Consider the following 223,113-nt stretch of genomic DNA (forward strand, 5'->3'; position numbering starts at 1 on the left):
TATTCTTCACTGTTTTTCTTTTTGTCTTTTTTGTCTTTTTATTACAGATTTAAATGAAACTGGACTGATATCCAGTTTCCAACTGTGGAGGACTATTTACTAATGGATGAAGTATTTAGAAAACATTTTATATTTAAAGCTTTTATGATTAGATGATGACTTTTTAAAAAATATTACCTCATTTAAAAAATAAGGTTGTTTTTATTCTGTATTTTTCACTGTTTTTCTTTTTGTCTTTTTTTTCTTTTTATTACAGATTTAAATGAAACTGGACTGATTTCCAGTTTCCAACTGTGAGAAGACTATTTACTAATGGTTGAAGTATTTATAAAACATTTTATATTTAAAGCTTTTATGATTAGATGATGACTTTTTTCAAAATAGTACCTCATTTAAAAAATAAGGTTGTTTTTATTCTCTATTTTTCACTGTTTTTCTTCTTCTTTTTTTTTTATTACAGATTTAAATGAAACTGGACTGATATCCAGTTTCCAACTGTGGAGGAGTATTTACTAATGGATGAAGTATTTAGAAAACATTTTATATTTAAAGCTTGTATGATTAGATGATGATGACATTTTTCAAAATAGTACCTCATTTAAAAAATAAGGTTGTTTTTATTCTCTATCTTTTACTGTTTTTCTTCTTTTTATTACAGATTTAAATGAAACTGGACTGATTTCCAGTTTCCAACTGTGAGAAGACTATTTACTAATGGATTTGATTCGAAAATAAGGTTGTTTTTATTCTGTATTTTTCACTGTTTTTCTTCTTCTTTTTATTACAGATTTAAATGAAACTGGACTGATATCCAGTTTCCAACTGTGAGAAGACTATTTACTAATGGTTGAAGTATTTATAAAATATTTTATATTTAAAGCTTGTATGATTAGATGATGATGACTTTTTTCAAAATAGTACTTTGATTCGAAAATAAGGTTGTTTTTATTCTGTATTTTTCACTGTTTTTCTTCTTCTTTTTATTACAGATTTAAATGAAACTGGACTGATATCCAGTTTCCAACTGTGGAGGACTATTTACTAATGGATGAAGTATTTAGAAAACATTTTATATTTAAAGCTTTTATGATTAGATGATGACTTTTTTCAAAATAGTAACTCATTTAAAAAATAAGGTTGTTTTTAATCTGTATTTTTCACTGTTTTTCTTTTTGTCTTTTTTGTCTTTTTATTACAGATTTAAATGAAACTGGACTGAGATCCAGTTTCCAACTGTGAGAAGAATATTTACTAATGGTTGAAGTATTTAGAAAACATTTTATATTTAAAGCTTTTATGATTAGATGATGAATTTTTTCAAAATAGTACCTCATTTAAAAAATAAGGTTGTTTTTATTCTGTATTTTTCACTGTTTTTCTTATTCTTTTTTTTTTATTACAGATTTAAATGAAACTGGACTGATATCCAGTTTCCAACTGTGGAGGAGTATTTACTAATGGATGAAGTATTTAGAAAATATTTTATATTTAAAGCTTGTATGATTAGATGATGATGACATTTTTCAAAATAGTACCTCATTTAAAAAATAAGGTTGTTTTTATTCTCTATCTTTTACTGTTTTTCTTCTTTTTATTACAGATTTAAATGAAACTGGACTGATTTCCAGTTTCCAACTGTGAGAAGACTATTTACTAATGGTTGAAGTATTTATAAAATATTTTATATTTAAAGCTTGTATGATTAGATGATGATGACTTTTTTCAAAATAGTACTTTGATTCGAAAATAAGGTTGTTTTTATTCTTCTTTTTATTACAGATTTAAATGAAACTGGACTGATATCCAGTTTCCAACTGTGGAGGACTATTTACTAATGGATGAAGTATTTAGAAAACATTTTATATTTAAAGCTTGTATGATTAGATGATGATGACTTTTTTCAAAATAGTACCTCATTTAAAAAATAAGATTGTTTTTCTTCTTTATTTTTCACTTTTTGTCTATTTTTTTCTTTTTATTAAAGATTTAAATGAAACTGGACTGATATCCAGTTTCCAACTGTGGAGGACTATTTACTAATGGATGAAGTATTTAGAAAACATTTTATATTTAAAGCTTGTATGATTAGATGATGATTTTTTTCAAAATAGTACCTCATTTAAAAAATAAGGTTGTTTTTATTCTGTATTTTTCACTGTTTTTCTTTTTGTCTTTTTTGTCTTTTTATTACAGATTTAATTGAAACTGGACTGATTTCCAGTTTCCAACTGTGAGAAGAATATTTACTAATGGTTGAAGTATTTAGAAAACATTTTATAGTTAAAGTTTGTATGATTAGATGATGATGACTTTTTTCAAAATAGTACTTTGATTCGAAAATAAGGTTGTTTTTATTCTGTATTTTTCACTGTTTTTCTTCTTCTTTTTATTACAGATTTAAATGAAACTGGACTGATATCCAGTTTCCAACTGTGAGAAGAATATTTACTAATGGTTGAAGTATTTAGAAAACATGTTATATTTAAAGCTTTTATGATTAGATGATGACTTTTTTCAAAATAGTACCTCATTTAAAAAATAAGGTTGTTTTTATTCTGTATTTTTCACTGTTTTTCTTTTTGTCTTTTTTGTCTTTTTATTACAGATTTAATTGAAACTGGACTGATTTCCAGTTTCCAACTGTGAGAAGAATATTTACTAATGGTTGAAGTATTTAGAAAACATGTTATATTTAAAGCTTGTATGATTAGATGATGATGACTTTTTTCAAAATAGTACTTTGATTCGAAAATAAGGTTGTTTTTATTCTGTATTTTTCACTGTTTTTCTTCTTCTTTTTTTTTATTACAGATTTAAATGAAACTGGACTGATATCCAGTTTCCAACTGTGAGAAGACTATTTACTAATGGATGAAGTATTTAGAAAACATTTTATATTTAAAGCTTGTATGATTAGATGATGATGACTTTTTTCAAAATAGTACTTTGATTCGTAAATAAGGTTGTTTTTATTCTGTATTTTTCACTGTTTTTCTTCTTCTTTTTTTTAATTACAGATTTAAATGAAACTGGACTGATATCCAGTTTCCAACTGTGAGAAGACTATTTACTAATGGTTGAAGTATTTATAAAATATTTTATATTTAAAGCTTGTATGATTAGATGATGATGACTTTTTTCAAAATAGTACTTTGATTCGAAAATAAGGTTGTTTTTATTCTGTATTTTTCACTGTTTTTCTTCTTCTTTTTATTACAGATTTAAATGAAACTGGACTGATATCCAGTTTCCAACTGTGAGAAGAATATTTACTAATGGTTGAAGTATTTAGAAAACATGTTATATTTAAAGCTTTTATGATTAGATGATGACTTTTTTCAAAATAGTAACTCATTTAAAAAATAAGGTTGTTTTTAATCTGTATTTTTCACTGTTTTTCTTTTTGTCTTTTTTGTCTTTTTATTACAGATTTAATTGAAACTGGACTGATTTCCAGTTTCCAACTGTGAGAAGAATATTTACTAATGGTTGAAGTATTTAGAAAACATTTTATAGTTAAAGTTTGTATGATTAGATGATGATGACTTTTTTCAAAATAGTACTTTGATTCGAAAATAAGGTTGTTTTTATTCTGTATTTTTCACTGTTTTTCTTCTTCTTTTTATTACAGATTTAAATGAAACTGGACTGATATCCAGTTTCCAACTGTGAGAAGAATATTTACTAATGGTTGAAGTATTTAGAAAACATTTTATATTTAAAGCTTTTATGATTAGATGATGACTTTTTTCAAAATAGTAACTCATTTAAAAAATAAGGTTGTTTTTATTCTGTATTTGTCACTGTTTTTCTTTTTGTCTTTTTTTTCTTTTTATTACAGATTTAATTGAAACTGGAAACTCCAGTAAGTGGTTGCTCCGCGCTCATTGTAGCCAAAAAAAGTCCTGGTGACGAGGATGGCTTGGCTGTACGCCCCTCCTCACAGCACAGTGCGCGGTTACCAAATTCAGAGATGCTGAAAGAGTTACCGCATCTGCTTAATCATCTGAACGCAGAACAGCAGCAGGACATTGTTAACTTAGTAGCTGAGTATCCGTGTCTTTTTGGTGATGTTCCCACTCGTACGACGGTACTAGAACATGACATAGATGTAAAAGATGCCCGATCAATTAAGCAGCACTCTTATCGTGTTAACCAGATTAAAAGAGAGCTGATGAAAAAAGAGGTAAGATATCTGTTGGAAAATGGCCTGGCCAAGCCCAGCACTAGTTCGTGGAGCTCCCCCTGTTTGCTGGAGGCTAAATCAGATGGTTCACCCAGGTTCATTACTGATTTTCGTAAAGTAAACGCCGTCACCGTACCCGACTCATATCCGTTGCCGCGGATGGAGGATTGCGTGGATAATTTAGGCACTGCTAAATTTGTCACAAAATTGGATTTACTTAAAGGTTACTGGCAGGTGCCGCTGACTAAGCGCGCGTCAGAAATCTCCGCCTTTGTAACACCAGACCACTTTCTTCAGTACACTGTCATGGCGTTTGGTATGTGCAACGCTCCTGCCACTTTCCAGCGGTTAGTAAACACTGTTCTGGCTGGTGTGGCCAACTGCAACGCATATCTCGATGACCTGATAGTTTACTCTTCTTCCTGGTCTGAACACTTGCTCAGCTTAACTGAAGTGCTCAGTCGTCTTGCGCGGGCCTCTCTCACGCTGAACTTAGCCAAATGTGAGTTCGGGAAAGGCACCGTCACGTATTTGGGTCGTCAAGTGGGTCAGGATGAGGTCCGGCCCATCGAGGCTAAAGTTAGTGCGATAGCCGAGTTCCCCGTTCTAAGCACCCGACGTGCATTGCGGCGTTTCCTCGGCATGGCAGGGTACTACAGAAGCTTCTGTAGGAACTTTTCTGCCGTGGTCCACCCACTGACTAGTCTCACGAGTCCCAAGGTAGAGTTTAAATGGACTCCGGAGTGCCAGCGTGCATTTGAAAGTGTAAAATCCCTTTTGTGTCACGCGCCGGTCCTCGCTGCCCCCGATTTTGCCCGACCTTTTAAGTTGGAGGTAGACGCAAGCGCCGTGGGCGCAGGGGCTGTGTTAATGCAGGAGGATGCAGATGGGATAGAGCACCCTGTCAGTTATTTTTCGAGAAAATTTAACCAGCATCAGTTCAACTATTCCACGATTGAGAAAGAGACGTTAGCGTTGTTGTGGTCGTTGCAACACTTTGATGTATACCTCGGTTCCTGTACTCTGCCCCTGGTGATTTACACAGATCACAATCCGCTCGTGTTCTTGTCGCGGATGTATAACCACAACCAGCGGCTCATGCGCTGGGCCCTGCTGGTACAGGAACGCAACCTTGTGATTAAACATAAAAAGGGTTCAGAAAATATTGTGGCCGACGCCTTGTCCAGAGGGTAAGGAGTATTGGTTGGATGTGAGGTTGTGACAACTCCGGTGGGTTTGTATTTATGTGGGGGGGTGTTACGGTCGCCGAGGTGACCGTTCGGTATTGTTAGTATTGTATTGTGGTATGTTGCTGTGCGGCGCTGTTCCCTGTGTTCTTTTTCTCTTGGTGCGTCCAGCTGTCCCGTCGCTCCAAGACGACGTCACGTCTTGGAGATTCCCTTCGGGGCCACGCCTCCGGAACGCTCTCAGGGGGATGCCCTTTGTTTCCCGCCGTTTGTGGTCCTGCCTCTGCCACGACACAAGTGATTAGCCAATCACCAGCCGGCTGGGCCGAGGGGGAAATAATTAAAGGCCAGCTGTGACCAGACCAAGGCGGGCAGTGATTTCATTTGATCTGTTCCCCGTGCCTCTCGACTGTGTGTGTGTAAACTGTTAACTAGAACCTGTGTATATAAGTCCCACTGGAGTCAGTGGACTTTAGATTGTAATATTAGCTGTTAACTAGTTTGAGGTACTCGTGTTTAGTATATTTTGCTGTGAGTAGAACAGTTGTTTGAGTTGTCTGCTGGTTAGGCTCGTTCAGGGCTAGGGTGTGTGCCTTTTTGTTTCCTCCGTTTCGGCCACCCCTAAACCCTCGTTTTCAGTTGTACTAATTCCATCCATTGTATGTGTTCTATTGCTTTAATTTCAATCACTAATTAATAAACAAGTGATTGCCTGATAACATCGGCTCAAATGTTACTTCCTTTACCCCTACCCCACTCCGGGTTGTAACACAACTGTGAGAAGAATATTTACTAATGGTTGAAGTATTTAGAAAACATTTTATATTTAAAGCTTTTATGATTAGATGATGATGACTTTTTTAAAAATATTACCTCATTTAAAAAATAAGGTTGTTTTTATTCCTTATTTTTCACTGTTTTTCTTCTTCTTTTTTTTTATTACAGATTTAAATGAAACTGGACTGATATCCAGTTTCCAACTGTGAGAAGACTATTTACTAATGGATGAAGTATTTATAAAACATTTTATATTTAAAGCTTGTATGATTAGATGATGATGACTTTTTTCAAAATAGTACCTCATTTAAAAAATAAGATTGTTTTTCTTCTTTATTTTTCACTTTTTGTCTATTTTTTTCTTTTTATTACAGATTTAAATGAAACTGGACTGATATCCAGTTTCCAACTGTGGAGGACTATTTACTAATGGATGAAGTATTTAGAAAACATTTTATATTTAAAGCTTTTATGATTAGATGATGATTTTTTTCAAAATAGTACCTCATTTAAAAAATAAGGTTGTTTTTATTCTGTATTTTTCACTGTTTTTCTTTTTGTCTTTTTTGTCTTTTTATTACAGATTTAATTGAAACTGGACTGATATCCAGTTTCCAACTGTGAGAAGAATATTTACTAATGGTTGAAGTATTTAGAAAACATTTTATATTTAAAGCTTTTATGATTAGATGATGACTTTTTTAAAAATAGTACCTCATTTAAAAAATAAGTTTGTTTTTATTCCTTATTTTTCACTGTTTTTCTTCTTCTTTTTTTTTATTACAGATTTAAATGAAACTGGACTGATATCCAGTTTCCAACTGTGAGAAGACTTTTTACTAATGGACAAAGTATTTATAAAACATTTTATATTTAAAGCTTTTATGATTAGATGATGATGACTTTTTTCAAAATAGTACTTTGATTCGAAAATAAGGTTGTTTTTATTCTGTATTTTTCACTGTTTTTCTTCTTCTTTTTTTTTATTACAGATTTAAATGAAACTGGACTGATATCCAGTTTCCAACTGTGAGAAGAATATTTACTAATGGTTGAAGTATATAGAAAACATGTTATATTTAAAGCTTTTATGATTAGATGATGACTTTTTTCAAAATAGTACCTCATTTAAAAAATAAGATTGTTTTTCTTCTTTATTTTTCACTTTTTGTCTATTTTTTTCTTTTTATTACAGATTTAAATGAAACTGGACTGATATCCAGTTTCCAACTGTGAGAAGAATATTTACTAATGGTTGAAGTATTTAGAAAACATGTTATATTTAAAGCTTTTATGATTAGATGATGATTTTTTTCAAAATAGTACCTCATTTAAAAAATAAGGTTGTTTTTATTCTGTATTTTTCACTGTTTTTCTTTTTGTCTTTTTTGTCTTTTTATTACAGATTTAATTGAAACTGGACTGATTTCCAGTTTCCAACTGTGAGAAGAATATTTACTAATGGTTGAAGTATTTAGAAAACATTTTATAGTTAAAGTTTGTATGATTAGATGATGATGACTTTTTTCAAAATAGTACTTTGATTCGAAAATAAGGTTGTTTTTATTCTGTATTTTTCACTGTTTTTCTTCTTCTTTTTATTACAGATTTAAATGAAACTGGACTGATATCCAGTTTCCAACTGTGAGAAGAATATTTACTAATGGTTGAAGTATTTAGAAAACATTTTATATTTAAAGCTTTTATGATTAGATGATGACTTTTTTAAAAATAGTACCTCATTTAAAAAATAAGTTTGTTTTTATTCCTTATTTTTCACTGTTTTTCTTCTTCTTTTTTTTTATTACAGATTTAAATGAAACTGGACTGATATCCAGTTTCCAACTGTGGAGGACTATTTACTAATGGATGAAGTATTTAGAAAACATTTTATATTTAAAGCTTTTATGATTAGATGATGATTTTTTTCAAAATAGTACCTCATTTAAAAAATAAGGTTGTTTTTAATCTGTATTTTTCACTGTTTTTCTTCTTGTCTTTTTTTTCATTTTATTACAGATTTAATTGAAACTGGACTGATTTCCAGTTTCCAACTGTGAGAAGACTTTTTACTAATGGACAAAGTATTTAGAAAACATTTTATATTTAAAGCTTTTATGATTAGATGATGATGACTTTTTTCAAAAAAGTACTTTGATTCGAAAATAAGGTTGTTTTTATTCTGTATTTTTCACTGTTTTTCTTCTTCTTTTTTTTTATTACAGATTTAAATGAAACTGGACTGATATCCAGTTTCCAACTGTGAGAAGAATATTTACTAATGGTTGAAGTATTTAGAAAACATGTTATATTTAAAGCTTTTATGATTAGATGATGACTTTTTTCAAAATAGTACCTCATTTAAAAAATAAGATTGTTTTTCTTCTTTATTTTTCACTTTTTGTCTATTTTTTTCTTTTTATTACAGATTTAAATGAAACTGGACTGATATCCAGTTTCCAACTGTGGAGGACTATTTACTAATGGATGAAGTATTTAGAAAACATTTTATATTTAAAGCTTTTATGATTAGATGATGATTTTTTTCAAAATAGTACCTCATTTAAAAAATAAGGTTGTTTTTCTTCTGTATTTTTCACTGTTTTTCTTCTTCTTTTTATTACAGATTTAATTGAAACTGGACTGATATCCAGTTTCCAACTGTGAGAAGAATATTTACTAATGGTTGAAGTATTTAGAAAACATTTTATATTTAAAGCTTTTATGATTAGATGATGACTTTTTTCAAAATAGTACTTTGATTCAAAAATAAGGTTGTTTTTATTCTGTATTTTTCACTGTTTTTCTTCTTCTTTTTTTTTATTACAGATTTAAATGAAACTGGACTGATTTCCAGTTTCCAACTGTGAGAAGACTATTTACTAATGGATGAAGTATTTAGAAAACATTTTATATTTAAAGCTTTTATGATTAGATGATGATTTTTTTCAAAATAGTACCTCATTTAAAAAATAAGGTTGTTTTTATTCTGTATTTTTCACTGTTTTTCTTTTTGTCTTTTTTTTCTTTTTATTACAGATTTAAATGAAACTGGACTGATTTCCAGTTTCCAACTGTGAGAAGAATATTTACTAATGGTTGAAGTATTTAGAAAACATTTTATAGTTAAAGTTTGTATGATTAGATGATGATGACTTTTTTCAAAATAGTAACTCATTTAAAAAATAAGGTTGTTTTTAATCTGTATTTTTCACTGTTTTTCTTCTTCTTTTTATTACAGATTTAAATGAAACTGGACTGATATCCAGTTTCCAACTGTGAGAAGAATATTTACTAATGGTTGAAGTATTTAGAAAACATTTTATAGTTAAAATTTGTATGATTAGATGATGATGACTTTTTTCAAAATAGTAACTCATTTAAAAAATAAGGTTGTTTTTATTCTGTATTTTTCACTGTTTTTCTTCTTCTTTTTTTTTAATACAGATTTAAATGAAACTGGACTGATATCCAGTTTCCAACTGTGAGAATAATATTTACTAATGGTTGAAGTATTTAAAAAACATTTTATAGTTAAAGTTTGTATGATTAGATGATGATGACTTTTTTCAAAATAGTACCTCATTTAAAAAATAAGATTGTTTTTATTCTGTATTTTTCACTGTTTTTCTTTTTGTCTTTTTTTTCTTTTTATTACAGATTTAAATGAAACTGGACTGATATCCAGTTTCCAACTGTGAGAAGAATATTTACTAATGGTTGAAGTATTTAGAAAACATTTTATATTTAAAGCTTTTATGATTAGATGATGACTTTTTTCAAAATAGTACTTTGATTCGAAAATAAGGTTGTTTTTATTCTGTATTTTTCACTGTTTTTCTTCTTCTTTTTTTTTATTACAGATTTAAATGAAACTGGACTGATATCCAGTTTCCAACTGTGAGAATAATATTTACTAATGGATGAAGTATTTATAAAACATTTTATAGTTAAAGTTTGTATGATTGGATGATGATGACTTTTTTTCAAAATAGTACCTCATTTAAAAAATAAGGTTGTTTTTATTCTGTATTTTTCACTGTTTTTCTTTTTGTCTTTTTTTTCTTTTTATTACAGATTTAATTGAAACTGGACTGATATCCAGTTTCCAACTGTGAGAAGAATATTTACTAATGGTTGAAGTATTTAGAAAACATTTTATAGTTAAAATTTGTATGATTAGATGATGATGACTTTTTTCAAAATAGTAACTCATTTAAAAAATAAGGTTGTTTTTATTCTGTATTTTTCATTGTTTTTCTTCTTCTTTTTTTTTTATTACAGATTTAAATGAAACTGGACTGATATCCAGTTTCCAACTGTGGAGTACTATTTACTAATGGATGAAGTATTTAGAAAACATTTTATATTTAAAGCTTTTATGATTAGATGATGATTTTTTTCAAAATAGTACCTCATTTAAAAAATAAGGTTGTTTTTATTCTGTATTTTTCATTGTTTTTCTTCTTCTTTTTTTTTTATTACAGATTTAAATGAAACTGGACTGATATCCAGTTTCCAACTGTGGAGGACTATTTACTAATGGATGAAGTATTTAGAAAACATTTTATATTTAAAGCTTTTATGATTAGATGATGATTTTTTTCAAAATAGTACCTCATTTAAAAAATAAGGTTGTTTTTATTCTGTATTTTTCATTGTTTTTCTTCTTCTTTTTTTTTTATTACAGATTTAAATGAAACTGGACTGATTTCCAGTTTCCAACTGTGAGAAGACTATTTACTAATGGATGAAGTATTTATAAAACATTTTATATTTAAAGCTTGTATGATTAGATGATGACTTTTTTCAAAATAGTACCTCATTTAAAAAATAAGGTTGTTTTTATTCTGTATTTTTCATTGTTTTTCTTCTTCTTTTTTTTTTATTACAGATTTAAATGAAACTGGACTGATATCCAGTTTCCAACTGTGAGAAGAATATTTACTAATGGTTGAAGTATTTAGAAAACATTTTATAGTTAAAGTTTGTATGATTAGATGATGATGACTTTTTTCAAAATAGTAACTCATTTAAAAAATAAGGTTGTTTTTAATCTGTATTTTTTACTGTTTTTCTTCTTCTTTTTATTACAGATTTAAATGAAACTGGACTGATATCCAGTTTCCAACTGTGAGAAGAATACTTACTAATGGTTGAAGTATTTAGAAAACATGTTATATTTAAAGCTTTTATGATTAGATGATGACTTTTTTCAAAATAGTAACTCATTTAAAAAATAAGGTTGTTTTTATTCTGTATTTTTCACTGTTTTTCTTTTTGTCTTTTTTTTCTTTTTATTACAGATTTAATTGAAACTGGACTGATTTCCAGTTTCCAACTGTGAGAAGACTATTTACTAATGGATGAAGTATTTATAAAACATTTTATATTTAAAGCTTTTATGATTAGATGATGACTTTTTTCAAAATAGTACCTCATTTAAAAAATAAGGTTGTTTTTATTCTGTATTTTTCACTGTTTTTCTTCTTCTTTTTTTTTATTACAGATTTAAATGAAACTGGACTGATATCCAGTTTCCAACTGTGAGAAGACTATTTACTAATGGATGAAGTATTTATAAAACATTTTATATTTAAAGCTTTTATGATTAGATGATGACTTTTTTCAAAATAGTACCTCATTTAAAAAATAAGGTTGGTTTTATTCTGTATTTTTCACTGTTTTTCTTTTTGTCTTTTTTGTCTTTTTATTACAGATTTAATTGAAACTGGACTGATTTCCAGTTTCCAACTGTGAGAAGAATATTTACTAATGGATGAAGTATTTAGAAAACATTTCATAGTTAAAGTTTTTATGATTAGATGATGATGACTTTTTTCAAAATAGTACTTTGATTCGAAAATAAGGTTGTTTTTATTCTGTATTTTTCACTGTTTTTCTTCTTCTTTTTATTACAGATTTAAATGAAACTGGACTGATATCCAGTTTCCAACTGTGAGAAGAATATTTACTAATGGATGAAGTATTTAGAAAACATTTTATATTTATAGCTTGTATGATTAAATGATGATGACTTTTTTCAAAATAGTACCTCATTTAAAAAATAAGGTTGTTTTTATTCTGTATTTTTCACTGTTTTTCTTTTTATCTTTTTTTTCTTTTTATTACAGATTTAATTGAAACTGGACTGATTTCCAGTTTCCAACTGTGAGAAGAATATTTACTAATGAATGAAGTATTTATAAAACATTTTATATTTAAAGCTTGTATGATTAGATGATGATGACTTTTTTCAAAATAGTACTTTCATTCGAAAATAAGGTTGTTTTTATTCTGTATTTTTCACTGTTTTTTTTCTATTTTTTTTAATACAGATTTAAATGAAACTGGACTGATATCCAGTTTCCAACTGTGAGAAGAATATTTACTAATGGATGAAGTATTTAGAAAACATTTTATATTTAAAGCTTGTATGATTAGATGATGATGACCTTTTTCAAAATAGTACTTTGATTAGAAAATAAGGTTGTTTTTATTCTGTATTTTTCCCTGTTTTTCTTCTTTTTTGTCTTTTTATTACAGATTTAAATGAAACTGGACTGATATCCAGTTTCCAACTGTGAGAAGAACATTTACTAATGGATGAAGTATTTAGAAAACATTTTATATTCAAAGCATTTATGATTAGATGATGATGACTTTTTTAAAAATAGTACCTCATTTAAAAAATAAGGTTGTTTTTATTCTGTATTTTTCACTGTTTTTCTTTTTGTCTTTTTTTTCTTTTTATTACAGATTTAAATGAAACTGGACTGATTTCCAGTTTCCAACTGTGAGAAGAATATTTACTAATGGATGAAGTATTTATAAAACATTTTATATTTAAAGCTTTTATGATTAGATGATGACTTTTTTAAAAATATCACCTCATTTAAAAAATAAGGTTGTTTTTATTCTGTATTTTTCACTGTTTTTCTTTTTTTTTTTTTTTACTTTTTATTACAGATTTAAATGAAACTGTACTGAGTTCCTGTTTCCAACTGTGAGAAGACTATTTACTAATGGATGAAAGATTTAGAAAAAATGTCATACTTAAAGTTTGTAAGACAAGATGATGATTTTTAATTATTGAACAAAGCCTGTATATTTGGGAAGACACCTCAAGTGTGCTGCTACAATGCACTTGACAATCTCTACTCAGTTGCATATTTTCAACAAACTTTATTAAAAATATTACTTGATTTACAAAAATAAAGTTGTTTTTATTCTTTTTTTTTTCACTGTTTTTTAAAACAGTGCCCCCTTTCACACACTTACAAAGACAAATATTTAAAAGAACATAACAATAGTTGATTTTTCTGAAATCTTGGCTATCAGACATATAACCATTGGCAAAAACAATTGACCAAGAAGAAAAGTTTTGCAGAGAAATTGTTCTCGAGAGGTCAGAGGACTAAAGAAAGCTTTGTCTCAAGTCTTTCGATGCACACTGAACTTCGTCTGGACTCACTGCCTTCAGTAATGACAGCACAGGAATAGATGTGGATCAGAGCTCCTCAGTGTGAATCAAAATGTTTTCTCTCTGGGAGTATCATCAACTCACATATCACATAAAAAAATGAGTTCAGTTAAGCTGCATTGGATAAGAAGCAAAGCTGTAGCTGCAAACTGGCAATGCAAGTATTTTAGAAATATTGAATTTATCATCTCTTCAGTCTCCACAGTCCAATTTACATTGCACTACACATTGCTAGCATACTGATTTCTGACATGAAGCCATAACTGGTTATTCTATTCTAATGGTAGCATCATTCCAGTGTGCCTAGAAGCACAAGGCAAAGCCTTGTGCAAAGCACACTGGTCTATTATTCGACGGGCTTATTCTTCCGCTGCTTCTGCCTAAACTTTGCCGCGCTACTCCTCCGGCAGCGTTGCCAACACCTGTACAAAAAATACATCAAAACGTGCGGAATGATCGGGAATCGTGTGCTATGACCTGGCTAAGAGATTCACGCAGCGGTCTCCGAGGAAAATCGCGCGAAAGCGCGATTTTTTTGCTCCATTGGAATGCATTGAAAATCGACATGAAGAGTGCTCATAAACACTCCTCTTTGGGGCCATACAGAGTCGCCATACTTTAACGTAGAAACGTGATTAAAAGTTTAAACGGGTCACGAGACTTGGGACTTTATTTGGCCAAATGGAAATTTTTTGATAGCTGGCACGGTTTTCACGAAATCGCAGTTTACGTTTTGTGAAATTTTCAGACCGTTTCAGATTTTATAATGGGTGTGTATTGCGTGGGTCGTTAAGGGCTAGAGCGCGTGACATCATCGCTAGAGTGCGGGAAAGCTTTGAAATCTTTTGAAAATTTTCCAAACAAATTGCTCTGTAGCCCACAACGTCCACTCCTCATACACAATTAATACATCAAAACGTAGGTATTTTTGTGCCGGTCGCAAACATGTAGCTATGGAATCAGTCGGACTTACACATTTGGCGACACATGCCTGAACGTGAGAGCAACTGCAGGCTTCGCTCCCATAGGGCCCCATATTAAATTTCACAGAATGTTTTGGATCAGAGAAAAAAGTTACTACTTTTCGAAACTGGTCAAACTGGTCACATTTTTGACACTACACACCCAAATGTCGCACCATTTGTTCATCAGAAACTCCTAACTGGTCTCATGAACAATCGAAGCGATAGGAGTCACGGTTTCTGTCGTAGAAGCACTTTTATGACATGTACGTCTCTGGTTAACTCCTATTATAAACTGCCCCACTGCAGCAGTGGCCAATCACCACGGCAACTTCAGATTGCTGCTAGACTGCTGATTCACATTAGCCAATCAGTGCAGGCTGACTAACACACACACACACACACACACACACACACACACACACACACTATTTACTGTATCACGCCATTTCAGTGAGCCAGCATGCTCTAAACCAGGGCTTCAATGGATCAGGGCCATAATTAATGTTATTAATTACACCTGTTATAAAAGCCCCCAACTCTCATTGTATGATAACAGGAAACTAAACACTTCAGGCCCCCCAATCACCATGACAACCACTGACAGACACGCACGCAGCGAATGGGCCTACAGTGATGACCTCACTATGGACCTCAGACAGTCTGAATGTGCCTCCCCCTCCACACACACAACACCCCTAGCCCCCACCCATCCCCCCAGCACCAGGCACACTGGTCAAAATTTCTTGCAAAATTTTCTAGTTGCTCATATTATTTTGTGTCATTTCATTGCTTCTTTCATACTCTTGTTTTTCTTTTTTTCTGTTGATGTCCCATTGCTTTTACTGCTGCAACAATCCAATTTCCCACCAGGGATCAATACAATTTCTTTTTATCTTATTTACTTATATTCCCTCTGAAGTTTCTCCAAACAAATATTGACATTTGAAGTGCATCTTACTGTCCTCTCTCAACATCTGCGACGGCCCTTCATTAAAACAAATCCTGGCTTTTCCCATCCAAAAACTGTTTTATTGTCAAACTGAGGGATCATCTTTTCAAATAAAATCACCACCTATAGTTCTGCAAATGTGGACAAGTCATGATGTTATATTTACCATATATTTTTAAAGTTGTGTGTATTTTCAGAATTATACAGGTACCTTTTATTTTATCTTTACACTATTAATATTTTTAGATATGTAGGTCTAGAATTTTGGCAATTTGGCACCCTTTATATGCATAAACATGGAAATAGAGGGGGTTAACACAATATTACAACACAGTGCACGTATTGTACTGGACATAATTATGCTCTGCAGGTGATCATGATATTATGTATGTGGTGCTTAGTTGCTGCTGTAATATTGTAATAAAAACAATATAAGATGCCTGCAAGAAAATGTAATTAGTTGGACGTGTTGCCCCAGGCTAGCTGTGAGCAGTAAATATGCAAAAAAAAAACAATTAAAAAAAAGTATTTTTTGAAGCAGAAGTCATGAGTCAAGTGAACGTACTGGGAGAAGATGGTCAGAGGGTAGTGAAAACATAATACAGAAGTGTAAGACTATAAATACAATCTGTTTGGTAATAAACCCATTCATTGATTTTGTTTATTGATGCTAATTTGATGGGGATACATTTATTTATTTATCAAGATACCGATTTAATCAAAGTATCAACCCAATAAAAAATAACCCTTATTAAATGTATTTCTAGGTTTTACTGTTTTTACTGCATGTTGCAGAGGTAAACTGTAAAATATATCATCCGAGGGGAAAAAAAATCCTGTCCTGTGTTTCATCCCGTGCTTTCTTGCCTCTCCATTCTTCCTGGAGAATGAGAGCAGGCTTTACACAATTAAAAATATCTGTATAGGGTCACACTCAAGAGGATGCACTTTTACTATCTGCAGTTGCTACGGCAACCCATTCTCCTCTGCACAGTCTCTGGTGGACCATCGACTCGCAGGAGCAGAGACACAGTCCCCGTCATGTCCAAAAGAGGGCGCTCAATTCTTTCCGTAAACATGTGCAGCATGAGCCAGGTTTTGAAAAGGTGTTGCCACTCAGTTGTTAAAATGTTTCTGAATTATTTATAAAATCATTGACAGTCAAGTAAGGAACTCCTCTGTTTAATTGTGCCATCCTCTACTTCTGCTAAGTGGTTGTTTTTATGGGAGTGTTTCCCTATTTGAATTGATGGTCTAAGGTTATAGTTGTATGTTGTTCAGATTGGAAAGCATTCCTACCCAAATTTGTGATTTTTGGCTATATAAATAAAATTGACTTGACATGTGATGTTTTATGTAAAGCCTGATCACTGGCTAACATGTGCTCGGTGATGTCTCCATCATCAGATGATGGGGTGCTTTGAGGAGTGGCTGGTGAGTAGAGGCCTTTTGCTGACACAGGTACCATGTAGGTGCATCCCAAGTCTCTTAATTGCATCCACGTTTCCCTCGCTTGCGTCTTTTCCTTGCGTCTTAATCCCTTCCATGGATGCATGGAGAGACGAAGGAAACCATGCGAGGAGCGAGGAAACGACAAATAAGAGACTTCTGCACCCTGTGTGTCGGACTGATGTTGGCCAAATAGTGTTAACATGCCTCAGAGGGCTGTGTTGGGTGTGTGGATGCAGTTAAAGAGGGTGGTGGTAGACTTTCCTGCACTCTTACACTCCGCTTTATAGTGAAACATAAGGGTCATGATTCATAAGTTTGTAAGACTATTGGGATAGGTAGGAATAGGAGCTAAATAAATAAATAAACAGTTGCTAAGCAGGTCATGGCTTTCAGATGAAACTGCCCACATAGCCAGTGGGGCTAGCTAAGGTAGTTTAGCCTATATGCAGATTTACAATGTATAGACGTAAGGCCGGGTCAAGCTGCTGAGTATCTGCTCTCTGGTTGGGATTCAAAGGCAGTTTAAGTTAAAGGGGTATATTATTTCAGAGAACAGCGTCTCCTGTCAGAGGGCCCAGTAGATTTATGACGGCACAGTCCGATACCCACTGTGGGGCCTAATGGTTGGTCAAAACATCATTTAACATTAATACTGAGCTTCCACAGGAATGTTCACCCAACTTTTGGCAGATTTCACTATGTGTATTGATGAATAAATAAAACTGAACATGACATCCAAATCATTCAAGTAATGATTTGCTATTCCGGAACCACAACATCTGCCGGCCGTACTGTAGGAAACAAGACTCTAACAAAGAGCACTGCTAAGTTAGGTTTTTATCTTTTTTGTTATCTTTCTGACCTAGTAACTCTGCCACTGCACGCTGCGTCACATGGAGAGCTGGGATAAATTCAAATTATTATATATATATATATATATATATATAATATATTGTTATATATATTGTTATATAACAATAATTATAGTGTTTACTAAGGGGAGATTTGCGCCCAGTAACTGCCAGGTGTAACTGTTGCATAGCTAATGGAACTAACTGACAAAGCCCATGCTAGCTTTCTAATAGAGTGCTGCAGGGATGACGTATTTTTGTAGGCCAACCATGAAGTTTACATCGCCCTGGTTCCCTCGACAAAAAGCCAATGGGATTTTACACAAGTATACACATGCGAGTACACACAACGAGGCTGTAAAGGCGGACGAGTCGGCGTTGTGTTTTGTAGTCTCATTTAGCCACTTATTAGCAACCAGAATTAGAAGTTAAGTTTAATGTATCGTTTGCCCCCATAAAACTATAATTTTTGGAAGTTATGTTACAGTTTCATTAACTTTTTAACGCTACATAGCCAAGCTTGATTGCTTTTGTTTGGACGGCACTGCAGATGTTTTCTATCAACCGATTTACACATTACTAAAGTCTTAACTAGCTGAGGCTTCAAAATTCGCAAGTGGGGTATTTATTGATGTATTTTATATCGTAAAACAAAACGTTAACATCTCTTCAGCTTATGTAGACCTTACATAGACCATATTTCAAGCAACTAAAAACCCATTAAAAAAACCCATTGACTTCAAGACATGGGAACTGGAAGTGCTAAAATGAGAACTCATTTCCGGGTTTTAGGACTTTTGTGTCTAACCCTAATAGTGTTTTCTTTGCATATGCTTAGTAGGATGTGTGGTTCCAGCCAGGCACTGTTTGTCACACTTCCTACTTGGATGTCTGGAGATCATGATTGGAGCAGCACACATTACAGTCCTCCAATCCAGGAGAAGCAATCAAGAACACCTGGATAATATTTGGTTATATTTGTTTATTTGATTTAAACAGCATCTACAAGGCCTTTCTTTTCCTTTGTAGTTTGCCTCATTGTTTGTGGTTTATGAAACTTCTACTTTAAGATCCTTTTCAATAAATAACTTTATTTGATCAATTCCAACTGGTTTCATGTTGCTTCCCCTTCCCTTTCCCGCCCGAGCTGGGTCGTAACAAGAGTCAGTAAAGGAAGTTATACGAATACATATCGACAAATCTGACATGCTACTTTAATAATGATGTAAATTAGAAAGATTTGAAATTACATTTTCACAAAAATAACACAACATACCTCTCAAGAAATGTTATGCCATTACCAATATGTTTTTACTAAATTACCTTTGAACATTAGTAGGTTAGCATAATGAGCACTACTAACTCTAAAGCAAAGATATTTCTCTATGTATGCATCTATACTGTACATTACATAAAGTCTCGCCTTTACATTTACAAAGAATTAGCAGTTAAATTTAATGTATCGTTTGCCCCCATAAAACTATAATTTTTGGAAGTTATGTTACATTTTCAGTAACTTTTTAACGCTACATAGCCAAGCTTGATTGCTTTTGTTTGGATGGCACTGCAGATGTTTTCTGTCAACCAATTTACACATTACTAACTTCTTAACTAGCTGAGACATATATTAAGCTTTAATGGTGCAACCAGACTGAAACTAGCAGTCACTTCGAGCTTAGGAGAGACTTTCCACACAAACTTACTAATGGATTTACGAATAGCTGGTGCAACCCAGTCAGTGTTAGAAGATATAATAGAGTTGTAAAAGTGTGATAAAGTCAGTTGTTGGTGTATTCTATGATAGTAGCAGACAGACAGAACAGTCACAACCAGAGCTCCAGTGTGGCAGAGGATAAATGAGCAGGGAAACTCTAGTGCTATATCTCTTAATATGGCAATCCCTGTGAAGATGTACTATGACACACAACCAAAGGCTATGCAGCGGCTGAGGATTGTTTAATCGAAGGCTGCAAAGATATTGGCAACATTAACCTTTCGAGCCCCCTTTTTCTCCAGGTAAATATGCACATTAATGACTAAATAAGCAGGAGATTGTGTTGTTCGGCCCAGGGCCAGAATAGATTGTGCTTGGCTTCACACATAAGAGAAGCAATTTACCGTGTTGTGATTTTCTGGGCTTAAAGGGACATTGCCCTCTCTCTGTGTACGGTACACTGTTCTATAAGCGAGCTCACGTGATTTCAAAATGTTGTTTCTTATATTATATATAGAATAAAAGTCAGTTTGTATTGGATGCTGTATAGAAAAAAACATTTAAAGACTGAATGACTAGTATCCAGCTTTCTCGTCAATTGAGAAAATATCCTTTAAATGTATAACCATCACACACAAATCACCGTTATTGTACTTAAACTAATCAGATCAATATTTCGTCAGTCAGTTTATGTTTCACCACTTTTATCTGCTGTGTTGTATTTAATAAAAGGCTTGGATTAACGTGCATCAACCTGATATGAACAACTGTTTTTCATGTTTTGATGCAAAATACCATATATGGCTTATATACCTATTAGGGTATGTTGTAATTCTTACATTTAAGATATTTAATGATGTTAAATGTAATAACCACCAGGGGTTGCTGTCATGCCAGTTACAACCGGCCCAAACTCATATTTCTAGTGACGTTCAACAATTCAACCACATATATATATTAAATATCCTAAGAGCAAAGAGATCATGCCTCTATTCAAAGAATCAACGAAATATAAAACATATACTATACATAGGTTGATATTGCAATACAGAGAAATACCGTGTGTTTTTGCAATGTCTGTGCTGCATGGACGACACCAGTATCAGGCTTGTAACTGTACAAACGGCTGCCACAGTAACAGTCCCTTCAGTAATTAAGGTTTTGGTTGATTTATTTCAGGGTCATTTCAAAATGGCACACTATCCTGCACCAATGACCAGAGACTCAAAAGGCACACAAGAGTTTTTAAATGAGAAAAAAGTGGAACGAGTATGCTTCCACTCTACTCAGACACCCACAGAAAATTCATATTTTTAGATTAAAGGTACATTTAATGTCCACATCCTGTTCTTTATTGTCCTTCTTGTTTGGTCTAGAAGCATACCTTCCTGTCACCTCTGAATGCCCATCACAACATAATACTTTCCTTCTGTACACAGTGATTTACAAAGAGAGATTAATACAGTACGTGTCATAAATAACAAACTTTTAGTATTCTGTACTCAACATCGGCAGCTATTTTAATACAACTAACGATTGTTTACTTCATTGATTAAAGCTCAAGTAGGTAGAATTGGAGCAAATATGTTTAAAAAAAGTTATTTTTACAAAGCGGTCACTATATACTGACAGCAGTGCATGAGACAAGTAATCTGAAAACAACATGGTCCTCTGTGTCCTCCAGTGCTCCTAATGGCATCTGCAAGATTTAACACACCGGAGGAAAACAACCAATCAGAGTCGAGCTGCAGCCTGCCGTCTCTGAGCAGCTGTCAATCACTCGCAAACTCCGATAAAGCGGTCAAACTAGGCAGCGCTGGTCAAATATGAATCAATATTCTGTTACTGTAATGCCTATTTCTCAAGTAAAATGTTTTCAGAAACATCTTGTAGTGTACTGTTTAGCTGTAAAATTAGAAAGTCTTTGACCCGGCAGCCATGTTGAGATCAGTTGAGGAAATACCAAGCACCGCCCACCAGCCAGAGCACAGCCAATAGAAACGCTCAATAGGAATGCTCTCTCTCTCAATGAAATGACCTGTGATTGGCCAAAGTCTTCCATCACGGGCTAGATTTTCTAAAGCCTGAAAACAGAGCCATAAGGAGGTGCAGAAGTCTAGTTTTCTCTCAGAACACTTGAATTACAATATGCTGAAAGGTTATTATGGATTTTTTGCACAATGATGCCAAAAATATTCTGCCTACTGCAGGTTTAATGTGCAAATTATTTTCTAATTAGGTGTTTGGTCTATGAAATATCAGAAAACAGTAAAAATAAATGGCCATCAAAATATCCTTGAGGCAAGTCTTGTTTTGTGCGATCAACAATCCAAAACCAAAACATATTCATTTCACTACAATGTGAGACCAAGAAAAGCAGCAATTTCTTACATTTGAGCACCTGGAACTATCATTGTTTTTAGCATTTTTGCTTGAAAAACAAAAAAAACGTATCAAACAATTATCAACATATTGCTGATTTTTTTTCTGTTGATCAACCAATCGTTGCAGCTGTAGCCCATATGGCTGTTAAAATTAGCTAAATTAGGTCATTTCATCACAACAAAGAGGCACATAATCTCTTTATGGTTGATCTAAAAATAAGCACATTTGTGTGGCTTTGTGCGGCATGTAAAGGTGTATCCTTGTTCTACATTTTCCATCCTGAACCTCACTTAGCCAAATGATCGTACAGCTTTAAAGTAGTAAAGACATCAATCTTACTAGAAACATTTCTATTGTTTGCAAGGCGACCTTCTCTCAGAGGACAAGACAGTAATATGATATATTCTGTCTCAGCGTTTGAGAGTATACTGCAGATGAACACACTGTACCAGAGATAGAATTTCCACTGTGGCCAGTCTCTTATATATAAAAAAAGCTTTTCCAGTTCAAAGGTTACACCTGTGACAACTGTCAGCCAGCCAGCATCTGAAACGAATATATCACTCACACATGGAGCATATGGCCAATCTGTCCGCCCTGGCTGGCCTGTTTCATATTTGTAAAATATTGCTTCAAACAGACAGTGACAAACTGACTCATTTCTGCGTCTTCCAACTTGTAGGAGTGTTACACAGTCAGAAGCTGAGTTTTATTCATAATCAAATGTCAGCAGATAGTCTGTATACCCCCAGAGTTCAATATTAGATGACACAGATGCTGATGAAAAGATGCCAGATACAAACATCGTATTTTGTTCCAACTATTAGATTATTATTTATTTCATACTGACAGACTCCCATGTTTTCTCCTCCTCCTCCTTCTCGTCCTCCTCCTCCTTCTTCTTCTTCTTCTTCTACTTATCGTCACTGTTATTCTTTAGTTGAAAACTTTTAAAGTAGCTCTTCCTCAGTTAGTTTAGCTCAACATTTATTCAGTGAAGACCACATTCTCTTTCACAGTGGAGTCTTGGGAAAAGACTTTTCTTTATAGGGGATTGTGTGAGTGGACAAAACAAACCAAAAACAGGTCAGAGCTGTCACGAGCAGAGGGTCGCTCTAAATCATACAAACGCTGCAGGAGCTCTGGCCTTTAATGAATCCCATCAATAACCTGAAAATCTTGTGACCTCAGAATTTACAATTTGAATAATTCCTCTAATGTACCCATGAAATGGGAGACGTCTGGGGGCAGGCGATTATGCTTCAGTGGCTAGTCTTTTTCACTGGGATTTTCACTAGTGACTGGAATTAACATGGCTTAAATTCTCTCCGCCCCATAGCTAATTGAAACAAGTAATCTCCAGAGTTTGCATGGCGCAGGGGGACGGGGAGGACTCAGCAGCGTAACGTGTTATCCTCAGAGCAGACGCGTTCAACAAGACCCATCTCTCGGTGCACTGCAGCAGAAAGCAGAGCAGGAATGGGTCTCCTGGTGGAAATAACTTTTGTATCCGTTCTCCACAGCTAAATAATTCTCTTATTACGCTAACTATGCTAAACAGAAATAGAACGCTGTTTTAAAAGGGAGCTGACAGATGGAAGAGAGCTGATGCTTTGTGGGGGTAATAACAGACATGAAAACACTTTGTTCAATAATGTGCACAAGATAGCTCTGATTTTTTTTGCATGACTTATACGGTCCCCTGACAGCTCACTGTCAGTCTAGTCGTGTAGCTGGAATTTGCTCCAGCAGAGGTGAGGATGAATATTCAGAGGCTCAGCTGCCTCGAAAGGCCCACAGAGACATGACACACACCCCTAAGGAACCACACACACACACACACACACATACAACCTCCCTCATCTCCACACACACACACACACACACACACACACACACACACACACACGCAGACACACACACAACCTCCCTCATCTCCACACACACACACACACACACACACACACACACACACACACACACACACACACACACACACACACACACACACACACACACACACCCCTCCACTTTCCCTTGATGTGGTGGAACCAGTCCAACACTCCACAGGTGTGACCCACTCAGACCTGTGAAAGCCTCCACACACACCGCTCGGCCCTGTGATCAGGAAGGCAGAACGAGCAGCTGCGCATATGCAAGAAGCAAAGACAGAATTATCTCCACAAGCCTTCTATTGGACACCATGGAAAATTAATCAATCCCTCCTCCTCTCCTCCTCCTCCATCTCCTCCTCCCTCCAGGTCTGCAGGTTTCACCGGTGCCACACAGTTAAACTGATAGATGAGGAGGTTCTTTGTCTCTCTCTGTAAACTTTTGAAGGTTAATAGCCAAAAGATTGATCCATCAATCGCATTAAAGTCTGAAATAATAACGTACCATGCTTGGTTTAAAACTAATTTCTCACTCTTTTCCGCTAGATGATGTTGGATACATATAGGCATGCCCTTGGACATGGTTTTATATATTCTGCTGCTGCAGAATGTGGCTGCTGACAGTCAGTGTAACACACACACACACACACACACACACATACACACACACACACACACACACACACACACACACACACACACACACACACACACACACACACACACACACACACACACACACACACAAAAGCAAAACCCAGCATCTAGATTGAGTTTTCACACTCGGAGTGATTGGACTTGATACTGTCGTCAATGTCTACGCACATTCATCCCAGCCAGGCGCTTTGACACTCAACATACTGCAGCACCTGTAACGTTTGAATCGACCCAGAAGCGTCACATTTGAAACAATCACACCACATCCTCTGTTGCCACAGTGAGAACTGAATTGATTGCAGATATATCATACATCTATCATACTGTATAGATCATTTGATCTTCCCCAGAACAGAACATCATTATAATCATATTCATTTGAACAAAAAATGTATATTCCCAAATTGCATCCAAATGAGTGAGATGTCTTAAAAAACAGAGTTCAATTTAAGACTTAACAGCCAGTGCAGGCAGGCAGGCAGGCAGTGTGCTTGTTTATCACTTCACACAGAAAAATAAATGTATAAAACCCTTACACTGAAGAGTCTGTGCTGAGAGGTATAAGACACCAGGCGACCAAAATAAGATTGAACATATGCAGCCACTGCCAAAGCTCTGGGGGTATTACATGCTGTAATCTGGCATTCACACATCCCCCCACCACCACCACCACATCACCACCATCCATTGATGAATTGAATTGATTGCAGATATATCATACATCTATCATACTGTATAGATCATTTGATCGTCCCAGAATATCATTAGATCATATTCATTTGAACAAAAATGTGTATTCCCAAACTGCCCCAAATAGAGAGATGTCTTAAAAAACAGAGTTCAATAAGACTTAACAGCCAGTGCAGGCAATAAGGCAGTGTGCTTGTTTATCACTTCACACGTATAAGACACCAGGCGACCAAAATTAAGATGTAACATATGCAGCCAGTGCCAAAGCTCTGGTGGTATTACATGCTGTAATCTGGCATTCACACATCCCCCCCACCACCATCACCACCATCATCACCATCATCCATTGATGGTGCATTTTCTTCCCCGATAAAGGCGGTGTGCTGCGATGCTTGTAACATCAATCACAACCAGGCTGCATATCGTCTCTCGTCTATATCAGCTGGAAAACGCCTCTCTCGCCTCGGGTGTGGGATATATGTGCGTCTCCTCTCTATTATCCAGCAAAAAAAAAATCTGATCCACTCCTCGCAGGAGCTGTGTTTGTGTTACTGGACGTGGCATTTCTTTTCCCCATCGCGCAGAGACCTAAAGTTGTGACTTAAAGACTTTCAGCACCACTTTTCCGCGGACAGCGCTCGAGATGATTTCGTGGAGATCGACGCAGCATCGTGTGGATTCCTCCTTTTGGATACTATTCAGTAACAGTGTTTAGGTTTTTTAATTAAAGAGAAATAAGAACACAGAATCGCTCAGGAAATCCTCCCTTCAACACATCTTGATATAGACACAACAAGATTTTGCTTTTGGATATGGGTCACTTCTTCTTATGAAAGGATTCTTCGTGGGCAGGAGATATAGAGGGGTAAGTACAGCCACCCAAGCTGCGAAAGAAATGGGTCATCTACTGCAATCAAATGTGTAAAAAACAAAAACAAAACGTCGTGACTTAAATGGACTTGGTTGAAAAAGATACTGACCATTATAGGATCAGTGAATCTGGGGATGCACGCACAACATTTTTTTCTATGCAACTTGCATGTTTTAGTACTTGAATGAATCAGTGAGTCATAATGTTATGACAGTTTTCAAAAGTAGATCTCCAGGATTGTTTTAACCAGGAGTGTGCAACGCCCAGGACTGTATATGTGCATTGATTGTTTTTACGCGTTAAGGCGCAGCGTTTTGTGTGTGTCTGTGTGTGTGCGTGTGTGTGTGTATGTGTGTTTGTCTCGCTGCGCTGCAGAGGCGCCTCAAGTCTCACACAACATATGATAAAAGAATGACTCAATATCCAAACTGCTGGAGGGGTATATACATGTGATTATAGTTACAGCTTTGAAAGCACAGATAACACCAAACCGTGCGAAAAATCTGTTCTACAATACAATCCAGTTGGACTCTGAATGGCAACAACAGGATGCAAACAGCCACTTCTTCATCCACAGCTCTCCAGATGTATCTAATCTCCACCTCTCTCTTCGTGTCTCCCTCTCAGCCCTGAAACAAGGAGAGGCACGCAGGGGAGCACCCCGGCTGGGTGGTGTTTTGTGTGAGTGTGTGAGTGTGTTGGGGTTTAGGAGGGTGGGTGTGAACGGTGTGTGAACCATCGATGTCAGTCACTGTGGCAGTGGCAGCAGTGAGATTGGAGACAGAAGCAGTAGAACTGCTGATGTGAGACTGCTGCTGTGCACCCCACAGCAAACTTTAATAGGTTACTTAGGCATGCCTGGTTGTTACTTCAAGGCCATTATTTTGTTGACAGGGGATGCAATATTGTGCTTAACTTGCATGTTTGCCTGTTTGCATATAAACCAGGTAGTGGTCAAGGACCACAAGACATAATTGTGAACCTGGAAGTATAAAGAGCGGCGAACGCCATGTAGGGAGGAGGTCGAGGTGGATGCGTAGCTCAAAAAACACAAGACTTTCGCCCAGGTGACTGGTGTTCGTACCCCATGTGAAACCAGAAGTCAATGATAATTTATTTGTCACATCACTTCCGCACTTAAGTTACATCACCATCTTTTCCTAAAGCTAACTAAATAGTTTTTGTCACGTAATTTCCAAACTTAAACTGCGCAACTTCTGGTGTTATTTTAACCCAAACCGCGATCTTTTGCCAAAGCTAACTAAGTAGTTTTGTAGCCTAAGCCTAACAAAGTCGATCTGTTCCTAAACCTAACTAAGTAGTTTTATTTTGAAAAGACTGGAGCGGAAATTGACACGTGTGTCACACGTTGCTGGACATTCGTAGGAAAACACACTGAAAAAACGTAGTTGAAAGTGCTGAGCGTCACGGAAAAAAGGAAATTCGTGTCTAGGTACACGAATCAAATAGATTAAATTTTGCGACTATTTCACAAACTGCTGTGAGACTGTGTTGCTCTATGCATCTAAAAGCATGCATGGATTTCACCATTTGGTCATTCGTCAGGTTTTCAGGAAAACATCCTACACTTAGTTGACTTATCCCTCCGATGGCAGTTTCTTGGTATTCTGAATTATAATGGACTACTGACAATCAGCAATATTTTGCCAAAGCTAACTAAGTAGTTTGTTGCCTAAGCCTAACCAAATGGATCTGTTCCTAAACCTCACTAAGTAGTTTTATTTTGAAAAGACTGGAGCGGAAATTGACACGTGTGTCACACGTGTCAAAAAGGCATTTGCGTGGTTCTTACTTCAAGACCTTTATTTTGTTGACAGGGATGCAATATTGTGCTTCACTTGCATGTTTGTCTGTTGGCATATAAACCACCAAGGCTGGAGATATAGTGGTCAAGGACCATAAGACAAGCAAAGGATACCTGACACACAAAGAAACCACATTATTAATACTGCTTCCATTTTGGGCTGCTCCCTCGGGGCCTTTTTGTGGGGCCAGAGATTAGCTTTGTGCTATCTTACTCTCATTGCTCCAATTCATGGTGGGGGGTGCTGCTATGATTGCAGCCAAATATGCCATTGTCTGCATTCCCTCTGAACTTACAGCCAAGAGGGGGAATGTTCCTCATATCAGTGTGTAATTATCTAAAGAGTCTGACTCAGCAAAAGGGAGATTTTAATTCAATCTCGTCCAGCCTCTGAGCCCCCCCACGAGATAGATTTTATGTCGGGTTATTTCTTGTTGGCATGTTCTTCACAACCGCAGTGACTGATAGCCTACCTGGATCTCGCTACAAAGCGTGCTTAAGAAATCTCCCCCAGAGAGAGATTGGGAGGAATACTGTGTGTGTAGATTGTAGCCAGCAGGAAGGTGCAGGGCTTATTCAAACAGCCTTAGATTTACTTTTCCGAGCTTTGCCTGGCTTATCTTGTCCTCCGAGTTAGTTTAGCAAGTGCAGACTCAGCGTAAGACCCCTGGTTTGCCTGCTGCTAAGTTCTCTTTAATGTGTCATGGGCCAGAGTGTAAGCAGCTATGAGGGGAAACTGTGGCATTGCCTTATTCTCTGCTTAATAATACACAGGGGGCACACCAGCATATTGTAGATTAGCCTGACCAGGGAATACAAATGCGTCTTTACATTTCATTCTGTTGGCAAAGGGGTCAAATAATGAACACATTGACTTGATGGAAACCACGATGATCAAAGTGAAATCATTTCCAAGAGAGTGAGGCAGCTTGATCCTAGTCTCCAGCCTGCAGAGAGACTCTCCACAACCTTTACTGTAACCGCAGCATGGATCCAAGAGCAAGTCTGCAATAAACAAACGTGTGCACTGTTTCCCAAAAACAGACCCATGGTTAAATTCCCGGTAGACCTCTGTGTTGTTCCTTTTACAAAGGCTTGTGCTGGAAATGGGGAAATGTGTGTGCAGTGTATAGAGCCCAGGTTCTAGCTTCATTCTCCTCCCGGCAGACGCCATCTGCTCACTGGGGAGGTTTTCCAAACAATTCCATAGTAAAGACAGGGGAAATGAGAAACATGGCTACATTACAAACACAGCAGGCTCCGGGATTCTTTTCTATTTAAAATGAAAAATAGGTCACTTACTCTGAAAAAAGAGTATACCTAAATAAATAGATGACTAAATAAAAATCCCTGCACTTGTTTATGCCCTCATGTTGCATTAGCACATGCATCTGTGCAAACACGTGCATGCACGTATATAAACACAGATGTATTTCCTCTCTATGCAGCCCAGTCGCACAGCAATATGTGAAATACTCACAAAATTGAATGTATTGATTCGTGTATATAGACACTAAATTCATATGTAAGCCACATAATTGTGAACCGGGAAGTATAAAGAGCGGTGAACGCCATGTAGAGAGGAGGTCGAGGTGGATTTGTAGGTAAAAAAAAACACAAGACTTTCGCCCAGGAGACCGATGTTCGTACCCCATGTGAAACCAGAAGTCAATGTTAATATATTTGTCACATCACTTCCGCACTTAAGTTACAGCCCTTCCAGAGATATTTTAACCCAAACAGCGATCTTTTGCCAAAGCTAACTAAGTAGTTTGTTGCCTAAGCCTAACCAAGTCGATCTGTTCCTAAACCTAACTAAGTAGTTTTGTTTTGAAAAGACTGGAGCGGAAATTGACACGTGTGTCACACGTTGCTGGACGTTCGTAGGAAAACACACAGAAAAAACGTCGTTGAAAGTCGTGCTGAGCGTCACGGAAAAAAAGAAAATTCGTGTCTATGTACACGAATCAAATAGATTAAATTTCGTGACTATTTCACAAACTGCTGTGAGACTCTATGCATCTTAAAGCGTGCATGGATTTCTTTATTTGGTCATTCGTCAGATTTAGGAAAACATCCTACACTTAGTTGACTACATTTTATCCCTCCGATGGCAGTTTCTTGGTATTCTGAATTATAATGGACTGCTGACATTCACGAGAGGGTGTCCTATCTCAGGCTGATGGATGGAAATTAGGTGTTTGTCCTTGTAACAGGTAATCAGAAGCTATTATCTCCTGAGGTTCTACTATTTAAATGTTGTCCATTAGCTTGTAAATTGAGAGTAAAGCATCAGTTAGAAATTAGACCTTCACATAGGATTTTAAAGTCGGTAATACATCTTGTGGAGTAATTCACCACCAAATACTGACTTCCACTGACGAGTATGAATTTCGCACACAACATGGATTCGGCCCTTATTAGATTCCTGACATATCGTTAATTCTGAAAAAAGTGTGGCAAAACGATTGAATTTAGAATTATTAACAATGGAGAGAAACAACAACAGAAAGATCCAGAAGAGTGATGTTGTGCATTTCCTGAGTCATCATACACACAGAGATTCTTCCTAGGGCAGCGTTGTGTGAAATGGAGTGTGAAATGAGTGCACTTAACATCCCTGCAGTGGATTATACACATTATCTTACACTAGGGTTCGAGAGCATCTTGCCTCGCGCCTGAAAATCTGTCATCAAGTTACATTCACCTTTACTCTACTCTGCTCCCTACATGCCTCACTCCGTTTGTTCAATCAGTCCATGCCTGGAGCTCCAGACATGAGTGAGATAACATCTTCAAATATTTCTTAGAGTTTACTTTAACTTACTTGGAGCACCACCAGGGGTTTGCTTCATTAGTTTAAATGTCAATCACAAAAAAATACCAAAACTGACTTTCTTTCTGCTCCTTATTTTGCCCTTTATTACACACTATACAGTATATGTATAGAGAGATATATCGTAGTATGCCTGTCATATTGATAGAAGGGAACTGTGCTTTGTTGTGCTTTTATATGCATAATAAACACCTCTATTTAAACCTCTAAGTAGAAATTCAGCTCGAAGCCCTTTGACACCTATAAAAGCAGCTATTGCTTATGTACTGTGAATTTTGTTGTTTGTGATGTATTTTTCCTTTTCATTTGAATAACTGGCCAAACATAGAAGACATGGTGGCACATCAATAATTTACAATGGAGGGGCGGCATGGTGGTGCAGTGGTTGGCGCCTCACAGCATAAGGGTTCGAAACCTACTTGGGCTCTTCTGTGTGGAGTTTGCATGTTCTGGTCTTTTCTCTGGTTTCTCCGGCTTCCTCCCACAGTCCAAAGACATGCAGGTTAGGTTAATTGTTGACTCTAAATTGCCCGTAGGAGTGAATGTGAGCGTGTTGTTTGTCTCTATGTGTCAGCCCTGTGATTGACTGCCGACCTGTCCTGGTTTGCCCCAACTCTCGCCCAATGTCAGCTGGGATCGGCTCCAGCCCCCTCGCAGCCCTGTAAAGGATAATTGGCGGCGGTTACAGATAATGGATGGTTCTACATTTAACATCACCCTCTGAAGATATTTCACAACTCTTGCAACCTGAAACTTGCAACGACTGATGTCTTTTGGCCACATGGGGGCAGTGAAAAAAACAAAGCATGTATGAAGGTGCAGTACCAGCAGGAGGAAACAACACCACTTAGTTATGTTTAGAAAAAAACGTCATGGTTGGGCTTAAAATAAGTACGTAAACTAAGTACGATATGTACGGAAACAACGTAACATCACTAGGAAACACTGGACAAATGTCACTAATGTAACTTACTAAACAAAACAGGTTGAATGTCCTGTTTTTGTTCGACCCATCCACCTCCGCTCTCACCCACCATTAGTGGTCTTTCTCCCCTTTCATTCTACACACTACATGGCATGAAAATGACAAACCTAAAGCAAGAATGGTGTTCTTATTACACGCTTTTGCCTTGCGCATTATTGTGTCTTTCACACGCCTTTTCATGCGACCAGGCTGGCTCTTTGGTACTAAGCAAGTTGCATACAGTGACATTTTAAACTTTTTCTGTGTAAACAGCTGCCTACTGCAGCTGTAAAACGAAGCTATGAGAGCTGAGAGAGTGAACCAAAACAGTAAAGTTGTGGCTGTAAAACCAAAACAATGAGCTGAAAGACACACAGCTCCGAGCTGCAGAATCAGGTGATAATTCTCTGTGGGTCCGTGACTACGGCTGGCATCTTTCACCGTTACACAGTCATTTGATTAATATAAACATATTGATCAAGCTGCTTTGAATATAACAGTATTCACTGCAATACGCAATAGATAATGATATATATTAATAACATGGCTAATCATGATTTGAAATATGTGCCACCAAAAGATATCATCTTTTTTGTGCTGAAATTTTTATTGACATTTATAAAGTGGAGATGGAGTTATGATTTCATTAAACCAATGAGGGAGTAAACAACTCTGTGAGGAATGAGCCTTTTAATAATCATATTACACATCAAGTAAAATCCACAAAATCTAGATATGAGATCTTCCCTCCCTCCCTCCCTCCCTACCTCCCATAGCCCTCAGCTCCCCTCAAGCTCCCTCCATGCCACTTACTCTCCAAACCACCTTCCATCCTTCTTCACCTCCCACTATTCCCTCTTTTGCATAAATAAACTGTATTAACATATATATTAACGGGCAGCTCCAAGACAATATATATTAACGGGCAGCACCTGGATGCATCCTTTTATGGCCATAAAAGAGGGCTGTGTTCCCTTCTTTTCCAACCGAGGAATGACAGTTACAATGACACCACAGATGAGAGCCGCAGCTGAGAATGAGAGCTTTGACAGCCCTGATGTTTCCAGTAACTGTCGCCTCCCATTTTTCCAAACTATCACCTGTGATATTTTCTTCTGCTATTCACGGGCGGTTGTGTAATGTTTGCTGATTTCAGTGCTTCTCCTGTATTGCACCTGCATAATGAAATAATAAAAAAAGCTCTCAGGAACCAGCGAGTCAGAAACCATATTTAGACATATTTTATCGCTCCTCTTCACCACCTTACAACCCAGCACAACTAAGGTGCTTTTAGTGATGTAAGAAATACTTCAGATATATACTTTCTGAGCTGCTCTTTTAGTTGAGCTCAAGCGTGGCCTGAGTAAAATTCAACAACATAGCAACGCTCGTGCTTATATTTCCACCTCTGAATGTGGGTGTAACTGGACAGAGGCAACAGTCCACTGAGATCACGCTGCGCTGCACTCTATATATCCCATTTGTGCTCACTTTCCCTTGAAACCTCTTCTCACATTAGCATTTTGGAGGTAGTTTAGTATGCAGTTTTTCTCAGTTCTTTTTTGAAAACGTATATCATAAAATATTTTTTTATCTAGAGCCTGCATAGTTGGGTTTTTCAGTGCTCTTGTCTCCCAACAGCATACATGATATTGTGGTTCCAAAAGTCGTTTTGTGACATAATAATAGCGAGTAACTTAACTCCTGGAAAGCAGTGTTTTGCTGCTCTGTGTGCACCTGTAACCACACCCAACAGTGATGTCACGGCATACAGACACACCCTTGAGTACACTTGTATATCACTGCAGCAAGGTGAGATGTTAAACCACTAGAGGCCGGTAAAGATAATATTATTATTGCCCCTTAAACTTGCAGTAATTGATTTTTTTGGCCACTTGAGGGCAGCCCAACAAGCTGTAAACACATATCATCACCTTATACAGGTGATATAGCGAACATGTTAGCAAGCATTGGTTTATTTACACATCCAGCAGACACAGAGCAACATAAGCATTCATTCAGAGTTGTGTTGGTGTCCGTCTGATGAATGTAAGTCCAATATTCAGTCTCTTTTAACTTTGTTTTGCTCTCCCTCAACTCCCGAGGGAAATTGCTATCTCTTTAGCTACTAAATGCTCCACTATGTTTACAGGCTAGTCTGCCTTTGAGCTCTGTCTAGGGATGGCTGGGATATAACCTGAAAAAAACATTTTAACAACTTATGTGTTTATTTTGCTTTTTAAAAAGAAGTTAGAGAATTTGACTTCAGGGTGGGCTAAAATAACAGTATAACCTGTTGGAATCAAAGAAACCAAACCATAATGACTTACCTCCCTAACTACACAATGTATCTCATACAACGGTTCATGTTACATGCATACAGTCTTTTCAAGGTAAACTTCCGTCTTTACAGGAAACAACTTCCTTAGGATTAGGCAAGAAAGCTACTTCGTTAGGCTTATGAAAAGATCAACTTGGTTTGGATTACGCAACAAAACTACCTGGTTAGGTTTAGGTAACAAAATGTCTTGTGTTTTGGTCAAGGAGGTTGCGCTTCAACAAAAGCATTCACGGTGGAGTGATTGACCCAAAGTCCAAAAAGCATAAAAATGTGATTGGGTAGCACATCCCAGATTTCAAAATCAAGGAGGACAAAATATTAGCATTTCACTTGTTTAATTAGCGTAGCCTATGTCTATAGTGATGTGAGCTAATTATAACAAGTGAAATGCCAGTATTTTTTCCTCTTTGATTTTGAAATCTGGGATGCGCTACCCTAACAAAACTACTTAGTTTAGGAAAAGATCGTGATTTGGCTTAAAATAACTCTGGAAGTGGCGTTACTTAAGTACATACTTTACGTAACAAATAAATCAATGTTCACTTCTGGTTTCACATGGGACACAAAGACCGGTCTCCTGGACGAAAGGCCGGTATTTTTTGATCTACCCATTCACCGCGACCTCCCTCCTATGCGGCGTTTGCCGCTCTTTATATTTCCTGGTTCACGATTATGTTTATTACACACAAATTGATTTCGTGGGATATACACAAATAACAGTGCATTACTTTTTATAGGTATAGCTACGAACGGTGTGTGAAACCAGCCTGAACTACACAATCTAGAAACACAGAGGCATCAGAGCTGTAAAGATCTTACAGACAAGAGTTGCTTGTTGGGAGGAGAGGCAGATGAGCTGTGGCCCACGCAGCACCACTGCTCCTTATGTAGTCGATTGATATCAGGAATGAGAAAAGCACAGGCACACCTGTCACTTTATCAAATGCAGTCATTCAAACTGATGGACATTAATAGCACAGTAAAACACCACCACGGTCAAAACACTGATGTTTGTTGCTGGACTCAAAGATGCTGACAAGGACTGCAGAGTCTGCTGATCATTTTCTGTGGGTTCGTCACTATGAGCGACCCCTTTCACACTACACGTAGTCATTTGATCCATTGCTAATATAAAATATATTGATTGTAGCAGCTTTAAGGGCAAAAAAAAGGAAAAACCTGAATAAATGAGAGGACCAAAATGAGAAGTAGAACATAAAAACAGGCATAACAAATGCCCTTATCGCCTGTGACAATATGACTAAAGACGCCACCTTGACATCTGAATCACAATACTGGGATCACATGCAATGGTGAGATCAAGTATAGCCACAGCGGAGGATAATAGGTTTGTATCCTGAGTCCAGCTTTGTGTACACTTTGGTAAAGGTCAGGGAAAAATTATAGTTCTGTTTAAATGTTAATAAAGTAAACACGGCATTTCACTGACCCTTGAATCGAGTTCCACGGACTTGCAGAGTCTATACCAAGGAGCACTGGAGCTGTTCTGGCCAAACGCCTTCATGGTTTCTTTTTCTTTAATTTGTCTCCCAAATGTTCTTCAAACTGTAACACCAGATGAGCAGTTTTTTAAAAATCCATATGGTAAATGCTTCTCATATACTCTAAAATGCTGGCTCTGTTCTAGTTATTGCAGTCATGGGCACAATTAGATCCATTCTAGTGAGAATAACACCCCCAAAGATTGGTGTCGAAGGGACCCGGTGCGCGCACAGATGCCAGGACGCCTATCGTGCAGTAAAATATCTTCCTGAATGTGTTCCTGTATAATGGGCACAAGTCTGAATTATGCATTCCACTTTTTTAAAGCTCTACTTGAAACTATCCATTCAACCCACTTAAGGTGGCATGCCTGTTGAGTGGTTTTCAGGTCATGTAGCTACGGCAGTTTATAATGAAGCCTTGCAGATGCACTACTTTTAACCGCTCTGTTGCTTCACTCCCAATTGGGCCAGCGTGAAAAAAAAAGTCTGCATTTTTAACGGCCATAGATGCAGGTTTTACGTTGGTTTCTACAATGACTCCCTCTGTTGCAGGCGAGATTTCTACACAGCCACCACTTATCAGCGCAGGTGTTGATAAAGGGGCTGTAATTATTGGCTCAGACATCAGCATTACAAATGGATGCCTGGGCCTGCGGACAGCTCCGGTTCTCACACTCTGCCGGCTGGGAGGAAGGTGTTTGATTCAAAAAAATGGCTCTGCTCAGAAATAGATTGCTGGGCTCGCCGTGATGAGATTAGTGTGGCGCAGCCAGGTTCCCGGAGAATCGACAGGACATGAAGAAAGCTTTATGGCTGCTATATGGCTGATGTGCCCTAGAATTAGCATCTATGGGCACCAAAGTGGAGTCTGAATCCTCTGATGTCCTGCGGTGATTCATTTAACTTTGCAACGGCTGATTAAACTGTCTCTGCCTTCTTTTTAACAAAGCATGACAGGAAGACAGTTTGACAGTGGGACCTGTTTTATTTTGAATCTGCGGTGCACCGTCTACAGCCACTAGTGACACTGGCCTATTAAAGTGAAACTTGCAATCACTGGTGCAGATGCACATGCAGACACACAAAAGCGAACTGGCATAACTCAATTTATGTGATAATCTCCCTCAACTCGTTCAATATTTCAAATTGTGGTTGCAAATGAATGTGTATAAATGTTTGCACACACATTCAATTAATGTTGACTTTATGGACGATAGAATTGAAGAAGGAAGGAAGGAAGGAAGGAAGAAAGGAAGGTAGAGAGAAGGCCAGGAACAAGGAGAGATGTATTTGTGCTAATTTGAGGTGTGCAATTTATTCCTGTAGTATCATAGCAGATAAAAAAGTAGCTCGAGCAGACTTATCAGCGTTCACACAGGTGAATGTTTACTGAATCTCTGTGCTATTTCTTTAATCCCCCACATTAACAGGGGCTGCCTAAAATGAAATCAAAAACCTATATCTCCTCTGACCAACTGCTGCGCATGCACACATAAAAGGCAGAATGTGATTTAAGTTCTGTGAATATCTGTCTCAACCACATCCGCCTACACACTGAGCACAAAAGCATATGCACATGGCGTTGAAAGGCACATACACACGCACAGGAAATGATACATGCTCAGGAATATAGGCACTTATTACAGCGTTCTACACATATGACGCATTACACACATCCACAAACATGCAAATCACAAATGCACGCACAGCTAGGGGGGCGGATGCAAAAGAGAGCGAGTCCATGAGCTGTATGAGAGCTCTTCTGAGATCCCTCTAGCCCACCGTGGGTGTTTTGTCTTTCCCGCGAGGGATGCTCGTTGTTTTGCGGAGGCAGGTTCAGCTCCAGGATTAATGAAAAGCTCCATCTTAGTCATGAAAAGAGCATTTTCACAATCTATTTAACATCATGCATACCAAAGGCTCACATTAGGCACTGTTGACTTATGCTCGCCTACAGCAGTGTTTTCTGATGCATTCATTGCCACTGCTGTGATCTTCTGTGGGTAGGCTGCCCCCCTCCAGCCGTGCCCATTGAGTCTCTTGCATTTCTCATGTTCACTGTCAGAAAACTCATTCTTCAGCGTGCGATGAAATATGGCACGCAACTGGAAGTCTGAGGGAGTTATTGAAGAAATGAGAGTAATAAAGCTTCCCGGGACTTTAGTGTTCTTTTTTGGATAATATCTTTTATTATTTCCCCCCGTCTGGCGGATGGATGATTGTCCACAGAAACAGAGGATTCGATGGCACAGAGCATGGTATTAGCCAATTTAGTCAAACCTTTATAGGTCAAACGAGGCACTCTGTGAGCGTGCTGTGAGTAGTGCCAGATCATAGGATTGTAATGCAGGATGTCTCTATATTTCAGTGGCCAGGATGACCCGACAAAGACTAAAGTGGTGTAATAGGCAGTGGAAAAGCTCGCAGAAGTGCATTCCATGAGTGCTGGATGTTATTTCAGCGGTTGCTTCTGGTGAATTATTTAGCGCGAATGGCTGTAATTACACAGTGAGTACAGTGAGGGGCGTTTAGCTTGTGGCATGTCTAGATCGTCGCAGGGATCACAGGACGACGTGATGAACTCTAAGGCCTTCCAGGAACCGCCGCGCATGCTCCCGCTTGCCTCTTCCCCATCGCCCTCCTTCCCTTTAGCTCTGTCAGCGAGTTCTCTCCTATGAGTGGCTGGCGTCAGGCCGGGCCTCTCAGAGCTTTTAAAAGGCTGTTAAAGGTCCTTGTGAGACACGGCCCCTATCCCTCCGCCGCCACCCACACCATCCACCCAGTCCGCCCACAAAGCCCTCTAAGCAATCACAGCTTCTCAGGATGTCAGCTAGCATTACTGTAACCCCCCTTACGCCTGCGATCAGGGCTCAGCCATGCAAGGGGAACTGGGGCAAAGCGAAGGCATTCGCTCGTGGCAGCCATGGGAGAGACCGGTCAGTGCCGCCGCACTGACCTTTGAGGGCCTTTCGAGGATCGCGATGTGATGGCGTGGGCGATGAATGATGGTGAAAGTAATGCTCTGATTCATTTTTGTTGGTGTAAACACAGAATGACTAGCACAGCAGAACAAGATGCGGCTAAGGACTCAAATAAGACACAAATGTCATCCAACTTACTTTATTTAAGGGGAAGACAACTGGAGGGCCCATTATGAGGCCCCGCTCTCTCCTGTCCTGTCCAAGTTGGTTCGTCTGTCAAGGTGAAATGACAGGACTGCAAATTCTGCCTGACAGCCAGTGCTCCCCTCAGGGAGACTAAGTGGCGTCAACTTGTCGTAGTCACACACTGTTGCTGACAAGGTGATGATGAACACCTTTCATTAAAAGGCAGAAGCTGGGCTTTTCCTCTGAGAGAGCATGTTCCGGTCTTAATGTCAAAGGGAAAGCACCGGGGCTGGAACACGAAGCCTTGGGGCCCAAACTCTATATGATTTTATATGCTAAGACCTCCTGTATGTCACCACGATGCACACTCAAAAATTCATAGGACCCACAATCAGAGGCACAGGAAGAGGTGCACTCCTGCTCGGATTGCGGCCCTATCATGAAAAATGTTTGAATCTTCCTCCACAAGCTGTCAACATTGCAGATGCTGCAGTAAACATATGATATATGGATTCACGCTGCTTAAAGCTACATTTGGCAAGTGATGGCGGCTCCAAATGGCAGTGGCAGGTAACTATTTCACCAATTTAAAGTTCACTACCAAGAAATCATGGCTTGAGAAGTCATTACACTGCACACGGGCAATGCCGGCCAGTGTGTGATTGCTTTATAGGGACAGGAAAGGCAAGAAAGAAACATTGCTGAGTCCAGTTTTCTCTGGTCAGAGCAGAGCTTGCTACTGATCAGGACGCATCTATAACTCAAATTTTGATTCGTCACTTCTGTGTGCACCCAACACCAGAATTTAATCTGGGTAAACAGGGTTGATCAATGTGGTCTCAGTTACATTGGATGGGGCGTTGGCCCGCAGCCTGATTTTGACTGATCCAACAAATGTGTTTTTAAATGAAAACCCTGCCTGATGTAGCTTCAAATGCAATACACTGTAGAGTCCCTATTAAATTTGGAATAAATCCTGCATACTGTAGCTGAAATTATTGACTGTTTTTTGGCATCACACTATCACACTGCTGAGAATTGTTGACAGATGTTCAGTATCTGTTAGGGAGTTAAAGAGTCAAACTGTGTGGTATAAAAGCAAAATCCCCTGCCAGAATTTCTCCTCATCACAGGCAAAAAAAAAGATGATGAACCACCTGCGAGAAATGTTCCATCATGAGTCCAAAACACACAACATTAACTATAATAATTATGATAATAATACCGGTCCTGATACTTCTACTAATAGAAAAACCACCATAAACACAATTACAGCGCTGTATGATCAAAAAGATCGAAACCTACATCTTCATTGATTATTCAGTTAAACAAAAAGGGAAGATGAGTACAGTGGATCCATTAAGGTCCACTGACAGAATGTAAATTATGATATTAGGAGCAATAAAGTAGCTCGGATCTCTCAGCAAACACTAGTGTCTGAAGTACCCTGGCTGCCAGCGTATGGCTTCAAATGAGACACAGCTCCCACACCTATAATCTATCCACAAATCATTACTGGCCTAATGAGCAACATCAAACCCTGACATTACGACAAGTTACTACCATCTCCATGACAACTGGGATCGCAGAAAAAGAGCGATCTGTCACTGGCACTTCCTTTTCATTTGCCTGCTGCGGGTTTCATACCCTGAAACTTTATATCATAAATCTTTGGCGCTTCAGACATTGGAGTTTGTTCTGTTTCAGCTGTGCCATCGCTGACGCCAAATGCAGGATGATGCGTTATCCCTTTTTAACATTAGAGGATTATATATCTACAGTCGCTATCGCAGTGACCACACAGTGTTCGATTACATTGATTTCTTTCCTCTTCCTTTGTTATCCTGCTGAGTACTTTGTAAGCAGGGAAGGTGCACTGTGTAAGAGAAGGCGAGTGGAAGAAAACAACTGGTTTATATAATTTTATTATCAGATAATTTAAAAACGCAAAAAAAAAAGCTATGAATAGAATTTGAAATGACCACATTTGCATATTGCTGTTATTTTAGTGGAAACCTTGAAATCCCAAGTGGAAGGACAGGTTTTTCTCTGTGGTTTTAGAAAAATTCTACCCTTTCAAAATAAATTCAAAAATACATGGTTGTCAAATAAAAAACAAGACATCTTTGCTTCCCTTTTCATGGCACCCTGGTAGTCCGGGTGGAGATAAAACTCTGTGTTGCCAAAAAACAAGGGTTCTCTTTTTGTGATGAAGATCTTTATATCCTCAGTTGAATGTCTAAGATTTGGGGTTGTCATGTTCCTTTGTGGTGTTAACATCCTGCAGCCCCTCGAGACTGTGAAAGTGATTGGACAGATGAAAAAACAGAAAAGCTGTACGGTTTTCATGTATCTTTGACAACATTTATCACTCACAGCAGTTATTCCATTTGGTTGTTTTGATGGCACATCAGTTTCAGGGCCACAGATCCTGTTTACGTGCATATGGAAAATGCAATGGTAATGTGATTACGGCAGTAATGTAAGCAAGGTGGGGCTCGTGTTCATTGTGCTGCAACTGTTCACATGATGATGCTCTTAGCGAGAGAAAGCAGTGCTGCAGGATCATATGTTGAGTGTTCAGCTATTAAGACATCTTATAGTCTTGATGGAAGATTGAGTAATGTTCTCTTATGACATGCAAACATTATTATTGATATACAGTATATGGAATCATATGAACAGCTTAATTGCACTGTTGTTTTACTTGGACTGTTCGTAAGATTCCTTTTAGTATTAATATATATAAATAGTTTGATAGTATTTTTTGGTGCATTAGCTGCGTGGCTGTAAGGACAGGAATGTTGATCCAGACTGAAATATCTTAATTCATCTAGATTATAAAATGGATTGCCATGAAATACTGTACAGACATTAATGATCCCCAGAGGATGAATCCTGCTGACTTTGGTGATCCGTAGACTTATGGTCTCGCCATCAACAAGTCAAATTTGTCAATCAAATATCTCAACATATACTAGGTCAGGCTGTTCTCATACACTGTAGGAAGCTATACCTATAAAAAGTAATGCACTGTAATTATATCCCACAAAATCAATTTGTATGTAATCCACTTAATCCAAACGGCATGTAGGGTGGGTCAAAACACATTGGACTTTCGACCAGGAGCCCGCTGTTCGTACCCAGTATGAAACCAGAAGTCACTGTTGATTTGTTTGTCACGTAACTTCCGTACTTACGCCACTTCCATTGTTATTTTATCCCAAACCACAATCTTTTCTTAAACTTAAGTATTTTTGTTGCCTAAACTTAACCACTTGTTTCCTGTTAAGACGTAAGTTTACTTCGAAAAACACTGTATGCGTGTAACGAGCAGAAATTGACACGTGTTGCTGGACATTTGTAGGAAAACGCACAAAAAAAATCAGGAATAACTTATCGGAAGATATCATACGAAATGTTGTGTGGGTTTATGTCGACTACCAGACAAGAATCCTAATGACGAGGTTCACATTTGCGATTATGAGTGAAATATCTTAACTTGAATACCACAAAATTTGACATTTTGACATTCAAGTTCGAATCAGGATGAATAATAATCTAAATTGTCCAATACTTTGGTTTATGACCGATTGTCTGCAAAACTAATGACATCCCCATCAGCCTTAGCTGTACTTTGTGTTCAGTGCTAATTAGCAAATATCAGCGTGCTAAGACGCTAAACTAAGATGATGATCATGGTAGACATAATACCTGCTAAACATCAGCATGTTAACATGTGAGCATGTTAGCTGCTAACTGCAGAGACAAAGTACAACCTCATTGAGCTGCTAGCATGGCTGCACACGCTGAGCCTTGTTTTATTTATAAAATATACCATTTATTATACAGTATTTCTATAGCAGCAGTGTAGGAAGGCTACACAGTCCTGCCACATTATTTAGTGAGCTGTGTCTCTAGTGAAGCAGAACTTTCTGTTACTATGGTATAGTAGCTAAGAACTGGAGGACTGTATGTGTTGTGCGAGCTTTGTCAAAGTTTCTCTATGGACCGTTTCAATGGAACTGCATTACTAGGCAACAGCTTGGGTCCATGTTTACTTCCTGTCAGCTTCATGTAGGCTGTGTATGTAAATCACATACTATGCACTACATACCCAATATGTGTACTATCGTTCAACATACTTTTGTGTGAATAAACAGTAGTATGTATCTTTTTGGACGCACAGAGCAGTAATTTATGTCGTCACTGCCTGAGAGCTTCCTTGGCAGTTGGAGGCGTGTAACCATGGTAACTCGTACCAACCTCATGTGACCAAAACAGCGGTTTGTGAGAATCAAAGTCTGAACTAATTATAAAGAAATATATATCACGCCTAGCAAAGTGAAATCGTATCGATACAGAGCTGTCCGTCAACATCTGTTATGGATGTTGTCGTCACTACCGCATTGCATTGTGGGATATTTATGCTGCCATAGTGTCCAGCATTTCACTGGGACTAGTATGCAATTTGCGTACCATTTGTTTCATACTAAGGTTTCGAACACACTAAAAATTTCACATGCTATTTTAGTGTACTAAATAGCATGTTAGTATGTCATTTCGGACGCAGCCATACACTTCAACAGGAAATAAACTGGGACACATTTGGAATGTTTAACGTTTACAACTGTGAAATGGTCTATAAGTAGTTTACAGCAATTCATATCTGGCTTTATGAAATCAGGGCCAGTCATTCAAAACAAAATTGTAAAAAGTTTTATTTTCTATTAAAAAAACGGCATTGGTTTCAGAACTCTGTTACTACAGAAGTTATTCTGGATACATATTCTGATACTTAGTGTGACTCTGTTTGCATGTATTTAAACATTTACATAAATAATTTGCAATCACTCTCACTTTGTGCTGAACGACCATTTCAAGTTTTTACGGAACACAATACACCTGTTCATGAATTCATGCATATCTCATCAGCCACACTTGGTTGCATAAGAAGAACTTTTCATACTCACAAGCATTATTGTTTTGCATGAGGATGCGGGGCTCGAGTTGGTGTGCCTGTCTAGTTAAATGCTTACGCTCATCACAGCAAATTGGATGGCAGTTTAATAAGTGCCGCTAACTTTTTAAAAAACGATTTCCAGACACAGTCATTTCCTTGTTTAGTTATTACTTCAGATACTGACAATATAGTGCCATCTTCCAAATGGGTTTCCGAGTAAATCTTTGTTAGACATAATGGGCTATGGATGGGAAAAAGAAAAGTAATCAGAATTTGGTTTCTAAGGTTGTGTCAGTTAATTAACACCTGATTAAGCGGTCAGTGGAGATGTCCACATGCTGCTGGGAGATGAGGCCGTAAGCACCATCAAAAGAATGCCCATTAACCAAAACTGTTTTAAGTAAAAGGATAAATTACTAGAAATGTTTCAGAGGGGCACTCTAAAGGCTGCACAAAGTCAAATCCACAATACTTTGGTAAAAAAAAATGAATAAATAAATGGAGAATTAATGCGTGCCCATTTAGTTATACACAAGAACACAAAGTAAGTCTTAATCACAAACACTGCCATGTTGTTGTTTTTTAAGAAGTGATTTTTGTACAGGAAATGAGTTGTTATATTTGCCTCTGGTAGAAAAAAAAATCTCATTAGCAGTCAAGCTGTGCACTCTATAAAATTGTCAGTGACATCCTTTTCCCCTGCCCCTGAAGACTTGTTATAGTGTTCAGGGCAACTTGTGAAGTCATGGCAGTGTAGACTGATGCTTGAAATGTGACATGAATGCAGACAGAGAGGCAGTATTATTTTCTGGAAGAGACATCTTTCTCCTCTAACAATGTCCCTTTCTTTTTCATTCAGATAATCTCATTTGAGATTGCATTGTTGTGCTGTCTTCCAAAGTGTCACATAGCAATTACGTTCTTGTAAAGACCTGTGATAGGCTGTGGAGTTCAGACAAGTGTGCATTATTCTCACTTGTAGGCTGATATGTTGGGAATTTCTGATTATTGGTTTTTCTTTGTCCCTGTGTCTTCTTCCAAAAGATGTAATGGAATTGTTTAATTTGGCCTCATGTTTGTCAGGATAGTCTCTACCGACAGCTACAACAGTATTACTCCATCTGAGCCTTTATGTAAATCTTTACCCGGGTTGAGGTCTGACAACTGGTTACATCTGGAACGAATTCTAACTTAAGGCCTCTAAGCATTTTGGGAAAATAGAAAATTGACAGAGAAATGCTATGAAGTCTTTGGTTATCAATGGTTATCGATCCAAAATGGTGATCCTTGATCACACTGTGAGAACGTGTTGTTGGCCAGTTTGGCGACCAAGGACAGGTGTCAGAAATGTATAGACCAAAGTGTCACAACATGACTGCTGCTATGACCACAATCTACTAACCAATCAATGGTACTATGACATGAATACGGTCATAGACATATACATGTAGGTAAAACATTGCCATTTATATATTAGGGCTGCCAATCTATTAAAATCTTTAATCGTAATTAATCGCATGATTGTCCATAGTTAATCGTAATTAATCGGAAATTAATCCCACATTTTTTATCTGTTCAAAATGTACCTTGATGGGAGATTTGTCAAGTATGTAATACTTTTATCAACATGGGAGTGGGCAAATATGCTTGTTTTATTGTATATATTTATATTGGAAATCAATTAACAACACTAAACAATGACAAATATTGTCCAGAAACCCTCACAGGTACTGCATTTAGCATAATCATGGCAAACTGAAGCCCAACAGGCAACAACAGCTGTCAGTGTGTCAGTGTGCTGACTTGACTATGACTTGCCCCAAACTGCATGTGCTTATCATAAAGTGGATTCCTTATGTTTTCTGATTTATATGATGCCAGTATCTTCACTGTTGTTTTAAAACTGAGCCCGCTACAGCCTAAAAAATCGTAAGTTGCCTTAATGCATTAAAGAAATGAGTGGCATTGAATGATTTGCGTTAACAGGTTATTATTGTGTTAACTTTGACAGCCCTAGTATTTATCTATTGTAAATGCATTTTTTTAAATTGCTAGAAAAAACAGTGCCAGTGACAATTCACCAGAATTCATAGCACGATCTGACAAGACTCAAAACTGATATTGTACAGTCTGACACAAGATTTTATCAGACACATCTTGAACATTGTGACATGCAAATATTCTGTAAAATCGTTGTTATTGCACAGTCCAGGGGTCTTTAGCAAAGATGACTCAAGCAACACCATCCTCTTATCACCTGTCCCTACAGAACCAATAATGTCACAGGCTTACATTAATGGTTTGCACTAAATGCCTGTGTGGGTTCTCTCACAATCCATTTTTACTGAGGCTGAATTGAGTGTGTTGCTGTCACATTTCACCGGAAAATGTCTGTAATTGTCAAGCACTGTCAAAGACTTAGAAACTGTTGCCAGTTACCATTTTGCTGCGCGTGTGGTGACTAAAGCTGGTGAACAGAAGGCTTTCCAGCCTACATACACTGACCATGCATTACATGGTGAGTGCCCATGCCCACCTGCAGTGCTGGAAGAAGACCCTGCGCTGCCAACATCTGCTGCAGGTCTCACAGGACCTGTGGGCTGTCGACCGCTAATCTGCCCTTCTGAGTGTGTTTGTCTTTGGTTTCACACAAGTGTTTGAAGGATAATTAGAGCTTTGTTCTTGAAAAGCACACAAATAAAATCAACATTCATTTTCTCAATGCAAACAAGTCAAGTCAATTTTATTTGTACAGCCCAGAATCACAAATCACCAAAAAAAGTTTTATTTTATTTTACTAGACCAAGAATTCATCCTGTTGGTGTCTGAAAGGTACATTATTAGGTTAAGGAACAGGTGTTCACACTCATGAGCTGGCAGTATAATTCAATCAATTATGCATAAAAAAGATTTCCCACATGCATGATGAATTGAAGTCTCTCTCTCTATAGATCCAGCGCCTGCTGCTGCAACAAAAAAGGCTCCAGCCTACACAAAAAAACATAAACATTTTCACACATTTAGTCAGTATGCAGGTTAAAAAGATTCGACTGATTGCAAAGGCCTTAAGCACTAGTCAGTAGGTGGTCTGCTGGGGATGATGGTACCTCTTTGCATGAAAAGGTCAGCCAGATTATTAAAATTCAGAACATCATCGGAGACGTCAACATACATGATTAATTGACTAACTGATTCAGATATTAGATAAACATCAACATTAACATTCATTTGAAGTACGTTTCATGCCACCAGAATGCACGGTCAAAGTCAAAGGATGGGTTATAATAAATTAAAAATCCTGACTGCAATTAAACTGACCCTTCAAAGAAACTATTTTATGCTAATGTAAGTATGTTTGCAGAAAAGCTGGCTAAATAAACAACCTGTTCTTTTTTTTTTTGTATTCCTTTTTTTCCTCCAAACATAGCATAACAAACATAATAAAACATAACACCAGTGCCATAATACAAAAACAAAATGATATCTTACAATTAACATTTAATATGTACATACATAAATACACACATACACATCGCCTCCCTCTCCCACACAGAGACAGGACCAGCCTTCTTCCTACCCCTAGAGGTAAAGTTACAGAAAAAATAACATAGAAATATTTTTTTAAATAATTTAATTAGTTAGTTAGAATTAAAAGTAATACGTACTACAGTAGTATAGTGCATGGTGGTAAGATAGAAACCTTAAATAAATAAAAAAATAAATAAATTACTTAAATATATGTAGAAAAAAAGAAAGAAAAGAAAACAGCGCGTAGAAAATAATAATTAATAATTAAGTAAATAACCTAGAAAGGTTAAGAAGATTCTATATAAGTGATCCATGGATCCCATATCCCATAGAAAAGCTTCCGTTAGCTAGCTAGCAGCATGTGCGCTCGCTCGTGGCTACGCTGTTCAGACGAGACTCTAACACAAACTACACGGAAGCACCAAAACGCAAAGTTATATCGAGTGAAGCCCGTCGGAGTGTTGGCGGCGGTCGGAGGACGCGGGGGAGACTGAAGCTTTGGTCTCCAGGACCGGATTCTCTGCTCCTCTGCTCCTCTGCCTGCCTGCCTTCACTCAGCTCGCTCCACCTCACGTGCATGCGCGTTCACTCCACACTGCAGAAGAGTTAGTTTAGCTCTGAGAATATCTAGTGAATGTACAGTGGACGTTTGTGCAGAAATAACTGCTGCAGCTCCTCCAGACCAACAGAGGTTTTCCGTGTCTTTCGAAGTGACGGGGCTTTGCAGCGAGAAACGTTATCATCTCCGACCGGGTGCCGATGTCTCCCTCCCACCGCGCTCGGGAGGCGGAGGCAGGAAAAGCCAACACTAGGATCAGCAGTGATTCATGGAGAGACCTTCGTCTGGTCAGCTAACATTACTGCCAAGCAGGTGAAGTATAGAGTGACATTGTGGTGACGTGTGTCGCCTCACTGTTTTGAGCGATGCTCGTTCATGTCTATGTAGAGCGAGCACAAGCGCGATCCCGACGCTGACTTTCGTTGACTTAACAGCCACATGTGTTGCTATTTGCCTGCCAGGTTAGTTATTAGCTTCTTTAAGCTAGCAGGAAGCAACTGAGGGTTAAGTTAAAGTTTTTATGATATTCTACTTCCCCAAATCACTGTTGACTACAACTTGTATATGATGTGATGGGAGCCTTAACTAACTAACGTTACTCTGAAATTGGACCTGCAACGAGAAGTAACGATAACGTTACATTACATGAAGGGGAGGAAACAGGTGAAGAAGGGGAGGAAACCATGGTTTCATGGGAGGGAACAGGTGAACTTGGCCACTTGGCCAACATATCAATGGACTCTTGTATTTTAGAAGACATGAAACGGAAAAAAATACAAGATTATTCAACTATTTTCCGCCATGAATGACTTTTAAGTCTTCGCTTACAAATAGTAGGTGAGTAAAATGCACCTGTCAGCCATTTGTTGTTGTGATTTACTGACAGCGGAACAGCCCGCCGTGACTCCGTCTATTACCTGGACAGTGGTTAATGCTGTGGAGGCTATTATTGATAAATCGTGCCGTTTCTTTTGTTGTTTTGTTTGTGTTTGTGTCTGTGCAGTCAGCGTGCTGAAGTTGTCAGTAGTTAATGTGTACATACAGACCCAGGAAGCGTCTCCAAGGGGCTCCTTGGGCTGGATGAAACCACCTGTTTACAGATGGTCTAGTACTGTAGTTGCATCTTATATATTTTCATCCTGTGGGATATTAGCTTTGGTTTACTGTATGGGGAATACTGAATGTTATATAGGGATGGTGTGTAGGTCATGTATTTAATATATGCATTTAGGTCAAGGGTCTGCAACCTGCGGCTCTGGAGCCACATGCTGCTCTTCAGCTCCTCTCCAGTGGCTCCCTGTGGATTTATAAAAAATTAGTGGAAATGAATAACAGTTTTTTTGTTTACATTTTCATTTTTATTTATAATTGTTGTAGGTCTACGGTACGACGGAGTATTAGGGACACATTTAGGAAAAAAAATAAATCTGAGAATAAAGTCATAATATTATAAAGTAGTAATTTTACGTGTTATTTTCTTCTTTTCTCGTTGAGTTATGACTTTATTCTCGTAATATTATGACTTTATTCTGGAAATCTCAGATGTTTTTTCCCTCAATGTGACTCTAATACTCCGTAGTATATTTGCTCTTTGGCCCTCACTGCATTAGACTTATAAACTATATACTTAGACTATAAACTGTGTTACCTTCATCACAATGCTCAAATGTTTTGGGGCTCCAGACAGATTTTATTTTTATTTTTTTTGCCTGAAATGGCTCTTCTGATAGTAAAGTTTGCTGACCTCTGATTTAGGTGAATGTAAGCTTTTAAATCAGTTGTATTAATTCCAATACAAATCTGTACTACGATAAAAAATCTACAAGTATACTGTATTACAGGAGGGTGACATGTGAGTGAAGTGTATGATATTATTATGCACATTTTCTTTTTTTTGGCTTGAACATAAATCCAAATATAGTTTGAATATCATTCTGAATTATACAACTAACTGAATGTCATGTGGTTTTGTCCTTCTAGCAATGTAGCCTAATTCAAGTATTTCTTACAGTCAGTTTTAAGTAAAAGGGGGGTTTGGACACTGTTGGATGGATGATGTGAAGCTCTGTGGGACAGCCTCAGCAGGTTACAGCCCGCTGTATTAAAATTTCGGTTTGGGAATTTTCTCCACCATTCTGACATATTTTCCAACTATTTTGTGCTGTATTTCAGGAAAGATGTTTTAGTATGAGTCTGTCATCTTGTTGGTTGTTCCTTTTATATATATATATATATATATATATTTTAAGATTTGTTTGACATTTGGAATACGAAGAGCTGTTTTGTTTATTTTGTTCCTTGCTGTTGTCTCCCAAAGCTGACCCATGATCCTCTCTTATAATCCTCATACTTGCCAATCTTTAGACCTTAGAAATAGGGAGCATTTCAAAACCAGAGTGGAGGGTGTGGGGGTCCTCCCCTAGAAAAATAATAGTTTCACAGACTTTGTTTCCTGCATTCTGGTGACTTTAAAAGAATGAAAACTTTAATGTTATTGTTAATTCTCAGGAAAGAAAATTTAATAATTTGCCCCTCTGGTGTGAACTTCTGTGAATCTCTGGCATAAACTAATATTCATCACTTTTATTCATTTATTAATTTTTTGCCCCTGCTTGAGTATTTCTTTCTCCATTTCTTTCTCCATCTCTCACTCACTGAAGGTTAAGCAACAACAGCACCACTGCGCTCTGCAACACATTATTTCCAATGGTTTGCGCCACAATATGACAGCTTTTCGCTGCGTCGAGCAAAAAACAACTTGGGCGCTGCATGCTGTGATGTGTGGCAAGCACAGCTCAAATGCGTTGTGTTGGTCGCGAGCGTATATATACGTCTATGGTCGCCAACAGCTCTCTTCCGCCGGGAAACAACATTTTGAGTTTCTGTATTGTCGTCCGAGTGGAAACAGTAGGGCTTATATACGCTGTACAGTGCTACAAACAGGTTGAGATAAAGAAAAGGAAAAAAGGTGTGAAAAATGATAATCCTTGGTTGTAGGCCTAGTGTGTTCCCAAATAAGTAATAGGTTGAGATACTTGAATTTTCACACAATCGGGCCATTCTGTATCTTTCTCTCTGATATACTGGAATAGAAAAGTTCTTTACTCTGGATGGGGTGGAGATAATTGTACACAGAAGGGAGGCCCTCTGGTTCGCAGTCCCTGGGTTTTACGCATTTTGTATCAGCTGCAGGAGATTAAATGTGTATGTAGGCTATAGATTTGTGAAGGTGATGGCTCTGCTATAGAAAACTTCACTCTGTCAAGTATTTTTTCCCTTTCCCCAACAATTTATGTAAAATGTTCTGATAAGAGACTTGATGGGATTCAGATTCAATAAGCAGATTTAAGGTCAGATTGAGTCTCAAACCTCAATTGTAGCTTTCAGACTCAGGCACTTGCAGCTGTTTGTGCGACTGTACACAGCGTTGTTCCCATTTATCTTGGGGAAATCTAACAAACACAGACTATACTTCCAAACCACTCATTCTTGCTGATATGCCCTAGTTTTCCATATGTTGCAGCTTCAAGAGATTCTGTTGGAAATAGGTCTCTCAGGGGCACAGGTTTGATAAGACATAAATTCCTTAATCCTGACAGGCAGGCAGGTCTAGCTCAACAGATACAGTAAATCAATCAATGTGTCTGAGAAGTAGCAGCTTTCTGTATCGACTGTGACCCCCCCCACCTCCCTCTTACACAGACACTTTTCTAGGACACACTTGACAGTGATGGCTTGTGATATAGTCTGTCTTCACATTCTAGCTCTGTACTTACTAAGGCTGACCTGAATGCTTCGAAGCTTCGACCCTTTGCCCTGGTAATCAATCTCCAAATCAGTATTTGAATGCTTTGTTTTTTTTAGGTTAGGGCTATCAAAGTTAATGGTTTTAGGTTGTAGCGGGCTCAGTTTTAAAGCTAGTGAAGATACTGGCATCATATGAATCAGAAAACAGGAAGGAATCCATTGGTACCAGCCATGTCATACTAGCTTGTCAAGAAGGAGGCTAAATAACGCTCCACACTTAAGCTACATTTTGGCGAGGAAAAACTGCCATGGCCATTTTCAAAGGGGTCCCTTGACCTCTGACCTCAAGCTAATGTGAATGAAATGGGTTCTATGGGTACCCACGAGTCTCCCCTTTACTGACATGCCACTTTATGATAATCACATGCCGTTTGGGGCAAGTCATAGTCAAGTCAGCACACTGACACACTGACAGCTGTTGTTGTCTGTTGGGCTGCAGTTTGCCATGTTATGATTTGAGCATATTTTTTTTATACTAAATGCAGTACCTGTGAGGGTTTCTGAACAATATTTTTCATTGTTTTGTGTTGCAAATTGATTTCTAATAATTAATATATACATACATTTGCATAAAAAAGCACATTTGCCCACTTCGATGTTGTGCGATTAATTTGCGATCGCAAATGAAATATTTTAATCAATTGACAGCTCTATTTCATTTATGCATATATATAATCATCATGTATAAAATCCCCAAATAGCCTGTGTGGGTTACAATAATCATTATCATATTCAACATTAATTATTATCAGTTCATTTCAGATGGATTTCGCTGTTTGTAATGTGTAGAGGTGCGTGTGTGTACAGTAGTGCGGCAGCGGCAAGCTTCAAATACCTTCAAATATTTCTCACTCAAGCTTTGAAGCCCAAACATGGTATTCAGGACAGCCCTATACATACTAAGCCATTATAGATTGTATTCTACAAAACAAGGTTGAAAAAAAGTGTATTTGACCCACAAGATGAAGTATGCTAGGCATCATTACCAAACGCCGCTTAGAGTCAACAGGAGGCTGGAGATGGTTCACCCCCTGCCATCTTTTCACTGGTACATTAACCAGCTTCACAGAAAGGGAGCGAGGGAGAGAGAGCAGCCTTCAGTGCCAGAGGCTTTGAGACACCAGGACGTTTGGATATATTTTAACCTGTGGATTCAAAATTCAAGCCTGCCCTCTGAATCATATTCAATCCAGGCCCCAAGGTGTGCATGTGATGATGGGTACTAGGAAGGAATTGAAAGCTTTATAGGGAGGAAACCTGGTAGCTGCGATGAATACCAAGTAGAGTTTTTTTCCTCAAAAGGAGAGCTTAAACAAGAGTAGGAGCCTCAGTGAATAAAGGATAAAACTCTGTAAAGGCGAACGGTGGGAACTGAGGAATATGGGGGTGTGCATTTGATCATTGTAGCAAGATGTTAGTCATTGAATCAGTCAAGTCAGTGAACGGGAAGTCAACAATTTTTTAATATGCTCCTCTGACTTCCCCTCGTGGCATCTTCATCCTTTTTAAGCAGCATGCGATTTCTCCCTCCGCTCTTCCAGGAGGCAGGATAATTGAGTCTTGTTCTCACATTTCAGTCCATTTATCTCCTGCTAGATGCAGCTCAGTGATCTTAGCCTGCCATTAGCCTGCACAGAAAAGCATCCAGTGCAAGTAAACAAAAAATGTAAGGATGGCCCATTTCTTCCTCCCCCCACCATTCCTCAACCTTGTCTTCCAAATGACTTGCGGTGTGTTCAAAACAACGCATTACGTTCGCTGATTTTGAAGAATCACAGCTCTGGCCTTTTAGTTAATCAGCCTTGTTTGCATGTCCTGGAATTTCTGTATAGCCGGCACAGAAATGGAGCGGCTCTCTGGTGTAGATGTCATAAAGTTGATATTTCAAGAGATAAATTGCAAACCTGTTTCCTCAGGGTTCTCAGCTAAGGGAAATCAAACGGCCACAGTCAGCTATTGCATAATATCATATCTTAGCAAGATTTACCACACATCTCAGGGTTCTAAATAAATCACAGCTGTCAACTGCGTTTTGCTGTTTCTGTAATTAATGTGCCCCAGAGTTAAAATATTCAAGCTCCTCCTCGGCCCATCTTCGCTTTCTGTGTCCAATAGTGACAAAACACATCAGATGTCAAGGGAAAGAGATTGGGATCATTTCAATCATTTTCTTTTCAGTGAAAATGCTTTTCCCAGTAGACACCTCAGGCAGTGATGTGCAACATACATACATCATACTGGACATGATCCCATCAGGTTTTATTAACCTGTTTTATCACTCCATTTTTGAGGAATTCACATCAAGCCTCTTTGTGATTTCTTAGTTCTTTATTTGTATCCTCACACTGCGAAACGATTAGTTGATTAATGGATTAATTAATGAATTGATCAATAGAAAATTAATCTGCATACATTTCCATTATCACTTATTAATCAAAAACTCCCAAAGGAAAACTTCTTAAACGTGTCGCTTTTCTTTACTTTTATATCATTGTAAATTTAATATCTTTTGTATTTTTGACTACTGATTGGACAAATACAGCAATATGAAGAGTCACCTGTAGGAGTGCAATGGAAACAAAACTCACGGTTCAAATCGCATCACAGTTTTGATTCACAGATCGGATCAGCAGAAAAAAAGGAGCAAATATAACTTTTAGAGATTCCCCGATGTTGTTTCTTTGCCACAGATACAGATAACCGATCGTCGATGAGCCATATCGGCCGATACAGATCGTTTTTGTTGTTGTTTTTAAATTTAAATATTGTTTTTAAATTTAAATGTTATCCTTTTACTTTGTTAAAGTCATCTATAGTGGTTATTTGCATAAAAACACACATTCAAATGATAAGGAAATAAAAGATTGTATATTTATTGATAACACTTTTTGGCATTAGTAGTTCTAATGATGTATTATAAGATGCTTAGAGCTATTGTTAGGAAGTTAAACAGGTCATAATTCCCTCTCTATTATCTATTTTATATTGCTGTGAAAACATCGCCTTCAAACAACTGTAGTTATTCAAGGTTCTCGCCAAAAACTACATTTTACAAGATTACAATTGAAGACACCACGATAACGTTAGAATTTACCTTGGCCCTGTACTAATCTTTATGTAATGTAGCTTGAATGCACCATAATGTGACTCAATGGAAGCTCAGTATGTTAGCTGCTCCGGTGCTGAAACGTTACTAGCCCTCCTCCTGTCGATTTCAACACGGATTTGTTGTTTACAATGTAGCATCATGAGGGATCGGTGACTAGAAAGCATTAATGCCCATCGACAGTAAAACTTTTCGAACCATGGGGAGATCCGTACAGATCACGGATCAATTACGCTCCGTTACACCACTAGTCTGGAAAATTGTGATGAGCGTTTTCATGATTTTCCGACATTTTATATACAAAACAATTGAGAATTACCTAAAAAAAAAATCAACAAATTAATTGATAATGAAAAAAAAAATTAGTTGCATGCCTACACTCCTTCAAGGTGAAGTCTGATGTACAGAAAGTTGAGACATAAAACTAACAAAGACACAAATACCCAAATAATATTACACATCCAGGATTTATCAACAAAGCAAACAATTAGGACATCTCTTACACTGCAACAGTTGCCTACAACTTAAGTAGTAAAGTTATTGCAGTAACTAGACATAGACTAATTAGCTGTCCTCTGTATTGAATTTCAGTACTGATACAATCTGTAGGAGCCAAATATTAAGAAAGGAGTAGTTGAATTCCTTATTATAAGAGAAACATTATGTTGATAGTAATTGGTATTTTTGCCCCATGTGGCCAACCATGGCATTGAATTGTTTATAAATTTGGCACCAGTTGATGCCGTCATCCTGATTTAGTATCAGCTGTTGAGAGCGCAGCTGTTTAAGGACGTCAAGAGCCGAAATAGTTTTTTAACGGGCTTTAATATAGTTTTGTTCATTTCACTAAGACGAAGTTTAGGTTGATCGTTTTACTTTACTTTGGGTTGCCGCGGCATATCCTGTTTTGGGTTGTTTGGGTTGGTTTATATAGTTTAACACACACACGCACACACACACACACACACACAAAGGCTGCAAATCGATCATATGCATCCAATGACAGAAAGGACATCTAACCGTGAGTAAACCCATGAATGAGCTCAACTTTATTTAATAGATGCCTTGTTGACACGTTTTCTTGGCGAAAGAAATATGGCTTAGAATAGAAATAAGAAGGAAGCCATAATATTAGTTAAAAAACTTTCAAATGTGCGACGTAGTGGAACGAAAAAAGGAAAGACATCGGGATGGAAGGAGTGTGAGATCGATTTAAATTATAATTAAAAGTCAGAGGTGAGAGTGTGCGGAGGAGTGTACTGTATACATTTTCCAAAATTGATACTGATATACTGATTATTACTGCAAGAGAAACGCTTATTCTTGCTGATTTCCCTCAGGATTGTAAAGATGATCTTTCTAAGTAAAAGATGAATGATGAATTACTGTGGAAATTGATTGTGATTAGTTGTAACCTAGCTCTTCAGCAGCATTTATACCTGTCTCATTTGTGTAGAAAATGCTAAAAAAGGTTTTCTAGAATATAAACGTGGGCACATTGAACAAATAAGAGTCGCAATTTGAGCAAACTAAAACACGTGGTTGATGTGACAATTGTGTTGAAAGCTTTAGCTGTAATTTTCTGTAATTTGGTTCACTCCATTACGGTAGGCTATAGACTTCAGCTTGATCTGCTTTGAGAGGTAGTTTGACAACTGTTTACTCTGACAGTCAGTTATTATTGTGAAGTATTCAGAAATGGTGGGGAACACTGCTCAGCTGCAGGCTTGGCTGAGCTGCTGCAGTTGAAACATAAGCGAGAAGAAACCCCACATTCAGGCTGCAGAGATCTGATGAGTGGAGGCTTCTTTCTGTTTTGAAGTCTGACACAAACTGATATCAAGGGTGCTCTTTGTCTCAAATCCATAGTGTGACAGCTGGCAATAAAGACTCTGTTCATCAAGACTTGTTCTGTGGTGATGCATGGAGGCGAATGAAGGCCTGAAGATTTACTCTGGCAAAATTATGCACAGTGATGGAAAAGTGTAATACTTCTTGATAAATTCCTATATCTTAAGAAAAATATATAGACCTAGAATGATTTGCATGATAATGATCCTTTCATTGATGACATATCATCTTCAGCATCATCATCATCTTAACTGGAATAATTTTATACCAGAAACAGTTTGACGGAAAATTAATCAACTATTTTGATAGTCGATTACTCATCTTCAGTCAGTTTTCGAGCAAAATTGTCAATCATCCTTGTTTCTCCAAAGCAAGAATTTGCTGCTTTTCTCTGTTATGCATCACTGACTACGTTGACATGCACCAAATATTACGTGACATGACAAATGAACATGAATATTCCACTAATATTCCTGTTTACATGCAGCTGTGGATACTCCTATTAATGTAAACGCCATGATGTACGTCATGCTTTCCTACATGCTTTCAACTAAAATCATCTGGTCCATTGAAGGAGCTCAGGGTCTCCTCTTCACCAGGGCCAGTGAATCTCACGTTGACGCCATTCCCTGCTGTGTTTGACAGTGGTCGAACATGTCGTTTATCATGTCAAAATATAGAAAAGTGAAATGGCAGGAGCCGCTTGTGCCATTTTGCTTCTTTGCGTCAATAATATGTTTTTTTTTTTTTATTAAAGTTTTCATTGTGCGAACACAGCCTCCCTCTTTCATTCCTTTAACTACCTTCTTGAAAAGGTTGACATTACGATATGATGCGCATATCCAAAAACCTGTTGATATCCAAGACTTTCATAATGTTTAAAAGTACATGTGTTTCTCTTTATCTTTTGGGCATGCATCTCTTCAAACTGTTGGTCAGTTGGTTTGTGTACAACACAAAGAGCTGGCCATAAACAGGTAATAGGCTGTGAGTTGCAAACTGCTGTAAAAACCTCAATTGAGACACATATTCCAAATGCGCTGTATACATGTCCAAAGAATGCTCCTAAAACCTGAATAATATCGGCATATCCTCTTAATCGGAAAATGCTCCATTCGAAATAAGACTTAATTCAAATATCCAAACGAAATTTGCTGTTTACATGACACAAATCAAATTTGGAATATTGTCATACTCACAATAATAGTGGAATATGAGTGTGCTTGTAAACGTAGTCATTGTAAACAGTATCTACCCAGTATTTAGGGTTTTGGAGTGTTGGGCGGAAAAAAAACACACTTGCAGACATCACCTTGGACTCACTGGGTAATATATAATGGTCATTTTCCACTGTTTTATGACATTTCATAGACAAGACGATTAATCTAATTATCGATAAAATAAACGGCAGATTAATCAATAATGAAAATAAAAGTTCATTGCAGCCCTAAATATTTAACTAGTTTTACCTGATAGATAACATAGATTGGTACAGGGATGCAGTATAATGCTGCACAATATGATGCTGAAAATGTCAAAGCAGCTTACAGCAACAAAACAATAACATCACTGTTAAAGCTAAACATTGAATGTTTCCTATTAGAACAATGTCAACATTTTTCAGACTGGGAATAGCAGCACTGACGTGCTGAAAAAGCATATCAGTGACAGATGGCAGGCTCAGTTTAGTGTATTGCATTAATTGTATTGCAGTCTTTCTGGTTTTGCTGCTCAAAAATATAAAGTATTACCCCCAGACCACTTACAAATGTGAGCAAAGAGCAGCATTAACAGTTCGATCCATTCTTATTGATGCATCCTTTTAAGGCTCATTTTAATAATTTTTTTCTTTCGCTAGAAAAATAGTGGCAGCCTCTTCTGAGCTCTCCAGTCCTTGTCTGCAGCTTAGCCCAGCTCTCTCCATTCGGTTTCCTCAGGGCAGCCTTCCTCTACCTTCCTATTGATCTGCTGTGCAGCATCAACATGCTGGAGTGTCAATTAGAGAGCCCCTCCTGACCATCTGTGAGAGGAGAGCTAAAGCACATCTCTAAAAGTTTCCTTGGCTGGCATCGCCATCCAGCAGCTGCTCAGGTCTCAGAAGATGAAGAGGGGAATAATCTGCAGAAAATAAATATACATTAATTTCATGTACCCTTGTTTGTATTTATAATGTTCTTTTTGCAGTACTGATAGGACTGTAAAATGCTTGGACCAGAGCTGTTAAATTTCCCACTAGAAGAGCTAAAAGAAAATATGAGGGAGTTTCAAGGCTGGTCTGCACAACGCGTTCTTCGTCTTCAAAGAGAGCACATCTTACATTTTTTTCAGGTGAAGTGCATGTGTAAGGGCAGGCAGGTTGAGGAGAGTGGAAGCAATGCATATTTCTCAGTGAAAAGAGATTCCGTTTGTAGCATTGTTGCTTTTCGCAACCCTAGTCTACTGTGTGTTTGCACATCTTTCTGGATCACATCTTCCTCAGTGACTTAGCAGTTTGTATTCTGTTAAAACACAAGTTGTCTCTAGACCTCATTCAAACATTTTGCGCATTGCAACACTTCCTAAATATCAAAATGGTCTGCACACTTGAAAACTAGTCTTGGTGACAGATGTGTAGGCGAAGCGAGACCAGACACGATGTAAAACAACACCCACACCGTGTCTTGTTGTGCACATTAAAAGTCTTTTTATTTGATGATATTTCAGTCGAGAATACTCATTAAGTTGCCAAAACAGACATCTCTAACGTGCAGAAAGTAAATAGAGTTTGTTTCGAATATATTATTGTAAACAGACAGTTTTTGCTCTTATCGGAATAAAGGTGTTACTGTAGATTCAGCTGCTGCTGCTGTAGCTGGCTAGGCCATGTGACAACACACTCTTATTTGCCTGAAGGTTATTGTATGGCCTTTTGAAAGGAATGCATATAGTCTATTCCGAAACTTGCTTTGGCACCTGAGGAAAGGTTGTTCTCATGATATGAATCTCCAGTAATTCCTGCAGCTGTCTTTGACATTTTGTAGCTGGTAAGCATTTTTGTTGTTTTTCTCAAATTTGTGTTGTACATGTTTACTGTGGTAATCCATTACGGGCTGATATGTAAATACCGTATAGTACACACACTTTGTCTTCTCATTCAGCGCCATGGTAACTTGTTTTCTTTTTGAGCACTGTGTTCATTGCAGCGCCTCAAAAGCAAACCAAAACTGAGATCGGTTTACAGTGTGTCAGGCTGGGACATTGGAATATGAGCCACAGAATCAAGTCTGAGTTACAGTACATTACAGCTGAGTTCTGGAAATAAGATATACAGTGAGACATTGACAGTGTGTAACTGGATTTCACTGTATGCTAATACTGCGCTTTCAATACATTCAGTTACTACACACGTCATGTTGAATAGAGCTCTGAAAGGCTTGACTAAAATGGGATTCATGGCTGCAGCCACCGATTATTTTATTAAATGAGTATTCTAAAAATGATTCCATCGATTAATCGGATAAAAAATACTTTTGCTTTATTATCAAAGAGCAATAGAGTGCTACAGGAATGAGTCCTAAAACCTGGAAATGAGTTAGCATTTCAGCACTTCGGTTCCCTCGTCTGGAAGTCTATGGGTATTGTGAATGGGCTTTTAGTTAGATGCCTGAAATAAGGTCTTTGGTTAACACAAGCTGAAGAGATTTTAACGTTTTGTTTTACGATATAAAATACATCAATAAATATCCAATTCCTGAATTTGAAACCTTGTAGGGCTTAAAAAAGGCTGTGGCTAACAAGTGGCTAAAAGAGACTACTAAACGTCATCACGCCGACTTGTCCATACTCTCGGGGTTGCGGCTGTAGTCGGTGTTACACGGTGGTTGGGCAGACTTCGATTACATTACTTGCCCACCACGTTGTTTTGCTTTTTTTATAGAAACAAAACCCATTTAATTCATTTTGGGGTATCAGCAATGTGTTATCAATAAATAATCGAAATACGGACGCTACAATCTGAAAGTGGAAATGTCTGCTCTGTACAGAGTCTCAGCTCAGAGTTAAAGGAGTCAGATTTCACTTTATAGTAAATACACAAAAGAGAAAAGAAGACGGGTCTCTTAAAATGAAAAACGAATTTGTTTCCTTTTTAGAAAAATCGACATTTGTATTGCTTAAATTGCATACAATAATATTATCATTTAAAAATAAACCCATTTAGTGTATTTAAGTGCCATATTACATTCTTGGTTTTAAATAAAACATTTCCTGAAATGCAAACATTTTCTGAAGGATTTATTCAGAGGATATCGCCAGCTGTCACCTTAAAGTACAGAGATCTTTAAGATTATAGAATGAATTATCTACATCCTGGTCAAAGAGGAAACACGTAGACAAGACAGGACAAGCTGATTAACACGATAATGCCGATATAATCTTGTGAGGAAGATGTTTTTCCTTCAGTTGCACTCGAGATACTCTTTCAGATTGGCTAGCTGTTTTTCAGTCTGAAGGAGACATATGAGCTGTCTCCCCACCAGCTCTTCTTTTGTACAAACATGAAGTTTGATGACATCTTTCTTGAAATCTGCAGTCTTGCAGAACTGTTTTTGAACCCTTCAATTTTTACAGCTGTATTTTTTAAAATTTTGCCTATGGTATGTTGGCAGCTTAACATCTTCAGCGTATGCTCTGATGTTAGATGTGCTGGTACATGGTTTGCATTTGGTTACGGGGGCTAAGGTGAGTTGGCTGACTTTCCAGTTGTCATCTGCTCTGCTGCAGTTAAAGTGAACCTGCAGTGAATCAAGTCTGAAAAATTACTTCTCACTCAGTAGGAGATAGTTGGGTGTATTCAAAGGACCTTGTCACTTCCAATATGCTCTCAATGAATCTCAGCCGTTGCCGATCCAAGGCTTCAACCCACTCCGCTGGAAAACCAATGTCTACGGCTCTATTCTGTTACTGGGTGCAGGGAGATTGTTCCTTCAGAGCCTATTTCAGCTTCAGGAATGAACAGAGTGTAGATATGTACATATATGATAGCTTGTAGAGGCGTATTTTGTGTCTATATGGCATGCATGTATTCTTTGTGTCAGAGGAAGAAAAAAAACAGAAGGGAGGGAATGATAGTGTCGGAGTGTGTGGATGTGCATGACAGGATGTAGCCTAGAAACTCAAAACCCAGCTTTAAATCTGCGTTACGCACCACACCAGCATGTTTACAACACTTCAATCTGTACAGAATCTGCACCTAACAGCAGTGAAGCAATAAACACCGAGCCACATCAACACAGATGCAGTTAGGTAGAGAGCTGAAACAATTAGTCCATTAATCACTTCGTTGATCCAATAAATAATCAGTAATCAGCTGTTTTGATAATCTATCAATTGTTTATGTCATTTCGATGGCTCCAGCTCAGCCACTTTTTCTAGTCTTAAAAGACCAGTGTGTAAAAATTAGGGGGATATAGTGGCAGAAATGGAATATAATATTAATAAGTATGTTTTCTTTAGTGTATAATCACCTGAAACTAAGAATCGTTACTAAGAGAGGGTCACACTGTAAAGGACAGAGGGTGTCACATCCTGTATAGATTGTAAAGCCCCCTGAGGCAAATTTGTGATTTAGGGCTATACAAATAAAATTGACTTGACTTGAATCGCTGTGTTTTCGTTAACTTAGAATAAGATGTTTATATCAACATAGGGAGCAGGTCCTCTCCATGGAGTCCGCCATGTTGCACCGACATGTATCTACGGTAGCCCAGAACCGACAAACCAAACACTGTTAACTTTTCCTTCCTGGGTCGGAGTCGAAAATGTTACTCACTCCCGTCACAGCTGCTCTCTCTCTCTTGCTTCACCACTCACTTCCCACATACACACACTCCAAGCACTCTACTCTCACAACAACTGGCTCTAGAGAGAGACATTCACGTTTTCAAGTTGGCCAGTTCCTTTAAAATGTAATAATTTAAGTATCTTTGGTTTTGTTTTGTTTTTTTGGACTATCTTGATTAAAAAAAAAAGCTATTTGAAGACATCACAGTGGGTTCTGGGAAATGATTTAATACAAATTTCAGTTTTGTAGACCGAACAACTACTTGATTAATCGAAAAATGCAATGCAATGGAAAAATAATCATTACTTGTAGCCCTAGTGAGGTAGGCTACATCTGCCATCAGAGAGATGAAAATAAGGATGAATAAGGATTCATATTGTCAATGTATTGAAGCTCTGATTCTATATGTGATCAGGAAGTGTAAAATATTTATATCCTTTCATGGGCTTGTGTGATAGTTCAGTCATTCTGTAAATGAACATTATCTTCTGCCGTGCTAATGGCAGCTTAGAATCAGAAGTCAGTGTGCATATTGCAGTGATTTCTTAAGGTGGGTATTTCTCTTTTTGCCGACTTTAGATATAAGAGCTGCTCTCCATCTGTAATAGCATAATTACATTTTCAAACTCATTTCTTAGACCATACCCCCATTGGTTTGTTGTACTTTTCTAGCCTACAAGGCATAGACTTAGACAAGCTTAAGAGACTCTGAGACCCACATATGAATTCCATTATAATATATGTAATTGATTTTGCCTGTAGTAAGCAGAAATACCTGGGTAAGAGGTCCATTTGGCACAAAGAGATATCAGTGTTATCTTGAGTTTATTCAGTCCTTTTGAACTTCCCTTTAAATCCTTAATGTTTCTGATGATTTGTCAGGCTTTGAAAAAGTAATGTGGCAGCAGTGGTGAAACGTTTTCTAGAAAATAAGGATTTCTGAGCAAAGTACCAACACAGAATAGCAAGTGATCTACTAGTGCCAATGCCAACAGCACAGTCTTGTGTTCCTGGAACCATAAGACAGTCAGTACTTTTTCAATTTGATTTAAAATCAGTTTGACGTACAATCAGCAGCAAGAAGAGGAAACGTAACAGTCAAATAATGCCACACTGTTGTGATAGCGTCTGAGTGTGTCTGCCGACAAGGTTGATAGGTGAGTATGAAGCGTGGGGATCTGACTCTCAGTCCTGTCAACCTTGAGAGTCCATGGAAACCTTTTGCATTCAAAATGGTAGATGTAGGAAGACTATATAAGAGAAAGAAATTAGTTGGGGAGCAAAACAGTCTCTTCATTCCACATAACGCTGCACTAAAAAGGTTAAGCAAAAAAAAAAAAATATTGAAAAAAACTCATACCAATAAAAATCCCTTTGCCTTTTTTTTTCTGTTTTCTCTGTGCACTGTCTCACTACTCTTCTCTTTTTCATCTTTCAGGAATTCACTCTGAAGCCTGTGGACCTAAGCAGGCCTGAGGGCTCTGACATATACCAAATCCCTGCCCAGGGGAACAGGCGAGATTAAAAACTTCTGATTGAGGTGGAGAGGAAAGAAACACACAGAGAGAGGCGGGGAGAGACGGAGAGAAAAAAGCTTATCGTTCACCTTTGTTCTTCCTAATGCCCCAAGTGAAGGATCTCCATAGGCAAGTCTGTGAATAACAACAGACACCGGAGCAGCTGCCCACCACCGTGGTCAGATGATGGAGTGAGGGAGCGAAAGAGGAGAAGAGAGCAGGATTACATCCTGTGAAATAACCAAGCTCATATTCTACATTAATTGAATGCCTGGGAGAAAGGAGAGACATGAGAGGAAGACTTTTCTGTGCCAACTGCTTCAAGAGGTATTGCAATTAACCCTTTAGCCATCATAAAATAATACCTGGCTTCTGTTGTTTTCTGATTGCTGGGTTTGGTTGCACCATGTGGATGTGTGCTCGGGCCGCGGTCATGGTTAAGCCCCCGCCGTGGAGACCGGATCGGACCAGCCGGATTCTGCCATCGCTGCTGCTGCTGCTTCTTCTCTACAGCTCCCTCAACGCCGCTCAGGCTGCCAAACCCAAAGGGCCGGGACAAACACATTTGAACTCCATCCGCATCGACGGCGATATCTCCTTAGGTGGGCTCTTCCCAGTACACGCCAGGGGCCATGATGGCAAGCCATGTGGGGAGCTGAAGAAGGAGAAGGGTATACACAGACTGGAGGCCATGCTCTTTGCCCTTGACCGCATCAATAATGACAATAACTTGCTGCCTAACATCACACTAGGGGCGCGTATCCTGGACACCTGTTCCAGGGACACTCACGCCTTGGAGCAGTCGCTCACCTTCGTGCAGGCTCTGATCGAGAAGGACGGGACAGATGTCAAATGTCTGGGCGGGGGAGCGCCGATCATCACCAAACCTGAGAGGGTGGTGGGCGTCATCGGAGCCTCCTCCAGCTCCGTCTCCATCATGGTGGCCAACATACTGCGCCTGTTTAAGGTAAGACACAGTTATTGTGTTCATGTAGGTTTGATTGTCCACTTTTTAGTATGTATGAAATGCACAGAACAAAGAACAAGAGCTGTGTTTACTGCTGTGAGTACTGTATGACACTTGACCCTGTGATTTGTGATGTTTTTCCTTTATTGATCCTCTTATATATTTGTTTGAATAATTAATAACGCTGGCTGAAAAAACAACGGGAGCTGCTGAACAGTGTGAGAGAAACGATATGTGTTGGAGATGTGCTGCCACACAATGGACACTTTAGAGCGAAGATAAGATTGGTAAATCTCATCACTCTGACTGTTGCCCTGCAGGAGTTGGTTGCTAAGCAGTGAGAGGTATTGCCTGTCACAATACAGAAGTGATTAATAGGATACAAATTTATTTCATTTTTACCCCTTAGCCTGTCTTCCAGTCGGTTTGTTGTATACATCTGCTTACACTGTGGAAAAAATATGTTCATGTACATTCGAACATTTGATGAATTATTTAACACACATTTTGTTTTCCATCCAGCCAGCCATGGCACGCGTAATAGCTCTTTCTACTTTACGGAAGGTTTGATTGCTATTTACTGCTCGACTCACTGCAAAATAATACACCTTTTGTTGAATTTAAAAATAATTCCTTTTTATGAAGTACTGTCATGTGTTTGAAAATGTTTCATGGCCAATTACACATTTTAGCACAGATATTACTCAAATCACTTTCATTTGGACCGGCGAGGTAGTGGCTTATTTAAATTTTGTGGTAATTAAAATGAGGGATTCTTCCCCAGATAACTTTCAGGTGTCAAAATCAGCTTCAAAATGTATTTCAGATCCTCTGTGTTCTGCTTTCACTTAAAAAGCTGATTATAATCCTGACTCCAAAATTTACTTTCACCTTGATCTCACATGAAAATTCATGCCTGATCCCAAAAATATTCCCTCGTCTTGCTTAGAAGTAGTGGGAGGTCAGCTGGTGGCTCAGTGACAAAACTATCCCTGCTGCTGATTCAGTGTTTAAGGACACCTCAGCAGGCCAGGTGTTTACCGCCACCAAATTGTTGATGATTCAGATTGTTATTCGAGATCTGCAGTTTTGCACCTCCACCGGCCAAGCATTTTTTTTTACCAGACAAAATAATAAATGGTCTTTTTGTGTCACATATACACCTCAGTAACATATCATTAGTTCTTCATGATTTTCTCCTGCAACTTGATTGGATGCTGTCGGATTGGTTCAAACAAAGTGGATCAAAGGAATTAAGTGTAAGATAATCAACTACAAGTCCCATTAATATTCACCAAAAATATCGAGTCCAGAGAACAACAAAAAAGACCACTTTTCAGGGATTCAGCAATAAACAACAAAAGATAGAAATTAAGTTTGTTCAGTTCATTTTTTTCCCCCCACAAGTAAATCCTCTACCCAAACAAATCAATAGACGATCTAAAGTAAAACAACATCTCGAAGAGTGTGGAAGATGTTGGGTTTATTTACTTAGCTGGTAATAGCTGGACCACCTTAATGGTCGGCCCACCATAAGTGAGCCTGGGCCGTTGTTGTTGCTTACTTCGGGGCTAACCTCCTTCACTTTAATCAGCAGGTGGCAAGTAAGAAACTGGAACTTGTCTTGGGTCTTGAGGAGTTGTAGCATTTATTCACCGACAGGCAGCCTAAACTGTACACACACTACACTGCTACGTTCACAGCTGTAACGTTACTGCGAACTTCATACTCTCTCTCTCTCGACCACACACTCACTAACATTAGTCACATGGTGCATTTGTGTATGCGTTTGTCAAACTCCGATGCAGAGAGCAGAGGACAGAAGCAGCGCGCCCGTAAATTAAACCAAAACGCTGTAGAGACTCTTAGTGTAACCAAGCATAGTATTTTATAACATGACTAACATGATGTTGGAACAACATTTTTACATGTGGTGAATCTGGTGTTTTCACATCACTGATGGTAGTCATGTTAGCTGTGAGTATAGTGAGTCTTGAGGTAAAACACAAGACTTCACATGTAGGCTATTCAGGGCTAGGGTGACTCATCAACGTAATCGATATCAATTAACAGAAATACGTTGTTTTTAAGGGCAAATTCGTTTTTACGCCACGAATTTCTTTAATGCATTAACACAACTTGCGATTTTTAGGTGGTAGTGGGCTCAGTTTTAAAGTTAGAGTGAAGATACTGGTATCACATGAAACTAGAAAAACTAAGGAATCAATTGGTATCAACTGAACTAGCTTGTCACAAAGGAGGCTAAATAACGGGTGTAATCTATCGGTACCCACGAGTCTCCTCGTTACAGACATGCCCATTTTATGATAATCACATGCAGTTTGGGGCAAGTCATAGTCAAGTCAAAACATTGACACACTGACAGCTGTTGTTTGCCATGTTATGATTTAGGCATATTTTTTATGCTAAATGCAGTACCTGTGAAGGTTTCTGGATAATACTTGTCATTGTTTTGTGTTGTTAATTGATTTACCAATAATAAATATAAACATAGGCATACATTTGCATAACACAAGCATATTTGCCCACTCCCATGTTGATAAGAGTATTAGATACTTGACAAATCTCCCTTTTAAGGTAAATTTTGAACAGATTAATCACAATTAACTATGAACAATCATTGATTAATTGCAATTAAATATTTCAATTGATTGACAGCCCTAGTTGTTTTGCATAGAGTGCATTGGAGGCTGTTCATTTTGTGTGGGATGGCTGGTAGATAACAAAAAGTAGGAACCGCCTCACGAAATAAAATCAGCATCAATCAGCCCAAATTGGTGAGTCGATTTGGAAAATTCTGATTTGGGTACAACCCCGGATTTTGGTGAGGTGGATACAAGGCTTTTATTTAGTCTTTTAATGCTTTTTTTGTGTATTAGTTAATCCAATACTCCACAGCAACAGCCTGCAGTATATGTATGATTTGATAAGCTCCCTGATTCCAGAGTGTTACAAACCACACGGGATGTATCCTGCTTGTCGAGGCCCCCAGCGTTAACCGGAGTGAACAGAGTGTGACAGAACAAAGTTTTATGCATCTTTTATACGTACTAATGTATTATTCTTTTTTTTAGCTTATTTATGCCTCTATGCATGGATGTTCTTTATATGTACCTGTCGAGCGTTCAAAGCCCTGCACATGAACTCTATATTTCTTTCTGTTTCTCACACATAAAATATGCGTATATGCGCGCTCGCACAGGTAGGAGCCGGTACACAATAATGAGCCTCTCCAGCAGCGTGTTCTTGATCCCTCTCTCACATGGAAGCCTTAAATCCTTCGTCATTAGCGCAGGGCTCTTTCCCTCTTCATTAATGCACGTAAGCGGCGTCTTTGCATATTTAATTTAGAATTCTCTGATCTCCTTTCTCTTTATCCTCAATGTATATATTAGCATTTCCCTCTCCTGCCTTTCTACATTCAGACAGCTGGAGGTTAAGAAAGAAGCTTCAGTAAGACGGCAGGTTGAGTAGATCAACACGGGGAGATTTAACCAGTTCATCCTCAGTTACAATCTCTTGGGTTTCTGAGCCGCTGTATTGAAAATCAAACACTTTCCAAGGTAGTCGCCAATCAATCAACATCCGCTCTAATTGAATAATGGTCGTTACAACAATCAAAAAAAGAGAAAAAGCTCCTCACGTGATGTAAAGCGGTCTGGTCGGTTATATAGATTAAACAGTAAACCTTTAATGGAGAGTGGTGTGTGGTCACTTAGGTGGGGGTCTTGAGTTATGGCTTCCCAGGGATCCACAGGTCAGCCAGATGCCAGCCGGTTCTTCTGGACCTCACGGACTTGCTGATGGCTCTAGGAGGTAACGCAACTTAACTTTACGACCGTCTCATAACTCGCCCTGCGCCAGCAAGACATAATTTGCTGCATCATCTAACTTGCAGAGAGAAGAGGGACAACCACGTCTAGTAGCACTGCGGCTAGACATAAATGTTTGCTTTAAATGGAGGCAATGCATGCACTCGAGTACAAACTCAGCATACTGATGAAGACGGGCAGACTCTTAGACATGTAGACATGCGCATTACTGTATGCTTGCACAAGCACACACACACTTACAATGTACAAAACTGCACCACTTAAACACATATGCCATGTATATAAACATTTCAAACCCAGAAACACAATCACATTTGCACGCAAACCACTTCTAACCAAGCATCAGCAGCAGCCACCCTGGTGTAGTTAGCAGGTTTACAGAAAAGTGTTTCCTCAGCACTCAGCTGCTGCATACAGATGTGGTCCAGAGCAGCTTGATGAATATTTTACTCCAACCTTATGTAACGGTAACACAGGGACCATGAGCTGCAGCTCAAGAACATTTCAGTGTAGTTCGCCAAGAAGTGGGAGCCCCTGTGACAAGCAGTTTGGGAAAAGATAATTCATGATCACAGACAAGATATGTCAGATGATTACATTATTCATTTGCGCAGCAGATGCGTTCATAAAGTTGACACGCATCACCCGCAACACATTGTACTACCAGGTCTGTCCCTCTTGACTAGTATATCGGATGGAGATCCTGACGGGGATTTCCTTTTCAACTCAACTGTAGCAAAAGTTTAGCTCTTATTCTGTGAAATGAAAGTATTTTTTCATAAATTTGTTTCATTCTGTGGTGCACATGAGCAGCACAATAGAGATGCAGTGACCCGGGAATAAGAAGCTCACAGCGTTCTGGCCTTTAATGCTCACTGGAAATCATTTTGGTGGGTCCTTGTTCTGACATTACAGTTTACTGCTGGCTGGACAAAGCATCTCACATGCACTGAAGTGGCTAGTTTCAGTAATAAAGGGGGCCACAGAAGAGTAAAAAAATGATCCATTTAGAGGAAGAAAAGTAGAAGAAAAATATTTTTCATGCAAGAGCACACAGGCGTTCAGCATCCCACTCATTCTGACATTTTCCCTCACCCTTAGTTTGTGCTCTTGATTTTAAGTTTCACATCAGAGACACAGAAGCTGACCCACTGAGTTATTGTTTATGCGCCTTCACATTGTGTAGGAACCTTCTCAACTGTCGTGCAATGACAAATCATCCATCTGCCTCAGAAAGTCTAAAAACAAAACATTAAAACCTACATTTTTTTCCCCACATTTGAACCAGACCCGTGCTGTTAATACGCTGCTCTCGCATGGCATTGCTGTAATTAATGTTAGGAGGTGAAATTGGTCTCAACCCTCATGGGTTGGTTAAGTGCTTCAAACTGTCAACAAAAAAGTAAAGCAAATAATATGTACTGCTGGATAAAAAACATATTATGAATAGTTGATTAGAGATTGCCCTGAGCTGCCCTCTCTGAGCCTTATTTTCTCATGGATTCATCTGGGGGTTTTGTACATGATAACATTGCTGGTAAAAGCATGTAAATAATGAACCACGGCATTGAATAATACATTTTTAAGGCAGATTAACAATTATGAATATACTGGCTGTTATTCCAAATACTGTGATCTTATACAATGAACCAAGACATCTCAGATTTAAGTAGGGTTTCTTGCTGTAATCTTTGGCTTTGCTTGATGGATGTAAAGAAGGGAAACAACTTTTGTGTATAAATAAGACACTCTAGTTCAAACGTCCTTTTAAAATCATTCATGCACTCATCGTGCTCTTTTCTGAGCACGTGTATGCTTAAAAAAATCACTTATAGTAAAGCTACAATTACATGGCAGCTTGTAAAGTAAAAGCCATCAGTGTCAAGCTCAGTCAGAGTGCATCCAAAAAGCGGAAACCCGGCCACACAGCAGCATACTGTGAGGAGGATGGCAGATATCATTAGCAGTTGACAGTTTCTTTCACGATTCCTTGAATGAGCGAGCCGATCCATTCTGCAGCTGTTTTGTGGTCAAAGCTCCACCACATCCCTCTTTCCCAGAGGTGCTCACCATCTGCTTTGTTGCAATCTCTTTTAGCGAGTTAATGATTATTTCCCCCCAGTTGATCCTCTGCTACTGTTAACATTTTAGCTTCAGCCCTGTTTGGTAAAATCAGTAAATGTTAGGTGAGTATAACCGGTCAATGAACCGCAAAACCATAAACATAAAATCCTTTTTCTCTTTAGCAACAGCTGATTTCAGGTCTAGAAAAGAAAGAAAAGCTTTCTAATATTTTTTTAAAGTATATCTTAATGAACATTATGTTCACCTTCAATGAGCCTGGGCCAAAGTTGTCGCTATTGGTTAACCCTCTTCTTTTTAAATCAGCAGGTGGCAAGCAAGACACAAGAACTTGGCTTGTGTCTCGAGGAGTTGCAGCATTTATTCACCGACAAATAGCCTAAGCCCACATTGCACTGCTGCGTTCACCGCTATAACGTTACTGCTGACTTCATACTCCCCATCACATGCTCGCGTCCTCCATCTCTCGACCGCACACAGGCTACCTGGCTTGCAATACGCTGGCTGGGGGATTCCCGTCTTGTCTCTTCTCCCCAAAAAACACATGAACTTTCTAGTAAACAAACACAAAGTGTGCTGTGCACCACTTTCCCCCACCTCTACTGAAATGTGATCATCCTTCAGCCTGTAAATTGCGCACAGCCTGTCAGAGACTATAGTGGCTATTGGTTAGTCCTATAAACAAACATAATATTATGGTCTTGTCATATTGCTTATTGCTAATGCAATATGAGCTGAGTTTAGTGTTGTGACACCGTCAGCACAGGTTGCTGATAGGGCTGCATGATTATGGCCAAAATGATGATCACGATTATTTTGATCAATATTGAGATCACGATTATTTCATCACGATTATTCATTGATTTTAATAATAATAATATTTATTTAATAATTGCACTTTTCCCATTTAAATCAACAGAGCACTGCTTTTGCTTCCATGTTGTACTAAATTCCTGCTAATATACAAATCTTTGCATCAAAATAAGACTTAAAATAAGGTTATTCTTCACCTTAATTCAGTGTAACTTTGTTTTGCCCGTCTGTTATTACTCTTCTACTCTGAAGTTTCTCACAGGCTGCCGCTGTAGGGTGCGTGCACAGCGACATGACAGCTCCCCAAAAGTGAAGCCAAAACATCTCGATCGCCCCCTGCCTGCTGTTAGTTTGGGAAGCACTTCATTTGATATGCATTGGAGTTTTCTAAGAGCAGAGCACACATTTTAAACATCAATATCGCAGTTGATCATGTTCACTTAATTGTGGGAATCCAAAATCGTGATTGCGATTAATGTTCGATTAATTGTGCAGCTGATGTAGGCTACATTTTACTTTGCCAGAACGTATCATATTGACAAATGTGCACAAAATCAAATCGGTGTGAGCTTGTACATCAGACCTCACTAGTAAAACCGAAAATCAACCCAACTCTAGGGAGAACTATCTCCTCCTTGTCAGCTTTTTCAAAACATCTTATTTGAGTAACATTTTATCTTCTAGCCGCTGGGCTTGTACTCATTTGGAATGAAGCAATAACCTGAGCAGAGCCTCTATAGAAAATGTAATCAAATCTACTAATTTATATGCATGCTTTTCATTTTAATTTAGAATTTGGACTCAGACAGAATTAGATCAGAGGTTAAAGAATTAAATCCACTTGAAGAGTAGGGTATTAATCTTCAGAATAGCTTTTTATTTCTGTCCATGTTTTTCTGTACGTATAAAAAGAATTTAAAGATTGACAGTCCCTGAAATCGAGCATGAGTGATTTTATTTGATATGGCACTTATTCATTTTCTTTACGCTGTGTTTCATCACTGCTGGGTTGAAAACTAGTTGCCCTGTTTATTACATTTCATCATTGTGGTTGCCCACACTTCTAGTGACTCTGGATCAACCTGATAAATAACATAGGCCATTATATGGTTTCTTTTATGGTAGTCAATCATTTGAAATCTGTTACATTTCTCTTCATTTTAACCTTGTTGTGGCACTCGTATGGTGAATTTCTTGAAACAAGGAAAAAAAGGGTTCATATCATGAAATTTCATGCTTCATCTCACCTTGTTCTGATGGTTTTTATTCCCCTATAAACCTTCCAGTGACACAGTAGAATGACGGCCCTGTGTCACAATTGATTTAGCAGCTCATTTGGGGGAATGACAGCTATATCAAGATAAAGTAGTATCAGCCCATCGAGGCATCTCACTTCAACAAAACCCACTCGTTCACTGAGCCAGTGACAATACGGCTGTTCACATGGACCGCTTCACTATGATTCCATTAAAGACTGTTTTCTTCCTCGAAGTACACATACTTTAATATCATGCAAGAACATGGCATATACAGACGTGAGTCAGAATTGTTAGTGCAATTTGCCATGTACTATGAGGTTCAGTGACAAAGATGTATAATACACAGATGCAGATTCGAGTCATACTGTGAAAGAAAGAGCAATTATTGTTAGATTTACTTACAGGTTTCAGTATAAGCACAATGCGTTCTTTATTAGACAGAAAGCTGGGCTGTATCAGTATTGCTTCAAAAAGGGAAGCTGCAGCACAAATGGAGAGATAGTATAGCACATTGTTACTTTGTAATTTTGAAATGAGAGCCATTTTGACCAGAGTACTGTAAGTCATTGTGGGAGCTGCAGATAATATACCCTGCTCAGTTCAGGGAGGTGATATTTTTCCATTTTCTGTATTTTCCTATGCCATGGTTTTGTTTTTCAAAAGACCCTCTGCCCTCTCTCTCCTCCAACTACTCCATTAACAAAATGCTGACTGTCTGATTATGCAGCTATTAAGCCAACACTGTGTTTCTCCCCTCTTTGATATTTAAAATACAGTAATAGTACTGATCTGGTTTTTGATTTTGATCAGTCAAAAAAGATTACACTTGGTATCCAGTTGTTCTTTGACCACCATGCTTCAGCATGATCCATGTCATTTCATTCTGCTCATGCACACTCTGCCTGCAACTACAGTGCAAGGCTCTGTCTGTCTCAACACATGAGAGGGGCATTTTGTGGAAATGTTTTTTTCCCTGATTTGGCCAAATCCTAAATCAGACCCCCCAAAATGTCAGCTTTTCACAGAATGGCTCTGATTTGATGGATATGCTGCAGAGCCATTTTCTGCAGGTCTTGTGGACCTGTGAAGGTGTAGGGCCATTCTGATACTGTAGATTCATCAGAATCAGAAATTCATGTTCATGCTTTCAAGCTGCGGTCGGAAGAATTGGAGCAAATATGATTAAAAAAAGTTATTTTAATAAAACGGCTCACTATATCCTGACAGTAGTGTATGAGACAGGTAATCTGAAAAAAATCATGTGCCTTTGAGTCATCCGGTGTCCTCTGGTGCTCCGAATGGCATCTGCAAGATTTCACAGATAGGAGGAAGACAACCAATCAGAGCCGAGCTGGATCCTGCCGTCTCTGAGTAGCTGTCAATCACTCACAAACTCCGATTGAATGGTCAAACTAGGCAGTGCCAATAGGAATGCTCTCTCTGAAATGACCTGTGATTGGCCAAAGTCTCCCATCACGGGCTACATTTTTTAAAGCCTGAAAACAGAGCCATGAGGAGGTGCAGAAGTCTGTTTTTTCTCAGAGCACTTGAATTACAATATGCTGAATGATTATTATGGAATTTTTGCCCAATGATGCCGAACATATACTGCCTACTGCATCTTTTAGTCCATGGTTTCCAATCTTTCCCCCCCCTTAAAATGAAGCAATGTTTTCTCGTGACCCCTTGTCACCAGTTGCATACGTCTACTTAAACCCGGAAACCCATGAGACACAAAATAAAAATTAGAGGAAAGTCTAGAAAAGCTTAACAGTATTTGTGTAGTAGTAGCAATAGAAGTAGTTTTTTTAAGCTTTCCTCTCATTTTACAACCCCTCAGAATGATCTCACTACTACATGAGGGGGTCTCAATCCCAAGATTGAAAATCTCTGTTTCAGGTTATATCTCTCTCCTGAATTGCGTCGTTCAGGTTAATTTAGATTGCCAGTGTAAACAACAGCCTGTCATGGAAATCTTAACTCATGTTTTGGCTTTACTAAATAAAGCTCAGCAATGATTTGCACAGTTTATAGTTGGAATGTCAACAGGGAAACACTTGTTTGCCTCTTTTATAATAAAGAGGCATTCTTTGGCAGCTAAAGGTCCATAAATTTAACTAAATAAACATCCAAAATAAACCGTATGTATCTGTTTCTACTTGTTTACAATGGTTGCATATGTGATTTTCAACTAAATTGTACCAGACAACTACTTTTCCTTTGGGAGGATACACATATTTTATTGTTGTGCTTTACTATTAGTCTTTTAAATTGAAAATTGGGGGAAATATAGTATATTTATATATTTTTGAGGCTGATACAGATATTTATATTGGTGAGTTTTTAAAATCATATTTATAATAGAAACTGGATGTCTTACATTTGTTTCATGAGTGGGGCATGCCATCCTAAAAACTCTTTCAGATTCAGTTCTTTATGTTAAAAAATAACGTGCCGGCCATTCTGCTTTGACATAATGAATGAACTGATGAAATACAATCCAAGTGCTATTTTAGCACTCAGTAAACTAGCCCAGTATCTTTATTATGGCTTGATTTTCCACTTTATTTTGCTGCTGGATGAGTAAGTGTTGATTCATGGTGACTCATTTGTCTGACAACACACAAGGCCCGAAGACAGACACTTTACAATAACAACTGTAAGAACATATAACAAATATGTCTCTGAGGTATCACAAAGTAAAAAGACTAGACGTGATTTAAATTATTTTATAATTTTTAAAACCGGGAACCTGATTACATTTCTTATGATCCTTTGTGATAGGTGTTTTCTTTCTCTTCAGTCTGTTTGTTTTGCTCGATTTAAAGAGACAAATTCCTGGTGGCAGGTTTTGGCCTCCTCTTTGGGATTCCTGTGTGCTGCATGTTGTGTGTTCCTGTATAATTATATTGTTTTACTCTATAACTATATTTTCCTTAGTCGTGATCTCATCTCACCAAAATTTAAGTGACTGATTCTCCATGCAAATCAGACGTAACGACATTTCTGTATCTTCAATAGTTGACAAACGTCCATCCAGAATCCAAATCCAGACCGTCTACCATCTGTCAGCTTCCTTCACATGCCAGACACTCTTGTGTTTGTCTGTGTGTGTGTGTGTGTGTGTGTGGGGGGGTGGGGGGGTGGGGGGGTGGGTTTGAACACATATGTGCATGTGTGTCTTACAGGCTGTGTATTTACATATTTAACTGTGTATATCTATTTAGTAATATGAACATTCCTCTGCTTCAATGGACACGTTTATGTTAAAACAAACCATGAAAACTGCCTGTATTCCCTCGTGGCTCAACTTGCTGTCAACAGAAAGCAGATTTTTTCTGCACAGAATCCATCAATGTTGATTTTTTTTTTTTTAGGAAAAGTGACAGCTCTATTGGTGTGTATTTGTAAACCATCGAATAGGATGGCAGAAGTGAGTTTGAATTAATGAGAACTAACGTATATTGCTACTCATACGTAATCATTGTAGGCTAATCCTAATCTATAATGTAGAATTGACGGTTCATCAACTGCCTCACTAGAGTTACAGGCTAACAAGTTAGTCTGGTTCAAGACCTCTGAATCAACGCTCACATCTTAGATTTTGTGATTTGAAGTGAACAAAACTGCGATTTAGGGTGATTATCAGACTCCTAACAGCGGGCTTCACTTTTGTGGTTGTGGTAATGTTACTGCAGGCAGAAATCCATAATTTTTCCATCTATGGTGTTGAATTCAAAATGTTTCAACTCTTTACTTCTCAGATGGTTTGGTGTCATGATTATCTGTTTGCGTTACAAAGAGAAGAACATAGGGCTATTTATGCATTATTATAACATAATATATATATAATACAAGTATGTTATAATAATGTATAAATCCCCAAATAGCACAAGGAATGAGGAATAATCCCACAACATTTGTCATTATCATATTCAACATTAATCATTATTAGATGGATACGGCTGTTTGTTATGTGTAAAGGTGCGTACATATACAGTAGTGCGCCAGCAGCACTGTCCCGGCGCTTCAGATATCTTTGAATATTTCTCACTGAAGCTTCGAAGCCCAAAAAATGGTATTTGGTACAGCCCTAGAAGAACAATTGTTCAGTTTACTGAAAGGTCAACAGGGCATGCAGAAGATGAAAGGTGACTTAGAATTTTATGATCAACCCTGCTATATATAATATTCAATTAAATATAGATTGAATATTAAGATATTTTTTCCCACATTAAAATGGTAACTTGATTTTTTAAATGAATGTGAATGTTGATAATAGCTAGTGCTTTACTTGCATCAGGAGAGTCGCAATTTTTTGTTTGCATCTTTTTGTAATCGGTCACCTAAATAACTCACGATGCACAGAAATGATGACTACATTTGCATTTAAAAAAAATATTTCTACAAGCAAAAACTATGAAATAAAATGCACACCTCAAGATAAATGATTCTGTCACCCCTGATGAGGATACAAAGTGTCCAGAGCAGATTTTCCAGAAAATTTTGAATCACTTAATGATCAACTTTCTGATGTTGGAAATCTGGTTTGATAAATTACTTAAAATGCTGAAAGCACAAATCAAAAAGGACTGGACCAATTACAATCCAGCTGATCCTGCACAGCAGCTAGCAGTATGACTGACACACACACGGCTACACTGCATGTTGCCCGGGGGGAACACTATCTTTAGAAAACAAAGCTCATGTATATTTATACCATAGGTTAAGTTATTTCATAAACGCAAAGTTCACATGAAGCCTCGAACTACCTGACAAGTCAAGTATATAACTGAATACATCAATAAATAATAGTATAAGTTAAATAATTCAAATATAAGAAATTTTAAGCTTTATATTTTTCCTTTGACTCGTCTGATAGCCTTTTGTTACATACTTCTACTTTACATTTTAGACTTTTACTGTATGGGAAAAATAAGGATAATCAAGACCGTTCCAGCACCATTCAGCGACAGTTTTGGAGTTGTCTTATAAACATAACGGACTAAACATGAGATTTATTTCCACACTAAAATAACAGGCTGTGTGCAAAGGCTTTTAGTCTAGTCGTTTTCAAATCTCAGTCCTGGTCTTTTCTGTGCCGTATGTTCACCTCATGCTGGTCTGACCTTCCTCCCACTGTCCAAAGACATGTAATTCAGGTCAGTCTGGAGACTCTAAATAGCCTATAGGTGTGAGTGTGTGTCAGTTTTATGTGTTAGTCCAGTTCTTCTGCCTTATGCTTGATGCCCACTCCTTCCTCCGAGAAGGGGAACCCAATTTTGTCTAAGCAATGTTAGAAAAGTTGTTGTGGGAAATGAGGTAGAAGTTGACAAAGCAGGCTGCGGGAAGAAGGCTCATCATACATAAACGTAAATCATAATATGTATAGGCCAAAACATGGAGTTCATTGTTAAAGTGCCACCATCTGGCCAAATCGCACCACATTCAGCCAGTGTGAAGTAGTTTGGATGAACGGTTCTCGAGATATTTGAATGACACAGACAGATGGACAGACCGACGGACATTCCTGCTTAGTTGGATGGATATGAATGGTTATGACACGCCAAAAACAGTCTCGCCACAAAAAGGGTTTGTAATTAACTTTTTCACTACCTGCCACTGTGGCAAATATTATTTTGTTTGACACTCAGAAATCTTATCTGCCACTTTTGAAATCTATGCGCTAAATGAAAGAATAACATTTTAGATCTGATGTCATTCAATGTTCGATATATTTTACACAAAAAACATATTTGTGGTAAATTCCAGTGTTTACTGTACTTTGTTATTGTCATCCATAATGGTTATTTGCATAAAGACACAATTCAAATGATTAGGAAGTAAATGATTGTATTTTTATTAAAATATTTGCTTTGATTTAAAGAAATCTTGGCATCAGTAATTTTAATTATGTATTATCAGTTGCTTAGAGCTAGTGTTAGGAAGTTAAACAGGTCAGAACTCCCTCTCTATTATCTATTTTATTTTGCTGTGAAAACATCTCCTTCAAAGAATTTATTGTTTAAAAATGGGTCAGGTGTATTGCCGACATCTCCGCGGCTTCACCCCAGCCTTTCCAAACCGACGGCGAGGTTTTAATAATCCTTATATGCCATAATTGTAATTGAAATTCAATTATTTGCACAGGCTTAGAATCATTAGTTGCAGCCGTAGAAGAATGCTATTTCATCCAGGTCAACATTGAGTCTTGAATAACCATCCGAGCAAAGAAAAGACACGTCCATACTACATTGAACTATTTTTCCACTGAGATATGTCACTGGATTGAATGCAAATAGCATAATTCACAGTGTGTCGATGCCCTGGCTGTAGCCATGGTGATCTTTGACATGTGCTAATCTGGCTGTGAAAAAATGGCAGTGTATTGATTTGATATTGAGCTACACCAGCTTGATTAAATGTTTTCATGGCCGGATTTACAGACCAGTGAACTATGTGATTGCATCACAAGGCCTGTCTGAAACAACTGTAAAATGCATGCAGTGTGTTTTATCATACCGTATCATTGTAAACACATGGTATCAAAAGATTGGGATGTGGACAGGTGCGGATGTGGCCACACTGCTGATTGCAGATGTCAATTTATCTTGAAAGGTCCATATCACACCCTGCCCTAATATATCTGTTGACAGGCAAATGGTTGCTGTGGTTTATTATTGGACAAGATGATGTATTGATCTTTGATGGTCAGGGCCAGCCTTCTGTGGCTTAGCTATGCTCTTTTCATCCTTATCATACCCACAACACCTATAAAGGTGATTACAGCTCCTTACAGATCGCTGCTGTAATAGACTGGTGTCAGACAGGGAAAAGGCCAGGCTGTGCCCACAAAACATAATCAGCTGTCTATGGGAAGTCTGAGCACTTCTTATCAAGCAGCTTGGCTGAGCAGCGCAGATCGATTGTCAAGATGCTGTAATGTCAGATTGACCAGGGTGAGAGAGAGAGAGAAGTGAAATCCTGTTATGGCACTTTATTTTATTTTCACAGTGACATTTGGTTCATGAAATCGGACATATCATAACCTCTCTAAACACGAAAAGACCAGTGTTTCACCTAAGGCTGCTGTAGTATGGTTGAGTGAGTAATTATTTAGGCAAGTTTGTTTTCAAGACACCTTGGACAACAGGCAATTTGGTTTGACCTATAGTGATTGTCAGTCTGACATTGAAGTCGACAAATACCAAACAGTGCAGAGAAGCCGCAAACAAACTCTGCTCGTGTGTTTTTCCCTTTCTGCGGATGCGCTAGTATGCATGTACGTGGGCATGCGGGTATCTGTGCTTAAGTGCCTCCAACCTGTGTGTGCAGTCTGGGCGTCTATTTGTGAAAAGGCCACTGGACCTGTCGGGAATTGTGGAAGAGCGTTTGTCAACCCCCCCCCCCCCCACGATTCAATTCTGTATGTAGTTTTCGCAGACTGAAGACAGTCTGCAGTGAGGCATGAGAGAGACCATTACACACACGTCTAGGACGCTCTAGATGATGAAGAGATCTGGGAACCCATCCTCCCATGGAAACTGCCTCTGGCCAAGACGGTGCATGCGGCGAATACAGGCCACAGCCAAGCTTTGCCAGGCTCTGCTGACATAACATACACATGGTGGAAGCTACCCCGAGACAGCCCCGTGTCACATTCAAGTGTTAATAATTTAATGAAATGAATAGTGCTCCTGCTACAGAAGGAAAATGGAAAAACAAAGAATTTAAGGACACACCAGGAAATATATTTTATGTAATACTAGTGGGGCCATAAAAGAGAAGAGCATTGAGAAAATACTTTGCCCACAGAAAGCTGGAATCATCTTTAAATCTTTCTCTTCTGTCCATTTAAATATTTTTTTTAATATAAATAATCATTGTTGAAAATGTTTACAAGTTAGCACTGACTTGCTTCAGTTACTTTTGCATCTATTTGGAGATGGCGACATGCAAATATATCTACCTTTTTAAATAACTAGGGCTGTCTGTGTTAACGCAAATTCATTTAAACGCCACTAAGTACATTAACGTAATAACGCAATCAATCTTCTGGAGGTTGTACTGGGCTCGGTTTTAAAGCTAGAGTGAAGATACTGGTATCATATGACAATAGAAAACCTAAAGAATCCATTGGTACCAACCATAAATAAACACACTAAACTTGCACTAAATTTTGGCGAGGAAAAACTGGCATGGCCGTTCTCAAAAGGCCCATTGACCTCTGACCACAAGATATGTGAATAACAGTGGGTTCTATGGGTACCCACGAGTCTCCCCTTTACAGACATGCCCACTTTATGATAATCACATGCAGTTTGGGGCAAGTCATAGTCAAGTCAGCACACTGACACACTGACAGCTGTTGTTACCTGTTGGGCTGCAGTTTGCCATGTTATAATTTGAGCATATTTTTTATGCTAAATGCAGTACCTGTGAGGGTTTCTAGACAATATTTGTAATTTTTTTGTGTTGTTAATTGATTTCCAATAATAAATATATACATATATTTGCATAAAGCAAGTATATTTGTCCACTCCCATTTTGATAAGAGTATTAAATACTTGACAAATTTCCCTTTAAGGTACATTTTGAACGGGCAAAAATTTGCGATTAATCATGATTAACTGTGGACAATCATGCGATTAATTGTGATTAGATATTTTAATCGATTGACAGTCCTATAAATAACACGTTATAAATATACTGTAGGCGTTGATATATCGTGTTTGTAGTGAAAGTGTTGAGAAGAAAAGGGAATAGCCATCATGACAATTTCCTGGGTTTCACTTACTTTTCTAGTGACGTTAAATGCCAGGCTCATGTTTTGTGTGAGAGAACAGCATCAATGAATCCGTTTTCTGACTGCTAGGGAGTGTTAAGTAGTCCGAAGGCGTGTCTGTCTGATCAATTCTGACCAATATCTTGTCAGCTGCTTCAGTAGAGGCAACATCTGTCCTATGTGGCTGGGAGCGCAAAGGCTGGGAATCCTGAAGTTTCTCACGATTTGATTTCGATTAAATGTGCTTTGATACAATCAAACGACAATTCTTCAAGGGTCTTGATGCATGATGATTTACATTATTTTTTCTTTACACGATGATAACAATCAGACTAATCTATAATGAAAAAGTAATTTTGAATTTACTTCTTTATTATTTATATCTTGCAATGACAAACGTGCACAATAAACCGCAAACTGCTGTAACATGTGCAGTTAACAGTTTGTGATATCACTCACAACAGTTTCCTTTATCTGTTAATTTTGAGGTCTTCAACAGAATTCATGAGAGGCAGCCAAATCGAAGAGATGATTATATGTTAATTTTCCCAATTTTAAAACCTCTGCAGTTTGCTGGATGCACATCTTAATGGTTGAGCTGGTATTATAAACCCATTAAGACAAAATACATTTCTTGGCAGAATGAGCAGTTATAACAATCAGTTTTAAAAACTGAACCAATCTTATAGTTAAGTAAATACAAACCAGGAGTCTTTGCAAATTCCACATAAAGAATGCATTTGCTCTCAGAATGAATAAATGACTTTACAGTCCAAAAAAGCATGTACCCTATGTCTGTGTATGTTCCAACTTCACGGTGCATTTTCTAGGAAAGTGTTATGCTTTTTTAGCACAACAACAGTAAACCAACTGTGCAATAGCATGGCATGTTTACTTCTCCATTCAGTGAGAGAAATGCGTCTTTTGCCCCGGCAATATTGTGAAACTTGAATAAACAAAGTCGGTGCAGCTGTCGTCTTTGAACAGAGTCAACTTATTTTCCAACAAGCTGTTTGCTCGTCATCACTCGCTGCTTTTCTCGCTGTCTCAACCGCGACGACTGTCGCGACTCAGCTGTCAGTTCAAGAGACGCCGTGTTGTGCTACGACGCTACGTCATGTGTATACATGTACAGGATTGGACAAGATGGAGCAAGAGACCGACTGCAGTCCAGCCTGCCGTTGACAGCTCGGTCTCAGTCTGATAGAACAGCTGTAGACTCGCTCTGGCCTTGTCTTTAATTAAAAAAACTCAGACATCAACTTACCAGAGGGTGAGAAACGGGAGGAGTAGCGTGTGATTGGAGTAAACTGTGAGAGACTAAAGCATATGTTATCCCTGGACTGGTTTGGTCTAACTGCAAAATGTCAACTACATAACTTGCAATTAAAGGAATAGTGTATAAAATTTAGGGGATTTATTAGCGGAAATGGAATATAATATTAATATTGATATTTTCTTTAGTGTATAATCACCTGAAAATATTAATCATTGTGTTTTCGTTACCTTAGAATGAACCATTTATTTCTACTCACAGAGCGAGTCCTCTTCAGGAAGCCGGCCGCTATGTTTCTACAGTAGCCCAGAACGGACAAACCAAACTCTGGCTCTAGAGAGAACCATTCGCGTTTACACGTTTTCTCATCGGTCTTCGTAGTTCTCCTACAAACTTGGCACACAGGAGAAGTTTCGGTTGGCTGCTTTTTATATTTTATTAAGCATGGGAGCATAAACCGTCGTCAGTATGATGAATCAAATGTAATTTCATTGTAAATTTGTCTGATCTGGTTCTACAAAGACTAAAATGCAATTCTACGACTTCTTCTATTTTTAATATAATGTATTTGTCTTTAAATACACGTTATACTATGTCAAATGTATTTTTGAGTGTTACACATTGCTCTTGTGCCTAAAAGGAGAATAATACGTGTAATTCATATATAATGTATACCACAAAATCAATTCATATGTAATCCACGTAATCGTGAACGAGGAAGTATAAAGAGTGGCGAACGCCGCCTAGGGAGGAGGCCGGGGTAAATGGGTAGGTCAAAAAACACTGGACTTTCACCCAGGAGATCGGTGTTCATGTCCATGTGAAACAAGAAGTCACTGTTAATTTATCTGTCACATAACTTCCATATTTAATTTACACTACTGGTGTTATTTTAACCCAAACCATGATCTTTTCCTTAACCTAACTAAGTAGTTTTTGTCACGTAACTTCCATACTTAAGTTACACCACTTCCGGTGTGGCGATCTTTCCTAAACCTAACTAAGTAGTTTTCTTGCCTAAACCCTAACAAAGTTGTTTCCTGTGAAGGTGGAGCTCATTTTGAAAAGACTGGAGCGGAAATTGATGCTGGACATTCGTAGCAAAACGCACGAAGAAAGAGGAATACTTTTTCGTAAGATATCATATGAATCGTTGTATAAGGATACGTTGAACTAAAAAATATATATTTTTTCACTTTAATGGAGAAAATTTCATGCAGATTATTGAAAATTTACTTTTATTGACACATTGCCATCTTTACCATTTGGTAAAGGCGTTTAATCAAAAACAATTTGTGGTCAGTTGAAAAAAAGATTTTTGTTGTTGGAGCTCAAAGGAACTGAGAAATGCAAAAAAAGAGAAAGTTTACATTGCTTTTCTCTGGATGGGACCATTGAAGGATTAAGTCCCAACCACTGATGAGATGTGTAGACTTAATTCTCATTTATACAATAACCAGACAATTCTTATCTTCACTACATGCAGACAGGAAACAGTACTTGACCAGTAATAAAGGTTTCTAGAGTTATTGTCACGGTAGCATGAACACTGTTATATCTTTTAAGGATTTGTTTATTACAGAGCATTCAGTTATTGTGCAGTTGATGATTGGAGTCCATTCGCCCTTGAGGGCGGAGCCAAAGAGCCCGACACCCAGGCAAAGTGATGTATTTTAGCTCCATTGTGGAAAAATAAACCACAAGGTGAAACCAAAAATATCTAAATGAATTATTCATATTAGATATACTGTATAATAAAGCTTAACTATATACATATAACAGTATGTAAATCTATTGCAAATGTAATAATGTCTTTGTTAAGTCTACAAAAAGTATAAAAAATAGCAAACATTTCTTGATTATGTAGGCCCACATACTTCTTCTTTTAAGACTCTAATCATATTCCAAAGCATGTAGGAAGCTGCACATTTCAGCTGACATCAACTAAACTGATTCTTATTAGAATGATGAAAATCAACATATTGCTGAGCATCAGCATGCAGTGAAGAACCGAGCTAACACGAGATGTTTTTGATCTTATTGTTGAGCGTGTTCGATTTGAAGAAAGATGGAAAAAATATTTCAAAGACCACAAATAAACCCTGGAGCATCAGCACCATAATCAAAACGTGGAGGAAATATGTCACCACCAGGACCTCACCTAGATCAGTATCCTCAAAGATGGATGATAGCGCACAAGGGGAGGCTCATCAGGGAAGCCAAGAGGCCACAGCAACCTTAAAACAAGGGCAGCACTGTATGGTAGAGTCAGGCCTCTCTGTGTGTCTTGTGTTGTTGTGGGCTGAGTGGTATGATGGAAAATGTAGGCTGGTTCAGTCTTAATTGCACAAGAAGACGTTTCCGCCTCAACAAACAATGAGGGAGCATGTTCTATAGCCCGATGAAACCAGGATAAAATACTTTGGGTATTAATTACAAGTGAAAAGTTTGGCATATAGCCCATCGGTGCACCGTGACTCTGTGGGTACACCACAAAAGACACATCACTTCACACCCTTCAAATCCACAGGATATAATTCCTACTGGTAAGCAGGACGATGAGAGCATCATGCTGTGTGCTTCTTTCAGCAGGGACAAAAGCTCTGGTCAGGCTGGAGGGAAAAATGATAAGCTCCAAATACCAACATACGCTACGCTGTGAAAAGAAATCACCTGTCCTCTGTACAAAAATAAAGTTGAGTGAAGACAGATTTCATTTTTCAGCAATATCACAACAATCTCAAACACCAAACCAAAAGAATGGACTGTATGAAGAGAATCAAGAGGAAATAAGACATCTACACATTTCATTGAGACCCTCCCAATGTCAATATATTAAGCTGATACTCATTAAAAGAAAAACAAAAAAAAAACATGCCATCTTTCCTCATTAGTTTGACGATGATGACTATGCATAGGAGCTATCTTTGCAATTAATTTGAGTGAACTTGAAGGAGCACTATAATGGCTGCTGTGGCTCTGGAGAAGCTTTGAAAAGTATGAGAAAAGAAACCCTCAGGGTTATCTCAGTTTGGGCTTGAAGGCTGCACATTTTAAATGAAGAGCCTCTATTACAAACTGGCATATTATTTAAGATTATTTTTGGGGCTTTTTTGCCTTTATTAGATACAGCTGATAGACAGGAAAGGGGGAGAGTGGGGGGACGACATGCAGCAAAGCGCCGCGGGTCAGATTTGGGCCCCCAGAGACATAGTTTACCAGTTTATCTATTGAATTGCATTATGGGAAGTGTACTGTAGGATCCAGGGTTTTTGTAGCCTGTCTCATACTAGGGACTAATGGTGTTTTTCCATTGGCACTTCAGGCCACGTCGAGTCAAACCATGATGCGTTGATTTGCATTTCCATTACCAGTTTAAAAACCCGAGTCTCGCCTGAGATGGACCATCTCCGGGGTCAGGCCAAAGACCCGCTTCCAACCGGGTTGTGTTGACGTCTTGTGGCCAACCTGTGACGACCACCCTTCTCCCCCCTTAAACAAGCGTGTTTTTCGAGACTCAACGCATGTCTGTGCAAGAAACCAAAGAGAAACATTTTAATAAGTCTCTGTGTGTACAGCTCTCAGTAGTTTTGTAGCTTCTAACTGAATCTTTGTGATTTGAGGTTTCTATCAACATGGGAGTGGGCAAATATGCTTGCTTTATGCAAATGTATGTATATGTTTATTATTAGAAATCAGTTAACAACACAAAAAAATGACAAATATTGTCCAGAAACCCTCACAGGTACTGCATTTAGCATAAAAATATGCTCAAATTATAACATGGCAAACTGCAGCCCAACAGGCAACAACAGCTGTCAGTGTGTCAGTGTGCTGAATTGACTATAACTTGCCCCAAACTGCATGTGATTATCATAAAGTGGACATGTCTGTAAAGGGGAGACTCGTGGGTACCCATATAACCCATTTTCATTCACATATCTGGAGGTCAGAGGTCAAGGAACCCTTTGAAAATGGCCATGCTAGTTTTTCCTTGCTAAAATTTGGCGCATGTTTGGAGCGTTATTTAGCCTCCTTCACAACAAGCTAGTATGACATGGTTGGTACCAATGGATTCCTTAGGTTTCATATGATGCCAGTATCTTCATTCTAGCTTTAAAACCGACAAAAAAAATCACAAGTGGCGTTATTGCGTTAAAGAAATTAGTGGTGTTAAAATAAATTTGCGTTAACGCGTTAGTATCACGTTAACTTTGACATCCCTAGTTTTTGCCTTCTACTGTAAACCAAATTCCCCCTTGAGGGACAATAAAGATGACCTCGACTGACTAATCTGTGAGTTTTTCTAAAATATGTCTTTTTTAGCAATGCCACTAAATTCCCAGATCTTGGAAATGATCTATTATCTATTATTACAGGTCAAATGATGGCCAAAACTTAAATTGAACTTGGAATTATCCTTTAAACTCATAAGGAGATGACTTGAATCTATAGGGGTGATGATGAAACGGCCCTATCTACTTTTATTGCTGAAGTTTTGCTTGCGTCTATCTCTCCCAAGTGTTAATTGAAGAGTATGAATACCTATGTATCAAAGGTGTTTTAGTTTCAGCACATTGTCAAACACGCACAGCACAGTGAGCAACTCACAGCACAGCAAGCAAAAGAGCTTCTGGCAGAGCGCTGCGGGGTAACGCAACAAAGTGTGCAATTGTTCACGACTCTAAATAAAAAAAAGACATTGTAAGTTAGCTAAATATAAAATGATAGGGCTAATGTAGGCCTGTATCCATAGTGGAACTGTTATGACTGTGAATAACTTGAATAATGTTACAGCAGCAGTGAAGAGAAACATGTGAGGAATGAAAGGATTGCATGACAGAGACACGACTAGGAACAGGTGTTAGTCTGACTTTGAACAGGTGTGGTTATGGTGGTGGATAGATGTGTATACAGGGATTTGGGTATCTGATTTTAGTGTCTGTATTCAGCTTGTCCGTATTCATTTTTGACTCAAAAGTGTTGCTGTTAAATCTGTTTGCTTTGCTTTAAAATCCCCAAACTCATCCTTTTACCCTCCCCCTTCTTGAAACCACAACCTTTTGTGCAGTGAAGACTGGTATCTTAAATGTTTTTTTAATTAATTTATCATTAATTAAAATTTATAGGATGATGTTGGCTGCTTGTTAAATTTGTTCAAACAGCCCCTGAGTGTTACATTTTAGTGTCTACATGGCAGGGATTATGATTGCTGACTGTTAATCTGATTTTGTAGTGGTTTCATACAACTGAGTGTGTGAAATGATGAGGAATAACTTAAACCAGAGACATTTCATTCTAAAGCTTGATGTAATCATTACTATACACAAGGTGTGATATTTAGTACAATATATAAAATAACTGCATCGTCTTGAAAATCACACAAATAAAAAACTAGCAAATTTCTCCAGAAAAAAATGCTTTTTTCAAACCTTAAAGGACTTCTTAGATTTCACCATTGTTATTACAGCATGGTAGTCCCATCGCTACAACAATGTTTGATGAGGCAAGAAATACAAGAAGTGGAACAGTCAGACAGGTTGTTAAAGTGGCAATGCTTAAGAGTTCAGTCCTGGTTGATTTGGCGACAAGCTATTTACTGGTGGTAACAGCAAATGTGGTTTAATACGACAGGTCCCAGAATACTGGGGGCAGCAAAACTAACTATTGTTGTTTGAATAAAGAAGTAATTGGTCTTTTCGCATCATTATGTGAGCAACCGTGATCTAATTTTGTGCTGCACACACAGCGTGAGTCTACGAACAGCAAAAGTGAAAGTAGTTGTTTACCTGGCTGTGCAGCCTGCTGCCTGCAGCTCTTCATCTGTGGCTGCACCTTATTGTGCCATTACTCCCTGCAATATTCAAAACTAATGCCGAAAATGACCGTTGTCTTGTTTTGTAGACGCATTTTTGATGAATGATAGCGCTCAGTGTCAAGCTCACTGACAACCACATTGCTTTTCCTGCCTACTTCATAATAAAAGTCAACGTGTTTCGCCAGTTAAATGCTTTTAATGTGAAGCTACAACAGTAAGACATGTAAGGTTTGCATTAGCAGTAATATAGCAGTTAATACAGTATTTTTTTCCGGGAATGTCGCCACAGACACCCACTACATGATACTGCAAATACTGTATGTAAATATTGCAATACTTTCATCAGTGGACCATAGGCTCAGTCACCATTGGGTTACATTTATTTAAATGAAAATCTTCAAAATTGCCAGTTTAGGACGCTAACAGTTTAGCTAGATGTACAACTTTATTTTTATGAACAACTACGGCAAGTGCAATAGGTCAAAATTGAACTAGGATGTTGTTTAAAAACAGACAGTAAGGTTAAATCTTTACTGTTCACTTACGTTTTGTCTTTCAAATGGGTCTGGCTAACCTAGAGGTTTGTTTAAAATCTGTAGGATCGTCTAACTGCTTGTGTTTCTTGCCCATGACATTGTTTAAGTGAAGTTGCTGCGTTCTCAGATCAAAAAAGACATAATGTAATCATAACTGATAAAAACTCTGGTATAACTACAAAAAACAAGATCCCACTTGTAATAAATCTGAATTATCCTGTAATTTAATGATATGCTTTAAAGTAATCTTATTGCTGATCCTACGTGCCTTCAGTAATCACTAAGTACAGTGGGATTCATTAGCTGTGAAACTTAGTGAAATAACCATATTAAGCCTAAACTGTTAGGGAGTCTTGAGACTTGACTTGGACCTGCATATTGTGACTCATAACACATCTCTGCTAAACAGGCAATTATAAACAGTTTCTTGTTTTTTTTTTTACATTTATATCTCTATAAATAATAATATGACTCTTACCCTTGAACTTGTGGGATCAGATGAACACATTTGACAACACCTCGCTAATAACAGCGAGTCTCTGATTAGTTGTTCATGAAATTATAAACATTTTAAATGCTGACATCTTCAATGATCCCCCATCCCACTCACATGGCTTCAAACTCCATGAGTCTATCAGAAGAATACAGAAGTAGGCCCGTCGGGACAAGAGGAAGCAAAATATTGGCCTCACTAATGCTAAATAAGTAATCAAAAATAATTAGCCTATTCATGAAGCAAACAAAAGCCAGAGGTACAAGCTGCTCTTTCTTACTATCTCTCTGAGTGAAGCAGGCAAGTGGGCTGAGAAACACTAATACAATCCACCCTTTTCTCTTCCCAGTCAATGTTTTCAGCACACTCACAACTTTGAAAACCTGTGTTTGCTTTCCAACTCAAATCAGGAAGATTGTCGAAAACTTTGCTGATAAATTTGTATTTAACCATAATTAAACCCTTCACAAAAAATGTCGTTGTTGTTACTCCACCTAAACCGGACCTTAAATGAAGTTGTTTTAACTGTTCCACCATTACGATGATCATGGTACTAGGGTTGGGCGATGTGTTAAAATTTTCCCACCGGCAATTGTCAATGTATTCGCGCAGGCTGGAACATCAGCTGTTCTAGCAGCGGAATATCATAAAACATACTTCATTCAAACTCGACAGAAACTAAATTAAACACAAAACTGTCTAGTTAGGGTTAGTCTTTCCAACAATCACCAACTCTGGTTTGGTCAAAATAAACACTTATTTCATTGAGTTTAAATGTGAAAACATACCTGAGGACAAACAATGACAAACATCACCCAAACAATTTCTAAAAAAAAGCAACCAGCGATGTACTTAGCCAATCGTCGATGGACGATATATTGGTCTAGTCGCCCAACCCTTTTTTTTTACCTTTATTTAACCAGGTAAAATCAATTGAGAACCAATTCTCATTTACAATGATGACCTGGCCATGAGGCAGTAGCACAGTCCACACAAGTGACACAAACAGCACAGATACAATACAGTATGACAAACACATGAGAAAATGGCTAAAAACAGCATAGGTAAATTAATAAACACTATGTACAAAAAAAGGCGGATTACTGGATGTTCTTTGTAAAAATGGAAGCGAGAGAGAGAAGTGAGGGCTGGTCAGCAAGTACAGCAGTCAACTATGACTTGTTGCAGCTTTTGTTTGAACATGTTGAGAGAGGTGAGAGCTGTTAGTTTGAGCATGTTTTGTAGTGAGTTCCAGTCATTTGCAGCGGCAAAATGAAAGGAGTTATGACCAAACACAGTACGGACTTTTGGAATGATGAGCCTAGTGAAGTCACTGGATCTTAAACGACGATTGCTGTCGGAAATGTGCAGAAGATTTGAGAGGTAGCGAGGGGTCATTCCCAAAATGGATTTGTAGACCAAGAGCAGCCAGTGTTGTAGCCGCCTGGTGTGAACTACATGGAACTGTAGTTTATTAAGGGGGGCTATCCGACATACGGTACACTGTCCTGCTGTTCTAAATACTCACTAGTGCACCAAATGTGGATAAATCCGCAGATGAAAATAGTTCCCAACAAATGCACTATTTAACGTGTAACATGTGTGCTTGGGTTTGAGTAATGTTTGTTGACAATAAGAAATATGTCTAATAATGCCAGCATTACCCTTTAACTGTATTTACTTCACATGATAAATCTGTGAATGAGTGGTGTCCAGCTTGTGCATTTGCTGCACAGTCCAATTAGTGGTGGAGGAATGTTATGTTCACGTAATTTGTGCTTGAAACATAGTCTGTGCTCATTTCCCAAAAACATGATATGTGTGTTGCCTTTTAAGGACAGACAGACGTTCATTTAAGTTTCTTTACACTCAGAGGGAAATACCAAACTCTCTTTGTTAATGACTGTTGGACTATTTGTTTTTGCACTTATTGTCGTTAATAGGTCAAAATAATGTTCCACTTTCTCAATAGCAATGAATCAAAAGACAAATGATTTTATAGATTGTATAAATGCAGTCATCAGATCTGATACACAATTAAAACTGGATGGTGTATTCCTAATGAGATGAAACATGAAAATTTAATTTTTATGCAATTAAATATTAAATTGTTTTATTTTTGCCTCTGAACTAATGCAATTTTAATCAGTTGTGGTTACACTTTCCCGGCATGAAATTTATTTTAAACTTGCTCTGTAATTATCTAATGTAAATAAATATGTAAATGATGCTGTGATAAATGTTTTATTGATTATTAAGCAGTGCCACAATGAGTGGCATCCATTTTTTATATCTATTTCACAAACATGCCAAGAGCTCCTAACAAAAGAAGCAATGCAAACTTTTCTGTTCAGTGGAAATTCAAATTTAGCATACAAACACCAAACTAAGATTGGTCAGCTTCACAGGCATTAGGACTGAACAATTTTCAAAGCATATCTAATTGCAATTATTTTTGCCTGATATTGCAATTACGATATGATTTGCTATATTAGAGGGAATGATCATTTTTACACAATTAATCTAATTTTCACTGACAACATATTAGAACGATTGTGGTGTGGTTTTTGTGGGGATCTGCACCAAACAAAGATGTTTTCTTAAGTCTGTAAAATATGGTGTGTAGACCAGGACATCTCTACAGAACCACAGTATTTCATTTAAAATGCTATTTTGACATGCTACGTGTACTATCGTTCGTTTTGTGTGAATAAACAGTAGTATGTATCTTTTTGGACACATTGAGCAGTAATTTACGCCGTCACTTTCTGAGAGTCTTCTTGCCGGTTGGAGACGTGTAACCATGGTAACCCGTGCCAACCGCATGTGACCACAACGACGGTTTGTCAGAATAAATGTCTGAATTAACTTCAAATATATATTACAGCAGAGTGAAATCTACTTACACTTAATTGAAGCTTTATTGATGTTACAGAGCTGTCTGTCAACGTCTACTATGGCCGTTTTTTCACTACCGCATTGCATTGTGGGATATTTATGCCACCATAGTGTCCAGTGTTTGCATATTTCACCGGAAATAGTATGCAATTTGTTTGCTATTGGTTTTATACTAAGGTTTCGGTAGGACATATTAGGATTTTGATAATATTTTGATTAATTGTGCAGCCCTAAAAGACATCAAATAGCATCACTAAGCCTAAAACCCGACCCGGTTTAATATGTTACAGCCACAGTTGTGAGCCGTTTGCTTGTTCTGAATGTTCCTCTTCAATTTCCCACCATACAGACAAGAGAAGGAAACCCCTGAATAGCTAGAAGGAGACATGTTTATCACTTTCTTGCAGATACACGCAACAGTGAATCAAATCTTCATGTGATGTGATGCAGAGGAAGGAGATTTTCCTTTAGTCGCTCCTAACACTGGCTACCTCTGACATGAAAATGATCTGAGGTGGGAACGCTATCTGTCCCTTGCAGCCCTCAAAGCCTGCATGCTGTAAGTCAGTGAAACACAGGCCTTAACGTCACGGCAGAACTTTTTCTCTCAAGTGTTTCGCTGACGGGTATGACTCTTAAGATCCCAATTTGGCCCTTTTTTTGTACACCATATAGCATTTAACCGATGGCGCCGTTGAAAATGTTCTGTGTGTGAAATTAAGACTTTTTTATGTTTGATGATAATTGAATTGTCAGGAATAAGTGTAGCATATAATTGTATTTTTGACGTTTTGCAGGGAGAGCTTATTTTTTAGAAATTGAGCTCAGAGGTGAACAAGATGAAGTTAATTAAGCGTCCCCTCCTTGCAGCATGTATCTGAACCTGTGGGAGTATAAAGATGAGGGAATGAAGTTTTTAAGAACATAAAATCCCTCCTCTCCTCCACTTCTGGATCATTGCCTTAATTTTTCTTCCTCTTTTTTTTGTGGCGTCAATTTCGACCTTTTTTGTTGTCTTTATCTGAAAATGTGTTTTGTCAGTTTCCCTTTCCATTTAAATCGAAACCCCCCTCACCCCTTCTATTTCGTAGTATTTTTCATGTTGTAGTTGATAGGGCTCTCGGTGGCTGAATGAGTTCACTCCCATTCTGTTATCCTCACCCTCTTCTGCTGACTGTGTCCCATTCAGCTCAGGAGTCTCGGAGGGGCCAGGCGGTGAAGCGGGTGTCTGATGCAGACCGCCGTATTACAGAGATTGATAGCATTTGTTGAACCATAGCTTCTGCTGTGAAATAATAAAAGTCTGGTGTGTCAGCAAGGATATTATTTGAAATCCACCACTAAGAGAAGAGGAGTGATTATATTCATAAAGAAGATGAACCTGATTTTCCCCCTCTATTTCTGATAAGTTTGGGAGACTTGGTCATAGCTATTCTAATTAATCTTCCCTACTTTGAAAGGTTCCAACTTCCGTCACACATTTTCATCTCCTGTGGCCTTTATCAGGGGGCAATGCAATTTTCTCGCCTCTACCACATATCACAGGCACAGAAACCAAACTCTGATGGTGTCTATAGAACGCAGTCTTTCAAAGGAACTCCAGCGGGTATTCATGAAAAATGCATGAGTGCCGACTGCACATGGATGCTCTCTTAAGCTGAGGCTCGGAAAATATGACAGTGACAAACAATGGCCTGATATGTCAGCTATACTACAAGGAAGAGGAGTATCTGAAGGAATGTGTGGGTGTGTAGCATGGTTATATGTATATTACAGACTCAGTGGGGCAGGTCACAGTCCCTTAAGGCCCAGACTGTTGTATGCTGAAACCTCAGAGGTGCTTTCTTTGCTGCAACTCCAACTCCAAGTACAGTAACCCCAGAAATGTACAAGAAGAAACACTCAGGCTGCCTCTTGTTCTAGTTTCAAGCTAAATCAGGGATCTTCCCCTCATGTCTTTGAGATCAACATTGTGAGCAGGGTTTCTGATATCCGGTAATTTCCTTTTTTTTACCGGGGAAAATCTGTTGAAGTCTGACATATTTAAATCTCTCCGGTCATAATGTCCTTTTAATGAATGTGTTGGCTAGCCTAACGCAATGAATGAGAAAGCCGTTACATTTGTTTCATTGATGCCTCTCTGTGATGAAGCGTATGCTCGGATTGAATGCTGTTACCTGCCTAACCACCATAACGGCAGACAGCGACGAGCGAGAGGGATCAGACGTGGCCGAACAAGCACACCTCTTGCAAATAATCCAACCACATAACTATCGATTCATGAAATGAAATCGCACACTTAAAGGGACTGTAAGCATCAGAAATTGCTTGTTAACAGCGACACATGTGGCCGTTGAGTCAACGAAAGTCAGCATCCTGTTGCTCGCGCTCGTTCTACATAGACCTGAACGAGCATCGGTCAAAACACACACGTCAGCTAAAACCACAATATCACTCTATATTTCACCTGTTTGGGTGTAATGTTAGCTGACCAGATGAAGGTCTCTCCATGAATCAATGCTGATACTGTGTTGTTCTGCTTCAGACTCCCGTCTTCTGCAGTGTGTAGTGTGCGCACATGCGCGTGAGAGGTGGAGCAAGTGAGAACGAGCGCGGTGTTTGAGTGAAGGCAAGCAGGCAGGCAGCGAAGCACAGCAGCATCGACTCCGGCCCTGGAGACCAAAGCTACGGTCTCCCCTGTGTCTTCTGACCGCGGTCGGGGTGCTGGAGCAGGAAGAGTTGACACTGTTTTGCAAGACGGGCTTCACTAGATATAACTTTGCGGTTTTGGTGCTTCTGTGTAGTTTGTGTTGGAACAGCGTAGCCACACGCGAGCTTGCATGAGACACCGAAGTTACAAACAGTACCTTTAAGGATCCTCCTTATCCCGGGAATATGCATGAACATGAATGGCTTTAGAGTGGCATTTAACAATGTAACAAGACACGCAACAGATATAATCTTCATTTTGGATCGACAATGGTTAGTTTAAAGGTTTCTAGGGAGTTTCCAGAGGCAGCGAGTTGCGCCGGATGCCCCTGATTTGCATAGAGTAGCCTAGACCTCAACTTTATGCAAATGAGGAGCGGCAAACGTGATGCCCCGTCTCTTGAATCGCGCCGCCATGGTACCGGAATGCATTGCACGGCTGCCTACGCAGACAATGAATGGAAAGCGTGGAAAGGACGAAGGCTGTGGACATGTACCATCATGCATGTCATAAACTCCGACTGATGTCGCGGTGATAAACCTTCACTTTCCCTTTTCTCTTAAGTTATGGTGAGTTTGATCTTCAGATCCAGATTTATGTATTTATTTAGATATTTATTACTTTGAGTTTGATGTTCAGTTCAGGGTTTATTTATTTATTTATTTATTTAGGTATTTATTACTTTGACTTACATGTCAGTTAGTTATATAGATTGTAATAAAGTCTAAGATTGTTCATTTCCGACACTGTCAGATTTTTTTCGCGGGGGGTGTGGGGTATCGACTAATTTATTGTCTGTCGGCTTTTTCCAGCTCCAAACTATCATTATTATATCTGCCTTTAGAAATCCATCGTTCAACCTCTAGTCTGAAGTCACAGAGGCCGCTGATCATTCTTTAGCCTGCCTATCAATGGTTTTTAAGCTCTATAAACACAGATAATATTTAACCTGAATTTCACCCATTTGTCCGGGGCATTGAAATCTTCCAGGACACGTGGACTGAAACTCTGATTGTGAGATCAGACAAAAGACCAGTAAAACCATTCAAGGAGAAATGATTCTTTGCTTTGAATGTAGCTACCCATGTAGTCCTTAGATAATTTCATGGATGAAGAAAGAAGATAGAGCAAATCATCAAATGGCAGTAGTGTTTGATCAATTGTCAGTGGCACACTATGAAGATGGGTTCTGCCAAAATCCCAAGTGGCACATGTTGCTTTGTATTCCCCCAGTGAACCTCTGCCGATTAAAACTATAATTACAACGCTTTATGAAATACGACCTTTCAATCTTGAACCTTTACCTCGATTCTCCAAAACAAGGGCCTCTAAATCAACTCGAGCGATTGAAGTATGAAACGAGGCAATAAATTACTTCTTGTAATGTCTTCCTGTAATACTGTTTCGTGGTCACAGTTATCACAGGGGTGACACGGCATGGGGGGCTGATAAGCCAGAGTCATGCTAACATGAAAGACATGAACAGCTAACAGGCCGACGTTAAGCCTGTTTCCTCTCTAATGCTGATAGTCATGGTCTACTTTAACCAGACCGCGCTGAGCTGATAACTTCGCTGTTACATGTTTGGTCCTACAGTGATACAAGCGGTAGCTACAGGAGGTGAGGAAAGCCGATTGGGAGGAGAATAACAGTTGCTGTGGCGGACATTATCCATGAAAGTGAAATAAATGAAACACGACAGATGCTCTCGACTATATTTTAGAGAATCAGGGGAACAATATCAAGTTAGTGAGGTGAGAAGAGTAAAATTAACTTGAAATGATGAAAGGAGGGAGAGTTATTATTGTTAGCGGAGTCAAATGCAACATTACATTTTTGCCAAATGTCAGCAAATACATATTTTACCAAAGGGAGAAAAAATAGCTGTTGGGCATGTGTCTTTAATCAGCTGGCAAAAAAAGTGGCATGAATATAATGTTTTCCTTTTTCACAGAAGTACCTCATTTTCACATTTTTTTGTAATCCGAGTCAGCCTAATTATTTTGGGACTCATTTTGGCTGAGTGTTGCCATGCTTTCACTTTTAGCTCAAGCCCAAAGCCTCCTTGGTAATGGAATTTGAGCCGCCCTTTTTTGGTGACTCATCCGTGCTCCATGAAAGGAAAAGAAGGTCACATTAAATGGGGATTTACATAAGGCTATCTGCACAACTGTGAATTCCCACGCTATTATGGCAGATTTCAAAAGGCACATAAATGCTTTTGGAGAAACATCAAAAATTCATGGGAGACAAAATGATTGTGGAATCTGTGGCAACACACTTTCCCGTCTTGTCTTTTAGCATTGCTCGGTGAAGTGCGCATTTTGTTACGTGGGAAAGGAGATGATGTCATTACACCATCTTCAGGGATTAGCTTTCCAAATGTCTAACAAATGGATGCTAAAAAGGCCCAAGTAAAACAAAAAGGCAAATTTCTACCCCGAAAATAAATCTTCTTACAACCTGAGCTTTTCATTGTAACTGTCAAATTCTGTAAGGCTTCCCATCACTCTGAGAATAACAGAAGAAACTTTTGATGCTACAGCAGGGGACACCGCAACAAAATGGAAAGTTCTCACTTGCCAATATTTATGTTATCTCTACCCTGTCGAGCTAAATGTTTGTACCACAATTTGACACACAGACTACAATATTGTACAAGGATTTACATCCCAGGTGGCCCTGTTCGCAATATTGGACATATTTGTAATATTGGACAGCACATAAAAGATACTGATGTCTTTAGGCTGGTGTTATTCCATATGGGTAGGCCATTGATAAGAGCTGTCTAATTGAAACAGCAAGTTGTGAAAAGGATCGATGGCTACACTGGTGCAGAGAGCTCTCCTTGTGCGAGTCATATTATTAGATTTCATACAATCTGATAACCCTTTTGCTTTTGATTGATCTTTTCCATTTCAAACATTCAGACCTCGGATCAATGGTTCTGCCCTGCAGCCACTGCTGTCAAAGCGGTATAGCAGGCTTGAGAAAAAGCAGGACATGGTCATTCTCTGGGACCCACGTTCAAGACTAACTGTGTGTTGTGAATTGGTATGACATCGGACACGTAGCTCGGCCAGCTTTTGAACAATCCTGGCGGTACAAATCATAAACATTGTTTACACCAGAGCATCAAATAAAAGCTAAATAAAAGTCTTGTATAGTTTTATTTCTCTCTCGATAAGATTCTGTCAAAAAATAATAATGAAGCGGTGATGCTTTAATAGAGCCTGTCAGATGAGAATCTAAAAGAGCCTCTCATTCTTATGGTCTTCGCATTTTGCCATCTGATCTTTCCAGTGTTTTTCTAAAGAACTGCGATTCGACAGTAAAGCGAGGAGAGTGAGTAAGCAGAGCTTAAGTGCCCCTCTCTAATTCTCTCAGCCCCAATCTCTTGAGATAGCCTGCTGGAGCTGGTGGGTGCAGCTATATGAACCATAGGGCTGAATGAACTGTAATGAGATTAGTAACTACAGTACACAGGAACAACCATTTTATGGGGCTGCATGGCTGGTATTAAATATCCTCCTTGAGCCGGCCCTGCTGTTGAGCTCAGTCTTGGTGTATGTAGTGTAAGAAAAATATAATCTTTAAAGATGAAGCTACACAGCATATACAGTCCATGTGTATCTAAAGGCTTTGATACAAAGCTTAGGTGTCTGCAGATCTTCTGTAAGATCACAATATGTTGTTTGCGTTTAGACATACAGTAATCCATACAGTGAAGTATACTCAGATGGTACACAACAGACAGGAACAGAGCAACAACATTGACAAATAACTGTTGTATCTCTCTGACTACAAGCACCAATATTTCTTCAGTTCTTCCGTTCATTTGGTCCAGACCAAGAAACAAAATATCATACATTGTTGGTCTGTTGTGGTTGTGTCATCATGCATCATCAGTGCAAAAATGTAATTCTGGTAACTGACCACTATATCTTCTTTGGTGTCACAAAGATATATATTATATATAATATATTAATTGATCATGAGCTTTTTTTTGTTGAGACTCTGTTTTTACTCCTTTTCACTTTTTGATGTGCATGCATTTTACGATGTTAGGATAGGGCTGAACGATTTTGGAAAAAAAGCTTTTTTGACTGATATTTCAATTACGATATGATTTGCGATATTAGAGGGAATGATAATTCATTTCATTCGTTAATTATTCTCATTTCCATTGAAAATATTTTCTCATGTCTGTAGAATATGATATGTAGGTCAGGACATCTTGCACAATAATATTTCATCTAAAATAGTATTTTGATGCACATTTTGCTTATAAGAACTATTGCACCTCTTGCGATTTGAACAGTGCAGTAGGCCATATTGCGATTTAGATATCATTTTGATTAATTGTACAGTCCTACCAAAGGATCTTGTATAAATATTAGGGCTGTCAAAGTTAACGCAATAATAACGCGTTACGCAAATTTGTTTTAACGGCGCTAATTTTTTTAACACATTAACGCAATCGATCTTTTGGAGGTTGTAGCGGGCTCAGTTTTAAAGTTAGAGTGACGATAGTGGTATCAGTACCTGTGAGGGTTTCTGGACAATATTTGTCATTGTTTTGTGTTGTTAACTGATTTCCAATAATAGATATATACATACATTTGCATAAGACAAGCATATTTGTTTACTCCCATGTCGATAAGAGTATTAAATACTTGACAAATCTCCCTTTAAGGTACATTTTTAACAGAAAAAAATGTGTGATTAATTGTGATTAACTATGGACAATCATGCGATTAATCGCGATTAAATATTTTTATCGATTGACAGCCCTAATAAATATAAACATAGTTTATACAGATTTCTATTTCGGCAGATAGTTACTTAGTTTAGCATTTGAATTCATGCTATAATCACATATCTACTGTCATAAAACCCTGTGATCACATAAACGAACCAAACTAAAATGAACTTTTCAATGTTTCGTTTGAAAAAGAAGGTCTTGGTCCACTACCAACTGGTGCGTTACGTCAACCAGGGGATGTTATGATAGTAGATATATGATTTTATCATGAATTAATAACCTCAACTACTATTAAATCCCTCTGCTGATCCGTATGTACATCACCAAATGAGTGCAGGGAGTGAAGTGGAAAGTTGTTAAAACAAAGTCGTTCGTGCTTGTGTCCATCTACATGCATTTTGGCAGTTTCTCATTAAAAAATAAGTGAATCATAGCGACTGCACTGTAATTATCAGTTATTTTTTTTGCAAGTTCTGTTTGACACCAGGGGACACAAATAAACACATAACAACTTCAGAGTGCTGCATTACTCACCGGCAGTTATCGCAATTTGATTTCCCCACATGGGTCCATGTAGCGCTTAAGATGCTGGATGACAGTCACCAAAGCTTACGTCTCCATAAGTCTCCATAAGACGTCATGCTTACAGGGTTTGATTGTAAAAAAGCCAGTATGAACACAAACCAGACCAGAACTAGAAGGCAACAATGATAATTTTCTATCTTGGACCAATTCAATTGAAATTAGGTGTTAATGTTACCCAAGAGTAATTTCCAAAACGTATAAAGTTGCATCGCTTCGCCAGAAAAACAAAACTGAACAGAAATGCAGCATGCATCGTGTCAGTTCTCCATGTCTTAGCTTTCCTTTACCATTCTTCCTTCCTGACGAAATTTTGATCTGACATTTGGGTTTTATAAAACTCTGTGGTTCTCACACTGCATGCTTTTTACCCTTGAATTCATCCTCATGAAAAGTTAATGTGTTCTCATATACAAGCAGAGAAAAGATCACCAGCTGATGATGAGAGGAATACAAGCAACAGGCTCTCCACAGTGAGCTTCCGTATTTTAAATCCAGTGGAAACACAAGCAAAAACAACACTGTTGTGCTCATCTTCTCATTTTACCTTATTAAATCCAAACGTACACGCACATATTGAATTAAGAATGAAACACCAAAATAACAAATGCTATTCATAGAAACATCTTAACCTTGGAAACACTTTCGGCTGCAAAAACTGTCGTGGACTCTTTTTCTGGTCGTTAGTGACACCATGACAGAGGCCTACTCATCACCAATGATATTGTTTACCCTCTAATCAGGTTCAGCTTCCACAAGGACCTTTTAGTGTTTCCCTGACCACCTACACTAATCATTCAGACAGGCCAACCAGGAGAAATCCATTGTTCTCCTTGTTGCTGCTGTGCCTCATTTAAACCCTTCTCCAGGTCATGTTATCCAAATGAATGGAAAAGGAATAGAAATGCCCTCACTAGCTGCAATTTGGCCTTCACGGCCACTCTCTGCTACAATGCTCATTTTGATAATTGTTCCCATAGTAACACTAAACGATGGGTAATCGAGGGTGGGCTTAGAGCATCTATATTCTCTATCCTGATTTAATTCATTTGGTAAAACGTAACTAAATTTGGTACTTGGTATTATTAGCCTTTTAGAGCTTGAACCAGTTTGCTTAAAGCCATTATTGATTAACATATTTTTCATAAGCTGGCTTCTCCACTTGTAGCATAATAATTGCTCACCCCGACCCCTATGATCTGTGGTGCAATCACTAATGAGCTTATGAAAATCATAAGTTCCTGGCAGGAACAGCGCTCAATATTAATGAACACACCCTGAGCTGATTTAGGATATGAAATTAAATATGAGGATAAACTACACCCTATCTCAAGGTTTGGATGTATTTCTTTTTGTTACAGCTGACAACCATCGCAGATTCCCCTCCCCCCCCCACCACACACACACACCACCTTCGACATATTAGAGAGAGAGGAGAGACAATAAGAGCGATTGGGGGATGTAAAAAAAAGCAAGATTGAGAGGCGGTCTGCATAATTAGGTAGAGTAATTAGGTTGTATTAATCACTCACACAACATTATAATGGAGTATTGGAAGCATCTTTTGAATTATGCAGGGGAAAGTAGGACCAATGGTAAACTACAATGCCTTTTATTAATGATTTGAAATTAAATGGTGCCATTGGAAGTGAAACGATTAATCGATTAGTCAATCAATGGCAACAATTTGAATAATTGATGAATAGTCAAAAATGACAAACATTAACTGGTTCCAGCTTCTCAAATACGTCGATATGATTCTTTTCTTTGGGTTTTTGACTGATGATCAATGTTTTCTGATATTTTATAAATGTAGGCTAATCCTGCATACATTTTTTTTGGCCAGTTAGGGTCAGGAGAAACAAGCTGTAACATAACATTGACATTAACACCCTTTAAGTAGGGCTTCCAATAACGCCTTAACGCAAATTTGTTTTAACGCCACTAATTTATTTAACACATTAATGCAACTTGCAATTTTTGGGTTGTAACAGGCTCAGTTTTAAAGCTATTGTGATAATCCATCGGTACCAACCATGTCATACTGGCTTGTCGTGAAGGAGCCTAAATAACGCTCCAAACTTACGCTAAATTTTGGCATTTTCAAAGGGGTCCCTTGACCTGAAAATGGGTTCTATGGGTACCCTGGAGTCTCTCCTTTACAGACATGCCCACTTTATGATAATCGCATGCAGTTTTGAGCAAGTCGTAGTCAAGTCAGCACACTGACACACTGACAGCTGTTGTTGCCTGTTGGGCTGCAGTTTACCATGGTATGATTTGAGCATATATTTTAATGCTAAGTGCAGTACCAGTGAGGGTTTCTGGACAATATTTGTCATTGTTTTGTGTTGTTAATTGATTGCCAGTAATACATATATACATACATTTGAATAAAGCAAATATATTTGCCCACAATGTTTATTAGAGTAGTAAATAATTGACAAATCTCCCTTTAAGGTACATTCTGAAAAGATAAAAAATGTGCGATTAATTTGCAATTAATCGTGACTAACTACGGACAATCATGCGATTAATCGTGACTAAATATTTTAATTGATTGACAGCCCTACTTTTAGATTGACATGGTGAACTTGTTCGCAAACAGTGTCTTATTTATAAATCGAGCAGTCTCAAAGCAACATTAGCATTTGTTTGAAGTTGTGTTTCTGACCACCTGATGAATGCAAGTCCAATATTGACTCCCCCTTCTTTGCTCTGTAGTTGGTCTCCACCAACTCTGGACTGAAATTACTGGCTCTTTCGCTTCTAAATATTTCAGTATGCTCAACAGCTAGTTGCTAACTTTGTCTGTCTGCTGGTTGGCGCAGGATAGATGGCTCACAGTGGGTTTTTTGCTGAAATGACGTTGATGAGAACAGTTAGAGTGAAAAGTTATAGGCTGGAAAGGCAAAAGAAAGAGCTGAAAGACACTAAAATGCTCTATGGAGCTGAAGCAAAGCGCCGAGTTGAGTCTCAATTCTCTCTCTCACTACGAGCGCCCACTTTCACATTAGACATAGTCATTTGGTCTGTTGTCAATCAAGAATATTGATGATTAAAAAACAATTATTAGTCTCAGTAATATCTACAGTAACCTCGTGGAGTGACTTTTGTTGTGACCTTCATTGGCATGGTTAAATCCTATGCAACTTGTCAAATTCAATATTCATCTTAACATTATGATTATGAATAGATTACATTTTAACTCACTTTCTTCTGCCCGTCAGATCTAATTAGCTATGGGTCTCATGGCTCTCTGAGAGGATTCTCTCTTTTTTCCCCTTCTTCTTCTTCTTCTTCCTGTCAGGGAGTGACTTGCCAGCCTTCTGTGACCCTGTCTGTGTTATAAAGCTGGCCATCATGCCGTTGTAATCATTTATCCAGCCAGTCCTGAAAGCAAGCTGCGAGCTGCCAATCCCTCCCACCATGTGCCCGGCTGCCCAAGCCTACTGATCAGGGCGCACAAGTGCCAGAACCGGAGTGTCCAGGGGCACCATCCCAGGGCTATGTGAGGGTTGCTGTGACACATTTCCACAACCACCTCTGACTAAACTGTCTGTGGTGATGTACGATAAGATGTTTCCCTGCATACCGGGAGGTCTGCTCCTATATCTTTCAGTATATCTGTCATTTTGTCATCCTGATTTTCCATACTGTAATTTGACTATGTTGGTCGGTCCAGGGAGAGGGATCCCTTCTCTGTTGCTCTTTCTGAAGTTTCTTCCATTTTACCCCGTTTTTTCCTCATCAGAGTCGAGGGTCTAAGGACAGAGGATGTTGTATAAGCCCCTTTAGGCAAATTTGTCATTTGTGATATTGTGCTATATAAATAAAACTGACTTGGCTTGACTTTTCATCCACTGAAATGCAAGGTCTGCTTTTTGTCATGATGAAAGCTAAAAAAGATCATATACTCAGTGAGAGTCCAACTGTTTTGAATCAACAGTCTTCTCACCGTCAAAGAACAGAAGGGAATGTGAACTCGCACATCTTGACAAGTTTGTGCATGCTGAGCAGAAGAGGCTGTACGTCATACCGAATGTGTTAATTACTTTGTGAATTCTGACTCGAAGCGTGATGGAGGGATCTCATTAGAAATAAGCCACACCTTACTAAAGAGGAAAAGCGGGATTTCATGGGAGAAGCTCACAGCTCTGAGACTTCCATTTTCAATGACTTGCTGTGACCAATAGCATTTTCTCCAGCTGTTGCAATTCTCTAGCTTATTCTTGGGGCCGGGGAGACTATCTTACTGACTTGCCAATAAAATGTCTGTTGCCACTGGGAAAGAGCAGGAACTGTCAATTGGTTTCACCTTATCTACCTTAAACATGCCTCTGCTGACTTCATGCTTCTCCCCATTTCTTTTTCATTGCATTTTTTCATTGTTTTCTTTTACCCCATCTTCCCTCTGCACATGCACATAAAGACATTAGCCAATTACTGAAAATGCATTATCAAGCTGAGGCTTCTAACACACACACAAGTTAAAACAAGTAACTGTGCTTTATGCATTAAAGGTCTACAAATGAATTCAATATTTGTCTAGTTTTATAATTATTCATTTAAACATAAGAGCACTATTTAATAACTTTTTGATTTGATGCGGTCTCTCGACTGCAAAGGAGTTTGTGTAATATAAACAGCCTTGTAGATAATTGAGTGTGCATGCGGTATTTGACAGGGGCTGGATATGTCTTCATTTCTGGAGACAAGAGAGGAGGTCAGGGGAGGCAAAACCGATCGGTCCCTGAGTGCGCCTCAAAATCAGGACTCCAAAACAATTGTGGAAATATAGATGACAAAGCCTGGCCAGGGAATTGCTCTCAAAGGGTCTGATTGAAAGCTCATGTTAGGGAGGCTGAAGCAATCAAAGGACGTGTGTATTTCAAGTCGAAGGAGGTTATGTTGAGAGTATAATAAATCCAGCATCCTGATCCACCATTCAAAGGCAGCTGTTTTCCATTGTTGGTGCCGCTTGCTGGTGTTTGGCACTCTGAAATATTGTCTCTCCATCTGCTTTGATGTGCAACAGTTCTTTCAGGTGTCAGAAGAGAGGCTAGCTATTGTTGCTTCTGTGACATCTAATTTCATTACCTGCCATATACACTATGAGCCTGTTGCATTATAGTGAGACAAATCTAAAATGAAGAAAGAAAGAATATTTCGTTTTCATATAAAAAATATATATTTTTGGGTTGAGGCTAACTGAATACACTGAGGTACCATGCTGGCAAGTTTGTCAGGGAAACTACCCAGTAATTGAGAAGCTGCCTGTTGGATCGCAATGCTGCCAAGATGCCAATTAGCAAAGGCACAGAGCACCTGTCTGCTCACAGAAATAAAGTAATATTGTCTATAAAAACTGTGCTACTATACTATATATATATAAACTATATATTACAGTATAAACTGTATATATTAGGGCTGTAAAATATTTAATCTTGATTAATCGCATAATTGTCTATGATTACTCACGATTGATCGCAATTTAATCGCACATTTTGTATCCATTCAAAATGTACCTTAAAGGGAGATTTGTCAAATATTTAATATTCTTATCAACATGGGAGTGGGCAAATATGCTTGCTTTATGCTAATGTATGTATATATTTATTATTGGAAATCAATTAATAACACAAAATAATGACAAATATTGTCCAGAAACCTTCACAGGTACTGCATTTAGCATAACAAATATGCTCAAATCATAACATAGCAAACTCAAACCCAACAGGCAACAACAGCTGTCAGTGTGTCAGTGTGCTGACTTGACTATGACTTGCCCCAAACTGCATGTGATTATCATAAAGTAGGCATGTCTGTAAAGGGGAGACTCGTGGGTACCCATAGAACCCATTTTCATTCACATATCCTGAGGTCAGAGGTCAAGGGACCCCTTTGAAAATGGCCATGACAGTTTTTCCTTGCCTTTTCCTGGCCTTCGTGACCAATGGATTCGTGAGGCTTTCTAGTTCGATATGATTCCAGTTTCTTAACTCTAGCTTTAAAACTGAACCCACTACAACTTAAAAATCACAAGTTACATTTGAAAATCTCCATGCCAGTTTTTCCTCGCCTAAATTTAGTGTACATTTGGTAGAACGACAGGCTGTGGTATGTTATAGACACATTCCAATTTAAATAGTTTTTCATTAATGAATAATCATTTTCACAATAAAATAGGCCCTCCTGTGTGCACATTCCGAGGCAGTTGCCATGCAACGTACAGTAGCACCTAGCATATGTAGCGCTTCACGTTGTTTAGCAGGTGGATATTTCTCTGGAGATGAGCACTGCTCAATCCACTCCTCCATAGGGTGCTGCAGAAACGAGTCCTAAAACCCTGAAATGAGTTAGCATTTTATCACTTCCTGTTCCCTCGTCTCTAAGTTAATAGGGTTTTTTTTTAATGGGTTTTTAGTTAGATGCTTTATTAGATGCTGAAATAAAGTCTGTGGTTAACACACGATTAAGAGATTTTAACATTTTGTTCTACGATATAAAATAAGTCAGTAAATACCCCACTCACATTTTGAAGCTTTTATATGTCTTAAAAAAGGCGGTTGCTAACAGGTGGCTAAATGAGACTGTAAAATGTCATCACTCCGACTCGTCCGCCATTACAGTCTCATTGTGTATACTCGCACTCATGCGACCGTGGTGTAGTTCGTTTATAGCCTAATGTTAGCTTTCTACTTCGGCGATTGCATTCACACTTCAAAATCATAAAAGTGGTGTTCATTTGTGGACATTATCTTACTGAGCAAAACGTGTAAGTATCATAAACGTTTCTTTGCAACAGAGCTCATTGTTCTGCAATTATCCAAAACCCAACGGAAAAATCCCATTGGTTTTTTTTTCGAGGTAACCAGGGCGATGCTATCTTCCTGGTTGGCCTTCAAAAATATGTCATCCCTGTAGAAATGTATAGAAGTTAACCTTCAATGTTTCCATTTTGTTGCGGGTTTTGGCAGCTAACTTTGTTACTGTGCATCTCACCTGTTCCGTGTTGGCGGAGGTGATCCCCCATGACCCTGTAGCTAAGCAACCACGACAACACATTAGTGTTAATACTGTAACTGTTAGTACTAACGTTTTCTTCTGAGACGTGGAGTGATACTGAAGGTGCAAAGGAATTAGACGTCATAGCAGTGGCATGTATGTATTATTTCATGGCTATGAACCAATCAGATTGCTTGATTTGAGCTACCCATTTTATAAACATATAAACATCATCATATGTCTACGGTAACAGGCTTTCATAACGTTAACGCTGCTCCAATCAGTGTTTTTATGGATCAAATGGCTATTTAGAATGTGAAAGGGGTTTTTGTGTAGTGACAAGCCTACAGAGAATGATCAAAACTCTGCAGCTCTGCAGGATGCTTTATCGTCTTTAACCTCATAGTTTGGGTTTTCTGGCCCACAACTTTAGTTCACTTTTACTGTTATCAGCAACTGCAACAGGCAGATGTTTTTTACCCACAAATATTCTGATAAACCCGCTGTACATTACCTGCCCTGCACCAATTGGTAGACTGACAAGGTTAGCGACTAGCTGGTGAACATAGTGGAGGATTTAGCAACTAAAGAGCCATATATTTCCCTCAGGAGTTAATAGAGAGCAAAACAGAGCTGAATATTGGATCTAAATTTATCAGGTGGACAGAAACATGACTCCAAATGAATGCTAATGTAGCTTTGTGTCTGCTGGATTTGTAAATAGGCAATATTTGCTAACATGCTCGCCATATAAACATCATAAGGTGATAATACGTCAATGTTGTGTTTAGAGCTTGTCCCAATGCGCCCCCAAGTAGCCCAAAAAAAACAATGGATGCAGGTGTAACTATTTCTTTTATTGAACACCTAATCATTATCTGTCTGTCCTTTAAGGCAAAAATAAAGCTTATAAACCCCCCCCCCCCCCCCCCCCCCCCCACCCCAGTTTTCCACCTTGTGACACCATGAACCGTATGTGCACCCAGCACTAATCATCACAATTAAGCAGGAGGTGTGTTTTTCTCCAAGCCACTATATCACCCACATTAAACCCAGAACTGCTTTCAACTACAGGCACATTTTAATAATTAAGGAACTCCAAGATCATCAATAATTGAGTCGTTTATTCATTTAACAACAAAAGGAAAGCAACAGGGGCAGAGTCAGTAAAGAAGACTCTGCACGATTCATCCCGGGCTGACACGCAAGCCTGATCTTTAGGCTGGAGATTGGACTAAACAAGTTTATGAATTACAGTGTGGGAGTTATGTCTCTTGCGGTTTGCAGACAGGTACTGCAGTAGGATGACAGATACGTATGTGGTATGGATAATTGGGCTGGCGATAACTGTCATCTGGGCACTTAATGAAGATAATCGGCTTTTGGTTTGACAGCTCAGTTAGGGCTATCCAGTTTTTTACTCTCTCTACATACATTTAAAACATTGTAAAAGATCTTACTGCCAATTATAATTTGAAATATATAATTTTTGATATTTTAGGTTTTTCTTTAGCTCACCAAGATGTTAATATTGTCCAGAACTAAAGCTTTGCTAGATATAATTTTCTGTTTTTCCGTGTTTTATTGTGTGAAAAGATACAAGCTCAAGTACTCGTACCTCCCTCCCCTACTCCTTATCACAATCAAGACAAAAGCTGGTCAGGAGCCTGATTTTATAGCTATAAAAGACTATAAAGCCTGTATCCCTCCATTAGTTTGGGGTTTTCAAGTCTTTTTACTGCATTTTTCCTTGGCTTTGCAAGCGCTGTGTGGATATTGTTAACAAATGCAGAGCTGCTGCCATCAGCACCTTGCATACTAATGAAAATCATGGGAAGAATTTTTATTATTGCACTCCCAATTTATTCACTATTAACAGCTAGCAGCTACCCACCCCATGAAAAGAAGAAAATAATAAATAAAGAAAGCAGCCTTTTATACTTGAAGCTTTGCCTGCACCTGCCTGTACAAAGTGATACTTACATTTGAGGGGAATACTGGGCAACGTTGTTTCGCTGAATTAATTAATTTGCGATGCATTCAGCGATGAATTTGTGACCGACAGTTTTTCAAAAGACCATACTTAGAAGTGGGAGTGGAGGTGTAGAAGTGGCAGCAGTCTAACCTCCATGTTTCTTGTGTGATTTAATTCAAAACAGGAAGTTCACTAAATCTGATTTTTAAATGAAAAATGTTCAGCCCCATAACATGTTTAATGCAAATGTTACCATATTATTGTCTGTAGTATCACCGTTATTTATGGAGGACAGAACATGACAAATCAGAAATGAATAAATAAATAAATAACTCTATAAATAAATAAATGTGCCATTAAATGTATCAAAAATAATATTAAAAAACAAATATAGTAATTAATTAATTGATAAAATGTCAAATCAATTTATATTTCTGTTGAGGTCAGGGCGCATGACTATATGTTAGTTAGCTAAACGGTGTCAGCTTCTGTTCATTTAAAAATAAATATAAAATAAATAAAAGATACATGCATAAAGAAATAAATACAAAATAAATGCAAAAAAATAATAAAAATGTATAAAAAATAAATACCTAAATTAATAAAAGGGGAAATTAAACAGAAGAGTAAATAAAGGAATTAATACAAAGGCAATACATAAAAAATCAAATTAAAACAGAAATACCAATTAATGTCGAATTTTATCAATTAATTAATGACTACATTTATTTTTTTAATATTTTTGGTACACTTCATTTATTTATTGATTTTGGATTGTGGTAGGTTCCGTCCTCCATAAATACATCTATCATACAAATCATCTATATTTGTTAGGGGCCAGAACCTCTAACAAGGCCATTATAATTGTGATTTATCTCACTGACCACAAGAGAAAAACAATAATTTTCCTGAGTACAACCATACATTATTTCAGTCACCCACCCTAAATCATGACAAACAGACTCACTGGCTGTTCTTATGAGATTCATTTTAGGCTATTTATTTTCATTGTCTACGTGAGGAGCACTTCTGTAAGTCAAGCAGTGTGTGTGGTTTGTGCCCTGGGTTTGTTTGGATGTTTTATAGTTTGTAAACTCCTCTTTAACACCTTTGCCTTGGACAATAGATAGACCAGTTATGGTATCTGCTGATGATTTTATCAATTCATTTACACAACATACAAAACAGCAGGCTAGGTTAATCGTTTGGTCTATAAAATGTTCAAAAATAGTAAAAAAATGCCTGGGTCAAAAAGTCAAAGGAGATGTCTTCAAGTGTCTTGTTTTATCTGAACAACAGTCCAAAATCCAAAGATATTCAGTTTACAATAATAATAATAAACACCTTGTTGAAACAAGGGAATGTTTGGTATTGTTTTACACAAAACAACTCAGTGTCTTTTCAACTGTAATCTATTGCACCTTTAAAAGTTTGGTTTTAATCATTAATTATCATCCCCTACTGCTATCCCAGGGACGCCTGCAGGGAATTTCTTCAAATTTGGCATAAACGTCCACTTGGACTCAAGGATGAACTGATTAGAATGTGGAGGTTAAAGGACAAGATAGGGTCGACGATGTTGGAAAGCTGGCATAATTTGAAAGTATCTTCGCCTCAGTAGCTCCGTCTAAATCCCCCCCCTCCCCTTGGGGCTCCTTCCAAGGCAACGGCCCCCACACACACACACGAGCACCGCCGCATTGTAACTACTTCACAGACACAGAGCGGAGAGAGGACCTCAACTCAACAACGCTACCTCATGACAAGTAACCGCGGCAGTGCTACTGTAGGGCTGAGTCTTCTCTTCCATTCTCCAGTAAACTTGCGGCGGCGACGGGCTTTGAGTTCAGGCTGGTGCACGCCAAGGGTAGAGTACGAGCAGGGAGGCAGTGAGGCATCTGATTGGTTCGTTCCAAGCAGACCGCAAGGCAATAATTGGTAGACAGGATTACAGCAGCTACAGATGACGGCTCTTTTCTTGTCCTTTTTCAGAGCTCATAAGTAATGGATCGCTGTCGTGGTGTAAAGACCATTTCAACCAATATGACAAATAGTGTATACTGAATAACATCGTCAACCCTGCCTTTAAATTCCTTCAAAGTCTTCACTACATATATTATATGGGTCTTTCAATTATCCTGGAAACAGGAGTTTAGTTGGGTGTTGTTGATGATGTGGGTAAAACTCCAGATTAATTTACTTAAATAAAGATTAAACATAACAGTTAACTTAAATCTTTGTTGCTATTCGATAACCCCTAATGAATAAAGCAATTTGTATAGGGGCAAGTAAAAACTGACTTTGTGCAAGTAGATTTCATACCCACTGGTGAAAATTGATTGGTTGACTTTAGACTTGTCAGATATAAGTGAACTACTTGTCATCTCTAGGAGCTAAGTGATGTAAATGAATGAAAACCCAAATGAATGTTTTTCTTACTGCACGGTATGTTGACTTAGTTTAAATTTGATCGTGTCTTGTTTTTATTTAAGGCTATTCATCAATAAACTCTGAATAGAGACACAATTTGAAAACTCCCAAAAGTCCCACAGAACACACAAAACAGCAGGCGAGGGTAATGATTTATGAGCAATCGTGCATGTCCAGTAATTTTAGGAGAGGACCATAATAGGTTATTGACCAACAGTGAAGTGAGACTGATGGCGCTGCGAAGGAATTCATAATTACAAACTCTCCATGTCAACTTCCCCACCTCTCATCTGTTTTTTTATTGCACAAAATTAGTGTTAAAATATCGGAAAATCTTTAAGTGTAATTGGATCACGACGCTTGCTGTTTTTATATGAGCTGTGTATAAATATGTCAGTGCCTGTGCTTTATAGAGAATATGCAGCGGGGACTTTTTGAACACAATGTTATGACTTTTTGCCCTTTTTATGTTTGAAGTAAAGGAAGACTGTGGCATTTTAATGTTTGTTCAGGAACACGGCGCATCAACATTAAAGAAAAGAAAATCACACAGAATTTTAAATAAACCCTCAAATGCAGCCGTTTCCATTTTTATCCCCATCTGTTGGAGGGATAGCTGCAAGTTGAAATGAACACTGGGGGTGAACAGATGTAAGCCCACACAAACGGAGAACCTCATAACATCACCTGTCAGTACTGATACTGAAAAGGCTCTAGATTCACTCAAGATTGTGTGTTTAAAATCGCACGGATTAAAAGATGACATAAAAGCAACGGCTCCTTTTTTAAGGGTCAGTGAATGTGACTCTCTTTGTGGTCTGTCTAGTTTGAGGAAAATCATTTCAGGGCCAAGGCAAACATCTTGCCTCTTCCTGTCACTCTGATCCCAGCAGTGTAATAACTTTGATGGTCAGGTATTGATGATATCTCGGGGTCTTTATGAGGACATTCTCTGCCTGTGTTATTAAGTGGCATTTTATTGGTTTGTGAGGTTTTCATCACGTTGTGTGTATTTTTTAAGCACGCTGCAGAGAAAGAGACCCGGCAGAGGGATGCTCCCCACCCCTTCTTTCTTTTATTTTATCACCATGATTAATAATATCTGCCAATTGTTGTGATGTGTCAGTCACTTGTGTCATCACACTATAGTATTTAACATTTTGTTGGGTCTTTAGAAGCCAAAGAGGAGTGGATACAATTATGTCTTGAGGATTTATCTTCAAAGTTGGGCTCCCACCATTCATCTTTAAGTTTGAGTTTAATCTTTTATCCGGCCCAAACCATCCCTTATACTTCTTCCTCATTAGCTACCTCCTGGACGTGTTGGCAGAGGATGTGTGTGTGTGCGTGTGATCGTGTGTGTGTATTTTCTATCACCATGTGGTTTCAAATGGTGGATTGTCACGTGCTTCTGCGTGTCTCAGTGGACTTGTGAACCTCTGCTACCGCTGTGTCGGTCGGGGTGTTATCTTTTTTTGCTTGTGGCTATTTTTCATCATGCGAGCGAGGCCCACGTTGATGTCTTACCGGTTGCATCAGTGTTAGTGACAGATGATCAGCCATGCACAGCAGAGGAATCCCCCATGTGCTGTATGTTGTGGAACAGGACACGGGGACGTGGCTGGTGTCCATTTTTGTATCCTCGCTGCTCGAATTTGTTTTGATTTGTACTGGAAGCGATTCAAGTTTCGCTGTAAGCTGTTTCTGTTCTTTACTCTGAAAAATACAATCATGGCTCCGGTGAAGGCTGTCATGTGACCGGTGAAGGAGCTGGCCACTGCCCAAGCGTTAACATCACCTTTTAATTGTTGATATAATTTGTCTAACGAGTAAATCTGTGTGCTCCTCGTCTTTTTATAGGCCTTGTTCACAGCAGGGGATTTTGACTTGTCATGCAGAAAAAGCAAAGGTGTAATTGATAACATTAATGATGGCGGCATCCCATTTAGTTTAGCTAATTGCAGGACCCTGGTGCATACTGACTCACTGGGATTGCTTCCTGCGACACTTAAATAGACCTGAACATTGTTAATGGTATTACTTTAGTTCCACCTGTGCTTCCACTGTTAAGAAAAGCCAATATGTTTGCCATGAAAAGGGTAACCAATAATCTTTAATGTCGCTGAATTTATACCAATTAAATTAGGGATGCACAATGATATCAGCGTCGGCCAGAAATGAACATTTCCTTTGATATTACAGGCCGACAAGATGACACGTATGCACATGTGACGCAAACCGTTGACGAAGCGTCTCTGCAATTAAGTGGAAAGAAATGTGTGTATATTGGCTACAGCAATCTGCCAAAATGAGCTGAAACATGTCGGCATATTGTATATTGGCAAAATACAATATCGTGCATCCCTAAATTCAATATTTTTCTTTGAAAACCTTATCTAAAATTGTGTGGTTTGAAATTCCCTTTTTGTAGATAATTGTAAGTTTTGCAATTTCAAAAATGTTATTTTTTAGTTTCACAAATTCAGATATTAAATAAAACACTTCAATAGTCTGAGACTCAACAAACTGTATTGTCCTTTGAGTTTTTGCTCATTGATTTTGTCATTTTCAGATCTAAAAATTCAAGTCTCAAAATCAGTTTTCTGAATTGGATGGTAGAAATTCATGATGAAAAATACAAACTTGGAATATTCAAGCACGAAGGATACTTCTTCCTCTTGTATTTCAGACAACACCGTTAAAAATCACTTTTTAAAATATTTGTCTCTTAAGTTTTCTATCTGAGTTTGTGAAATCGAAACAAAATCATATCTTGAAATGACCTCCTCGGAGTGCAAACCATATACATTCTATTATATATGGTTTTGCAAGTATGTTGTATTAAAATTTCAACGTAAGTATTCAGTAGTGGTCCATTTATAATCAGATATTTGTACTGCTCTTTAAAAAAAGATGAACACTATTGTAATTAAAACAATAAAATACACTCTAAGTTGACAGTTTGTTATGGTCATTTTGGAAGATGTAGTTTGTGGTGTTGCTAAATTGTACTGAGAGATGTTTCTAATAAGTCAACCCTCTTTGATCTAAATTGGGTGGACAAAATTTAAGATGTCAAACAATATTGAAGTTAAAGAAAAATAGGACAGTACCTTTTAAAAAAAAAAAAAATAATCTTTAAAAGTGTGTAATTAAATCACAATCAACATTTTTTTTAACGTTTTTTTTTTTTTTTTTTAAAGATCTTCTTGCACAGAAACTATTTTCTACGTGAATTTCATTTTGTGAGATCATCCTCAACATCAATGTAAAGAACATTGAGAGCCCCAATGAGCTGACAGCTGCTTTAGGTCTAATGGTCTGGTTTTATGGGTTTACAATGCTGGAAAAACATGTATTTATTTTACGGACGGATCATGTTAATGAACCTCAGTATAAAATACAAGATGTAAGGTGTGAGTGAAGTGACAATATACATATACAAATATACAATACACCGGTAGACAAGACAACTTGTGCAACATGTCAAGTTAAAAGTGATCACACTTCTGATTCACCTTAAGCCATTGTTTGAGATGGGTCTTAAAAGTGGAATATTTAGGGAACTCCATAATTGCGTGCGATAATTCATCATCTTTACTAATATCTATGTACAACTTGTACCACCAGCCTGAAGCTATAATGTAAATTATTAATATTTCAATATTTTGTCAGTAATCTCTTCATTTTGACTCTCATGTCTGGGCGAGTGCCTGCTCGTGTGAGGAGACAGTCGTGATGGCAGATGATTTAAGTAAACTAAACGGGTCAAACAGGTGGCTGTCCCAGTTGGCAGAAATCTTCTTTTCATTTTTCCTCGCTCTGTTATTGTGAAGGGGTGTGTGTGCATTGTGCAGTGCAGCCGGGTCTCAATAACCCCCTCGGAGGTTTGAATGACACGCTTCCCTCGGAGCGGCAGGAGGCAGAGCCATATCAGACTGTGATGGATGGTATGAGGATGCTTTCAATGATGGATCTGTAAGACTGGCCCAGGACTGGCTGTGACACACCAAAAATGGGACAGGAGTAACATCCTCTGTGGTCGGATTGGAGACGTCCTGTTGTCTCATGAAATTTGAGCAGCTCCCCTGTGTTGTGTTTTCACACCGCTGATTACAGACGGAGATGATGCTGGACATTTTGGGGGATATAAGTCCTTGTCTGCGCCACGGAGAGTGTGAAGTTGTTTTTTGGCTCGCTAAAGCAGCAGTCAGCCCTCTTATGTGTCATCGATAGACTCTGTTTGCTACAAACTTCAGCAGCTTGAATAAAAGGTCACTAAAGGTGTCATCGTTGGTGCACACAGAGAGGAGAGCAAAGATATGGAGACCCAGATAGCAGGGAGTCGATTCCTCACACGCTCTGTCATAAGGTGTTTAACAGATGGGGGGTGCTATGTTTAGCACAGATGAAGTGTTTCGAAGAACCTCGGAGTATTTTGGATATCCAAAGGGATACGAGGTAACCCATATGAGTTTGGACTTTCAGCATGTACCATCTCACTGCATATTAGAAATATATATATTGTGTGTGTGTTTTGGAAATAGTAAGGGGTTAGTAATGTGATTAAAGGACCAATATGTAACATTTCGGGGGCTCTATTAGCAGGAATGGCCATGTTGCTCCGCCATGTTGCTCTGCCATGTTTTGCCAGTAGCACAGAACAAACAAACCAAATACTGCCTCTAGCGAAAGCCATTCACGTTTTTAAGTTACCCGATGGCCACCGTACTTCACACACTTGTGAAACTGTGGTAATGTGAGCTGCAGAGTGCAAAATCGCCAGCCGCCGTCTGACTTCCGTTTCTCCTAAAGTAGTGTTATTATGGTAAGGATGGCCTCTGAGCGAGGCGCACGGCGTTACCACGGTTTTGCACTCAGCGGCTCACGTTACCGCAGTCTTGAAGAGGGAGGAGTGAGCGGAGGGGTGTTCAGTTGGTTGCAATCTGCAATCACACCACTAGAGGCCACCAAATCCTTCACACTGTATGTGTTCTGTTTTGGGATTTAATATATCAGAAAAAAGCGAAAGGTAAGACCTATTTTAATGCATGGAGGTTTTCAACATGCAAACTGGGTTGAAAGGATTTATAGTCTCAAAGGCTCAATATATTTTATAGTGTCTTCTTCATCCTTTGTTTATATGAGCTTCTTCTGTCCGTGGGGAGATTTAGACTTCCAGGTCTAACAGGGTGAATAATTCTTTTATCTCTCAGCCCACCAAACTGTTGAATACTCATGATGACTCAGCTGATAGTTTCCTATATAACAATGGCCTGATGATGTTTTTGGCGATGGCCACTCTACTGTAGGTTTCTTGTTGTCAGTTGAGGTATTCACGTTTTATATATTTTATCATGTTTTATGTACCTTAGTCCATGTGACTACGACATCTCTGTACAATGGGTTCTCATTTTTTCCTGGCTGAAAGACAAATTTTCCCTCAGGGACAATAAAGTTAAATTTGAAAGTTACTGCAATTTGACTTAATTATTGTATTAACTCATCACGAAATTAATTGATACCAAGTATTTGCTTATTACAGCTGAAAAAAATAGATAAAGATTAGTTTGCTTACTTTCTTTTGGTAAAATATTGTTAAAAAACCATCCATCGGCAACGTCGATATTGGATGATTCTGGAAAAACTTGGATTACATTGAATGTCTTTTATGTCCAATGCCAACTTTTTTTTAAAAATGTGCACTTTCTGCATATGGCAACTTTGATATGGTTAAGGTTAAATATGGTTAAGGTGTGGTTTGGGTTAGGCAACTACAACACTTCTGAAAACGCAATGAAACATTGTGGATACAGTTAATAAAAACATGAACATTAATTGCAGGACTAACGTCAGCATTGAATCATGAGATGCAGAATCATCCAATATGGACGAATCTTTGGGATATTGGACTGTATAAAACATACAGTACATTTTGGTTTGTTACCGCTGATTTTATTGAATGGCTCTCATAATGTGTGACAGGAACTTTGTATTCTATTTTTTACAGTATTTTCTTAAACTAAACAATTAAAACAGTGTAAATGAATATAATTCTTAGGGTGTAAAATTGCTGCAGCCCTATTGTTGCTCATGTAGAAGAAAGGCTACTCCTGGATGTTTGCTTGGGTTTATTTCCACATAAGTAGCTTTCCTGAAGACAACAGAATAACATTTGGTCACCATGAAAATACAAATATGGCCTCCAGACTGTAACGTACGATCAAAGCGTTGACCATATTTTTTTTATCAGAAAACATTTTCTCCAGATTGACATAAAAAGGAAAACAGGCTTAAAGCAAACTTCAAAAGAATATTGTGCTGTAAATCCATAACTGTACCCTACTCTGTCATTCTTCCTTTTCCAAAAATCTTTTTCAATGTACTAAAGGATGAATGAGTACTTGTGAAAGAGAAACAAAAGTACCTGCTTTTAGCTGCTTTCAACCCCTGTACAGGACACATTTTAGGAAGAAGTATTTATGCTGTAGCACTGATACATTATCACTGACTGCCATAAACAGAAACAATATTCACTTGCAGGCTGAAACAATAAACTACCGTCATTATTGTTGGGGTTAATTGACTTCCGCCTTCATATTGCGGAAGAATTGAACGGCTCATTAAGGGGTTTATAGGTTCTGCCACAGGTTTAAATAACATTTAAAAGTTCTCCAAGTTCAGCTTTTCTTGCAGCACAAAGCAGATTTTTCCTGTAGGAACTTTTTAAAGAAATTCCTGGAGTTTGTCCAAGAGGCTCTATCAAATACTGAAGCTGCGGGGATTACTATGAATAGCTCCGATTCAGCCAATGTTTTTAGTTTGCAGGCTAACGTGAGTAACGTTTATTTTTAATCAATCAAAAGGTCAAACACAAAGCTCTGCTCAGTAACAGTAAGGTCATTTGTCTCATCAATTCCAGACAAAATCAAAGGGATGACAACTTGTAGAGCTAATCTGAGCATATCAGGCGGAGGTGCGACACAAAAATCAATATCTGGAAAGACCTTCAACAGAAAACAGACATGCACACAGAAACACCCACACACCCTCAGTGTGCAAGGTAGCATTTCACACTAACTGTAATCTGGGTTGCTTGGTCATGTGTGAGTCAAGCTCACCTATTGCTAATGGTAGAAGAAGTATACAGATATTTCACTTAAGTAGAAGTAGTAGTCCTAGTTAAAGTACCAAAAGTATTCATTATGCTGAATTGCATATATATATATATATATATTTATATATACTGTATATATAACAGCTGGTAAAGCCGGGGCTAATTTTAATCTAATAAATCTCTAAAATCAAAACAACTCAATCTATAAAAAATACTAGGGCTGTAAGTCGATTCAAATAATCAATCGTGATTAATCGCATGATTGTCTATGCTCAAATCATAACATGGCAAACTCAAGCCCAACAGATAACAACAGCTGTCAGTGTGTCAGTGTGCTGACTTGACTATGACTTGCCCAAAACTGCATGTGATTATCATAAAGTGGGCATGTCTGTAAAGAGACTCGTGGGTACCCATAGAACCCATTTACATTCACATATCTTGAGGTCAGAGGTCAAGGGACCCCTTTGAAAATGGCCATGCCAGTTTTTCCTCGCCTAAATTTAGTGTATGTTTGCAGCATTATTTATCTTCCTTTGCGACAATTTAGTATGACATGGTTAGCATCAATGGATTCCTTAGGTGTTATAGTTTCAAATTATCATAAAGTGGGCATGTCTGCAAAGGGAAGACTTTGGGTACCCATAGAACCCATTTTCAGGTCAAGAGACCCCTTTTGAAAATGGCCATGCCAGTTTTTCGTCTCCAAAGTTTAGCAAACATGTGGAGTGTTATTTAGCCTCCTTTGCGACAAACTAGTATGACATGATTACCAATGGAATCCTAAGGCTTTCCAGTTTCATATGATGTTAATATCTTCACTCACCTTTTAAAACTGAGCTCGCTACAACCTAAGAATTGCAAGTTGCGTTAATGCGTTAAAGAAATTAGTGGCGTTAAAAAAAATTATTCATTCACAAATCATTTATTAGTTGATTTATATTTTGTATTAATAATTTGAACTTGCAGAGTTACTAGTAACCAATGTTGTCAAATATATCTAGTGGAGTAAAAAGTACAATATTGGCGCCCACAATGTAGTGGAGTAGAAGTATAAAGTAGCATAAAATGGAAATATTCAACTAAAGTACAAGTACTCTAGAATTGTACTTATGTACAGTACTTTAGTAAATGCACTTAGTCACATTCCACCTCTCCGAGGCCTTTAACATTTGATTACACTGCCCACTGTATTGTACCATCCAGAGATATATGTTTGTATTTGACCAAACAGTTATCTTTTGCAACCATACCTCTGTAATAAAAAATGATAATTTGGAGAAAATCACATAATATAGCATTAATTGGTCTTAGCCGGGTGTACATTTCTGCTGGGGATTATTTCAGAAATTAATGCAGCTGCACAGTATTTCTGACATCCCTGAGTTAGATGGGGTTTTTCCAGGTTTGAGGACAAACATCTCGAGGCAACTTCCTCGTCGTTTTTCATCCTTAATGGTCACGTCAGCAGCAAGTTCAGCTCAGTTCACAAAACCTTTCTGAGCTGAAGAGTTACCATCACTTGAGTAGAGCTGAAGTGGGCAGCGGAGAGACTTTGGTTCCCCAGAGTGATCTGCATGATTGAAGCGGGAATGATGTCCGTCTCTGTGGAAGACAAAGCAGGATGAACTCAATGTTATTGGCTATGCCTTCTTCTCTCAATTCAATCGAATGTCAAAATATTAAAGGTCAGATCTGAGGGATGGAAAAATTATGAAAAGGTCTAAAGCATGCTCCGAGATTTTATCGGCAGCGTCTAGGGGCTGAACATTTGACAGTATGGGCACACTGCGCGGCTGTATCCGACTGCACTGGAATTAGGCAGCATTGTGTTTGCTCACCGTTTACAATTTAAGCTCAATTAGCTGTTGACCTAAACCCATTAGAAGTACGCAGTGCATCAAAATAAACACACAAACACAGGGGACAGAAGAAATGAGGCGCCGTCTTTGTGAAAGTCCAAGAACATAATGGAGATAATGAATTTATTTCCACTACTATACAGATATTTTACACAATATTGCATCGGCCTGAATCATAGCCAAAATGTCCCCATTGTGTTCAGCGCTTCGCTGTTCATTCCCCAGAGCAGTGAGAATCTGTTTTGTTATATCATTATGCAGGAATTGGTTTTCTATTCAGGAGGTTCAGCTATTTGCTGCTCCACTTACCCTGACAGTAACAAAGTGAAACTTTAATCTCCCCTCAGTGTCAACAGCAGCTGATAGCAATTAAGGAGAAAGCTTGGATACTGAAGTGGTGCGTTTGACTCAAAGAGTTCGCCCGCATCCCTCACTGCAAAATTTAAACGACTTCTCTTTATGCAGCCGCTGTCCAGACCCAAATTTCTTTTCAGGCCCTTAAATTGAATTACAAAGCTATGTGAATGAAATAATTCTCCGTGTCTCTATTGTCTGTGTCTGCACAGATGTTGAGCATGCATGGAAACAAAATACAGTTATTGTTGTTTTCATTGCAGATTCTATTCCCACAGTAAGTGGTCATTATATAGTTAAACAACATAAATTAGATGTTGTAATTTCAGTAAATCTAATCTGCATGAAGCTGTAACAGAAAACTGCAGGCATTGTCTCTGCTCTGCCTGAATATAGTGAGTACACTGCCGTTTTGCCCACTGACACTTATATATAATAATAATGCCGCCGTTGCTGTACTGCAGCCAACACACAAAGCTCCTGCTGTGTGAGAGTGAGGAGCTTTTTGCAGTGCGAGCTCTGCTGTTTGGTAGCTCTCTGACACAGAGCAAAACAAAGCCAAAACCCACTGTTCATCGAGTGAAAACGCTGGAGCCTGGCAGATGTTTTAGTGTATGATTATAATGACTGCTTGTTTCTACATTTACACTTGTCTAAAGACAGCAGGCAGAGCTGCTAAATGGTGATGATAACGGGGAAATTGCCTTTGGACTGAGATGAAAATGCTAATGTTTTTATGTATTGGCCCCATGGGCCAAGTAGTCATATACATTTCGTGGCAAAAGTACGTTTTTGGTGGCCCAAATGTAAACGTATGTATGTAAAAACAGTGCACAAATTAACACACTTAACTGTGACAGTAACAGAATGACAATATGTAATTATTCATAAAAAACTCAAGTTCTTTGTTCTCTCACACTCTTAGAGCACACGCTACAAAAGATAGTCTTAAAAAGTCTCGAAATAAATTATTTTATTGTTATTTAAATATTTGCTTTGATTTGATTGGCATTAGTAGTTTTAATTATGTATTATAAGCTGCTTAGAGCTAGTGTTAGGAATTTAAACAGGTCATAATTCCCTCTCTAATTTCTATTTTATATTTCTGTGAAAACATCTCCTTCAAACAACTGCATTTATTCAAGTTTCTAAACCAAAATCTAAAATTTACAAGATTATAATAAAACACATAATGAAAGCTGTTAGCAAAATGGAATACACAGTCCTGCTTGGCTAAATAACAGAGCTAACAGCTAACGTTAATAGAGGAAAGCAAGCTAACGCCGACTAGAAAGCATTAATGCCAATCTCCGGATCGCATCCCTAAAGATAACTCCTCATTTCAATTTCACAAATCAACCGTTCATCGTCCATTGCAGGGCCTTCAAAACAAGCGACAAGAATGAACAGAAACAGGATGTCCGACAAAAGTTCAGTCGCGCTGGGCAGCTCTGCATTGCTCGTGGCCAGTTAGGACCCTCCAAAAGAAAACAATGCAATCCCGGCGATGCTTGCTTGCGTTGCATTCAGTATACAGTCTATGGTTAGGACACCGACACTGTAATATCATTGAGACACGCAGCCTCATTCCCAAGAGAGACCTGATAAGACTTGGTGGCCACGGGAGGCCATCGACAGGAGATATTTGGTGGCTACAGAGTAACGTTTTGTGGCTACAGGCCATCCATCTGTGGTTAATGTGGAACCCTGACACTTGTCTAAAGACAGCAGGCAGAGCTGCTAAATGTTGATGATGTTGGTGAAATTGCCTTTGGGCATTGGACTTAAACATGTCCCCATATTGCCCAAAATATTTTCATCTTACTTTCTGTAAAATATATGCAAATCTGATGAGGAAGCTGGGGGGCAATCTTGCCTCACAGCTACTTAAAGCTAATTTTCATTTTGTTACAATTTTATTATAAAGAGATGCTTATCATGAACCAAAAACATGTTGAGCAGGGTTTCTGCTAGTGCATTGCAAGTCCAGCGGGCCACCGGGCCTAAGTTGACTCCCCACCAGGCCAAGTCATTGGGGAATTATGTATTTGTAAGATGTTTTTAAAATAAACTGTGTTATTCAGGTAGGAACTCCCCTGAGGAATATCTCAGTACGTAGGTTGTGTACGCTTAACGTTAGCGAGTGTCGGTGCGGTCGGGAGAGACAGAGAGAGAGAGAGATTGTGTGTGTGTGTGTGTGTGTGACGGACAGTGAGTATGAAGTGCAGTGCAGTGTGTGTTCAGATTAGGCTGTTGGTTATTAAATGCTACAACTCTCAGGCCAAGTTCCCGTGTCTTGCTTGTCATCTGCAGATTGAAGTGAAGGCGTGTTGTGACAATATTGAGATAAAACAATATTTCAGGGTCAAACAATTACATTATTTTAATGAAATAATTTTTTTCTAGAGATGCACCACTTGTGAAATTCTGGGCCAATACCAATATTTAAAATAACAATTTAGCTGAGAGCAGATACCGTTATCGATGTACCGATATGATTTTTTTTTTTTTTTTTGCTGTTATTATATTATATTCCCCTTTTGCCACGGAAACAAAGACATTTTCATTTTTAAAAAATGACTGAGCTGTTTTAAAGTCATTCAGCATTTCATTACACTGTCTTTGAATGAGCGCAAATTCAATCATAAATTTATAAATTTGAAAACATTTATGAACCAATCTTTTATATAACCTTCTTTCACATGAAAATATTTTTTTACCTACTCAATGAGATGAATGATTCAGTACTTAGCCCAACAAAAATATCAGTTTTGTGAAACATAAATACATTTTTCATTGAACATAACAGCGTTCTTGTCAGTGATCTTTGTCCTAGAGAGTGCAATACTTCCACACAGCCAACGTTTTCTTTCACTGTTATTTGTAAAACACAAGTGTGCATGGTACCCGCCGTCATACCAGAGTGGTGTCCAGCCAGTGGCTTCTTCTCCGAATCAGTAGCTGTTAACTGTTGCCTAAGATCGACTGCAAATAACCAACACAACATTTAGTCGGCACAAAATTGATGCAACCCAACAGAAAAACATCGGCCACTGCCATCTGCTAATGTCATCTTATTTGTCGATAGGCCGATTGCGATCAACAAGGCCGATACAGATGTTCGGCCAATGAATCGGTGCATCCCTAATTTTTTCTTTTTACTTTTTTGAGCACTACCTCAATCGAGCAACTGGCTGATTATATTTACTCGCCCGACGTAACTTTTTACCGGCCATGGGCCATCGGTCAAAACTTATTGTTGGTCCCTGCCTTTATTTAATCAGGTAGTCTCATTGAGATCAAGATCATCATTGAGAGCAGAGAGATAGAAAAACAAACATAGCCAGACACAATAAAAACACATACAGTATCAGAGACGATTACAGACTGAATCACTGAATTTAGGTTAAAATTTTAAAACTGGCCAGTGGGTTGAGACATTGAAGTTATAAAATCCACTGTATTTCATTCTATTTATAATGTGCAAGGAGTGGAAAACAGTGTTCCCGAGTTCAGTTTTACTAGTTTTATAACTAGAGTTATACAGTCCTGAGATCTGGTTTGGTGATCAGTGGTTTTAAAGCCTACTTTTGTTATATAGTACACACTGACGAGTACCGTATTTGTCTCCTGTAATGAAACGCAAAGCACATGTGATAAACTGCATCAAGTTGTTTGGAGGTAGAGCCAGCAGCATGAGAATAAACAATATCTTTAGTTAAGCACACAAATTTTCCTGTCCTCAAGACAGAAACATGCTTTATTTAGATTTTTCAGCTGTGTTATCATCGTTACTATACTACTACATTAAACTGTGGTCTAAAAATGTGGAAAGATGTGTCAATTACAATTGGGGCTGCCACTAACAATTATTTTCATTATTGATTGATTTGCAGATTATTCTCTCAATAAATCAATTAATCGTTTGGACTTTAAAATGTCAGAAAATAGTGAGTTCCCAGTGCCATTGCTTTGGATCTTCTGCACTGTGCTTGAAAAATTATTTTCGATGATTTTCGATTAAAGGTGACCTGTGGATTTTTTTTTTTTGTAGACAAATCAAACTTATGTTAAGGTTTAGTGTAACTCATCAGAATGCACCGTGTGTATCCTCGATGCCTAGCAAACATGTTGAATGCTTCCACAAAAAACACTGGCAAAACTGCATTGCTGCGTATCTTCACACGTTACCACTTGTAAGTCCGTGGAATAGTGGGAAACCATTGGCAGGACTTTGTACGTGCATCCTTAAATACTATTCAGCCTTAATCCCAATTTTTTCTTTTTAACATGTTTGTGATTTACAGAATTTGTTTTGTTTTGGAATTGATATGTAATGTGAAATTTGCTTCTTTCATACAGCTATTGGTTTTGTAGTTAGTATATTTTCATGCTAAGTTGAAAATGGCATGCTTCTGTGGTGGAATGAGATTGCCAAGTAGTCAGGATAAACTCTGTTTACCCATCCATGTTTTCCATATACAACTTGATTGAAGCAGATGCTCTGCATTTGCACCGCGCTGCAGGTTGCAAGGATCTTGTCAGGTGTCTGAATTACAGATGCAAATGTAGTCAGCTATTTTGCATGCCAGCATAATTTGCACAGAAAAATAGTGCACCTACACCTCGGGTCCCAACATTATCATCATTAGTTTGCTCCTCATCTCAACAGGATGCTCAACAAAGCAAGCAACGGAGATAAATGTAGCGCCAGACATTCACTTATAAGTCTTAAATGATGCTATAAAACTTAAAAGGATGCAACTCAATATTTCTATGCCAAATTATCATTGTCATAGAGGCTTTAGGACCTAAAGTGATCTAAGGATATTTGAACATGTCAATATTTAATGTCTTGATATCAATAGGGCAAAACTTTAATTAGAATTATCAGGCATATCCGAGTGAGACGTCGAATCATGGAGATTGCCCAGGCTGAATGATGCACACAATTGTTCACTTGTCGATGCTTCTCCACCAGTGGGCAAACTCCAGGGTCTGAGAAGTGAGGCCAACGCAGAATTGCCTTTAACTTGCATTCTTTCTATTAGCCAGCAGGGGGCGACTCCTCTGGTTGCAGAAAGAAGTCTGATTGTATAGAAGTCTATGAGAAAATGACCCTACTTCTCACTTGATTTATTACCTCAGTAAACATTGTAAACATGAGTTTATGGTCTCAATCACTAGTTTCAAGTCTTCTTCAATACAGCATGATGTTCATTTAGTAAATTATGGTCCCATTTAGAGTCAAATAGACCATAAAGCAGGGTATGCGTTAGGGCGTGGCTACCTTGTGATTGATAGGTCAGTACCACGGCGTTGTCCGGTCTGGGAGTTGTCCGTGTTTTTGTTTTAGAACTTTAACCTTTTCACAGTGTGTTTTCAGTTCATAATAGTTCATTATAACCATTTTGGTCGCCTAAAAATGTCTTATTCAGTGTTCGGTTGCACTTAGCTCCACCCTCTTGTGTCACTTCTGGTTGCAAATAACCAAGATGGCGACGGCCAAAATGCCAAACTCGAGGCTTCAAAACGGCAGTTCATGAACCAATGGGTGACGTCACGGTGACTACGTCCTCTTCTTATATACAGTCTGTAATCGCCACAAAGATTCAGGGAATAGATTGTTATATTGTTATAGAAGATATTTGTGTTGCAGTGAATTCGAGTAGAGTCTTGAGACTCAAATGTAATGTAATGTGAGACAGGTGCCGCAGTAAGAGGTGACGTGATTCTCACTGAAATACATTAACGTAAAGTCACACCACATGCATAACTATTTTTCTAAAATTAATTTAACATGTTTTTTCTCCCCTCTGCATTCACAAACTCAGGTGATAGGTTGATAAGTTATGCAGTATTCTGGTCAAAATGGAAATTTTTCCACATCTTTGTCTCAGCAAACACCAACTCATCACCCTCACAGAATCTGACGCAGTGTTACAGAAATCTGCTATTTTTGGTCCAAAAGTGTACCTGCTAACAGTCGCAACAATTAAACAGCTTTGCACTCTGCTGAGGACTCAGCAGAGAACGTGTTGGGTGTCATAGCTGACAAAGTCACATGCCAGGCAGGGGAACAAGCTTGTTCGCTCTCACCTATGATTCATATTCTGTTGAAAGACCTCCTTCAAATAATGCACTTTTGTTCATTTCAGATGCAAGGTAAGTAACAAGATGCTCAAGGCCTTAATCCATGCATCATGTTGTGCATACTTAAGAGATATCCCATATTCAGGAGGCCACCCTACCTGGTTTCTGTCAATATAATTCGAAGAAATCCTTGATCATTTGGTGCATTGCAGGTCCATGTGATCTCTAATAGGGGAGGGAGCAATAAAAGGGCAGCTGGATGGATAGTTAATTGTGATTAATCACAAATTAATCACACATTTTTTATCTGTTCAAAATGTACCTTAAAGAAGATTTGTCAAGTATTTATTACTCTTATCAACATAGGAGTGGGCAAATATTATTGCTTTATGTAAATGTATGCATACATTTTAGATCTGTCAGTCGATTAAAATATCGAATCACAATTGATAGCATGATTGTCCATGATTAATCACGAAAGAATTGCACATTTTTATCTGTTCAAAATGTGCCTTAAAGGGAGATAAGTATTTAATGCTCTTATTAACATGAGAGTGGGCAAATATGCTTGCTTTATACAAATAGTATATATAATATAGTATATATTTATTATTGGAGATTAATTAACAACAATGACAAATATTGTCCAGAAACCCTCACAGGTACTGCATTTAACAAAATATGCTCAAATCATAACATGGCAAACTGAAGCCCAACAGGCAACAACAGCTGTCAGTGTGTCAGTGTGCTGACTTGACTATGACTTGCCCCAAACTGCATGTGATTATCATAAAGTGGGCATGTCTGTAAAGGGGAGACTCGTAGGTACCCATAGAACCCATTTTCTTTCCATCAGGTCAGAGGTCAAGGGACCCGTTTGAAAATGGCCATGAAGCACACCAAACGTCAAAATTGAATGTAAATTTGGAGAGTTATTTAACCTCATTTGTGGCAAGCTAGTATGACATGATTGGTAGAAATGGACTCCTTAGGTTTTTTGGTTTCATATGATACCAGTATCTTCACTCTAGCTAAAAAACTAAAAACGCAAGTGGCGTTAATGCTTTAAAGAAATTAGAGGCGTTAAAACAAATTTGCGTTAAAACGTCATTATCGCGTTCATGTTGACAGCCCTAATTTACAGTGTCTACAGGGATGCCTTGAGACCTTATTAGAAAAGCCACCTTAATAGTGAACTAAATGTAGTGAAAATACAAACATTTCTCAAGGATCCTTTTAGTTACAAGAAGTCTTCTTCTTTTTATTCCCTAAATAACCTCAATCAGTAGTATGTTAGGCTTTGTTAACCGAGCTCTTAAAAATTCCAGTCCATGAATACACTCCGTTCCATTATTACAGTATGTTTTCCATATCATTATTTCATGTTTTTCCCCTGCTGAGCCTCTCTCAGCGAATCATCTTCAGGTCCTGGTACTGAAGTGAATAACCTCAGGGACTCTGGCCTCTAACCTGTCTCCATGAATACATCTCAAACCAAGCTGCGGTAGCTTGGACAAGCTGTGGATGAGGCTGTGGTGGAAGAGACTGAAGATACCACAAACAAACCCCATGTAGCAAACAAAGAGGGAAAACACATCTTTCTTTTTTTTGGTTTCATGTAATGGTCTAACAAATCAACACTTTTCATCCCAGATTCCGCATCAGATGAGGTTTACATATTATAACTATTGGTTTGGTCATACAACAAACTATACATAACACACTTGTCCAAATATCCACCAAAAAACAAACACAGAAAGACACAAGCTTTGTTCCAAATACATACTCCTAAAGACTTAAGTCTACTACACTCAAACACCTGTGAATAATGGTGCTTATGGCTAAATACTGACTCCTGTTAAAGTGGCAATAGACATGTTGATACTTTGGTAAAATTGTATGACATCATAAAGTTTGATTTATGTAAAAAAATGACCACTAACAATTAATTTGTCCATTTGTAGATGGTAAAGTTTATCAGCATATTTTATCTGTATTTTGGGATTCATTTTCTAATTACTGTCAACGTGTACTTTATTTATTATTATTAATTTTATTTAAAACATATTTTTTATCTTATTTTCATCTTTTAAAAAAAAATATATTTTACTTTGTTTTTGTTCTTTATCCTTTTTCATCGGCAGTGGATGAGTGTTGGGTGGAAGGGGGCTTTTGGGGAAAAATAACAAAATATGAAGGGACAATCATTTACATTTGTGCACTATTTGTTTGTTTCTGTACACCTGATGTTACTCCCAATTAATTATTACAGATACTCTTTGGTAACTGGGGATGGCTAGTGGGGAAAACAAAAGCGCAATGTGCTTCCTATTTTTGTTGCACAATGGTTGACGCACTTCATTTTTACCGTAAATCGAGCCTTCATTTTCCCACGATATCTTATCTGATGGCAGACAGAATTGCATACTGAAAGCGAGGCTTATAGGGAACCAATCTAAACGCCGGTGGTGTCATTATTCTATATCCATTCCATTATGCAATCAACATTTACTTCATAATGATAAGTTAAAGCAAATTAAATGTCTATTGAACTTTAATATTCATGCCACCAAATCGTATACAAATGACCTGTTTATGCAGGCTCATTAGTATCACTGAGATCATTTATTAGATCCCTTACCCCCCCTTATCTATACGGTTTTCTTGTTCTTTTCTAGTCTGTATTCTCTCTTTGTACTCTTGTAATGTATTATATCACATGCAGTCTGTGGCCAAGTGACAGTCAAGATGAAACTCCAGTTTTTATTTATATATTTTTACCCAAATATGTGAGTTGGGCCGCAGCAGTGTTCATCTTGGTGGAAGGAGTTTGCCTTGAAGTCAGATGTTTAATATCAGGGGTTATCTGTTATCTGTGTGTGTGTGTGTGTGTGCGTGTGTGTTTCAGTCTGTGATAATGAAATGTTGCATGTGGCAAAGAGGCATCTAGAGTGAAAACAGGGCTGTTTTTCATTAGGCTCATGTTTCACTGAATGCGCCTCCTCCTCATTTTGTCTAGAGACAAAAAAACATGACGACAGATCCTCATCAAAAAGGCATACTGTGTATCATTACCAGGAAACACCCCGGCCGTCTGTTTGGTGAATCACTGTGTGCCATAGGGATGAAAAATTCCATTTACACGAACACAGTTTACCTATTACAAAAACTGACACGGCGCAGTCCCACAGAAACAGACCCCCGTGGTGAAACACTACAACCACCACAAAAACTAAAATCATGGTCACTCAAGACAGGCTTCGTGCTTTAGCTGACCTATTTATTTTTCTATTTAAGTTTCTTATGTAATGTTTTTCTTTTCTCCAGCACACGCATCAGTAAAATCTTTGGAGCAGTGGGAGCAACAGAAGCCAACCATGATGCAAGTTCTTGCATTTACAAAGCTTTACTATAATAAAAGCTGCTACTGTGTACGCTGTAGCAGTGGATCGTTGTTTTTTTATTATATCAAAGTAAGAAGCTACAGCTAAGCAAGCACATTCTGTGTGTGTAAAACATGCTGTGTTGAGATGCTAAGAGACATGTTTATGTTTAGCAAGTGACCTCTACTCATGAGTCTGACACTCTCGGCGTCTCAGCTTGTGAAATGTCCAGCCTGCTGCAGCTCGGCTGGGGTTCAGGATCAGTAGCTCTGTTTTGAGTCTCAAAGGGAATGAAGCTTGTTGGATGCCGACAGACTTCTCCCTGACATTCTGGTTTTAATTTCTACTTGACTCATGTTTTCCTTTGTCAAAAATAAACAGAAATACTTGCTTGTTGGAGCCAAAGGAGAGTGATTAAAAGTCAGCCTACCATCACCTCGAGAATATATCAAGAATTAAAGGAATTATGTTATGTCTTAGCAAGATTTAGAAAAACTTGTCCATGCATTTATCTTCTCTACTTTAAAGGGCCGTTCAAATGACGCATTTTTTGCGTCCTTAAAATCTATTGTTGTCCATGTAGACGTGCAAAAGGTGCGCTCAAGTGTGAGTGCGACGCTGTTGTAGCGCGCAAGCGTTCCCAAGTGTTCCCAAGCGCCTATTTTTCAGGTTGCGATGGCTGTAGTCAGTGAGGCTTTAACTGCTAAATTAACGCAACTTCATCATCGTCATCGCAGCATGCAAGTTTTTGTTGCTTAGTAGTGGTAGGTGCAACAGGAACGCAACCTAAGCATTTTGGATAAAAGGCTGAAAGCGGCACGTCTGGCGTTTTCCATGTGTTTTAAACGCGACATGTGAACGGCCCCTAACGCTGTCTTTACCGGTCTCTCGAAAAAGTCCATCAAGCAGCTGCACTAAGCTTGCATTCACACTTGGATCAAGCGGTGCGGTGAAAACGCACGTCTTCCCATTAATTCCCGGCTTCCCCTGCGACTATGGCAGCCGCAGGTGGTGCCGGAAAAAAACGCAGCTGCGGCGGTAAAGTAGAAACACAATCAGCTTTTGGAGAAACGCAACACAACGTTACGCTGTAGTGGCCAATCACATAATCGGCGATCCAGAGCTTTACAACCCAGCCATGAGGGAACTAAAGACGTTAATCATCGCAGTTAATGGGCCATTAAAGTGACTCTCCTACACCGCCGCACAACCCTGCGGCAAATTGCAACCGCAATGCCTGATCTGGTATGAATGCAGCCTACGACCTGTAAAGTGGATCACATCGCTCCATTTCTCAGATATTTACACTGGCTTCCTTTTATTGAAAGGGTTGACCTTAAAACACGACCTTTGGTCAACAAAGCTCTGAATGTTTTAAAGCCAAAATACATTTCTGATGTGCTGCTCCGTTATAAATCATCCAGACCTTTCAGATAGTTTGGTGCAGGACTGCTTTCTGTCCCCAGAGTCAAAACTAAACACAGAGAAGCAGCATTCAGTTTTTATGCACCGCATATCTGGAGCAAAGTCCCAGAAAATTGAAGGTGCAATAACTCTGTTCTTTTAAGTCGTAAGACTTTCCTGAATATTTATTCATATCTTGCATTGCACTGTAATTTTTATTCCTGTTTAATCTGTTTGATTCTATTTATCTTATTTTCATCTTCTATGTGTCCTTTTGTATTGTCTTTTTATATTGCCTTGTGTTTCTTTTATATCTTGTCTTAATTCCTTTTTATGTCTTATGTAAAGCACTTTGCCTTGTTGTTAAAGGTGCAACACAAATTAACTTTCCTTGTCCTTACATTCTTCTCTCCCTTCCCATAACTATTTTCACTAGAAGCTACTTCAAGCTTATAATATTATCAATATTATTTCCTGTGCAGATACCCCAGGTGAGCTACGCCTCCACAGCCCCAGAGCTCAGTGACAACACCCGCTACGACTTCTTCTCACGTGTTGTGCCTCCAGACACCTACCAGGCCCAGGCCATGGTGGACATTGTTAAGGCCATGCGCTGGAACTACGTCTCCACAGTGGCCTCAGAGGGGAACTACGGAGAAAGCGGCGTCGATGCTTTCATTCAGAAGTCTCGGGAGGATGGTGAGTACATTTGGCCTCATATATCATAACGGCATGTCTACCACTGGCCGTGGGAAGATATTACCCATGCGAACGTTCTGTATTGTAGAAAATCGGTGAAGCTCGGAGACATGCATGCAAAGATCAATTAATGAGGTCAAATCTTGGATTTGATCCCAGAACATGCAAACAGCCAGAGGGTTGATTACAAACTTTAATATGTACCATCACAGCACATACAGAAAACAGCACAGGGTGTCTATTTTTTTAAACTTTCATCATTTGCTGATGATGTGAATGGCATGAAAGCTCCATTAGATCCAAAGATCCGCTGAAGCGCTACACAAGTTTTAGTCACTTTCATGCATTCTTCTCTGGCTATGCAGTGAAAGAAGCATATCAGCAGCAGTTGCAGATTGTGTGTATACTGGATCTATTCTGCCACAGTTCTGCTGTATTATTATTAAAAGTTTATTTATTTAACCAGCGAAGCCTCGTTGTAAGTAAATAAATAATTTTGTCCTGGCCAAGATAGGTTACAATAACACTGAGTTACAGACACACAACACAAGACAAATAACCACAAAATATGCCACAAAATCTCAGTTAGACAGAAAAGCAATAATCATGAATAAAATTTCAAATTCAATCATGTAAAAGATTTAATCCTGAAAACAGCCCCTTAAAACAAACTGTCAAATACCATAAAATAACTTGAGAGTATCCACAGTCCTTAACACAATCAGGTACTACCATGTCAGCATGTCGAAGTGTCCTTGGGCGAGATACTGAACCCCAAATTGCTCCCGAAGGCTGAGCCATCAGTGTGTGAGTGTGTGTGAATGAATATTTAGATTAGATCCTGATGGGCAGGTTAGCACCTTGTATTGCAGCCTCTGCCATCAGTTTATGAATATGTGTGTGAATGGGTGAATGCTGACATGTAGTGTAAAGCGCTTTGAGTGGGCTGAAGACTAGAAACGCACTATGTAAATGCAAGTCCATTTAACAGACACTCCAGGTCAGAATTATGCACACAAAATCAGGGCTTTATGCTTTTATATTTCTTTGGCAATAACATTAATTCATCTCTTTTTTAACATTAAACATACAGTGTGTGCACAAGATGCAGGAGCAATATGATAAGATATTACTAAAGAAGTACAAAATATAGGATGTACATGGGAACTAACAAAGGACATGAATGCATTGTGCATTGTGCATGGTTACAAGGTTATCGTTATGGTTGTACTGGTTAAAATGGAAACTTTTCTGTTCTGTCAAACTCAAGTCAGATGACGGTTGAAAATGTCATTTTTTGTGTCCAATTTAGCAGGGTGCTGGTGTCTTTTGGTTCTCTGGCCCAAACATAGACTGTGCAGTAAGTTTGAATGCCACGGCTCTCATCACCCGACCCACCAATATAAAACTTCGGCTAGCCATTTCCAAACAAGCTCAGACATGCAAAGTGAACACTACCTGCCCTTTTTTTCTCAACAAAGTGAAATATCTAACATGTGTTTTCCAATGAGTTGGTGAATATTGACTCCAATGGGATGCATGTATAAGTAGGCAAATGTTTACAGCAATTAGCCTGAACCCTCTGAGACCTGTGGGATCACCAGCTGACATTACTTTCTTAAAGAAGCCATTGGTACCAACTATGCTATGCTAACTTGTGGCGATTTTCAAAGGGGTCCCTTGACCTCTGACCTCAAGATATGTGAATGCAAATGGGTTCTTAGAGTCTATCCTTTACAGACATGCCCACTTTATGATAATCACATGCAGTTTTGGGCAAAAACCATTGCATAACAATTGTTTTTGCATGCAGTAGAATTGTGTTAATCTGGCCTATTCTAAAAATTGTTATTTTTGAATATTTCTGCAATAATGGGGTCCCTAAACAGTCTTGGAATTACATAAATTGGATATGACTGGACAAGCCGAGACTCTTGTGGATTTAATGAGCCAATTGTATTCATTTGTGATGATGTTAGTCCCCATAGTAGCCATTTCATTGTATTGAGACCATTTTTTGAAACTTGACTTCGCTGTACAAAATGACCTGTGGTGACCTCGAGGATAATCACAGCCTCAGGAAACTTTACAGCTGCAAAGTCTCGACCTAAGGCATTCAGAGGATGGATGGCTTTCCTGGGTATATTGACAGCTCAATCGCCGAAAAATGTAATTCTTGCAGAAATCTCCAAATGTCAAATATTTTTTGTACTAAATCACAGCATGGCTTTTTCTATGGTGTTCCTCAGGGTCTTGGTGTCTTAATGTGGTATTTTGGAGGGAGTTTTGATTATTTTAATCAATTCTGGAGAGGTAAATTTTTTTTAAATTTTGCACCAAATCTCTGTGACAAATGGTATCACCACAAATATTGCTGCAACAACTTATGAGACATAAGTAAGCATGGGATTGGCCATCATATACTTCTATCATAAAGTTTTTAGCCCTTACACACTTTAACAATTAATTTTAATTAATTCATTTTTATTTCTGATTTATGACTTGAAAGACTACATGATAAACTGACAGTATGCTGGGTAGTTTGGCAGTTCTTATGTCACCTAATGTTCAAAAATCATTTATTATTTATAAGAGTACACAACACAGTTGCTTATTTTCAAATCCTAAATTAGGTTTCAGGATTAAAACCATGTCTTTGTAACTAGAAATAGTTTTCATTTGATTTCAATATCATTGATCCCAGTAACCCAAGACTAACCCCAAGATCTGACAGACTTCATTCTGTTTAAAGAATCAACTTGGGGGCTAAATGTACTGGTTCAATCAGCATGTTGTGGTAGAGAGAAAAAAAAACGATTTGAGAAAAATAATTTCCCCCATAAATATTGCAGCACGGTTTTTCATTTGGACTACTGTACAAAGCTTTGGATGATCTTCCTTGTTACCCCAATCCAACAAGTTACTCAGCTGAAGGAGTTCCCAAGGAGTTAAAGTGTTTTGGTTGGCAAAGAACAAGTGTAATTAAAAGGATGAGACTTAAAGATGCCCCGGTCATGCCTCTGGCTTGCACTGTGCCGGGACAGAATGAGACCAGCTTGGCTGCGGTTGCTCATCAATTATGTCTGTCACTCTCTGAACACTTAATCGCCTGGGCACTAGCCAGGGACTGCTGACGGATGGAAAATAAGTGATGCTGGGTAAAACATGTTAGGGATTTTATCATGGCTGAAAAATCAAGAAATGCATGGCTCTGCAAATTGAAATCTATACGATGACTTGAATACTTAACCCAAGCTGAGGTACATTATTTGACCGTGTCACACATGGGATAAAACAATGAAAACACTGCCAATAACCTACAGTGTCAATGCGTTAGAGGTCTTATTCAGTGCAATCAAGACATGCAACAACTCTAAATGAACATCCTTACCTGATGAGTTGAGCTCAAAGACAGACCTGTGAAGGGTATATCCATGAGGAAATGTTGTTGCTTTAAATAACTTTTTGTCCAGTTTCCAAATCATGTAACTCATTTCTTGTCTGAAGAAAATGAACAGAATTATATGCACATCACTTTTATAGACTTATGTCTAATATGTCCTTTTGAACACAACCTTAATGAGGTAATACCTGAACACAATCCAAGCCACACATTTATTTAGTATTTAAGGATGATTTGATCTCATTTAGCAGTTTTAAACATTTTTGTCAAGAAATTTCCCTGTTTTGCAGAATAGACTGCAGATATATTGCGATCAAGGATTTAACCACAAAGATAGATTAAACCCATTGCAATCTGTAGACTTTTTACTTACAGTATTTTATATGATAATCGTCATAATAACAATAATCATAATAATAATAATAATAATAATCATCATAACAATAATAATAATAATAATAATAATTAGGGCTGTCAATTGATGAAAGTATTTAATCGTGATTAATCACAAATTAAGCACACATTTCTTATCTGTTCAAAACAAACAGTTAAACAGTTAATCATTAGTGGAATAATAGGAAAATATTCAGCAAATATTTAGTCAATGGATTGATGGTCTTTTTTTAATGCAAAATCCTTCCCTAGTTTTAGATTTTAATTGTTAGGATTTGCTGCTATTTGTCTTTGTCAAGTGTGATAGTAAACTGAATTCCATCAGGTTTTCTAATGTTGATTGGATAAAGAAGGAATTTGATGTTGGGCTTTATCGAATTAAGTTGGGCATTTTTTTTAGAGCCTGACCTATTTATTGGTCAGCCAATTTTATTGGACAACATTGGCCTATCGCCGATATATCGTGTCGGCGAACATTTTCTCGCATTTGCATCATTAAGAAAACTCTTTTTAAATGAACATAATTCAAAATCAATGTTTGGATAGCTCATTAATATTATTAGTACTTAGTTTCCCCAGTAGAGCGCGCTCTGCTGAACACTGCGGCCGACGCCGATAAAAGCAAAGAAGAAGCTCTTTGCATCTTCAGCCATTTATCATTCAATACAAGGGGCAGGCCGGTATCTCACTTTTTTAATATGCCTAAATAGAAAGATAAATTCATCATTAGTGAACATTAAGCTATTTAGAATAGACTATAGAATAGAACACTCAATCAATGCATATACATACAGTATATATTGGCCAATATATCGATTATCACATTTGTTGTACTCCCTAATATCGGAATCCGCATCGGCCCGTAAAATCCTGTATCGGTCGGGCTCAACATTTTTCACCATTATCTTGTGATTTTTTAAATTGATTAATCAAAAGAAATACCTGACAGATTAGATGAAAATAATCATTATTTGCAGCCCTATTCTGCAGTACCTTGCACACTATTGGTGGTGGTATTGTTGTTCTTTGTAGTTAAGGACTGATTTTCACGTTATTTTTATGATACTATCATGTGCTTTTTAGTTTTAGTTTGCATTTCTATTCAACTGCATTATGCTTGTCATTTTTTTTCTCCCATAAATGAATCAGGGTTTAATTGTCAGCGTCTTCGTCATCATAAAGTTAATTCCATGTTTGTCTCAGCTCTGAGTGGATAACCATCTCCAACAAAAATGTTGTAAAATCAACAGATTAGTTATCAGTTATTTCTAAGTGATTAGCATTGAGTTTGACTTATTAAGTGAAACGTACTCTAGGAGTGTACTTTCGCAGCAAATCCCTTGACTGGAAAGATTTTTATGTTGATATATTATATTTCATGTATACTTAATTCCCTGCTGCAATTGCGCTTTTACTTTGCCAGACAGCATTGTTTTGAGCAAAATGTACCAAGAAAATAAGCCGAAAAGGCAAATTATCTGAGTCAGGTCCCACAGCAGCAACAACCCCGACAGCCCAGAAGCCACCTGCTTGGAGTTGCACCAGCACAGCTCTCCCCTCTCTCCCTTAAGAGCGCTAGCAAATATAACTGAGTACAATGTGGGTAAAAAGCAGATGATGAAAGGTAAATATGAATTCCAGGTGGGTTTTTCTTTTTATCTCTGCTTTTGCATCATTCTTCCCTGCCATACAGCGCCTAGAGCTGGGAATGGGTGGCCTCCAGTGTTTCTCTACTTGGGGTGTTTGAGGGCGAGCAGCTTCTCATCTCTCATGTACTGACCCAAGATGTGACCCCTCCTAAAGGGAGATATAAGAACAGATGTAGGATACACAGAGATAGAGAAAGAAATCCCTTTTGTAAACCACTTCAGGAAACATCAGCTTTGTGAAAATGTGCAAGAGCCTGCTGTGGCCTTCAGATCTTACCTCAGAACCTATACCGTATTGACAGTGTAATACATTTTACATTAGAGTGTACTGTATAGGATTTGAAAACAGGTATTACAAACCTTTTCTTGACCTTCTCTTTAGTGCCGGACTAATAGAAGGCTTTCCTGGCAATGTGCATCTTGTAATTATATTTAAATGGTGAAGAAATCAAAGCAAACAGAAGGACATTGAGCACTTATATCACCAAATAATTTAGTAGGAGCATCTTAAGTGATACATTCCTTTGCTGGCTGAAATGGACACAAGAGGTTTTATTTCTTTAATTTCAATGGGCCAATTTTTCTGAAACCCACAAACAGTTTCTGAAATGGAAACTCCATAATGGTCATCTGGGGTCTACTTAATGGTCTCTCACTGCTTGCTACTTTGGTATTTACGATTATAAGATTATTTCTAAATGCAGCCTCTTGGAAACTAACAGGACACGGAGAGGCCAGTCAAGTGTGGGCGAGAGAAGACCAGAGAATCCCATCTTTGACTGCAGACAGCCCCTCTCTCTGCAGAGACGTTGATTACTGTGGAGTGTGCCCCAATAGATGTCATTAATCAAGTTAATGAAACACAATGTCAATAAGAACCCTAACAAGATTCCCTTGCAAACCAATGGCCTGCCTGACATCAACATGAGAAAACCCTGCTAATGGAGTAACTGCTGTTCCTGTTTGACGAGGAGGATTACAAGCATTAGCCACAGAGTAGGGATGAATCGGTGCATGTGGGGAATGTAAAGTGAAGAGGAAGAAAAGGGGGAACACAAACAACTCTGCATTGCTCCTGGGTGGTTTATTTCTAGATACCGAGAACAGACAATATTAGACTGGGTTGAGGTTATGCCTGGCAACGGAAAGTAAAATATGAAGGAGAAGGTAGAGCCTAATTATACTTTATTAACTGATTCTTACAAAGAAAAGTTTTTTAGGTTCATCAGAAGTTGTTTCTTTGAATAATTTATTAAGGATGAAGCTGGCGATATTCTACATGTTTTCTTATAGTCAGCAAATCCTGTGAAAAGAAAAAAAACGCAATCTTTCAATACTTTCTGACTTCCCTGCCACAAGCCCGTTTGTACAAAAGACGTAAATCTTCAAAAACAGCTCAAAAATGTATGCTTTCATTTTTAAAAGACATAACTTCCCAAAACAGCTGGGCTCTGCAGTTTTTTGGCAAATATTACTTAAAAAGGAATAATTAGTGTGCGTTTCAATACCCATACTACCATGCTACTTAGTATACCAGAACAAAATGTAGCGTGTTCCAATACATAGTATGTTAAATGCTGTATGCCAAAATACCAGGATATCATGTCCTACTGCATCCGGTCGCATTTTGCAAGCCAGCATGCTTTTCTGGCTATTCTGACCCACAATCCTCTGCACAGCAGATATACGTATGAGCAAGAGGGTCAAAGTTCAAGACGCTATGTTATGATGAAGTTGTACTGTATGTCTCAATTGTATGCATGCAGCAGTACATACTTTTTTAGGGCATCTGCAGTATTCAGTAAATTAAAATACAACAAAAGGTATTCAATTTGGATTGTAGCCTTAGTCTGTTTGTTGGGGACTATTTTCAGCTGCGGACTAATAGATATTTGGGGTTCTAGTGAGTATTTACATTAGCAGGATGGTGTATGTAAGAGAGCCAATGCTCACCCTATTGAAGGAACATGATGTCCAGTATAAAGGCTTGGCTATTTGATGTGTATTTAATATTTTATTTGGACATTGGACATTTGATGGCATTGAGATATATAGAATATCACCATATACTGTATATATCTTTTAAAAGGATAACAACTTTGATGTAAAAACTAGGGCAGTCAAAGTTAACAGGCATTCCTATTTGCCCACGCCCATGTTGATAAGAGTATTAAATACTTGACAAATCTCCCTTTAAGGTACATTTTGAACAGATAAAAAATGTGATTAGTTTGATTAATCAAGGTTAAAGGGACTATTTGTAACTGTACGCGCATAAATGTAGCGGGTCGTCACACATGCGCGCTCGCATATGCGCGTTCGCATGTAGCCGCTGTACCCTCCTCCTCTGCCTGCTCGCCTTCACTCAGACAGCTCAGCTCGCTCCACCTCTAGACGTGAACGCGCGCTCACTACACACTGCAGAAGAGTTAGTTTAGCTCTGAGAATATCTAGTGAATGTACAGGGGACGTTTGTGCAGAAATAACTGCTGCAGCTCCTCCAGACCAACAGAGGTTTCCCGTGTCTTGTGAAGTGACGGAGCTCTACAGAGTTGTCTTCTCGTTACCGACCGGGTGCCGGTGTCTCCTCTGCTCTCTCCGGCTGCGGGCGTAGAGAGCAGGGAGACACGCTGGAGAGTCCCGCTGCCTCAGCCTGCACTTAGGCAGGAAAAGCCAACACTAGGATCAGATCTAAATCATGTTCATGGAGAGACCTTCGTCTGGTCAGCTAACATTACTGCTAAGCAGCTGAAATATAGAGTGATATTGTGGTTTTAGCTGACGTGTGTCGCCTCACTGTTTTGAGTGATGCTCGTTCAGGTATATTGAGAGCGAGCAAGCGCAAGCCCAACGCTGACTTTCGTTGATTTCACGGCCACAGGTGTCGCTGTTAAGAAGCATTTCTGAAAGTTACAAATAGTCCCTTTAACTATGTACAATCATGTGATTAATCGCAATTAAATATTTTAATCAATTGATAGCCCTAGTAAAATTGTGTGCAGGATGTGTTGGTTGGATTAGAGAAAAGCAGGTCTCAACACAGAGACACAGTGAGACGTTTGAACATCTGTATTCTAAATGGCCGCAGTCACCAGGGAGGAGATCGCAGCACACTCAGTGATGTTCCTGCTTCTATCCATATGGCCTTTTAATCTCTATCTCACACCCGTGGGTGGCGTGTCAGCCAGTTATGTCTTTATTTATTATTTGACATCCCGCAAATGACCCCTGAGTGCTTCAGATATGTCCTGTTGCAATTTGTTGAAACAATTACTTGTCATTGCTTAATTGGGCAAGGCGGATGGCTGAATGATCATCGCTCATCTTCTCTTCCTTCGCTCTCTCTTTCACTCAGGGCCTGTCAGTGACATAATAGTTAAGTGTCACTCTTAATGCATAGATGGCATTGAAGGCAATTTTCTTAAGCAAGTACTGCTGCTTGAACTTTGATCTTTAGTATTAGATATAGTGCTCTGTAGAAATTGTATGTCAGTATTTCATCCTGCTATAAAGGTAAGTACACATGACGACATTTTCCCATATGGAAGCATGCAATTTGTAATGTAAATGTACATTAGTAAATATCCAAAAGAAGAATAAAATTAGAGAAGCTATGTGTTGCCGATCCACCCAAGAGCAGGAAACCAAAGCAATGGATTCGGGTGTGGGGGAGGTTACGGGGGATGCTGCAGCTTAATTTATCCTGAAGTACCCGGAGAATGCTGCACAAATTGGCCACAAAAAGCGTTGCAAATTCCTACAGATAAGGTTGGTGGTTGCTTAACTAATACAGTATATGAATAATTACATGGAAAATAAAAAGAGATAAAACAAGAGGATACTGACTTAAGGAGATCAATAACAAATTTGCTTCCAATCGATAGGCTACTGTGTTGACACATGCCTAAAAGTGGAGCTTAAATGAAATTCGTTGGGTGTCACGTTGCACTCAGCAACAGGAGATAATCAATTTTGCGGTACAAGAATGATTAAAAGCAACACATTAAACATCTTTCTGGAATAGGAACTGATGTAACAAACTTAATTCAGGTGTGTAATAGCTCCATGTTTTGGACAATTTGGGGAAACTGCTTATTTAAAAGTGTTAACAAGGTTGCAAGGATAAAGGATTTGATTTTGAGAGATAATTAAATCGGCCTTTGTCTTCCCCAACTGTTAAGAAGGGAAGGATTTCAATTAGACAACATAAGACAATAATGTAAATTGGACAGCTCATGCAACTAATCTGGATTACAATTCTGTAACTAATCCATACAGCTCCACTTCATTAGAACATATCAATATCACTTTTGTCAGAGGGATAAGAATTCCTCAGCTTCCACTAAGCACTTTCTAAACGGCTTCATTATCATCATTGGACTGGGCTTACGTATTGTATTATTCAGAGTTTCAGACCCTGATATCTTCAACTAGAATGCAGTTCTGTGGTTATTCAAAGGACTTTCTGCAGTGACTATTGAAATTACAAATTATATTTTAAGCAAACTGCACAAATAAATACTTCAAAATAAATGCAGGAGTTAACAATGACATTATCAGTGATCAGTTATGGCTGTGTTGTGTTATTGTGTAAAAAGGAAACAGAATCTCATGAGTTATTTGTAGCAAGAAGCAAGAAGGTTCATATTAACAAAGTAAAGATTAACGTAGCCAAATCAAAGTTTTGAAGCTCAACGATTTCCTTGGCCTAACTCGTGTACAACTTGAACATTTCCACAAGACTCCAAAGGAAAAAGGATAAAACACAGCATTTTTATTCCACAGTTTTGTAGTATTTATTACAGGAGTATTCAAAGTTAAGTTCTCCTAATCAGCAAACTGCACTTCGGTAAGACATTTTTCTCTCAAAGTGACATTAACCTACGTACCATTCTAACAGAAAGCTTACAAAGTGTTGCCTTTTACAAAGTACCACATAAAGACATTACATCAAGATTAATTAAATCAAAAGATCATTAGACTTTTTAGCATTTTAATTACCATTAATTAACTTATTCAATGAAATCATTTATTTATCTCAGCTTACATAAAATACAATCTGTGCTTATTTATTGAACTAAAACCTGTATAAGTATTCTTCTCATTATCAGATCATAATTTAGTTTTTTTATGTCTGCTATTTATGGTGTTCTTGGTTTTAACTATTTGTACTGCTAAAAGACAAAACTGCTTAATCACATGTCATTCGTGTGTTTATTGTGCCACAGACAGTTTGTGTTTTATCATTTGCTAGCTGCATCTAAACTGTGATCAAGGGACGCTGATTTGCCAAAGAGACGGGAGTGGCCGTTGCATTACTTCTCACAAAAAAGGCATATAATCTATTTGTCTTTGTAGGAAAGAGCTGTGTAGTTTTTTTTAAAACATCTCCAGTGACCACCTCTAAAGAACACCTATGTAGTATAATACGGTAACCTCTGACCAGATTCACATAACTGTATGTGTCATCTCAAGAATCAGCAATTGCTATGGGTAAGAAACAGCATCCTTTATATTTTTATCCTATAGAAATATATATTTTTAGCTGTGGTATTTTTTTGCGCTACAGAACACCCGCCAGAGGTCACTTGGCAATTGATCAGTGTGGACAGAACGGTGACATCTGTTTCCTTCGCTTTCTGTTGCTTTACATCAACAGAAAATCTTTTGGCTGGTCGGCTGTTGCGGCTGCCGCTGTTTAGGCTATAGGATACTGAATTCTCAATCGATTAATCTACTCAAATCAATGTTGCTGCATGTGAAAATAAACTTATAACTTTTGGAAATAAAGCACTTTACTTTCTATGTATGTGACGACCAACCCAACGCTGTAACAGACAAAAACAGTGACAGACAAACATGTTTTCTAAGAACATTAACCCTAACTTGATTATTTGTGCTGGTAAAATGTTTCCAGGAATTCTGGATTCAGTTCCTGGATTTCTCCCTATCATGGTAGCGTTATTACTTGGAAATGTCTTGTTAAGTATTCCATCTGAACCCCTGTCTAGGGATTATATGCTTTGTGATTTTTATCTGCTTCCGCTGTCAAAAACTACAACTTAAAATACCTAATTTATTTTATTTTAGTCGTGACATTCTGCAAGAGCCGTTTCCAAAGTGACATCTGTAGTTTCTCCTAATTTGCACATTTGGCATCTGGATTACCAGACCCATGTAGCCAGTGGCAGCGTAGAGCAGCATTAGTCTTTAGATTAGGTCATTGAGTTAGAGTTATTGATTCCTTCAGGCAAATTAGGTCATTCCAGCAGCAAGAGTGATAAGATTTAGCAAAGGCAAAGACGAGGACAATATAATTACACAAATGTTCAGCTGAGCAGTTTGGTGGACTGGAAATACATAAAGTAGCCAGATGTAATTAATGAATATTCTGTTTTTGCCACTCGTGTGACTTTTTTTTTTTTTTTAAAGTTATTTTTTTGGGGGCATTTTCCATTTTTATGACAGGACAGTGGATAGAGTCGTGAAAGGGGGGAGAGAGAGAGTGGATGCGGAAAGGGCCACAGGCCGGTTTCGAACCCGGGCCGCCGCGGTCAGGACCAAGCCTTAATACATGGACGCCCGCTCTACCAACTGAGCTAACCCAGGCGCCCTCGTGTTACTTTTTTGACATTGACATTTTGACATCTCTCTCAACATTAGCAGAATGAAAAAGGCTGAAAAAGGCTTTTGGAAACTTGATAAAGACAAAATCATCATTTTTGGTATTGCAGGGGAGTTTCTGTCATGTACAGTATCTGCATCAGAGCAGGTTTGCTTCACAGCTCTGTTGTAAACTGTCTAGTGTGTAAAGCACTGCACAGCATGGAGCCTTGTATGACAAAGTCCAAAAGGAACGCAAGTGCATCTGTCAGTACATTTTCCTTTAGAACTATTGTTCCTTTCATGATGGTTCCTGCTAATGAGCAGGTGGAAGATAATATTGTTTAGTCAGCTTCTCATCTAACCTGAATCTTCATCCCGATAAACACCCTCTGCCAAAGACAGCAGCGTTAGTTAAAACCCACAAACTTCTACTGCAGCCCCAATTTATATTATTTCCCCTTGAAACAGGGGGCGTTTAATCTTGATGGTTGAAAGATTTGTGTGTATTTGTGTTTCTTCTTTTGAGTTAAAGCTACAAGTACAACACCTATTGTTTCCTAAGAATAAGCAGTTTTCGAAGGAAGTTCAAGTGATGATATTTGATTAGACATTTTTCTCAGGACTGTGTGTGTGAGCAGGACACACTCCTCTGTTGGTGTAGTTGCACCTGTCAGGGTAACGTACACTTTCATGATTCTTTTTTTGTAAATTAGGGCTGTCAATCGATTAAATTATTTAACAGCGATTAATCGCATGATTGTCCATAGTTAATCGCAAATTAATCGCACATTTTTTATCTGTTCAAAAGGTACCTTACAGGGAGATTTGTCAAGTATTTAATACTCTTATCAAAAATGACAAATATTGTCCAGAAACCCTCACAGGAACTGCATTTAGCATAAAAAATATGCTCAAATCATAACATGGTAAACTCAAGCCCAACTGGCAAAAACAGCTGTCAGTGTGCTGAGTTGACTATGACTTACCCCAAACTCCATGTGATTATCATAAGTGGGCATGTCTGTAAAGGGGAGACTCGTGGGTACCCATAGGACCCATTTTTATTCACATCAGCGGTCAGGGGGCCCCTTTGAATATGGCCATGCCGGCTTTTCCTCGCCAAAATTTGGAGCATTATTTAGCCTCCTTAGTGACAAGCTAGTATGACATGGTTAGCAATTAATTCATTATTTTTCTAGTTTCATACGCCAGTGTCTTCTCTCTAGCTTTAAAACTGAGCCCGCTACAACCTTAAAATCCCATGTTGCGTTAATGCGTTAAAATTAGTGACGTTAAAACGAATTGCATTTGGCAGCCCTATTGTAAATATGTTTCCCTCACTTGCAAGCTGGTAAGCTCGCAAAGGCTCTGACTTTCTTTCTGAATTGACAAGAGTGTCCGAACACGGCTCTGAGACAGCTCAGGGGATTCGGAGCAAACCAGATGTCAAAGTGTCTTTATTTACCTTTCCCATCGCAATTTATTTCTGTAATATGCTGCAGATGTATCAAAAATGACACTGACTATAAAGGTGAACACTCATTTCCATTCACACTGCACCAGCTATACCACAAAATAGATGAACAGACCTTTATTCTTTTGAGTTGGAAATGACCTTTAGAAGAACGGCCATTAATTGAAACTGGCTGGGAACAGATTGGGATTCAAAAAAGCTGTGATACCTATAGTCATCCACACCGATTATATACCTTTAGAAATGTGATTCTAAAGGAGTCAAACTCAACACCTTAGTGATTTACCATTGAAGACATAATAATCTTTCCCTGTATCTGTATTTATAGTGTAAAGGACCAGTATGTAACATTTAGGGGAATTTATTGGTAGAACTGGAATCTAATATTTATAAGTATGTTTTCTTTAGTGTATAATCACCTGAAAATAAGAGTTGTTGTGTTTTTGTTACCTTAGAATGAGTCGTTTTTACTACATGGGGAGCGGGTCCTCTCCATGGAGTCCGCCATGTTGCACCGCCATGTTTCTACAGTAGCCCAGAACGGACAAACCAAACACTGTTAACCGCTTGGGCCGGAGTCGATAACGCTACTGGCTCTAGTCGCCGCCGCTCTCTCTCTCTTGCTTCACCACTCACTTCCCACATACAAACACATTCTATGCACTCTACTCTTACAACAACTGGCTCTAGATAGGGCCATTTGTGATTTTGCGTCGTCCACCATAGCAATCCTACTAGGCTTGGCACACTGGAAAAGTTTTAATCTGCAACCTTACCGCCAGATCCTACACACTGTTCCTTTAAAGATGGTGACAAAACTCAGATTGTTGTTGGTGACGAGTATTCACCCATCTGCGAAGAGACCCTGAAGTGAGTCCTTGGTCTCTTGTAACCCTGAAAACCAACCTTATGTCTTGTTTCCATAATAATGTTATTACTCTACAGTGTTCACCACTGTCACAAAGTCCCAACAATTTCTTTAAAACCGTACGCTTCCTTTAATGGAAGATAAATGCAATTTCATTCCTGCACAAGGTCCTCGAAAGGTCAATTTGGAAGCGATGGGAAAGTCACCTTTTTGTTAGTGAGGCATGAGGGGGGATGAATAGGGGCTTTGGTGCCTTATGCGAGGGGTAAATATTGGCATGAACCAACCGCTGACTATCGGGGACAAGCAATCTCCATACACTGCATGCTGAAATAACCTTGATGGTGGAAAGTGAATTTGATTACGTAAAAAAAAGAAAACTAACCGTGATGCTGTATTTTGAACACGATTTCCATATGGTAATAGGCTGCACAGTGAGACACAAATAGGATTCCAATTGTCCCATTAGCCCAGATGAAATCAGTAAAGTGAGTAGGCTAGGCTAAACATCCAGAATTGATTGAAGGGAATGTCAGAGGAATTATACGTATTCCTGACCAAAAGCATTAGCTTTTCTGACCACAGTTGCAGAAAAAGAAGTCTTCTGCCATGCATTAATTGTATTGTGTGGGTAGGGATTTTCCTCAAAGCATTTGGTTAAAAAATATCTTCTTTGAGGATAAGCACACACCATTGGGATTTATGTTCCACAATATGCTGATTAATGTGTTTTTTAAACCAAGTCTGTGTGGTTTGCATTGCTGACCAACTCTGCATTCAATTACATTTATATTTTCCCTTTGCTTTCCTTATTTTATTCCTTATTCACCTGTTAAACCTAAAAGGAACCTCGATTAAAAAATAAAATAAAAGACCTTTCACAGCTTCATATTAATATGCCCCGTCAGTCTCCAAGACAAACAGCAGGAGGCTGAGGCAATTCCATAAAAGTCTTTCCTTTGTTCAAGTATAAGAGGAGGCAGCCGTTTCAGCGGAGGGGAGAAAGACAAACAGCCTTTTATTTGTTTGTTGCCATTTAAAAGTTAAACCTAATCCCCCCCCATTTCCCCCAGATTTCAAAGGTATGGAAGTTTGCAACTTTCTCTCAGAGAAACTGGAGAGACAGACATTGGCTAGCATTCAAGATTTCAAGTGTAATAGAAGACGTTACACTTTTTTGAAGTTGTGGGGCTCTGCGAGAGTGTTTCTAATTTGATTCTGAATGAGGAATAGAGCAAGAATGACTTAGCCTGGCAGGAATCACAGGATACAATTTTGACACAATGTCAGTTTGACTCAGGGCGTGTCATTTTCATTACAAATGACAAGGCGCTCAACAGTCAGTTGAAACACTGAGAGGGAGAGGGAGATGGAGGGAGAGGCGTGTGGGTGAGACAAAGCAGGATCAGATTTGAAGGCATGGAGGAAAAAAGGAAATGTTTGCCGAATGCAGAGAAGCAGTTGTTTGATCAGCCAGTACTGAGCGAGCTGCTGCAACTCTGGAATTTCATTACTCATTTGTTCTTTTGTCAGTCTGATGAAGAAGTGATCAAAATGAAATAGTTCATTCTTTACTGTTTGTTAGAAAACAAACGGGCACAGTACTGTGATCACAATGCGGAGAGCATGGTTTTCCTTTGGGATTTTGTTTTGAAATATAATATATGTCTGCAGGAATACAAGGTACCGGGGTCGTTGTTACAAGCCATCCGGTCCTTGTATAACCAAAGTGAGAACTGTGTCCGTATACCCGGCACAAAGTCAACGCGTTTCCGGTGGGTGTTGGCCTCCGCCAGGGTTGTCCCTTGTTGCCGATCCTGTTTGTGATTTTCATGGACAGGATCTCAAGACGCAGCCGGGGGAAGGAGAGTGTCCAGTTTGGGACCTTCAGAACTGCGTCTCTGCTCTTTGTAGATGATGTGGTTCGGTTGGCTTCATCAGACCATGACCTGCAGCACGCACTGGGGCGGTTTGCAGCCAAGTGTGAAGCAGTCGTGATGAGAGTCAGTACCTCCAAGTCTGAGGCCATGATTCTCTGCCGGAAAACAAAGGATTGCGCCCTCCGGGTTGGGAATGAATCACTGCCCCAAGCGAGGGAGTTTAAGTATTGTGGGGTCTTGTTCACGAGTGAGGGTAAAATGGAGCTGGAGATTGTCATGTGGTTCGGTGCAGCATCTGCAGTTATGAGGGTGCTGTACCGGACCATTGTCGTGAAGAGGGAGCTGAGTCGGAAGGCAAAGCTCTTGATTTACCAGTCCATCTGCGTTCCAACACTCACCTATGGTCATAAACTTTGGGTAGTGACTGAAAAAATGAGATCGCTGATTCAAGCAGCCGAAATGTTTCCTTTGTAGGGTGGCTGAGCTCAGACATCCAGAGGGAGCTCGGCGTAGAGCCGCTGCTCTTTTGTTTCAAGATTTTCTGGACATGGCCAACTGGTAAGAGGCCCCTGGGGTAAACCCAGAACACACTGGAGAGATATATATGTCGTCTGGCCTGGGAAAGCCTCGGTGTCCCCCAGGAAGAGCTGGAAAATATTGCTTGGGAGAGAGACATCTGGAATTCTCTGCTAAGCCTGCTTCCCCCATGACCCGTCCCCGGATAAGCGGAAGAAAATGGATGGAACATAACATATGTTTTCTGGTTTCTTGTAGCATGCAGGTAAACCAGTTGCAAAAGAGAGGGGTGGGATATTGTTCAGGGATAAATCTATAATTTCTAATCTCATACTTCCATTTTCCCTCTTGTATTGATCCACTTTGTACCATCAGCAAGCTTTGTGGATGGATTAAGCTACCACACAAACAAAGAGAATGTGGTGTCCCAACATCAACGGTGTGATCAATGGCAGAGACAACCCGGGTCAACAGTTTCGATGCATGTGTTTACTGAGGCAAAGTATTGGAGCAAGAGGGGCTGTTGGAATAGAGGGTGCAAACTAGAATCAATACAACAGCTATCATCATTTGCAAGGTTTATTAATGGCTTCGCCCCAAGCCGGCAACGAGAGAGAGAACACTCACTTGCATTTAGGGAACCAACACTCCGGCGTTTATGCAGCTCGCCTGCTATCAATCATCACAGTGCAAGTTGCTCTCAGCAATGGTCTGGCTACCTCCACTCACCTCACAAAAACACCCCCACACACACACACCCTCAATCATGTAATGAATAGCATCAATTATGTGGCGAGGCTGCCAAGATATACAAATGATTCAGAACGGGTCAAAGTCTAAAGGCTAGACAAAGTGCAAGGCTCAGTTTAATTCACTTTCTTTCACTCTCCTCCTTGCTGTGGTTCAATAGAGTTTTCATGAATTTTAAAAGGTATATCCACCTGTTCATGACAGACAACAGCATCAGTCACATGGGATACAGCCATAAGGCAACGATCGTCAGCACCAACAGGTGCTGCCTATCCTCGTGGTAGTCAGGAAAATCCCCCATAGGTGAAAATCGTTCCTACTTAGAGAGAACATGTCATCTACTACATCAGACAGCCGAGAAAAAGAAACACTGCTTTTTTATGGCAGTTGTGGCAGCCCTGTTGAAGAGAAAGGGGTTTTGTTCAGTCAGATATCATGGCTGTGTGTAAAGCAAATGAACAATCCATTTTTCCTACTGTCAAATAAAACTGTCGAAATCTGAGTAATAGATGAAAAAAAAGAGACAGAGGTCTGCTATTTTATTGTATGAGTAATATAGAGGAAGAGATATGATTAAAAAATATATTCGGACGGAGTGTAATGTGATCCACAAGCTATCAACCAAAAGCAATGACATAAACCATTAACTGAATATTGCAGGAATTTCAAAACAATAGAATGATGGGAGGATTATCACCTCATGATCTATGAAAGTGCCAGCGGATGAATTCGGCTGTGAAAGGTTATCCTGGTTCTTCTTCTTTATGGTTCTCTGGTCTCCAGTCTAGTGATGTCACGATGCCAGATACTTAGTAGTCGATACCAATACCAGTGAAATTCCCTGATTCTTGGTACCAATTCAATACCACAGTAAAGAGTGAAAGTAAAACAGTGAATCCCATGTGCTTCGACATCCACCCCTTTATTACCATTTGCATACAGTTTTTTGTTATGAAGTTAAACAAATCATAATTCCCTCTCTATTATCTTTTTTATATTGCTGTGAAAATATCTCATTCAAACAACTGTATTTATTCAGGTTTCTCGCCAAATACTACATTTTACAAGATTACATTTGAACACATCATGCTAATGTTAGAATTAGGGCTGTCAAAATTAACGAGATAATGCATTAATGAAAATTTGTTTTAACGGCACTAATTTATTTAATGCATTAATGCAACTTGCGATTTTTAGGTTGTAGTGGGCTCAGTTTTAAAGCTAGAGTGAAGATACTGGCATCATATAAAACTAGAAAACCTAGGAAACCCATTGGTACCAACCAGGCCATACTAGCTGGTTGCAAAGTTGGCTAAATATTAATAATATTTATAATTTAATTTATAATATAATTATAATTTCTGCTAAATTGTGTAGAGGAAAAACTGGCATGGCCATTTTCAAAGGGGTCCCTTGACCTCTGACCTCAAGATATGTGAATGAAAATGGGTTCTATGGGTACCCACGAGTCTCCCCTCTACAGACATGCCCACTTTATGATGATCACATGCAGTTTGGGGCAAGTCATAGTCAAGTCAGCACACTGACACACTGACAGCTGTTGTTGCCTGTTGGGCTTGAGTTTGCCATATTGAACATATTGTTTATGCTAAATGCAGTACCTGTGAGGATTTCTGGACGATATTTATCATTGTTTTGTGTTGTACACATATATTTGCATGAAACAAGCATATTTTCACACTCCAATTTTTACAAGAGTATTAAATACTTACAAATCTCATTTTAAGGTACATTTTGAACAGATGAAATATGTGTAATTAATTTGCAATTAATCGCAATTACAAATGTTGATTGATTGACAGCCGTAGTTAGAATTTACCTTTGCCTGAACACATCATAATGTAATTCACCTCCCATGTTGAAGTCGGCAGGATGAGAGCGATTTAATGTTAGCTGCTAGTAGCCAGTAAGCAGCAAAGTCCTCCAAGGAATTAACAGCTAACATTAACTAGCTCTCGTCCTGCCAATTTCAACACAGATTTGTTGTTCCGAATGCAGCATTATCAGGGAAAAACTAGGGTGCGTCCCCTGGATGCTTTGATCGTGATTTTACTGCATCCCGAACACATTTTCGATCATTGATGGGTCACTGTTAGTCTCGAGCTCTGACGGTACTGTAGAAAAAACGAGTACCATCATGTTTTCAGAATTTTGGCATTGACTTGGTACCGAAGTATCGGTTCTCGTGACACCACTACCTCAATTACTACTGGGGGTGTAACCGTTCTGAAACCGAGAAACTTCTTTCACTATCATCTTTATGCTGCAGTACACAAGTGAATCTGCATCTCCTTGTCTAAGACTTCAGTAAATCTGCAACACCTACAGCTGCATAATGATGTCTGAAAAAAAACAGTCTGAAAGAAGTGTTGAAAGTTTTCATATTTTCACATACTTTATGGTGATAATTGCAATAACACTGTCACTGCGTTCATTTGACAAATCATCCAAGACAAAAGCTTTAATTAAAAACAACCGATAACATGATATAAAACATTGATTGCTTGCTTCATTTATTTTTCAGGGAATAAAAACCTCCTTTCGAGAGTAAATTGCCAAACATGCCATGGAGTCACCTGCTATGTTTTGCCTGTGTTCCTCCTCCAAGTGTTCTTTTATTGTAGAGCTGGGAAATGAACAATGTGTGCATTCTGCTGTGAATTCTCCACAGAATTTTTTGACAAGGCTGAAAGATAAAGCAAGCATCAAATAGTCACATCTCCATATGTTTGATTGTGTAGAATATCTGTGCATGCAAATGAGGGCGCCTTTTTCCCCCTCTCTTTTTAAAATAGGTACTTCCACTTATGTCTCTTATCATAAAAATTGGAGTTATGTCCATAAATTTCCATCTACAGGAATCAGACAAACCAACTTGCAAAAGTATTTCTATGTATTGCATTTTGGAATAACATCATGGGTATTTATTAAGGCTGGCTTTATAAGGTAAACAGTTTTACTAATATTTAAGTAGACACTTCACACATTTAAATTCCCATTTTAAACAAAACTGCAGCAAATCTATTTTGCACATTTAGCTAATCCAAATTATCTTTAAATACAATGCTCGTCCACAGTTTGCCTTCAGTCATAATATTGGGATATTTACTACGTTATGCATACTAAACAAAAATTAGCACATGAAAATAGACTGGGCTGGCTGAGTGGTTGATATACCATGTCTTTAGGAGAACATCAAAATTTTCCAGTAGCGAGCCCTGAGGCCACCAGCATATTAAAGTCTCATCATTATCTGACTTTACTCATATTGTTTATACCATATGAAATGAGTGTCTGTAAGGTACGGCTGAGACGTTTCTAGCTGATGGCACTTTTTAATGTGCCAGCGTGCATTAAAAAAAAAAAAAGAATAAATGTATTACAGCGGTAGCCTGGAGGTTAAAGAATCCAGCTCGTAACAGAAAGTTTCCCAGTTTGAAGACTCACTTGAGCTGGGAGAGGCTGGGTGAAGGGGGCTGAATTGACTTTTTAACTACTGTCAGCGTGTGCCTGAGCAAGACACTGAATCCAAATACTTCAGCCCTAAAGGCTAGGCAAGTGATACTATTACATTGAAATGCACATATAAAAATGTATGCCCTCGATGCACCATATCAGTGCTTCTGTAGTTGAGTAGAGATGCGCTGTAGCAGTGCTGGGACAGCTCCCATGTGTGAATGTGTGAATGACCGTACAACCGGCTCTTACGCTGCATGTTATCCCTGAAGCCACTTCTGTTGATGTTCTGTGGATGGGGGGAACATGTTCATGTCACATTTAAAAATCCTATTTTTGTCCTCCTCACGTCTACAGTTTCAGTTTGATGTACTCACTAAAATCTCCCTAAACAGTGTGTACTTACTGTCCAGCCACCAAAGTCCAGATAAGAGGAGCTCTGATATGATAAAAAATATTGACACATTGATTTTAGTTATTACTGTGTGCTCACAGCAGTGAACATGTCCTCTGCTTTTATATACAATAAATATTTTCCTAAAAAAGCTAGAAATTAACATAAAGCAAAACTGTAGCAGTAAGGGAAAGTATTCTCTGTTGTAAAGATGCAAATTCATTATGTATTAAAGAAACTAAATGTGTTTTTAAGTAGGGTTGTTAGTGCATTAATATTGTGGTAATTTACATAGTGTAAGTTTTTTGTAATGCTACCATTATTATAGAAAGCACAATAACCAGTTGCATCATAAGTTATTTGCTCGAATGATGTAAATGTACAACACAGTCTCAAGGCATTTCGTGAAATAGTCACGAAATTTAATCTATTTGATTCGTGTACATAGACACGAATTTCCCTGTTTTTGTGATCCTAAGCACGACTTTCAACTTTTTGAATGTCCAACAACACGTGACGCATGTGTCAATTTCTGTACCACTCTTTTCAAAATAAAACTACTTAGTTAGGCTTAGGAAAAGATCGACTTGGTTAGGCTTAGGCAACAAAACAACTTAGTTAGGTTAAGGTAAATAGACTGCGGTTTGGGTTTAAATAACTCCAGAAGTGGCATAACTTAAGTACGGAAGTAACGTGACAAATAAATCGACTTTGACTTCTGGTTTCACACGGGACACGAACACCGGTCTCCTGGGTAAAAAGTCCTGTGTCCTACCCATCCATCCGACCTCGTCCCTATACAGCGTTCGCCGCTCTTTGTACTTCCTGATTCACAATTACATGGATTACGTATAAATTAATTTTGTGCAGAACCATCCCACAAAAAAATTTGAAATTCATGTCTATGTACACAAATTAATACACACGATTTTGAGACTATTTCAAGAACTGCTCTGCCACTGGACTGAAATGTATATAGATTATAAAGAGGCAGTCTGTACGAGCCAATATAGCCAAAATGCTGCATCAATTCCTGTATTGACAGCTACATCTCTTATGTATGTATGTATGTACCTTTCATCAATATATTTTTTGTATGTATTTTCTTGTACAACACAGCAAAACATGACAGCATATGACAAGAGTAATTTGAAACCAGCTTTCATCATGGAAATACTCATCTTCTCTACGAAAATAACTTCATACAAAAAGACTAAAGAGCACTTACACACTCTGTTCAGAAAAAATCAAGAGAAAGTGTTTGCAAACAAACTGAAGTGTTGTTATGGTTTCTATGGAAAAACACTGCAACATAAAATATGCAAAACACGTTTTGCAGGTAATTAAAATTAAAATGGACATCAGCTAGTACAAGCACTTTACAAAGGATTATTTATTATGAGCTGAAGGTCAGGCTTGGAAAGTGCTAAAGAATACAGTAATTATAAACAGCATGTGTGTACAACACTGATATTTATTGACATCTTGCGAGCAGAAAAACATATTTGAATTGTGCCAAATCAAGAATGCTGCATTTGTAGAGAAAATGTTGCTGCAAGAGATTTCAGGGAAAATTATATCACTGTCGCTTTGAATTCTTTTCATCCGGCTTCTTTGATGCAAAATTGGTTTGGTGCAGCCGAGCACTTAACAACATCACAGGGTGTGTGAAATATTTTCTTTTCCGCACACAATCCTGTTTTTGGGGGGATTGTTTTTGTTAGTAACAACATACTGTATACTTCTCTGTTTAATTTTATCTCATAAGTGCAGTATTAAGATCAGTGTGTACAATGGTTATTTTCCACAGACAATTTCACTGAGTGCTCTTAGACTACCATTAAGTCAAGTCTATCTTAATTATCAGTGAATGTCAAATTCTGTCAGCAAACAACTACATCTACATTAAGCACACGCACAAGCACAAAGATGCCCTCACATTCATTACAGCATTACAACCAAATTATTATCCATCAACATTTGTTTTTATACCAGTAGGCTTACCTGGGGGTCTGTCTCAGAAAGAACAAGTGTACAGCTGGGGGCTTGGTAGCCTAATAATGTATTCAGATTTTTCCAACGTGTTAATCGTAAGAATACGAAAAATTAGAAATAAATAAGAGACTCGTTAGCAAATTGGTGAAGCTCTACTTGGGCACAGTGGTGCTTGGAGGCAGTGGGCAATCTCCAGGTCTGAACAGTGAAGCCAATGCAGAAGTGCCTCAAACTTGCATTCTCTCTAACAGCCAGCAGGGGGCGACTCCTCTGGTTGCAAAAAGAAGTCTGATTGTATAGAAGTCTATGAGAAAATTAGCCTACTTCTCACTTGATTTATTACCTCAGTAAACAATGTAAACATGAGTTTATGGTCTCAATCACTAGTTTCAAGTCTTCTTCAATACAGCATGATGTTCATTTAGTAAATTATGGTCCCATTTAGAGTCAAATAGACCATAAAGCAGAGTATGCTTTAGGGCGTGGCTACCTTGTGATTGACAGGTCGCTACCACGGCGTTGTCCGATCTGGGTGTTGTCCGTGTTTGTCGTCTTACAACTTTAACTCTTTCACAGTGTGATTTCAGTTCATGAATGTTATTTGTACAATTTTGGTCGTCTGAAAGTGTCTTATTCAGCGTTCAGTTGTACTTAGCTCCATCCTCTCCTGTCACTTCTGGTTCTAAAAAAACCAAGATGACGACGGCCATAAACCAAGATGATGACGGCCAAAAATGCCAAACTCAAGGCTTCCAAACTGCAGTCCACAAACCTGGCGTCACAGTGACTGCATCCACTTCTTATATAGTCTGTGCTTTGAGCTTAATGCTAACGTCAGCATGCTAATTTGTGCTCACAGTGAGATCGTTGACGTGTTGATGTTTTAGAAGGTATACCACATTCAACATCTTTGTTTTGTGTGTTTTAGCCCAAAGTATTAGACAAATTTAAATGTTGATGTGATGATGGCACTAGAAAATGAGTCCTAGGATCACTAAAGTAATTGCAATTAATCCCGAGGGGAAAATGAAGGTCCTGACCAAGTTTCATGACAATCCATCCTGTAGTTGTTGAGACATTTCAGTCAAAGCCACACATGTAAACCTTCTGGTGGCACTAAAGGAAAAGTCCGGGGATTACCAAAGTAATTATGATTCATCCTCTGTAGAACATGAATTTTTGTACTAGACTTCATGGCAATCCATCCAATAGTTGAGATATACCAGTCGGGACCAAATTGGCGGACCAGCTGACAGACTGGTTAACAGCCAGCTCTATTTAACCCAAAATACTCATAGAAAGCCCCAATACTGTATGTTGAACTCTCTTTATGCATCAGGTCTGTTTCTGGCATGATTACCGCAAAAGCTCTTCTCATGCTGGAGCGAGGTAGCTGCCAAAAGGTTTTTTTTCCGTATTCTGGGCTGAAATGGGCGACTACTGCCTGTCCTGCTGGGTTTCCTGCTGGCACATTTAACAGCTTTTCCCAAGTATGTATGCACTGTGACTGTTCAAATCTAAACATGCTGTACAGACAGAGTGAGAAGTGGATCAGGTTTTCACAGCCAGTCCTGGTCAGCATCTAAATGAGTTAATTAGAGTGAGTCTTCCAGTGTTAGAGTTGTTTTTGTTTACATGGATTGACTTTGAGTAGTGCAAACAAGGCGTAGACTATTTAGAGCACCAACAATGTGGTGAAAAAACACCGCAAACTATATGCTGTAAACTCACGATTAATTGCAAGCTGTGGTATTAGATTGTATTGTTTTGTGTTCCTGTTATTTTGTCCACCCCTCAGTGTTTTTTTGTTAATATATCTGTTTGCCAATATATCAGATTGGTATTGTGTGTCTAACTTCCCATACAGAGACTTAAAGCAATTGTGAAGAGAATTGGAGCAACTATGATTAAAAAAAGGTATTTTTATAAAAGGTCGCTATATCCTGACAGTAGTGAATGAGACAGGTAATCTGAAAAAAATCATGTGCCTCTGTGTCCTCTGGTGCTCCTAATGACATCTGCAAGATTTCACAGACCGTAGGAAAACAACCAATCAGAGCTGAGCTGGAGCCTACTGTCTCTGAGCAGCTGTCAATCAGTCACAAACTCCGATCAAACGGTGAAAATAGGCAGTGCTGATCAAATATGAATCAATATTCTGTTACTGTAATTACTATTTCTTGCCTCAAATGTTTTCAGAAACATCTTGTAGTGTACTGTTTATTTGTAAAATAAGAAAGTTTATGACTCGGCAGCCATGTTGAGATCTGTTGAGGAAATACTAAGCACCGCCCACCAGCCGGAGCAAACTTTCTCATATTACAGCTAAACAGCACACTGCATGATGTTTCTGAAAACATTTGAGGCGAGAAATAGTCATTACAGTAACAGAATATTGATTCATATTTGATCAGCGCTGCCTAATTTGACCGTTTGATCGGAGTTCGCAAATGATTTACAGCTGCCTCCGTTGAATGAACAGCCAATAGGAACGCTCTCTCTCTCTGAAATGACCTGTGATTGGCCAAAGTCTCCTGTCACGGGCTAGATTCTCTAAAGCCTGAAAACAGAGCCATGAGGAGGTGCAGAAGTCTAGTTTTCTCTCAGAACACTTGAATTACAATATGCTGGGTTTTATTTTTTATGCTGGGCTTTTGCCCAATGATGCCAAAAACACATTGCCTATTCTATTTAACCTCATCTTCAGAAATGTGTCTTTATTGTGTTATTTTATGGGTATTTATTTCTTATGTTCTGTATGCAGTGTTGGTTGATTAGATGGGAACACTATAATTTCCGTGATTTTATGGATGAATAAATTGAAACCTAGACCTTGAAATAACATTGTTGTGGAGACATGAACTTCAGCAAAAATTATCAAATTTAAAGCATTACATATCAGTGCAAAATATTGATTATAGGGTCCTCTAATCTAAAAGTTACAGTCCTAGAAAACCATCCTAGTCAAAATGCTAATCCCAAAGAAAAACCTTGAGAGAATTTCTGTTTTTCCCTTTTGCCTCAGAGGGGAAACAGAGAAATAAAGCTGTTACGGGATATCAAACTTGTCCTTAACCAAGAATGGCAAACAGCTTTTTAAGGAAAAATTGTCTTGGCAAAATCTATTTCATGAATACTGATTGTCCTGCAGGGTGGGGTGAATATAGATCCCAGATGAATGGTAAATACCTAAATAATAGCTCATCCTTAGGGCTGGACACATCTCTCAATACATGAACCAGACAACAACAATAACAACAAAATCTTTTAAACTCAGATTTGGGATATTTCTATTGAAAATTTAGCCAGTTTTACATTATTTCTGTCCTCATTGCTGTCTATTCTACAGGGACTCGACTGCAACAACAAATTAGCAAAACAAAACACTTGATTTATTTTTTTTGTTTTGTGTCCTCGGCAGGGAGGGCTTTTTTAAACCATATGAATTCACAAATGGTGTTTATATCACCTTCCCACATCAGTGCGCTCGCTAAAGCTGCATTGTATAAATCAAATTAAACACTGTTGGGGTTGCATCATAAAAACATCTTATAGGGTGATAGAAAAACAGGCAAATCAATCAGTCAATTAGAAGAGGAAAGCGGCTGCTTCCTCCGCAGTGTTTTGTCGGCGTTTAATTGGTGAGGAGGTGATGATGACAAATGGACAGGGGTCATTCATCTCCTGCAGCCGAGGTTTTCTTTAGGACCGACACAATCGCAGGCTTCGTCTCAAGGGCAAGCAGCTGAGATAGGGATTGAAGAGTCACATTATTCAGCCATTTTGAAACCACTTTACTGCACACATCAGTCTTGAGGTTAAACTTACTTTTCACTCCTTTGCGGAGTATTTTAAGAAAATGTTCCTCCAGGTCTGCATTCATTATGTATAACAGAATGCTTGATATGATTTCTACAACCGAGGGTTATGAATGGGCAAAATGGGCTTGTTTGTTGTCTGCATATTTTGCCCATATCTCTGCAGTTGTGATTCTGCAGCTCTGTTATCTCTCAGGCCCGCCAGCTTAAGGGCTTGGATTTTCCTCCTTGGAAGCTCCTGTGCTCCCAGGCAACAGGTCCCTCTAATGATGGGAAATTATGCTTCTGGCACGTCAATTATGGTGCAAAAATACTCCCGAGCAGCTGTGTCTTTTTTTTTTTTTAAGGCTTATCATTTCTCTCATAAGAGGTCTTCTGTGCTATTGCAGGTCCCCTCCCACTCACAGTATCTCTCACAATAGCACCAATGAAATATTGAGCAAAAAATACATACTGGATGATATTTTCTCTGAGTTCACTCTGTAGGAATTACTTCTCAGTAAAACAACAAATTGGTTCTCTCTTCAGTGAAGAGACATTTGATTTCACAATTTGACAAGCAGAAAAGGTAAACTTCTTTAGCCAAATTTGGAAGTGAGCCATGTGCGATCCAACAGAGCAGATTTATAAAGCACCGGAAGCCTGTGAAGACCTATTACCTAATCATTGTCGACCTGTCACTCCAGATGACCTCGTCTCCACAGAAACACAGACAAAAGCAGAAAACTGAAATTCAAAAACAGTAGGAGCCTGCTGTTCGGTAGCCTCCCCCATATGGCGCCTGGGTTTTTTCCTCTTTTTAATTAACACCTTTTGAATGTAAGCATTCTTTTCTACTCAGGACAGGTCAGAGGTGTGAAAAACACTCCCAGGAAGAGGCTTCAGAGAACTTCAGATGACTGATGTTCTTGTTAATTTTCTCACTTGAGCATAATGAGAACTAAAGAAATGTTAATTATAGAGATGTTAATAATTAACCGTTTAACAGTTAACCGTCATTAAGAATTTTTAGTGATTAATGCTATCAGTTTAACGGTTAAAAGAAATATTAAAAATTAAATTTAAAGCTGAGCAAAACTCAGAGGAGTGGCCTGTCACTTAAAGGAGAATAGCTGGTCCACCTTAACAGCCCACCTTAAGTGAGTCTAAACCGGTGCTGCAAGATACAGGAGCTTGGCTTGGGTCTTGAGGTGTAGCATTTATTCACCAACAAATAAACTATACACACACTGCACTGCTACGTTTACAGCTATAACATTACTGATAACTTACCGTGAACACGAGGCCACCAACAACGCTACAGCTGCGAACGTAGCACAAACATACATGGTCTGTCGGACACTCGCTAACGTTACGCCGGGCAGACGCACAGCTGACAACCTCGCAACTAAACTAAATTATGCGGTAGAGACATACTGGGAAAGTGGCTGCATGAGTCCTCAACAATACACGTAGCAACTGGGGACTCAGTTGTCTGTTTTGCACACACACTGCAGCTGGCGATAAATTATGGATTTAACCTGTTTGTGCATCGGCTTATTGTTGCAGCTGGGCGGCTTTTTAGGCACTAAAACCACAGCAACCCTGCATGCAACGCACTTATCTTGTCGGTTAATGGTTGATAATCGGTTTACAACGGTGGGCTATCAGTTAGAAAAAAAATCCTAGTTGATTACTACCACTAGCAAGTAACAAGTGCAGATATTTAAGATAGATTTTATGATTAGTTAAAGCTGAATTAATTAGTTATTTTGTTTGGCACTTTGGGGCGGATATCCACAAGCTGAACATCACATACTTTTGATAAACTGATTTATGTCCTTACAAAGCCGATAAGGTTTCACTCACTTTTAGCTTCATTTTGCCCCCCATTAACTCCTGAGGGAAATATCTGGATTATTAGCTGCTAAATGCTTCACTATGTTCACCAGCTGTTTGCTACCTTTGCCTCGTTTCCATTAGGTGAAGGGCAGATAATGACATGTGCTGTTGGTTTTTGCTTAAACCAGCTGGTTGCTACGGCTGAAAACGATGCCGATGAGAGCGATGAGACTGAACCTGAAAATAAGTAAAGTTGTGGGGCCAGAAAATCAAAACAATGAGCTGAAAGATGCTAAAATGCTTTGTAGAGCTGATTCTTTGTCACTACGAGTAACCCTTTTTACATTTATGTGATCCATTGCTCACATAAAAATATTGATAAGTGCCGCTTTAAAATGCTGTCATGACGGATAGTTATATATTCAATCTATTGACATGTTGATGTAATTGGCTCTAAGTGCAGAGGGTAACATAGAGTGCTACATCGCCACTGTTTTGTTGCTCCATGTTGTATTAAGGGCGATTAACTCGGAGTTGCACTGTGAGGCCTTTTCGTCATTGTTAAGGGTATCAGTGTTGCCAAAGCTTGCTTGAAAACTCAGTCAATTTGGTGGCACTGAACTATGACACTATTACAGAGTCAATTAAGTAGGCTACAGTCTAAAGCACTCCTATTCTTAGGGCTTAGTGTGCGGACTCAGCTCTGCCCAAGGCGTTTCTGGACTGTAGTCATAGGAAAGAGGTCAGACAGAAGTCAATTGGTTTGACTGAAACCGCTGCCCTTGCTTTTGAGGAGAGGTGAAAAATAAAATAGAACATTATGCAGCCGAGTATTTTTTTTTTTGTTTTTTGTCTTGCACTTTAAAGAGGGATTGTAATGAAGGGATTGTGTCAAGCCATCTGTTAATGATGTCTCTGGTGATTAGAGATGCTCGGAATCTGCCAATTTACAGCTTGAATGGCCATGACAGGTGACCGATCAGTCTCAGATATAGCCGATTCTCTGCCGGTCACGGTTCGGTACGTTTTTGGTATAGCAGGAAAAATGAAAATAATAATAATTAATATATATTTTTTCATTTATTTTTAATAATGTAAACATTCAACAGTGGCTTATTGTCCATAATTATTACTTTAACAGTTAACTCCAATACTGGCATATAAGAATAAAATGGCATAAATAAATGACACAATTTTTAGTAATACTCCATCATAATTATTATTTATTGTTATTATACCTTTATGTAACCAGGCAAGGCCCATTGAGATTATAAAATCTCTTTTCTAAGGAAACTATTTTGACAGTTTGTGTCACAGGGCATACCGAACAGACGACGCATACTGAACCGGACGTCCTGTAACGAACGGTTCAAACAAATACATATACATGTACATATACATACATAAATATATAGATAAATAAATACATAGTTTTATATAGATAATAAATAATTGACTCTTTGTAATAGGCTCTTTATAATACTCAAAAATGTGTGAGTATGCTGTCCATCATAGTTCTGAGAAAAAAAGAAAATCGAAATCGGAAGGTCAGACTTTTAAAAAATTGGAAATAAGAATCGATCAAGAAAATTGCAAAATAGCAAATCTGCATCACTACAGGTGATATCTCAAAAGAGCAGACTGATTGGAGGGCGTCTGTAATTAAATTCACATTTTCTTCACTCAAATGTGATATGGCAGACACCACCTCCATTCAATGTCGCTAAAATGTTGACGGATGATTCATTCCGGCACTGTGGTCTGATGTTTAAAAACATTACAATGATTAGCTTGATGGAGGCGATACTAACTAAAGGTCAGATTTTAAATGATGACAGATTTTGACTCCCCCACCATGGCCCGATCCGAAAGCGTAAAACAACTAAGGTCATTTTGGTTCCCAACAATGTTACCTCAAACTTTTTTTTTTTTCCTATTTTTTTTTTTCCTCGCTTATTTTGTCTAGTTATACAGCCGACAACACAGACAATTAGAAATGTTATTGTTCTGTTTGATGTTTGAAAGTCAGATCTGACAGAATGGAGTTGTATCCCAAAGTGCTGTATCTGGCTATATTTGTAAAAATATCCTATTCATCCAAACACCATGGATGAAGAAAGTGCTCCATTTTTATTGTTTGCCAAAGTACCATCAAGCTAAAAGAGAGAAACAAAAGAAGCAATTTAACCATTTTCTCTTTTTTGACATTTCAATGCGAACCACACACTTGAGGAAAACAATCTGAAAACTGTGTTGAACAAAACTTTTTAACACACTAAATCACAATAACTTTTAATATGTATTATTGTGGTCAAGGGTCTATGTGACTGAACATGCGTTATCATGAAATAGTGATTAGAAGTTCCATTTTACTTTAAATATGAATATAAATTCATCAATCCCACGTGACACAATAAACACATGTTCGTGATAGGACAGTATGTGGTGAGCAAATATCTAGCAATCAACTATCAACAAAACAAACAAATGAATAAATGTGAATAATTATTGTGTACTTTACTGTGAATGTAAAACACAAAATTATAACAAACACCAAATTAGCAGCTTAGTCTTTTTAACAGACAGCTCTTTTTCATATGTGGATTTTTATTGCATGTAGGTTTTTCATCTAAAGCTGTAACTACATGTTAGTCTTTGTAAAAGAGGGAGGAGATTTTAGTAAATGACTTTGTGCATGAAAAATGTTGCAAACATTTTTGTTTTATGTCACCTGCTTAGTGTACTCACAGTGACCTGTGAATTCATTTCAGAAGCTCTGTGTATGCCGGTGTGTAAGGAAGAATTTGTGTGTTTATTTTTATAAAAGCAGAATCACGAAAAGCCATTCAATGAACGCAGAAGTGAAAAACATACTATGCTGTCAGCCTTCAGCAGATTTCACACTGACAAGCTGTCCTCTCTACTTTGGGCTTCTACGAATTAATCATTCCAGGAAATATTTTATTATTATTTTATTTTGACATCTCACCGCAGCTGCAAATCAATAAAATTACACATTGGCCTATAAAAAAAAGAAACGTGCAGTATGTAAAAGTAGACAGTAGTAAAATGTTAAAATATTTTTTGATTTAAGAGAATAAGAATCTCCTATAATAAACTAAAATAAAATAAGCTACATAGAAAAATCACACTTTTTTCCATCTGAGTAAATGCAATAGTTAATGAGAAAGTAGTGAGGATGTAAAAAAAAAAAGAAAAGAAAAAAGAAAGGTCTATCCAGGTATATTAAAGGTGACGTATTATGAAAAACTCACTTTTTCAATGCACATAAAGTTGGTTATCTGGAGTGTCTAAGAACTCACAAACTGTGAAATAAGACAACCCAGTCAGTTTTTTTGGGGGCTTAATCAGAAAACATGTGATTCAACAAGCCATTCAGATTTGGCTCCTCTTCCTATGTCACATGCAGGCTCATTAGAATATATCACCCGCAGATTGAGAACTACCTTTGTAAAGGTGCATCATATGTTTCTCACAAGCCAATCAGAGCAGACTGGGCTTTTTCAGGAGGAGGTCTTAAAGAGACAGGCGCTAAAACGGGGAGTTTCAGACAGAGGGTGAATACAGGTATATTCAGACAGACAGTTTGAGAACAATAATATTTTTTTGAACATTAAAGCATGTAAACATGTTCTAGTAGAAACCCAAAATACAAGTATGAACCTGGAAATGAGCATGATATGTCCCCTTAAATTAGTCCCCTTAAAACATTCCTGGTTCTGTGCCCGGATCCACAGTTTCACCAAAAAATAATCCTTGTTCCTTGGTCTTTGGCTAAAGTCTCCACCAAGTCTCTTTTAAATCTGTTGGTAAGTTTTGGAGATAGCCTGCCTGCCAACAAACAAACAAGGCTGAAAACACAACCTCCCTGGCAGAGATAAAAATGACTAAATCTAATATTGATTTTTAGTTCTCACTTATTTTTCCTTGGTGGTGTTTTTCAAAGTAGCTGTTGCACTTTGACATGGACCATATCACGGAAATATCTGTGGGACCGCCAAGTAAAGATGGCCCATGTGTGTGTGGTATTGTTTTAGATGTTACCAAATGTTTGAGTATACCGATTAGAAACCTAATAGGCAGACATATATTATTTTAAAGCACAGTATTCACTTTTTTTTATTTCTCAAAATGTAGTCTCTAAGTATCATTGTATTTTTGTCCTCTTATCATTTTACAGTATATGCCTCACTTCATTGACTATAATAAAACAGATTATTTTGATTTATGCATGACTGGTATTGAACTGGTATATGTGCTCTCACTTGATTTAACACAATATTTCAAGCTGAAGTCTGAGATCAACTAACTTTTACACGCTCCGAAAGCACAAAAATGAAACAGCCCTTGAAAGTCAGAAGCATCGAGAGCTTTGAAAAAAAACAAAAAACAAAGAAGTCATGGTGCGTTCCAACTGGTTAATTATCTACTTGAGTGGCTCCTCATACTAAACACACAAAAAGACATGTGTGGCGAACAAATAACAGGGGAAAGATGTACAATTAGGAAAGTCAGTGGAGCAGAGACACAACAAATTGTGTTTTCACACTTAATACTATTGTATTTCTTTGGTTTAATTGAACATGAACTGAGCATGGACACAGCATAACAGATTAATGTCTACAACCAGCCACGCTGATGCGGCTTGCGGTGGAAAATATGTCTTGGTAATGTATTTTGAAAAACAAATGGCATCGTTGGACAGGAATTTATTTTCAGGCACGTCAGACCCACATAGGCAGTTAAAGTTACACAGTATACACTTGGCAAGAGAATGGGGAATGATTTGCAAGACGAGGTTATTTCAAATCTCCTCACATATCCACGAAAAACAACCTCCTGACGCAAAGCAAGCCAACAGCAAACCTAGAAGATTCCTCTTTGTATTGTAAATGCAGCAGGAAGGTAAAATCATCACAGGCAAAGTTACTTTAGTTTCCAGCATCAAACGCTTTCTCAGGATCCGGTTTCCCTCTTTGAATATGTTGTCAGTTCAGTGCTTAAACTCTTCCGTGAACTTTTGTGACTTCTCTGCAGTTCACATTTCATTTGTAAAACCACAGTACAACTGTTGAGAACATTATAATGGTGAATAGTTCACACATGTAATTTTAAACGTCATGTTGCTTCTGTTCATATAAGATCTACATATCATATTCCTTTCTGACAGACGTCCTCATTAATACAGCAATAACTGATCATTATGGGTGATTTAGTGCTATCAGTATTCAGCAAGAGGACATCTGTGTCTCCTTGTTTTTTTTCCAGTGAATAACTTTACTCCCTGACAAAGAGGTCTTTACATAATGCATTCAAATTAGAGCGCAGAACAGGAACACTGTAGTTTTCAGTGGAATTAAAAAACAGTCCTTTTTTGTAGGACTGCTGCAAGGTTAGCAAGCTCACTGCTGTTTTTACAAGTCCTGAATTAAGCAGGAAATTGCAGTATGTTCTGCCTTGAAATATTACATGAAAGCCATGAAATGCGCTGTCGGTAAATTAAAAATACAGGCAAAATGAAGGAAGTGAAACTAAAGTTCATGTTTAAATAGAAAGCCTCTGTCAGCTCATTTGGAGTTCAGCATCCTTCAAATTTAATCCCGGATTTACAAGGAGCTGATGCAGTATACTGTACATTACATACAAGATATCATTCAAATGTTCCTCATAAACACAAATATGACCGTTCATAAATCCTTACATGCATGCATCCCTAAATATGTTGTTGTGTGAGATTGTGTCATGTGTAAAGTCTCACTAGTCTGGTGATTTATTTGAACAAACATGACGTACAGAAGATGAGAGAAGTCCTCAATGCGCTGAAACTTAAAGCAGCATTAAGTGATGTTTTTAGCCCATTACCACGCATACAGTTGATATGGTGAAGCACACAGTTGTCTATTTGCACATCCAGCAGAAACAAAGCAACATTAGGATTTTTTTAGAGTCATGTTAATGTCAAATTTTGACTCCTCTTAGCTGTGGTTTGATCTCTACAAACTCCTGAAGGGAAACATGATATATCTCTTAGTTGCTAAATGCTCAACCACATTGTCACTAACTTTGTCTGTCTCTCATTTGGTGCTGTACAGGTAGAGTACAGTGGGTTTGACTCATTACACTTTATCAGGTTCCCTATTAGCATTGGGTTTACATCCAAAATATTACCAAATAGGTGCTTTTGCTTTTTGCTTTGACACTGAATCCTCCGCCCATTGAATTCCCCTTACTCTCGTCACGGGATAAATGATTCCTGCTACTCTGTGCTGTGACTTTGCTGCTGCTGCTGTACAGAGCAGACACTTTAAGTTTATAATTGTAGCGTCCGACTAAGTATTGATAACACACTTTGTGTTTTTACAAATTCAAGGTTTTTATTAGGGCTGTCAAAGTTAAAGCGATAATAACGCCTTAACACAAATTTGTTTTAATGCCACTAATTTCTTTAACGCATTAACGCAACTTGCTATTGTTATGTAGTGGTATCATATGAAACTAGAAAAACCCAAGGAATTCATTGGTACCAACCATTTCCTACTAGCTTGTCGTGAAAGAGGCTAAAAAATGCTGCAAACTTACGCTAAATTTTGGCGAGGAAAAACTGGCATTACCATTTTCAAAGGTGTCCCTTGACCTCTGACCTCAAGATATGTGAATGGAAATTGGTTTTATGGGTACCCACGAGTCTCCCCTTTACAGACCCATAAATATATACATACATTTGCATAAAGCAGCATATTTGCCCACTCCCATGTTGATAAGAGTATTAAATACTTGACAAATCTCCTTTATGGTACATTTTGAACAGATAACAAATGTGTGATTATTTTGCGATTAATCGCGATTCAAATTTTAATCGATCGACAGCTTTAGTTTAAATCGACAATATTGCCAAATAGGTGCTCTTCCTTTTTGCTTAGACACCAAATCCTTTGTCATCATCATCTCGACACTTTCACTTTATAATTGTAGCATCCGACTAAGTATTGATAACACGCTTAGTATTTTGAAAGGCACTTAATTAATCCCCGAGGGGAAATTCAATTTGTTCCCTCTGTTATATACAGGACACACACACACATGCACAAACAGGACCTACTGTATACATGCGTTAATGAGAGAGATGACAGAGCGAGGGGGCTGCCCCTGACAGCTGCCCGAGCAGTCGGTTTGGTGCCTTGCTCAAGGGTACCTCGGCAGTGCCCAAGAGGCAAACTGGCATCTGTACTTGGTACATGCGGGGACTTGAACCGGCAACCCTCCGGTTCCTAAGCCAAGTCCCTATGGACTGAGCTACTGCCGCCCCTAATTTTTACAAATTTGAGTTTTTTATTTGATGAACGTGGGCGCTGATACACGAAAATGAACTAACTGAGTTTTTTTCTATAAAATATAAGCAAAACCACAGTGGGGGCAGAGGGCAAGTAATGTGATTGTATATGCCCGAACACCGTGAAACACCAGTAACCCCGACCATTGTGGCACGCTTACTCAACACGTCCTCTCTCTGCAGTTTTAATCTAATCGTCATCTTATTTATTCATGTGGGAAACATGAAAGTGTGCGGCTGTGACATAATCCGATTTTGTGGTTGTGGAATCCGGTGCTCACATAATTCAAACACAAAGATAATGCACTGGTTGTTGATGTCTTGACTTGATTTCACACACAGTGTGTGTGTGTGTGTGTGTGTGTGTGTGTGTGTGTGTGTGTGTTGTTATCTGGAAGGCATCTAAATATAAATGAAAAGCTGAAGAAGAAAGCTGCTCAGCCATTGTGGCAGAGACAGATTACATGACTGCGGCTGTCCTGACACTGCAGCAGCTTGCCTATTTGTCACTATTAGTTTCCATTCATTTTAGTGAACACATTGTTAAGATAACACCAGGACAGTCCTGTACCGTGGCATGTGAGAAACTGCAAAGTGGCGGCGTGGTTTACATGCTTCACACTTATCTAAACCCATCAATTTACGTAAACACCCCAAATGACCGATAATAGAGCCTGTTTGAGTCAACTGGACAAGTGGGTCATCACACACAAATGGCTGAAGTGATGAAATGCTCTCACGACTGTGAATGTGCACACTCCCTGCGGCAGTCTACCATAAACTAAAAGATGATGAGAAGCATCCAGACGGTTAAAGTGTGATTTTTAGGTATACCAAAAATCCCTTCTAGGATCAAACACATGATGCACTTCCTGCTCAAAATCTGTAATAAATGTCCAAAAGGAAATCGCCAAAAGTGTCGAAGAAACCTTTCGGAAAACTTAAACAGCCTCAAAGGCTTGTTCCTAACACCCTTGTCAGCGCATGAGACTTGATAGTGCTGCACTAGAAACCATTTATCCATAACCTATTCTTGTTTATTTACAAAGAATCTACAAATCCTCTAACCCAGTTTCACCTCTGAATCACCAACCAAATCTTGTTTGTGTGTCATTGACGGCTGTTTCCCCCAGTTAGAGGAACAATTGACTTATTGAAGCTCTGCAGGTGGGATCCTCCTACATAGCTATATAGCTGCACCCATAAAAGAATGGGACCGGAAAATGCCACTAAAATGGTGACAAGTGTGCATGAAATTGACGCAGCTGTACAGGTTGTTGCAAGTCGACTTACAGAAATATTGTGAAAAACATTACTACCATTTGCTACCACAGCTTTTGTTTCTGCTGAAAATGACGTCCCATACAAAGCAAAATAACTCCCCTTTCTAACAGATACTGGCTAAAATGAACACATGGGACTGAAGGAATGAAGTTAACCAAATGGCACTCCTGTCTATTAAACAGTCTATAAATCCTAATGTGTTTTTTGGCATTTCACTCAGTACATTATCCTTGCACTAAACCTGGTAGGGAATTTTATTCGAACAGTCGTGGTCACACGTGCTGAAAATGTATCTGCTCTTGGTACTGAAAGCAAAGTGCTTGGTTGCTACTGCTGTAACAAATAAATACGAGTAAAAGTATTATATTATAAAGTAGGGCCGTCAAAGGTGCGGAGGTTAGCACTGTCGCCTCACAGCAAGAGGGTTCCATGTTTGAATGCGGCTTGGGGTACCCACGAGTCTCCCCTTTACAGACATGCTCACTTTATGATAATCACATGCCGTTTGGGGCAAGTCATAGTCAAGTCAGCACACTGACACACTGACAGCTGTTGCTGCCTGTTTGGATTGAGTTTGCTATGTTATGATTCGAGCATATTTTTTATCCTAAATGCAGTACCTGTGAGGATTTCTGGACAATATTTGTCATTGTTTTGTGTTGTTAATTGATTTCCAATAATAAATATATACATACATTTGCATAAAGCAGCATATTTACCCACTCTAATGTTGATTAGAGTATTAAATACTTGACAAATCTCCCTTTAAGGTACATTTAGAACAGATAAAACATTATGTGATTAATTTTCAATTAATCGTGATTAACTATGGACAATCATGTGATTAATTGTGATTCCATATTTTAATGGATTGAAAGCCCTATAAAGTATTAAAAGCAGCGGTGCAATGTGTTCCTCTTAGTGTGAGACCAGAGCTAATACAACAGGTCTGCAAATTTATAGTTTAATTTTCAGACCGTGGGATAGTAAAAGTATCTTTATTGGAACTGTAGAACTCCTCAAGAGGGGAAGCAAAGACAAAACTAGACAAACCTAAACGTCTGCATGGCTGAAATTGATGGCTTTTTAATCTAGTTTCTTTTCTCTTTGATGCAGTGATGGACATACTAAACAGATACAGCCTAGATAGGGGGTCACGTATTAAAATATTTTGTGTTTGGGTATGATGGTGAGGGATCTTGATATCCTGCTGTCCTGCTTTTATTCAGACTTTGTTTTTTTTTGCCTAATTGAGTCAAAGCTGAGCTTGAGAACAAAGAGACGCTTACAAAATATCTTACATGTGCACTAATCTATGCTGACAAAAAGAGAAAATCTTTACAGAGCCAGAAGATACATTTGGATAGAATGGGTTGGTCTCAGGCAGCATGCGTTGATTTCTTTTGTCATGAACTCTCATTAGCTATTGCAGCCCACCATTATTAAAACTTGTCTTTACACAGCTCTCATTGCAGGGTTGTTGCAGATTTTGTTGGCTGACAAAATGTAAGATCTTTGCATGTGTGAGGACAAGGTCAGAAATTCTGTCTGACCTTCTCAAACTTAACGAGGCTCGGTGACAGCTGTGACTAGACAGTTTCATCCAACACAGGGATTCTGTCTCGGACCTGAAAACTTTTTAGACAGCTAAATCTGGATTTAGCTGTCCCCTCATTGAGCTGGGCACCAGGGTGGAAGACCGCAGAATGACAGGAGTCTAGATCACCACAGTTTTGCCTGTCACACACACACACATACTGGACAATAATCTACTTTACAAGTACTGAAATAGCAATGGTAGAAGCCTTTTCACTGTAGTATTTATCTGTATGAGCTTCATTCATCAGGTTGTTGACACGGCTCCGCTGATAGAGAGGGAGGTGTTACTTTAATTAGCTTGTAGTTAATTGTTCGGTCATTTCATTGGTTGTTTCCTTTGATTGCTTTTTGGAGAACTTGTCGGGCTGTAAAGTTAATCTTTCGTGTGACACAGTAAATAAACACAGACTAACAAAGTTTCGCTTCCCTGACACTGGTCTCCAACTTCAACCCTGATACAGGTACAGTATGTATCTATAGGATCTACAGTGTACGGTATGTACAAAGACATGTCTCGGCTGTGTCCCCACTGCCCTGAGAGCTGCAGGATGCTAAGAAACAATCCTTCAGACAAACATGCCACACTGAGGCTCTTTTAATCTCCCCCAAGAAATCCTGTTGGAGAAGCACTGGAAACATTGCTTCGACTGCACAAAACACATCACATCATCCTTTTGTTTGTTTACTTTTCAGTCTGCTTTCACAAGGACTCAAAGTGTTGGTCATATTGTGAGTGTATAGTGGGTCTAAGCTGGGATTCAGACCGAAAGCATTCACAGGGTCTCTCTTGCATAAATGTTCTTTTCTCCTGTGTAATACCATGAACAGAGTCATCAAATGCTCCACGCTAGCAACAGTATAACAACATATAACAGTACACTCTAGCATCGCAAGCTACTCAGCAGCCCTGCCACACATATGCCTCCACAAACTTCTGCTCTCATTAACAGGTTTATACATGAAAATAAATAAAACTTTAGCTCCAAAAATAAAGAAAAAATCATTACATTTAGTTCACACTTAATTTAAAAGTAATTTAGTGTCCCATATTTAGCAAAAACACTAAAAGTAAGTACAGCGAAGAAAATATGTACCTTCCTGGGGAAAATCCAGAACAGAAAGAGGAAGTAAAGTTAGCGGTTCCTGTCAAACACACAACATTATAGGAACATATTATAGGAAAGTGCACAAACTCTATAATATAACATATTTAACCCCATAAAAATACAATGACATCACTTTAGGAACCATGGGAAAAGTAAGAAATGTAACACTAAAGATGCTAATGAGTACCTTTCAAAATAAAAGTCTCAGCTAGATCCACAGCGGAATGAAGAAGAATGAATAATGCCCTGTAGAAATAACAGAGAAACAACATACACAGTACTGCACATTGTTAACACCATTCTCTGTCCCACAAAACTGCTAAACTGCATACTGGCAGGCTGTTATCATTCACTGTTCGTAGCTATACCTACAAATAGTAATTCGTAATTTGTAGGCCTATATATATCCCACGAAATCTTTTCGTATTCAATCCACGTAATAGTTAACCAGGAAGTATAAAGAACGACAAACGCTGCGTAGGGAGGAGGTTGGGTGGATGAGTGGGTCAAAAAACACCACACTTCCACCGAGGAGACCGGTGTTCATATCTCGTGTGAAACCAGAAGTCAACGTTGATTTATTTGTCACGTAACTTCCGTACTTAAGTTATGCTACTTCCATAGTTATTTTAACCCATATTGTAACTATGATCTTTTTTCCTAAACCTTACTAAGTAGTTTTGCTGCCTAAACCTAACCAAGTCAATGTTTTCCTAAACCTAACCAAGTAGTTTCCTGTGAAGACTGAAGTTTATTTTGAAAAACTGTATGCATGCAACGGGCGGAAATTCACACCTGTTGCTGGACATTTGTAGGAAAATGCACTCAAAATGATTTCATAAGCTATCATACGAACCGTTGTATGAGGATACGTTGATACTGTAGATAAAGAAAAAGTTGTATATTAAGAAACTCTCAAAGAGCTGTTTCTTTTAAAAGCCAATTATCCTCCTGCTGGTCAATACAGCATTTCACCATCTCAGTTTCAGTTCTCTAAGCACTCCCTGGAAAACTGACAAGACAAAGCCCTCGATTTCATTACCTCACCCATGATTGCTTTTTTGTACCTAATTACATTTAAATTCAGTTCACACAATATGTAAAGTGACATTTTTGATGTTTAATTCATTGTATATTTAATTTCCGTGATTTTATTTGATACTGTGAAGGTATTTTTCTGCGGTTTCTCTAAATTATCACATTGACATCTATAAACTTCTGTGTGTTTAGGGGGTGTATGCATCTCCCAGTCTGTCAAGATTCCCCGGGAGCCCAAGCAGCTAGAGTTTGACAAGGTCATCCGACGACTCAGAGAAAACCCAAATGCAAGAGTTGTCATACTTTTTGCCAACGAAGACGATATCAGGTAAGGCCTGGTAATAGCTGCACAACACTTCTTTGAAGATAAGAGAAACACGACTGCAGCAGCCGTGGGAACACAGCCGTTTCCGTCCAGCTCTAGCAGACCACTGTGTAATGAATTGCAAAGCAAAATCAAAGCGGAGCTGGTCGGGATGCTGACCTTATCCATGTCAACATCTGTTTCCTCACCTTTGCAGGCGGCTACTCCATGCAGCTAAAAAGGCCAACCAGACAGGCCATTTCATCTGGGTGGGTTCGGACAGCTGGGGCTCAAAGATCTCTCCGGTTGTGCACCAGGAGGAGATGGCAGAGGGAGCAGTCACCATCCTGCCCAAGCGGCAGTCCATCAAAGGTACAGAGGAGAGCATTGTGCTTTGTGCAAAAAAACAGATCCCCCTGTATAATAAAACCATGTGCATTATAGAGTGCTACAAGAATGAGTCCTAAAACCCTGAAATGAGTTAGGATTTTAGCACTTCTGGTTCCCTCGTCTGGAAGTCAATGGGTTTTAAGCTTAAGAGAATTCAACATTTTGTTCTGCGACATAAAATGCATCATTAAATACCCCACTTGTGAACTTTGGAGCCTTAATGTGTCTTAAAGAAAGTGGTTGCTAACAAGTGGCTAAATGAGACGACTAAACATCATCACGCCGACTTGTCCGCCGTTACAGCCTTGTTGAGTATACTAGCGCTCATGCGACCGCGGTGTAGTTAATTTATAGTCTAACGTTAGCTTTTTACTTCGGCCGATTGCATTTACTCTTCCAAAAATAAGAGTGGTGTCCATTTGTGAAGATTATGTTGCGGAAAAAATGTGTAAGTATCATACTTTTTTTTTTTGCCACAGTGCTTATTTTCTGCAATAATCCAAAATCCAATGGAAAAATCCCATTGGCTTTTTGTTGAGGGAACCAGGGTGATGCTAACTTCCTGGTTGGCCTACAAAAATATGTCATCCCTGCAGCACTCTATTTCAGTGAAATATTCTTTTCATGTGATCACGTATGTGTATCTGTTTGCAGAAGAATTGCAGATTTGTAATTCTTAAACATTAATCATTTGATCATCAAAGGTTTAAAAACTAAAATTCTGCCAATCAAAGTAAATTGAACATATGCAATATTCAATCAATTATACTGTAGGACACATCAGAGCTCCAGCTAACAGACTGTACCAACACTGTTGTTTACACTGACACTCACTGTGCCAATGACAATGAACCCATTGATCTGTCTAGGGTTTGATCGTTACTTCATCAGCCGAACGCTGGAAAACAACAGAAGGAATATCTGGTTTGCTGAGTTCTGGGAGAACAACTTCAGCTGCAAACTCAGCCGTCACGCCTTGAAGAAAGGGTCCGGGCTGAAAAAGTGCACAAGTAAGACACTCTCCTGTTGTGGGGAAAAGCCATTTATCGTTCTTTTTGTTCAAACTTTTAACCAATGTGAAAACATTCCTCTGATGTCTTGAGGGAGGTGACACATTTGGCTCACGGTGTGTTCTGACAGCATTGCCCACCTCTAAAAAAAAAAAAAGTGGAGCAGCTATACATTCAATATTCAAACTCACAGTTAATCTCACAGCTCATTTCAGTGCTGCACTATATTTCTGCTGAGTCGAGCGTGTTTACCCACATGGCTATAACAAGTGAATGGCTCAGCTGGGCTCGTGGTTAAAGCTTCAGGCTCAATGCCATACGTTATACAGCTGTGGAGAGCACAATCTGTCTTGAGGTGGAAAAACGCTGCACAATTTATTAAGATTTAAGCACCAATTAAGTAGTATGACATACATTTAATAGATGAGGGATAAAATAGTGTTATCTGGGGGCAGGATTCTTCCTTATCTGAAAAGTTAAAACGTAATTTTTAATTAACAGGAACCTACAGAAATTGGTTCCTCTTTGCTGCACTAATATCATTATGAAAGATGCTTCATCCTAATAACCGCAAAAAAGGCATGAACATGACAATCATTTGGATGTCTTGATGTGAGACACATGCTTATTAAATGAGTGGCATGATTATATGCATTGTGTATAATTATTCACAGGTTATGGGGCGGGGGGGTATTCAGACAGTATTATATACAATTTGTGCCTTGCCATGCATGCATATTCATAGTCAGAGCAGGTTAAAACAACCATGTTAGCACAGACAACTTAAAAGAGTACATTTCGTACTTTGTACTGTTTTCACTTTTTACATTTATAAAACAAGCCTCTGGTGCTTGCTGAAAGAAAGTATTGTTGGATATCACTCACAGTTCGGCAAGCAAGCTCAAAAATGTTACCTAACCTTATATACCTAGAAAAACGAGCTAACAGTAACATCTATGACATGCACTAGTTTTATTTATTCTACTGTGCTGGGGCCAGTGCTTGAAGTGGGAAACAATAAGTGCCAGTAGTCCTCTTATTCACATGTTGGCGTGTGTATATCAGCCGCTATCAGCAATCTCTTGCCACTTATTCACATTTATTCATTACTTCTTTAAGCATATTATAATGTGTCAGTCACAGTCAGTTGTGATTTTATTGCTATATTATTATACTTCAGATATGTAGGTCTATAATACTCCAATAATATTCCAACTGGAACATTATAGGGTTATGGTGGTGTGTTTGTATATTTACCCATAGTGTTAATAGTTAAAGTTCTTTCCTGTGTTATTTGTAACCTATAGTTGGGTATCATTCAGTTCCCAGTCAGGATGCTCCTACATCTTATGCAGCAGGATAAAGAGATATATTCTTAGTTTCTACAGTGAATAAAAGATATTAGGAGATATTGGGTTTGGGTGTCCTCCCCCAAGGAAATGTGAAGGTTTTTGACTTAAAATTATACAATTTTACATAATTTTGAACCATTATCATTACTAGTTAAATGATTGTTTTATCATTTGCACATATCGTCTTCGTCTGACCATTTAATTCTTGGTTGCCCTTAAAGAGCAGCTTCAGAAAATTTTAAAATAATGTTTCATTAATTACAATTTGTTCACAAATAATAATGACGAACAGTTCACTAATTATTTTACAAAAAGGACGTGAACATTGTGTTGATAAATTACAGCACCATCGTTGTCACTCCCCCTCACATTGTTTTTATGTTCATACGGCTTATTAGACACTCTGCAAAAACGCTGGCGCTGCGCTGTTGTGAATCTCCCAGAGAACCTGATATGGAGAGGGCAGAAGAGAGTGATGGCAGCTTGTGAGAAGTGCCGGAGCACAAGAAAAAGTCACAAGGAGTAAAATGAAGAAGTGGGGCGGTACTCACCGGTACGCAGTACCAGCCCACTTCAAACACTGGCTGGAGCTGGACTTTTCATTACCAGATACTTCTCTGACACCCCACAATTTAAAACATTTAAGGGGAAATGTTGTGATAGTGGAACAGTTATACAGTTATCAAAACTCTGAGCCAGAAATATCCACTTCAGTAGATGCATCAAACTTTCCAGTTTCATTCCTATCTATATTCTGAAGGTTTGTTCCAGTTTGTTCATGTATCATTCATAGCCTGATTTATAAAACATTTTATTCTTAAAAATATGGCAAAAAAAGAAAATATGGCTGTTGACATTATTTTCCTATTTATGGAGATATGAAAAGAGATATACAAAATGTCCTTTGTAAAAACCTTTGACTCTAATATATCAACAAAAAGAAACAAGATTTTTTAACCATTTCACATTTCTGTTCTGGAAATGTATGTAAATTAGTACATATTAAATAAGATACGGCCTCATTTGCATATTTAAACATCAAATTTCTGAAAACTTGTAATACAAAATATAATTGTCTTAATGTAAATTATTATTTGGGGACGTTTAATGGTCATATCTGTTAGTTAAAATTTGTACCCTATTCACCTATAGAGTCTCCCCTCATACTGTATATGCTATATCATATATATGTAAGGATATGCATACATTACCTGGAAGCATTAAAACCACAAAGTTTCCATTTTTATGTGTTTGGAATTGTTTGTTTTGTGTAAATTTCAGAAAATAGTATATGTAGCTCGACACTCAGTTGTCATTGTTTATAAGAAATATTATTCCCCACACACATTCTAGCTAGCACAGTGACTCACTAATGCCTACAGCAAAGAGGATGTAGCTGCTGGTTTATGATGTATTTTACTCACTGTAAATATGCTGATTTACTTCTGAGAATAACCTGAATGTTTGTCATCACACAAGTTTCCTTGCTAATATAAAAATACAACGGAGGAGACACCAGCCACAGATATAAATCAGCATTAGAGCTTATTCAGAGTCCAAAGCCTTTTAACTTCACCCAGCAGTAGATGACATGGTTGACAGAACTTTAAGCTTAATAATTGGATTCTTATTTATTTTAAGGAACCATGATTTTTATCTGCAGCTGCTTATGTTTGCTCTCCCAAAATGATGAGGCCAACTGAGGACTGAGCACATACCACAATCTGAAGATTCCAGTAATTCTAATGCAAAAATTTGTATTATCAAGTTTGAATTTACTTTTACAAGCACAAATTCAATTTCAGATTCTATTTAGTTTTCAAATATGGCAGGATCGTATCTTGGAGTATAGTTATTGAGCCCTATATTATGCACACACACATTTTTAAATGAAAGCAAAATGTATTCGAAATGTAAAGGTTACTGTACAGCGAGGACAGAGTAATGTGCAACAAATAAGAATAATGAAAAACAGTATTACATTATGTTACATAACATAATCATGGCCTTTGCAGCATACACAGGACGACGACACCCCAGATAGATCAGCACATCATCACAGGACACAAGTCGGAAACTCACCCACTCTCATGTTCACACTTATTCTACACAATTTTAAATCTCTTGTCTGACTGAATAATGTGTCGTTAGGCAGAAACCACCCACTCTCCAGGGAATCAAAAGGAATCAAAGTAAGGGCCTTCTTGCTTTGAGGTGACAGTGCTAACCACAGAGCCACCACACTGCCCTGGAGCCAGATGTGTGTATACGCAATCTGCATACGCTACTTTCCACACAGATACTGGTATCTGTAAACATGAATGTGTTGTGACAGTATGTGAACAGTACGTCCACAGATGCATCATGAAATGGTTTTTCCAGATTTTAGTGAAAAGAGAACATCAAAGAGGGAATCTGGGCAAAACATTTTTAGTCTTTTATTTTTAGATTACATTACAGAGCAGTATTTATGAACATGTGCAGCAACATTCTTCTTTCTACGAGTACGATCATGTCGTATTTTTTATCCAAAATATACAGTAATGTGAAAAAAGGAATAAATATGTGTGTGTGTGTATATATTAGGGTTGTCAAAGCTAACGAGATAATAATGCGTTGACGCAAATTCCACTTATTTCTTTAACGCATTAATGCAATAAATCTTTTGGAGGTTGTAGCGGGCTGAGTTTTAAAGCTAGAGTGAAGCTACTGGCATTTTATGAAACTAGAAAACCTAAGGAATCCATCGGTACCATGTCACACTGGCTTCAAACTTACCAAATTTTAGCAAGGAAAAACTGGCATGGCCATTTTCAAAGGGGTCTCTAGACCTCTGACTTCAAGATATGTGAATGTAAATGGGTTCTATGGTTACCCACGAGTCTCCCCTTTACAGACATGCCCACTTTATGATAATCAAATGCAGTTTCGGGCAAGTCATAGTCAAGTCAGCACACTGACACACTGACAGCTGTTGTTGCCTGTTGAGCTGCAGTTTGCCATGTTATGATTTGAGCATTATTTTTATGCTAAATGCAGTACCTGTGAGGGTTTCTGGACAATATTTGTCGTTGTTTTGTGTTTCTAATTGATTTTCAATAATAAATATATACACACATTTGCATAAAGCAAACATATTTATCCACTCCAATGTTGATAAGAGTATTAACTACCTAACAGATCTCCCTTTAATTGATCCTAAATGTCAATTACCTGATTTCATATTGATTTATATCATTAATGTAAATCGGGTTTATAAAATAGTTCAGATTCAAGTAATTCAAGTTTATTGTCACTCCAGTTATACAAGTACAATCTTGTGAAATGCTTTTGCTGGGAGGCTCCATAAAAGAAAGAAAACAAATAGTAAATATAAAAGGAAAGAAAAATATCTTACAATAAAACATAATAACATATAATAAAGAATATAATAAAACATAAGAAGTAAAAATAAAAAATTATGAATAAATCAATTAACTATTAAAACCACCTCTCAGTGTCAAGCAATACAATTCAACAGCACCACAATCTAAAGCTTCTGAAATGACCATAAAGTTGAATCAACAACTCAAAACAGTTTGAACAGAATCCTCATGAAGTCAGGATTAATAGCAAGGCTGTTATAATGTATTAGACTCCAGCTGTTTTCGCTAGGTGTACCTAATAAACTAGCAGCAGAGTGTGCATTGTCTCACAATGGTGTATGCACCAGTAATGGCTGTTCATTATGATTAGGTGATACGATGTAGATGCCACAAGCTGAGAGGAATGTGTTCACTCTCAGAGTTGTTTCCGTACCGTTAATACCATGGGTAGCTTTCCATTTAATGTCTCTGATTGTAATAGATCAATCAGTGAGCAGGACTGCTTTATGGTCATATTGTATTTCCATCTTATTTATATCAATGTGATGAAGAACTTCAATTTGTCAGGTAGGTAATTCACTGAATTTCCATCCCATCAGATATTTTCATGTGAAGTAAAATAGTATGTACCGAGAGGAAGATTATAACTACTGCCCACTCCTGCATAACAACTCAAAGGCTGCTTGGACAGATAAAACATAGTGATTCTGATATATGTCCAGTTGTAAATGGATAGGTTGACATCCATTTTTTGTAAGAGTGATAATCACACTCATATATATTTGCTGCAATGAAATCTGTAATGATGTCCAATATTAAGAGAGAAGGAGTGTACTGTAGAATCTAAAAACTCAGGAGAATCTTGATGCTTATTTATTTATAGACCCAGGATTTAACAAAGGAAGGTCTTGGCAAAACAGTAAACAACTAAAACAGTTCTGCGGAAACCGTACAGACTCACTAAATGCACCAGAGAGAAACTTGTACTCAAGAGGTGGGCTGCAAAACCAACAACTGGCATCGTCTTCACAGTCACAACGCTAAGCACAAGAGAGAACACAGAGGGTTACATGTACTGTAGGGAAACACTCAGGTGGAGAAGATGATACTGATAGATGAGTTAGTCTCGAGATTGGGAGGAGTGACCCCTGGTTACAGTACCTGCCAGCGGGAGGTTGGCGAGAATTTCGGTGAGCTCCTTGGGGAGCTCCAGTGACGGTTCAGGAGAGTGCCGTCTGATCAGCACTCTGGATAACTCTCAAAACACGTGTTTACATTTTTCACAATAACTGAGGTGTGACATACGGAGCAGTGTTGTGCAGGGGTTTAAATTTGGCACAAAGGCAGTGTTGTTTCTCTTGTTGTGCATAAATAAGCTTCTGGTCTTGAATCTAAAGAGAGTTTCACGCATTTGTCCCTGGAGTCATGATACGGAAGGTTACTGGAATATCTATCTTTGTTTATAAGAATAGTGAAGTGAAAAAATATCAAGCTCAAGTATCAAGTTTTACAGTGAAATTTGCCAATGAACATCCCACCTTAGGTTTTTTAAAGGATAAGTCAAGTGACAATATTCTTCATTTTTCTTGCCATCAACAAAATAAATAATGCCACAGTTCGGTCGGACATTCAGGTGTGTTATGCTAGTAGCGGTTAATGTAGCCTCGAGCTGAGTTGAAGTGTGGGCTACAGAGGCTGATAAGCTTACTTCTTTCTCCAACTCCAAACCCCCACATTGTTACTAGGGCTGTCAAAGTTAACAGGATAATAACCCGTTAACGCAAATTAACACCACTAATTTCTTTAACGCATTATTGCAATTTGCGATTTTTAGGTTGTAGCGGGCTCAGTTTGAAAGCTAGAGTGAAGATACTGGCATCGTATGAAACTACAAAACCTAATAAATCCATTGATACCAACCATGTCATACTAGCTTGACAATAAGGAGGCTAATTAATGCGCTAAACGTAAGCTAAATTTTAGCAAGGACAAACTGTCATGGCCATTTTAAAAGGGGTCCCTTGACCTCTGACCTCAAGATATGTGAATGAAAATGGGCTCTTTGGGTACCCACGAGTCTCCCCTTTACAGACATGCCCACGTTATGATAATCACACCCAGTTTTGGTCAAGTCAGCACGCTGACACAGTGACAGCTGTTGTTACCTGTTGGGCTTGAGATTGCCAGGTTGTTATTTGAGCATATTTTTTATGCTAAATGCACTACCTGTGAGGGTTTCTGGACAATATTTGTCATTGTTTTGTGTTGGTAATTGATTTCCAATAATAAATTATACATGCATTTGCATAAAGCAAGCATATTTGTCCACTCCCATGTTGATAAGAATATTAAATACTTGACATTTTGAACAGATAAAAAACACGTGCGATTAATTTGCGATTAATCACGATTAACTATGGACAATTAAAATCAAGTTTTATAGCGAAATTTGCCAATGAAGTCTGTCAATGTTCTCTATTTTTCTTACTGTCAACAAATCTCATGAAAAGACCAAAACAAATAATGCCACGGTTTGGTCAGCCTCGAGCCACTAGCCTCAAGATGAGATGAGGAGAGGGTCACAGAGGTCTGGTAAGCTTACTTCTTTCTACAGTAACTCTAAACCCCCAGATTTTCACATTTTCAAACCGGTAGTACTCAACCCCAACTGGCGCTTGAGGCAATTAATCCGACTTTGCGCAGCTCCTTCTGAAGCCACAAAAGGCTTTATGCTACTTTTTTTCATATATGTAGTTGTACTCCCCAATTCTGTAAACAGACTTTTATGTGTATAATCGGCGGAGTGCACCTTTGAAAACATCAGGGAGGTGACACAGCTCAAAATAAACTACAATGCCCATAGTGAAGGAACATGTCCCCCAATGAAACAGTGTGGTCCATTGATGGGTTTTTAAACAACAATGGAGGTCTATGGCACAGAGGAATAAGATGTAAAGTATCAGGCTTTGGCTACACAGGCAACACGTTTGTTATCTTTTCAAGGCAAGCCAATGCAAGTTTATTTATACAGCACATTTCAGCAACAAGGCAATTCAAAGCACTTTACATAAAACAGCAAAAGCATCAAGACAAAGTGCAAGAGAAACACATTATGAAAGGACATTTAAATACAATTAAAAACTGTCATTAAAGAGCCAAGAGAATAGGAAATAAAAACAAGCTAAAATAGAATAAAACTTTATAACAATAAGAAAAGTATGAAATACCTCCAGACTTATCCATTATAATAAAGATGGACTGTTTGAAAATATGAGGCTGTTCACTAGATTTATAATTCATCTGCAGGTTTGTGAACAAGTAAGACGAGACGCTTTAAAACATTACGACTACATGAAACTAAATCAAAAGAATGAAACTGAAACTGAAAAAAGGGAAGAGGAACGTATCTGACACAATGTTGAATAAAATGATTATGAGGACACACAGCCCCTAAATCTTGAGCAGTCAACCAAATAATTGACTGAAGTGATCACGACTGCTGTAAGACATAAAAAACCCAGTCAAAGTTAATATAAAAGTAAATGATCCTTCTATGATTACATAGTTTGACTAACTCTTTGTACTCTAAATGTTCATGTACCTTACATAATTTACTCTTTATAAACCCTCGGTGCATGGGGTTAATGTCATGACTCTTAACATGGTAAACGCTCTCACTATATATAGCAGGAGTGATTGCGATAGGTATCTGCATAATGCAGTCTATAGCTCTTCAGTGACTTGCCTCTCTCATTACAGACATTTTAGCGTTAAACTTACCTATAGGCTCTGCTTCATAGTAGAGAGCTCTGCCGAGTCTATGAAGCAGCTGTGAGAGAACCACATGGGGCATGCTGCCGAATTATCAGTGTCCTGAGAGGGTTATCCTGCTCATCGTGATCAAAGGATAAGGAGGGCATGAGTGACTGGGAAAAAAAGAGAGACTTGTCTTTTGTATGTGAATGAAGGAGATGTAAAACTGACATTGATTAATGTGGAAAGGAGCAGTAAGGTAGAGTAGGGACCCATCTAGGCTGCTTATTTCTCCTGCATATTAATGATGCGGGAGCAGCAGGAAACACAGCAATGCAGATAAACCAAGCATGTGTTTTGCTTTTTCATCCAAGCATCTATTTTTTAAACCGCTTATCCTGTTCAGGGTTGCAGGAGGCTGGAGCCTTTCCCAGTATGCATTTGGGTTAGAGGTGGGGGGATTCTCTTTTGTATGATGAAAATAAATACAACATAGAATAGGGTTGAGTGATTTCAGGAAAATATATCTGGCTATTTCCTGGAGGCATAACATACCAGCGCAGGCACGGTAGACATCAAACTCTTAAAAGTATCAGTAGAAAATAATCGTTTGTTCATTTTTAGCCTCCACTTACCAACTAACTGATGTCTTTACATGACACAACCAACTATATCCTTTATATGTAAATAAAAACTCTTTTTGAACAACGACAAGAGAGAGTTTATTTTCTACTGTATTTTTCTAAATATCAAAACAATACAGAATGATGCGTCTTAATTGGGGAAACTGTCCTTGGCCGAGGTAAAATAGTACAGACACCGGAATGCAGAAAACATATAAACCAGACAACAGCAAAGAGTTTTTATTTTAGTTATTAATGTTAGTCATTTTTACTTTTAGTTTGGTCAGATCAAAGAATCAATGTTGATCAGTTATAGCGGACTAAATTCACTAAATATAGACATCTTTATAGCTGATAATTATCAATAGTTAGCGACTTAACTTTGAGTAAACCTTTCACAGCTTGTTAAGACATAAATGTTGTAATTTTTCATTAAAATTGTGGCTCTTGCGATATGAAAATTGCTCTTTTTCAAATCGCAATTTCGATGTATAAACGATAAGTCTTTTTGCCCTAAAGTAGAAGTCTAATTGATTAATCAGTTAGTCGATCGACAGCAGCTTTGACAACAGATTATTTGCTTGTGATTTGTAAAGAAACTTGAATTACCGCCTCGCAGTTGTATGCCTCCGCCAACCAGTCAAGTTGCAGTTTACATCCATGTCTGTCCAAAATGTCATCATTTCATCATTTTATCCTGTTGAACATTTGTGTGAAATTGTCATATGACTTCTTGAGTTATGGCCAAAATCGTGTTTTGTGAGGTCACAGTGACCTTGATCCTTGACCTTTGACCACCAAAATCGAATAATTTCTTCCTTGAGTCCAAGTAGATGGTTTTGCCAAATTTTAAGAAATTCCCTCCAGTGTTCCTGAGATACGGACGGACAACCCGAAAACATTGTGCCTCCGGGCATGACGGTCTCCCACACAGAGGCATAAAAAAGCCAAACATTTGCTCATTATAGCTTCTTAAATGTGAAGATCTGCTGCTTTTCTGTGTTGTAAATCCTTGTAAATTTAATATCTTTGGATTTTTGTTGGAAAAAGCAAGTAATTTAAAGACATCATCTTTGGCTTTAGGAAATTGTGATTGACATGTTTCACATTTTTTATATTATACAGTATAGTCTAAAAGAATACCCATTTAATCGAAAACACATTCTAAAGATTAATCAATAAAAATATGTCCTAAAAAAACATGAATAGCCGCTTTAGCTGTAAATTGAGATATAAGAAGATATAAAGTAACATTTTAAGATGAACCAAATAATGAAATAGAAAAGCAACACACACTCAGCGGCCATGTCAGATTAATTTAAGAGGCAGCCCAACTGTTTTGGCAGGAAAGGGCCGGATGGCTTGTGGCCAATCGCATGATGAAAAAATGGTCAAAGGTCTCAGCCCACACACACTGTCACAAAATGTCTTGTGTGACACCTCAGAGTGGAAGACACCCACACTTTGCTTCTGCTTTGCTTAATCTTAATGGATTTCTCTGAAAGCAAAACGCCAGCCTGGAAAATGTGTGTGAGAGAGCCAAAATGCCAATGAGGAGGGAGCTAGAGAGAGAGACGGAGGGAAAAAGGGAAATGGTCTTATGGAGAAGAGACAATACAAAGTTAGTGTGGGTGGCCTGCCAAGCCTGCAAGAGAAATATCACTCTCACTCCCATTCTGGCTCACAGGATTCCCCATGGCATAAGCATGTAGGCCAAACTGTGACAATCTCTGTCCAATCAATGCCCTGTGGCCCTCAATTACTGAGCCGTAACCTCCAACAATAATTCATGCATTTCAAAAGCTCATGAGATAATCGGGGGCATTAAACCGCCTTTGGTCTCCAGCGAGGAGCTGGAGATGTAGTAAATGAAAGATGGCTAACAGAAGGAGACCTTTGCTGATTTGGGGGCTCGCACTCTTTCAGATTGAAGTGGCTATTGAAGATTGCTTGCACCTCAAGAGGACTGATGTTGCATGAAAAATGACTGCTCTGTCACAAAATGTTTGGTAATGCATTGCTAGTACCTACATGTACAAAACATTAACAGAAGCTATAGGAGAATCTATACGTCAATTCGGGCCACTACTCTTACAGTGAATAGAAAACCTCATGCTGTTTACATGGATGAATTATTTGTTCAAGGTTCTGAGCCAGAAAATGTGACTGTATTTTCACAGAAACGCTCAAGATATCACAAAATAATGAAATAAAACACTTGACATCACACCACAGTTAAGCTTATGAATAAGGGTAATTATGGTAATTATACACCAGCAGGTAGATTATTTGACATGTATTTACAATAGATGTTTTCCTGGTGTCACCTTGTTCCAGTCAGTATTTGGGCACTGTATAAGTTTTACCCAACAAAATGAATCATTTCTTAGCAAGATACGTTTTTAATTAAGGGCAAGTTTTTACTGTTGTTCACTGTATTGTGCTGCCTGTCTGTTACATCCTACTTTTCCAAAATGTGTGTGCTATTGAGGTAGTCTAGAAGAAGAGAAGAAGAAAGGCACTTTATTAATCCCCGAGGGGAAAATCAATTTCTTCACTCTGCTATATACAGGACACACATGCACAAACGGGCCCTATATACATGCGTTAATGAGAGAGATGTAAGAGTGAGGGGGCTGCCCCTGACAGGTGCCCCGAGCAGTTATGTCTTATCTGTAGCCACTAGATAGAAGTACCACTGCAGCACATTGTACATAATGCATGTTAGGTCATCAGTAGTCCCAACATCTAAGGTAAATGGGTGACTGTGTTATTATTTTAAGGGGTGACACCCCAGGTGAATAGGGTAAAAAATGTAACTAATAGGTATTACCATGACATTTCCCCCAGCTGATTACTTACTTACATTAAGACATTTATTTTTTCATATGACCAGTTTTCTGAAAATTTATATTTAAATATGTAAATGAGGCATTATCTTATCAAATGTGTGCTAAATTGTAAACATTTCAAGAACAGAAACCTGAACATTTGATAAAGCCAGGCTAAAAAATCGTGTTATTAGAGTCAGAGGTTTTTACGGAGGGAATTTTGGATAACTCCTTTCACCATAAATCAGAAAATACTGTCTACAGCCATAAAATATCTATTTTCGTCATGTTTTAGAAATAAAATGTTATATATATGTTGGCGAATGATATATGAACAAACCCCTGTGTAAAAACCTTCAGAATATAGATAGGAACGAAACTGGAAAATTTGGTGTATGGAAGTGCTACTGAAGTGGAGATTTCTGGCTCAGAGTGAGAAAAACCAAATTTTTAGAAAAAACGGCATTTAAAGATATGTATTATAAAATGACATACATATTGCAAGACAGTACAGGGGAATAGGGTAAAAAAAACAATTATGACAATATTGTTTTGTATGACAAGTTTTCTGAAATGTTTGAATATGCAATGAGGCATTATCTAATGCTAACTTTTGGTGAATTTAGAAGAAATTAAGTCAACACATTTTTGTTCATAACTTCCAACTTATAACCTTACACTTACATCCATGTATTTGTCTGTGGTTGCTGATGAAGGTCACATCCATGTTGTTGTTTTTAAAAATGTTTCACAATTTCCCCCAAAAAAGAAAAATACATAAATTTTTGATCTAGTCATACTTTTGTTTTTGACCTGGTTCAATTTTATCAAGTACATTTGTTATTTTGTACTCTGTATGCCAAATAACGTGCCTTGTATTTTGTACAGTGTACATTTAAAAAAGCTCTCTATCTTACCAATACATTCAAACTAATTTGACAAGCTCATTTATAATGTAAAAAAAAAAAATTAACAATTTTGACCACAATTGGATTCATCCCCTGGGCACCATGGATATATGTACCAAATTTCATGGTAATCCATTTAGTAGCTGTTGAGATATTTCTTTCAGCAAAATAGGCGTTATTTCACATTTTTTTGCTACCTCTGGTGGAAAACAGCTCCACACACCATCAGGTAAATCTGCACCAACCAGTATAACCATTATTTTAGAAATTTCATCAGCACATCCCCCACTGTGTGCTTATTACCTCGCAAAGCTTAATTAATAATTCCATTTGGCATGTATATAAATATATGCGGCTCTATCATTAGCTCATCCCTGGTAATTAGTCTCCTGTTAATCTCAACTGAACACACCTGCTCTTTATAATCTCTTTTGCACATACAGCAGAGTTACATTGAGACGGCTTTCAGATTTGAGGCTCGTGAGGAGAAAACGTTGGGATTGGCATGTTGTATCTCCCTCTCAGACCCCACCTCCTCATAGCAATTAGCAATCACAAAAACCTATGGAACAACTTGGGCCAGGATTAACGAACTCCTATCGCAAGTTATTACATTGAGCCTATGAGCGGATTATCCCTGTCCTGTGAATGGATGTCTCTATTTCCTACGGTTCTGATTCCTCACTGACTTAATTCACAGTTGGACACTCAGTCAAGCAGGTCAGGATTCGATCACAATGGAACGTTTTTTTAAGTTGTTAATGGAAAATAGCATGAGGCATATACTGCAGGTAATAGTTAATGGAATAGACATGTAGGTTTAAGTCCTAATGTGTACAGAATCACTTCGACGGTAATCCATGTATTCCTGCTGGACAGACGAGAAAGAGTTTTTGTTTCTAACTGATGAGATTTCCCGTAGGACAAAACCTTCCACTCCACATATTGGAATTGATTCGCTCCTCTGCAGCGGTCCAGATATTTACCTTCTAGCTAATTGCAAGAGGCAAGACCCCATTCAGTGTAGAAAGAATAGGACTCACCGAGCACCAATGCATTTTCTTCTACAGTATGCCTTTTGGAATGACTCCACACCCTCCATTTAAAAGATTCAGCTCATTGCAAGTGCACAGAATTGTGCTGTCCAACCTGAGCTGCTCTCCAAAGTGGGTGTGACACGAGGGTAGAAGTGTAGAAAAGATACGTTTCAGTGACTGTCGGCAAACACAAGTAGAATCCTCAAGTTATTCTATAATTGAGTTTCAAGATGGATCTCTTCAAAATATGTTTTTTTGGCACCAGTATGGATATTAGTTGTTTGAGACAAGCACTAAATATGCCGCTTCATCATCAGCCTACTTCAAACGAGGGTCAGGGACAAATTCTCAAGTAGATAATACTTTAAGCTGTACCCGTTCATTGAAACCACTTGAATCCTTAAGTGAACACATTTTTCTTGATTGCATGATGTGGCCAATAGAATTACTGATTATTTCAAATACTCTTGTGAAATCCTTTTCAGTCTCCCTCAGGATTGTTGAACTACATGGGTACAAATGTGCAACTCAACCTCACACTTGACATGGTTAACAATGAGCCAAACGAGTGGCCACACGGGATACATTTCCCACGATTTAAATGCATGTCAGCAAATTGCCATATGGTATAATAATGCATGTGATGTGTCTAACTGACATCTGTCTGTGTCTTACAGATCAGGAGCGGATAGGAAAGGACTCGAACTATGAGCAGGAAGGAAAGGTGCAGTTTGTTATTGATGCGGTCTATTCAATGGCTCACGCCCTGCACAACATGCACCAGGAGCTCTGCCCGGGGAAGGTGGGCCTCTGCGCTAAAATGGATCCCATCAATGGCACTCATCTGCTCAAGCACATCCGCCGTCTAAACTTTGCAGGTTAGTTATGTTTATTGATACTGGAATGCATGTTTGTCTCAACTCAGGAGGTATTGTAACGTGAGCTTTTTAACGCACTCAAGTCGGTTCATTTTACGGTAATACATTACTGACACAGTTAATGTACAATTGATAATCAGGCTAGTTCAAAATCAGCTCTTTAATGTTTTACGATTAAGGAAAAGTCTAAGAGTATTTAGCCATGCTAGCCTCCCTGTGAGGCTGGACTTAGGCAAGGCCTATTGAAGGAGGCTGGGTCACGCGTCATCAGCGCGTCATATCTTCGGGGGTATAACACATGCGCAGTAAAATCTGGTCTGCCCTCGCTGAAATTGAGCCAATCGCAACACACGACCGCAGCTTCAGTTACAATGTGCATGTGTTATACCCCATACTCCAAGACCGATGTGCGCCCGTGATCCAGCCTCCTTTCCATAGGCTTTGGATTTAGCAGTGAGTCAGCATGCTAACATGCTCACAATGAAAATGCTAACATGCTCATGTTAAGCATTTACCATGTTCATCATCTCAGTTTAGCGTGTTAAATGCTAACATCGGCTAATTAGCGCTAAAAAAAAGTACAGCCGTGGGCTGCAATCAGTGAGCAACTCCGGATATGAGAAGTGAAGCCAATGCCGAAGTACCTTGAACTTGCTTTCTTTCTAACAGCCAGCAGGGGGCGACTCCTCTGGTTGCAGAAAGAAGTCTGATTGTATAGAAGTCTATGAGAAAATGAGCCTACTTCTCACTTGATTTATTACCTCAATAAACATTGTAAACATGAGTTTATGGTCTCAATCGCTAGTTTCAAGTCTTCTTCAATACAGCTTGATGTTCATTTAATAAATTATGGCCCCATTTAGAGTCAAATAGACCATAAAGCAGGGTATGCTCTAGGACGTGGCAACCTTGTTATTGACAGGTGGCTACCACGGCGTTGTCCAGTCTTGATTTACAACTTTAACCCTTTCACAGTGTGTTTTCAGTTCATGAAAGTTAATTCGTATATTTTTGTCACCTAAAACTCTTCTTCAGCGTTCGGTTGTACTTAGCTCCACCCTCTCGTGTCACTTCTGGTTGAAAAAAAAACAAGATGGTGACGGCCTGAATGCCAAATTCAAGGCTTCAAATCCGTAGCCCACAAACAATGGGTGATATCACGGTGACTACATCCACTACTTATATACAGTCTATGATCGCAATTGCAATATCAGTCAGAATAATCGCAATTAGATATTTTTTCAAAATGGTACAGCCCTTGCCAAAATTGTTGTGTGATTGTGCCAAAATTACATTTCTTTAGAATAATAATTACATTGTAGAAATAGCTAAATTATTATAAAAATACAATAATTATTGTACACCTGGCAACACTGGAAGGTTATCCCCATGTAGACGTCATCAACATGTCATGGGTCACAAACCAGCACTTTAGTTACTTTGTTCTGTTTGTGTGACCCATTTTCCATTTCCTCCATGTAGCCTTACGTTATACCCAGCTATCAGTCAAGTTCACATTCGTGACTGACATATTAATAATTAACTGCTTTTACAAAAAGAGCAGTGATCCAGAGGTTCATTATATAGACACTGCCTTTTTAAAGCAAAGCAATTTAAGACAATTAAAATTCCTTCTCAGAGACTTGAGTATGCAGTGTTTGTACAGATAAATTATTCATTTGAACTCCTGCTCTTCAAGCTAATTTGTCATTTTAATATCTACTTGTGTGCATTAGCAAAATGTCAATTCAATATTTAATTCATATCTGAGAAGTAAAAGAAAATATTTCTTTCAAAAAATTGAATGGGTGATTTTGAAGGCTTTGGCATCACAGAAGATCAGATTAATTTTTATAATGAAAGACAGAAAGCCAGTGCCGCTGTATTAAGTAACGCCTCATATCTTCTGGACTGCACCACTGCTGCTAGAGCCAATCTAGCCCTTCAGTCCAATGTGTTGTGGTCGACTTGACATGAGTGGAACATCTCACTTTGTGATCGTGTGTCTGCTCTGCTGTTTTTACATGCATCATTTTGCTGTTGGCAACTTGCATTTGAATTCACTTGAATGTGTGGAAATGTGTGGAAATGTGTAAACGATTAATCATAGTTGTAATGAACAAGCCTGGCCCAGACCTCTGAATCACCCACGTCTCTGATTTGTTCAGCGATTCAAATAATGTTGGTGTTGTGCTTACTGACGTGTAGAAACAATTGACCAATAAGAGTTTTTTAGGCAACATTAAGGGGTGACATCATTCAATCAACGCACTTGTCTAGGTTGTTGTAAGTCGACTTGCGGGAGAAAACGACTCTCAAGTTGCCATATTTGTTTGATCAAAGAAAGGAGGTTAGATGCACTTCAACCATTTCACAAGGAATAGTAGGCCTGTCCACTGCTCACAGAATAGGGCAATCTTGTAACAGGAGAGACTTCAGAGACCAGGTCTAAAGCACACTGGAGCACACAGTTTTAAGGCAAGTTTATTACAAGACTAACGTTTCGACACCAACTGTGTCTTCATCAGAGTCAAACCGATCTGAGACTCACATTCTCTTAAATAACCTCCCCTAATTGGGAACTGATTCTGCATAGGCTGGAAAATGGGGGGGGGGGGGGGGGGGTGAACAATCAGCTGCATGTAGGCTGGGTAAACAATCATGCATCATATAATAATGTGATTTTTCATCAGTGACAACGTCTATATACATGTAACAAGAAAGAATAGTAAAAAACATATAGTATCAACATGTATTTCCAGCCAATGCTGAATCAGTTCCCAGTTAGGGGAGGTTATTTAAGAGAATGTGAGTCTCAGACCGGTTTGACTCTGATGAAGACGTAGTTGGCCTCGAAACATTCGTCTACTAATAAGGTTGATTGCCTTAAATCTGTGTGCTCCAGTGTGCTTTGGACGTGGTCTCTGAAGTCTCTCCTGTTACAATATTTGTTTGATCGTTCTGAAAAACCTTAAGTGAACTGCTCCTGGTAACATCTACTGCCGCTTCTGTGTCGACTGATGCCGGTAGGAGATGTCACTCGCTAATGATTTTTTTATGCAAAACCAAACAAATGGACAATCCCTATATATGTAAAGTATATATGTTTGTGTGTGTACAGCATGTGGGAATGGTTCAAATGTCCTCAGTGTCCAAACTCCAAACAGCATTTCTTCGACAACTCAACACTTGTTCAGCCCGTATCTTGAGCTGATCAATGTAAAGCATCTGAGTAAATCAAGTAGAAAAACTAAACAATCTCCTTCAACAACAACAACCACGAAGATGCCCTTAACCTCCAACATCACCAGCTGAGCTGCTGAGAATCCAATAGCATGCGGGAGAAAAACAACTGATGGACTGTTGTTCACAACAGGCAGTATGGTGGGTTCAGTGGTTCTCATGGTCTGTTGTCAGACAGCTTCTCTTTTTCCCTGACAAAACTTCTTCTATATCTGATAGTCTCTGGCCAGATAAATGAGGCTTATACAACCGTCTACAAAGGGATTTGCTAGTTTACCATTTGCATATACCGTTTGTAATGTTTTATTCCATCTATATATAATTTTGTTTTTACACAACTGAGCCTGACACTAAGTTCAGAGTTGTAGTTTTAAATGCAACTACTCTGGGAAAACATGGCAGTTTTTATGCTTCCCTTTTGGCACTGATGTTTGAGTTCCTCTGTACGGAATTTTTTGCGTTTTGGACCAACTAAAACAAAATGTTGTTAAAAAAAGTGACATTCAGTTAGCGGGAAATAAATGCATGATGAATAGAATATAGAAATAGTAAAAAATACAGACATTACAAGAGCACCAGGTAAATGTGATGTACACAAATGGAAAACAGCCTCTTATTTAAGTGTGTAGCTTGGATTGCTTCCACCACAGAAATCAACATTTTTAAAATGTGATTGTTTTCACAATGAGGACTGAGTGGTGCTTTTTCATAAAGTGGCTTCAACAAGGTTTTTAGACTGTAAGCAGGGACAAAAAGCTCCAGTGCACTAGGTCCTTTTGAGCTGAATTTTGTTCTAAACAGGCAATACCATCTGACCAGAGGGGTTGCCTTAAGGTTACACTACACTCCATCTAATTGCATCAGCACACTGCAGTATATTGAACTTGTCCAGATACATAAAACAACCTAACTGCTGAGACTGGACTTGCTGGATTGTGTATTATATTTTCAAAGGCAATATTTATATCTGTGTTGTGATATCAGTATTTTACGCACCAGTACACAGACCAATCATCCCTTTTTTCTTACAAATAGCAAATCTCAAGAAATGCATGTAAAAGTGGGTCATTTTTTTGTTGTTGTGATGAATCATTCTTGAGGCTGAGCCAGCGAGAATCTATTGTTACTCATTTCTGTTTATTGTCAGCAGTTTTAGTGGACATCTGCTAAAAATAAGTCACATTTCTTCCTCTGCAGACTAGAGCTGCACACAAAGTGCATTGTGTCTGAGGTTGCATATGTAATGAAATTCGGTTGATAAAGGTCAAATTTCAGAGAGCTTCTTAAAACCCAAAGGCGCTCACAGTGGCCACACACAAAACCATTTATCTATGATATCTCAGTGGGCTGTCAGGGTCTCGACAGGGGACGCGGTAAGCTAGCTGATGACAGATAACCTTTTAGAAAAGATGAAAGGTAATCTGACAGAGGTATTTGCTCGGCTGGGATATTTTCAGTCGTCTGGGAGTATCTGTGTGCTTTCTCACGAGCCTTTACATTTTCTCCAATCCTATTTTCCACACAGATGTGTCAGGTGGTGGAATGTAACTAAGTACATTTACTCAAGTACTGTACAGTATAAATTCAAGGTACTTATAATTAACTTGAGTATTTCCATTTTATGCAATTTTATACTTCTACTCCACTACACCTCAGAGGGAAATATTTTACTTTTTACTCCACTACATTTGTCTGACAGCTTTTCAGATTACAATTTTTCATACCCTTCCCATCTTTCTGATAAACTGAAGGGTGAAGTGTTCCTTTATTTGTTAAGAAAATCCTCTTACTGCTTAAGCTAAATAAACTATTTAAAAATCCTCTTGAATCAGTGGTAAAATGCATCCTCACAAAGCTGAAAACAGGGCTGTTTTTCTCATGAAAAGTTGACTTTTCACAGGACAGTGATACCACAAACATATGATGATCTTATAGAATATAATGCATTGCTTTAGATTAAACTACCCAACAGTATAGTATAAAGTATAAAGGAGTTACAATTAACACAACCTTAAACACCTACAGCAGTAAAATGCAACATACACATTAATTCATCAGTAATATTAATCCAAAAATATATAATAGTAAAACACTGACAGGTAACATTTTACTAGACCATGAGTTGTTTTATTTTTCATATTTTAAGTACATTTGACTGATAATACTTACATACTTTTACTTCAGTAATGTTTTGAATGCAGTACTTTTAATGTAGTGGAGTATTTTCACAGTATGGCATCAGTACCTTTACTTAAAGTGGCAGTAGGCAGTATATTTTTGGCATCATTGGGCAAAAATTCCGTAATAACTTTTCAGCATATTGTAATTCAAGTGTTCTGAGAGGAAACTAGACTTCTGCTCCTCCTCATGGCTCTGTTTACAGGCTTTAAAAAATCTTGCCCATGACGGGAGACTTTGGCCAATCACAGGTCATTTCAGAGAGAGAGCGTTCCTATTGGCTGTGCTCCACCTGATGGCCGGTGCTTGGTATTTCCTCAACAGATCTCAACATGGCTGCCGGGTCACAAACTTTCTCATTTTACAGCTACACAGTACACTACAACATATTTCTGAAAAAATTTTAGGCGAGAAATAGGCATTACAGTAACAGAATAATGATTCATATTTGATCAGCGTTGCCTAGTTTGACCGTTTGATCGGAGTTTGCGAGTGACTGACAGCTGCTCAGAGAAGGCAGCTGGACGGCAAAGCTCCAGCTCGGCTGTGATTGGATGTTTCCCTCCGGTCTGTGAAATCTTGCAGATGCCATTAGGAGCACCTGAGGACACAGATGCACATGATTTTTTTTCAGATTACCTGTCTCAGGCACTTCTATCTAGATATGTGACAGTTTTATAAAAAAACATTTTGTAATCATATTTGCTCCAATTCTATCCACATTCAGCAGCAGCCGACAAAGCAGAAGAATCAAACACCTCCAGTCCATCTTTATGCACTGTTTGACTCACTTTAGAGCTTCCTTCTTTCTTGTTCCCACCTCGGCATTCAGTGTGTCGAAGAGTTGTTCAGACTTCAATATGCCTCAATACAATGAAACTTCTCATCAGTGTTTCATGTCTCTTGCTATCACGTCAGGGAAAAGTGCTTCTGCTCTGCCGCAGACTAGAAAGCAGTGGCCTTTCCGCCGTCATTCTCACCAGGGACAACTGTTAGTGGAATAAAGGAGAGATCTGAGGGTTTCCCATCACTGCACACCTACCTCTCTCTTTTCAAGCATGTGCAAAGTCTTCATTGTTGTGCACCTCAGGAGATGCTTCTAGTAGAGAAAAAGGTCTGTTTTTCTTTCACTGGCATGACCCTCAGCCCTGTTTATTCACCAAAAACATGACTATCAGCATCTTAACATGATAAGAATGGACAGCTCTAAATATAAAGCCCATTCATCACAGTGTGGTATCCCAAAACCTGTTGTACACACACTGTAAGATGTGCAACTAGAAAACATATAGATAGGTACCATACATCAGACCGGCAATACATCATCCAGAGTAGGCTCCCATGACCATGCCTCCTTTTGGGGGAAAACAATCGGAAAAATAATTGGTAGACGTGTATAAACAAACGTTTGTATAACAAGAGGTGAATGCATACGAATTTGTCAAAATTACAATCCAAACATTGGTCAAATTGACTTTCTGTGAAGTACCTGTATGTGCCGGTCTAATGTATACCCTCTCAAATAATGGCTAAGGCCATTAATTATCTTAATGGCAGAGAGAACCATACCTTTATTTTAAAAATGCTTACTTATATCAGAGGGGCCTTTATTTCCCAGTTTTATAAGTGGTTCTTATCATATTTTAAAATGCTATTAAAGCGAGACTGTAACTTTTAAAACAAGAAATAACACCGTTCATTAATTAAAATGCACTATTTCTCAGTTCAATACGATTATCTTATGGTGGCTAATGCAAGCTAACTTTAGATAATGTGGTGTAACTGACATTACTAAGTCAGTTTGATACCTGGCTGCAGTTACACTACATTTTGACAACACACAATGTTCAATGGTTTTATCACAAAACTTAAAATGAAAGGAAGATTTATCCATCTTTACCTAGTTGTCTTGATACATTCAGAATAATACGCTTTTCCACACAAAAACTCACCATGTCATACTCACTGCTCTGACTTAATCTTCTGTAACAGAAATACTGTTTCCATTCACTTATTATTTCCAGTCGTTTCAAATTTTGCAGTTTTTTGAAGTTATCGTCAATAAAACTCAACACTTACTGCGCTGATGTTTCACATAACAATCCTGACTGTGACTTAAAGAACGTTATCCGTTCTGCTCCTGTTAGACTTTGAATTTAAAACATCTACAAACATCTCTAAGAGCAGCAAATTGATGAAATTAATGCTATGGAAATGTACAGTACATTATGCTGAATTTACCTTGTGTTACGTATGCTTCGACCAGTTAGAGAGCACTTGTAGATAGCAGAAGCTTATGATTGAGGAATCATGCAAATGTCATGACAGTGACAGAGGGGCAGGAAAGAAATACACGTGAGTGAGTGAAGTGTATCTGCGGTCAATTCTGCATGACTTGCCTGCGTACAAGTCATTAAGAGTTAATGACCGGTGTAGAGGGCAGCAAGCTGTGCTGCCATTCACCAAGGTGTCCTGGTTGTGCATCCATGCAGAATAAGCACATGTTGGATTAATAATCACACTCGGGTAATTCTTAAGGTGTGTATGTGCGGTGGAAGAGAGGGGCAATACAACAATCAATAAATATCGTATTTAATCACAAGCACCTCATTAACCCTGACGTTTCTTTGAGAGGAAACGAGCACCGTGGTACACACATGTGCGACCCCAGGCTACCCCGTCACATTAGTGCACAGCACAATGCAGCGGTGGCAGAAGCCTCTGTGGAACTCATTATGGCCCTGACTAGTGAGAGGAGTGTTTAGACAAGCAATTTGTGCCACATGACAGGCCTAATTCCTCATCTGCAACTCAAACATTGACCATATGCCCCAAAATGCACCACTCTCCTCACTCCTAATGAAGAGGACAACGCCACTGCCTCCGGAACAATGACAGAGACCGCGGGCAGTATTTCCCCACAGTGCCTTAATGTGTCAATTCATTACTGTTGACAAAGAAGCCAGATTTGTCTTTAACATGTGTTTTACCGTTACGCACCACTGGAGAGGTATGCCATATATAATACCATCTGATTACTTGTTGATTTTACATTTGCATTAGAGAGAACTATTATATTTATTTGGCTGTCCTCACATAAAACTGTCTCATTCTGCTGCGTTAAGATAATTGAATGGAAATGAAGTGATTTTGTTGTCACACATGAATTACAGCTGAGAAACACCTGATTGGGGAAGAAGTAATGTATACATACAGTAACTGCTTTAAGTGGTAATATTTGGTGATGTTGTTTTATTTTTGAGCTACGCTTCCCAGAAATCACCTTTTATTCCGAAAGCGTGATCAGTCCTGTTTTCAATTTATGGTGGTTATTGCTGCTGTTGCTGATTACTTACATCTCTGATTTATTTTAAAGTGCTGTCATTACTGTCAGAAACCTGTGATGAAGATTTTATTCCCAGGAAAGACATCTGATGTAGCACAGCAAAAGCTCTCATGAAACAGTATGGATGCTGTTTGAACAACAGTCTTTATCAACCTGTAACAGATCAAAAATGAAGAAAAAAAGTTTTTTTAACACACACACGGGTCAACCTCTTTGATTATATATGCGCATATATCTGTGAAGTATATGGTCCAAAAATACAATCTTGGAATGTGTCTTCAGACCTGGTATTACCATGCATCCTGGGTGATCCGATCACAAGTGGACAGCTTTAAGTACAGGGTGAATGTCCTCAAGACGCATCGAGAACGCATTGAGATTGGATCTTTCAGACCACATTCAGAGGTGGTCTGGGCCACATATGGCCACATTCTTTTAGCAGTGTGTAAGCGAATGTGTCCTGGGCCACATTAAGGACTGCCTACTCAACTGACGTCCAGCTGGCATCCGCGTCTCTGTGCTCCTCAGGTGAATAGACAGGCAGATGCAAGCGCTTGTCTTCCTCGCAGCATGGAAATGTCTTCTTTTCTTTACTGCATTCTGTTGGTACAACTGCATTTTATTAAAATATATCTTATCTATAGGCTACATATCTACAGACTATCAGATTAGTTACGTAAAGTGCATTATTATCATACTGTCGGAGATGCCGGTGTTTTTGTTCCGATGCTTTGCACCGATCTGACACCTGCCTGCCCGCTCGCTCTCCTCCCCGGCTCTCTGAAGCTCTGTACACCACTGTAATGCCTGGCAAAGGCAGCGGCGGCGGTGTCTGTGGCACAGAGATCCTCAGGGTCCGCCGGTAGACGTATATTTTGATGTTAATAAAATATACCCAAATTCACAAATATGTAATATGTCGTCACAAAGTCTGCTGTATTAGTTATGGGTTGTTTATTTGCATATAGAGCGGAGAAGTGAGATTTGATCACAAGTGGTCACTCAAGACGCATGTGGAGATGCATTTTAATTCCAGGGGTGAACAGACGTACTTAGAGCTGTCCACTTGTAACCGGATCACCCAGATCACTCCGCACAAATCCCATCTCTTCCAGTTTATGTTGAATTACTTTATAAACGTCACTATTTTTTGTGGACTTTATTTTATATATTCTGTATGTTCTCTTCGCCCCAGATGTCAAGCAAACATCAAACTTCTGCAGAAGTCCAAGCCAATCCTCTCCCACTCGTGTTAACCTGTCGTCCATCTAAAAAAAAATGCCCGCACAGGCAGCCTGCGTTTTGGTTCTCTCATACACTTGGGTCGGATTATGTTCTCACTGAAATCAAACCGCACTAAGGTTTGCTTGGAAACAACCGATCCGAGACCGCTTGCGAGATGTGGTCTCGGACCAGTTGTTTGTTGTTGTAGTTGTTGTTGAGTGTGATTATTGCGTTAGATTAAAACTGACTAAATATTGGCCTGTGAAAGCACCCTTAAACTTGTGTGTGTGCCAAATGAGCAGTGGTAACAGGTGTATAGCAGATTTACAGTAGTGGTGAGAGAGCTATCAATCTATGAAAGGTCTTGGTTTGAAAAGCCAGCATGACCAAAAGACCCATAAAGCTTTTAAATGAAGTATAATCATACAGTATCAGCAGTGTTATGCTGGTGTCCGTATGAGCACTCAGGCTCGAGCACATAACCCCGAACTGTGACGTGGAAGGCGGACGGCTTCAAAGGGCTTTAAAAAGCACAGGAAATCGGAGGAAAAGAGCAAAAAGAAAAACTTGGCCCGATTAAAGTCTTTGATAGAAATATGACAGCTCACCAATAGTGTTGATGTGCTTAATATTTTTATGTAAACATGATGCCTCTCTGCTTTATAAAGTCACTTTAATCCTCCCATGATCACTAACTGCTTCGTGATGTGGGCGGCATTGTCACAGAAGCAGGGCTGAGTGAAACGGTAATACCGTAATCCAGCAGGGCTGACTCATCGAGATGTGGATTAGAGCCCTCCGTCCTTCAACATCGCAAACAAAGAGCAAGAACAAAAAAAAAAATACTCATCAGCAGAAATCCATCAGTAGCAATTGGCCGCGTTTAACATTTTGTTCTTAACCGGGATGCTCATTGTGACTTAGTAATATATAGCTTTCATCATTGTTTGAAGGTGCAGGGACATTTGTGAAAGTTGATGTGAAAAGCAATTAGACAATGAAGTTCCCTCCTTCTCCCCCAAGGAGACCCTTTCCACGTTCTACCATGATTAAATGGATCGCTTTACTAGAAGTATTGCTCACCTAGTTTCCATTGGGGATCTTACAGAGAACTCTTTGGTGTGCTTTTCTCTGTGACGCATCATTACATCTCGTTTTAAAATGGCACACAGGAATACGTTGTTAGAACAATGATAAAGCAGAGGACAGGATGAGTGTTGAGAAAAGTGTGTTTGAGGTTAAAACGGGGTCAGTTACATATATCCAGCTGTTCAACACCAGATATTGTTGATATAAAACCCTCCATTTTCCTCAAGGCCTTTTTTTCAACCCATTTTTAAATGATTTCTTTCTACAGTATTTGCTCATGGCAACCACAGGATTGTTAAGTTATGAAACCAAAAACACTTGATTGAAGGTTAGGATGAGATCTAGTCTGATATCAAACTGAATTGCCTTTTTGTTTCACTTAATTCATTCAGATTCAGATTTCTGTTTGGGAGGGGGGATGTTTTGTTTGTCATATCCAATCAGTGGCAATTGATATATCCATCCTACTGACATCATTTTCAGTCAACAAAAGCTGTGCTAGCAGTTGCTAGGAGCAGTGAAATGTTTTTACGACGATCAGAAACCAGTGAATGAGGTGAATGGGTCCAACAAACATAGTACTTTCAACCAGGAGACTGGTGTTCGAGACCATTGATTTGTTTTGTAAGCTATGTTTGTGACATGTTCTCTGTACTGATGTCATGTTGTTTCCGTATATATTGCACTTAATTTACGTACTTATTTAAAGGCCAACCATGATGTTTTTCCTAAACATAACTAAATGTTTTACATGTTCTATTACATGCTCTGGCATTATATCGGGTTGAATATGAACGTATGCCTAGTGTATAAACCGTATGTTCTCATAAGGAAACAGTAGATGAGAATATGTTCTCAGCCATCTAGCCAAATGCGAATGAATAAAAAAAATGTTTGATTCACAAGCATCATTTTGGTTTCTAATGTAGCGGAATAATAACTGTAGTATCAATGACAACACATTAGTTGTTCTCACAGATTCATGTTCACTACACAGAAAATAACTCAATGATGTGCAGTAAATGATGATGATGATAATGATGATGATTGTTCTCTCATTTAGGCATAGCTGGAAACCCAGTACTCTTTAATGAAAATGGAGATGCTCCTGGACGCTACGAGATCTACCAATACCAGATTAGAAACCGAACGGCCGAATACAAAATAATTGGCCACTGGACAGATCAACTTCATCTCAACGTGAGCATTGCCTTTTCTATTCCATACCCACACAGGTCTACACAAATCCTTCTCTGAAAAGTTGTTCTCTCCTGCTCTGCAGCTGCGTATCTGCTCGCCGACTCCTCCCAAACCATTTGATAGCGCTTAGTGCCATCTTCAAAGGTGTAAATATCCAGAGGGCGCTTTAAATGATTAACAGGGCGGACTGCGATGAAAAGAAAGCCATGCGAGCTTAAGGACAGACATATTTAATATCATCTCTCCAGACGGCATCACTGACTTCCAAAAAACAATACTGTGGGCAGAGGGTGTGATGAAGTAACGGTATTATAGTAAATTACATAAAGGAACCAAACAAATTGTGTTTTGACAAAATGAAGAGGAAGCCTTGGGCAGGCAAAAGAGAGTACAATTGAACACATGAAGCAGCTTGAGAGGAGCTTTGGCTTCTTTACCTCTTTCAACATGTGCTGTGGAAGAAAAAAGCAACGTTTGTGGTGGGCTCCTACTGTGAAACGTGCCAGTTCTGACTCTAAAGCCGTATTTAATTAGTGTTCTTTGAGTTCTTAATTAAATGCACATTTAGAGACAAATTTACTGGCTTTGAATGAACAGCCACAATTGAATAAAATTGATAACATGACATCAAAGGGAGCAGACCCGTTTGAAATGACGTATTTAATTTATCTGTACAAGTGTGCTTGTAAAGGGGGAAAATCCACAAGGAGAGTAGTATCCTGAAATGGAATTTATTTGTTATTCCTCTGATCATAGGCGGCTGAGTATTGATTATTTTAACACAAACAATTATTTACCAAAGCAAAAAAAAAAGGATTCGCTGTCAGTTCCCTGCGGAGCAAACAGTGGGTTTCCCATTTCCTCGTGTGTCCTGCCCTTCGAATAATTTGACCTCCCAAAGGAAGATGTTGCTGAATCGGAAAAAAAACACTTCATTTGACCCCTAGTTTGCCCTTCCCCACCCCTCACCCAAATAAATATATAAAGCCAAGTAGCATGGGAGCATACAGAATGGTACTTTCAGGCCAGGCCAAACGCCCACACAGCGAGTATCTACCATCCTTAGATTGTCCTTGACCTCCAGGGTGCTGGGGAACTTTTTGGATCAATAAAGCATATCTTCCTCTACATGTCACCATTTTACAGGATACAGACAGTTTAGTACTCTACAAATCTCTTCTGTCTTTTTCTCTCTGCGTCCATTCATGTCTATCTCTGCCTCCCTTGCAGGTCCGTACGATGCAGTGGCCCGGCGGCGTCCGTCAGATCCCTTCCTCAATCTGCAGTCACCCCTGTCTGGCCGGCGAGCGCAAGAAGATCGTGAAGGGCATCCCTTGCTGTTGGCACTGTGAGCGGTGTGATGGCTATCAGTACCAGGCAGACACCTACACGTGTAAGATGTGTCGCTTTGATTTGCGGCCCAACGTGAATCACACGGGCTGCGTTCCAATCCCCATTGTTAAGCTGGAGTGGAGCTCTCCGTGGGCAGTCTTTCCCGTGCTTATTGCAGTCGTTGGCATCATGGCAACTGTGTTTGTGGTGGTGACATTCATCCGCTACAACGACACACCAATTGTGAAAGCGTCAGGTCGAGAGCTGAGCTACGTGCTGCTAACTGGCATCTTCCTCTGTTACGCCACGACATTCCTGATGATTTCTACCCCTGATGTAGGAATTTGCTCCCTCCGGAGGATCTTCTTGGGTCTGGGCATGAGCATTAGTTATGCTGCCCTGCTCACCAAAACCAACCGTATTTACCGCATCTTTGAGCAGGGCAGCATGTCTGTCAGTGCTCCCAGGTTAATTTCTCCAGCCTCCCAGCTGGTTATCACGTTCACCCTGGCCTCAGTGCAGCTGCTCGGGGTGTGCATCTGGTTTGGCGTGGATCCTTCCAAGGCCATTATTGACTATGAGGACCAGAGGACGTCTAACCCGGTGATGGCTCGCGGTGTGCTCAAGTGTGACATCTCTGATCTGTCTCTCATCTGCCTGCTGGGCTATAGCATGTTGCTCATGGTCACCTGTACAGTCTACGCCATTAAAACCAGAGGAGTGCCGGAGACCTTCAACGAGGCCAAACCCATTGGTTTTACCATGTACACCACCTGCATTATTTGGCTAGCATTCATCCCAATCTTCTTTGGCACTTCACAGTCCACTGAAAAGGTAAGCTTACAACTATTTCTGTTGTGCAATTTTGTCAAACTGCTTTTTTTTCCTAACCCATGGCAATACTTCAAGGGTTTTAGAAATCTCCTCAGCTACACATAAAGCTTCTTTTTCTTGGTTTGTTCATGAGAATGTTTGGAGCATTATTGCAGGAGTGTGCAGGGGCAGATAAAAAAAAAAAACCTACACAGTATGAGTGGTGGAAAGTAGTTTAGTACATCTACTCAGGTACGGTACTTAAGTGCAATGCTTAGGTACTCACATTTTCTATTTTGTACTTCTTTATACTTATACTTTGCTACATTTCATACTTTTAACTCTACTACATTTATCTGATATCTATAGATACTTTGTAGAATATGTTTTGCATACAAAACATATGCTCATCAAGTAGAATATGGTGCTTTGTTACAGATAAAACCAGTACTCCCCACCTTTTTGATTTGCGACCCTTAAAAATAAAGGAATGTCTTTCTGTCATCTCCTTGAATGCTTGACACAGGTCGTCTTCCACCTGTGACCAATTCACCTTGTTTTTTTTTTCAGAGGTAAAACTAAAAAGATTACAGGAAAATAACCATCATTTGGTAGTTGTTTTTTTCTGCTTTTCTTTCCTGTTTAGCATCTCTTGACCCCGCACATTTTTCTTGTGACCCCTTGTGGGGGTCATGACCCACAGGTTGGGAACCACTGGATTAGACTCCCCAACAGTATATTAGGCAGCTATAATTAGCTCCAGCTAGGTCAGCTACATTACATTTCTGTTTACATTTAGATGCATGAATAGTTATTATCTATTATCATAATATACTGTATGTAATATGCGTGTCCAGGGTGTACCCCGCCTTTGCCCAATGTCAGCTGGGATCGGCTCCCCCGCGACCCTGAATAGGATAATCAATTACAGATAATGGATGGATGTATGTATATAATATACCTTTGGTGCTGTTAGGTGCTGTATAATGAGTATTTTTACGCTGACACTTAGCACATTAATTAGTTCTAAGTACATTTTGCTGTTAATTGTTTTGTACTTTTACTTGTCTGAAAATTTGAATGCCGGACTTTAAAGGTAGTAATACCACAATTAAAAAAAACTCTATTAGTCAAAGTTATAAATACTTCTTCCACTACTGCACATTTTTAAAACTGCCGTTCAGCAGTGTTTACATTTGTCCCTCAGTCCCACGCAGACCTCCAATGTTCATTTTCTTATTAAAATATTCCACTCTGCATTTATTTTATGACAACGGCAATTTTAGGAATGAACTCAGCTGCTAAAACAGCAACTAAAAATGGGGTGTTATGTGGAAGCCTCGTGTTTCAAATAAACTCAAACAAACCTACCAAATTTGGATACAGATTTTTAGAAGTGCATTCTCTAATAACTGCATGCAAGCCTATGACTCACATATATATGATGGCTGTATGCCACAGTGCATTAGGGACCCCTGGGCTGTTCACACAAACAAAAGCTCACACTCGTATTCCCGTGTCAAATCAATGTGCCTGACCTTGTGAACCGTGGACCTGGATTTCATCCAGTAGGAGCACTGGGAGGCTACGGGTCAAGAGGGATCCAAAGGGGGCATGGAAATGGAGGCTGGGTTTGGATCTAACATTCAGTGGAGACAGTATGGGTACAAAGCCAAATGGGTACAACAATGACAGTAGAAATGTGTAGATCCAGTTGAAAGAGGTCTTTTGGCAGTGCTACAAAAGGGGCTCAGTGGCTACAAGAGAGGACAGTGGTGAGGGAAAAGCCTCATACTGGCATGGACACTATCAGCGGTGGCAGCATGGATCTGACAGATGCAACAAATTAATCCTTACCTCCTTCCCTCTGGGATTAAACAAAACAATGCATCAAAACGCTGGCCTGGAAAACTGGCTGTGATAGTTACCTTTGTGGAAAAATGCTCGAGAGACCGAGTGTGTGCATTGTGTTACGCTCAGCATCCCAAAAATAATTTCTATGGTCTACTACAGCATTGCAGAAAATCTGCATATGACTGCAGCCAATTGAATTACATTAATAATGCAGTATGTGACCAGCAGTACAATGACTTATTCTCATATGCTGCATGTTGTGTTACCACCTCGAAGTCCAAACTGTGAATCTGCATATTGGCCTTCTCTCTCCCCCCCCATAAAGCTCCTGCTGTTTACACTAAAACTGAGCAACAGCAGCTACATGTTGAAAACAATGAGAGACCTGCTGAGCTCAACAGATGCTGCTTGTTATGTTGCATTTACTGAAATATTTAGGAAAATCTACTGAAATGTCATCACCATACGGCCTTGATCACCACACACAGTAAAGAAAAAACAGTTCAAAGTGCACGTTATTTTTTAATGCGACTGTTGCACATCTCAAGTCTCTCATGTCAACAGCAGTCATGGATATCAGCCAGTTCTTTGTTTAATCATTCCATCTCCTCTCTCTGAAGATGAAAGAGAATTATACAATCACAGAGAGCGAACAGCTTTTTTGGAGGATGAGGTAATCCATTAGCTAGCATGGCTTTGAATAGTAAAATAGAAGTGAAAAAAAACATTTGAAGGATAAGTAAAGTCCTACTTTTTGTTTCTTCTTCTTCTTCTTATTTTTCTTCTTCTTCTTCTTCTTCTTCTTCTTCTTCTTCTTCTTCTTCTTTTTCTTCTTCTTCTTCTTCTTCTTCTTCTTCTTCTTCTTCTTCTTCTTCTTCTTCTTCTTCTTCACCACCTCAGATGAATTTAATTCACAAACCCTGAAAAACTTCTCTCTCCCAGCTTTAATATACGAAACTCCAAATTATATTACTCACTCATTAATTATTATTTCCGGTAGAAAACTGTACACACAATGTCTGGGAGATAGTTCCACTTTTATCATTTGGAAAACTTCTACCATTGCCCTCAGCAATGTTAAGGTAAGACATGAAATGGAAGACAAAATGGAAATCTTGCTTCAGGGAAATGTCCTACATTTTTTTCTTTCCTCATTTGAGAGAGAATAATCATATTTAATGTATAACCAAAGGGGCCGTTGAGTGTCGAGTCAGAAAAACTTAATTTAACTCATACTCTAATATGATTTAGTCTAGTTAGACGATGCAGCACTAAGCTACTTTGTTCCTCCCAAGAAAGAGCCTGAATCAAGTCCCCAAGAACAACACGTTCAAGTGACAAAGATAGCAAAGAAGGAAGTATTGTGATGCTGTTACAGAGACTGCTGTTTGTCTCCCATTGTTACCTAACCTTAACCAAGTGGTTATTATTGTAACCATGATGAGAAAATTCTAATTTCAACCAAAATCATGATCATTTAGCAAAAAAAATATGCTCAAATCATAACATGGCAAACTGCAGCCCAACAGGCAACAACAGCTGTCAGTGTGTCAGTGTACTGACTTGACTATGACTTGCCCCAAACGGCATGTGATTATCATAAAGTGGGCGTGTCTGCCAAAATTTTGCGTAAGTTTGTCGCGTCATTTAGCCTTCTTCACGTCAAGCTAGTATAACATGGTTGGTACCAATGGATTACTTAGATTGTGTAGTTTCATATGATCTAGTATCTTCACTCTAGCTTTAAAACTGAGTCCGCTACAACCTCGGAAAGATCAGCAGCTCATCCGGATTTTTAAGAGGTTATTTAAACATCGTAAGTTGCGTTAATACATTAAAGAAATTAGTAGCGCTAAAAATAATTTGCCAACCCTGCAGCCCACTACCTGTATTTTTAAATAAGTTACTAAAACAAGCCCCACCTTGATCAGCTGCAACACTAAGGAATTCATAATTATTATCCAGAATATAATATGTATATTATTCTGAGATGGGCGTTATCGTACTTTTACTTTTGAAACCTGAAGTATAATTTGATGCTAAATCTTGTGTACTTTTACTTGAGTAAGATTTTAATGCAGGACATTTATGCAGTATTTTTACACTGTAGTATTGCTGCTTTTACTTAAGTATAGAAGTACTTCTTCCACCACTGAAAAGGGATTGATTTTTCATCAGTGATTTGTAACAGTTTTGGAATACACAAACAAATGATGTCATCCTTGGGATAGAAAACACTTATGTGTAATATGTATGTAACAACATATTTAGTTGTTCGATTTGGAGGACTGAAAGTATCCAGTTTTGCTGTGCTAGTCTTCATGTAGAAAACAAACCCTGTCACGGATTCGCTGAGCTGTTACATAAACAATGTTCTTATTTAAGGAATTAACATGTCAAAGCAAACACACCTCATAATCATCTTACTGTAAATGACAGGCCGCACAAAGCCTCACAGCCCACGTTGACACGTCTTTCAGAGCAATTAAATGCTCCACTTCCTCCGGGTCTTGATTTACCTTATCGAGCCGCCTATGTGCTCATCGCCACTTTACAGCAGGCCCCTGCCTCAGCATTGCAAGCACACAGTCATTTATTTGTCATCTGGTGCCAGGATAAATGCAACAAATGCCACGGGAGGCTTTCTCTATCATTCAAACAGGGACATCTGGTCTATCTATGGAGCGTGATCACCGAGCGCTATGCTCGCTTCAGGAATAGACGTGACACCTGCTTACCTGGAGAAGCAGTCTAAATCAGCGGCTGCCTCAAAGACGGGAGGCGGGAGGAGAGGTGTCGGACAATAGCGTGCATGGGAATGAGGCTTCGGCACAATAGGCTCAGTTCAAATTCAATCAGCCCACACAAAAGAGGTCTTGCCATTACAGTGCATGAATGGACTGATGAATTGAGTGGTATTGTTTATTCCTCTATGAAGTCTCCATCACACCATTGGCACCGTCAACTCGACTACAGAAAAAAAAATGCTGTTAGTGCACTAGTCAGACAAGGAGTGGGAGTTGCAGTGAGTTCAACGAGACCAGATGTCAGACAGGAGTGTTCTTTCCCGCTACCTGTTACCACCTCCCCCAGTCCCTTTCCATGCCTCTCTTTGTCTCTTTTCAGTACAAAGGTAAACAGCATTATTCACAGTGTAATGTCCCACAAGCCCAATAATACATAATGAAGATTGATGCTACAGAGCAGAGGGAGCTGAGCAACATCTTGGACCTCAGAGTGCAGTCGTTGCGTTCATTAGGCCTACAGCAGAGCAGCCAGCCGGGTCTTGGCTGCTGACCCCTGGGTGCTCCAATAATGGGTGAACAGGCCATGAAGCTAATAAAGGCCAAAGAATTGTGATCTTTATAAATGACATTCTCCCATGAAGCTATATTATTGTGTCCCCTACGGCTTCTATTTGTTCATTAGCTTAATTAGAGCGCAATTATAGTGAATTCTCATGCAGTAAGCCCCTCTGCTGAACATTTCCATAGCATGCTGAGAAACAAGACAGTAGCTTAATGTAGAAACTAGTTGGCATCCTGAAGCTCTCTAGAGTCGACGGTTGAAAATAGAATCTGTTTACATTTATTAACCCTCAAATTAACCTTAAATGATCAGCTATCACAGACATTCTCACCAGGTTGTGTTGCACTCTCTGTAGTCGGTGATGTGGGATTTCTTAAAGTCTTCTCATCATATATGTACTGATGGATCCCCATTGTTTTCCTCTGCGTCTTGTTCACTCATTAATGCTTCGATACACTGCCGCTCCTATGTTATGTTTTGCCTCAGGCAAGATCTGCTGATGGCAACGTGATCATAGGTGTGTGTGAGCAGCTCGCTTTTATGAGCTCCGGTCTGTACATGCTCAGGTGCACTGCAATCAGGGTGAAACAAATGAATGGATTGAACACTGGAGTTGGTCTGACACTGAAAACAGGGGTCCATTTGTAAGCAAACACACTGCAGCTCCATGAAGCACTACAGGATGTTTTTTTTTTTTTTTTTTTTTTTTTTTGCTGATGAAATACCAGAAAGAAATATACTGGACAATCATTCTTCTTGGTGGAGTCGCACTGCAACAATGTGGTCAAATTGTGTTTCGAGTTGGACCGGTAAATAAGAAGTGCCGGTATTAGGGCTGGGAAGATACACCTATCTCCCGATGCAGTACTATCATGATACTTGGGTACCGATTTGATATGTTTTGCAATTTTTAAGTATTGTGATTCAAAATTACTATTTGTTGCAATTTTTGTTAACACTAGACCATGGGAAAAGCTGAGTCAAACACTACTAGGGACTTTTACTTTAGACAATTTCTAAATTGATACAGTGAGAATGTTTGATTTTCAGCATGTATGCAGTCAGAGATGTCCTGAAGTCAAATATAGTGACAGTCATTGCTGCAGCAACCTAAAAATCAAAGAATTAAGACATTTCCCTCACAAATAAGTGGTATTTTCTTTTTAATTTATAAGGGAGTTGAGTACAATCCAATCAATCTTGTTTCCATATATGTATTTCGTATATACAGTTCCCTTTGTTAGCACCTAATTTTGAAAACCGGACGTAGTCACACGTGTATACTTCTGCTAACTTTGCCACGTCTGTCGCTAGCTCTCCCGTCAGCTCCGTTCTCTTTACACATCCATGGTCAGCTCCATCCGGGCCGTTTGAATGCATTTAACATTAATGTCAGTGTATAGCCGACGAGATTTGACCAAGGAGATGGGAGTGACGGCTGGCTTGACCACATGTTACGATACAATAACGTTTCCTGTCCGTGGCAGAGTTAGCATGCAGCTTTAGCCGTGATGTCTAGCTCTGTTTTTCCTGACAATGTGTGAAACCCAAAGTGTCTCCATACTTTACTTAATGTGTAGTGTTTACCACTTTGGATTTAAAATATGAGGGTGCAGGTCACATCCACGTGGACCTTCCGCCGTTTCTACTTTCTCGTTTCGGCTCGCTGCGGCCAACTGGGGTTTGTTTTGGTGTGGAATACAGAACGGATATGACGTCATGTTACTCAGACTACAACAGTAAAAGTGGTAACATCCTTCTACCTCCCCATTAACTCAAATGAAGCAATTATATCTCTATTCTGGCAAAATCATAAAAAAAATTGCAATACATTTATGAATTGATTTTTCTTCCAACCCCTAGCCAATACATCAGCCAAGATTAGCTTGTAGCAGATATACCATATCGCTGCATATGTCAGCTGATTAATAACAAATTCCAGTACAGAAATGCCAAATAAATGTTTTAGATCATTTAGAAACAGTGTCATCATTACATAGTTTGTCCACCAGAAAGTGCAATTTCTTTTTTTTTACTTTAAAACATCACACTCAGCCCATGTCTTAGTCACAATTCTTAAAAAAAAAAAAAGATTTTAAGGATCCTAATGAAACAGGTTTGTTTACATTATTAGTATTTTTCAAAAATGAAGAAATGAAAATCAACCAATATATCATTATCTGATTTTGTAAATATCAATACTGGCATCGACCTCAAAAATCCAGTATTATTCTGACTCTAATTGTGCTATTGTTTAACATAATTCTGTCATCCAAACTAATATTTTAAAGCACATTACAATTAAAAACTAACAACATGGTTTTTATTTAAGTGTGAGGAGTTTCATCTGATCTAATGTGTAACAGTTCATTACATTGAACTTCAATTAGATTATTTTACATGATTTTAATTCAGATGTTTTATATTTTTGTCTAGATACTTTTTGATTTGTCTGACATTCCGTCAGTTTTTATTCCCTTGATCCTGAAGAAACGATATTTAATTTCAACTAAAACACAACTAGGTAGTTTATTAGTTTAGTCAAATGACAGAAATTAATCAGAAACTATTATTTTTTAGTAAAGATGTGATTTAAATCATTGTAAATCTTTGAGTTTTAAACTATTGATCAGACAAAATGTTTTTCTTTGTTTTATAGACAAAATAATATGCAGATTAATTGATGATGAAGTAGTTTTTATTTTTTAATATCTTAATACAAATTTCAGCTCTATCCCTGAGCTCCTATTTCAAATTATGGTTAATTTTAATCTTGCAGTATATACTAAGTGACCGCAAGAATGACTTTTATTCTTGGTTGAAAGGCGGCAAAGGTTTGTTTTGTCTCTGTTTATGTGAGTAACAGCTTGGGTTCAACAGTCCGTCCCTGAGGCAGCAGTGAACCGAGTCCAGAGCAGTTTACTGGTTAACACTCCCTACAGCTGGGAGGCCCCCACTGCAGCTGTCCCTCCGTCATACAGCCCCCATTCTTCCATTCGCCTCTCCAGCCAGCAGTCCCACATGGTACCAGGACTGGCTAGTGAGCTGCAGCCAGTCTGGAGGGAAAGCACTGTGGAGATTCACAAATAATAATAAAAAACAAACAAGATATTCAAGCAGAGGTCACATCTGGGGAGCTAAACCTTGCTCTGCTTTGATGGAAAACCAGCAGGGACCTACTAGGGGTGGGGGAGTCACTCAGTGGCTGATGAAACCTCCCCCAGTACAAAGGAAGAGATACTACTCTAAAGGCAGAATTATCTAAAATATTTACAGTCTAAGGTGCAAAGCCTTGGAATGAGAGCATGTTTTAGTTGAATATTAAATCATGACCCGAGAAAATGGTTGATCCTGATCTGCTGGCACGCGTTAAGATCATACTAAAATACTTCAGTAACGGTGGTTTAATTACAGTTGTAAATCAGTTCCCATGGTAGCCTAGGAACAATAACACACTTTCACCTGCAGCAGTGTTTTATATTGAAAATCTACTTGTCTTTTCCTACAGAGAAAATAACACACATGTAGCCCCTATGGGGATATATATTATTTTTATTTAAAGAAATATTTCTGTTTGTGTACTATTTAATACGCTGCCTTTAGAAGACAGGAACCGATAGTATGCCTTATTAAATGCCTTTAAAAGTGAAAAACAAACAAAAACAGCTTCTGCTTGAGGCAGAGTGAGAACCTTAAGTGGAGGGAAAAAACATGTAGTGATGGTTTATGTTGTTTACAATAACAACAGATGCAGACCAGATGCTGGAACGACAGGCTGCATAGCAGGATTGAATTTGTTGCTTACTGATCAAATTTGTATTAGGGGGTAGACATATTTTTTCGTGAGAGTCGACAAGCAAAAGAAACAAACTACTCTGAAACTTCATCTTTTTACATACTTGGATGAATATTGTGCTGTTTACTGGAAAATAATGCATTTATCTGCATGGTAAAGCCCAATAAAAACAGCCTGTTATGTTTTCATATAAGAATGATATTTCTTCCTGAGATGATGATGCAAAAGACTGCTGCCAGTTCCTGCCCACGTTAGGGTGAATATACTGTAACATTGTGTTGTAGCCCTCTAAGTCCTTATGTCAAAAATCTACTCTGAATAGGGAACACATGACAGGAAGTAGAGGACTCTGCCTCAAACATTATTGTCATGTGCAGGTCCAGTTGTACATTCACATCAATTCTTATTAGATGGTGACCAGACAGCAGTATTTCTCAAATCCCAAGCAGTGGGACGGTACCTGGCCACAGAACATTTGCTATCAGATATTATTTACCCCAAAAAATATAATGTAAAATGCTTTACAGGCTATTGCCTGCATCTTTCCTCATCACTCCCTGTCAAACTTACAATAGCAGGATACTGCTCACGGTCATAAGTACATACATGCATAAGTACAAGTCATCTCCCACTAAAAAGACCAGTGTGTAACACTTAGGGGGATCTATTGGCAGAAATGGAATATAATATCAATAAGTATGTTTTCTTTAGTCTATAATCACGTGTTAATAAGAATCGTTGTGTTTTCGTTAGCTTAGAATGAGCCGTTTATATCTACATAGGGAGCGGGTCCCCTCTGCCATGTTTCAACAGTAGCCCAGATCAGACACCAAACACTGCTAACTTTTCCTGCTTGGGCCGGAGTCGATAACATTATTCACTCCCGCTGCCGCCGCTCTCTCTCTCTCTTGCTTCACCATTCACTTCCCATGTACACACACACTCTACGCACTGTCTCTGCTCCAAATGACCTACGCTACTCTTACAACAAATTCCATTCACGTTTTTGCATCAGCCACCGTAGCTCTCCAACACGCTAAGCACACTGGAGAGGCTTCAGTTGGTTGCAATGTCCTCACCTCACTGCTAGATACCACAAGATACACACTGGACCTTTTGCTTTTGCTGCATTCGCGCAATGATGGCCAAATTGAAAATCTCCCATTATTCGCATAGCTAACCTCGTAGTCACACTTATCTTGTTGTTTTAACATATTTGGAGCAGTTCATTAACAATTGTAACCGCATACAAGATGATTTGACTCTATTAGTGTTCATATTGGATTTTATTGAGATGTAACTGCTTGGGGTTTCATGACACTTCTGCAGTTCTTTTCATCAACTGGGAGAAATTGTAGCTGTCAAAAATTCATTATATCTTCAATTACAAGTTAGAGGGTAACGTTTTTCCCCCCTCGCTTCCTAATAATTACAGTCTGTGTGATATGACATGACCGCAGCATTACTGTGACAACAAGGTAGCACACAGTCAAAAGCAAAAACACTGAGTTTGAGAGAACATGAGAGTTTCTGCTGTAGATAATGTCATACTGTGTGGATGCATTTAAGTCTGCAGTATCATTAAATTGTTACTTGTGTTACAATATTTGCAAAGTAATTCTTCTCAGATGGCCAGTCAAGCAGTCACAACATAGTGGGATGTATAGAAATTACACAAGCTTTCCTTCTTCTTTAATGCTTCCCTGAAGATCACTCATTAATTTGCTGCAGCTTTGCAAACAATTAAAAATGGAATGAGTGAGAATGATACTGAGCGTTGCCCTCCCCCACAATTCAGAGGATTTGACCATGTGTAAAATTTTCACAAGCTTGTTTCTCTTTTATGGGCCTGCTTGTTACGAGTCAGAATAGGATCCAATCGTCTGCTGTTATCAAATGTGTGTTCAGGTTGACGTGATGGCTATATTAAAACTAGTATGGCAGAAAATTAAAACAAACAAGGTGGCCTTGGCTGGTTCAGCACACATACCGTAAAAGCAGATGAGATGCTGATTTAAAGCAAGTTTTATAACATCCCTTGCAGTAAATCATTTTGAAGCCTTTATTGGACACAGTAGGAACTACTTCAACAACAGCTTGGCCAACTCACGGGTCATTGGATGCTCTAATTAGAATGATACACAGCAGATGTCACTTGTACTGTACAGGTCTCTCTACCCATATCTGTAGAATCTAGTGCCAAAAAAGGGCTGAACTTTCTGTGTTTTTCATGTTTGGTGTTTGCCTCTTGCAGCTGTACATCCAAACAACCACGCTGACCATCTCTGTGAGCCTGAGCGCCTCTGTGTCCCTCGGGTTGCTGTACATGCCGAAAGTCTACGTGGTTCTCTTCCACCCGGAGCAGAATGTGCCCAAGCGCACACGCAGCCTCAAGGCTGTGGTTACCGCCGCCACCATGTCCAACAAGTTCAACCCCAAGGCCGGACTCAGACCCAACGGAGAAGCCAAGACCGAGCTGTGCGAAAGCCTCGAAACACAATGTAAGTACACGAATGCTAATGAGCAAGCCTCTGGCTAAGAACCCATTGTTTTTTTTGTTTTGTTTTCTTGGGCATGTTTTGTTCTTCAGTGTCTGTAACTCATATAAAATGGATGCAGAGATATGAAGCAGAGTAAAAAATAATTACTTATTAGCAGATGTGCAGCGTGTTATTTAACACTTCATTGAGTCCAGTAAATGTGCCAGTGTTGTTTATTTGGTGGTGGGGAGGAGGGGGAGGATTGTTTGTGAGAAAGAAGGAAGCATTACATTGAAAGAAGAGAAAAGAACGGCACTGAAGGCTTTCCTCGATGGAAAACCTGTTTTCACTCTTCTCCTGACTGGCTTCAGTAAGAGTTTGATTGACAGATGGTTCATCCAATCACCTGCCAAGTATTTATTGAAAGTGCCTGCCTTTTCCAGTGACGGCTTCTCAGATGGTTCTGTGTAACAAACCATCTGGTGGGTCAGGTGTCAACTAAGAACACATTCTGCGGTAGGGGTGTCACTATTCCGAATCCACGATTCAATTTGACTTTCGATTTTAAAAGTCACGATTCGATTCAATATTTGATTTAAACATACCATTGTTAGACTATGAATGGAGTCTTGAGTTGTAAGGATCAACAGATCATTGGTTTTATGCCCTGACAGCTGTCATTCACACTTTCAAATTCTTCTTTAAAAAGAAAGGTTATCAAGAATAATATGTTTTGGAATGTACCACATATGGTCAAATTTAGATAATTGATTTAATATGTAATAATAATAACTTATTTCAGCAGTTGATACTATACATAAATCCCGCTTTACCGTACAAAGCAATGTAGACACACCATCGATTTTAAGTGTAGATAACGCGACCGCGGCTGAAATCGCCAAACAGTTCGATGAGCGCAGTTTTATTTGGTTTCTGCAGTCTCTAAATCATCTGCAGACTACAAACTGTAGTTTTTCTGTCAACGATATGTTCGATGTTTATGTAACTCACGGGGAAGGCAACATTCCACCACACTGGTGACTTCAGGGAAGCAGGAGGATTTTCTAGTTCTGTTGTTTTTCCGTCATCTCTGACTTAGGCTGTTGCCATGGTGTCTCAAAGTGCAGCTGCAGATTACCGGTAAAATCCGCTGTGTCTTCTTTGAAGTGTTATTGTGATGTTTTTTAGGACACACGGAAGTAGACCGGGTCAGAGAGAAAGAAAATAATCGCAGATCCTGCTTTTGATTTCGATGGTAGAAATCAGAAGCTAATTTCGATCGATTTCCGATTTCAAACCAAAATTGTGACACCTCTATTCTGCAGTTCAATAATACATTAATTCTACTTGCCTTGCCTTGCCTATTGCTCTTTCTATTTACACCCTAGTACTAAAATAATTAGTTGATTAATGGACAAGTCAGAAAACGAACAATTCTGTTGAATACTTGTTTAAGTCACGTCTCAAACTCTAATAACTAGGTTGTTTTCTCCTGGTCAACCTTTTAGGTTTAGAAAGAGACATTTTGGTGTCACATGCACTGCAGTAAATAGGTGCTGTTGGTCATAGCTAAAGTGTGTGAATCTAATGATTACTTACATTTTTAAAATGTCAGAAGATAGTGAAAAAGGCCCGTTTTAATATCACACAGTTTAATGTGCCCTACTCAACTACCTTATTTTTATTTGACCAACAGTCAAAACCCCAAATATATCCAGTTTTCTATCATATGTAACAAAAAAAAGCAACAAATCCTCACATTTAAGCAGCATAAACAAGCTGTTAGTGTGTGGCATTTTTTGCTTGAAAAAAAAGCTAAAACAATGAATCAGTTATCAAAATGGTAACCCTTTAAATATTTTTCAATCAACTAATCAATTAATTGTCTATTCGTCTCAGCTGTAGAGTTGTGGTTTCATGTAAATAAAGCTCAGATTTTTGCAACATTGCTAGAAAATGAAATGATTATTCTAAAATAAAAAGGCTGTAGAAAAATCCAAACATGGGATAATAAGAGATTAATTTGCAGGTCAGATAAATGACTTACATTTGAATGTGGTTTAAGTGCTAACTGTCATAAATGACTCATCTCACTACTGATGAAAATACTTATTAATGTTGAAGTAGGTGAGATTGGAGCAAATATGATTAAAAAAAGTTATTTTTATAAAACGCTATATCATGACAGTAGTACATGAAACAGGTAACCTGATAAAAATCATGTGCCTCTGTGTCCTCCGGTGCTCCTAATTGCATCTGCAAGATTTCACAGACTAGAGGAAAACAAGCAGTAAGAGCTGATCTGACGTCTGCTGTCCAGCTGCCGTCTATGAGAGCCGGCTGTCAATCACTCGCGAACTCCGACCAAATGGTCAAACTAGGCAGCGCTGATCAAATATGAAACAATATTCTGTTACTGTAATGTCTATTTCTCACCTCAAATGTTTTCAGAATCATCTTGTAGTGCACGGTTTAGCTGTATAATGAGAAAGTTTGTGATGCCGCCGCCATTGTGACATTGTCACATGACCGGAGAACAGCCAATAGGAACGCTCTCTCAATGAAATTACCTGTGATTGGCCAAAGTCTTCTGTCACAGGCTAGATTTTTAAAGAGGAGGTGCAGAAGTCTAGTTATCTCTCAGAACACTTGAATTATAATTTGCTGAAAGGTTATTATCGAATTGTTGCCCTATGATACCAAAAATATACTGCCTACTGCCACTTTAAGTACCTAAACTACTTTGTCATTTATGAGGCCAAAACATCCACTGGGTCCAACTTCTCAAAAGTAAGAATTTCGAACTTTTTACTTTTTTATATTCATGTAAATTTAATATCTTTCGAGTTTTTAACAAAACACTCAATTTCAAGACCTCACCTCGAGCATTGTTCACTGTTTATTGACATGCTGTAGATGAAACATTTAATTGAAATAACAATCAAGAGGTCAATTAAAATCATTGTTTGCCGTCAGAGTTTGACACATGGTAAATAATCAAACTTCTAACTCTCCTTTCTGAAGCAGCTGAATCTCTCAGCATGTGTCTCCTCCTAATCTCAATACCAATAAAATTGCTTGGTGCTACTTTATCAGTGACACACCAGTAAAGTAAATAATGACTTCAGCAATTGAGTCAGCAGAAATTACTCATGTGACGTCCGAAACGCTCTTCCTCGGCTCGCCTCGGGCGGGAAAAGGTTTTAATCGGTCATGTCTGTCAGCAGAGATGCATTCCCTCTGTCTGGCCTGTATTTACAAGGAAACTGAGCCCATTGTCACCCATTTTAAAGCTGTGTTTACTCCTCACTTTTTAACAGTGGTGAGAAATGTTTCCCTTCATAGGATAATAAAAGAGCTGACAATGTGCTCACCGTTAACACCGAAAACAGAAATCAATATAAACGGTGTGACAATGCACTGTAGCAACAATGGCACGGTGCGGTGAGACCCATCACAATAGCTACATGTAAACACACAGCGTGACATTAATTTCTATCTTGCTTTGAGTTTCTGTGGAGGGTTAATAGGGCCTTTTGTTACAATAAGTCAGAAGGCAAAGGCGCAGAATTGATAGCCAGCAGCAATTTATCCTGATGGAGTTACCGTTTACAGGGGCTGTACAGTGCATGGCTATTTTGAATAAGCACCATTTGTCATTGTCATCGCCACTGTGGATATATTGCTTGATGAAATTGAAAAATTCCTGTCTGGGCTAGCTCCCACAACTGCCGAGATGTGGTGGCGATATGTCAGGATTTATCTGCTCCACCTCAGCGAATCAGCTAACACAGTCTGAGGAGACAACTGGAAAGTTGAAGCCTGATGGCTGAAGGAAAAGGAGGTGTGATGGAGGGGGGGTGGGGGCAGTCGGCTTTACTAAAACCCCCATCTGCTGTAGGTAATACAGGCAAAAATAAAGCCAGATATTTGAGGATTTTTTGGGAATGATTGGCATTTATTGGCAACTAAACAGCAACTGAACAAATTTTTTCACCATTATTTCCCACTTCATCTTACATCAGGAAAACAAGGCCAAACAAATCACCCACAAGTCCTTCACTAATCTTCCTCATTTCATAGGTTACAATAGTTATCCTTGACTCCTTTTGACTCTCCCCCTCTCATTCTTCCCTTTCAGCTTTCTCCACAAAGCAAACCTACATCAGCTACAGCAACCATGCAATCTAAAAGGGACAAATGTTCTCATCATAATTCAGGATTTCCACCTTGACGGAGAAAAACATGCAGTGGAATTTCACACAGCCGGCATAACAAATGGATGTGTCATTGTACGGGGTGGAGATCACAGAAGCGTTGCCCAAAGACATGACATGGCGAGGAAAGAGAGAGAGACCACAGAGATGGACAAAACAGGGGACCAGAACAGATAACAGTACAATTGCAAAGTTCCATCTTCTGTCTGCCTCACAAGAATACATACAAAAAAAAAGAAAAATGAAAAATACTTGCATGGCAGAGGCCTGGAGACTGATGGATGGAGCTTTCCTTTTGAGTGTTTACATTTCAGCTATGCCCTCTTTCAAAGACTTCTCTGTCATCTTGAGCAGTGCGGACTGAAACAGAACTAAAATCAAGAATATGTTCAGGTGTTCTCAATGTCGTCTGCCAGTTTTGAAAACTGTAATTAATCTTAAAACCCTCAAGGCATCACAAGGGATTAATCAACACCAAAAAGGCATGAAAACATGGTCCATGGATTTCTAAAGGGCGGGGGGGAGGGAGAAGGGTTGTGTTTTGTTTTTATTTCTAAATGTATTCCGGTCTCATGAGTCAAACGACTGGAAATGGCGATCATCTCAACAATGCAACAAATCCGTACCAGACTATTTTTTTTTTTTTTTCCAGATTTCCACTGAGTCAATAAAAAGGACTACACGTATAAGATGGCCGATTTTGAGCATGTCAGTTTCAACATCCTGTGTTGTGTTGTTAAAAAAAAATATATAAGAAAAAGAAAAAATAATATCTTTGGAATGCGTTTAAACTCTGTTGCAGCGTTGTTAACAATTGTTTGGGCCCAAGCCTACTGTACGTTAAAAACTGTTCTCAAATGGTGAAGGTCTAGTGAGTGATTATTTATCTGTGCTTAAGTGAGGCCATGATTTGTATTACCAGCTAGCCCAAGGCTGCCACTGCCCTCCGCATACCTGTATGTGCTTTGAAACAGTGGCTCGTGGTTAAAATATACAGTATTTTACCCAGGAGATGTTACTGTAAGCTGTCGTCCAGGATGACCCTCCCATCACTGCCACCAGCTATTCTCTTGGTCACACGTAGTGTAAGGGTAAAGCTTAACTGTTCAGATCCATTAGGAGGGGTATTAAGATGAAGTATGCCCTTGAGAGGATTGTGCAATATGACCTGAAGGTGATATCCATAATGGACCAGCTACTGAGAAAAAATCATTACGACACATGTCCTCCTCAGGCACTCTCGTGATAAAGAGGAGGTGTCGGGAAGGTGTAAGGCTTTTCAACAAATGAAAATCTAATTGCAAAAAGTACAAAATCTCTCTTATCAATCACCCTCAGCTCGCTGAACAGATTAATAGTTGGCTTTGTGCGGTATAAAAGCCCTCTAATGTCTTGAGGAAAAACATTGTGGGGTCATTTGTGTTGTGAATTCAATGCTGCTCTTCATGCCTCCCTCTGTATTACTTTCAACACCATTTGTGTTGCAGAATAAAATGTGAGTGCTGACCAAATTAAATGGCAAGTTAATGTATGTTATTAAATAGATTGATGATGTCTGCTTTATGTCCTGACATATCCTAAAATTGGGGAAAATGTACAAAAAGATACAGTGCCTGGCTATCTGAATATGTATTTGTAAAACCTCATGAAAACTAATGAAGTGTGTGAAGCATGTTTAGTTTTTTTTATACAAAATTTTATTTCTATTAAAAATGTTTTCAATCTTCAACGTCCGTTTTCAGGTTTATGTGATTCGGTAAAATCTACCGGTTAGTTTGTTCATTAATCTGACCATTGGCTATTAAAAAATATATGAAGGAATACCTTCTTTTACATGCAATGCATACATAATTGTACATTAGCAAAAATCATCTTCACCTAAATGATTGGCAGCTCTTCTGTGTGTGTGTTTTTTTTTTTTATTCCTGCTGTAAACTAATAATACAGATTAAAAACAGTTTGTTAGCCCTGAAGAGAAAAAGAAATGGGCTGCCATCCTCTGAATTATATGTTGCCACAACTGCTCTGAAAATAGCACTGGAAGGACGGAGAATTGGTGGACGGAAACATGAAATTATTTAAAATGAATGGTTTTCTGCTACTTGAAACCAAGGCCTCTGCAGCAAGCTCTCAGGATCTATCATTTTCTCCACGCCTCCCTGATACTGTGAGCCCACTATACAAAAGGCTCGGAAATAACTGTTGTT

The 223,113-nt window shown here is 38.5% G+C and overlaps 1 protein-coding gene across 2 annotated transcripts; it reads left to right on the plus strand.

Moving 5' to 3' along the window:
* The first annotated feature begins 25,523 nt into the window (after positions 1 to 25,523).
* LOC141770615 (metabotropic glutamate receptor 4-like) lies at positions 25,524 to 222,635 on the plus strand. 2 transcript variants are annotated; one of them, XM_074640340.1, is made up of 11 exons: positions 25,524 to 26,053; positions 63,711 to 64,756; positions 132,736 to 132,952; positions 174,567 to 174,702; positions 174,896 to 175,050; positions 175,938 to 176,078; positions 190,625 to 190,825; positions 202,969 to 203,105; positions 204,336 to 205,271; positions 216,464 to 216,710; positions 220,831 to 222,635. In XM_074640340.1, the coding sequence occupies exons 2-11, from the start codon at positions 64,196 to 64,198 to the stop codon at positions 220,878 to 220,880; spliced, it is 2,781 nt and encodes a 926-aa protein (XP_074496441.1). In that variant the 5' UTR covers positions 25,524 to 26,053; positions 63,711 to 64,195; the 3' UTR covers positions 220,881 to 222,635. The 2 variants fall into 2 exon arrangements, with proteins under 2 accessions (XP_074496441.1, XP_074496433.1); XM_074640332.1 differs by lacking the exon at positions 25,524 to 26,053 and adding an exon at positions 55,369 to 55,621.
* The last annotated feature ends 478 nt before the right edge of the window (positions 222,636 to 223,113 follow it).

The sequence above is a fragment of the Sebastes fasciatus genome, chromosome 1, assembly GCF_043250625.1.
Source record: "Sebastes fasciatus isolate fSebFas1 chromosome 1, fSebFas1.pri, whole genome shotgun sequence".
Lineage (NCBI taxonomy): Eukaryota > Metazoa > Chordata > Actinopteri > Perciformes > Sebastidae > Sebastes > Sebastes fasciatus.

What these genes read in the sequence shown, in the direction of transcription:
- LOC141770615 (XM_074640340.1), top strand. Translation starts at nt 64,196, where the DNA reads ATGTGGATGTGTGCTCGGGCCGCGGTCATGGTTAAGCCCCCGCCGTGG. An exon ending in CGGGCTGAAAAAGTGCACAA is followed by an intron (nt 176,079 to 190,624) that starts GTAAGACACTCT and finishes TGTGTCTTACAG; the next exon opens with ATCAGGAGCGGATAGGAAAG. An exon ending in CGAAAGCCTCGAAACACAAT is followed by an intron (nt 216,711 to 220,830) that starts GTAAGTACACGA and finishes CTTCCCTTTCAG; the next exon opens with CTTTCTCCACAAAGCAAACC.